At 39.8% G+C, this 239022-nt stretch overlaps 14 protein-coding genes, 1 long non-coding RNA gene and 7 gene segments (V, D, J or C); 13 read left to right on the top strand and 9 right to left on the bottom strand.

The window, feature by feature from the left end:
- Window positions 1-8037: 8037 nt before the first annotated feature.
- LOC102224769 (solute carrier family 35 member G2) lies at window positions 8038-13482 on the top strand. Its single transcript, XM_005809353.2, has 2 exons — window positions 8038-8373; window positions 11909-13482. The coding sequence occupies exon 2, from the start codon at window positions 11943-11945 to the stop codon at window positions 13296-13298; it is 1356 nt and encodes a 451-aa protein (XP_005809410.1). The 5' UTR covers window positions 8038-8373; window positions 11909-11942; the 3' UTR covers window positions 13299-13482.
- A 2987-nt stretch (window positions 13483-16469) lies between these two features.
- Window positions 16470-18781, bottom strand: LOC111612283. The gene is made up of 2 exons (XM_023353183.1): window positions 18533-18781; window positions 16470-17287 (listed from the first exon to the last, which is right to left on the bottom strand). Exons 1-2 carry the CDS (start codon window positions 18666-18668, stop codon window positions 16671-16673), a joined length of 753 nt encoding a protein of 250 aa, XP_023208951.1. The 5' UTR covers window positions 18669-18781; the 3' UTR covers window positions 16470-16670.
- Window positions 18782-23401: 4620 nt separating this feature from the next.
- Window positions 23402-32206, bottom strand: LOC102225039 (endophilin-B1-like). Its single transcript, XM_023352725.1, has 10 exons — window positions 31181-32206; window positions 30933-31074; window positions 29053-29181; window positions 27882-28015; window positions 27692-27784; window positions 27485-27568; window positions 27368-27391; window positions 26697-26786; window positions 26097-26197; window positions 23402-25568 (listed from the first exon to the last, which is right to left on the bottom strand). The coding sequence occupies exons 1-10, from the start codon at window positions 31235-31237 to the stop codon at window positions 24947-24949; spliced, it is 1476 nt and encodes a 491-aa protein (XP_023208493.1). The 5' UTR covers window positions 31238-32206; the 3' UTR covers window positions 23402-24946.
- A 105-nt stretch (window positions 32207-32311) lies between these two features.
- Window positions 32312-54490, bottom strand: atr (ATR serine/threonine kinase). 2 transcript variants are annotated; one of them, XM_023352723.1, is made up of 48 exons: window positions 54296-54490; window positions 54061-54152; window positions 53333-53485; window positions 52365-53242; window positions 52174-52283; window positions 51236-51412; window positions 50984-51150; window positions 50270-50422; window positions 49348-49546; window positions 48975-49231; window positions 48693-48889; window positions 48507-48607; window positions 47450-47621; window positions 46986-47141; window positions 46695-46889; window positions 46064-46159; window positions 45875-45964; window positions 45701-45796; window positions 45477-45607; window positions 45249-45392; window positions 44524-44617; window positions 44298-44423; window positions 43071-43277; window positions 42678-42791; window positions 42457-42572; window positions 42236-42356; window positions 42004-42141; window positions 41749-41920; window positions 40673-40833; window positions 40427-40591; window positions 39193-39284; window positions 39018-39109; window positions 38760-38937; window positions 38499-38684; window positions 37567-37726; window positions 37026-37205; window positions 36740-36882; window positions 36569-36666; window positions 36261-36490; window positions 35292-35426; window positions 34839-35039; window positions 34416-34559; window positions 34190-34340; window positions 33501-33657; window positions 33205-33358; window positions 32936-33087; window positions 32731-32836; window positions 32312-32632 (listed from the first exon to the last, which is right to left on the bottom strand). In XM_023352723.1, exons 1-48 carry the CDS (start codon window positions 54346-54348, stop codon window positions 32459-32461), a joined length of 7764 nt encoding a protein of 2587 aa, XP_023208491.1. In that variant the 5' UTR covers window positions 54349-54490; the 3' UTR covers window positions 32312-32458. The 2 variants fall into 2 exon arrangements, with proteins under 2 accessions (XP_023208491.1, XP_023208492.1); XM_023352724.1 differs by having other exon boundaries at window positions 50984-51147.
- Window positions 54491-55652: 1162 nt separating this feature from the next.
- LOC102221599 (plastin-1) lies at window positions 55653-66698 on the bottom strand. Of its 2 annotated transcripts, none has more exons than XM_023352269.1 (16): window positions 66559-66698; window positions 66170-66278; window positions 64077-64237; window positions 63876-64005; window positions 62445-62577; window positions 61342-61423; window positions 59815-59980; window positions 59216-59358; window positions 59034-59129; window positions 58766-58958; window positions 58545-58623; window positions 57242-57356; window positions 57022-57155; window positions 56796-56919; window positions 56288-56421; window positions 55653-56202 (listed from the first exon to the last, which is right to left on the bottom strand). In XM_023352269.1, the coding sequence occupies exons 2-16, from the start codon at window positions 66237-66239 to the stop codon at window positions 56064-56066; spliced, it is 1899 nt and encodes a 632-aa protein (XP_023208037.1). In that variant the 5' UTR covers window positions 66240-66278; window positions 66559-66698; the 3' UTR covers window positions 55653-56063. The 2 variants fall into 2 exon arrangements, with proteins under 2 accessions (XP_023208037.1, XP_005809397.1); XM_005809340.3 differs by having other exon boundaries at window positions 66170-66261.
- Window positions 66699-70938: 4240 nt separating this feature from the next.
- Window positions 70939-83117, top strand: LOC102221864 (glycogenin-1-like). 2 transcript variants are annotated; one of them, XM_014472633.2, is made up of 7 exons: window positions 70939-71095; window positions 74461-74596; window positions 74676-74850; window positions 74985-75147; window positions 76424-76550; window positions 78654-78891; window positions 81424-83117. In XM_014472633.2, the coding sequence occupies exons 1-7, from the start codon at window positions 70954-70956 to the stop codon at window positions 81589-81591; spliced, it is 1149 nt and encodes a 382-aa protein (XP_014328119.1). In that variant the 5' UTR covers window positions 70939-70953; the 3' UTR covers window positions 81592-83117. The 2 variants fall into 2 exon arrangements, with proteins under 2 accessions (XP_014328119.1, XP_023208039.1); XM_023352271.1 differs by having other exon boundaries at window positions 74458-74596.
- On the bottom strand, window positions 81995-93103 carry hltf (helicase like transcription factor). Its single transcript, XM_023352268.1, has 25 exons — window positions 93024-93103; window positions 92567-92769; window positions 91737-91903; window positions 91461-91603; window positions 91297-91379; window positions 90798-90869; window positions 89747-89938; window positions 89599-89673; window positions 89449-89509; window positions 89327-89378; window positions 89132-89193; window positions 88963-89010; window positions 88717-88827; window positions 88515-88606; window positions 88092-88235; window positions 87807-87939; window positions 87560-87695; window positions 86778-86957; window positions 86507-86622; window positions 86223-86404; window positions 85999-86121; window positions 85306-85418; window positions 85054-85234; window positions 84656-84736; window positions 81995-84512 (listed from the first exon to the last, which is right to left on the bottom strand). The coding sequence occupies exons 2-25, from the start codon at window positions 92762-92764 to the stop codon at window positions 84369-84371; spliced, it is 2889 nt and encodes a 962-aa protein (XP_023208036.1). The 5' UTR covers window positions 92765-92769; window positions 93024-93103; the 3' UTR covers window positions 81995-84368.
- Window positions 93104-93742: 639 nt separating this feature from the next.
- Window positions 93743-109323, top strand: LOC102222129 (serine/threonine-protein kinase PAK 2-like). 5 transcript variants are annotated; one of them, XM_023353035.1, is made up of 16 exons: window positions 93743-93846; window positions 93938-94011; window positions 100216-100404; window positions 100515-100621; window positions 102675-102822; window positions 102916-102932; window positions 103036-103146; window positions 103279-103381; window positions 103480-103543; window positions 104431-104479; window positions 104685-104797; window positions 104877-104994; window positions 105815-105914; window positions 106046-106242; window positions 106833-106970; window positions 107556-109323. In XM_023353035.1, the coding sequence occupies exons 3-16, from the start codon at window positions 100233-100235 to the stop codon at window positions 107640-107642; spliced, it is 1524 nt and encodes a 507-aa protein (XP_023208803.1). In that variant the 5' UTR covers window positions 93743-93846; window positions 93938-94011; window positions 100216-100232; the 3' UTR covers window positions 107643-109323. The 5 variants fall into 5 exon arrangements, with proteins under 5 accessions (XP_023208803.1, XP_023208802.1, XP_023208806.1 ...); XM_023353034.1 differs by having other exon boundaries at window positions 93752-94011; XM_023353038.1 differs by lacking the exon at window positions 93938-94011 and having other exon boundaries at window positions 93755-93846.
- Window positions 109324-111383: 2060 nt separating this feature from the next.
- LOC111612163 lies at window positions 111384-156465 on the top strand. The segment is given in 4 exon segments: window positions 121901-121984; window positions 122077-122386; window positions 155273-155310; window positions 155986-156465. Coding segments are annotated over 4 exon segments (735 nt in total).
- On the bottom strand, window positions 114455-116638 carry LOC111605757. The segment is given in 2 exon segments: window positions 114455-115007; window positions 115822-116165. Coding segments are annotated over 2 exon segments (459 nt in total).
- Window positions 120079-169289, bottom strand: LOC111612164. The segment is given in 4 exon segments: window positions 120079-120549; window positions 121225-121262; window positions 168801-169113; window positions 169206-169289. Coding segments are annotated over 4 exon segments (729 nt in total).
- LOC102222394 (tetraspanin-3-like) lies at window positions 123320-129159 on the top strand. Its single transcript, XM_005809343.3, has 7 exons — window positions 123320-123725; window positions 126479-126670; window positions 126755-126829; window positions 126935-127033; window positions 127224-127376; window positions 127473-127556; window positions 128819-129159. Exons 1-7 carry the CDS (start codon window positions 123663-123665, stop codon window positions 128894-128896), a joined length of 744 nt encoding a protein of 247 aa, XP_005809400.1. The 5' UTR covers window positions 123320-123662; the 3' UTR covers window positions 128897-129159.
- elavl1 (ELAV like RNA binding protein 1) lies at window positions 129611-138329 on the top strand. 6 transcript variants are annotated; one of them, XM_023352385.1, is made up of 7 exons: window positions 129611-129700; window positions 133010-133069; window positions 134742-134922; window positions 135523-135626; window positions 136126-136279; window positions 136424-136649; window positions 137243-138329. In XM_023352385.1, the coding sequence occupies exons 2-7, from the start codon at window positions 133034-133036 to the stop codon at window positions 137565-137567; spliced, it is 1026 nt and encodes a 341-aa protein (XP_023208153.1). In that variant the 5' UTR covers window positions 129611-129700; window positions 133010-133033; the 3' UTR covers window positions 137568-138329. The 6 variants fall into 6 exon arrangements, with proteins under 6 accessions (XP_023208153.1, XP_023208152.1, XP_005809402.1 ...); XM_023352384.1 differs by having other exon boundaries at window positions 136126-136288; XM_005809345.3 differs by having other exon boundaries at window positions 134730-134922.
- On the bottom strand, window positions 138756-150635 carry LOC102226081 (excitatory amino acid transporter 5-like). The gene is made up of 11 exons (XM_005809357.2): window positions 150260-150635; window positions 148271-148350; window positions 147704-147919; window positions 145295-145337; window positions 144997-145210; window positions 143835-143934; window positions 141962-142195; window positions 141677-141871; window positions 141448-141582; window positions 141213-141354; window positions 138756-141098 (listed from the first exon to the last, which is right to left on the bottom strand). The coding sequence occupies exons 1-11, from the start codon at window positions 150422-150424 to the stop codon at window positions 140952-140954; spliced, it is 1671 nt and encodes a 556-aa protein (XP_005809414.1). The 5' UTR covers window positions 150425-150635; the 3' UTR covers window positions 138756-140951.
- LOC111612165 lies at window positions 167587-171113 on the top strand. The segment is given in 2 exon segments: window positions 167587-167856; window positions 170643-171113. Coding segments are annotated over 2 exon segments (543 nt in total).
- Window positions 171114-174961: 3848 nt separating this feature from the next.
- LOC102220500 lies at window positions 174962-177035 on the top strand. The segment is given in 2 exon segments: window positions 175294-175668; window positions 176483-177035. Coding segments are annotated over 2 exon segments (459 nt in total).
- A 1300-nt stretch (window positions 177036-178335) lies between these two features.
- Window positions 178336-181809, top strand: LOC111612224. The segment is given in 2 exon segments: window positions 178336-178552; window positions 181339-181809. Coding segments are annotated over 2 exon segments (543 nt in total).
- Window positions 178844-179998, bottom strand: LOC111612167. Its single transcript, XR_002754449.1, has 2 exons — window positions 179909-179998; window positions 178844-179816 (listed from the first exon to the last, which is right to left on the bottom strand). It is a non-coding gene; the product is annotated as an uncharacterized LOC111612167 (long non-coding RNA).
- A 3844-nt stretch (window positions 181810-185653) lies between the features above and the next one.
- LOC111612166 lies at window positions 185654-187732 on the top strand. The segment is given in 2 exon segments: window positions 185991-186365; window positions 187180-187732. Coding segments are annotated over 2 exon segments (459 nt in total).
- A 6497-nt stretch (window positions 187733-194229) lies between these two features.
- LOC102217753 (receptor expression-enhancing protein 5-like) lies at window positions 194230-203946 on the top strand. Its single transcript, XM_014468529.2, has 6 exons — window positions 194230-194331; window positions 194418-194550; window positions 198692-198785; window positions 199347-199485; window positions 200639-200807; window positions 203229-203946. The coding sequence occupies exons 2-6, from the start codon at window positions 194436-194438 to the stop codon at window positions 203264-203266; spliced, it is 555 nt and encodes a 184-aa protein (XP_014324015.1). The 5' UTR covers window positions 194230-194331; window positions 194418-194435; the 3' UTR covers window positions 203267-203946.
- A 2619-nt stretch (window positions 203947-206565) lies between these two features.
- On the top strand, window positions 206566-226189 carry LOC102217503 (GTP-binding protein Di-Ras1-like). Its single transcript, XM_005798355.2, has 3 exons — window positions 206566-206799; window positions 218474-218814; window positions 219406-226189. Exons 2-3 carry the CDS (start codon window positions 218506-218508, stop codon window positions 219691-219693), a joined length of 597 nt encoding a protein of 198 aa, XP_005798412.1. The 5' UTR covers window positions 206566-206799; window positions 218474-218505; the 3' UTR covers window positions 219694-226189.
- A 3013-nt stretch (window positions 226190-229202) lies between these two features.
- Window positions 229203-236360, top strand: gng7 (G protein subunit gamma 7). 4 transcript variants are annotated; one of them, XM_023352934.1, is made up of 4 exons: window positions 229203-229294; window positions 233718-233865; window positions 234377-234492; window positions 235651-236360. In XM_023352934.1, exons 3-4 carry the CDS (start codon window positions 234406-234408, stop codon window positions 235774-235776), a joined length of 213 nt encoding a protein of 70 aa, XP_023208702.1. In that variant the 5' UTR covers window positions 229203-229294; window positions 233718-233865; window positions 234377-234405; the 3' UTR covers window positions 235777-236360. The 4 variants fall into 4 exon arrangements, with proteins under 4 accessions (XP_023208702.1, XP_023208701.1, XP_005816717.1 ...); XM_023352933.1 differs by lacking the exon at window positions 229203-229294 and adding an exon at window positions 229897-229994; XM_005816660.2 differs by lacking the exon at window positions 229203-229294 and adding an exon at window positions 230269-230400.
- Window positions 236361-239022: the final 2662 nt, after the last annotated feature.

Here is a 239022-nt window from a genome sequence, read left to right as displayed (position 1 = left end):
TAAAGTAACATCTTCACTTAATTATATTACCCCAACCTCAGAGTCATTAAACAGGTATCAAAGTCCTGATTTAGATGCTTTTGATATGTGTGTGTTTAAAAAAAAAACAGGCAGAGGAACTCTACGGGGTTAACATTTTTATCTCTATGCATTTGTAGATGGAATTAAACATCTTGAGCGGATGGTTGCCTCTTAAAGACTCTGTTTGCTATAGCAACAGCACGTCTTGCATTTAAAACTAACAAAGCCTTGCTTCAGGAAAAAGAAACGTACATGAATCTACATATATAGTTATCAGCCTGGTGTAGTTAGGCCATTTAAATGTGCTGGTTGGAATTTTGCCCCTTTTCCAGATTTTCTTAACAAGCACTTTTTGTGTTTCTTGTGAAACCCCAATCAGCACAATAAAATTTAAAAAGCTGTAATCGGATGTCTGTGTTTAAGGAAAGTTAATTAGTCTAATATGTCATGCACTGACATGTACTGTAATCACATGTCATGCAGAGCCTCATTAAAGGTCGCTTCAGTCTGATTTACAGACACCACCCACAATTTGTACGCTGCACTTAGGACCCTAACTGAAAGATAACATTTCTCATTTACCAACTCTCTCATTCCTTTGTTTTCTTGCTTGTCTTGTTTCTTTTTATTCACGCTAAGTTATTTTTCTAACTTCTATGACTTTAAAAGTTCATAACTATTATTTCTTCCATACTCAGAGCAATTGTAATTGTCGCCCGAAGGCTTTCTGAATGAGTAATTTCTTGTATAATATCTGGTTTTTCTGCTCTTTTCAGGTAAAGTCAGTGAAAAAGCAAATGTTGAAAGCAAGTGCATGGTGATGCAATCTACTGCAGCGGCTTCTATCTGCCTTTCTCAGTCTCTCTACTAAATTCTTAACAACCTGCTCATCCTTTTCCACACATTCTGCCGACAAATCATTTCAAATCTACAGCATTCTTGGCCTCATGCGCGCGTGCTGCGTTTTTGTTGCATAACCGACAGACGTCTGACTCTGCTTGCCGCTGCCCCAGTTTTTGCATTTTTGATCGGATTCTGTGGTGTGTGTGTGTGTTTAGACGTACGTACATAGCCTGTTTTTGGAAGCAGGAACACTCCCAATCACAGCCTCCGCCATCATCCGAGAACTTTTCCTGAGGCCAGATCCGTGGAAACAGATGGCGGTTCTGCTTCCGCGGAGAAAAATCTCCCTTTTTGTGGTAACAAAGGTGGCAGGTCATCACTCGCTGCAGCCAATGGAAAGACAAACTTGTCAGTTTTCTGCAGGGGGTTTGTGAAGGAACGCATCCAGTGCATCTAACCTCTGGGACTGTTGACTAACAAAACAAGCTTTACATGCCCGTTCCTCGCCTGTAGATAAGTTCTATTTCAGATCTGCACTGACCTTGCTCACAGTTATTTTACTCCAGAGGCTGCTCTTCCTATTTGACAACCCTGCTTCCCCTCCCAACATATATCTCTTGCATGCTTTTCTCCTCACCACCCACCACTCTTCCTCTCTTTCTGCAGCTGTGGCGATGCAAAATGTATGAGATGCAGGGTGCTCCGTTAGTTGGAGAGGAAAAAAAAACAAAAAGCCTATCATAACCCCACTTGTGTGCCAGGCAGTCATCGTCCGTCATTTCCACCTCCATTACTGAAACACTCACACAGATGGCAATGGACACAGCCAGGGATTTTTGTGTGTGTGTGTGTGTATGTATGCAGTTCAGATCTCAATCATACCAGGAGTGTTTCTTTCTACAACTTTCTTGTTGCAACCCAGTGCTGTACTAATCTTGTCTGCTGCTATGGCAAACCCACCATGAACATACAATCACTGCTGTGAAACACGGCGGTGGCAGCACCATCCCGGTGAGGATCATTTTGTCCCGCACGGGACAGGGAAGGTGGTGAGAATTGATGGGACTTTTGAAATCAGGACAACCTTGAGGGAACTTGTTGAGGAATGGAAAAGACACGAGAGTGGGGTGCAGAAACTGGATTCCAAAAATAAAACAAAAACAACAAAAAAAAACATGGCAGTGAAATACTGGAGAAAAGAAACTCATGAGGCAGTATAACGATTTTTCCCACCATTTTGATTTTAGTTTTTATAATTTTGTTTACTTGATGTTGGTGACTTGTATCACGTACAGCTGGCTAACCCTGAATGCACCATTCCTGCTGTAAAACGTGGTGAAGGCAGCACCATAGTGGGGAGATGCTTTTGAATTTGTTTTTAAATTTGTTTGTTGCACTGAACATTAGTACTGAGCCCCCATTTATGAGCTAACAATCCAAACTCTACATTTGGCACAAAAATTTTTAATCATACATCCGCCTGAACACACCGTCCTCACCATGAAACATGGCGGTGGCAGCATCATCCTGGTGGGATGCTTTTCTTCAGGAGGGTGGGAGTAGCTGTTCAGAGCAGATGTGGCTGTAAATACAGAGCAAAGCAGAATTGCCTATCGGGAAGATGGATGGAGGTAAATGCAGGGCGGGCGATCCTGGAAGAAAAATCAATCAGACGCCACAAAATACTTACTTTTTTCCCCATCCTTGTTTTTTCTAACTAATCTGTCCTTGCCACACTGGTGACATGAGACTTTTCTGCGGCCACAGTCGGGTGAGTTTTGCTGTCATCAGCTGCCGCCAAAATGAGAACAGGCATTCACACACACAGAGGGACCGGGTGGGGGGGGGGTCCAGCTCTGAATAATGATATCCTGATTATAGTTCATAAACAGCCAACACCCAGTAATCCAGCAATCCCCTGAGATAGGAATACCGATTACTTCCTATTGTTCTTATTTGTGTTTATTCTGTGTAAAAAGCACACGTATGGAGCACATGGGAAAGCATACTGGAGCACAGGAATGGCTGCAGATGAAGTTTTTCCCGTGTGGTCGGCTGCTTTTTTCTTCTACCCTCTATAAATAATTTCGTCCTGACCAGAGAGGGCAAGAGAGTCGGAACAGAAATTCTACGACTCTCGCCCACTGTCCATCTTTATTTTGTCGCCACTTCTCTGCTTTCAGATGCTTTCCTCTTCCTCCCGGCATATCTTCGTCACATCCAGCCAATAACTCCTCATCCGAAGTGGCTTCTTTCAGTTCAAATGTGACTAACCTTGCTCCCAAGACCTGCAGAGCAGTCGATAGGATTTAAACAGCCCTCCCCTTTACCCCCCCCCCCCCCCCCCCCCCCCAAATAGCTGGGCCTAAAGCGCTCTCATCCGCTGTAACCATGGAAACACCTGATATCCCTCCTCATCCTCAGCCTAATGCCTAAACCAGATGTAGCAGGGAGAAAGAAAAATGCAGAAACAGCTCCAGGGACAAGGACCATTACAAAACTGTACGAAACAGCAATGGCAGGAAATGAACTTTCTCTCCCTCATCCATTTGCCCAGGCAGAACTCAGCCAAACATGCAGCTTGGGTTGTATTTCTGGGGTAATTGACGTGAAACACGGGCCTGGCTGTGTTGAATAAATAAACGCACATTCGCGGCTCTAACAGTGGGTTTTTTTTTTTCAAAGCGCAGTTCATTATTGATATGGGAGAATAGACGCTTTGGAAAGTGCATTAGAAAATCCTTCACTCAGTATTCACACGGTACCATATGTGTGTGTACATTGTGTACAAAGATCATTTGATCAAGTTTCTGATCATTAAGGCAAATCAAAAATATTTTTATTTCATAAAATATAGAATACTGAATGAGTTTGGTTAAATGTTATGGACTTACACAAGCTTTTCACAGCAGCTTGCAGGAGTTTTCCTCCTGACTGAACTGATGTAACCGAATCGAGGTTTGTCGGCCGCTTTACTTCCACACAAAATTCTCACACTTTCTGACAGGAGACAGGTGTTTGAACTAGCATATAATTAACCAGAGCTAGTGTAGCATCTACGGTTGTCTGGCACTTGTATCTAAAAAAGAACCAGACACGAGGAAGTCCACAATTTCTTTTGATTTTTTTTAATGATGTCACATGAGGAAGTCGAGAGTTTCTGGTGCAGCTTTAAACATCCACACCATTGCTTTCATTTTACTCAAATGTTTTGAATTAACCTGTGAAAAGGTGTTGAACCTTCTCTTTGCTATTTAGGCTTTCCTGAAGTATTTATTTGCATGGTATCTTTAGTGCATGTTGTCTTTGGACCTCCTTTTATTTTGGCTGTAGCAGATAGAAAATTATTTTGCTAACCCTGAGTGATCTAACACATATGCTGTAAAAAAAAAAAACAAAAGAAAAAGAAAATTACAGTAACAACCGTATCCATTTGGTAGAGTTCTGTCTTGCCAAAATTTTACCCTATTTATAGGTATGGAAAGGGTAAAATTCTGGCAACACAGAAATGTTTTGAATTAACCTGTGACCATATAAATACAGTGTGAATAAATGACAAATTTATACCATATTTATGGGTATAAATACAGTAAAATTCTAGCAACAGACAATTTTATATAAATACAGTAAAATTCCTGGTATTTTACCTTAAATTGTGAACTTTTTTTTTTTACAGTGTAGTCTGATTTAATGTCCTGCAGTGTATGTAAATATCTGAATTCAAATGTATGTCGGAGTAAGAAAATGTGAGTTTTTTATGTTAAAATTATTATTTTATTTAATTTTACAAGCAGCTATGTTAGCAGCATAGCTAACATAGCTATGCTGTGTTAGCTAGCACAGCTAACACAGCATAGTGTTAGCTGTGCTAACACTATTGTGCTAAAACAATACAGAATTTCTGTATTCACAATACAGAAATTCTGTATTGTGAATTTTTGTAATTCACAATACAGAAATGTGAATTTCTAACGGTACATTCTGGTATTTTGGGCTTCCTCGACACCGTTTTGTTTTTTTTTTGCACGTGCATATGCTTGTTGAGAAGTCAGATTATGCTGGAAGCAACATAGTATTATGACCTAGTTTTACCATTTTACTTTTGTTTTTCATTAAATGTCCCTTTTTAAGGAATACAATGTGGTCTTGCTCGTATTTCAAACACCTTCTGCCAGACCAGCAAACAAAAAGAACCGGAGTACAGCTGCAGTTGCTGTGGTTTATGCTAACGCTCTCACCATCACAAAGTAAGCACACAAATCATATAGCTAACGCCACGTTTAAAAAAAGAAACAAACAAAAAAACAAAACACATTACTAAAACCCGCCACCTTCGATCCATGGCATCTCCATAATCTAAATATCAATAAGTGAAAATTGGACCGTGTGCTTTGCTTCTGCTCACACGCTGGATTTGATTTAAACGTTGACTTTTCGAGGTGGAGAACTCGCTCTCCTGACAACTGGAGGCTTCTCGTGAAACAGCGAGATGGTTCGACCTTATAGCCAACCTGGCTGCAGTCTGCAAAAGGTTAATGCAGCTGAAGATGAAGCAGGGCGCAAAAGATTTATGGCAGCAAAATGTCAAAGCAATTACTGCCGTACAGTAGACAAATGGGATTCCCCGGGGTTGGATACTGTTGAGTGGTGTTGGATCAAGGCGGCTAAGAAGACAAGGAGGGAACTGAGCTTCGACAAAATCCTTTGTCTCTCTGTTACAAAATTCAGTTTCTGTTCCATTAAGTCGTATCGAGTGTCCATGCTGCAGTAGAGCTGTGCAGAATGAGCATAACTGTGAAGTGAAAGAAAAGTGTGATCCAGTTAAGAAATATATTTACAAAGAAAAACTCAAAAAGTATTTGTAGTCTCTTTTAACACGATACACCCAAATTACATTCAATGCTACACAACTTCGAACTGTGCATATTTGGTGTACAGACCCATTTAATAAATTTAAATATTATCAAAAAGTACATTTATTTTCGGAACTTTATCACTAAGTGGAGCACATTATATAGATTAATTTTGCATGTATGGGAAGCCTTTATTTCTGTTAATTATGATGATGGAAAATAATTGAAATATTACATCAGAATGATAAAACAAATTCTTAAAAAGAGAAATATTGGCCTAATAAAAAGTGTATTTAACGCTTGCTTAGAATTTGCTATTTTCAAATAGTTCTTTGACCTGACAAACAAGACTCCGAAGTGTTGATGAATCTCAGTCTAAATCCAGCTGTTCTGTTAAGTCTCTAAGAGGTTAGAGAACATCAGTGAACAAACATCATGAATCCCTTCAGCAACTAAGTTCTTGATTAGACTGAAACCTGTTTTTATTCTTTGCAGCAGTGTCCTTACATGTGATTTAAAGCCGATTTGGATGGAAACGAAGAGTTCCAAGCACATTTGCCTATTTTCCAAAGCAGTCGTTCCTCTTAATTACACTGACAGAGTGATTTTAGCCGGACTCCCAAGGTCTTCCCTTTGTAGGGTTATACACTGCACAACATATACAGAAGCAGTTCTGGGGAACATTTATAGTTTCAGTGAGGCCTGGCAACCTGCTTCTCATCTGCCTAGACAATTATTAGCTGCCCCCTTCTTGCTTATTTACCTCCAAATATTGCACAAACACAAATACACCTTGAAAAAAAAGTAACGTAAAAATAAATGCAGCTCCTGAAAAGCTGTAATAAACAACATTGTAGTGGGATTTTGTTAAACTAAGACTGAAACAATGAGAAGCTTTTGCTGAGTGGGCAACAGATTGTGCATGTTACTTTTCTTGTCTCACCCCAAACTGGACTTTGGGGTGGACTTTGACTGGTCCTTTCTGGGATATAAATATGTTTTGATCCAAACAACATCACAATGGTAACTGGACTCAACTTACTTGTAGTCCCACCCTTCAAAGTGCTACAACAGATTAGCCTGTCACTCAGATATGAATAAACGTGCATTTATTCATATCGCAATACACCAATCGATATTTGGGGTCAAGTGCCTTGCCCAAGAGAATATCAATATGTGATGGGTGAGAAAGCTTGAAGCAAATCTCTCTAATTACAAGACTGTCTCTACCTGCAGCTCTTCAAATCACAACTCAAAACACATCTAGTCAAGTTGTCCATTTCATTGCAATCTCTTTGTTCGTTTTTTCTTCTACCTCTGTTTTCATTTTTAGTGTATTCTTGCTCTGCTTGATTTCTTGTAAAGTATCCTTGAGAGTCTTGAAAGGCGCTAACAAGTAAAATCCATTTTTGCTGTGTTTACCAATGAGCCACAGTCAGCTCTGTACACAGTCCCGACTGTTTGCTTACTCCATCCATCCGACATTAAACCTCAGTAGGTCTATAGTTGAGGAAGGCTCTTTCTCTTTGGATGATGGATTGAACAGCTTTCTGTTCTGGGCTATTGTTTTATAACCCACCTCCAGAGGTGCACCAGATTAAAAGAGATTTTAAACCACATACACGTCAGACTTTTCAGATGTGGAAAAACCTTTCTAATAAACCATGTAAGATTTTCCTTCCACTTATCAGCTATTCACTTTATTTGAACGGGTGTGCATAAGACCAACATGACACTGTCGTAAACATGACAAAACGCCTGTCATGAACACGAAGGAGCCTTTGTGAATGTTTATTACTGTTGTCATGAAGTATCATCTGGTATATACTGACACCCAAGGTCAGTATCTTGACTTTTAATGCAAAGTTGACTCTCTAAATGGACTTTTAATGTAAAATTTAATGCAAATTTGCATAAAAATGTCATTATTTTCTGAATAATGCTAAGCTGACACTTTTAATGTAACTTTTAATGCAGTAAGAGTTGCATTATTTACCAAAATACACTTCATGACAACATTCAAAAACATTCATGAAGGTGTTATGTCATGTTTATGACAGTGTCATGTCAGTCTTATGCACGTCCCCTCATGTAAAGTCTTACCACTTTAATTCATCCCAATACTTTTACAAGGCTCTGCATTTTCAAATCCGATTTTGTTCCCAACAAATCCAAAAGAATGATTCACATTTTAAGAAAGAAAGGCACATTAATTCAAACACAACGGGGTGACGCACAAATACGCAAGGTACAACTGCTATGACGCATGCTCAGAGGTTTTGATTAGATCTCTCTCCCCCTCCTCCTCCTCCGTCTGTCTCTTTCTCTCTCTCTTTCTCCCAGACCAGAAGCGCCTGTATGTGTGTGTTCAGACAGTGATGAAAGCGGCCAGCACGTTCCCATAAAACACATTTTAGCTCTCTGTGGAGTGCAGCGAGGTGTGAGTATAGGTGCTGAGGCGCACCACTCTGTCCCTGAGGACAATCACTGCTGCGGAAAAAAGAGGAGAGAGAGAGAGAGAGAGAGACAGAGAGGAGAAAAGAGCGAGAAGCTGAGAACAAATGGCCAAAAGGAGGTGATGAAGCGTTGGGAGACGTTCACTAAATGACTGAGGTGGGCCGTTTGTGAAGTTCAGCCCTGGTTCGCGCGACAGTAGGTGAGTGAATGCTGGGAAGCGTTTATTTATTTATTTATATATATATTTTTTTAATTACGCAGTTGTGTTTTATGCAATGCTCACAGCGCGTCTGGGTTGCTGTAATAAACCCAGAGCAGGTCACCGGGACTGCTTGATTGATTCTGGCTGCCCTTTACCGATCAGGGCGCGCGCCCGGAGTGATGCGGAGGCGCGCTTTTCTCCCCCCCATTCAAGGATTTGTCATGGTTTACGACGTGGGCTGTCACTGTAGCTTAAAGCAGAATAATAACAGGTGCGCACACGCGCGCCGGACGGTCAATGCAAAGCGAAACCAGGAAACTGAAATCGATGAGTTATTTGAGGTATGCAGTAAATTATAAAGATGAGAGAAAAATCTTGCACCACCGCCAAAGCGAGAAAAAAAAACACATACACGGTTTTCATCAGCCGTATTTAACTCCAGTCATACTTAATTCTAAGCATTATTCTTCTTAAATACTAAATGCTTTAGTGCTACTCGTAGTAGCACTAAAAATAAATGGACTTGACTATTAATAGTCCACAGGATGTCGCTTAATGGCTTATACAAACATTGTATGTGCTCTCTCTGTTTGTAAAAGGTGTGCTGCTAACGCCAAGGACCTCACCTGTGTGAGGTGCAAAAACAAGCTTTGCGAGTAGAAAACAGCGGCATTGCAGAGGCAGTCTGCATCACCCAGCACAGTAACTAACTGTGAAGAGAATAGTCAGACAGGAACATCCTGATCTCCTCCTGCACAAGGTGTGTTTTTCGCGCTGCGGCCCGATCAGGTTTCATGTCGCCGCCAGTGAAAACAGGTGTGAGGGTGAATTTGTTGGGATGCCGTTCAGAGCACCTCTCGGCTCGTGTACGAGCATCCACATCTGTCAAAGAGCTGAGCTTTTACGCACAATTCACACTGATGCCTCGCCCCTGCGCTACGATGGAGATCAGATTGAATAAATGCAATTAGCCGGGGCACCACTGACATGTTGGGATCCCAGAGCACGTTTTTAAGAAATACAGGAGGGGGAAAAAAAAAAACTTTCTCAGTTGTGAGAGACTGAGTGCTTTGAGTGTCTTCTGAAATAGGAACCTCTCTTTTTTTTTATCAGTTTGTAGAAATAGATTACAACAAATACTAATAAGTATGCATTTCATCCATGAGAAGATGTAAATCTCAACCTGTTATAAATACTGTTGGAACCAGATACTTACATACGCTGGGTAAAAGGACATATAATCTTTATTTTTTTCCTCACTGCATAAAACTATGGTAGATTACACCTCCCCCTTTTAGGTTAGATATGATTTCTCAACTTTCTATTTATTTTCTAACTGACAGAATAAATGGAGACTTTTACATACAGTACAGACCAAAAGTTTGGACACACTTTCAGTGTGTCCAAACTTTTGGTCTGTATTGAGAACTTTTGGTCTGTACTGTATGTCTTTCTTTCAAATTCGGAAGTTTGCGAAGATTACGATTACTGTATTATGCTTTTTAAGCAATATAGGAACGTTCCTGATGACATGGAATTTTAAGCTTTTGATCAACTTGTAACATCTGTGTTAAACTGAGGTAAACTGGTGGATGTATTTTAAAGCCAAACCAAAATTTTCTGTTGTAACATGATTGGGGGGGAGATGGTGGGGCGAGACAAAAATAAATCAGATGTCAGAAGGTGGCAAATATTAATGTGGTTTCGGAATAAAATGCTCACATCAACCCCAGAAGAAAAGTGAACAATCTTGTGAGGATGTTCAGTGAAGCTGGTTACAGAGGCCTACTATCCGCAGTGAAATGAGTCCTGTACCAGCGAGGCCTGAAATGCCATTTAGAGAGGGGGAAGTCATTACTCCAAAATCGACTGAAAAACACAGGAAAGGCAGACATGAATTTTTGGAGACGTTTCTTTTGTTCGGATGAAAATAAAACGGATGTGTTTGGCCATAACTACTATCGTCATGTACCACAAGAAGGCCGTGGAGATACTAAATATGTTTGACCCCAAGTCACACCAGTTTAAAGCACAATTCTACAAAAGTACTAGGAATTTCAACTTAAACTCCTCCTATTTGTATTGCATTTAATTAACAGAAGTGAGGAGTGGGTGGGATTGGTGCCTATATCTCCAGTGGTCATTCAGCTAGAGGTGGGGTACATTCTGCACAGACAACCTTACACGGGCATCATCATACCTGCGGACAATTCAGAGTGATCAGTTGATGTAACAGGTACGTGTTTGGACTGTGGGAAGAAGCCAAAGTACTTGGAGAAAACCCACGCATCCACTCAGAGAACATGCAAGTTAGCATGCAGAACAAAGCAGGACCTTTTAGCTGCAAGGCAACAATGAAACAGAAATAACATTGTCCTATAAACTCATGAAAAACTTTAAAAGTTTAGTTTGATTTAATGTCAGCCTTTAAGAATAAAAGACTATTTCTCTTTATGCATCGCGTTCAAATATCTTAAGATATAGAATCAATTTTTTCAGCTTTATGTGGAGAGAAAACTCGCGTGGCACAATTTTGCAGAATTAAAACATTTAATTGTTAAGATGCGCTCAGTCTATCCCTCCACGTGTTTTCTCTATCTGCCTGATTTAACTCAGGCTCATGGGTGCGTTGGAGTCTGTTAAATTGTTAATAGTCTGCCCTCTACATGCTTCCCCCAATGTTTTTCCATTTCTTCATTTAAAGAAAAAATTGTACTTACAGAGCCGTGTTACTTGAAAGATGTATTTTGTATGTAGGAAACACGCAAAAGAAACACAAAAAGCCCACTTTTTGTCAGTAGGACTAAATGTTGTGTTATTATAGGAAACTGCTTAAAACGCCAAGATCGACCCGACGGGTTTCTGAGTGTTTTTCTGCCTGAAATGCGGCAGTGAAGAAGTGCCACATAATATGTGCAAGGCCATTGTGAGTCCGACATTTGCAAGGCATCACAGCGTCAGACAGACATCGAAACTAGATAGGGAAGAAATAAGGTTTTCTGTAGCGCTGGTTGTATGACTTAAGTGAGTATATGTGTTTTTATTTTACAATCAGCATGTTAGAATCAGTGGTAAAAAAAATGAAAGAGGGAGAAAAAGTTATTACACAAAGATGAAAAGACAGGAGGCTCAAAAGCCTTGCTTATATAACTTCTGTCACCAGCAGATACTTGAAGGTTATGTTACCCAAGCAGAGAAATTGGCCTGATAAGACAATTAGTGTTCTGCTTAATTCATTTACTGTGGATGTAATGTGTCTGATTGCATGGGAAACGTGGTTAAGCTGGGGATTTGTGTAAAGCCCACTTGCATTTGGTAGCAACTTCAGGGAAACATTGGGAAATGTGAGTCACTGCTATTATTATCACGGATATTAAAGATATATGAGATATCAAGCTGAATCCCAGGGAGAAGCAACATGACGAAGAAAGGAGTGGGAGGATTTGTAGGGGTCTATGTTTAAAAAAAAAACAACAAAAAAACAGAAGAAGTTAGTGTGTGGGGTACTAAAACGTTTCTGCTTCTCCCGCAGGTGTACATCATCTCTGAGGTTTTATTTTTAAAAAATGGAGTCAGCTCACCTTCTGAGTGGCTCCAAGAAGAGAGTGAAGATCCACCCTCACACAGTCACAGCCAAGTATGCCACGCAGACCCCCTACAGTCCCCAACCTGGAATACACACCCATTTCCCCCAACCAGGCGACGAGGGCTATGACGATGCCCCATCATTCGAGGACTTTGGCTCATTCTTGGAGGAGACATCCGACAGGAAACGGCTCACGGAGAGCAAGAGGTGGCCCTTGAAGTTGTTTGGCTCCAAAGACAAGGACACAGCTCATAAACTTCAAGCCACTGGGGGAGCAGAGGGGAGTGAGCTGGGAGCCAAAGCAGTGAAGGGATCTGGGAAAGGGGTTGGAGAACAGCTGGCCAGTTTCGGTGAAGCGTCTGTGTCTGCGTCTCGGCTCACCTGGTTGGGGCTGCTCGGTGCGGCGCTTGCACACGGCTGCCTAATTGCCCTGACCCGCCTGGCCTCTGAACGCTTTGGCCTTGGACCCCTGTTTCTTCTCTTGGTGAGGTCTGTCATCCAGCTTCTGTCAGTAGCAGTCCCACTGCACAGGGCGGAGAACCCGTTTGGGCCAGAAGGATATCGGCTACGTCTGCTCTGTTACGGCATTGCGTACTCACTCTCCCTCTGTTGTGCATACTCCTCCTTAACTTTCGCCTCCTCTGAAAATGGTTCAACAACTTGGCGACTGGCAACCACCGCTCTGTCAGCAACCCTTGCCTTCCTGCTTCTGGAGGAAAAGCTGGGACTGGCTGATGGGATAACTTTAGCCGCTGGCCTGTGCGGATTGGGTCTTGTGTTGCTTCCCACGGCAGATGAGAGCTATGAAGACGCACCAGTCGACCCGGTCACATTCTGGAGAGGCGCCTTCGGATGGTCTCTTTCGGCACTAGCGGGATTGTGGATGGCCCTGGCGCTGGTTGGGTATCGCTCACTGAAAGACAGAGTGGGAGTTGGCACTGCCTTGTTCACTGTGAGTTGGACTGGTTGCCTGCTCACCCCAGCTACTATGATCCTGCTCCAGGAGGGCTGGTCTTGGCCTATGAGTTTACCAGCATGGGGCCTTGTCCTGGGCTTAGTTGCCTGCTCTATAGCGGCCTTCCTGGGAATGACACATGCTCTCACCCGACTCCACCCAGCTCTGGTCTCCGCCTCGCAGAGCTTGGAGGTGCCTGTAGCCATGTTCCTGCATTTGGCCCTACTCCCTCTGGCTCCCACCGCTCCGGAAGTTGTTGGGAACGTGATGATCGTGCTGAGCGTCGGGTGGCTGGTGGCAATGAAGTTGCTGCCCTCTCGAGGTGCGGGACGGCGCCAGAGGGAGGAGTATGAGGAGATTCTGGACTCACCTATCAAATAGACAGACGCATTCTCTCTTCCCCTCACCCACACGTTCTCCTTCAGGAGGGTGGTTCCAATGTACATAAGAGACTGCTAGATGTTCATCAGAGCTTGATCTATTTTGTATTGTTGTTTTTGCTTAGAAGAAAGTGCCAATATTGTGTTGTCTGTCAAGTGACTACATGATGTGAAAATAAAATCTCTCTGAGAGTATTGTTGTCTTTTAATCAGCCTCCAGAGGTTTTCTGTCCCATGCACATAGATGAAGAAAGTATGCACTCATTCCCACACCATCACACCACCATGTTCGCCAAAGATTGGTGCCTTTGATTTGACCATTGTTTGATGACAAGAGGTTGAAAAAAGCAAGAGATGTCAAACGGATATTACCAGGACAACATAGATAAGAGCATCCAATGTGATCGGCTTATAGATAAGAAACTAGGAAGGATGAGAAGTTGTTACAGATGACATAAAATAGATGAAAGAAATCGGGCAGATCAAAAGGAAGTCAGGTTGGAAAACAAAGAAAATGTTGACTGATTATTGTCTCTGTGTGGCCAGCTGGCTCATAAAGTAGTTGTTTTATGCATGGAGAATAGTTATTATCTCTTTTTTTTTTTACCCACCACATCAGTGCTGTTCTCTGGGTTTCTCCTCTTCTATTTTCCCCATCATTAGCCTCCTACTCTCATGGCTCCATCTTCCGCACGCTGGTAAAAAAAAAACAAAAAAAACACGAACAACACACAACAAAGGAGCCATTCTTAAAATCCCCCACCACATGCACTGCACAGATGGAGACCTTTAACGGAAGTCAAGTATCACCACATTGAACAGATCATTGTGTCTGCATAATGTAAATTGTTGCTGCAAATATCCAGGGAAATTGTGAAACAGGTGTGCTGTAAGGTCTGGCAGCGACACAATGCTCCACCACTTCACACCTTTGAGTCTTGTTGGAGGTGATGTTTACGGGGAAATAGGCCAGAAGAAAAACATTGCTGTCAGTGGTTTTTAACTCGCCTGTAATATTCTAGATGCAGGTACAAAAAGAGGGGCAGGAAGAAAAGTACCCTGGTTGTAATGTTGTCATCAGCGAAAATGCGTCATTTTAAAGGTACTTTGAAAGTATATCTGCTCAACGATATACGTTGGTATTCCCGAGATGAGGTTTTAGTGGTAGTATGCCATTCTCTTTGTTGGGTTCGTTCATGTTTAGTTACTTATCCCTGTGTTTCCCTGTGCTCGTGTAGTTGTTTTGTCCAGTGTTCATTTGTGGTTTTTAAACGTTTTTTGTTTATTTGGGTGCACAGCATTGGTTGGCCAGCGGTGGAGCTGGTGCAGTGGTTAGGCGTTGTTTGCACAACCTTTTTGAATGACTCCAGATGACCTGCTCACTTCCACCGATGAGTGTGGTGTACGCCCACCTCAATCGATGTTAACATAACAGATCTTTGGGTCCCAAGATTAAAAAGAAATTTGTCTTAAATGTCGAATGATGCCAAAGAATTGGCTGAGCATGATAAATTATAGACTAGCGTGTGATCCCTGCTGATTTATTTTCTGAGTCGTGTAAATTGACAATGACAGCAGTTGATGACATAAAAATGAAACATTGCTCAGACACATCATCGCCAATTTTTCTCTGTCAGCAAACCCAACCATGCATTTAGGAAATAATCTCCTCATTGGGACATTTTACCATGTGATCTGCTTGCTGGTGTTAAGGGACAAACATTTATAACCCTTCTCCCTCCAAGCTTCAGTTTATGATTGACTGCAGTTGCATCTTATTCAGTTAATCAGACTCACCTGTTCATTGTTGAACCAACCAGTACTCCTAGTATTTACACTCATTTTGTTCATTCTTCGCTTGATTCATTTGTTGGTTTCCATGGTCACTGTGCCTGTTTTTTTTTGAAGATTTCTTTACATTTTCACTTGTCTCATAGTCCTGCCTGTTCCCATGCCTGTTTCTAGATCCCAACAGAGTTCAAATTTCACTTGCAGAGCACAAATCCTCTCTGTTTAGTATAAGTCCAGATTAGCGGTATCTGGAAGGTGAATTTGAGTTTTTGCAAATACAATTTTAAGAACTTTCAGACAATCACCACACTTGTATCGTAGCGTTAGTACACCAGTCGATAATTATTTATGCAGAAAATGCAGGCGGAAGGCAGCGCGAAGCCGACAATCTTCCTTTGTAAAATATACGAGAAATCTGAAATAAATCAAATGTGGAGCACAAAACAGATGTTGACAGCTGTGCTGATGAAATGAATAAAAATAACCATTAATAAACAAACAAGAAAAATGACTGAGAAATCTGAGTTTCTCAGAACGCATTTCACCCAAAAAGACCACTGATGGTTCATCGCCTCCAACCTCCTTCTGTGAAAATATTCATTGATTTATCCGTAGATACTTGTCCAATATGATTGTGTCATGTCTAATATTTAGGAAGGAAGGAAGTTTTTTTTTAAGATTGTAGAAATCTGGTTTGTTCTTGACTTCTCTCAGACTAGCCATTAGCTTCTGCCGCTTCGGTTGAGGCCCCTCTCGGACCACCCAATGGCTTTAACCTCCAGCTTGCTTGGATCTTTACTAACAGAAGATCCCAGTTGAGTAAACTACTGCAGCTGACAGAACCCCACGTCAAAGACCCTGAACTAACCGCCTTTCTGGACTTACACCCCATTAACGTTGTGGAAGTATGCCAATTTTTTAAATCCAATTTTTTGTTTCCCCTGTGAAACAACATCAAAATACATTTTGATGTTGTTGTGTTTCTCACAAACTACATCAACTATTACTGATCCAGTGACAGGAGACAAAACAAAATATACAAGGAAAGTACCTCCAGAAACCTGACTTTGGTTTCAATAAACAAGCCCGCAGGCATGTGTGTGTGTGTGTACTAGTGTGAGGCTGGAGGAGGGATGGGCGTCAGTGTGTAACCTACTGCAAGCGCCGGCCTCTTTGCATTAAAGCAACTAACGAGCTGGAGAAACACGCCTTAAATTACACACGGACCAAAACCTCGTCTCCTTGCGGTTGAGTGTATTAGCGGTCAACACAACAACAAACGCTGCAATCAGACAAATGAAGAACGCGAGTGCGTGAGCTGTTGTTGGAAATTAGACGGGAAGAAGGGAGGAAACATTTTCCACGAGGGCGATTTACTTTTTAATTGATTCTTTTATTCATTACAGCAAGCCCACACGATTCTTAATGGCGTATCAGAGTTGTACTCAGCAGAAAAATACAAGCTCGTGTATAACAAAAACAACCTCTTAGACATATAAATATATATATAAAAACAAAAAGTAAGCAAAATGCCAGTTTTTTTTTTTTTTTTTGCTGTGCATATAGTTATTTTGCAGGCAGTTCATGTGTCTCCTCTGCCCTTGCTCAGAGTTCCCACCTGCTCGATGGCCGTGCTCAGCTGCAGGTAAACCCTCTGCACGTCTCTCGCTATGACGACCAGAGAGCCTCTTATCATATCCAGGTCCACCTGTGAGGACAAATCCTGCCCCTCCAGCTCGGACAGGAATGAATTCGCCCCCGAGCTAAACGCTCTGCCCGAACCTCCGGGCCTCTGAGTCGGCTGGTGTTCGCTGCCGCCGCTCCTGCTTTCTGACGCGGCCTCCTCGAGACGACTCAGCCGAGCCGCATCCTCGTGTCTGCCGCGCAGGATCGCCTGCAAGGTGGCGTTTATTCTCCTCTCCATCTCTGCCCCGTCCCGGCGGAGCTCTGCCAGGCCGCGGTGCAGCCCGAGAGCCTCGCGTTCCGCCTGCGCCCTGCACGCTGACCCCTGACCCGGCGAGCTCTGCTGCGACGCCCCCCTGAGGAGCTTGTCCAGCTGGCTCCTCAGAGGCACCATTCCTCCGCAGCACCGCTCCGCCGACTCCAGCAGCATGTTCTGCCTCATGTGGGAGTCCTCCAGAGCGATGAAAAGCTTGTCCCAGTGGGAGAGGCCTGCATGGTACGGTGTGTTTGATGACTCTGGAAAACACCGGAGGATTTAATTGTACAGACCCGTAAAGGTTGTATGATACCATGTGCCAAAATGAACATGTATTAGTAGATTAAGATGCGTCATAGAAGAGGGGAGGTAGATTTAAAGAGAAACTTTGTATTAGAAAAGGTGTTGTTTCCTTGGTGAGCTCCCAAACCTACAACCCATCGCCACGTATTTGCTGGTGAACATGGACGGAACACTTTGTGAGCAGGAATTTGCTTCTGAAAGTGTTGATTTCCTCGAAATTTCTCGTATTTCGTCTGATCTCAACCACAAACCTTAACGTTATCTTTGGGATTTTTCTGTGATAGATCATCATTAACTAGAGTGGAAGGTCATGGCTGATTGTTCCTCTTTCCACGTCAGGGCTTGTATGGGAATCTTGGGTCAGGAAAAGGGCAGGTAGCATATCTGCAGACCCCACACATCCTGGATACAAACTGTTTAGGCTTTTACCTTCGGGGCACCGCTTTAGAAAAAACAAACAAAACAACAACAACAAAAAACAACCACTGCACAAACAGGTTGTCTCTCTGATAAACACTTAATGGTCAGAGTGCCCAAATAAATACCACACATATTTCCACTGATTAAACCTGGTCTTTCTATTTAGAAAAAAACACAATATATGTAAATATTTACAAGAGAGAGAAAAAAAATAAATATTTTATTTATATAGCACATTTTCACCACCAAGGCAATTCAAAGTGCTTTACATGAATTAAAATGAAATGCAAACAAAATAACAAACCAAAGGAAAGAGCAAAAGAAGAAAGAAAAAAAAGAATCTAATAATGTTGATCCAGAGTATATAAACTAGATACTCCTTCCTATTCAGGGTTGCTAGATATTCTCTGGACTTTCTAAGTAGGCTCCACATTTGTAAAAGTAATGAGTACTCCACAGTACTCCACATATGCCTAATTTGAACATATTAGTGCAAAGTCTAAAATGTAACACCACTGAGCAGACCTTAGATGAATGAAGTTATCTTGAAGTTTATTGAAAAGTTGAAAAGAAGCAAAGAAAACTTTGCAGTTAATCTTTTTTTTTTTTAAAAAAACAACAAAACAACAAAAACATAATAGTACACATTCAGAAATCAACTAAAGTATTTGGATTTTAATTAAATCCAAATCAGTGACAACATGTTGTCAAGGAGACATGATAATCCTGAAGTCTGTCGAGTCAAAACAGCCAGCAGGGGAAATAATCAAAGCAAAACTCACCCTGCTGTTGGTCCAGAGAAATCTCGTTGCCGTAGCTCTCTGCAAAGCCGTCATCGTCCTCAATCTCAGTCACACATAAAGACGAACCAGCAGCGCTGAGCACACAGAGCACACCCCACACCTTAAACACATGCATGACAGGGCTCTACCTCCTCTTGTTCTACTGTGTTAATTCTTTTTTTCTGTGAATTTTGCTTAGATTTACTCGCGCTGCTCTTGTTTTCTCATTTAGTCCCCCTTCCCTTTGCGTAAAGCTCTGCTCAGTGAGCTAAACGTTGCCGTTTCTGACTTATAAACTCAGCAAGAGGGAGGAAGGAGGGGGAACCCTGAGGAGGGTGTGTGGAGAGTGGGTGAGTAACGCTTCCATGGAGGTAAAGTCAAAAGTCACGCTGACATGGAAATGTGGGCATTATGGAGAATGAGGGCTGAGGGTGGACACGAGAGGGCACATAGGCAACCCGGGGTAAACTAAACGAGACGGAGGGAAGTAAAGCAGGAGGAACAATTCCAACTTTTTATTTTTGCAAACGAAAACAGAAAGATTAGCAAAAAAAAAAAAAAGGTAACTTGTTTCTCCAGACAGCAAGTAATATTGCTTTGGAATAACTCCCGCCAAATTCATGGTCTGAATCTGGTAGAGAATCTGTGAATGGAGCTAAAAATGAGGGTGATGGCAAGGAGGTCTTCATCAGCAAAGCTAGGCTGCTAAATTATAGGTAGGGTTTAGTTTCTGAATAGTCAATAAAAATATTTTCCGCTGATTGCTTAGAAGAGCATTAATAGTTTTCATGCAGTCTTTCAAAAGAAAATGTAAATCCGACCAAATGTAAAGGTGGGATTTACATTTGCAACTCTCTTTTGTCCTCTGCTATTCTGTTCTTTTTAACGTTGCCTTCAAGAGACGCCCGTTTCATCTCCAGTCGGTAACAAGCTGCTTTGTAAAGTGAGAAATAATTTTTAATATAAATGCAGTCGGGGGTTTGATAACTTTTGGTTTGACTGTGTGAGTTTTGTTCAAATAAATTTCTAACCGAACTCCAAACTTTGTTTTTAAATGAATAAATAAATGAACCAACCAACAAATAAATAAATCTGAAGTTAACTTTACTAACTCGGTGTCAGCAATGAATCGTTACTGTTATTCATTTTCTGTCTAGTTTTGAAGTGTTGCTGTCATTCTCTTTGAATAACCCACTTTATTTAAAAGTGCTAAAACAACTCTGCTATCATCATACCTCAATTGGGGTAGTTGTCTTCATTTCAAATTGAAAAAAATCTATCTTAATTTCAATCTAAAGACACAGCAAAGTAGATAAAGGGGAAAAAAAACTATGTAAACTACTCCTGCTGTTCTGGGTACATATGCGCTGTTAAAAACTGAACTGATTTAAAACGTATCTTATTTTTCTCGTGCAAAAAAAAAAAAAAGCTTCTCCAACAAGAAGTAAGAATTCACATTCAGCTCTTTCTGTGTCTTTGAAGCTCCTCAAATAGAAAAACTACAGCACGTCATCGCCGCGGTTTTATTATCCTGGGCTTTCAGAAACATTGTCTTCGCGACTTTAAATTAAACATTGTTGCTAAGCTGCAGGTTTAAAACTTTATTTCTGGCCTGCATTACATTTAGCTCGGTTGCCTGGTGACCACGTTGATCAACCGTGCGAGCCAACAGGTGATCATTCACTGCGTTCTCTGTGAGGCCCGCCGGCCTTGATCTGGCGGTTCAGCAGGGGCTGCGTGTTCAGCTGCAGGAGCAGGACGCGCTGCGCCCTGACCTTTGTCTCCCTGCAGCCTGTTCCTCATGCTGCACACATCAGCACGCGTGTCTGATCGCCTCGGCCTGGCCGTCTGGGTAGAGGGAGAAACCCGGGGCGACGCTGGCAGATTTATCTGAGGAAAATGGACAACCTGCAGGAAGAGGCGGACGAAACGGGCTGGAAAACACGAAAAACTTTCCATGGTAAAATTGTGAATTTTCCTAACTTCCTGGTGTTGCATACATACAGCTCTTTTTACTCTGATGCTTCAGCAGCAACAGGGAGTCTAGTCTGAGTTAACAAGATTACACACACACACACACACACACGCTCAGATTTATAGTGACATAATCAGGGTCAATTCAGATTCATGGCCTAGTCAAAGTGCACATCCATCATCCAGTCTGACTGATCTTAATTTGCGGAAAACTGTGAAACCATTTGACTGTCTTCCAGTTCACAATTATGCTCCGCTGTGTCATTTGGACACAAGCGTTCATATGAGCTGTTTTCTCCTAGACCAGCAAATTATTCTGAGCCACAAGAGTCACATTTATCCTCAACCGCCAGACGCTGCTCACCGCCCTCCACCCTCCACCCTCCACCTGCGTGCCGCACCTACCGCTCAGCTGGAAACGCTTCCCACATGGCAACCAGTAGGAAAAGGAGACAAGTGAAGGAGATAGAGAAAAAAAAGTAAAGAGAGAACAATTAACAGATGCAATATCAGTAAAATGTTTACTGTAAGTACCTCCTTGTTTTTTTTTTTTTTTTTTTTACTTTCTCAGAGCAGGAGGGGAGTTGGAAGCAAACAGATGTGGCTTTTTCTGACAAAGTAGGACAATAGGAGTTGTCGGGCAGAACTCACAGCAGATGTAAGCCATCAACGGGACCTCACTGGCGAACAAAACCGCGTGCTAACACGACAAACTGAGCCAGCACACGCCATTTACTGTGCGGTATTTTGTTGGGTGTTTCCCCGCTCGTCCCCCTGTGTGTAGGATGGGGAGGGACGGAAACAATAAAGATACTGTTAAAACGCAGCCTGCTAATGGAAAGTGGGGTAAGCAAGGTCTAAATCTGTTGAAATGACTCAGTTCTTGACCTAGTGATTGTAGCTGTCACAACAAAGCACGACTGAATGGGAGTCCAAATATAATATTTATATACAGTACAGACCAAAAGTTTGGACACACCTTCTAATTCAATGGGTTTTCTTTATTTTCATGACTATTTATAAGGCAAGAAATCCCACTTATTAACCTGACAGGGCAACACCTATGAAGTGAAAACCATTTCAGGTGACTACCTCTTGAAGCTCATCAAGAAAATGCAGAGTGTGTGCAAAGCAGTAATCACAGCAAAAGGTTGCTACTTTGAAGGAACTAGAATATAAGGGGTATTTTCAGTTGTTTTACACTTTTGTGTTTAGTGCATATTTCCACATGTGTTATTCATAGTTTTGATGCCTTCAGTGTGAATCTACAATGTTAATAGTCATGAAAATAAAGGAAACTCATTGAATTAAAAGGTGTGTCCAAACTTTTGGTCTGTACTGTATATGTAAAAAGTACGTCTGCATCGATACATTTTTCTTTTTTGCACATGGGTTGTTCTGATGAATAAGTAGAGGGAGTATTTTCTTAAATTTCTCTACTGCAGAAATCAATCATTTGAAACGGGCCGAAATACAATTCATACACGTTATGAAGAGTAAAACTTTCTCTCATTGGTGAAATACGGACATACTGACACCACTTCGCTCTTTTTTTGTTCACAATTTAAGTTATTTTAAGATTGTTTACAACATAAAAGCCCAATAAAGTGCAGTAGTTGTGGATATAGCACTAGAACATGTGAAACATTTCAAAGATGCAGCATATGAGCATGTTGGCAAAAATCAGGTCAGCGTGCAGAACTTTGGGACCTGGCAAAAATATAGAAGAATAGAGTTGAAACATTCCAGCAATTTCCTTTGTCTGAGCTAAGGAAATTGAGTTATCTTCCTAGTTTCCTTTTTCTTCCTGTATGATGCTGTGCGAGACCAGGCCAAAGGATGGCTCTGATGTTGACGGAAAGCGTTACATTACGGAAGCATGAAAAGTAGTTGGAAGAGTGACAGGGACTTGTTGCTTCAGGGTAGTGGGAAAATACACCCAACCGTGGACAGATTGAGGAGCTTCTATTCTTGTTTAGCGAGTCACTTGAGAGAAAGTGACATTATTCCATGTGACTCCAAGCGGGGGCTGGACATTCGGGCCTCCGAAAGCGTATTCATTGGTGTGATACAAGCATCTATGTTAGCGAGCCAAGAGGCTCATGACAGATTGATGCCACACATTCTGCATCTGATTTAGTCAATCTGTTTGGACGGCAAAGGAGCCAGGAGCAAAGACGAAGAAAAAGAAGAGAAACAAACACTGAACTTTTTGGATAGTATTTAGGTGTTTCTATATGCGAGCCAGTGATTGTGTCGCACTCTAACAGACCTCATTAGTGCACTATGTGAACCCAGGCGCTGCAACTGGTTTTTAACAAGGAGTTCTCAGAAACAAGCCTTGCTGGTGAAGAAAGATTCTTGTCACACTTGATTTGCTCTGGTATGACATCACCAAAGGTTTTGCTTCTTCATCTTTACCAAAATCCAATCGGACTCCAAGCTGGCGCTGACATCAGCTCGACGAAGCAGCTAAATCACAGGCTCACAACCGGGCGGGCAGTAGAGGAGAAATTTTATTGCTGTCCAGCCCCGAATATATTTATGCTTTGGGACAAAAGTGTTGCTTTTGGTGTAGGAGATTACATCAGCATGTCCGTTTTAGGGTCCCAAAATTGGCCTAACAAAACAGAAACGCAGAAGAAAATCAACATCTGCATATGGAAACTTTTATCCATTTCACAATAAAAGAGGCTTTAAGAAAATTAAAGTGGTGAAAAGAAATGACTGGGCAACATATATAAAGAAAGAACCAAGTTTGTGTGTAAAGAAGCATAAAGTATCATTTGAGGCCAGCGTGTTTTCACCTCTTGGGCTCTGCAACACATGAACACAAGTGAGCCTTTCATATGGAGAACGATCTCACCTCAGAGAAACACGAGTAAAGAAGAGACATACAGTAAGTAGCTCTTTAAAGTGATACAATCTCTACAACTACATTTACACACATGTACAATTGGCACAACACTTGATACGTTTGGTGATTGCCTGTGAAAATACAGACTTAGTTTTCACTTTACACTGTAACAGTCAACCCAGTTTTTTTGTCTCTTAAATATGAAACATTTATTATATATGGCTACATTTAAATTCATTTATTCTGGCACTAAATCAAGGCTAAAGGACAAATATCATCAACTTAGAGCAAGAAAAGCTCAAAATCTTAACATGGTTAAATATATAAAAATGATCATCAGCTTTTCTATTGCTCGTCAAAATGGGTAATTAATTTTTTAAATTTTTGGACACAACAAAAGCCTATGAAATTACACGTGTCTGAAATGATTATACACTTATAATTGCATAAAAAAACTGGACATGTGGAAGGTTTTAAGGTTTTACTATCTCTAGTAGAGCTGTCTCTGCCAGAGATAGCTCTAGTAAACATTAGGCTGACCATCATGGTGACAGCAGCTGTCGTTTGTGAGCATAAAGTTTCTCATGCAACAAAGAGTTGTTTTACCTCAGATGTTACCACTGATGAAAGTATGAAATGTTTGCTGATGTCTCCAATCTTATTAAATCTTCTCTATGTTCTCCACAAAAATTATTTGGAGCAGCAACTTTTTTCAGTGTCCGAGCCAAATGAATGACAGATTCTGTATGAGCATTTTAAACTTCCCCTTCAGTCACCATTTGTAGAACTGGATTAAAGTGACTTTATATGACCACACATGTTGTGAGATAACTAGCTGCAGGCAGACTAACATAATTTTAGTTCCATGACAGATGGGAAGCCCCCTTTAAAACAGAGGCTAATTATGTGTAGAAAACTGAGATCTTCAGCCAATTTCATTCATTATCTCTAATTTTTTACACAACCACTTTATAGCTGTTGACAGAGTCGTGAAATTTCTAATTGCTGACACCCATTTGCATCATAGTGACAATGTTGGTCAAAGCTGGAGCAGAAATGCACATACTTGCTGCAGAGCACTTTTAAATCTTGGAGTAAGGAGCCGGTCAGTTAGGTCTTCAAGCTAATACTCTCTGACAATATTTCTGCTGACTTCCATCTCCTCACTGGACAAATCCATATATAAATCTTTGCTTTATGAACTCACATTCTAGCTGAAGACCTTGGTGTCACTCTGATCTTCTTGGGTGGCACATGTGTCAATTTTGTGTTCCCTCTGAAACATCTGGAAAATCCAGCTGCTTTGTGCTCGTTGTCTTTGTGCTCGTTGTCTTTGATGTTGAAATGAATATAACTATCCAAAACACAACTGAGAAGAAAAAAAGTTGTAAAAACGATGACATGAGCCCTCTAAAACAAGCACTTTTACAATTACTATGGAGTCTTCATAAGGATAATTAACCAAGCTTGGCACAACTAATGTTTGAGTCCTCTAAACAGAGCAGTAGCTCCATTATATTATTATATTATATATGATATTGTGAGAACCAACTGTGAAGTGCTCTAAATTGTCACAACCCCAACTAGACATCTTCTCCATTGGTGACTGGACGCTCATGAGTTTCATTGGCTGCTTGGGAATCAGGAACCACATCAGTGGATGCTGTGATGTCAGCAGCTACGGCGTCTCCCGTCTGAGTCTCATTTTGGATTGTACTTCCTTGAGGAGGAGGCGACGCGACTGCAGTTGTGAAACTAGCGGCACCATCGGTAAAAGTGGCATTGGAAGTCCGGGTAGAGTCTCTCACAGCAGAAGGCAAACTGTTTGTTCCCTGATTTGTCCTGCTGGGTGAAGGAAGCTCATCTGATTGGCTGGACGTAAATACAAGATCAAATGTTTGGTCTGTCAATAACTGATTTTTAACAGCTGGTTGGTGACCGCTTGATTGACCGGCAGTACTGAAGGCGCTGTTGTTGTTGTTGTTGTTGTTGTTTGTGTGATCAGATGAAGAGAGATCTGTTTCAGTTTTTGGACCGATAGCAAGAGTCCACGAGTCTTGGTCAAAGTCTGGCAGCTGGCGAACTACTTTGGGAACGGCAGTGACCTGATCCAACCCGACAGGCTCACCGACAACATGGCTGCTGATTGGTGGCTCGTTATTAACTGCTGATTGCCAGTTATTAGAGCAAAAGACAGCTGGAATCCTGAAAGTAAAATGAGAAAAATGTGAACATAAAGGTCATAAAACAACAAAATCACCTGATATTAGAGTGTCTTACAAACTAATATTTATGGTAAAGTGTGTGAATTCAAGCATACTCATGGAAAGATAAATCCAAATTTAGTACAAAATTCTCAAGCAACTAGTCTTTTTATTTTTTAGGAATATTTCTTTAGACTGTAAGTTAAGCAAAAGCACCTAAAACAAATAAATTCATCTGAAAATAGTCATGTATTTGAATATAAATGTGTAAAAGGCAAGTTAAACATTAAAGAACATTTAGAAATCATTGAGTACTATTTTCACATCAGAAGCTTTCAAGGAGGTTTGGCTTATTAGAAATAAAGCAAAAAAAAAAAAAATTAGAGGTGGTCCAAAACCTTTGCACACTACTGCACCTGACTAAGAAGTTCTACAGGCCTAGTTTTCATTGTTGTTATTAAAATACAACAGTTATCATTATCACATGATGAAACTTCTTCTTTTGAGGTTGTTAATAATAAATGCAGACCTGGACATCTGTCTTTGCAGTTCCTGAGCGTGTTGGTTGCCCTGAGCGAAAAATGACGCCTGACCGTCCACAAAGTCCGTAAGGCTCCGCATGTGGTTGATCTGAGGAAAGAAACGGGCAACGCGACATCTGACACTGAATTGTACAGAAGCTTACAGAAACATGGTCACATATACTCTGTCTAGGATTTGTTTTAACTAGGGATGCACCGATTGCAGTTTTCTGGCCGGTCGTCGATTACCGATCTTTCAAAAAGCTTAACCTGCTGATTCTGATTTTAGCCGATACCATTTTTTTTGGTCTGAAATGTTGCGCAATGTAGCAAGAAAGTTGTTGAGTTGGCAACAGTGGGGTAACTATTGTTAATTGTAAACATGCAGACATAACTTGGTGGGCAGGTCTATCAATCAAACCTTTCTCACCAGAGTGCAAAAGAGGACAGTGGTTGATTCTTAGACATTTGCCAAGCTAGATAAAATCGGCGGGTAATATCGGCTTCATATGTAAAAATCGGCTGATCACCGATCTCCCAAAATTAAGGAAATTGGCACAGATAAATCGGCTGGCCGATAAATTGGTGCACCTCTAGTTTTAACATACATGAGTGTTGCTGATTCCTTCAAGAACCCGTCTTGTGATTTCTGACTGCCGATCGAAAAGACTCTGACAGATCCTCAGCTCCATCTCCGCCTTTGTACACAAACACAACTCGTTAGATGGCACCGTACATACTTCAAATCAATTACTTTGGTTCTGAGAAAATATTTCCAAAGTCTCTTTCATCTCTTTCAGATGAACCAAAGTTCTCTACTTCACCTGACCAGGAGTACTGAAGGCGCTGTTGTTATTTAACAACAGGAATTACAATACAATACTTGTACAGCGCCGATAAGTATTGTATCTGACAACACCGATCAGACTTATCTGACAGATTGAGTAATTTCAGCTTGAATAGGTAAGCTTTTATGGTAGTGTGTTCTATTTTTATTTATTTATCTCATAAAGGTGGCTTTATCAGAGTAAAGCCACCTTTACTGAAAGGTAAAGTAAAAACATCTGAAAGTTTTTACAAAGACATTCAGATTTGTCTTTGTAAAAATGTGGAAACCATTCATTCTTTTCTTTCCATTTCATAACAATGCACCGTTTTCTGTTTGTGACATTAAAAATGTCACAAAGGTGAGGATGAGGGTCTATTTTCCATCAACTAATCTGTCAGAACTGGCAGAAGCACACTATCTGATTGAGCTTAAAGATAGAGATGTTTGTACCTGAGAGATTTCCTGAGCCCATATCTGCTTGGAGAAAGCATAAAAATAAATATGTTAAAGCCCAAATTATAACGTTTGTCTCTTTTGATGTTCACGTTTCTTCAAAAAGAATCGAACCTTAAGCCATTTAACACGCAGGAAGCTGAACATGTAGGAAACGTGAGACAGGTAGTCATCATCCAACGGGTTCGCATTCAGGTTCTGGCAAAAAAAAAAAAAAAAGAGGGATACAGGTCAAACAGGATGTTACAATGTTACAAGAAAAGTGTCATGTTTTTACTTTTAGTATCCCACACTTTGGGGTAAACTATAGCTGCAGCTCACCCGGGCCTCTCTGTCTGCTTCATGCGCTTTCCTCAGCCTGGTCTTGGCTATATCCAAGTCCAAACGCTTGTTCACCAACATCTTATGCTCATTCTGTTAAACCGTTTACAATGAAACTGGGTCAGAAGCTAAACGCCTTAAATGGCTGACAGCAAAGGAGAGGTAGTAAGAGACAAGAGGTGCATTTCACCTGGATGGCTCTGTAGTCACCCTCTGTGAAACTCTTCAGCGGGGTGAGAAAGTGAATGTTTGTGCACTCTGCAAACTTCCTCTCGGCTTCTCCCAGCTGCTTCTGGGCCTCGCCGGACCTTATCAGAGCTGTTCCTGTACGCAAACATTCAGTGGATAAAAACACCAGGTTGATACGATGTCAGCGTGAGACCAAGATACACAATTTCAGAGCTTTTGCAACCTTTAGTGTTACAAAGATAAGCCCACATTTACATGGCTGGCAGAAGTAGTTTGGTTTTTCAAAATTGTATTACTGCTTCAAGACGGAAGAAAAATGTCCATCTGCCAATTGTATTAACTTGTTTGAACTTACATACATATCCTTTATAATTAATTTATTAAGCAAAAAAAAATAAAATAAAAATAAATTAGAAAACCACAAAACACAAGCAAAAAATCTGCAATAGTTGTTTGTACAAGTGTGCAGACCTTACTAATGTGAATAAAAAATAAGAGTGAAACTGGTCAGAGCTTGACATCAACACTGATGGAGATAAAGGGACGTTTTCCAAAGGAAACATTTGAAATCTCCCAAAACTCTGAGGAAAAATTAGTTATGGTTTGATAAAACCACATTTAGCTTTGTGATCACAAATCCAAATGGGAAATTTGATACAAAGACAACAGTAAATGTCACTATCCAACAGGAGAATGACTTCAGCAGAGGTACAGTTCAGCTTCACAACAGCCTAGACTGAGCTCAGAAGTAAACCTGACAGAAAATCTGAGACATCACCTGATGAGGAGTAGATTTAATTGCTGTCTGGTAGATTTGGGAGAACCTTTGAAAGGTAACTTGGGGAAATGCAGCCAAATGAAGATGCAGGAAGCTGAGAAACTCCTGCCAAATCAGACTGAATGCTGAAATTGAATCAAAGCCTGCTTCAACAGTGTTATTTTGTAAGTTTGTACGCTCGTGCAACCAGGGCGTTGCAGCTTTACTATTTTTAAAAATATATGTTTCCCCCTTTCCGAGTTACTGAAATTGTACTGCTTCAAATGCCAAAATCTGACATTTTAACGTAATATCAATTGTAAAAAAAAATAAAAAAAAATCTGATAACATATCATATCCACCTAAAAAGGGCAAAAGCTAAGAAGGCAAATGGCGCAAACAGATGCAGACTCACCATAGGGTGTGTTCGATCCGATCTCCAGCCCAGCCTGGGTCATTTGATCCCCCAGTAACTCGTGAGCACGGGGTCGAGGCGGGGCGCTCCATTCCAGATGCTCGTACAGGCGGTCCTCTAATCGAGCTCCTGTATGTCAGGGGTTAAAAACAAAACAAAAAAATCCCATTAGAAATAATTTATTCTTATAGTTCTTTTTATAGATACTGACTATAAATAACCTTATTGGCATATGTCTGCTTTCCTGTTTCTCCATAAAAACAATAAAGATCTGCAGTGGAGCTCTGAAAATTAGAATTGGCATTTTATGAAGCTTTGTCTTTAATGCTCCTGGCAGCCCAACAGGCCACTTTACTGATAGAAAGCAGACCACGTCCACTTATAACTCTATTAGCTGAAGAAATTGAAAGCAAAAAAACCCCCAACTCTATTCATCTATACGAGTCAATTACAGTAAGAGCAAACACACTAATTCAAAGAAGATGCATGGGGTAGAGGGCAAACACTGATTCACAGCCCTGCAGGAGGTTTACATAGACTACAATTATATTTATGATTATGCATTTAAGGACTCAATGTTTATATGTACATATATGTTTTCTTTTCCTGACACATTATCAAAGAAAAGGTGGGTAATTTAGCTCAAGTCTTATTTTTCATGAAGCAAATATATTGCTATTAGCTGTTTAGTTATTTGCATCAAATCACCACTGAACACATGTTTTGTTTTGGTATTTTTTCTTGATCAGGCAGATTTCCTTTTTTTTAAAAACAAAAAAAAAAAAACAAAGTGATGAATCCTTTATACTTTATCATCATAAGTCATCTTTTAATGATACATTTATGGTCCCATCTCTCTGAAAGACCGTCTGAGCGGCACTGGAACACAGAAATTTTGCAAAGTGTGTCTGCTATGATTTTACCTTTCTGGTTTTCCAGACGTTCTAGCGTGTGTGTGTGTGTGTGTGTGAGTGACGGTTCTGTGCCTTCAATTTCAGCATTGCTCGAATTGATTAAATAGTATCAGCATGAAAAACAAACAAAAACAGAATTACAGAAACTGACTTGTTGAGCTCTAAATTCTTAGTACAAAAAAATTCCTCATAGACAAAATATTTAGTTACTCGTGTAGTAGAGACGTAGGAGGACCATTTCCTTTTTATATGAAGAGTAAGGTGAGTTGCTCAACTTTAATAAAATTGTCTGTTTATTCTTTGAAATTATGTTGTTCAAAGTTCAAAAGTAAGGTTTGATTTTCTGTAAATTTTTAGTTATTGTTGCTTTTGTCAGTTTCAATTGATTTTAGTGACCACTGTGGGTTTTTTGGTAGCCAACAAAAGTCAATTGAACAATTACTCATCCATTCTAAAGGCTGTGATTTTAAGTAAGAACTGTTAGGAGAATAATTTAAAGTAATACAATTATGAGAATAAAGTAATATAGAAGTCAAAATAATAAAGAATAAAGTAGTATTACGAGAATAAAGTCATAATATTACGACTTTTGTTTCTGGTAATGTGGCTTATTTTTTTTTCTTAGTATGGCCCTAATACTCTGTATTGGTCACACTTTTTACTCTAATCTGAATAAATACCAATTCCTGTTAAATCAGAATATAATCATACAAAATATGTTCACATTTTACGCACAAACTTATTAGATAATTAGATTTTGGTCTACCACCGATCTTGGCATATTTTCTGGGGGAAACCCTGATTTATCTAACACTTTTTCGTCTCCTGATTTATGTTGCTGAGCTTACTTTCATATACGGGACAATTAGTTACCAGGTGTGGCCCTGAGCGCCCTTCTTGATAGGACCACCACTGTTCCAACTGTCCCAAATAATAGCAATACACAATAAATTGATAATTTCTCACCTAGACTAGGTTGCAGTAGCACCTCGGTTTGAGAAACGATCGAGTCCGTCCAGGTCTTGGTGGCGTCCGCCTGAGCCAGGAGTTCCTCCAGCCCGGAGTCCAGCTCGGTCTTTTCCGCCTGGCCGAGGCTCTCTCCGGTGTACTGGAGCAATGTGACAAAACGACCTTATTCTCGACAGCAACGGGAGACTCGAGTTTATTTCAATAAAGCAGGCGGACATGCGGAACGCTGTCTCTCCTCATTTTACCTGAACAGCTCGGTTTATGAACCGGCCAGCATCCACAGCCAGCCGCGTCAGGTCCATGACGGAGTCCTCAAGGTCGGCCGTTTGTCTCCGTGGAGGCGTGGCAGCGGAGGTGACCCCGGTTACTAAACCAAATGTTCACCTCCAGCCGACCCACGCATCGCCTCAGCCGGGCTAACACCTTTGCAAGCACGGCAAGCCGTTGAGATACTCAAGTCTGGCTGCGAGAACAAACGTCGCATCCGGCTATTTACAACACGTTAATATACGGGGTATTATTGTTTCTAACGGCTTGCCATACATGGAGGCCGACAGAGCGACGTCGGAGACATGAAGAAGCTCCGCACGCACCTGCTCGCCTGTTTACCGCCGTCAGTATTTACCTGTTATCCACTATTATCCACTAAGGGTCAATAAAGGACGCTCAGAAAATTGACTGGCGTCGCTGTAACGTCAGGCTTTTAATTTGCGTCTCTAAAGGACGCTGTTGTTCCATTAATGTCCAGGATAATTTAAATAAATGCTTCGGACAGCCATTAAAATGTCAAATGACGTACCATGGTAGACATCAGCATGCATTAAACTGTTTACACCGACGTAAACATGACGAAAATCCTGAGAGAATGCAATGACTTGAAGGATTAGACTTCCTGTTCAAGTACACAATAAAAGCATAATCTCTCCACAAAATGTTGCACTTCTATACATATAAAATACAAAATAAAACAAACATAAATTTGAAAAATGTTAATCTCTAAAAGAAAGAAAAGGAGAGACAAAATCTAAACCAACAGCTCTTGAACACAAAAACACCCTACAGGTTCTCTCTCAAAGTAAGCTGCAAAAACAGCCACGAGTTAACTAGAAGAAGAAATGCCATAATAACAAATACAGCCACTCTCTGAGTGTCTGAACGCATAATGGCGCAACAGAAGAGCCTGCTCTGCAAGCAAAATTTCAGCATGCAACCTTACTCCCCAGCGATGGTCGTGCTGAGTTTTCTTGAACCTCTGAATGTTAGCAGGACAGAAACGGAGCGAAGGGAGGATTAACTCAATCAGCTGACGGTCTGAGGTGCATCAGAGGACCTAAGGAGGGTTAAAAGATTAAAAGACTCACTCAGTCACACTTACCAACAGAAGACCTCTTTATTACAAATGAGCAATACAGCACATAAAATCCAAACGTATGACAGTTTATAAAAAATCGGGAACTTCAACAAAACAGAAATTTTACTCAAAAAGTGCTTTATGATAATTAACTTAACATCTATCCATCTTTCTACAGGTATGGACCCCAACCCAAATACATCTGACAAAGCATTTTGTCATCTGTGGCTTCCTGGATGAGGTAGTGCACATGTCCCTCTATTGACAGAGGGAGGCCAAGCACTTTATTTCTGCTCTTTATCACCCCCTGGAGACGCTGCTCGATGTCACACACGTGTGTTTTGGCCTGGCAGTGACAGATAGGGTTAACAGCTTGAAGCAGAAACAAATCATTTGTATAAGACCTATAAACAATATCCAATTAAAAAAAAAACACACACAAACCTTTTCATTAACTATCTCTCCTGTCTCATTGGCCTGGGTTTTCACCAGGCCTTTGGATGGTTTGCTCCACTCCACCAGCGGGTCATGAAGGAAGGTCTTCAGCACACTTAAGGAGTAATAGCAAATGATGAATGTGTTATTTTTGAATATGAACACTAAAGAAAAACAAGTTTTTGACAATCACAATGTATTAAACTGTGTCTACCTCATGAGTGGCTCTCTCTGGTCTCGCATCAGTCTAAGTGTGACCTCACAGGCCTGTCGAAACAAACCCTCAGTACCCATTGGCCCCATAGCATGGACCATGTTTTGGGTAAGTCGGAAAGGAACTACCTCGGGCACGTCAAATGTCTCCCCCTAGTGGACACAAAGAGAACGGCACAGATAAAGCAAGTGGGAGGGAAAAGGGACCAAAACACACAGCAGATACAGTTCCTCAAAGAAGTGTCGATACTTCTAATCTGAGTGACTAACCTTGTTAAAGAGGCAGTTGAAGTCAACGTGGACACATTCCCCAGTGAAAGAGTCAAAGAGGATGTTTTCTCCATGGCGATCGCCAAGTCCCAGGATGTAGCCGACCATGGACATCACAGCAGTGGAGCGGCAGTATGCAGAGCGGCTGCTGTACCTGGACATGAACATGTGCAGACATTAGAAAAAATCCCCCCCCCCAGAAATTAAAAGTGAACACACGTATTACATTTCAATCTAATCAACAATACGGCTTGTAATATTGTCCTCCGTGCTCATGCAGTGAAGTGGTGGCATACCACGATTCAGGGTCAGGAAAGGTTTGGAGGAACCACTCATAGAAGATGGGCGGATGCTGAGCGCAGAGCACCTCCTTGTGGATTCGTAGTTTTTCCTCCAAAGGAGCCGTTTTGGGTAAAATAAACTTCCTCAGCTCTTTACCCGACAGGTGGGCACCTAGAGAAATACATAGTCAAAATCCCTTCAGCTGTTCCAGTCTACAAATCTTTTACACTTGGTTTCACAAACTCTTACAAAACCTTTCGACTTTTCACGCTTTCAGAAATTATTTTCCCAAATGTTTTAGGAAGAAAAAAGCAAACAAACTAAAAACTGTGGGGACGATTTGCAATTATTGCCCATAAGTCAGTGACGTGTTTGATATTCGCAGATTCACTTTTTCAACAATTTTGCTGTGGAATGTAACTCCACATTACTCACAGAAAACGTTCAATAGCCATTAAAACAACAGCCGTGTTTAATACAGAAGTGAAAATCACACACAAATGAAGAATTTACTAACTAGGTCCTAAATCCCTCAGTTTTCTACAAATGTGCAACGGTCCTTCAACTTCACTATTATGCTCTACTTCATGCTGGTTTGACACATAAAACACCAGTAACATAAAATGAAGCTTGTAGTTGCACCACGACAAAACGTAAAGAGGCACGAATGCCTTTGAACAGCAGTTGGCATAAAAACAAATACCTCTCTCTGTGTACAGCTTGGTGAGGATGTGTCGCAGCCCAGCGGTGTCGTTGACCCACTCGATGATGCCGCACTCCTCGTTGAGTGGAATCACGGCATAGGTGCGGATGTGCAGCTCCCTGCGCCTCGACTCGGCATCCTTACGGAGACACTGCTCGCAGAAAACACGACAGTAAGGGGGGCCACATCATTACCAGAAACCGTGTTTATCGGTCAGACAAGCAACCTTGTTGATGAGACAGTTGAACTCCATGAGGCGGCAGTCTTTTCTTAGATCGTCTTTAGGTTTACACATCATGGTGTAGCTCCGTCCATCGGAGCCCTTCAGACTTATCTTCTTGGGCTTCTGCAAGGAGGCTAAAATCTCCACCTTATACAAACACGAGCAAATAGATCAGTTAGGATAAAACATTAAAAAAAACCAAAACAACAACATTATTCCAGACACAAATGTGCAAAATCGAAGCGCATCAGGATGTGACTTTTTACTCTATACGGTGGGGAGAAAAGTCTGGAAATCTAAAATTCTTTACACATTTTAATTTCCCCAAACTTTTCCAAAACTGAAATTCACCTACATCACATTTCTACATTATAAATGTCTCAAGAAACGGGTCGTGAAATTCAGACCCCCATCTCTCCTACTTACACCGTCTTCAAAGCCGTGCAGGTACGCCCAGTGTCCGGGGAAGGCGTCATGCTTTGTGTTCGCCCCGCCAGTAGAGGGCAGCGTCGGGATGAGGACGGACTGGAGCGGGATGAGGATCTGGCTGAAGGTGGACTCCTCCACCAGCCGCTTCAGCTGCTTGAAGTGAACGCCCATGCTGAGGGTGGTGCTGTTACCGTCCACCTGAATGAGCGACACGATCAAACACATCTGTATTTTATAAAGCAAGACATTTTTTCCCCTCTTTTAGGGTAATAAAAACACACAAATAATCAAATCGTCTTAATTTTTCTCTTACATTCAGCGATCCCTTTGGACAGCTGCCTAATCTTGGGAGTTAATTTTATGAATACATAAACTCAAATTTTAAATTGAACGTCAGGTGTAATCTCATTACCCCTAATTTTTTAGGATGTACTGTGAGGACATTTTTACCGGCTTGTTGCAGAGCTCCAGTAGCTTATCGGTGAGTCTGTTCGCGTCTCCAATGAACTTCTCCAGAGGCTTTTTAAGACTGATGGCGTTCTTAAGAATCTGATTGCAGCGGTTCATGCGCATGGGGTAAGAAGACTGAAACACAAAAGGCACACATGGGATTTTTCTAGGGTGGGCAATTAATTAGGGTTGCTGTTCAAACAACAACAACAGCAATGTACCAGGAAAAAAAAGGAAAAGCACATGAACAGGAGATACCAACCAGTCCAGACCAAGGAGCAAAACAGGGAAGAAGGGATATTTGTATAACTTGAGTTACAACAACATTTAAATTCCCTCTGGCAATAATGAAAGTACTTTTGATTTGAATTAAAATAAACGGAAAGAGGTGTAGAACCTAAGGAAACAATGAAGAACACATAAATGGAAAGAAAGTAAGAAAGAACAAAAGGAAGAGGAGAAAAAAGCAGCAAGAAGGAAAGAAAAAAACAACAGACTAAGAAAATGATAGAAAGAAAGAAATATCATTTACACATTGGAATGGGGAATAAAGTCAGACATTTTTTCATACTCCCAGATTGAATAAAATCTCTGAGATGTTGATATTCTCTACACTAGAAGATGCTGAAGTCTTGATGAAGGAAAGCTGACACTGTAAATATTGATACTTAATGCATTTTGTAATTAAATTTGTTTAAAACCCAATTTTTACTGCTGTACTTCCAGCAGATTCATCTAAAAAATAGAACCAACAAGACTACAGCAGTAAAGTTTGGGGAAAAATAACATTCTCACTCACTCTCAAAACATTTATCCACAACTGTATGTCAGGTTATGTTAGCCAGGATAAAATGAATGTATGCCAACACTAAAGAGCTAAGCAGTTTTACAATTACAAAACAACACAGCATCTGAGTGAATCTGAGATAGTTGAGGGGAAAAAGGAAAACACACAAAACACAAGCCAACCTTGGAGACAGCGGTCATCAGCCACATGGCCTGCTGCGGGTACGCGAGAAACACTTTGGCCACAATTTTCATGAGAACCTTGAAGACCTCGTCGCTGGAGTGACACACCCGGGAGATGAGCTGGGAGAAGGCGGTGAGGAACTGGTAGGGCGCCAAGTTGGAGCAATGCTCCTCGACCACCGCGTTGATTTTCCCGAACTCCTGTCGCATCAGTCGGTCGACTCGTCCGGCTGTGGAGGACGGACAAGAACGTTGAGGAACCATTTCCAGTCCGACCGGCCCTGTGGTCTCTGACCTTACCTACTCACCTTTCTCACAGTCGCACACTTTAGCTCCAAAATCCAACCAGAGGGAGAGCATGCGAGGCATCGCCTGGTAGATGTACTGGTTCCCAAACTGCAGGGCTCTGACAGGAAACGAGTTATACAGTCAGAAGCCATTTCGAAGGACATAAACACGCAGAAAGAACGAGAACCTACTTTCCAAAGAAGGTGACGATGTATCGGATGAGGTTCCCCTGTTTCTCCAGCTTGTTATCTGTCACCATTGGCATCACTTTGTCATAGTACTTTGCTAGGTAGAAGTTCCCGTCCTCCCATTCTGGGAGAAGGTTGGTCACATCCTACAGACCAAATAAATAAACCAGTTTAAGGTGAAAAAAAAACAGATTAATAAGTGAACTCAACTACCATTACAGTTGCTAATAATCCGTTTATCTATTTATGAATATAATAAACACCACAAATAAAAGATACGGGGTAAAACCTTGTACGCCTTCATGATGGCGTTGGACTCGAAGTTTGCCGTCTCCTCCATGAAGCGTCCGACCAGCAGCATGGCCTTCCCTTTGATCTGCAGGCTGCGAGGGTCGGTCAGCAGCTGGTCGTCAGGAAAACACTGGGCCACGCCCTTCTGGAGGACGATCAGCGCCTGGTGCACGTCGCCCTGGTCGCAGGCACACACACGGAGGGGTTTTCCGATTGCAGAGTTGGTTGAAAAAACGGCAATATCAAGAACAAAAAAAAACAAAACACATAGACGTCAGGGATGTGGTTCTGGAGAAGATTCAGGAACCTTCTCTAAAAATGGGAACAACTTTAAAACTGCTACGATATGTCCTGAACTCTCGTGTAAAACATTTTTGAGTTGTTGGTGCCGCTACATCAGTCCGTTCACCAAAAGACTTGAGGCTCCTTATCTAGCAGGGCAACAACCTTAAATACAGTCAGAGCTGCAAAGAATATTAATGTCTGGGAAAACTTGCAACCTGACTGAACTTTAGCCATTTTTCACGGGTCGGCAGTACCTTGGTCCAGAGCCACTTGGCCTTCTCCGTGACCAGCTCAGCCAGGTTGGTGTTGTCTGCGTTGAGCAGAGCGTTGAAGGCCGTCTGGTGGTGTCCGGCCTTCCTGGCGACCCGGGCGCTCTGCAGCCAGCACTCGCCCACCAGCTCCTGACACACGGGCCTGGAGGACAAAACCGCAGTAATCGCTGCTCAAACAACGTTGGATCGATGAGTAAACTCAAACCAATTAGCTTGTCAAACGTTGTAACCACGGTGGCATTTATTGAGTTGAATGAACCTCTGAAGAGGTTCTGATACCCAGTTTTATGTAGGGCTGAAACAATTAATCGGATTAATTGTGATTAATCGATTATTGAAATAATTGTCAACTAATTTAGTAATTGAATAACCGTTTACAGACTAAAACATGCACTCTGCTAAAATAACATACCCAGAGCAGCAATTGAGCCAAGACTTTCCCAAAAGAAAAAGGTACATTTAACATTTCTGATGAAAAACCTTCATTTTCTGTAAACCTTTTCTTCTCAGAACTCCTCTTTCTCAGCTTCGCTTGGTTTAAACTCTGCAAAAATTTATTTTATCACCACATTTTGCTATTCAATAATTAATTGCTGGATCAAAAAAAACATAACCAACAGATCATCTGTACCAACAGATCATCTGTACACTGTACTGATGTTAAATCAGGCAGAAAGGTCAGGATCTTTCACATGTTGATGTTGGAAGTATTTTTTAGCCGCAGACACATCCTTTACTACAAATGATCAAGAGCGTATTAGTGTACACAGAGATTGGTTTAAGCATATTATGTCTTAGAAAGGCTGTTTTTATCATAAAGCACAAAACTGAACTTTGAAGGCCGTGTCTTCTTTCATAATTTAATAATTGAGCGACCATCACAACAGCGTGTGAACACACTTCTATCTCCTTACTGTGGTCTAAGGCTGAGCAGGGCCCGCCGCACGGCCAGGATCGGCTCCTTGGCCCTGAAGGAATTCTGGGTCATCTCCAGTCGGTCTGACCAATGAGGAGGCAGCTTGGTGAGGCTGGGGGCGGAGCCGTCTCTAACGCCCCGCAGCTCGGTGAACGCGTGCTCCAGCTCGCTGAGCATGTGGAGCCTACGCACACAGGTGGGACGCATTTTAGAGTCCCGAGGAAGAAACCAAAGCTGCTGCAGAAGCTGAAGGTCAGACCTGACGATGTACTCGTATCCCCGCTGGTAGGTCCCACACTCGTAGCTGGCGGCGGACAGCGGGACCACCTGCTCTTTCCGCATCAGCTTCAGCCCCTCGTAGAAACTCTCTGCGTCCTGCTTCTTCGCCGACAGCAGCAGCTGGCCGAGCCGCACGCCCCAGGTGCACGACTGCTGGTCTGGAGGGGCCGCGTTGTTATTGGCAGATTAAACAAATGCAATTAGAACTGATCATATCTACTTTTTTTTGTTTCCTAACCTGAACTCAAATAATCTTCTAACAAATCCCACTTTCCAAGCTTCCAGGCGGCCTCCACTCTGTAGGTGTTCAGCTCTGACTTCCACTGCTGCCTAAACGTATAAAAAGAGAAGCAAGTTGAACTTAAATCAGGTGGCAGTCATGACGAGAGTAAAGTAGGATGCAAGTGTCTTACTTATTGGCTAGTACGCCGTTCACCTGCGTGATGACGGTGGACAGCTGCCCCAGGCCGAGCATAGAGGTCATCACTCCATGATAGTGACCGATCTAGAAAAGATTGGTGAATCTTTACCATTATAGACGTATTGTAGTACATCTGAGAAATTTATCATTTAGAATTTCTTTAAAAAAAAAATCTGTTATGAATGCACGCGTTGTTGTTTGCTCTGTGTTTTTGTGTTGCCCTGGCAACCAATCAAGGGTTTATCCGGCATCTTGCCTAACGACACGATGACTGCAGCTCCTCCAGAGTTGCAAAATGTCTCTTGAACACTCATGTGTTTGTTACGTAAAATGTTCAAAGCTAAGGATATCGTTTTAGAAATGGAATTAGACGAAGCACGTATAGGCAATTAATTAATCACATGATAAATTAAAATGAGCTTGATCATTTTAATTCTGATTATTAATATTTTTTAAAGGGAGGTTGTGTTTACAGAGTCTTCATAATCAATTTTATTTAGATGTGGTTTTCATTTCTGTTTTATGTATCGTTTTGGTTGTGTTTTCTTTTGGACATTGAAAATATCTTTCAGTTCAACTGTAAAGTAGGGGTGGGCATTTATCACATCGTTTATCATTTATCGTGATAACGTATTATCATGATACAAATTCAGATTCATTTTTGTCACAATAAATTCCAATTAATGATGTTTAAAGTCCCACAAAGCCTCTCATCACTGTGACACAGTAATCATAGCAAGTTGCTGCTGTCATACAGTCTTGCTGTTGCCTAAAAAGTAAGAAATAGTTTTTATCGTTATCACAACAGTACCGCAAAATATTGTGATGCAACTTCAAAATATTATGATAAATGTCGCCCACCACAAGTGGTAAGAGTTCTTGACAAAATTAACATTTATTGGTCTTTGAGAGAGCGAACCTGCATTATTGTGTTATCAATATATCACCTGAAAAGTATCGCAAAACAACAACATTATCATCTAGCGCAATCATTTCTGGGACAATTTATCATCCAGCAAAATTTGTCATTGTGACAAGCCTACATTAGACTTCAATAAACTTCTAAACGACTTCATTCCTGACCTTTGCTTCTCCTGATCTTTATGATGCTCTTTGTTCACCAACGCCACATTTTTTTGGTCTATCACATAAAATCCCAATACATTACATGGAAGTTTGTTGTTGTAGAGTGAGTAAATGTGAATAAGGAATCTGCGGGTGGGAACCTGGTCTGACTCCAGCTGTATGGCCCGGTCGTAGCAAGCCGTCGCATCTCGCAGCAAACCAATACTCTCATGTTCGAGTATCTGTTCCCGTAGCGACGGCTCTTCCCTCCTCAGAGCTTTGACTCCCCTCACTCCGTCGGGCTCGTGCATCGCCGCGTACAGCGTCTGGAACGGCCAGGGATTCATCACGACGCTGAGATTCACATCCAACATCGGCTGAAGCCGATCTCACAGATTCAACCTAACCTGTAAGAAGCTCAGGTGGTCCTGGATGTTCTCCTTGTTCTCCAGGATGTATGCTTCGAAGTGCATGAGGGCTCGAGTGTACGCCTTGGACCGCAGGGAGGCCTTAGCCAGCACATCCTGTGGGATACCCTTCAGGAAGGCCACCACACGGTCATAATCACCTGCAGGACAAAAAGTTCATATTTTATATTAATAACCATATTTAGTAGAGTAATAAGTGATTTAAGTTAAGTAGCATCCACTATTCAGGGCTCACACACTTTTCCCTCAGCAAAATTCAAGTACTTTTCAAAAATCTTCAAGGTAAGTCTTCAAACTTTTCCAGCACCAAACTTAGGCGATAAAAACAATACAAATAAACTAAAAAACACAGTTTAAATTCACTATTATATGATATCATATGTTAGTGTCAGTAATAATATCTTATTGCAGTATTATGCATTCGACAGCAGGACAAGGTAAATTAAAATATAATAAAATGTCATGCTTTGAAATGTCTCTAAAACACACCTGACTGGTCAGAGAACAAAACACTAACGAAAAAAAAAATCTGTAATTTTCTTCAAGGTATAAAATATAAACCAGATCAATGTCATTGAGACATTATGAGTGAAAAGTATGCATTACATCAAAAAAATCCAATCAAATCGTCAACCTTCTTGCTTAAATTAAATGCCTCAAGACAATATATAAAGAAAGTTACAAAAAAATATACATATATACATATTCTTGCAAAGTTTTTTTTAAATTTAGCAAGTAGAAATAATTTTGGTGATTGTTACTAACCTAAAACAAGGAAATTTTATTCTGATTGAACTTCAGATAGTGAGAAAAAAAAATGTCTGTTTACTAAGTGCATGAAAAAATCTTTTACCAACAGCAAATAACGTATTCCACATTTAGGCTTTAGATCAAATGTTAGATTACATTTTATGACAAAACTGTGTAATTTAATACCAAGCACTTTCAAGGTCTTTATACAGATACCCAACCACTTTCCAAACCTTGAAAAACACTTACCAGAAATTCAAGCATTTTCAAGGATTTCAAGCACTCGCCCGAACCCTGACCATTACCTGTGACTTTGGGTTTGGCGTAAAGGATGTGGCGGCTCCACTGTGTGAGGTGTGACAGCATGCTGAACACAGTCTGAGTGCTGAGCTGCGATAGGCTGGAGGCCGTCTCCTGGACTCCGCCCCCTCCTCGTCCGTCGCCCTTGGTCAGCACAGCCAGCATCTCCTCCGTCACCTTTAAGACAAAATGACCAGCACATGAGTGAAAAACGAAGCAGCGCCACACCAAGCTACGCTGGAGGGGAAAGAAACCCTGACCTCCTGCTGCTCTGCAGGCGTGCAGCCCAGCAGCATGTAGAGCAGGATGTGAGGCAGCAGGTAGATGGTGACTTTGTAGTCGTGTTTGATGATGAAGCTGCAGCACTTGAAGACCTTGCTGGCCAGCTCGTGTCTCACCTGGGTGGAGAACCACACATTAAAACTTCTCAAAAAAACACCTGCGTGGAGATTAGGAAGGGGAAAGTTTGACTGTGTTGAGGAATCGGCTAACCTTGCTGATGAGGTATCCAGCCCAGGTGGCAGACCAGTCAGAAAACTTGCTCCCTCGGTTGCTAAGGTACACTGGCTTCTTCACTTTGGACCAATTCACATCCTTTTGACCGCTCTTATATCTGCAAGAAAGCATGGGAAGAGTCATCAAAGTACTGTAGGTGACATAATAGTAATAAAATTAGTTTTTTCCAACTCTTCTGTGGAGGAGGGGATTTTGACCTGCTGTTAAGGTGAGGCTCCAGGATTTCTTGGATCTGTTCTGGGAATCTCCTCCACAAGCGACGGCCCGGCGAGTCGGTTCTCCCCTCGCGACACTCAAAAATGGACAGCAGCTCCTGCGGCGAACAACAGATCATCGAATTAGAAACCTCAAATAAGTAAAACAGAACAATCATGCGGATTTGTGTGTTGTTTTTTGTTTTTGGACGCATTTTGCGTACCTGTATGGCGTACGCAGCAGAGTCCTGAGCTCGCACGTTATCCGCGTAGGCCAGGAATGTTCTGGTCAGCTCAGTTAGCAGGTCATGGGCAAAGTTGGGATCATCTACTCCGCTCTGTTGACAGGAATAAAGAAATGTGTTTTCAGAAATTAGTTGCATCAAAAATTTATTAGGAAATACTTTTTCTGCAATAGTACCAAGAGACTAGGGTAGTTTTATTCCTACTGCAATCTTCCTAAGTAAAAATGGGTGAAAAAGGACAAACATGAAGCAACATTTTACTTTTAGATGTGTTTGTAAAATAATTAAGTATCTGCAACTAGTTGATGATTATACAATTCTTTTGTTTTGTATGTGGTCAACAAAGGCAACAAGAGTTCAACTTTAACTTGCCACGAAGGTGCTGCGGTCGCCCTTGGAGTGTGCGTGGGACAGATCCAGGCGTCCAGGGTCCACGGCCCCCAGCTCGCCCAGACACTCCCCGCAGAGGAGCCGGGCCTCGGGGGACGAGTCCTGGCAGCCCTTCAGCAGCACGGACACCAGGCTGGAGATGACGGGCTCCACCGCCTCGCTGGCACACACCTGCTGCAGCAGCCACTCCTGAAACACACAACCAGAGGTGGGCAGAGTACCCAAAACTGTTACTCAAGTAATAGTAGAACTATATCGACAAATTTTTACTCAAAAGTAAAAAGTAGCCATCCGAGAAATTATTCAGGTAGGAGTAAAAAAAGTATTTTGGTTAAAAAAAAATAAATAAATATATATATATATATATATATATATATATATATATATATATATATATATATAAGTATATACAGTATATATAAATCTACTCAAGTACTGAGTAACTGACCAAATTATCAATCAATTCATATTTAAAAATTACATAACCAGACAGACCAAAATATAAAGTTAAGTGGAAATGTTGGTATATTAATGAAAAAAAAAGACAATAATTCATATTCAATTAGCAAAGAATAAACAAAATTTCAGGGTTTCTCTCAGTGTATTATAAGCCTGGTGGGCCACCAGGCTTTACATGTGCCCCCATCAGGCTAAGCATTGTTTATTTATTTTAGTTTTTTAATGACTGCCTTTTTTAAAGACTTAATAGTTGGTGTTCAGGTATTAATCTTCCAGTCTTCCAATAACATATAAATATCAAGTGATATTTTGAAATTTCCTGTCAATTTTAAACATTTTTTAACACAAAAACACAGCGATGAACCGATGAATGACTGCCCCAGCGCCCCGAGCACAGGGCTTAGGCAAGTTTTCTGGGGAAAACCTTGGATACTTCATAATACGATTACTCAAGTAAAAGTAAAAAGTAGAGCGTAGTAAAAATACTTCTAAAAGTACATTTTTAAAAAAAAAGTTACAGTACTGACGTAAAATGTAATTAAATAAATGTAACTAGTTACTCCCCAGCTCTGCACACAACGTAGAAAAAACACCACAAATAAATAACACCATTACGTTAAATTTGACTGCACCAATGTTACAAACGGTATTAAAAACGCCGTCAGGATTATAGTATTAGCTCACTTTTCTTTGAAGAGATTTCCAAACACTACCGCAACCTATTAGGCCTTTTTTGGTGTTTTATAGTACCTGCTTGCTGTGCATCATATCCCTGAGGCTGGTCAGAGCGTGGATCCTCACGTCGACGTTCTCATGCTGAACGGCTCTCATCGACAGCTGCAGAGCGGAGGCCAGGTCGCTGCTGCTGGCCGTTAGCTGAAGAGACCAAAAACAAATTCTTTATCAGGTCATTTCCTGTCTTTAGGAGGATTTTTCCCTCTCAACCCTTCCATCGTCATCGTGACTTTACGCAAACCTTTTTGTAATTTTGCAGAACCGTGTGGATGTCTTGGAGCTCCGGATGCTCGGGCAGAAAGTAAATCTCGTGGAGGTAATCGTTTACTTCATCCCTGTAAGAGATTGAGAGAAGCATGGTCTCAGTAGGGATCATTCTGTAATCATCTAGAGCTGTCCGAAATTTTTAATTTTTCACAATTTTTCAGATTACAACCACTAACTTTATTGTATCTTATTAGGATTTTAAGGAAAACCCATTAGAGGCTTTAAAAACTTGATGCTGTGACGGATTTTCATATTCCAGGATGAAAATTACTCTAAACACACAGAGATGCAGCAGAATCCTTAAAAATAGAATATTCATCGGTTAAAACGGCCCAGTTAAAGCCTAAAAAGCTTTACAGACACTTTCCATCCAGTCTGCATGAACATGAGGAATTTTATTAAGAGAATTGGGAAAATTTCTGTCTCTGGATATGCAAAACTGGTAGAAACATCAAGTCCCAAGCAAGCTTTACCAAGTATTGATTCAGTGGGGCATGCCGCACTTTTCAGATTTCTTTCTTCAAAATTAAGTATCTTTTCTTTTCCTCAACTTCCTAGTGCAGCTTGTGGTTGTAATCCGACAAAAATGTGAAAACCCCAAAATGTGTTTTAAGAATGCGGTAGTTCAATTGAACTCTTGATTTTCAATCTTATTCATATTGATACGTTATTTTCTTTTTTTTCCCATTTTAACGTCACCTGTTGTCCAGGATGAGGAAGCGAATGATAGCGGCGGTCTCTCTAGGCCGCAGGGGGATCAAGGGCAGCAGGGCAACAATAACATGACTCAGGAGAGGTCCGAGGTGGGAGGGCTCCACACTCCTCACAAAACACTCCCACGTCCTGCAACAAGGAAGCGCAATCTTTCAACTTTTTTTTGTTGTGTGCGTCGAGACTCGTTTTCACGAGGAAGAGGCAGGTACTCACTGGCAGCAGAGCAGAGGGAAGTCCTCTCTGTAACGCAGACCCGTGCGAAGCGTCGTCATCATCTTCACCCTGACGGAGCTGATGTGCTTGGAGCCCATCAGGCGCATCAGAGCCATCACACTCGTCAAAGCCTGGCCGCAGGAGACGCACAAAAGCAGATGTGTCGAAGCGGACGGGGCTGGAATGCTGCGGCTGCGACCGGCAGTCAGCCGAGGACGACTCACCATTTTCTTGCGGTCCTTCTCTCCTGCGCTGGAGCTGAGCAGCTGCATGTTGAAGAAAGCCAGGATCCCCAGCAGCTTGGGCTGCAGGTAGTCAGCCTGAAACACAGCAATGCAACATTTAGGTAAATGTGAAATGTCGATCATATCACAAACTGAGAAGAAAACAATGTGGACCATGTGCTCCGGGGTGGTGATGTCTCTAGGACCCTGGTATGGACCATCGCTGGATGCAAAGGAGGACAAAATGGCCAAACCGTTGAAAACCTATAAAGAATTGATTTCCATTGAATTATATTGAATAAGTCAATAAACAGCAGAGAAATTACACACACAAAAAAAAGGTGATTTAGGTTTTCTGCCCACCTGCTGGTAGTGTTCCCCCAAACGAATCAGCAGCTCGTTGTGGAGACCCTGGAAGTCCTGCCTGAGCAGGGAACCCAGCTCAATCTCCGTCTCACTCTAAGATGGAAAATGACACACGAAGCTGAGTGTGAAGTGTTTTGCAGCCAAATATTATCATTTTATAGCACAATTAAGTAACTGTGTTGACTTCAGTTGTTATAAAAATGTTGTATATACATATACGTATAAAATATGACTAAATCAATTTGACTTTGTAATTTTACGCTGTGAGAGGTTTGAGCAGCTAAAGCTTCCTCGCCTACAACTCCCACAATGCTGTGCCGTTCAGACGTATTATATATTGATATTGTTCACAGGTTTATCGCGATATATACTGTTATTGATTTAGTGTCCAGCCCTGTAAATAACCTTTAGTTTGTAAAGAACATTTCCCACTAGAACCGGAAGATATTTAATACGCCCAAAATGAAAAACGACAACCAGAGACAATAAATGAGACGGAATAGTAAAAACCACACACAACTGAAACCATAAACAAAACATGGTGCATCTGTAAACAAAAATCAGAATGGAAATTATTGAGTTTCTTTTGCTTTATAATGCGATTAATTGATTGATATTAACAAAAAACCTGTAGGTAGTGAAATGCTCTCTCCAGCTCCTCCTTGGTGCACGAGCAAACCAGATGACTGAAGATGTACTTGAAATTGTTGATCAGAATCTCTCTCCTGTTCGCCTTCAGCTCGATGGCCAGCGCGCGGATGAGGGCGGAGCCTGTGGAGCTCGCCTTGGCTGCCAGGTACGGCAGCAGCACCTGGAGCGTCCGCTGCAGACAGAGATGTGCGAGACAGTGCTTCAGTGTTTCAGTGGCGTGAAAACGATGCCGTTTCTGGTGGGAAAGAGAAGTTCTGTCTCAGCGTACGGTGAGGAAGCGGTGGAGGTCCGGGAAGTCGAAAGCATGCGCGATTTGAGCCAGAATGTCCAAAGCCAGCTCTCTCTGATTGGCCGATTCGCTGGTCTGGTCCGGCGTGCTCCGCAGGGCGGAGGCGTGGCGCGAATGCAGCGACTCCACCAGAAACTGAAAACACGAGTCACAAACAAAAAGATGCCGTCCACAATTTCTCCAGTTATCTACCTTTCTGAATATATATATATATATATATATATATATATATATATATATATATATATAAGCCAGTTTATGTCTAGTTTAGTTTCCTATTTTATTATTATATTTAATCTGTACTAAAAAGGTCAGATAAAATCATCAAACACAGCTTTTTTCTGCTTTAATTAAATCTTTTAAGGTGTTGCAATTTTATATATATGCAAAAAAAAAAAGCCACTAAATGCAGGTACAGATGCGTAGATTGGCAAATTATCAACCTGGCAAATGGGGTTCTTATACTGGCTGAACAGGGTCTGCAGCTTCAGGTCTTTGGCAGCCGCCAGCGCTCTGATCTGAGTGTAAGCAGCAATGGACACTGTGGACGACTTGGACAGGAGACAGTGGAGCAGACGCAGCAGGGAGAAGGACACCAGACTGCCCTGAGAAGCCCTAACGAGAAAAGGAAAAGACCATTTCACATGCAGCAGATCTCCTCAACTGTCTATAAAAGCATGGGAGAAAAAAAAGTCTATAAGTTAAATTAAATTAATCTTTTTGTCCAGACCAGGGGTTTAAAAAGTGTGGTCTGGGGACCAATTTGTGGCCCCTGGAACAATTTTGTGAGGCCCCGTGACTGCAGTTCAACAATGCTACAAATTTGGCCCTCTAGGGAGCCTTATTTTTTAAATAATTTTTTAGCACAAGAATTACAATGGTCAGAAATATTTTTCTTTTAATTTGAATTTCATTGTAAGCAGGGCTAAAATAATCCAGCGACTCAAAGAAAAACAAAACAAAAAACTGGAGCACATTAATTCTTCAATTAAACTTGGGAACAAACTAAATAATTCTCTAGACTAAATAAACTGAAAAACACAACAAAAAAAACCTTTATTAAGACAAACATTGCGCTTTGTTTAATTCACATATTGTGTATTTAATTTCTTGATTAAAAAAAATCCAAGAAAATTATTTTGCATTTTAAGTCAGAAAAACTAACGTTCAATTTTCCGGGGCATGTTGCAAAAAGTTTTAGTCCAGAAGCAAAGTCTCACACTGTATCATGTAGAAAAACTAAATGTTTAATTTCAGGCTGTTCATGTATGCAGGAAAAAAAAATCCCACATTATTTAAAAATAACTTGACATCTTGTGATCAACAAAGATTCCATAGCAAACTTTTATTTTCACGCTTTTCAGCACATCTTTACCCTCTAGGCTCCAAATCATCTGGAGGTTGCTGTAGTTACACTAAATATATTCAGTCATTTAAAAAAACATTATAACCCTGAAGTAAGAGTTCTATAGTTGCTAACAGTAAAAATTATAGTTTTACCTGCCGATCTCTCCTGTGGTGAGGATGAGTGTCTTCCGCAGGTCGTCGTCTCTGCTGGCTTTAGCGTTGCTGAACGCCTGCTTAAGACTCGCAACCAGCAGCTGAGGTGGCAACAAGAACCCCCAACACGTCGTCAGCCTCCGCGTGACGTTAAAAACGCTGCGTTTAATCGCTGAAATGTCTCACCTCGCTCAGCGTGTCCTGCTCTGAGTGCCTCGTGGACTCCGTCAGCAGGAAACGCACGGATTGGCTAAAACGCGTCCTCACGGCGGGCTCGGCGTCCTCGATCAGGCCAACCAGGGCGCAGAGAACGGCGCGGGAGTCGCTGTCCGCACCGAGCAGGTTGACATGCTGGCAGAGGTGAGGTAGGGCTTCCAGAAACGCTGAAATAAGTCGAGTCGTTTTTAAGATAGCAATTTACAGAGCTGTGAAAGCTCATTTAGAAAGCAAAATAAAACTTTTAATTACCTAGTTTAACACAGCTGGCAGCCTGAGGTCTGAGTAAAGCTATGAATGGTTTAACTACGGCTGCTTTGAGGGATGGCGCTTTATTCCCAGCATGCTGAGCTGCAAGAATCCAGCGAAGGCAGAGGACTTTGGAATGACACGTGGCCTCTACGTCGGAGTCGCAAAGCTTGGAAAGCTCCGACTGGACGCAGCTCAGATGCCCGACAATCCTGGCGAGCGCCACCTTCACCTGCTCTGACTCGTCCTCCAGCAGAGATCTACAACAAAGAAAAATAAATAAAACCACGAAGTAAACCACCAACGGAAGCAAAAACCACAGCGGTAACAACAGCGAGAACGGGGATGTCCCGTTCACGGGAGGGGGTTCACGCACAGCAGAGCGGTGCTGATGAGGTCGTGGTGTGAGGGTCCCAGGTAATGAAGCAGAATGGGGAAGACCTCGACGGCAGTGGCCCTCACCGCCTCGCACTGGCTCCGCAGCGCGTTGCCGAAGATGCAGACGCGCCAGCCGTCGCACACGCCCCGGCGCAGAAAGGCCAGCAGCGACACGCAGTCTGCCTGGACTTTATGTGCTGGAATCACACGTCAGATTCACCGTTATGTAATGATGTTAAACTGAAATACATGGTTGTAGATGTAGATAAATGTAGAGCAGCTCTAATGATTATTGACGTTCCTGCAACATGTGTACACAAGCCTTAACCTGGATAGTAAGAGACAGAACCGAGACTTCCTGCAAACTCAGATCAATCCAAAAAGAACTACTTAAATGTATTCTGGATTCCTGCTTGTTTCTCCAACTTTCATAAGTTGAAATATTTATTAGCCTGTTTTTTTGTTGTTGCTGTTTTTTGGGGGGAGGGGGCGGGTAGAAAATATAAAACACATAATATGTCTGATATTTCTACAGTACAATTTTCCATACTTATCCAGACACTGAAAATACTTAAAATAATTTCCAAACTTGTCCAAATTTTTCCAGAATGCATAAATGTAATTTTTAGACATGTAATCACTATAGCGCCCATGATTGAACAACTGTTTCCTAATGTTATTTCCCTCTAATTGAATAAATTTACTCAAGTTAAAGGATGGATTTGAGAATTATTCAGTGTCAGATTACTATTCCACAAAAAAAGATACAATAATTTCAAGGCTTTTCCCACTTCTTTACCGTTGGGGTTGCAAATACATTTAGAAGACACTCCACAATTACGAGTCTGTTTTGCACATTTTAAAAGCTAAACTTCAATGTTTTATCATCTGCTGGCTTGAGATGTGACAGGATTACTTACAATAACAGAAGCTGAGTCTCTGAGCCAAAGTGGAGAGCCAGGAAGGAAACCCTGAACTCTTAAAGGCCGAGGCAGATTTGTTCTCACACACCCAAGGAAGAGACAGCAGGGCACACACACGCCGCTGGAGCCCATTTTCAATCTGGCTGTTCACTGCACACATACGGTAACACAACATGATCACCAAAAATCTGTTACAATTTAAAAAAAAAAATTCACTAAAAACACATTATATGAGAAGTTTAAGTAAACATAAGACAGAAAAACCAGAGGGAATACCAGGGTTTCTGCAGGTTTCACAAATTAAATTTTAAGACCATTATGAATGAAATTCAACACCTGCATCATGACAGAAATGTACAAAAGAAATTACAGCTGGCGGGCTGACCAGCTCAAATGTACAAGAAAAGCTAGCAAATGTATATTAGCAGCTTGTTAGCGGTAGCCTGAACCACCTTGATTCATAGAACGTAATGAAGATGTTTGCTGTTGCCTGATGGAAAGTCCTGCGAGGAAAAAATGCGCGATTAAATAATCCTGCCACTACAAAATTTAAGGCCAACTTTCATTTCTTTAAATGAATTCAAAACATTTTAAGTTCTTAATTTTAGATACATGAATGATTTTTTTTTTTTTTTTAAGGATACGCGGACACTCGCTCCTTTTCATGAGACAAATAAAACCTCAAAGGTAGCTTATTTTTTGTCTTCTTACATGTCAGGTAGAGAACAGAGTCAAGAACTGTGATCGTCGTTTGAAAAGCAGACTTAAAGTATTCCTGATGAGAGACGGGCCGAGACGCTCCTTCTAACACCGACTGGCAGCTCTTCAGCATCCGGCCCACAGTCTCAATGGAAACCCAGACCAGAGGACAGGAACTGCTGACAAAAAAAAAAAAACTGTGACTGTATTTCTTTCTGCCACGACTCCTCACCAGTAGATCTCGGTCTGTTTGAAGGCAGGTACCTGAGGGTTGAGGAGCAGAGCGCTGCCAGGTGCAGGATGAGGGCCAGGCCCTGCAGGGCGGACAGGGCCTGCAGGCTCTCTGGTTCTGCAGAGCATGAGCTCAAAACGGTCAGCAGCTCTTCAAGACGTTGATTTAATGCGGCCCAAACCTCACTGCCGACACGCATGTCCAACTCGCTGAACACAAACACACAAAATGACTGAACTGCTGGAATAAAAACAAAAAACAAAAAAGAACAACAACTGTAAAGCAGAGCTTTTACGCAGAGCTTTTGGACACAATTACCAAATAAATTGCATTCAAAACGTATTTTAAAACATACATTATCATAAAATGTGAGACATTTAAAGCCCCGATGAGCTACTTTTGAACTAAAATACATATTGATTTAACTGTAAAAGTTAATATGTTAAAACTGAACTTAATTCATTTTCAGATCATTTTTACCGCAGCTTAATTATCATAAACAATGTCTTAAGTTGGGAGGTTGTAATCCTGATGGGAGCTCTACTGTCTTTCCAGGAGACACGTTGTCTGCAGTTCACTTTAAATTTACTCTGCCAACACATTTCCACACACTTGGGAGTGGCAGTTTGTGGCTTTTAAACCATAACTGCTCTAAAACAACCTCAGATTAATGTTGCTTTGGTCTGATTTTGGCTTTTTTAATCATTTTGTTGAAGTGAGCAATTTGTGTCCCCAAATGGCAGTGACTCCTCCTACAAGAGGAGGATCTGCTCAGCATCAAGGGATGAAATGTAAATGTTTCAGACGTCCCCAGTCAAAAAATTTCCCATAGAACAAATGGGTTGGTTAAAATGATTCCAGAAAGTTCAGTTCCAGAGAAAATGTGCTCAAGAATCAGTAGTGGAAACCGACCAAAAGATGTTTTTTCTTAAATCGCATTGGTGATGTTTCTGTCGTTTTGGTGACCAACCTGTTGGCAGATTTGCAGGATCTCTTGGCAGGAGTCTCTCCATCTCCTGTCTTCTGCATCATGGTAGCTTTCTCAGCCTTAAGTGCAGCTTGGAGGAACCCTTCTGCACACTGCAAAGCACACAACAAATGTAAAAAGCAAGATGCAAACATGGCAAACACCGCAAAGGTTATAGAAAAAAACGTCAGTACTTCAGATTGATTTTCTGTCCCAACGGTGCGCGCCAGCGTCCTGCAGACGTCCGCCACCTGCTGCCTCCTCAGCAGATAGGCACCTTCGTAACTCGGGACGACAGACAACGAGAAGCTGAAGAGCACGCAGAGGGATTCAGTAAGCTCCGATCCGAACTTAACGCCTGCCCCTGCGAAAGCACAAACGCACTCGAACATCTGCGAGAGGTAGACGGACTCAAAATCCGAGTGAGACACGTGAGCCGACTGAAACAAACAGCGGGTGAGCTTCAGCAGCTCCCCTTCGTAGGGCTCCTTCTCATCCGAGAAGTCGTGCGTTTCGAGCAGGTGGAAAAAGGCAGCGAAGAAATTGTGGCTCTGGGTCTCGTCGAACTTTCTCAGCTCCACCAGTTTTCTCAACATCGCCATGGAAATCTTCCTCAGCCTGGTGTTGCCGTTCGCCAAGATGGAGCAGGCCGTCTCCCAGGCCGCGCTCAGGTCACGACAGGAAACGACTCCCCTCAGAGAGTCGGTTGTGATGCCGAGAGCGACAGCGGTCAGCGACTCCAAGGCGGCAGGCGACGAGAGAACGAGGGGAGTCTGGGTGAGGTAGGAGGCACGCGTGGCGGAGAAGGGGAAGCGCTCGAGCTTCACGGGCCACTGGTTTTGAGTGTGAACGTCCGGCCCACACAGCGCGGCTATGTGGGCGTATAGGACGTTGCTGAGGTCTTGAGCCATTAAAATGAACTCCCGAACAAGGCAGCTGAAGATGTAGGGCACCCGGACCCGCAGAGAGTGAAGCAAGGAGCACAGCACAGCAGAGACCCGGCCGTGGATGACATCGCAGCCCGGAGACGCTCCGACGCGGAGCAAACGCACCACCACCCACTTACTGAAGTCTGAAGAAAAACAAATAGATAAATAGAGAAAACAATGGATCAGTTGGTCACTGTTTGTTGTTTTTGTTTTGTTTTCTAGGTAATCCGTACCAATGCAGCTCTGTATGGTGTCTGGGTACTCAGCAGGCTGACAGGCAGGATTAGCAAACATCAGAGACGAGGATTTGACTATATGTTGCACAAAATCCAGCAGCATCACACAGGCCGGCTCCGAACTGGACTTTTTATTTAAGCCTAGAGCAACTGAAAAAAAAAAATAAACAAATAAATTATTCATTGGTTTAAGTACTTCACAAATGAATAAAAATGGCTAAATCTTAAAAATTTAAATAAATAAACAAATGAATCCATATTCACCAAAAGTGATTTAAGGGTAAAATGTTCTCATGTGCAATTCTATACTTTTCTACAATCAAATTGTCACACTTCTGAGTCCATTATTGGTCAATTTACACAAATATTTCAACTGAAGGTCCAACTTATGCCCATCACACCAAATAGGCATTTCTGATAACTCTGAAATACATGTGGTAATAAGTAAATATGTTGGGAAAGTTATCTTCCACATTCTGTGAAAAATTGCAGAAGTGGCCCTTTCATATGTGTTTTCACATGTGATCTTTTGGTTAGGATCACTAAATCCTGGGGGAACAATGTTGGTGACTAAAACATTTTAGAGAAAACCAAGTGATGCTACGAAGAACAGCTGGAGAACAATACATTTTAATAGCTAAAGGAACGGTGTGGGCATTTATTCACTGACGTAAAGCTGTATTTCCACCTGTTTTCTGTGTGCGTTGTTGCTACTGTTGACTTACCAACATCTACATCCGTCAGTATCCTGTCAATGAACTGGCAGAGGATCTGCCGGGGTTTCTGTACCGCTGGTTCGTACTCAGCAGCACTGGCACTGCAAACAACAAACACGGCATTCACCTCACTAAATGAGTCGGTAAACATTTCAACAGATAGTGACTGAATAAAGTACAAAAATAGGTGACGGGAGCTCAGTAAACCGTTAGCAGGTTAGCTAGTAGCCAACTTTTAACTCACTTAGCTAGCTCTTGAAGAGCCGGTATCATTGCAGACATTTCAAGTCCATCCATGTTTACGCTTCCGTCTTGTTCGGCTTCTTGGAAAGCTATTAAGTATAAAAGTATAAATTAAGTAATTTTAAAGGAGATAATCTCCCAGCAGCTCTCCATCGCTCCACGAGTTTCGAAAACTTTCGCTCCAAAGTGACGTCGTTTGTTTTGATACGGTATCCACCGAGGCTCAAAATACTCAAGCACAAGCGCAAAGGTACAACAGGCACAGACTGCAATTAGCATAAAAATCAGCCCAAGAAACTGAATAAATAAATAAATTTACAAAAGTGGCGAAAATATTAGAGAACCCAAGACCAGCAGATAGTTACTGAAGACTTTTCGCAGCATAATTAGCAATGAAAACAAAATTATTTGTAGAATCTAATAAGAGTTTAAGTTAAAGAAACTTGGATTCATCAATAAAAAAAGGGTTTAATTTTAGGACATACTCAAATATTATGGCATCTACGGTTATGAAATGCTGTTTCTATCTCTTTTGTACGAAAATTTAGCATAATATTCCTTTACTAATACATGTTAGAAAGCAGGGTATGGGATTGTAGACATACCTCATAGCAGATAGGCATTATTTGGAATCAATTTTGTCAGTGGAAGTGACTTATTTTGTGTCCAAGGAAGTTGCCCAGCTTGATCCAAATCTTCACCAAATTTATAAAATCTTAGAGGAAAAACTTCACAAGTAAAAAATGCAGAAAAATCTGTTTATATTGCTTATTGTTGTTAGCTTGAACCGATCAACTGGCAAATCACACTGTTTTCCAGCTTGCACTAGATCATGGTTGGGTCCTTGTTGTCTGCTTCCTTCAGTTCTTTGGGGTTCTTGAAATATTTCTACTTTGTAGACAATAACAAAATTTCTTTTGAACATGGCCCAAGCTAACTCAAGAATAACCTCTATTGGTTCTTGTACCACATGTTGAGAACCATAGCTCCAGTTCATTATTATTACTGATTATTATGTTTATTATCCACTTAATGTTTAGCTTTAAATTGTATGCATCCCTAATTTTAACAACCTAAAGGGAGTTTAAATCATCCAGTGAGTCCAATGAATGTTTTCTTTTCGCAATGCATTTATTTGTACTAAAACTAAAGTTGAATGGATTTAACTCAAATCACTTTTCTTTCTGCAATACCTTTTAAATCTGAAAGTTTATAGAGATAGTGTGGAGATGCTTTATGGATTTTTACCAGTAGCCTTACTAACATTGTACATTTTTAAAAAACAATCAGATTTATCGTGTTTGATCTATTCAAACCGTTGGAAATTTTTTTTACAAAGACAGCAAACACACAAATTCTCAACTTTTATATTTAATAGATGTCATCTTCAGTAATTCAACAGCAATATTCAACGCATGACATTCACAGGCTATACAAGAAGGCGTTTCCGTGTTATTTTGTTTACCCCTCTGGTTCATCTTAAATTGCAGAGGTAGTGAATACTTTATGATAGGAATGGTTTAATAAGTATTAAGCAAATAAGTGCTAAAAAGTTTTAAATCATACACAAACACAACAGTTTTACAAACAAGAGAATAATCAAAATATTGTTTAGGACTATTAGAAAGCACAATAAAGAATAACCAATAGATTTGTACTGGCTGGTGATTGCAGCAAAGGTAAAGCTCAAAGAAAAAAAAATGACAATGGTAAAAATGCAGAAAAAATGCAATTGGATGTTTGTACGTTTTTAAACCCTGGTTTTCTATTTAGTTTTTGCCTTTCTTCATGTCGTGCCCCATGAGACAGGCAAACACGGTCATCACCATTTTAGGTTTTACCTCCACCAAATCATCAGGCAGGGCGTAGACGCGGGCGCCGATCTTACGGGCCAATGAGATTGCATACCTGAGAGACAAACGGGAGAGAAGTCAGTCGGGAAATGAAAGGACTGGAGAATAAAAATGAAGGGACGGGAAGTATTGCTCTTTACTTGGCATTGTTGATTTTCTCATCCTTCTTCAGGACTCCCTTTTCTCCTCTCTTTACCATGTCCCACTTGACCATTGAAGGGGCGATGGCGTCAATCAGGTCGATCACTGGCAAACTGGTGCTGATCAGCTGGTCCTGTGCAGAACGTGAAACAGGATTACATTCCAGTGCAACTTGAAATTACGATGGTCACTGAAAGTGGACACCACCCAGTTAAAATGCCAGATTTGTTTAAAGTAAACAAGCAAGATTATGAAAAATACTTTGGCATTTATTTAGTGCAACACAGTTAAAAAACAAATCTGTTGGAAGCACAGAAATATGAAAAAAAAAAAAGAATAACGTAGTTAATTAAATGTGCAAAACTTTTTAAAAAATATTTGCTCATGGTATATTTTCATTACATTTCAGCTTTCAGTCTTCTTCGGAAGCCTCTTAACATTTGTATACCTTTGAAATTTACGCTAAGCCTAACCCTGTTCTTGAACATGTAATCTTGTCCTACTCACCTTAAAGCTGCTGATCCGTGTGTCCTTTCGCTTCTCCTTCAGGGTGGAGTTGACCCAGTTCAGGATAAACTGATCCGCAACTTTCTCTCCGCTGCCCAAATCAGAGAGAACCATAACAGAGTACCTGAGGAAGAACAAACAGGAAAGATTACCGAGACGTTAAGAGAGCAGCTACATGGACCACCCACACATCAGCTAAAAAAGCAGCACTTTCTGGAGCGTCTACCTTCTCATCAGCTGCCAGACCACAGCCAGGATGTGTGTGCAACTCCCCTCGTTTAGGTTTTCTCCTCCGACTCCGACCAGAGAGAACTTAGCTTCATCCTTGCTCAACTTTACAGCGTAGTTGCAGTTCTCCAGCTAGAACACATCATGGAAAACTGAAGCCCACACAAATTTACTAGTGCTCCTAATTAAAGTATTTCTGCTGTGTTTGCATGTGGCACCTTCTTCATGTTTCCCCCCAGTTGAGGATAAGGAGGATTGTTGACTTTCTTCCAGTTCACTACCACTTTGACTTTTTCTAGAAGTTGCAGGATCACCAAGCCATCACAAAGATCCCTGCAAAAAAAATGAGGATAAATATGATGGATATTAACACAGAAAGCATTTGAATATGACTTACGGCTTAAAGTTAATACACACCACACTGTGCGGTGTACATTTTCTTCAATGTACACCGCATTGGATTTAGATGTTTGTGGAAAATGATGTAAAAAAACCAAAAAAACACTCCAACTTAATGATAAGCAAAATATATCTAAAAAATATACCTAAATACTCTAAATTATTTTCATGGAAAAATTTAACGCAATTATTCCATAAAAAAATAATTAAAAACTACTAAAGCTTGCAGTTCCTGTTATATGTACATGTATAAAATATTGGTACTTCATTATTTTTAGCCAACGTTATTCAGAATCATCGTGGAAAGCTGCAGAATTAAACATCTGCAGCATTGGAGCAACATGTTGTTCTGAACACCTTCCAACAAGGCTTCTCTTCATTTCAGCCGAAAATAATGAAGATCTGATATTTGCTTTTAAATATTCAGTTAACTAAAAAATGCCAATTTTAAGTACAAACCGGAATCTCACCAAAAACATGCCAAAAACAAAACTGCTCTACATTTAATCTGACTGAGTCAGACTAAGTCTCCAAACTATATGCACAAAGACTTGTAACTGTAATTGAAGCAAAAAAACAAAAACAAACGGGTAGCACTTTATCTGAAGGGGTGTGCATAAGACTGACATGACACTGTCATAAACATAACATAACACCTGTCAGGAACATAAAAGATTTTTCATGAATGTCTATAATTGTTGTCATGAAGTGTCATTCGGCAAATAATGACACTTTTAATGCAAAGTTGCATTAAAACTTGCATTAAAAGTCTATTAAAATGGTCAACTTTGCATTAAAAGTGTCATTATTTAACGAATGACACTTCATGACAACAATTATAGACATTCATGAAAAATCTTTTATGTTCCTGACAGGTGTTATGTTATGTTTATGACAGTGTCATGTCAGTCTTATACACACTCCGCCAAATAAAGTGTTACCCAAAAGGAAAACCATGAGCCAATGAAATATACTTCACAGTGATGCACATCAAACCTCATATATGTTCTGCATATTTTTTGTCTCTATGTTTCTATCGCTTCCCTGTTAAGCTGCACATTCACATGTTAGCTATCTCCTCCTCAAATAAGAATAATTACCTTCATGTACGACTGAACCTACCGATAGAGATGGTATACATGTGGAGAAACACCCAGAGAGTTCATCCAGTTGCGAAACGTTTTCTCCTCCCTGGTTTCCGCTGGCAAGATATAAATACAGGTTATCATTCTCCAAAATGGCCACATGCCTCACTTTCCACACGGAAAACATTTTCAAACGTGTCTTTGGCATCACTGACTTTCTAGTTTCTAGTTCTCTGTTGTACAGCGAACATCACTTACCCTCTATGTGCTCCCCATCCAGGTTAAACTTAGCCTTGTGCAGACCCGGATGCATGTTAAACAAGTTGGCCACAAAGGCCATGTTGAGTTTGTTGTTTCCAGACGTGACGTCGCGAGGAGAAACAAACTGCCGGCAGTCCAACTTGGCCGCCTCCTGCAGCATCAGCTCGGCCCTTCGCTCCAAATCCCGCTCCTTCATGTTCACATGCACCACATTGTCGCTCACTGTTAGGACTTAAACTGATTGCACTGAAGCAAGCCAACTCACACTAAGGCCGGCCATGTTGATTTTGATCCCCATGTGGAATTCGTCTTCGTCTTGAGGGGAAATCTGGTCCAGCAGGTGGAAGTAAGCCCTAGAGTCCTTCAAAGTCAAAGAACAAAACATTCCTTTACACGACCCTCTGTGGGTATTTAAAGGAACACGGCTGTAAAAGTTCCACTAAGCACCTTGATATCAGCACTGAAGTTGCTGATTGTTTCTGTTCCTGCGTTGATTAGGTGATAGTTGACCCATCGTAGAAGCAGCTCCTCAGGAGACAGAGATACGAGGTGGTCCAGCTCTTCTCCTTCCATCAGGAGGGCAATCAAGCCTGGAGACAGACAGGAAGGACATTTTTGAAGAAGAAATGGGAAGAGGTGTCCAACATTTCCTGATGAGAAACTCATTTGTTGATAAAAATAACTTAAACCCCTGAATGAGTTGCTCCTTCGGGCAACGGAGGGGAAAAGTCGTCCAACCAAAGAGGAGAGTGTCTCTTCAAGTAATAAAACAATAAAATGACTCAAAGCCTTTGGAAAAGTGAAAATAAAAACGTTGCATCATGACTTTGGTTATTGCTGGAAACTAATTGTCTAGCGAGCATTTAATTATTTTTCTACTGCATCGGTTGGCGCAACAGTAACCTTTGACCCAACTTCTTGTAAATGTTCTAAAAATAAATTCATTTTTAAAATGAAAACAGACACACCGACAATAAGTGCTCTGCAATTTCAAACACTGATATTACTTGATTAACGAGCGAGCGAGCGAGCGAGTGAGTACTGACCTTCGTTCCTGGTGATTTCTATATCAGCGAAGAGGCCGACCTTGATAATCTGCCAGAGCAGTCCCAGGACCAGGTGGGGTTTCCCAGCCATCAGGTCATGGGCGTCGATGCTCACCACTGTGCAGCCGATGGCTGAGGCCGAGTTCAGGGCCAAAACAATGTTTTCCTATGAAAGCATGTAAACACGTTTGTTTAAAAGAAGCAAATAAGTTGTTTTTTAAATGTATATATAAAGAATATGTATATATTTCTACCTGGCAAAGTCAATAATCGCAACTTAAAACCCACCTTTCTTTACTTCTGACAGGCGAGAATTTTATTGTAAGCTGTAAAGGTTAAAAACGCTCTTGGCTTGTGACTTGATAAAGTTTCACATTTGGATTTGAGAAAAATGTATGTTTTTCCAGTTTTGATCACATTTTGTTGAGCTGGATTTCACGCTGTGATCATGTAGCAAAGATGATGTTTTCAAAGTACAAAAAGAAGGAGGTGAGGTGAAGTAAAAAATAACAGAAAAATGTAAAACAGAGCTTTAGCATGATAGATCTAACTATAGTTCAAACGTTGCTCCTCAAGTTGGAAATTTAGGTGGTTTAATAGAACAGTACATCTTTTCCAAGTGCTCAAACCAAAGGCAAATCCTTTTTTAAAGTCTTTTCACTTCTTATTCCAGCCATTAAATACATTGTCACATTCATTTTGCTTATAGCTATACTGGGCCAAACTGTCCCATGATTATTGGTATTATTATCCAGTTTGGGTACACATCTGTAAGCTTCCTAAAAATGGACCAAATACATAGTCCTTATGTGCCTGAGTGTTTAACATTGAGCATAAATGGGCCATTATAAAATATGACCCCACTAAGAGGGCTGTTGGGGTCAATAATGGGGTCATTAAGGCCACATGAGTCACTTTCCTCAAACTGATTCAACATTTTGGTCAGTTTTTAGTCAGATTGGAGTTGAGCAGGCGAGCTCTTTCAACTAACTTACAGGGAAACTGGATTCACCTAATGACTAACTGAATCCCCAAACTCATCTGAAACAGAAGTGTTAACGTATTCGACTAAAGAAGTATCACTGGTAGTTTACATAAAAAAAAAAATAAAAAAAAATCCTTTCTGGTTTTCTGGTCTGGAAAACCAGAGCTAAGTGAGGGTTGATGCAGATGCTTTTGGCATGTTTTAGACAGTTTGTAAGAGTTTCAGCTGTGCTCAAGCATTTGGCTACCAGCAAAAAGGACATCAATCATATATTTACCAACTTCGCACATCTTTCATTTATGTCACTGTATCCAAATGGGAAAAAAATACCAGTCCCTATAAAATATAATGTACTTAGTAAGTATATAAGCAGCAGTTATGAGTTTGCACATTTGCAGATAACGAATCTTATCTGCAAACACTTGTCAGAAAAGTTAATCACAACATAGTTTATGTGTGGTGCCTAATTACTTCAGTGCTCATAGTGATTGTTTAACATGGGATGATTGTGTAATTTACAAATTCTGCAAAACTCCACTCACTCTCCTTGTGAAGGTGGTGAGTTTCTTCGTGTTGATGACTCTCTCATCGATCGTGTCAGGCTGGGACAGGTTGATGAGCTTACTGGAAGAGGAAAAAGCAGTGGGAGAGGTGGGCGAAGGGGACGCTCGGGTGAGTCACTGAGCACACTGTAGCAGCCGTGTAATTGTCCATTTCTAAAGGGCCTCTGCCGGTGCAAAAGTCCATCGTGCAGTAGGACAATCATGCTGAATTGAAATGAACGAGGAGGCGCTGTAAAGCAATATAACGTGTTATCACTGCGATCCTCCTCCAACCTTTGCAGCAACATAAAACGCTGTCGCCATGTTCCGAGAGTTTGTTGCAAACCGGCAATGATTCTATCTCAGGTCTACTAAAATTGTGTAATCACAAAGTACACATGCATAAAACCACAACACGCCGACAAGACAGCATAATAGACGATCAGTGTTCTTAAATAATTACTGGATTATTAAAAAGTACTCTAAATTAATTGATTAAACCTTAGCATGTTTTCTTAGTGGGTCTTTATTTCACTTCCGTATATTGTACTCTTGTGTACTTGGGAAAATTCAGCTACAATCTTCCCTTTTTTAAAATATAACTTTATTTAAGTAAGTTTAGTTCTAGTTCAACACAAATACTGTATAATATTTCACAGGCTGAGAGTAAACTGAGTAGACTGAGTAATAAACTGAGGTGAGTCTCAGTCTATTACTCAGTCTACAGCTAGGTTGTAGCTATAATGTGGCAACATTATAGCTACATAATGTTGACAAGGTTGTAGCTATAATCTGCTATAGCAAGTATGATTAGACACTTAAACGGATTAGACCAAAAATGATAAAAACAAATGTTTACTCAGACCGTTCTCGTGAGAATTTTCAAACTCAATTCACAAAAATTGCAATAAAATTTTTGGTTCTATATAAGAAAGTTATTTTTGCATTTTGATCTGTGTCTGAATTGTGGACTACGATGACAACTCAAATGTGACACCATTTTTGGATGAGTGCCCATCTTTGTGGTAAATTGATGAAAATGTCACAAATTCTCAGGTGTTTGCAGTCATGTCATGTAGTGCAGACGTATGCGTGTGCTGTACCACAACATGATGCCGTCACGGAGGGAGGCGAAAAGGCTCTCGTCGTTTGGGTTTATGGGCAGCAGGTGGTTGCAGTCGGGATCTTTGCCCAAAGCTTTGTTGATCCATCGACCAAAAGCTACTTTCTCCTCCTCTGAAACAAGCATGAACATTAGGATAAATTGCTTAGGTAGAAAATTGTAATCGTCACAGTCGACACGAGAGAAACTTTGGCTTGACAGAGTCGCAGTTAAAAGAAGGTGCAACTTTTATAAGTTTGAGGGGTTTTTTGTTTTGCATTTTAGTGATTTAGTTAAACCTCAACTTGAACACATCACAAATGGCCAAAGCACAAAAGAGAGTAAAAACAAAAACTTAATCAAAAACACTAAATTCATACAAAGTATTCCACTATGACATGCAGTGGCTGCATGTTTTCCATCACAATCGTATTGGTTAAGCAATTATGCATTTCAACAACAATAAATCTACCTTTGATGGCCTTACATGTCTGACATCTGCAATTAATGGACTTTCTGGGGTTTTGAAATGCAGTAGTCAGATACTTTGCTGGAAGAAAATCTACAGTAGGATTAGAACCACCTTTTGGTATAATGAAGCTCCAGGTTTTTTGGTGGCTATGATTTTTTCCCCCCAGCTTTGCACAATTGCAGACAAAACCCATTGCTTTTTGTAAAATAGCTCCAGCATAATCAAATTGAGTTGTGAGACATTATGAACATAAAGTTTTTACTTTTCTTTTGACTGGGCCATTCTGCTTCGATCTAAGATTTCATATTTTAAATTCGTCTTGCTGTAAGGCAAATTTCTGCTTTAATCTTAATATTTTACAACCTGTGAAATCTTTCTCCTTGCTTTGCCCCCTTTATTTAGCTCCATCCATCGTCCCGTAAACGTTTCTTTCCTTGGTGAAGAAAAGAAAAGCCTACCCACAGCATGATGCCGCCACCACCAAGTTACACGGATTATGTTTTCAGGGTGATGTGCTATATTAGTTTTCCATCACAAATAGGGCTTTTGAATGGATAGGCCAGAAAAATGAAATTTGTTCTCATCAGACGTTAGTCTACATGTTTTCCATGTCTCCAATGCACAAGGCCTTCACAGGTCAATTGTTTATATATTACGATTAAATTACACATAAATAAATTCTGTCTACTAATTAGCTGACTTCAGAATGTAAATGATTGCAACAGGATGGACTTGGGTCATCAGCATAAAGGCATAAAACAAAAATGCCCATCAAATCATTTGGTAAAAATGGTCCAAACCATGGATCCTTTGACCTCCATTTATTTATGCACACACTTTCTCTCTCTCACACACACACACACGCCCACACACACACTTGCAACAACGTCTCAATTAATTAACTACCCTGGTACCACATCATAAAAGGGTCAGCATGCATGAGCGTGACGTTTGCCTCACCTGAATAGGAGTGCTGCGTTCCCTCACAGGAAACTCCCGACGTGCCTCCAAAGGAGTTGATCCCGACTTTCCTGGTTAGGAGCTTTCTGAACGTCTCGCTGAACTCCTTACTCTTCAGCTCTTGGTAAATCTGATCATAAACAGACTGTGTCAGCCCACATGGGGAAGAGCGAGTCGGATCTTTGTCAGTGCGAGACTTACAGAAACAAATTCGTTGAAGCTGATTTTTTCGTCTTTGTTCGTGTCTCCGGCGATGAAGGTCTCGACGATTTCTCGCACTTTGTAGCCGGGCAGGTGGAGGCTGGCTTCTCTGAACAGCTCCTGGAGCTCGAAGTCGCTCACATAGCCGCTATGGTCAATATCTGGGCAAAGAAGCAGAAGAAGAATAAAACCTTGTATAGACAAACATCACAACAGCTTACCGGTCTTGATTTATAATTTCCTACTGACTCCACAGTCATTTCCAAATAGAAATGACACAATTATAAAGAATGTTTGGGGGTATTCCCTAAGTTGATTATGTATTCATCAGGAAGTAAAAAAAAAGAAACTATACTTACTTGATATGAGCCAATTAAGATACCTACAAATCTAATTAAACTCCAAGCATTTCTTGTATTTTGTGCACCACAGCACACGTTAGAGTGCTAACACACTGCAAGAGGCACATAAAACCACAAAATCATTTGTGATGATACAGCAAAGAGTGGATTGATTGCTTCCGGGTTCAATGACCAGCTACTAATCGCTGGAACAACTTGTCACATATAGAAAGCCATGATAATCTAAAGTCTTGCACCAGCATGTCCATGTAATTTCTCACTGTCTACAACTTTCTTCTAACATGACTGAATGCTTATCCTCCAACCAAGACCTGGTTTCATTTAATCACAGATGATCAGCTGCATTAAACTCAGATATATTTTTAAAACAAATAATATGCAACAATGGATAAAAAGCCCAGAAGAACCGACTCAAAGCAATAAACGCTTGTCTAAAAAAATACAAAGGTAAACTAGTTTGTTGAAATTATTAAATCATGTTGTATCTGAGAGTGTGCATATGAATACAGTAGTGTGTCTAATCACGTTTCATTATGTCAACAGAAGAAAGGAAAACAAAATCAGTGAAAATCACATGCAACTCTGCCGGTTTCACTTTTATTTTACTGCGAAAGTCCTCTCTTTCCTGGTTGTTAACGATACTTGATCTTTTAATTTGTTAAATCCTTCCTGATTTTGACAATGTTTTCACTAAAAGACAGTCAAAGTCAATGGTCAAAATGAAAAACAAGATACAGTGTGTATATTTAGCTGCACACAAATCACTCCCAGATTTTAAAAAAGCATCAGCTTCATGTGGGAATCCCTCATTAAGGGTCCATTTTAGTCAAATTCCTTCAGTCCAGCTCGCCAAGATCCCCAAACCATAAACTGAACTTCTTCATGCCTCCATATTTTTACTACATTCCAACAATATGTTTAATTTTTTACTGCATCAACTTCTTGTGCATTTATAATGCGATTCAAACAGCTTCAGTATCCACCTGCCCAACCCCCTTATGCTTCTTTCCCACATCCAACCGTCATGCACACCAAGCTTTTACTATTAAATAAAAATTTAAAAAACTACATATCTCCTGTTCTTTTTCTTAAAGACTCCAGATCAGATTAGGTCATTTTGTGTCAGGTTTAGAGGTGATCAAATGCAGTCCAGGTTCCTTAAAAACAGTGAAACAATCCCAGTTGAACCAGAACCAGAACTTCAAAAAAACACACAAACTTCAGCATCATCAGCTGTGAACATTTCCCTATAGAGATTACACAGTGAACAGCACACACACACACTCACTTCCCTCTGAGTGGACGAGCAAATAAATAATAAAAACTTGCCCAACTTTTTTCTAAAAGTGTCCATCTTGCCCCTCAGGTCTTGCCACCCTGGGCAGTAAGCCATGCTAACACCCCTAATCCGCTAACTCCAACTGATTTATATTTACAGTGCAATATCCACTATCATTATAGTCGATTTTTTATGTTAACATTTTAAAATGAAAGACTATGATCTTTAGGTGGTAAAACCTACAAAATGTCACTATAGGAAATGGAAACATTATTCACAAATTCCCTACAGGCGACAATTCAGACAGTAAAATATTTTTTTATAAGACTTGTACTGTTATGTGGTTTATAGCAGGCAGTAAAAGTCTAACTACGGTCTGTAATCGCAGCAATAAACCTGCAAGTTTAGATTGTGCATGCAAGTGTGATGACAAAAAAAAGAATGAAACCGACCAATTTTATCAAAGGCCTCTTTAAGGTCTTCCAGATCCTCTTTGGAAATCTGTGTGTAGCGGTTTTCCATGGTGGCTCCTGTTTTCTTCAACCTAAAACACACACACGCCCATACCCACACACACGCCAACAACATAAAAACACACACAGAAATGTCCAATATTTTTCTTTTCATAAAGGAGATAAATCCTGGCGAAGGCAGCACACAAATTTACTGAAAGTTTTAAATGGAACAAATAATCATAAAGCATTCACTAACTTTTTAGACACGCCTCAGAGGTTTTGCACCTTTTCTGAAGCGTCAGCATTTACCATTAACTAAAGGTTACCCTTTTCAGACTTTCTTAAAGAAACTAAAGTGGAAACGAAGAAGAGGAAGTGGCTTGTACCTCGTTTTAAGGCCTCGCTGCAGGAGTCGTGTCTTTCTGAGCTCCGCAGCTTCACGCTGGTACAGAAAAGACGGTGGATAGAGGAGAAGCTGGACAGCTGATTACCACTGCCAGGTGGAGTCACTGGAAGAAGGCTCACAGTGGACCTTTGGTCCGCCTGGACCTAGGACGGGCGTAGCTGGACAGTTAACATTTAACCACGTCATCGTGCCATTATCCATAACAGGAAATTCATCCACGAGTCGGGCAACAGGGGAGCAAAAAGTGTTCAAATATGTTTTATCAATCATTTGGGATCAACAGACAGGCTTATAAAAACGCATGTAGCTGTGTTATCAGCATAAAACAATCTCTTTAGAAATATCTAGGAAGTAATCTGAAATATCACAAAAGACCACAGCACAAAAACAAATCTTTAATTTCCAAAGAAAGTGGACGTAAATAAGTAAGAATCATAAATTATTTTCCTAAAAAAAAGTCTTTTGCACTGATACCCTAAATAAAATCTACTTTAGCTAATTGCATGCAAAAGTAACATAATTATTGCAGGGTGCTCACAAGATCCACGCTATGGTTTTTCTCTTTTTTTGGATTTTGAAAACCATTGCTGATTTTTGTTCCACTTCACAATTAGGTGCTGGTGCTACTTTGTGCTGGTCTGTCCTATAAAATGACTAATGTTTATGTTTGTAACATATTGGTTTTTTTCCAGTGGAAGTACCAGACTCAGTTTGAGAGTGTTTGGTCACAGTTTTCTTTTTTAATACAAACAAATATTTTATTATTTTTAATTGATTTTTTTTTACATGTTTGCATATACCACCTTAAGTAACAGGAAACTGGTATTTTCACCTTTTCACAAAGGTCAAATAAAGTAAACTTCAGCTATATATGTGAATGTGACATGTTTCAGATGAAAACATAAAATAACAGATTTCATATATATTAACTTGAATCACACTGGATTTATAGCTATTTTTGAACATTTTGCTAACCCAAAGATAATCTTACATATGCTCTTCCAATCTGTGTTCAGATCAAGGCGGGTTTAGCCATAAACATCGAGCACACTTCCTGCTGCAGATGCACACAGTGAGTCCTGCTGACCATGTGGGACACAAATTATGTAACAACGTTGTTACTGTTACGTCAAAACAGTGAAATGTACACACTTAAAACTTCAATTAATGTCTTTTTATGTCAAAAGTAATTAAGAGCCCACTTGTTAGGAAAACCTATCACCACTCTTCATAAAACTTAATTTCGCAAAACTTCACACAACTTTGCTAAAGCATGATTTGGTCACGTATTTGCTAAATCTTAGGAGAGTTGGCCCCATTTCCATAACTGGAACCTGAAAGTTTGGGTCTGAACACCAGTAGGTTTTCTGTAGATATGGTCACCGATATCATACATTATGCACCGAGTTTCATCACATTTAGAGCGCAAAGGGTGAAGCAAGAATAAGGAGCTTACATCCAATCTCAGGCAGGCTGAAAGGGCAGAGAGTCCACAGTAGACCAGTCCAGAGAAGAAAACAGCTTGCAGTTTTGGTGGCTTTGTTTTCTTTCACCTACTTGCTTGCCCCTCCTTTTAAAAACTTTTTTAAAGATGTTGATTAACTCTTTCCCCTCAGTTCCAGTGTTTCCTCCTGTTGTCTGTTTTTAGGTTTTTAACCAATTAGCTGAAAACAACACAGAGAACCACAATCAACTGCACTCTGAACAAAATCTTCCATCTTATCTTAGAGCAGCAGATTAAATAAGTTGGTTTAAAATTACATCTACATTTTAACCCTTGGCGCTGAGCGAATACTGCCTCTTCCTCAGCTCTCTTCTTCCTCTGACACCTGATCTGCCTTGTTTCGCTCCATGACTCCGAAGCGATCTCCGGTTACCGTCCCATCCTCATCGGCGATCTCGGGTAAGATCCCCGTTGGTCTGTTAAAGTGCAAAGTGAACATCTGGTGGGCTGTCCTGAACCCAGATCAGTTCTTAGCTGCTAAGACTTCCCATAAGCCTCCTGCATTATTCACCGACCCTGAAACCACATGTGGAGGAAAATACAAAATACTACTGAGAAACTGACAGAAAATTAAGGTTTCTGTACCCTTTCCTGCTTCAGAGTTGTTAGATCTGTCACATTCATACCACATGCTGTAGTTCAACAATAAACCTATATGGGTTTTATAGAGAAATATGTTGGATTCATTCAAAATTAGCGACATTAATGTCTATAATATTCCCTGTCTATGGGTTAAAAGGCATTGATTATCACCAAATTTACCCAGAATTGATGAGACTCTTTGAGGATGTTTTGATCTCATATTCCTTTCAAAACAGCATTTTAAGCTAAATTTTTCTCAGAAAAGAGGCTGCCCCACACATAAATATTCCCACTGGTTGAGTGTCGGATGAGCGCTGAAAATAACTTTCCTTAAATCCAACCCAGATGCATCCTGCAATATTTTAGCCTTTTCTTGATATTTTTGGAGGGAATTAAGCTTTTTTGCCACACCTTCTTGACACCAGATCAGCATCCAAATACCTTCACTTAACTTTGTGTGCACAAACACCAACTGCCTCTCCAAATAAACACAATTTCTTAGATCAAGGGTGTCAAACTCCAATTCTCAATGATGAGTATCATCCAGACAGCAACCCCCAAAGATTGGTTTAACATCTGTGCGTTAAATTAATTCTCTGCAGGAACTTGTAGTGTTGCAACACTACAAGTTCACTTAGGGAAGCTCATTTTATTTATACGGCACATTTTCAGCAACAAGGCAATTCACAGTGCTTCACATGAATTAAAAGGAAATACAAACAAAATAACAAATTGAAAAGAAAAAAAAGAACGAAAGGAATCTAATATTGTTGATCTAAAGTATGCAAACTAGATAGTTCTGTTGTGGGTTGCTTGATAAGTACAAGTACTTAGGATTTTCATTCATTTCAAATAACTGATTGTAGACTGAATAGCAGCGTGGTTATACGTAAAGCATTTCATCACGACGCATGTTAAAACAAAAATATTAAACATCCCTTTTCAATTCATTAAACCTGAATGAAAAAGACTAAACAGGTTGAGTTTGAGTGATTGAGGCCTCGTCCAGCTGCAATGCGGACACACAACCACTTGGAGGCGCTGCCTCTAAGTTGAGACACGAACAAATGGTCTGCTTATTGCTGACAAAGTGGAAACTATTTTTTGTGTGTGTGTGTGAAAGGAATTATCCAATGTATTTGTTATTTTAAAAAAGAGCTTGATATATGACTGAAGCAAAAATCCGACCTGGAATAAGTCCTGAAATCCAGGACTGTTGTATGTAGAGCAGATTGTGATATTTCAAATCAATTTAAAACAATAACTTGCATATTAAAAGCACTACTTTTGCTTCAAAATAGGAGCGATAAAAGGGACTGGATGCTCTGTCCGTCATTGAAGTTTTGTGTCTCTCTCAGCTTCTGTCCATGTCACCACATGCCACTTATTTCCAGCCTAACCCTGCAGCCATTCACTCGCCTAATCACTTCTCTCAGTAATCCTGGTTCTCATCCCTGTCCGATCCCTCTGTTTTGTCTGCCAGTTTGGAGTTACTTCAGATTTTATGCATGGAGTTACATGACCTTCAAATACTATATATAGTATTATATATAGTATATAGTATATATATATATATATATATATATAGTAGTAGTATATAGTGTGTGTGTGTGTGTGTGTATGTGTGTGTGTAAATGCAACTATTTAGTGCAAAAATGCATTTATCTGTTTATTTCAGCAATAAACAATTTTCCTAGTTGTGTCTGTGTGTGTGTGTGTGTGTGTGTGTGTGTGTGTGTGTGTGTGTGTGTGTGTGTGTGTGCGTGTGTGTGTGTGTGTGTGGTTTCAGCTTTTGAAGCATTGACTCCCCTCCCCCATTTTATGGGCTTCGCTTCACAATTGTCTTAACATTGCGAATATCAATGTTGCTTTTGGTGCCTTTTTTTTTAACCCTCCCAAACGTTTTTCTTCCACTCAACTTTCCATAAATATGCCTGAGTATAAATGAATGTAAACATGCAGTAACCTTATTGATGGTTTTGTAAGCAATCACATGGTAACAATCTAACACGTATAGATTATCAATCGCTTTTTGTTTTTTATTGGCCTTATGTCATATATGAACTGTCTGAAACTGAATAGTGAGTAATCATTGAAAGTGATAATCTACTTCAAAATAAATCAAACTGCGTCTAACCGAGTTACTCAAATTAATATATATATTTTCCCATGATACTATCGGGATATGTTAGCGAGATGTTATTCGTTTCGTGCCTACGTACTAAAATTAATTACGGTCTTACGCTGAAAGAAACAAACGCAGGGGGCGTGGCAGATGTCAGCGGTCACATGGGCCGGAAAATGTGGGGCTTAATTCCTGTGTTTGACTGCTCTCAGCTGCTGCTCCTTTGCCCTTCGCACTGCAAACCCGCCGTCCGCCCCATCCCGACCTCCAACTCCCCGGTGGACTCTCCTCGGCGCACCATGTCGGGTAAGAGACGACGCGCGGCTCGGGATGCTCTCTTGCACGGTACATCGCATCCGGACCTCGGCCTCTCTCCGGGCCGGACCGGAGCTGCGCGAACTGCTTGTCTGTTTTTTTTAACCCCTGAAATATCGCGAATTTAGGAAGCGTCATGGAAAAAAAAAAACAAAACAAAACACCTGCTGCTGCCCTCCCGGCTCCTCTCGTGAGGGAGTCGGTGAAGCGCTTCGTTTCGACTGATAATGTCGTAAATTTTTAGATCCTACTAAAGATTTTTGATGCTTGAAATCGGTGAGTTGCTGCAACGATTTGGACCAAAGTCAAGTTAGATTCACTCGGAGGCAGCGCATCCGGTTTGGAAAGTTTGGTATTATGAAGAGCTCGTTGAAATGCTTTTATCACCAGATCTTTACATTAATTAAAAAAAATACACAAGTTGTAAAATGATCAGATTTGATCTTCAAATTTGCTCTAAGGAGCATTAAATATTATTTTACATTTGCACCACGTTACAGATCAAGTTCGGCCTTGTTCACAGAGAAATATAGGATTTCTGAAACATTGTCTGTTTTATAACTATTATATAAAATATAATTGTGAACCCACAGCACAATTGAGAATCTACTTGCATTTCTACAAACTTATAGTGGAAAGTATTTCTACTTCAAAACACAAAACTATTCCTGCAAAGATTGCTGTTATATCCGATGTTTCTGGAGTAGAAGTGTTTGGTTGCACACTGCATGTCTCTCTTTTTTGTTGTTGTTGTTGTTGTTTTTGGAAACAATTAGAATATAGTGTATATCCATTCAGTGTATGCAAAAAAGTAAAATAACATTTAGAACTCAAATCCTTGAGACTCTGGACTATCAACTGTGAATCCTCATTAAATCAAGAACTAGTTTGTACTTTTCCTAGTATTTTTCCAGGGTTTCCTCCATAACTGAGCAATGCTCTTTCAGCACAGGTTGCTTTGCACTGCCTGTCAGATGGCTCCAACAAAGAAGCCATTTTGGGGAGTTTGGATGAAAAAAAAAAAATCAATAAAACACTGACAGTCATTGTTTAAAGCACAATGAATTAACCAACAATTATCAGCCCATCTCTCTATAAAAGATCAAATCTTCTCCTTTAAACACTTCCTTTGCTGCTTTGATTGACACAAGGCAACAGTTTTATTACATAGTTTGAAATTATCTTAGAGTATTGCCTCATGATGTGGCTTGTTTTTTGCATTGCATGATTATTTAAGGGAATATAAATTAAGGCTGTATTTGAAATAATTGTAGACCGAGGAGTGGAGTTACACACCCCTGGTTTGAAGTACATCAATATATTACGATAATAATAATTATAATAATAATAATAAAAAGCATATTTGCAGTAGACATGTTATCTTAGCAGGAGTATGAGTGCTATGGTTTTTTTTTTTACATTTTCTTTTTTTTGTTAAAGTACCTTTAAGATTTTTTTATTTAGCTCAAATACCAAAACGCTCTCCTGCCAGCCCATGCCCACGATTGAAATAAAATTGGAAATGCTTCATATCAAAGTTCTTCAAAGCCACACAAGTCACCTTGTTTTAAATGAACCTTTGGTGAACGTGGAAGAACATTTTGCTTACCCGTGTCACCAAAAGCTGAGTACTTCACTTTATAAACATGAGTCAGCTTAACTTGGTCTGAAAGACTGCTGCTCCCCAGGGCTCCATATTTACTGTCAATCACACAAATGTAACAACTGTTGCTGCAAGCTGGCGCCTGTATACCTGGAGGCCACTTCTTCTAGATGATGGGAACGATTGCAGATTGGTGTTTCGCTGTACCTATTCAGAGAAGGAAGGCTTTGCCAGGTTCAAAAACTGCCCACACTGCTATCAAATCATGCATCTGGATGTGCCTAAACAATCCCTTTCTCTTGGTCCTCACCACTAATTTGACTGCAGCATGCAACATCGGGGAGTTGGTTTCAAATCTTATCATGCATGGTTTGTGTAATTCTTTAATCGTGAACCACAAATTGGAGACAAGATGTCATCTCTCAAGTTGTAACGTTTCTGGTGGCGAGAAAACCACGAATGGAGGTCGTTCGGTTCGATGATCCCGATTTCAAAATGCGACCCGGTTTACTTTTTAGCTCCACTTGAACACCTCGACATGTTATTTGCATGCTTTTATTTCTAAAGAGAGCATCAGTAACTTCCTGTTCAATGGTATTTTTCAATAAACGTGATGTAATTGCTTCATGGTGTGGACGTGCAGCACAGTGTGGCTTCAATGTTTAGTTTTTTTTTTTTTCCCATCAGACCTGGCAACATCCTGTGGAGTATAATTTTTTTACTACTAGCATGTTAAAGCACTGAAACTATTATAATAAAATATATTCTATGTGTGGAAAAGTAGTTTTTGTACAAAGCATCCATTATGTGGTCAAACTGAATTATAAACCCAGTTTAAATTAAGGGTGTATTAATCTTTTTAACCAGTTTTAAGCTCTTAGTGGGTCAGGAGGTTTACTGTAGGCACAGATAACGCTGTGGTAGCGCAGCACATGCTTCCTGCTTGTTCTCTTTCTTTCTTTTTTTTTTCTCCTTTCTGAGGCGGCTCCCGCTCTTACACACTGGCCTATTGATAGGCGATTTATAGTTCCTTGGATCGGACCTTAGCAACCGTGCGACACAGCCGCACAGATCGGGTTTCTCAAAAGTCCCCATCAACCGAAGCATTTATCTTGATGAGCCCTGCCTGCTGGCTTCAGGACAGCTTTAACTCCCAAGAGCAACACAGAATACCCCCCGTGGTGTTTATGGAATAAAATGTGAACTCATTAAACACTGATTAAAAACATAACATCAGGGTTAAAGAGCTGATTTATGTCTTTAGGATGAGGATAAAAGACTAAAATGTATGTCGGATTATTCCCAGAGAGGGAAGGAGCTGATTTACTTGCTAGTCTGTTGATGCAAAATACAATAAGTATTTAGAATTTTTTTTTTTAAAAACTGTGTAGTTTAAATATGATTTATTTTAGTTTATAGTCATGCATGTTTAATGGTTAATCCATTACTTTACCACTAAAATTGCTGATTTAAGTGAACTGAGGCAGAATGGGGTGGGACTGCAGTTCTGAACTCGCTGCTCTGATGATTTAAAATGACAGTGTTGTTGTGTAATGCTACACTCTCACTGCAAACTTTATTAGGTACACCTGTTGAGTTGCTTGTTAACACAACTGGCAAATCGCCCAGTAGCTTGACGGGAACTCTTTGCATTTAGGCACCTACTGTAGATGGAGTGGCTTTGAAAAATTGGCGTTCCGGGCAAGTCGGCAGAACTTGAACTAATCTCATTTTTTATTCTTTTCCAAAGCAGACCAAGCTTTTGTGACTTTAGCCACAAACGACAACTACGCCAAGGGAGCAATGGTTCTTGGCCAGTCGTTACGGAACCACAGCACAACCCGGAAACTGGTGGCACTCATTGGACCTCATGTTGCTGAGCCTTGCAGGTAACAGACAGCCCCATGGTTTGCTTTTTCTTCACCTCCACTACACATGTTGGCATGATTCCTTTTGCTTGTGCTTTAGGGATGCGCTGCACTCAGTTTTTGACGAGGTGATCATGGTGGACGTCATGGATTCGTGCGACGCAGCTAATCTGGCTCTGATGAAGCGGCCGGACTTGGGCGTAACGATCACCAAACTGCACTGCTGGACCCTCTTGCAGTACAGCAAATGTGTGTTCATGGATGCCGACACACTGGTAAGAAAAACAATACGTTTAAAGCTTAAAGTGATTCATATGCATTTTCTTCTTAGACTTCCACTGTTCTTGATATGTCATCTTAAACGCATTTGAGGCTTTTTTCTTTTTTGTAAATTATGTTCTGTTTGCAGGTGCTGTCCAACATAGATGAACTTTTCGAGAGGGAAGAGTTGTCTGCAGCTCCGGATCCTGGTTGGCCAGACTGTTTCAACTCCGGCGTTTTTGTCTTCAGGCCGTCCAAAGAGACGCATGAAGAGCTGCTTAAGTTCTGCACTGAAAAAGGCAGCTTTGATGGTGAGCGTTTGGAAGACAGCAGATACCCAGCTATTTTGTCACAGTAGCATAACTTATTCTTCATTTAATATAGTTATTTTGAGCTTAAAAATAAATCCAGTGCGTCTTGTTTGTACTGTTCAAAATGTAGCGGATAGAAACGGATAAAAGTTTCAATTTAATCAGTTTGCGTTTTACTCAGAACTTCAGTACATTAATGAAGATCTCGAAATGTTGTTCTGAAGACGTGGTCTGTCATTTCACTAATACTCCAAGTCAGTTTACAGTTTTTTTCACATGTTTGACCCTAAAAAGTCCCTTCAGTCCAATAGAGTGAACTGGAGGGGCTAAAGCACTGATATACAATCCAACAACAGCTGCACCAAAACACATGTTCATATACTTGGCTCAGACACTGAGGAAATTAAACTCTTGTGGCAGCCAACTATTATTATAATTATTAGTAGGTGCATAAAAACTAAAAGCATATCTCCGTATAGTGGATGCCTCATGCTTGTGCACAGCAGGCACCCGCAATCGCCTCAGGATTTTTTTATTTTTATTGTTCATTATTTCTCCAGGCACTTTCTGCCGTAACCAAAAGGTTAAGAGTAAAATAGCCATCATCCACAAAGAATTTTACTTTTGGCGAAAGTAAAATGGTGCCAGTGGACTGCAGGGTAAGACGACGGGCTTCCTTGTGCTTGCTTATTCATCTGTTAGATCTAGAGAAAAATCACCCGATATGGATAATAAAATACTCTTGTTTGCTGAAAACAAAAATTCTTTATGGATGATGGCTATTTAAGTCTTAACTTTAAGAGGGAGAAGTCTTTGATCTAAAGAGCGCTCACCTGCCATTGCAATTTTGCAGTAACGTATGAGAAAGTAAACATTGCCTCATTAGGTTTGCAGAAGCTTTATAGGACTGCTACGATACTTTTTTGAATCCTAGGCAGAAATGTTCTAGATATGAAAATATAATGCAATATTCTTTGCAAGCTGAAGAAATGAGCTCACAGTACAAGTGAGTAGCTTAACTGCAAACATTAGCGCTTAATGTTTGAGACAATTCCCACTAGACATGGTCACTGAATGTTGCCTCTGACAGCATGGCGGATGTGTTGACAGCGCTTCTTCTCTGCTTCTATTTTTACATAGCGGCCAGTATATGGGAATGTACAGAATGCATATTTGTGCTGCTAACAATTCATGTACAACATGCTCTGTGCTCTGACTCTTATGCACGACCGTGTGAGTATAAATCGGACCTCTTCTGGGTTTGGTGTGTCTGCAGGTGGAGATCAGGGCGTTCTCAACAGTTACTTTAACACCTGGGCGACGGCGGACATTTCCAAACACCTCCCGTTTATCTACAACCTCAGCAGCATCGCCATCTACTCCTACCTGCCCGCTTTCAAACAGTCAGTGCTCACTCCTACGCGTTTCAATTACACACACCGAGACATGACATGCTGTCTCACAAAACTGTTTACACCCTCGACCTGCAGGAACCGTGAAGGTTTCACGGAGAATCTGCTGACAGGACAACTGCTGGCTGGCAAATGTAGACTTTATGAAAGTGTGGCGGGCAGGAAAAACATTGTTTTCATTATGCCACGATCCGTGTGGGAGAGGGCACTCGAATGTGGAAGAGGGAGGTCTGGTCAGATGAGACCAAAATGTAACTTTTTGTGAAACCGCCATATGTGTAGCACAACTAAAACCGAAGAGCACTCTTAACGTTTTGATGCCACGCTTCTCAGATTTGTGTAAATAAGAAAACACGAGTACCACCTGTTCTATTGCTTCCACCTTACAATGAATTTCTGCTTTGGTTTCTGAACTGCACTTGTTAAAAAAAAACAACAACAACCAGAAACATAAAAAATTTAAATACCGTACTAGTCCTCGAAGGCAGGTGTTACAGCAACATTAAGATGTGCTGTTAACGCGCCCAGATTGCGTAATGCGGTCATTAGCAGAAGAACGCTATAAAACTCGAATGTGTTGAACTTGAGACAGAAACGTATCACCTATTGAGAAAAATCACAATAAAATGCCTTAAAGTTTGTGGTTGTAATGTGAAAAAACAAAGTGATACGGACAAAGAAATATATATTTTGAAGCAGAGTAAAAGTATTTACCTCAACAACGTAAGAAGGGAAGAAAAATCAAGAGCAGCATGAGTCCTAGCTTCAGGTTTTGTTTTCATATAATTAGCTCTTTCTGGAGATCTTACTGTGAAACTGCACTTCTTGTTGGGGGATTTGACGCCTGGCCAAGGTCAGTTCAGTTCAGCTCGTTATGCATAGTTGTGTGTCGGCGGTTTGGGTTTTAATTACACGAGGTTATGTGGAACTCCAAACAAAGGCCGACCCTTTTCTGCAGCGTCCTCTTGAGAATCCTTATTGTGCGTGTTGAAGTGAATACCGTCTGATACGGTACTAAATGTGGACCTGTTGAGCCAAGTCCACTCTTCTGCATCATGAATAATATTTCTGCCCCAGCAGCTTTAATGGCTGACCTTTGCTCCATCTAAAAAAAATAAATACTTTTAAGAAATTAGAGGCAGGCGATAAAATTATCAGTAAAACTGTTTGTTTTACAGCAAACATTAACTACATTTTACAGAACAGAGCTTTGGGATCGCTGCGTAAACCGGACATAAAGTGATTCGCGTCTTTTCCACTCGACCTTGTAACAGTTTGGTTGTTTTGTGTCTGTTGGCGTCAGAAATGATCAGAACCGCTGCTAAACCTTGCAAGTTATTCCCACGTGGATACATGCAGAGTGAAGAATATGGCAACCCCCACTAAAAATAACTGCAGCCACGGCAACTCAAACATGACTGAACTGAGCTGTAGTTTGCTGATTAGTGGATGTTTATAAATGGTAAAAGTACCATGACATTATTAACCTGCTCACCTTAGAGGCTCTGAAGACGATAAAATGTGATGTTTTAGTTTTATCTGTACTACAATATTCTTGTTGGTCAAATATCAACACATTCAGTTATCAAAGTAATAGACTGTGCTTTTTTGTGATCTCTGAAAATAAAAATAAGAGGGTTGGCCATTTTTGGTTATTTCTATTCTTACACTTCAAGAGTAGCTGGCTTCCTGTCAAGATGTGTATCCACCAAAGCCATTAGTTTTCTTTTTTTTTTGTTTGAGAAATGTTTATTCTTCTACAAATTTCACAGATGTAAGCAACCCTAGAATCTGATTTGTTCATGGTGAAACGGTTAAATGGAACAATGTGACGATGGGTGTTAAGCAATATTAGTTCTTAATATGGATCTATATTTAAAAAAGACCAAAAAAAGTCAAATGTAACTGAATTTTCTGATTCTTTTTCTGGCTTTTAAAAATGTAAACAAATGTAAAATGGAATTGCCAGGTTATGGCTGTTAGAGAAAGAAACAAACGCATTTTTGTGCCCATTAGGGTTGCAACTTGGCAAACTGCATCACAGCATTATGTTTGCTAACGACACGTTGTCTTTTCCTTTGCGATCACCAACAGGTACGGCCACGACGCGAAGGTGGTGCACTTTCTGGGCAAAGTGAAGCCGTGGAACTACTCCTACGACGCCCAGAGAGGCGAGGTCAGAGGTCACTCTGTCTCCCCTGACCCGTGCCAGATGCACCCGAACTACTTGCTCCAGTGGTGGCAGCTGTACGCCGCCTCCGTCCTGCCGTTGCTGCAGAAGGCGTACGGCGACGCCCCGTTCAGCAGCGGCTTCGTGAACCAGAGCAGTCCTGTACGTGCCGGTGTGAACGAGAAACAGAACGGTGTCAGGTGTGGCCGTGGTGTGTGGGTGCGTGCGTGCGTGTATATGCTTGGAATGAAGCAACGATGCAGATGCCTATAAATGTGTCATGTATCAAATTTGTTGCAGCATGTTACAAAATCGTCTCATGTCGAAACCCTCAAATTACTGGATGCTGTTTTTTCTCATGCTTTCTTTAAGGCTGCATTTTTATAAAAGTGTTGTAGTAAATGTTGTGGTTGAATTAAGAAAGAAAAAAGCATGAGCAGAATGATTAAGCCCACATTCCTCAGCATTGTCTGTTGCCTAAAGTCAAGTTTGTTGCTGCTGGTGTCGCTCTGTTCAGTAGCTCAGCAGGGGAGGTAGGAAGGCGCTATGTGGTAACGACCCAGTAGTGAAATAGTTGCTAGTCACATGAAGGGGGACTGCCAAAACCCAGAGCTTCTTCTGTTCGTCTGGAGCTGGGCCCGATTGCGCCAGCCTGTCAAGTTTATACAGGCGACCAGAAGAGGAAAGTGACTCTGCACTTTCTCAGGGAAGAAATGTTTTTTTTTATAGTACTTTTAGCAAGTATTTTCAATGTCATGTTGGCTTCCTTCAACATTTTTTTTATTTAATTTCATTTTTAATTATTCATCCTTTAGCAATTTTTTAGCAGCAAGAAAATATTTTAAAAAATTTTCTTTTGGACCATGGTTAAAATTTAATTAATGTAACCATGAAGGCAACACAACAGAACGAAAGCTCGATGATCAAATTCTGTTGCCGATTTATATATTTTTTTTACCTTTTTATTGTTTTTATAAAGCTTTTACCTGCAGAAACATTATCTTTCAGAACTGTCTAAACTGTGGTCAAAATATTTTTGCTCCCAGCCTCCGTCATGAGGGTCATTCATTGTAAAAGCAGAGGTGATGTCACACTGAGTGTGGAGTAACGATAAACGGAGTGTTGCTAATGGATTAAAATAAAATCACGAGGGTTGACACTTTTATTTGTCTTCAGCATTTGATAGTGAGTATCTCTGTTTACATTGCTAATGTTTTACTAATGTACATAGTGAGCAAAACAAGAGGTCAACCCTTTGAATTGCCGTATGTGTCATAAATGTTTTTATTTAAATCAGATTTCCAAAATCTAATATTTCCAGACACAGCTTGCTCCTTGACGGGCAGAATTAGCTGCATCATGCTGAAGCTCATCTACCTGATTTTTAACATTTAACATGCCTCCTTTAGAAAACAAGATTTTTGTTTACATTTTTGCCCCTTACATCTGCCCTGTTTTTTTTTTTCTTTAAAGTTTGCCACTTGCGTATCACGTATGTATTTAAGTCCTCATTCTGTAAGAACTTCACCACAGAAGAGGGGTGGTGTTTGTTTGTGAATATGGTGCAACCATTGAAAGGGAAAAATACTGGAATTTTGTTGCTGACCAGTCGAGCTGCAAATTGGCCGAATCAGGCCACCAGCCGACTTCTTGACGCACCAGTAAGATGGATTTTTATTAACACACGGTGACCCATTTTGTCCTATGGTTCTTGATGGGAATCATGTCACAGTTTGTTTACAATTCAGAAGGCTAAGATTTGAATGTAGATGGATTATTGACCCCACATGGTGTCAATATGAGGGGTAGCTACTGAGGAGCTACACACCAGAAAATACGCAGCACGGATGACACAAGATGACGCCTAGTTTTGGTTACAAACTTCACATTTTGCTCTAGAAAGTGGGACTTTTTGCCAAGCTGTTTGATGAATACAGTCACAGATCCTTTGCAGTGAAAGCGGCGATGAACTTTGCAGTTCTCTTGACCTTTTCTGAGTTATAAGGAAGCCCTGGTGCTACTTTATTTTGATGGTCCTGATGTTTTGGGGCAGGGGGTTCCACAGTAAATAGTGGGTGTGGAGATGGTATGATATTTGTAATTCAATTTAGAATAATTAATTTCTTCATAAAGATGAACATATACTTTAAACTAAACATATATTTTATTTTCCATCCCTAATGGGACCAGGCAGATTATTTGAAGAAACCGCTGTGATGAGCTTCTGCTAATTTACTGGAGGTTAATGACTTTAGCTTTATGAAAAATTTGGAAAAGAAAACTGTAATTAGATGAGCTGTTGTATGAACTGATCACAATATATCATATCAAAGTTATTGTTTTACTCATTTTCTCTCAAACTTTAAAAAAAAAAATTCAATCTTACTTTTTTTAAATGATATTTTATTAGAATAAACTTCATAAGGAACAAGTTCATTGTATTTAGTTTAACTGGGAAAGATGAGACAATTTGTGTCAAAAGTCTTGAATGCTTTACTTGCTTGGATCATTTATTTTCTGTATTTTTGGCATTTAGGCTCAAATATCTTCATGCACTCATAATCTGAGCAGCAGCCAGAAGCAGGAAGGGGGAGGTTTTGCTGCGGGAAAGCAAAGTGGCAGAGAAAAACAGTCCTTTTAAAGTATTGGTCAGGTTTCTTTAAACGGCTCGCTCTCGCTTTGTCTGCATTTCAGGGCGAGCGTCACGAAGACGCGAGGGAGCAGCCCAGGTTTCCTCCCCCTCCCTCCCTGAGGCTTTCGTCAGCGGAGAGGAAGCAGCGCTGGGAAGCGGGCCAGATCGACTACTTGGGCGACGATTCCTTCACAAACATCGAACAAAAACTCAACTCTTTCCTCAAGTAGCGCGCGTCTGAGGGAGTGTGACGGACACCGGTTCGAGCTCTGGGATTAAGGGGGTGGGGGGGGGGAAAGTGCAGCACCGCTCAGCCAAACATGGGGGGTTGTGGCTTTTATTCTTCTGTCTTGGTAGGGTTTGTTTGGCAGATCTTCCATGCACTCCAATATAAAACTTAGATGTTTTTTTTCCCCCTTTAAACAGTTTGACATGATTTGGGGAGCATAATCTTACTAAAATTTAGATATTTAGAGTGAAGTAGTTGCCACCATCCAGTGTAGAATGAAGACTAGAAACGATTAATCATGTTAAATCTAAGCACTGTGAATGTTAGAATAATTTAAATGTGCATCATGGGTAAAACAAGAGGCTAAATTCACCCCTCAAATATTGTAAAATTTACTGAATTTCTTTTTTTCCAATTCACTTTTGCCAATTGTTGGGTCGTGCTGCGGTTCAGGAAAACGGCCTTTCAGGCTCAACCCGAAGGCACCAAAGAGCAGGTAGACAAACATCTCGGAAAGGGACACCTGCTGCACCTTAAGTGTAAAATCTTCGTGCAAATCTGTTCATTGCCAAAAAGTTTTGTCCTCTTTGGTGGTTAGGGTATATTTCTAATTTCAAAACTTCTGTTGGATTATTTTGTTTTGCTCCTTTTGTTGGTCTAAATTGTTGGGTTCTCTGCTTTGTGCAGCCGTTTTCTTGGATGCACTGTTCCTCCTCCTCCTCCTCCTTTTATGAGAATTATCCACAAATCTCTGCCACAAGAGTGCAAAATTGAGCATTTTGCTCAATAAAAATGCATTCACCCCCACAGCTCCTTACTATACTTGCAATAAGTCTCTGCCTAGACTACAAAGCACATATGCAACAGGCTCGTTCCCTTCTTCCCTTAGCCATGACTTTGACACAACAGTGTTCACCTCAGGAGTGCGTAGAGCAGCAGCGTCTCTGTCTGTGCCTCTGACACTCATCAACTCCCTGTAACTTCACCTGGTGTAGTGATGGCTTGTATTTGCATGGCACAGAGCTGATAAGCGTCTCTGTGATTTTAGAAAGTGCTTCCACCCAGGACTAAAGGTGATGTAAAGGTTTATATATATGTTTCTGTGCGCTCCTCTAGTGCTCCGCATGTCCATCTCCATTGGAATCGTTTTGGTGTTCGTGGCCGTGCCCCGGCATTTCATCACTTCCTGTCTGCAGTGTGACCAGCTGCCTTATTGCCTGCTCACCGTTTACGAAACCTCTCTGACTGTAACTGCTGCTAGTGACACATTTCTGTGAATCCCTCTTCCTGCCCCTCCCTTTGCTGTCAACAGCCACTTTACTTCTACCTGCCTGCTGGTCAAAGTGTAACCTGATGATTCACTCCTCCGTCCATTGCACACACTCCCAAAAGGAAATGTGTTAGAGGCGATAGTAAGTCTGAAAGCAGCTTAGAGGTGTGTGGAAGTGGATGATTGTTGTTGTGACATCTTTTGATGCAGCTGTTAATTGTTCACCTTTAAAAATAAATAAACCTGTGGAAAAAAAATATGCTGCCATTCTTCTGTTTTTATTGCCGTTTCCCTCTGAGGGGTCTTTATGCTTAAGGAATATATGAACTTGCTTTACATATGTAATAAATTATGCCGTTAATATTCACATAACCTTTGTTAATATTGCTAAAATGGCTATTAATTGTAAATGGGGTGTCATATTAAGATATTGATATCAGAAATTGGTCCGATATCATCCAAAAAGAGTATCGGCTATCATCCTGCATGTAAAATCTCACCTCCAGCATTACAGAACCACCGATTAATAAATGGGTCATTTGTTCTCATACCTATTGTTGACTATTATCTGTTGATCACTTGATCGAACCTTGTCTAACTTTCCACACAACAAAATATGTAACATTGTCACTAAAATTCCTAAAAAACAAATCACTTGGCAAAAAGTCACTTGGGCTTTTATTTTAGGAAGGTGACAATGTGTATGATTTGTGCTGATATATCAAAGCTGCGATATCTGTATTAGAATTAAAAGTTATATCAAGACACCTTCCAGTTCTAAAAGTGGCAAATGAAATGTTTTTTAGAGGAAAACTGTATGGCACCTCTATATAAAATGTCAATTTGTAAAATATCGGGTAGTAGAGGCTTGACTGGTTCTTAATGTACACTTCTGGAGCTTCCAATTTCTTTTGTATTCTGGGATTCAAATTAAGTCTTTATGTAAAATGTGCAGAATATCAATCTGTAGACTTTAAGGTAATTTATCACTGATAAAAAATGTAAAATCGTTTGGAGACAACAGTGTCATTAATAGATTTGTAACCCTCCCTTCTTAACTTTCTCTATTAGAAGCAAAGACTTGAGGATGTTCATCAGGAAGAGGCGAATTCTGTAAAATTAATTGTCTCTTGGAAGGATGCAGCTAAATATCAACAACCAAAAATGTCATTTGAAAGGCTACAGGTACAAACACCTTTTTTTTTCTCCATTTTTATTTTCTGAAAGCTTTGCGGCAAGAAATTGTATGTTGTATTGCAAAATGGGATTACATCCAATCATTGCGACAACTGGTGAATTTTGTTAAATCAACTTAAGCATGAACCTCATACAATAGAAATGCATTTTTATCTCTTTTAGCAAACCAAGGTATGAACTTAAGCTATTTTGATTTTACTGCAGTTTTATGCAAATCACACATCCAGATCAAATGCTCTTTACCTGGACACGTTAAATGTAAACAAAGCAGAAGAAATGAGTATCGGCGCCCTCCACTGGCTGCCGGACGTCTACACCTCCAACAGCGCTCTGATGTCATCGATCCGAGACGTTTTCCTGTCGGTATTGGTTGAGCCAAACGCCTTCTCCACCAAGTCCTGCTTCTTCTTCTGGATCTTCACCATGTTCTCCTCCACTGAATCCTTCACAATGAACTGCAGGAACAGACGCACTAATTGGCTAAATAAACTCTTCACAGAATTAAACGAAGGAAAAGCCGTTGAGACCGTAACTTAATGGGGTTTCAGTGAAAAACACAGTGATGCTGCAAACATCCATTCATTGACGGAGTTCTGACCTTGGTGACGACAACATTTCTCTCCTGGCCTAAACGGTGGCAGCGATCGATACACTGCTCTTCAGTAGCCGGGTTCCAGGCCTGAACGGGACAAAAACAGCAGATTAAAAGAAAGACAAAAAATCTTTGTACGATTGGATTTCTCTGTTTGGATCTGCATGATTCCCTTTTAGTTTACTAAACTACGTAATCTCCAGCCATGCTGATAGAAATCACCCTCACTTCATTTATTTATCAGATAAACAAGTCACACTGCAGTCCTATGACCAGTAGTTGTGTCTTACATCCTTTTGTAACTCTTTCTTTGTTTCTTTTCTCAGAATGCTTTGCTGAAATCAAAATGCACGAGGCATTTCTAGGTCTGAATCCGTGCGTTTGCTGCAGAAGTGTGCTCTTACAGGATCCATGAGGAAAACACGAGACGCTGCGGTCAGGTTCAGCCCCACCCCTCCGGCTTTCAGCGACAGAAGCATGACTTTGGGGCTGTCCGCCGCAGAGCTCTGAAACTCCTGGATGATCTGAGTTCTCTTCTTCTGGCTCATCGTGCCGTCCAGACGCACGAAGCTAAAACCGTGTTCTCTGGCGAAGAGGAAGAACGAATGAAAAGCCTGCTTTGGTGACAAACTGAGTGAAGGGGGCTCCGCGTTTACCTGAGCGGCGTCTGAAGGACGGTGAGGAAGCGCGTGAACTGAGAGACGACCAGACACTTGATGTTGACGTCCTCAGACCGCAGCCGGAGCAGGTTTCCCATCAGAGCCTGAACCTGCAAACATGAAGGAGGAAATGCACCGACGTTTCAGAAACTGTCAATATCTGCTTATCTGATGTAAGTGTATTTAAAATAGTGTTTAATATAAAAATTCACTCGTCTACATTTACCCAGGAGAGACGATGAAAGTATTGTTTCCATAGGTTTATTTTAATCTGTCAAATTCCGTTTAAGGCTGATGTTTTCTTGTTTATTTCTTGTAAATATCTTCAAAGGTGGGTAGAGTTTTACTCAAGTAAGAGTAGCACTACTTCAACATATTTTTAACCAAGTAAAGGTTAAAAGTAGCCATCTAAGAAATTACTCAAGAGTAAAAAAGTATTTCGTAAAAAAGCGACTTAATTGATCAAAACATTCATCATTTTAATATAAAAAACTAAATGGAATGGACTGAAATATAAAGTTGTGTGGAAATTTGGATATTTTAAAGATCAAAATGAAAGTAATTCATATAAGATCATTACAAAAATGTTTCCATATTAATTTCTTTCACTATAAAACTTGAACAAAAACTAGAATCCAGAATCAGAATCTCTCCGTCAGCTGAATTGCAGCCTCGATGTATCGCTCTTACCTTTGAGCTTGCCCGCCACCTGTCAGAGTTCACGCTTTTCTCATCTTCCATCTCCTCTGGAGGAGGAAACTCCACCAGCTCACTGGTCTTGATTTCGCTTCGACAGAGGGGACATCGGGCCTTCTGTTATGAAACCCCACCAAGCAAGATAAAAAGAAAAAAATGTCAGTAAACATTTGGTATCTAGTGGCGGCCCTCCTTCCCCACCACTTGACGCCGAGGACCTGCTCACTGCTGATGACTTGTGCGATGCACGGCCGGCAGTACACGTGGGCGCAGTGAGTGATGACGGGCATTCGGATGGAGTCCAGACACACGGAGCATTCCTCGTCCGATCCGCTGGCCAACACCAGCCGCATTTTCTCCATCAGCCGCTGCCGCAGCTCCGCCGGAGTGTCTGCTGTGGCTGCATGGTGATAAAAAAAAATAAAAAAAAAAACAAACCAGAGCGTTTTCAGAAACCTTTTGACCTCTGAGTGACATCACGGACACAGACCAGAGGGCTCACCTAAATCTGTGGCTATTTTCCCGATCAGATCAGGGTGGCAGCAGTATTGTCTCAGCCGCATCAAGATGGCGAGAACGTCGGCGTAATTCCTCAACACGGACCCTTCGGCTACATATCTGCAAAATGCAAACACACATACGAATACATAACAGGCGATGTAGATTGAACACTACAAATCCACTTTAATACCCAGCTAAATATTATATTACAAACTACTCCCTGCTAATTTTCCTGCTATTTTGAAATCGCAGCTCCACATCCCAGTTATTACCTGCCGATGGTGAGTCTTCCCTCGTTGCGGGCCAACTCGTACTCCTCCCTCTCCCGCGGGCTGAGCTCCACCTGCTCCACGTAAACTGTCTTCTTGGGCAGCGACACCAGGCGGCGTCCGTTTACCTCGCTGTTCTTGGTCCGCCTCAGGGTGATGCACTTCACCAGGTTCTGGAGGTTCCTACAACACATAATCAACACCTTCACATCCCTGAGTAGAGATGGTACAATGAGAAATACTTAGCCGAACTTTAGAACTAGAATAATTTTAGGAGAAATAAATGGCGGTCAAGGTTTCTACGTAATTCGTAATCTCAAATTTCAGAGTTAGTCTATTTGTGACTGTGTGATTTAAATAGAAAATCTGCAGAATATTCAGAAGGATGGACAGATGAAAGGACAAACAGACCGACTGATTGGTGGACATAAATATCACTTATATTTGTATCTTTTAAAAAAAATCATTGCAAAATTCTGGTATTTATCATGCAGACAGTGAGATACAAGAAAAAGCCTGATAATACAAATGTTTTTCCATACCATATGGAAAACTTGGTATGGAAAGTTTGTGTCATTTTCCACACAAGTCCACACCCAAACACTTTTCAAACCAAATCTCTTTTTTTAAAGACACAAAGGAACCCTGCGTAACAAGAATCGGCAAACTGCTGCATCACAACTGAAAAAGATACAAAAATATTTCCACTCGCACTGAATCCGTCTGATTAAACTGCTCCCCCTAGTGTATTTTTTGCAGAAGTGCGTTCTGACGTGGGCACTCACTGCAGGCCGGCTCGGTCCCCTTGTATGACAGGCCTCTGGATGACCCGGTTCCACCACTCCCTCACATCGAAGGGCTTCAGCCGCAAGAAGGCAAGCAGCATCCACAAGTCCTTCACGCTGTTCTGGATGGGAGTGCCTGAAAAAAAAACAACAACAAAAAAAACATGTTCTGTTACAAAACCTTCAATCATAGCAAATTATTGAGCATTTCTTTCTTATTTCAGACTGTATCTGGGTGTCACTGTACCTGAAAGAATCCAACGTCTCTGAGCTCTCAGCTCGAGCACGGCTTTGCTCATCTGTGCGTTTGGGTTTCTGATGATGTGCCCTTCGTCCAGAACCACCCTCAGCCAGTTGATCCCATGTAAAGGACTCTTATTCTGAAAGGAAACACATAATGTTTGCTATTAACCAATCAAAACCTACACTTGGACCTTAGTTCTGAGACTTAAAGTTCTTTAATAATCATCTTCTTCCTTTCTTTGTGGATTTTATAGTTTTTGACGCTTCACATCGACCCAGACCTACTCACCCCAAAGTCGGTCGAGAGGACGTTGTAGGTGGTGATCACCACATCCTGAGAGGACAGAAAGGTCTTGCTCCTGTTGCGCTCAGAACCGTAGTACAGATAGATGTTGAGCTTCACATTGGACCGGAGGTGCTGCTCGAACTGGTCCTGCACAGAGAAATAAAACATGGTACAAAACGTGAAACATCCAAATCAATGGCATGGCGGAACAGGCGACTTCTGCAGATGATTGAACTGGATTTTTCTTTAAGGGTGTCAGAGCGAAAGGGGTTGAATACAAATGCACAGCACAATTTTCAGATTTTTTTTTGGGGGGGGAACAATGATTCTTTTACCTCAACCACTGTCTTTGCACTGCAGCTTGTTAATGACACGTGACTAAAAAAATCTAAGGAAAAATAAAAATAGAAAGTTGTGTGTTCTTACCAGCCAGTTGCTGAGCACGGAGAGAGGACAGACGATGAGAGTTGCCTTCGCTGAGAAGTCCTCTGTGCTTTCAGAGACGGACATCTCCACACCTGCATATACAAAATGGCCGGTGTTGATAACAAATTTCACGTTTTCTTTTAAATGAATCCAAGCACAGAGTTGAGAGGAGGCAGAAACCACCATCATGGGTTGAACTCACTCTGTTTAAGTTTGCTTTCCTTTGTTGTTTTCTTCTTCTTTGGCCTGGTTTCCGATGTCGCGCAACTCAAGGCAGCAGCAAAGTCCAGATCTTCAAGTAACACCGGACCCTCTGTGTAAACAGTTACACATGTTTTAGATAACAGGAATACTCCTGAGTAATGCCACATTCATCGACTTGTAGATTTTCTCAACAACCGCCCTCGTCGCTGTTTGATGAGGACAGCAAATTTAAGGAAGCTTGCACCTTTGCTGGGTTTGCGCTTGGTGGGTTTGTGCTTCTCTTTGCTGGTGCCTGCATGTCGGACAGGCCAGAAAGAAAAAAAAATTAACCCATTAAAAGGAAGGAAAACAAATAGAAAAGTTGAATAAAGATAGTTAGATGAAAAATGGCCAGATTGCAAATTGGTTCTTACTTTTCTGAGGCTCGTCTTCTACCAGCACCACGTCTGCTGCGTCGATCACGTCCTCCTTTGGACTGAACCACATTCAAAAAAATTGAGTCTAAGTTAGCAGAAGCTGAGTAATTACACGCTGGTGAGTTCGAATGAAAAAGCTGAAACTACAAAGTGAAACAAAAATTAATAAAACAAATGTAAAAGCATGCTTACATGGCGGAGCAGTGGGAACTTTCTCCTGCTGAATTAACTGCACTGCTGCTCCCTGAAATAAAAAAAACAATTGCATCATTCTATTTTTTATTTATCTCTGGAGACCAGTAACCTTCCATTACCTTGCAGTTTAAAGCACTCCTGAGACTTATTCTTAGCTTTGGTAGGTGAAAATGGCCCATCCTGCACACACAAAGGCAAACCTGTTATAATCACTGACTTTACCTGTCCTACAGAATAAAGTGAGGTGGTGATACAACGTGGCAGCTTACACATATCTCCACAGGCAAGGGCTTCCCTTGGTGGAAGTTGGTAAGGATCAGAGCGATGGTTGTTAGCGTTTTACCCTGAAACAGAACAAAATAATCACCTAGAACGATGATTAACTTAAGCATACGTGCTTCAGGGCTCATCACTCACCAGCCCCATGTCATCAGCCAGTATTCCCCCCCGAACTCTCTCTGGTATTTCTTTGGCGGAGAAACACGTGAGGCTGTTGTAGTACAGGTCGCCTCGCTTCTCCCAGAACGGCGGCAGCACGTCTTTATTTTCCCGAGCGCACATCCAGGACAGCGCCTGCTTCTGGTGAGGCAGCAGCGGCGTGGCCACAGACTGCAGACACGGACAGCCAGCCATATGTCCACAGATGAACTTACAGTACCTCTTTTTTTTTTAAAAAACTAGTCCTGTGCAGCAGCGCTGCACTCAGAATAGTTGGAGAAGCCCGATGGATTTACTTTCACAAGTAGAGCTGTCACTATAGCACTCCACTTGATAAAGATGTTGTGATTGCTTTGGGTTTTGGGTTCATTTCAAATGCAGTGGACAGGGTGATGGAACAGAAAGGGAGAAAAAAGAAAGGCCCTCAGCCCCATTTACTCGGATCAAAAGTTGCCTAAAACTGATAAATCACATCCACCTGTGTGAAGTCAGTACAAGTTAAGTGCATCAGTTACAGTTTTCTGAACAGTCACCGATCTTTAAAAAGCCCGACCTGCCAATTCCGATTTGGGTCGTTTCATCGATCGTATTTTACTGAAAAGCACTAAGCGATACTAGAGAATCAATGCAAACTTGTTCTAACTGCACATATTACAAACAAACAAAACTTGCAGACAGGTTAGATGCCTGTTTTGAGCCTCTTACCAAAAATAAACAGCACCGCTGTCTTTTGATTTGACAAAACTACAATGTTTAAGGACAACAGAAGAACAAATAAAATGTCCTGAGATTTTGGTTTCACATGCAAGTATCAGCCAGTTACCAAAAACTAAAGAAATCTGGGCCGGTCGATCGGTGCAAGATATTGTAGATGTTAATGTAATGTAAATCATGCAGAGAGGAAAAATTTTAAAACTTCCAAAAAAAAAAAATATATAACATTCATAAGGTTAAACAGATTTTGCTGAATATAACAATAATCCTCCATTTTATGTAATAGTGCAGGCCAGCTTTCAACAACACAACTCACCTCGGCTGCTTCTTTCTCCCCATCTTTGCTCTGCATCAAACCCTCAAATAAGTTATCAAAGGCATTCTTTAACTGGAAGAAAAAGAGAAATACAAAATGCTACTATTGATGAATGTTGCCGTGGTGATATCAGCTATGATTAACAGGGACTTCCTTGGCTCATTTCCTTCATTATCAAACATATACCACTCTAAAGGGTTAAAATGCACATCCAAAATGGGCAGTCAGGGCAGTGAAAGGCCATCCAACAAGCCGGATATATTATTAGCTTGCAGAAATTGCATTCACCACACTTAAAGCAGCATATTCTACCAAATATGGCCTCCAAACAGATCTTTCTGACACTGAAAACACACTTTTATTGAAATAAATGTTACATACCACTGGAAACAGGCAGCAAAAATGACAATTAAACACAACGCCCGCCTCCAGAGTACCAGGATCTTTCCTGATCTTGCCCTTTAAGCTTCAGTCAAGCGTATAATTCTAATTTCATCACCTCCTCTGCAGTCAGTGGGATGGTCATGCCTTTCTTGAAGGAAAACGAGGAACCCGGGCTGCCAAAAGATCTCCCCTTCGCGCCTGAAATCGTAAGCAGTCGGGTCAATGACGATCACCAGAAGTCAGAATACAGAAGATGAGATCAGAGAGGAGAGCGCGTACCTGCGGCTCCGCCTCCGTCCGCGTCCAGTCTGAACCCTCGACTCGCCATGTGCTTCACCACAGCGTCCTTGTTCTCCTCGCTCCCCAAGAACGACAGCGTGACCGGCATGGAGAAGCTGTTGTTGGTCCCTGAGTAAACCACCCTAACAACGACATGGACATTCAGCTTAAAGCACTTTGAAATGTCTTGCTGCTGAAATGTGCTATACAAATAAAATTTGATTGATTGATTAAACCGAATCTTTGACTAAAATTATTCTGCCAATCACAACTCACCCCTCTACTTTAGCCAAGTCGTTGTCCATGACATGCGCCATGGCTGCGGCCAGCTCCTTCCTGATGTGTCCCACCTGTCTGCCTAACACGTTAGTGACCATCACCGCGTTCTTGTCGTACGGATTATGAGGCTCCCGTACTAAACCCACCATCTCCCCTCGGTTCACCTACGCAGGGAGCAAAGCGTTAATTCATTTGTTCAGGAAAATGATTTTTCTTTCTCTTCATAAGTGCCGTCCCTGCCGAGATCTGATCCAGACTTTTTTTTTAACACAAAGGTTAATCATATTTTTAATGAGAAATATGGATGGCAAATGGCCTACACTTCTATAACGCTTTATCTAGTTCAGAGAACCCCAAAGTGCTTCAGTCATTCACACACACACATTCACACGGCCGATGGTAGCCATGCACTGGCACCACAATTTCAGGTTTTCAAAATGCTGTAACTTTCTTCTTCTTTTTATTATTATTTTTTTAGCTAAATGCATAATCCTGGGAATATCTGAAAAGGTTTTTAATGTTACTTCAAATCAAATTTTGATTTAACAAACAACTTCCTGGAAATTTTGACAACATTCCAACTAAATAATGGGGTCAATTAACTATTGAAATGCCCCTGGAACAACAAACACAGGAAGCAGACATATTTAGAAAACTCCTTCAATATGTGGGGTTCCACTAGGCTCAGTTACAGGCCCAATATTATTTTAATTTTATATTCTTCCACTATAATTACTCTGTCCTTTTCTGATATCTCTGATCACATCTATGCAAAAGATACCACGAAGGAGCAACAAAGACGTAATGACTAAAGAACCGATGCTCACCACGCCGGTGTAATATCTGAGCCCGACCACGGTGCCCCGCAGCTGGCCAAACAACACGCCGCCATCTGCATCCGGCTCCTGGGAGGCAGCAGCTCTGATGGCCTGGGACAGAGTCTCTGCAGCGGACTCGGAGCCGTCTGAGAAGAGGTCCACGTCGGTGATTCTGTCTCTTCCAAACTTCCACCAGTGGGAAAACATGCCTGCTGCACATAGGAGAAGAGAACAAAACGCATTTAAAATGTATCTGAATGAGGACGGAGCTGATAAAGTCACGACTTTAACTCGGAGCAGTAATTCAGTCAGCCACTCTTGTCTCAACAATTACCACTTCGTCACACTTCAGCTAGCTTCTACCCTGAGCAACATTAGCAAGACAATATTAAACGGACAACGCTTCGTTTAAGGGCTGCATTAATGTTGCAATTTTAACAGCAGTTTCGGCGAGTTTTATTCATACTTTCAGTTCCCTCGCCGAGTTTTCAAACACCAGAATATCAGCGGTGTTGATGTTTGAGTTGTAATTCACCTACAGTATAACCTGCATGTTAAAAAGTGGTACTTCCGGTGTAGACTTTCAAAATAAACACTTACTCTGTAGTCGAGAGTTAATTGATTCTTCAGCAAATCCAAATTGTGACAATGTTCTAATTATAGTAAGAACAGCGGAGATTTCTATTTTCTTCGACACTGGACTTATTACGTGTTTTGTTATCGATCAGGCAGAGACTGTATGAATATTTCATAAAGTCTCTCTCTTAACTACAGTTAATAGAGAGTACGTTGTTTAATATAGACAGCATGTGTGAGTAGAAATAAATCGGATTTTTTTTATTATGTATTAACAAATCAGTAGACGTATTTACATAAAAATGACCAATTTAGTTTAAGAACATAAAAAAAAATACACTTTATATTTAAATCACTTAAAAATTGCTGTCAAACTAAACATTTAAAGCATTTTTATATTTTGATGATGTGATATTTATACTAAACTGAGGGAAGTCCTGTTACCGTCAGAATCGTTATTAATGTGAAAATATTTCACGCACACTTTTTTATTCTGAAAATCAAACATCTTCTTCCGTGGTTGTTCCCGCGAACAAAATTTTGAGTGCTACGGAAGCCGCGAGGTAATGAGTCGCCAGTGTGCGCCTGCGCCGTTTCGCTTCCTCTCAGCCGGGTTCCTCCCGAGGCCGAGCAACAGAAAGTGGGGGGGAAAAAACTCAGCTGGGAGCTCCCGGCGAAACACACACAACTCAGGAGCTGTGTGTCCGAAGACGGTATTATTTTTTGTTTTTGCTTTGCTCATGTTGGATTATTTTATTTCAGTGTTTCAGCTTCACAAGTGAACTTTATCCAAACTAAAACTAGGGTGGGACTGGACGGAGATACGAGTGTTTAGCCTCATTGAATTGAATGCCTACTTCTCAGGCCGACTGGTGCGGGTAGGTAAACTCTATCCCCCTCTTGTCATTTGCTGGTTCTGCAACACTGCAGAGAGAGCATTTTTGTTTTCTAATAGGAAATTACTTATTCCATACATATAAAACAAAACGAAGTAAAACTCAGGAGAGCGTCCAGGGGTGTCAATGTGAGTCTGACATCAGTAATTGTACACAACCCAGCCTCGTTTTCATTAAAACAACCCAAAAAGTTACTCTTCATTTTACAATGCGAAGATAATTTGGCTTTCCAAGTGTAGTACCATGTAACATGTGTAAATATGTTATACAGTGTAATGTTACCACTGGGGAGTATCACGTTACTCTTGCTACACTGACAGTAACAATGCTACACTTGGACAATGTAATAATGGAACAATGTAATTACTCAAAAAGATGAGAAAGATCCAACCTGAAGTAAATAGAGTTGAAGTTTACTATTTTTTAAATAATAACATGCATAAGTTGTTCATCTCTCTATTGAAATAATAGTAAAATGTTCATGTGTGATTTCATTCCAATCATACCTCTGGTCTTAAAAAGAAACTGGAACTAGGTGGGACCAACAGAGTAAATGCATCATGTCTAAAATCTGTACCTGTGATTTTTCCTTTTAGACTTTTAGCCCTAACCAATGATCTGCTCAACAAATCAAAATAGCGTACACACCTTGACTGTGTGTCCTGAGGTCACGTTTCTACCTGGTTCACACTCCCCGATTGTCAGATTTATAATTTCCAGCCCTCGAAATATTGACAGAGGGATGAGGCAGCTGTTTGAATAACAGGATAAGGTATGCAGCTGCACTCTGAGTTTATGCTTCACTTGTAACCAGAGTAGTGCGGTGAAAAGCATTGACAAAGTTCACGTGAACCCTACACCGTAGGGTTCTGGTGTAGAACCCTACGGTGTAGAACATACGGCGTTTTGGCACAGTATGTTCTAATATCTGGCCATGGGGACGAGATGGTTCTGTGCTCGTTAATTAGAGAGGGTGGAAGTGAACAGTGTGTCAGCTCCAGGACTCCTTTCAGGAAGTCCTCCTCTGAATATCCTTTTATAGAAGTCGAACACAAAAGGCTTGTTGTCCACTTCCTGTAAACAGCTTGGCGGCTGCGTTTGCAGCTCTCTGGTTGGTCGACCTGGATCCTGTGACTCTCTGGGGCTCGGGGGAGTTCCAGGATGAGGAAGTGGGCTTCCCTTGACGGCTGCCAGTCACGGGGAATAGAAAGTACTCTTGATGCACAGAGAGGGTGGAAAATAGGGAACTGAAATTATGAAAGGGCAGAGGGATGTAACTGATTGTGAGACACATGCATGAAAAGAGCTTCTGTAAACTGAGAACAGATGGGGAATGGAGGCAAAGGTTTTACTGGACCTTGAATGTGCAAATGCCAGAGTTTAAAAAAATGTTAACATGAGTGGGAGCTGGAATTTTTACTCAATTGGCAAAAAGCACACCACTCATGTTAGTTTATTGTATGAATGTCTTTTATTAACGTCTATTTGAAACACTAAGTTGATAAAATGATCATTATTTAGTTCTCCAAATGTTATTTTTGTAAAAATGTAAATACTATGACTTTCGGTTTGTTTTTAATGTCCGTCCATATATCCATCATCTTCCTCTGATTCAGTCGGTTCTGGTACACCGACTGCATCACTGCTTATCTCCTGCTCCATTTTTCTCATCACTAACATTTATTAATGTGTATTTACTCAACATGCAGAATTAAAGATTTTAAATATTTTATATTTAAATGCCCCAATACATTAGCAATCGCAAACCCTTGAATCAAACTCTCACCCACGCTCTTGTTAGAAGAGAGATGATGCGCAATGTGAATAGTTTTTGAAATGTTAAATGTATTTCTTACATGGCTGATGATCACATGCATTGTTTCAAGTTTTCCACAACTAGGCTAGCAGACATAATAGCAGAAATAATTTCATCAACTTTAAAAAAATTTCCCACAATCTCTCAGTTTTTCTTATTTCTTATCCAAGACGGCTTAGCAACACTCAAGATCAGGAAGTCTCTCAGATCAGCCTCTTTTTTTGAAGGTCACACTTGATAGTTGAATTGGTGACGTATGTTTTTAAAACAGACAAGCAAAGTCTGATTAACACTTGCAAAAATGATCAAATATTGCAAGAAAACTAACAAATAGGATTGCAGGATGAAACCAAAGCAAAAACAAGGACAGATTGTAAAAAAGGCCCCAGAAATGTATTGAAAATAGACAGTAGCCAGTAGAGATAAAAAAAAATAAGCATGAAAATCAATTGAAACAATGAAAGCAAAACACAAAGACTAATCATAAAAATAAGCTAATACTATGAACAAAGCAGGTTGATAGCAAGAATTGAAATGCTGCAACACGTTTAGAGGAAATGGAGAAATGTGTGAGCACTTTGTAAGAATGTCATGGGCTGGACTGTTTGCTGAAAGCAGAAATATGTCTCCTTTTTTGATAAAAGCAAATCATATTTTAAAAAGAAGAGAAAATTAAACCTAAATTTTCTGTGAGCAACTGCTGACATGATGAAGTGGTATTAAAACAGTCATAAAACCTCGCGCTGCTTGAGTCGGTACCTGTCCGTCCTAATAAAAGTCTTGCTACTTAACTCTGCGATCCTACCTGGAAGCTATATAAAAATCTTCAGCTGCTCATTATGGAGCCTCACTTGACTTGAGGAATGTGTGTTTCGAGCTGTTTCTGTGAAGGACAGACATGCACGAGACTACAGTGTGTGGTGTGTGTGTTTTGGTAAGGTGAAGTGTGAACACGCCCTCCTCCAAACATCGATGCAGCCCTGCAGCTATGGAATTCCGACTTAGGAATAACATGTCCCAACCTGGCCGCCTGCACCCAACAATCAGCACCCCACGCACATGCACGGCCGCTGGAGGCTCACGTTAGCTCTCTCAACTGGGTATAATTTTATTTTGTCTGGACAAGAAGGTGCTTGCCCCATGTAAGTAAGCTGAGGAATGAGGCAGCCTGCAAAGACCTGCCCTGATTTGGGCGAAAAAGAGAGGAAGAGTGGAAGCGAGAGAGCGAAGTTAGTATACGAGTGTTGAAGAAAGAAGTGCTCACATTCAGTTGGGTCACAACGCTTCATTCATTATTTGCTATATCCTCTGTAGGACAGAGAGGAGGCTGCAAACAGGTGAGTGCTTGACAACTTAGACCGTGGTGTTTAAACGGAGCAAGCTGAGTGAGACATTTTGTGCAAGAGTTCTGTGGTGAGTTTAGATGATCTACAGTGGGAAAGACTGATTTAGTCTTGCTGCTCAGGATAAAGACCAGGACACGAGTTCAGCCAACTGGTTCTGAAATGTCTCAAAAGAAGAATGCAATGTATTCCTGAACAGAAATTATTTCTGAAGTTTTTTTCAGCTTGTGAATTATTTCCCCAAGTTGTTCCACGTGTGTGCATGCTGTTTATTGTTGTAAAGAACTGAGTCTAGATTCAGACACTTAGAGTGGTAGAGTTTAGTTTCGGATGTAGCATCTGAAGTGGGTCAGGTGTGCAAAGAACCTGCAGGAGGAGGGTTTGTGTGTAGGGAAGAGGTCAAACCCACCCGAGCAAGGTTTGTCACTTTTGTTCCTCTGCGAGCTCTGTCATTGGCGGTCAGACGCAGGAAGTGAGGAAACCTTTGTTTGCTTCCTGTTTCCTGTCTGTGATGTCACCCGGAGCGCAGCTTGTAGCTTACACTTGATCGAACCGCTTGCTCTGCAAGACTGGATGAGGTGCTTTTGAGGTTGATGGGTTTTTTTTAGTGTGTGCGTCTGTACGAGTGGATCAGACTGCCTGCAATCTCAGTTTTTACCATATTAGGGTAGCAGAGGGAAGTCAATCATGGCTCCCAAAGGACTTTTACACTCATACTCTTACTATTACACTTTATCAGTAGGTACTGGTAAATGTAAAATTGCTTGGAAAATCACTATGAAAATTTTTATTAGATTTAACTCTGTCAGCTAAAGTGCATTGTGGCCACTCAATCATCTGAACAAAAGCAAAAAATATATGAACTAAACATTGACTAAAGGGTTGTATTGATGAAAAGACTATTCATCACCAATGATGAACGTTTTAGTTTGCACGTGGGATCCATCCCAAATTTGCCTTTCAGTTTTTGGAAGGATACTTGGAAAAAATCTGCACTGCAGAAGTTTTAAAGGGGCCATATTAGGTAAAGATACTTTTTTTAAGGCTTACATCATGTTATAATGTTATTTCCTCAACAAAACATACCTGGAGTGTTGCTTTGCTCCCTTCATACATGTGGTCTTGGTTGCCATGAGAGATTAAATGCGCCTGGGTTCTCCAAGTGCCCTCTTCAAGACGCAGCTCCTCCTTGGAGCTGCAATTTCCAAGTTTCCGAGCTTCCAATCCCCTACTTAGCTCCTTCAGACTAGCCAGCAGCAATTAGCAAACACCTGGTGGAAGTGCACATCTGCTGAGCACATCATACGAGCTACTTCTCAATGAAACGCTGGTAAAAACTTTGCTAAAGGGTTAATAGAGGAGCGATGTTGTGATGACTTCTTTAAGGCAGAATTTCTTAAAGAGACAGAGGCCCAATTTCAAGGCATTAAATCGCTTCTTTTAAATCCTATTTGATACAGTATATGCACATTTTCATAATAACTGAAGGCAACATAGTTACTTGATCGCGCTATAAAATTGTTCAATGTGGCTGGAAAACACAAAAAACGGTCCCTTTAATATTTTTGCAAGCCTGTTCCCCACTACGTAGCCACACATGTTCTGTTCCCACTTAAGCCTTGCAAAGTCTACCTGTCTGCAGCAGTCAATTAGTGGTATGTGAAGTAAGCTCTCAACAGGTGGCTATAAAAGGACTCTGGGATGACAGAGACACACAACTTTGTTGCAACTTACTCAGACGCACTTAAGATTGGCCAGAATTGACGTACATGTGTTTTGGAAACCAGAGTGCCTGAAAACCAGAGAACATCGAGAACATCTTAAAGCAGAAACAACTGAGCCAGTCTTCAGGAAAATCAAATATGAATAAAAAATGCCCCAGCCCCTTTCTGCCCTGACTAAAGCGTTACTGATAGCTTGTGGGTTCTATTAAACGTGGCACTTTTGGAGGAAGGTGTGTGTGCAGCTTTTTTAGCAGCAGCAGCCAGTTGGTTGCGGTCGCTGTTCATAAACTGTGAGAACTGTGAATGACCAGATCAAGAACCTCAACACTTAATAGATAGACAATTCAAGAACATTAGTGGATTTTTTAAAATGTTCTAATCTTTGTTATTGAAAGTGTAGTGGTGCTGGAATCACCCTCCCACACCTGTTGCTGCACAGTCAGCTGACTGACTGAAGGCTCCGCCACAATTTAAAGACAAATTGACCTGTTTGAAAATGTTGCTAAAGGATAGTTATAGTGTGATAACTAAAGGACTGCTGCTTGTCTGGTATTACATAAAAACTAAACTTCACAACTACAACTGACTTTCGCTGGTGCTTATTTTATTTTATTTTCGAAAAAGTAACTCAATGCTATTAATTTGTTAATCTAACTGTATTCATTAATATATTTCAGCATTTGGATTAATTATTTTCATTTTTTCCAATTAGAGTAATAAAACCGTGCTGTACTGTACATTTGGCTTTAAATTGAACAAAGCTGTGGTCATTTTACTAAATGTTATATTGTGAGAATCCCATATTGAACCGTGCTTGTAGCTACAGAGGTAAACTTTTATTTTACATAAGTGTTCACACCACTTCACTGTCTGCCACTCATCTGCACACACTCCTCGCTCTCTCTCGCTCTCTCTCTCTCTCTCTCTCTCCTGCCTTCTTTCCTTCCTCATTCATTTGCGACTTCGAACGAGACTCGGCACGTTACTTTATTCACTCAGCGTTGCTTCCTGCTCACACTCTGCTCCCTTCATACCAGCTTTGACCTCCAGTTACAGCATGGACGGACTGGCTAAATCTCAGTAAGTTCTTGCCTTTGCTTTCTATCTGTTTTTACTGGTTTGCAGCTGTCTTTCTGTAGCAGCGGGGGCTGGTGTGCAACAGTTGGCTTCACATTGTGAAACATGACCAAAAAACAGGAAGCTGTGAGCTCTGGGGTTTTTTTTTTTTTTTTTTTTTTTTTTGACGCTCAGTGGGCCTGTTGCTTGGATCCTACATTTGTTGCTTCTCTTTCTGACGCTGCAGGTTGAACGTAGGTGTAGATGTGTGACAGCGGAGTGTGTGAGGACAAGCCCCCCGCTCCCCCTGTCAGGATGAGTAGCCAAGGAGGAGGAGCCAAGGACCCCCAGTCGGCCAATCACAACTCTCGGCCGCTGCCGTCTGCCCCGGAGGAGAAGAAGTCCAGGAACAAAATCATCTCCATATTTGATAAAGGTGAGAAAGTTGGAGAAGACGCACACATTAAGCAGATCTCCATGCATAAACAACTTTGTGTGATAGACAGTAGGAGAGGTGAAGAATGACCTTTGACCTTATCCCTGCAGGATCTAAGAAGAAGGATAAGGACAAAGACAGGCCTGAAATCTCTTCCCCGTCAGACTTTGAACACACCATCCATGTTGGTTTTGATTCTGTCACTGGTGAATTCACTGTAAGTGTTTTATGGTTCATTACAGCAACATGCAAATGTATTCACACCCCTTGAACTGTTTCTTAATTTGCTGTATTGCAACCACAAACGTCAATGTATTTTTATTAGGAATCTATGCAAACTTTCTCTTTGAAAGAAAGGAAAAAAGACAGTTTTGTGAGACAAAATTAAAACGAGGGAAGCTTATTGACACTTATTTAATGGCACTCTTTTCTGGGGATGAACAAAAGATTCACCTCGTGCTTTTTCACAGGAAAACTCTGGATTTTTCACACAAAAATGACTCTGGCATTCTCTCTCAATGTGAGTGCAGAGTGTCTTTGTTTACACACCTTCAGGCGATAGGAAGTTCATCAAATAGCACATTTGTGGGGGCTTTTTGAAGTGTTAGTGAAGAGCCATATTGGTGAAGTGGGTTCCTGTTGCTGCCTTTGGCACTACTTTATATTTAGAATAATATATAAACTTAAAGCTCAAGTGCAGCAATCAAAACTAACAGATCACACTGAAAGGAGGCCGAGGAAAAATGCGTAGCGAATCTGTCAAAACATTACACAAAAAAAAAACCTAAAACGTGTGGCTTGCTTTGGGATTAACATCCCCTTTTATGGTATCCTTTCATCAAATCCTCTGCTACCAACACCTTCAGAAGACGTCTGGTTAGTACGGCCTATTTGTAAGTTAATGGGGGAAGTCAATACGGCAAAAATATCATTTAAATTTTAATAGTCTCTCCTTGTAAAAGCGTAACTTTCACAGTAAGATCTTAACCCAGAATTTAGATAAAAATACATTTTGAAGTTTAGAATAAGCATATGTTAACCCTCCATTATCCTGAGCTAGCAGCTACAGGATCTTTACTATTTGCAGAGCATAAATATAATATAATATAAGGATAAAATTATTTTGAGATAAGAAGTAATCCTTTGATCAAAACCATCCACTTAAGTGTGTCACTAACTCCTCTCTGACCTGTGTTACCATGGTGATTCTGCATTGTTGTGAAAGCTTTGTCTATAATTTATATGTGGATGCCGGAAACAGAAGCTGTAAAATAGGAATTGTTTGGTTTCTTGTTCTGTGATATATTTTATATTTCATTGTGACATTATCTGCATTTAATCTCATTTAGATGCTCATGTTCTCCTTTAGTATCAACTCAGACTGCAACTCAATTGTGGTAATGGTTCTGTCTAATGCTCAACTTCACACTTCTGTCTGACTCTGATTATAAAGTTTAATGTTCATTTTTTAAAGTATAGTTCCTTTAATTTTAATTATGTGACTTATGAAGTTCTTAATTTACATGACGAGTAATTAGTTTTATTTAGCTCCTCTTCTTCTTTTTTCCTAACAAGATGGTCACACAAATGCAAGTTAAAGTTAGATTACTTTTATTTTCAGTGATTTAACAGCTTCCATGCCCCCACTAAACATCTAATCTCTTAAAATCAGCCTTGTGTGTTGCAGATATTGTCATTAATTTCCGTGTAAACATGAACTGCAGCTGCAGTTTCGCCTGAAAGCCATTGCATTTGAAAATTTGTGGCCAGTCAGCTTTACAGGAACCTTTAAATAATAATAAAAAAAAAGAGATATGTGTATAAGATTATATTTGTTGTAAGTTGATGTTATATAAATAAACTGAACTAACTTTTTATGTTATCATTTTGATTTTGATCAAAGATGAGTCACAGAGGCTCATCATATTTTAATTTTAGAGCATAATAAGAGCATATTTTATATTTGAGCAACTTTAAAGGTTTAAAGTGTATCTGTAAGGGGAGATGGAGTCAAGATTGCAGAGAACTTGATCTCTTTTTGAATTTCCTGCTAGAATTGAGACCGGCCTTATTTAGATCTGAACTTTATGATTTATTCTTAAACTTTAAAAACTTAAAGTTAAATCGGCCTCATAAAGTGTCATGCTATGTAACTGATCACTCGTGATTCTGAGTCGCGGGCTGCTTTAACTCTGTGTTACGACGTGTTTTTATCTTTAAAGAGGAGATACTGATCAGTAAATGCTTTACCTCCGTGTTTGTGTGTACAGGGAATGCCGGAGCAGTGGGCCCGGCTCCTTCAGAACTCCAACATCAGTCCGTCGGAGCAGAAACAGAACCCACAGGCCGTCCTCGACGTTCTCAAGTTCTACGACTCCACCAGCGGAAAGCAGAAATACCTGAGTGTTTCTGCTTCAGGTCAGTTTCCCATCTTCATAGCAAACAGCTTACAGACTAGTTTTGTAGCATACTTTAAGCTTTTCTGTTCCCCCTTTTTTTTTCCTCCTTTAGATAAAGATTCTCAATTGGTAAGTAGCATTTTTCATAATTTTCACAAAGTAATTCATTTTCTTTTCTCTAAGCAATCCATGAGCTTTGTTTTGTTTTGTTTGTGTTTTGTTGCTGTTGCAGCCGGGCAAGAAAGGTACGGCTACTTCTCCGTCAGCCAGAGACGGCGATGACGACGACGACGACGATACACCGCCTCCGGTCGTGGCACCACGGCCACCGCACACAAAATCTGTGAGCATGATTTGGTTATAGATGATCCTACTTTTATGATTATCAACCTGAAATAACTAGAACTTGGCCCCACAAGTCACAGTTTCTTTAAAACGACGTGAATCTACTTTTTCCTGCTTGTTTTTTTAAAAGATGTACACGAGGCCGACCCCAGACACAGAAAGTCCCAAGGCAGCTGACCGACAGAAAGCGAAGGGAGGCAAGATGACTGATGAAGAAATAATGGAGAAGCTAAGTAAGTTTAACACACGCTTAAAATTCAGACATATAAAAAAACACATCTGCATTTGTTTCTGCCTACCTAATATAATTTTTGTCTTTGTGACATTTTAGGAAGTATTGTCAGTGTCGGAGACCCTAAAAAGAAATATACTCGCTTCGAAAAGATCGGCCAGGGGTGAGTCGGGATTTACGCTGAAAACACACAAAGAAAATGTCAAACCTTTGAAAGAAGATGTCTACCAAAGAGGAAGTTACACAGTTTCAGAAAGAGAATCATATTTACTCATCTAATTCATAAATATCATGTTATCTTGGGCTTTTTAGCAATGCATTTGAGCTGCTCTTATTCCAGGATATAAAGACTAGAATTTAATTTACTTAGGCTGTTCAGAAGCTACATAAGAATGACGACAGACGGAGAAGGTCCTCTGTAATCTCCTACTCAAAATTCACATCTGCTCACGCCAACAATTTGACAAAGATTGGACTATTTGGTTACAATAAGAAGAAGTTAGTTTTTCCTTGAATTAACAGCTGGATGGTTGAAACGTCACCAGAAGTGAGAGTTGCAGCAGGATAATAATTAAAAACACACATCAACACCTGCTAGGAGTGGAAAAGGCAGGCTAACATTATCTATCCATTTGAGGATTTATGGACAAAACCCACGACTGTCACAGTAAACCAAGCAATTTAGCTTTATTCAAACATACCTCTAGTCACACTAGAAGATGTTGATGGCAACAAAAAATGTGTAGTTTTCCTGCAGCTTCCCAATGTACATTTATCCCAGTTTTACTGAGAGTGTGTACTTGTGTGTGTGTGTACTTTGAATAAAAGATAGTCCACAATAAATTGAAACTTGTGCATCTGTACTTAACTTAATTAATTACAGCTGGATAGTCTGACCCCCTTGAAAATATAGTTCAAATGAAAAGGTCAAAATTGACAGGATTGGTGCCTATGATGAGTGGGTGTAAACCGCTGACTGGATCTGTACATGCCAAATGGGACAAAAACAACTGAAGACTTGATTTACATTTTGATTTCTTTTTCTTTCAGGGCCTCTGGTACAGTTTACACAGCCATAGATGTTGCCACAGGACAAGAGGTTAGCTTGTCGTGTCTTATCTCTGCCCAAACAAAGACTTTCTTGATTTTCTCCTCCACGTCTGATTCTGTATTTGACTTTGTCAAGGAGCAACTCAGTAAAAAACGTTGAGGCAACCCGTGATCTTAAGATGTGCAATTGTCTGACCTTAAGTCAGAATCAGAATGCTAATCTAGTAACATTTACTAAACGCTGTGATTTGCAGGTGGCCATCAAACAGATCAACCTGCAGAAGCAGCCAAAGAAAGAGCTTATCATCAATGAAATCCTGGTCATGAAAGAGCTGAAGAACCCCAACATTGTCAACTTCGTAGACAGGTAACACTTTCTATACAGTAGAAGTGAACATAGAGCGCACAGTTTGCAGCACCAAGCTTTGCTTTGACTTTCTGTGTAGTTTCCTGGTTGGGGACGAGCTTTTCGTGGTGATGGAGTATCTGGCCGGTGGCTCTCTAACCGATGTTGTGACGGAGACGTGCATGGATGAGGCTCAGATCGCTGCCGTCTGCAGAGAGGTATAGCTCGACACACCCATAAGAGAACCTGCATGAAACTTGTCAAAACCGTGGTGCTGCATAATTTAGATGGACCATTAAACATGTCAATCAGACATGTTTCACTGGGAAGTTTTACTCCTGTACTGCATTTTTCAGATTGTTTAGAGAGACGCTGCACAAGTACTCATACCCACATTTTTTTCATGCCACAACCACAAACCTCAATGTGACCCATTGTGATTTTTTTTGTGATTCATGGTTTTAATCTTTGTTGTTGTTTTTTTTAATACAAGCCTGACAAGTGTGGTGTGCATTTGAATTTAACCCCTCTTACTCCAGTTATTAGCCACAAGACAAATACGGGAGAAAACAAGCATGTGGAAGAAGGTGCTCAGGGCTGAGAAGAGGAAATAATTTTTTTGGCCTGCCTGCAAAATTCCAGGGATAGCTGACACTAAAACTGCCTGAGGGCAATGGTTTAGACCAATTTATTCATGTTAGAATGGTCCAGTCAAAGCCCACAGATAAATGCAGTTAAGATTATGTGGCAAGAATTGAATGTTGATGTTTGCAGACATCATCCAGTCCATATGAGTGAGTTTTTCTACTTTTCCACAAGTAGATATGCAGAATTGTTAAAAAAAAGTACCCAAGAATTCCAGTTCTCAGTATGCACTGCCTTGTGTCTATTGCATAAAATCCTCCCAGAAAACACTGAACGTTCTGGTTGTAACATCACAAAATATGGGGAAATTCAAGAGGTGTTGATACTTTTGCAAGACACTGCATTTGTAAGCGTTGGCAACTTGCTTCATTTCCTCACTTTTTCTCTGTTTAGGTCCTTCAGGCTTTGGAGTTTCTTCATGCCAACCAGGTCATCCACAGAGACATCAAGAGCGACAACGTACTTCTCGGGATGGACGGCTCAGTCAAACTCAGTAAGGAAGGATCTATTCATCCGCGGTCACATGTTGCTCTCAGCAGACTGAAAAACTCATTTATGTCGAGTACATTCAGACATCCCTGTCATAAATCCGTGGACCTCAACTCACTTTTTGTGTTTCTGCAGCCGACTTCGGCTTCTGCGCTCAGATCACCCCGGAGCAGAGCAAGCGCAGCACCATGGTGGGAACGCCATACTGGATGGCTCCAGAGGTGGTGACCAGGAAGGCTTATGGACCCAAAGTGGACATTTGGTCTCTGGGGATCATGGCCATAGAAATGGTGGAGGGGGAGCCTCCATATCTCAATGAGAATCCTCTCAGGGTGGGTGGACAAATGGAGGACAAATAATCAGTCAGTTGTTCAAGATTAAACTTTCTATTTAACTTTCAGTATGTGCAAATCAGTAGCATTTAAAAAGCCCCACAGCCTGTTCCTGCCTCTACCACCATTTATGTGTAAATGCAGAATCAAAATATTTGCAAAATATTTCTTACAGCATTTACAACCTGCTGATCCTAGAAGAAATATCTCTGAAATTGATTATTGGATATAATTTGTTCTTAATGGACTCAAATCATCAATGTTTTTACGATTTTCTTTTTTTTTTTTTTTTAGTTTTTCTTCTTCTTACCACAGAAACTGATTTCACATCTGCTGAATCTAACAACTTTTCTCTTGCGCCCCCATGTGGCTGACAGTTGAATGCGCGAGTTAAGGGCTCAACATTTTTAGAAAAGACGCAAAGCTTCCAGCATGGACTTAGTCATTTCTATAAACATATGGATCATAAATTAAAATTATAAATAGAAAGTATTTTTAGAAGTTTTAGTTAGATAATCTGATATAAATATACTGTTAATAAAATAGAATGTTGTTATATTCTCTAAGTGCTCCTTTGCTCTGGTTTCCAGGCGTTGTATTTAATTGCCACCAACGGGACTCCTGAGCTGCAGAACCCAGAGAAGTTGTCTCCCATCTTCAGGTCCTTCCTGTCCAGCTCTCTGGAGATGGACGTGGAAAAACGAGGGTCCGGCAAAGAGTTGCTGCAGGTAAAACAAAAGCTCTTTATTTTAGTCGACTTTAATGGTTGCGAAAGTTTAATACTGTGTGCCTCTCCCTGCTGTATTTCAGGTGTGTAAGAAAATCTGTTCTTATGCGTTTTAGCTTTTTTCTCTAAAAAACTATGTGGTTTTCTCCAAACATAGATACTACAGGAACTTGATGAGGAGTAATAAATCTCATTTGCTTAATTCAAAGACATGATATGAGTCAGGATGTTTGTAGCAGACTGTTAAAGTTGTTTATGTTTAACCAGCTCCTGAACTAAATGGCGGAAAAAATGGTGTTTAGTGGTTTCATGTTGGCACAGCAGGTGGTTGAAAGTGTTTCACATGCATTCTCCTGCAAATATTGCCTCAAATATTTGTGACATCGAATTGAATATGTACTGTGGATGTAGAGGAACTATTAATCCAAGATGACATCTTTAACAAGGTCACAGCCAGAACCACTAAATATAAAAATTACCTTTGGTAGGAGAAACTCATCAAATCTTGAAAACTGAACAGTTTGAGTAGATATTATTACCACTTTATCTGAGTTAATTTCTTCCATCTGTTTGCGTGTTTCTCTAGCATCCCTTCCTGAAGCAGGCGAAACCTCTGTCCAGTCTAACCCCTCTCATCCTGGCAGCCAAGGAGGCAATGAAGAGCAATCGCTAACCCTCCGCCTTCGTTTTAGAGACTTTAAAACAAACACGGACCACCAACTGTCTCCCAGCGGTCTGTGCATGTGATCATGTCTACCGATGTTTTGTTTTTCTAGTTGTCGTAAAATGCTGCTCCACTTTCCTCGTGTTTCTGGACTGATAATCTACTAATTTTCCATTTGTGCCTTGCTCCAAAGCTGCGCAAAGCCAAAGGAAATTTCCTGTTAGTTGCCTTGTGTTTCTTGAAGCATGTCCAAAATACAACATCAGTCTGGCTTGAGAATCTTTACATATTAAGAATTTCATCGTACAAAGGGAGAGCTACTAAAATCCACTTAATTATGGAGCACAAGTTTGATCCTAGACAGTGTTTATTGGGGAACTCTTGTGGTAAGGAAAATAAAGCAAGAAAACATTCAGAACTCTGTTATTTGATCTCTCCAGCTACTTTTGGTGGTGATCTGTGGCTACATGATGAGATCTGAATGGTGCATGAAACTTAAAACCTCTGCTGTGCTGGGGCCCGGAATGGGACAGTGTTTTCTTTGTGCAGTGGAAAAACCACGTCAGTGTCCTTCTCGTAACCCTAAATGTCAGCAAAACTGAGTAATTACTTTACTTTATGCGGACACAATCTATGCAATCTCATCTGAATGCAGATGAGATCTGCACATTTTTTTTAAAACTGTTCTTTTTTTTTATTCTACAAAGCCTTAAAGCCAAATGTGTTTCTTAGTATGATTGTTCTTCTGCATGTTTATCTTCCTTGCTGTTCATCACCTGATCTTTGTACAACACAATTATCATCTGTAGTTTATTAAATGTTACACTGGAGGAGTTTTTTTTATATATATATTGTCTGTATATTATGTAATGTCTTGTATTTTTAACAACTGATAATATATATATAAATATACATTGTTACTTCATTGTTCTAGCTAACAGCATGGGACATTTTTAAATTGATATTCAGGAAATCTGTGTTCCGGTTCAGTTCAATTCAGAAGTCTGCTACTGACCCCAAAGAGACATTAAATGTTGTTGTAACTCATATTAATTCAAGATTCTTCAAAGATTTATTGTAGATGGTGAGAGGGATTTCATGTAGCAGTCTGTATTACAGTGAATTTGGAGTAGCCTCTGACTGAAGACACTCTGTTTATCGACGTTATTCTCCTACTGTACATTAAATTATGAAATTACCAGAGGACACAGAGAACCAAGAGTAAAATCAACAATCCAACTATATGGAGCTAAAACTGTGTCATAATTTACAAATGCACAGAACAATATCCACAAAAGTATGGGGTTCCATTTGTGTCAAAAATAAGCAGAAGTCATGTGTAGATGTTGTTGGTCTATGTTGTTGTTATGCGTCTTTTGTAGATGTCTATGGTCTTAGTGCTTTATGGATATGTCGATGTTGCATATGTTATTTCTCTAGCTGCCGTGGTTATTACTCACTGTCATCTTGTCAGTTCATCTGCAGTAAAGCAGTGCATTTGTGAACCTTTTGCATTTGTGAATCTTGGTCTGTGCATTTGTGAATTATGAGACAGTTTTAGCTCCATACAACTATGTTTCACATCTATGACCAAAAGGTAGAACTTTGTGATTCATGAAATAAGCAACATTTGGCCCTAAATAAAATCCTAAGAGTTGTTAAATTATTAATAAACTTGGAGCTGAAGGGATTTGTGTCTCATTAATGCTATTGATTACAATTAAACTCAGGACTGGACCTTATGCACAAAGACAGGTAAAGTCATGATATTTTGAAATAGAGGCAGAGTGAGAATATGATGAATAGGAATGTATTTACTTGTATTTGCTAAGTGCAGGGTCAGAAACAAATGAACTGACTTACTAAATCGAATAGAAGTACAATGTCTAGATACTGTTAGGAAACCAAACTTGAATGTGTTTTCTTAGTGATGTTGGAAGAATCTCACTCATCTTTATTAATTAAATTATTGCAATAGCCTCTACTGCTAACCTGACCGGTCCTTCATTATCAAAATGTTTCAAAAGGCGGCAGCTCATCTTTTACAAGAGAGCTGGCTTTACATCACTGACTTCCTGTTAAAATTTAGAGGAATTTTCTTTTAATCTTGAATAAAAAATTAAGAATCTTCCATACATTTAGAGAAACTCATTCATAAAGAGTAAATTTAGATGCACTATGTAAATGCATCTTATTTTAATCATATTCCCTTCATTTCAACACAAGAGGGCAGCATCTGTCTGTGCTGTACTTTGCAGAAACTGATACTTCTCATTCGGTTCCAGCTGGACTGCTCTGCATTCACCCATGTAATAATTTGAATAACAGCTGCACTTCCCTGAACATCAGGCCTTATTAAAGCGCTAAGCTGTGCGGTCAGTTTTGTAGCACATTATTTTATCTTATTGCAAACATCCACAATGAAGGTGGCTCTGATTTTGCTGCCTATTCTGGCAATCCAGTTTCAAGGTGAGCAAGGAAATTGGAGAAGACGCATTTAATAACGGATGTTCTGCATTTATGGTTTTTATTTAAATTAAATTTTGTTCAACAGGGCTGGCAGCAAATCCCTCTGTGACTCAGTCTCCATCAGTGAAGTCAGCGGCGTTGGGGGAGACGGTCTCTCTGAGCTGCTCAGCCAGTAAAGGAGTTGATGATGATCTGAGTTGGTACCTGCAGAAACCTGGACAGCCTCCCAAACTGTTATTTTATAAAATCAGCAGCCGTCAATCTGATACTCCCAGTCATTTCAGCAGCAGTGGATCAGAGCCTCAGTTCACTCTGACAATCAGTGGAGTTCAGGCTGAAGATGCTGGAGATTATTACTGTATGGGTGAATACATAGGCCTGTGCACACAGTGTTACAAAGCCGTGCAAAAACCTCCCACAGATCAGACATCTGGGTGGAAGGAGATGGATATGATGCACCACTGCTTACAGGAACAGTCTCACACACACACATGCAAACACACACACAGAGCTTTGACTTACAGGAATGGGAAATAAGCCTCTGTCATGTAATAAACATTCGCATTTAATTTAAAAACAAAACAAACAAAAAAGAAAAAAAACAAAACAATTTTTAGTTGATTTAAACCTCCCAAAATACTAGAAGGTGGTCAAGATGAGAGAGTGTAGATTTTGTCTTCTTTGTGCTTTTATGCAAACAGTTGTATTAATAAACAAGCAACAACTTTGTCCCAGATAAGGTGGTAAAGAAAAATCTTCAAGACTTATTTAACACGACTCACAGCAACAACTTAATGTTCTGTTTATTTTATTTAATGCATCAATTATTTCCTTTATTCTGCACAAAATTAACATATTGTTACCTATTAGAAGTAGAAATATGAAAAAATACATTGCTTCACATCCATTCTTACTAGAAATATGTATTTTCTAATCATTACTAAAAAGTGTATAAATAATTAAATCACAATAGATTCAGAATTTTCCTGACCTGAACAATAAGGTGCATCTGGGCACTTTAGCAAGAGCTAAAGAGGATCAGTATAGGAAATTTATAAATAAATCAAGCACATTTTACATAAAACTAAAAACAAAATGAGGGGAAGGTTAAGAGTTTTTCAGTAAATCATGTTTGACTTTTAGTCAAAACAAGACACACAAAAATCTGCAATGGATACAGTATCAATTTGGATACATTCCTTTTAATATAAATGGTTAAAAATTAAACCACTTTGCCTCAGTTCTGGTCACAAGATTTTTCACTTTGAGTGTGCTGAGAGCAGAGAAATGATTTCCATAGAGTGGAGGCTTTGCATGGTCAGCTGATCCTCCAGTGAACTGAGAAGGTTTATAGTCCTGTGAGTTCAACACTGCAGGACTCAGATCTGTCAGTCAAGCCAGCAGAAGCAACAAGCACCATGACCCTCATCACCATCCTCATCTGGACGCTGACCTGCTGCTGTTTTACAGGTTTATTCACTCAGCAACATTTCTAACATGATGTGCTGCCTTTTCTCTCCTTTCTTTCTGCTGACAAATGAAGGATTTGTTTTTGTCTGCAGGATGCAGCGCTCAGATCACTGTGACTCAACCTGCAGTGGAGACATTTACACCAGGATCCACTGTCACTATTAGGTGTAATTGTAACCCACTTGTTAACCTCCTTTGCAGTGGGGATGATTGTCTGCACTGGTATCAGCAGAAACCAGGACAACCTCCAAAGCTCCTGATACGTTCTGTCAGCACACTTCATTCAGGAACTCCAGCTCGGTTTAGTGGCAGTGGAAAAGACACTGATTTCACTTTGACCATCAGTGAAGTTCAGGCTGAAGATGCTGCAGTTTATTACTGTCAGAGTGAACATGAAGTAAATAGTGCCAACGTGTTCACACAGTGATTAGTAGCCGTACAAAAACCTCCCTCAGTCAGACTGCAGACACTCTGAGCTGTTAGAGCAGAAACTGAACAGACTCTGATACAGACCACTGAACACAGAGATGAAACCTCACCAAGGCCTGAAGCTCAACAGTAAATTTTTATAATTAACTACAATTAATATTATCTCTTTTATATGAATGGTTTCTTATAATCAAAAAAAGTCCATTATGAACATACATGTTTCTGTGTCCATTTGTTTCAGAAAACAAAACATAGTTCTTTTTTAGCTTTTTATTACCAACATAATTTTAATTTGGAAGGTAAATCAAATTAAACTTCTATAAATATTCCCTTAATGTTTGCTGCATAAAGTTTAAAAACTAAATGAGGTTGAATTTATCTGAACAGTTTAGTGGTTTCCTCTGAAGTTTCACCAGGAAAATGATTATTTTCTTGTAAATGTGATCTGGTAAAAGAAACAACTTCAGTTTTGATTCAAATGTTTCACGAAACACAAACAACCACTGACAACGTAAGGCAGGGTGTCCAAAGGGAGGTTCAGGGGCCTTTAGTGGACCATTGAATGTTTCCTAATTACCAAAAACATGTTCTTACATGTTGGGTACATCTTTTAATCTTTTAATAAACAAGGTTGGTGCAATTTTTTGATTTCTTACTGAACTGAACCACATTTATCCAGAGACTTTTCCTCAAAAGCAAAATATGTCACACCTAAATCTCAATTAAATCATCAAACTTGAATAAAGCTGCAAACCTTTTCAAAGAAACAGGAATCCAAACTTTTTCCTTTAGTTGAGAATGGACAGAATTTATTTTGTTTATGCAATGAGGCAAAACAAATTGTAAAACTTCACTTTTATTCTTTATAAGGCAAATGTGCTGAGATAACACATAAATAAATATTTAATTCTTGTATTTTGCATCTGACTCACCTTTCATCTCCTCACACACCAGGTGTCTGTTTGACTGTTTGCTGCTTTGAATGATTGCTTTGCTTCGCTGCTCCTGGATCAGTTTAAAGTGAAACTCAGAGAAGCTCCTCTGCAGTCTGACGGTCAAAGTTTTCTCAGCTATGATGTTACTGAGTCCTCTGTTGATCACGCTGCTGCTGCAGCTGCAAGGTGAGGAACGACGAGCTTCTGTTTTCATTTGTTCTCAGATGAAAGACGGTCAAATGTTTTCTACTTTTTCCATCCTGCAGGATCAGATGGTAATCCCTCTGTGACTCAGTCTCCATCAGTGAAGTCAGCGGCGTTGGGGGAGACGGTCTCTCTGAGCTGCTCAGCCAGTAAAGGAGTTGATAATGATCTGAGTTGGTACCTGCAGAAACCTGGACAGCCTCCCAAACCGTTATTTTATCAAATTAGCAGCCGTCAATCTGATACTCCCAGTCATTTCAGCAGCAGTGGATCAGAGCCTCAGTTCACTCTGACAATCAGTGGAGTTCAGGCTGAAGATGCTGGAGATTATTACTGTATGGGAGTGTATTTAGTAAATGGTGCCAACGTGTTCACACAGTGATTTATAGTTGTACAAAAACCTCCCTCAGTCAGACCACAGACTGTTCACTGTGCAGCAGCTGTGAGTTTCTGCTGCCGACTGGAAAAAGGATCTACAGTCCAGTGAAGTTCATGCTGTAATGTTAATGGAAGAAACTAACAACGTATTTATTTATTGAAAATAGAGATCAACATTTATGTGAGTTTTAAATAAACTCAGAGTATAAAATATGTCTCAATAACATCACTTATGTTCATCAGAAATTATTTTACAACTCATGAGACTAAAGTCTCAGAAAATGTTATATGTTCATTAAACACAGAAAATATATCAGGTTGCTGTAAAAACACAATTTACTGCAGCATGGAGTTTGAGGTGAACAAAATATTTATTAAACATCAGTAATCAAACTGATTGCCTATTGGTTTGATTAATTAAAGTGTCAGGATAAATTAATTTTCAAAATTATTATGATGGACATGTCTGATGTAATTTTCCTGAACTAATCCAAGGAGGATCACTGTGTGTCTTTATTCATTTAATGCAACACAGTTTACTCAGTGAGAAACATCTGACACTAAAACTAAAGTTTAACGCCATTTTTTGAAAGTATTTTTTGTTTAAATAATAGATGTTAATGAAATCTTTAATATTCAATGAACTGAAGATTTTTTAATGTGAGAAATTTTTTTCTGTTCTCACTTGAACAAAAATGAGCTGACATGATTATCACAGACACAGAGAATTATGATTTTTTCTGATAACATTTCTGATCTATAAGTTTTACAATAAATTCAGACATCAAATATTGCAAAGAGTGTTGAAAAGTAAAACTATCTCCTTTGATTTTATCACTTGTTGTTGAATTATCTTAATGACCATTATTTAAAGTGTCACTCTTGATTAAAATCAACTTTCTTCTTCTTGTCATGACAGTAATGAAACACTCTCCATTATAATGTATCAGAGCAAGCTTTATTGAAACACACAGCAAATGAATCCCACTCACATCCAGCTGCTGAGCTTCACACATTAGTCTAAGTTGTTGAACGTTTCTCAGCAGTTTAGTTCAGCGTCACACAAGCTTTAGTTTGTCTTCATCCAGGCTCCTATTGATGAGAGCAGCAGGTGTTTTTCCTGCTGCTCTCCCACTAAGAGCTCCTGCTCTGGGCCTCAGTCAGCCTCTCTGGCCCTCACACTGGCTCCTTCGGATGCTCTGGACCTGGCTCTGGCCCTGATGCTGCACCCTGCAGGAGTACAGCTCTCCTTTCGTCCACTTCTCCTGGCTCAGGCTTAAGGTGCTGCTGCTGCCGTAGCGTCCGCTCTTCTCCTCCTCTGAGCTGCTCAGGACCCCCTCTGTCACCGCCGTGCCGTCCACCTCCCAGCTCACCTGGGCTCCCTGAGGAGAGTAGCCGCTCAGCAGGCAGAGCAGCGTGGCCGAGCCCCCAGAGAGCTGCTCAGAGGAGGGGGGCAGCAGAGAGACTGAGGGTCTGACCGTGGGGCCGGCTGGAGGGGAGAGCAGAGACACACAAGGAGCAGATCAACGTCTGCTGGTCAGGACACACAGATATCATAGTGGATTATAATAACACTGAGGAGATGGATGATTTAGAGGCTGGGATTAATTAATCCATGTTTATTTCATTCTCAGGTTTTTATTTAACGTTACAATCTTCTGGAGCTTCCAGATAAAAACACATCAGAGCTGAAATGTTCTGACCTCGACTCGTCAGGACTTGGAATAAAAAGAGCAACATGACATGAGATATAAATGTGAATAAAACAACATTTTACTGTAAATATATTGGCTCTGTAAAGATTTGGTTCATGAAAACAAAATGGCTGAACACAGTTAAAGATTTTCCATCTGTCTGTTTCACTTCCTCTTTACTGCATCAAGTTAACCGACTGGAAACTTAAACTGCTGAAAATAAAGTTTATAATTTAACTTTATTTATTTAATTTTTATCACAAGCACTGCCAACAGATTTTAATGCATTAATTTTTTTAAATTTAAGGATATATTGGTGGTTTCAGAATTAGGAACCTTTGCAAAAGTCTGAATAGAACATATGACTACTTAATTAAATACAGAACTGATGTAATGTTTTGTTTAAATAATCACAGAATAAAATACATGAAAATTAATTAAATATAAACTGTTTGACATAACGGTAACATCTTGCATCTTATGACAAAATCACAACAAATAAGAAAGAATACATAAAATGCTCACAAAAATAATAATGTTTGATCATATTAAAGAATAATTAAAACTTATTATTATATAATTTATATCAAATTAAATGGTGATACTTACAGTGAATGATGAGTTTGGTTCCTCCACCAAAAGTGACCCACAGTGATACAAACTCATTGAGAGGCCGTACAAAAACCTCCTGCACTGTCAGTAGACATCTAGCTGCTGAAATTATGTTTATTAAAGTCATAAAAATCCCACTTTATAATTGATTTAATCTGCAAATCATTCAACATTAATTCAGCTTTAAATTGCTTCATAATTTAAGAGAATATTTTTGGTTTATCACTAATGAGAATCAAGAGTTACTTTCCATCTTGTGCAACATTGTTTAACAATTTAGCTTCTATTATGTTTAAATGCTAAAACTATTTTTCAATGTAACTTAATTAATAAAAAGATTTAAAAAATATCAGCTTACATTGATATATAATATATTTACCTGTGAGTTTTAGAAACAGAGTAAAATGATCCTAGGATGTCCAAGACAGATTTAATTTTAATCCAAGAACTGAAAATCCTTCATGTTGTTTCTGTTTGATTTTCTTCTATTCCAATAAGATGATCAGAGTTTTAAATCCAGTATCTATTAGTGTTGGTTCAGTGTCTCTGTTTGTCTGGTGCTGAGAGCAGAGAAATGATTTCCATAGAGTGGAGGCTTTGCATGGTCAGCTGATCCTCCAGTGAACTGAGAAGGTTTATAGTCCTGTGAGTTCAACACTGCAGGACTCAGATCTGTCAGTCAAGCCAGCAGAAGCAACAAGCACCATGACCCTCATCACCATCCTCATCTGGACGCTGACCTGCTGCTGTTTTACAGGTTCATTCACTCAGCAACATTTCTAACATGATGTGCTGCCTTTTCTCTCCTTTCTTTCTGCTGACAAAAGAAGGATTTGTTTTTGTCTGCAGGATGCAGAGCTCAGATCACTGTGACTCAACCTGCAGTGGAGACATTTACACCAGGATCCACTGTCACTATCAGCTGTACAACAAACCAGGATGTTTACAGTGACATGTTTTTGTCCTGGTATCAGCAGAAACCAGGACAGCCTCCAAAGCTCCTGATATATTTGGTGGATAATCTTGAGTCAGGAACTCCAGCTCGGTTTAGTGGCAGTGGAAGCAGCTCTGCCTTCACTTTGACCATCAGTGGAGTTCAGGCTGAAGATGCTGCAGTTTATTACTGTCAGAGTTACCATGAAGTAAATGGTGCCTCAGTGTTCACACAGTGATTAGTAGCTGTACAAAAACCTCCCTCAGTCAGACTGCAGACACTCTGAGCTGTTAGAGCAGAAACTGAACAGACTCTGATACAGACCACTGAACACAGAGACGACTGGAAACTCTAACAAATCTAAAAAAATCAAATGTAATAAAAAGATATAAAGACATAAATACACAATCATCTTGAATTTGACAAATAATTTTACTAGCACAGTAAATTAATCTGGAAATATTTTTAGATTTAAAGCCAGGTTTCTTTTAATTAAATATCATTTCTACACTAGAATGGCTGATCAATTAAAAGTCTATCGTCTTAGAATATAAGCACAAATGCTGTAATCTGGCTTAACCTTTTGCTTTTTGAAGTAAAGTGATGAGAATCAGAACATATGTTACTCCAACATTACTAAATAAATTTAACTAAAACATTCTGGATACATGTGCTAAATGTGGAGATAAAGGCTTGAGGATAAATTTGATTTACTGCTTTGGGAATGTCCTGAGATTCAGAATTTTTGGAAGGAGGTTTTGGATAAAATTTCACTTATCGTTGGTACTAACCTTAATCCCTGTCCTGGGTTATGTATCTCAAGAATTTTTCCCACTCAAACTCAAATAAGCAAGTTTGATCAAAAGTCCATAATTTACTGTTTGGTGCAGGTCAAACATAGTATAGCCAGGTCCTGGAAATCTGTAACCAGACCCCAGTTAAAAACCTGGATGTCTACATTATCACGCTCTCTTGCCTTGGAGAAACTCACCTTTATGATTAAGGGTAAATATTGTGTGTTCAAAAAAATATGGGGAAACTTTTTGCCATTCTTGGAAAATATAAAAACTCATAATGATGAATAACTGAATGTACTCTTGGTAAATTTAGCCACTTATTCTTAAAGTGGCTGCAAGTTTGTTATCTTCATGTTAATTCCAAATGTTCTCACTTGATCGAAAAAATGTACGAAACTGAACCACTGATGCCTGGATGCCCAGATCCAGGGAGGACGATGCCGTCACCTCATACCTTGTGGACTGTGATTAAATCTCTTGGACTAAATCTCAACATACATCCCTGAGATAACAAACTTAAAGTATTCTGTCTCACTGCTATCAGCTTATGTTTGTCACCTTGAAGGTTTAACTTGTTCATGCGTTTTCTTTTGGCTTTGCTTGGTGTTTTGTGCATTTGTGAGAAACTTGTCTGTGTGTCTCTTTTGAAATATAAAAGACAATAAACAGATTTTTGGAAAAAAGATGAGAATCTATTTCATTTAATGATTATTGATCAATGAAATGAATTTGATCAGCTGTCTAATGAACAAAATGGATCATATCCTACAGACGATGTGTACACAGTTTTCCTATACATTCAATGTCAACATTAATTATAAGAATAGTTTAAAAGCTGATTTAAAATGACTCTGCATATCGATCCTAAATAGTACAAACTCAAAACATAAATAATAAAGACAAAAGGACATTTTCTGAATCACAAACCCAAGTAGATCACAGTCACTTGGACAACCTTAACATACCAGAAAGAAACATAATGAGGATAATTGTAACATGAATGCAGGTTACAACACAAAAACCTTATTTTGCTCAATGTATGGATTTATTTTATGTCAAACAATTGCTGTTTTTGTGTATTTTATTTTATAACAACACATTTAGGGGACAATGTCGCCATCAGCTGTACAATAAATCCTGCAGCAACATAACAGCTATAAAAGGTGGGTTTTAAGCTAGATTTAAAGGATTTCTGATTCGATTGTTTTACAGTATTTTCAGAGAATTTTCTGGGTTTGTGGTTCACGAGGCTGAAAGCCGCTTTTGTTTGGTTCTGGGGAGACAGAGCAGATCAGAACCTGAAGACCCGAATGGACCAGAAAGTTGATACGGCACCAGATCTTTAATGGGTTGAGGTGCTAGACTGTTCAGAGATTTATGAACCAACAGTGTTTTAGATCTGTTATCTAAGCTATGATGGCCGATGAGAGGACTTTAGAAATGGGACGATGTGCTGCATCTCCCTGGTTTTAATTAAGACGCTGCTGCAGTAATCAATAAATACCTTATTTGATGTGAAGTTAAAATAAAAAGTGAATATTCTCACCAGATGAAGTGGTGGCTGAATCATCTGTGTGTTTTCTGTTTCATCACAGCAGGTGTGGATTTGCATGATCTCAATGCATCGCTGCTCCTCAAGCTTTAAGTTCTTCTGCTGCACAAAGTCCAAAGTGTGTTTGTGCTCCGACACTGAAAGCTGCATCAGGATGACGTCTCCAGTCGCTCTGATGGTTGTGTTGGGTTTTCTCACTCAGGGTCAGAATGACTTTTACATTTATCTATCAAGTTTTGTTTGAACTCATACTTAATATTGTTTTCCTTTAACATTGCTCATTTCTCTTTTCAGCATCATCTGCCAATAATTTTCTGACTCAGTCTGAACGATCAAAGTCAGTCAGTGTTGGAGCGACTGTGACCATCAGAGCCACAGGAAGTTCTAATATTGGTTCTGATCTCAGTTGGTACCTGCAGAAACCTGGACAGCCTCCTAAACTTCTTATATACGGAGCTTCAAGTTTGTTCTCAGGAACTGCATCTAGATTCAGAGGCAGCAGATCTGGTACTGATTACACTTTAACCATCAGTGGAGTTCAGGCTGAAGATGCTGGAGATTATTACTGTATGGGTGTTCACACTGGCGGCGTGTTCACACAGTGATTTATAGTCGTACAAAAACCTCCTTCAGTCTGACTGAAAGCTGCAGGTGCAGAGAAATGGTGAGAACTGGTTCAGTGAACACATCACAGAAGTTAGCAAGTAAAACCATCAAATATCAAAGGTTCAAATACACTAAATGATTATTTTATCAACACAGATGTAGAAATTAGTTTTATAAATATGGATTATCAATAAGTTTTCTGATGCTTTGCCTCACAAACACTAAAGAGTCTTTAGTTTTTACCTAAAGGATTTTACATGTGCAGGTTTCTAAAACGTTTTATAAACTTTAAAGAAATGAAAATGAGACGATGTTTGATCAAGAACATGAACGTTGAAACACAACAATAAATACAAAGACAGTGATTGACATAAATCTGCACTTTTATTGAAACAATCCATTTACTCCAAGTTACATGAGAGAACATAAGGAAGATGAATGAAAGGTGAAAAGTAATGTTTGTGAATAAAACACGACAACATGATGGTTTCCAGCCATGAAGCTGCAGCTCTACTCTGAGCAGCGGTCAGGCTCCAGGGTTTGAGTGACAGGACTCTGTCCACTCTGATTGGCCTCACAGCTCACTGAGCCCGCCTTCCTCCACTGGTCTGCAGGGAGGCTCAGGGTGCTGCTCCAGCTGTAGCGGCCGTCCCCCCCCAGCACCTCCAGGCTGCTAGACACCCCTGAGGACCTGCTGCTGCCCCCCACCTTCCAGCCCAGCGTCCAGGTGGAGGGGAAGCCCCCGCTGGCCAGACACACCAGTGTGACGCTGCTCTGCTGCTGCTGCTGCTCTTTGGAGGGGGGGAGGACGGTCAGGGTGGGCCGCAACACACCCACTGGAGGAGAGAGGGGGAGAAAAGACGCAGCAGTGAGAACCCAGGCTACTGAAGACACCTTCACTCTTCATCATTACTCAGCACATCTTCATCACAGGAGACTCTGAATAACGAATCGCTGACATGATTTTCTGATGGTTGAACTGAGAGACCAAACATTCAAGTGGAAACAGTTCAAACGTCGACATCTGTTTCTTTCACTTCCTTTAAACTACATGGAAAACAAATGAACCGTGAACACAAAGCTGCTCTGAGTTCACTCACTAAATATTAGTTCAGTTTGACAGGAATTCAGGTTGAAAGTTTAAAAATGAAGAAATAATCACAAACATGTTTAATTAACAGGAACAAATGACCCAGAAAAGACAAAAAACTGTGAAAAGAAGGAAAATGTTAGTTTTAATGTCAGAAAAATTCAAACTTAAATTATCTAAAACATTGATAAAATGACTTTGAACTGAACATTTTATTGTTTCTCAAGATCAGTTTTACTGGTTGTTTGTTTTAGACTTTTCACATTTGTGGAGCGACACAAACTTCTGTGAAGCTCAGTCATAAACTTTTACATTTTTAAATCAAATAAAATGAACAAACTTTGCTGGAAATTGAATTAGCAAAGTAAAAAAAAAATTATACTTTTAATTTTGTTACAAAGAAAAACTTTCTGGTACTTACAGTCAACGACGAGTTTGGTTCCTCCACCAAAAGTGAACCACAGTGATACAAACTCATTGAGAGGCCGTACAAAAACCTCCTGCACTGTCAGTAGACATCTAGCTGCTGAAATTATGTTTATTAAAGTCATAAAAATCCCACTTTATAATTTATTTAATCAGCAAATCATTCAACATTAATTCAGCTTTAAATTGCTTCATAATTTAAGAGAATATTTTTGGTTTATCACTAATGAGAATCAAGAGTTACTTTCCATCTTGTGCAACATTGTTTAACAATTCAGCTTCTATTATGTTTAAAAGCTAAAACTATTTTTCAATGTAACTAAATTATTAAAAAGATTTTTAAAATATCAGCTTACATTGATATATAATATATTTACCTGTGAGTTTTAGAAACAGAGTAAAATGATCCTAGGATGTCCAAGACAGATTTAATTTTAATCCAAGAACTGAAAATCCTTCATGTTGTTTCTGTTTGATTTTCTTCTATTCCAATAAGATGATCAGAGTTTTAAATCCAGTATCTATTAGTGTTGGTTCAGTGTCTCTGTTTGTCTGGTGCTGAGAGCAGAGAAATGATTTCCATAGAGTGGAGGCTTTGCATGGTCAGCTGATCCTCCAGTGAACTGAGAAGGTTTATAGTCCTGTGAGTTCAACACTGCAGGACTCAGATCTGTCAGTCAAGCCAGCAGAAGCAACAAGCACCATGACCCTCATCACCATCCTCATCTGGACGCTGACCTGCTGCTGTTTTACAGGTTCATTCACTCAGCAACATTTCTAACATGATGTGCTGCCTTTTCTCTCCTTTCTTTCTGCTGACAAATGAAGGATTTGTTTTTGTCTGCAGGATGCAGCGCTCAGATCACTGTGACTCAACCTGCAGTGGAGACATTTACACCAGGATCCACTGTCACTATCAGATGTACAACAAATCAGGATGTTTACAGTGACATGTTTTTGTCCTGGTATCAGCAGAAACCAGAACAGTCTCCAAAGCTCCTGATATATTTGGTGGATAATCTTGAGTCAGGAACTCCAGCTCGGTTTAGTGGCAGTGGAAGCAGCTCTGCCTTCACTTTGACCATCAGTGGAGTTCAGGCTGAAGATGCTGCAGTTTATTACTGTCAGAGTTACCATGAAATAGATGATGCCTCAGTGTTCACACAGTGATTAGTAGCCTTACAAAAACCTCCCTCAGTCAGACTGCAGACACTCTGAGCTGTTAGAGCAGAAACTGAACAGACTCTGATACAGACCACTGAACACAGAGACGAAACCTCACCATCTGTTTCTCAGTTTAATATTTCTTCTATTTATGCTTTTTCCACAGACTAAAAGCTCAATGAATCACAGTAAAGTAACAACCTTTCATGCCATTTTTACTCCAAGTCTTCAGACTCTGATACAGACCACTGAACCTCATTATTTTAGATTAATATTATTATGATTATTTTATAGCTTTAATCAGTCAGATCATTTATCAAGCATCTATTAGAACAATATAGGAACAAGTTTAACCATTATAGTATTTCTCTAAGGCTCTATCAGTTCTTTAGGTCAGCAAACATATAGTAAGCCATTAGTTTGTCTCCTTGGCATTCATCCATTATCATACACGCTTCTCCGTATTTTTGTTGCAGGAGGTGCTGGTTCCTTTCTCCAGCGGTCAACGAGGGAGAGGCGGGTTACACCCAGGACAGGTCGTCAGTCCACCGCAGGGCAACACAGAGACAGACAGGACAACAAACAACCATGCACACACACACACACACACACACACACACACACCTAGTGAGAATTTAGGTGTGACCTACCAGTCTTTTTTTTTTCGGACTGTGGGAGAGAACCCACGCATCCACAGGGAGAACATGCAAACTCCATGCATTCAAGACCCCGGGCTGGGAATCGAACCCAGGCCCTTCCTTCTGCAACCCAACAGTGCTACAAACTGCGCACTGTGCAGCCCGCTGTTCTTATTATTGTTCACTCAATCCTCTAGAGGGCGCTCTTGATTAAACATTGGAGTCAATAGTAACATGTTCAGGGAAATTATAGCAGTGCAAAAAAAAAAAAAAGAGAGAGAGAGAGAAAATCATTTCCATTTTTCATGTGAACGTGAAAAAAACGGAAGCATCACCTGTCAGAGAGCTGACTTTACCTCTTTTATTAACTCCGAAAAACTAATGCCAAGCTGATGGGCTGGGTCTAAATCAACCCAGACGGGCTTTTCCGCATTTCAGGGGAAGCATTTTTTTAAAAATTAGTTACAGGAAAGGACGTTTGCACCGACTGACAGCACCATCAAAGTGTCCACTCCTTCTCAATAATCAGGTGTGTTTTCTGCACAGGAGCGATATGCTGTAGTTTTCTTCCTGCCATCCTCACATCGGCAGGAAGCCGATCTTAATCTCTTTTTAACCATAGAGATTAAAAATGTGTGATTGGAGAGGAAACCCGCTAAAAACAATACTCCAGCTAATGTGTCAACTTCTTTGGGTAAGATTTTCTCTTTTCAGTCTGTCTATTTAAAAGCATTACCTACCACTGCCTTTATACTTTTAGCTATATTTACACTAATTTCCTTTTCTCCCCCGATTTGTTCCTATAGTGAAACTAAACACGAAGCTTCCGAAAATAAAAGGGCCTCACTTCTTGGTTATTTATACTCGCGTAATGTACTCACAGCTTTCTCGTCTGACTCTTTTATCATGTGACGCATCATGTGAGCGCAACGTAGGGTGAACTGTTTCTACAGTTTCTATACACAGATTCAGTTCATGTGGAAAGGATACATATGATACTCAAATTGAATCTGCCAATCATATGAACATAAAAGTAATGATGTTATAACCACAAACTTACACGCTTTCTATTGGGATTTTATGTGATAAAGCAGCAAAAAGTAGTGCGGAAATGAAGTGGGAGAACACAGATTACCTGTTGGTATAAAGGAGACATGATATTTTATTTTCCTCATTGTCTCACATGAAATCAGACTAACACCACTTGGGCAAAATTGCCACGTAGAAAATATTTCCTTTTACTAATTTAAACATCGTAACATTCCTAAAACAACGACCTAAGTCATATTTGCTATATGTGTTATTTATTTATGTATGTATTTATTTTTGCCAATATCACTTTTTATTAAAGAAAATAATATAGTTAACCCTAATGGACAAAGACAATCAGGCAAAAACATTATTATATTTCAGAAAGTCTAGGTAAATATCTGGTTTCAATTGTGCATGTTAAAATAATTCAGCGAATAAAAATCTGGAAAAAGAAAAAAAAAGCAGAGAGCTATTTGTATTTAGTCCTCCTGAAATAATACTGGAGCCACCTCTCCTGTCAGTTGCAGTAGCACATCTTTCCCGGTGAACCATTAGACATCCAGACTGACGTCTCAGCTCATGAGTCACGCTGGCTTGAGGCATTCTGTTGAATTTGTATTTCAAAATCCAAAACTGAGATTTGGAGAATGCCCCACCAATCCTCTCAACAGATTCTCCCATCTGAGCTTTTAGCATTTTGATCACCTGTTTAGATTTGCTTCTGAATCATTCAAACTGAAACATTGACCAACATTTTGAAGTGCAACGATGGCACTTGACAAAATGTAAGGTTTACTGGTTTACTGTATGGTGTCTTTTATGACTTTGCATTATTCAGTTTTTATGATGCAAAGCACTTTGAACTGCTTTGTTGCTGAAATGTGCTATACAAATAAACTTGACTGATTTGATTGCTTCTCTTAATGTTCTCCTTGCCTGTCCTGTCAGTTTACGTGAGCAGCTATTTAAAACCTAACTCTGCCATACATGATGGCATTTGTTCACTCATGTTGCTGTGAAAAATCTGGGAAGCCTTCAAAGACAGATGTATTTATACTAAGATTGCCATGATATGTCTGATGGTGGACGCATATGCAGAGAGGCCGAGGTGGCAAGTAGATTTTGTATCTTAATGAGGAAATGATGAAAAACTTACAACAACAAAAAACAAAGGGAGCCAGAGCAGAACAAAAAACATAAATCCAAGGAAAAAGCCAACAGGGAAGAGATGGGTAAAATAAGAGGGTATCACAGGATGAACCAGCAAAGAGTGAGATGAGAAGAAGTATTTAAGTACTGGGAGAGTGAATGTGGAACAATGGACCTGGGCTGATTGGCTAAATGACTGCAGGTGTGAGGAGAGAGCAGAACGCAGACTGAGGAGAGCGAGAGGGAAAGTGACACAGCGGGTGAGGGACAGTATAGAAAATAAATTTAACACTGAAGACTGAGTAGATATAGGGAACATAGTTAAACTAAACCACAAGAAATAACTAGACACTAGAAATAAACAAACTAGAATCACAAAGTACTGAAATGAAGTAAAACAGAAACAAGGCTGGTCTAATCACAGGAAGAGTCTAAGGAAGATAAACCTCAGAACAACTCAGGATCCTAAGAAAGATAAATAACAATTTGGTTAAATTACTAATTCCAATAATTTCTGCTTGAAGTTTTCAGAGTAATGGCTGGATAAAATCTCACACCTCACTTTATCAGATTTTTTGTTTTGGTAAGAGATTTTGAAGACATTTCTTTTATTCAATTTGATAACAAAGCACCACTCTGTCTATGGATCCTAATCAGATTTATAATAAGTTCATGATCATAACATGATAAAAATATTAAAAGGTTAACAATTAACCATTTAACATTATGTTTGTGAATGTTGGAGAAAGATTACTTTTACTGGATAAAACAATCCAAAGTGCTTTACAGGAAATAAAAGAGAAAACTTGAAATTACAAATCTTTAAGCATCATAAAGCATAGGATCAAAAGAAACAAATGTTGAAATGCAAATTTCAGTGACTGTCTTATTTTCCATGAATAAAAGAAATTTCTATGGGACTATACAGACATCAACATTCCTCTCAATCTACAGCATGAAAACTGTTCCTGGGTGTGAAACTCCAGTCCTCAAAGGCCGCTGTCCTGCAACTTGTAGATGTGGCTCTGCTGCACCACCTGAATAGAATAATTAGATCAATAGCAAGGCTCTGGAGGACTGATCTACTCAAGGACGAGGTAATTAAACCATTTCATGCCAGCGTTTTGTACCTGAGGCACATCTAAAAACTGCAGGACAGCGGCCCTCGAGGACTGGAGTTTGACACCTGTGGTTTATAGCGTGTAAAGATATTCCCCAAAATGTTAATTATAATACAACATTCATCTTTTATTTTTCCTTTGCAAGGTTGTGGGGATGGTTATGGCCATGAGCGGCGTCTCCCTCCTGATGAAGTACAGACACTACAGCTTGTTTTTTTCTCAGACTTACATCCTCCTCCCGGTAGTCTTCACGACCTGCAGCGCTGCGTTCTTGCTCTTCACCGGTTTCCTCGGTACGTGGCTGAGCCTCAGAGACTCCCGCTGTCTGCAAGGATTGGTGAGGTTTATCCCCGCCACAGTGGGTAAATGCATGTATAATGGGAGTTTTGTCTGCGTTGTACTGAAACATTTTCTTCTCCAGTTTGTGTATCTGCTGGTTGTGATCTTTTGCTTGGGAAGCACGGCCTCTGCTCTGGCCTACGTCCACTCCAGAAAGGTGCTCCACCTGCACAAATGTTCGTCCTTTTTGAGTTGTCTTGACCTGAAGGTGCGAGCTCAATTTTTCTCTTGCATTTTTTCTCTTGCTTACTTTCTTGTTTAGTTGGATTCCGACACAGCGTCTCTCAGCGAGGTGTTTCAGAAATACACAGGCAGCAGTCGGGACAGAAACTCTCGGATTGTTGACGTTACTCAAGAGGAGGTGAGGCTCTTAAGTTGTCAGAATAAAGACGTAAAATCCATTGTCCTTCCTTAACGTTGGGTTAAGATTTTAAATGATTTTCTGTTCAGAAATATACTGTCCCCATTTCAGACATACTGCAAAGGGCGCAATCATGATCAAAACCTTTACTGAAATGTTTTAACCAACTTAATGAACTGATCTGCACCAGCTCCATTGTTGCGGGGTCAGAAACTACACTGACTGGCTGGACAGCTCTTGGTTCAATAAAACCGCTGGAGATGCGGTTCCTCACAGCTGCTGCAACTCTACGTTCCTCTCATGTAAAGGCAGTGTGTACCAGCCATGGCAGCTTTACCATCAGGTAGATAAAACTGCATCAATCATGCAGGCCATAAAGGCCACTTCTCACTTGTATTTCTGTAACTTTCCTACTGAATGCGTCTTTTTCTTTTTCCAGGGCTGTCAGGTGAAGGTGGAGATGGCTTTTCAGTTCATCCTAAGGTTTATCATGTGGGCGTGCCTCCTGGGGTTTCTGACTGAGGTCTGTACAAAGCATTTAATAACAGTCTTTAAGCCTTTATCAGTGTGTATTTAATTTGACATACAGTATATACGTAGTTAAAAATAAGACTCTGACAATCTGTAAATGAGTCTCTTACATCACCGTGGATGAGTTGGGGCACGTTGTTCTTTGCAGGATGATTTTAATTCAGTCATGACAGAAGGATTTTTAAGCATGAATATCTTGTTTACGGTCAGATCACAGGCTCTCAAAATCTCAGACAGATATGAGGTTTTGGCTCTCAAAAACCTTCAGTTTTTGTCTTTGTTGCTTTTTTAAAATCTATTTAGAAGTAGACTTGGTGATGCTTCAGCAGTTTCAGATTTAAGAAGGTCAAAGACTTTGTTTCTCACCTATTCTCAGATGTCTTCTATTGAGGCTTGATGTAATATTTTGAGAATATTGTTTCTGCCTACTTCATGTTGTCAGCCAGGTTCTAAGAAAGGGGTTTGTTTGTTTTTATGTCAGGCATTATTATGAAGCCTGGGTGTGGCTTGATCCAAAAATTCATGATTTAACAAGCAAAGCAATTATATGTTCACATATAGGGCAATTTTGGTTTGAATAGCTTTTTCCCCCCTAATTAAAGAAATCATTGTTCAAAATTTAGTTTTTTGTTTAATCTGTCTATCTTTGAATTTAAAATTGTTGGAGCTCAAACATTCACATGTGTCTAGAAACAAAGAGAAAAGAAATCTGTAAGGGGGAAAATACTTTTTCACATGTGCATTAGCTCTGACCGTGAAGTTTTTTTTTATTATCTAACTGCATCTCAAATGACAAAAGAGTTTCCACAAGATGATGTCAGTTTATTACCTTTACAGAATCAGAAGGTGAAAGAACAGTTGTATCTTTGGTTATAAACTCCAGTGCGTAATGGAGCCGTACATGCCCTCTGACATTTACAACACCTTCTGACACATCTAAGTTTGTGTCATATTTAGGATAATGGTAACTTTTGCACTCATCATAAACTTTCAGAATTTATATGATGTTTTTTTTCCCCCAAAGTGGAATTATTATACAACAGCAAACTTTGGTGATTTAAAAAAACCCCAAACAAAAAGTACGAGACATGCAGGATTGCAAAAAGAACACCCGAAGTATTTCATTTTCTCTTTCGGGAACAACCCTGAAGCATAGTGCAATTTACCCCTTATTTCATTATAGTTTTTATTTTTTTGTAATGATTTATATTTAGGCAGATAACTAAACCTTGCTTTCCCTTTTCTATTATGCAGGTGGTTTTGCTTTACACGGCAGCACAGATGATAACGACGGAAGAACGTTTTAACTATCGAGCACTGAGTAACACCTAGACAAATATGAAATAGCTTTTTAATTCAAAAATACTTGCTACTTTTCTAAAGGGAAATTAAACTGCCAAACAATAGTGGCCCCACCACTGTTTCAGGAATTAAATATTATTGCAATCAAAATCACATGGATCATTTACATCAAAAAGATGATTTATCTTGCTCTGGATCTATTGTTTGGTTCTGGGTAAATGTATTTGTATGTTTTTTTTAAGTGCCTAATGCTGATATTTGACTCGTGAATAAACACAACTGAATAAACCTAAGTAGCTTTTGCTGCACTTTGTGCTCTGAATATACATCTCTTGTTGTTTATAGATATTGTCTGCTTTTGCACAATGCACACCGTCATCCATCCACCATAAGAGCAATAGGATGCATTTTATTCATTTATTTATTTAAAGTTGAACCCTTTTAAAAACTGAAAATTAAGTTGTACTTCATACCCAACGTTTTATAAAAGAAAACGGGGCTTGTTAATAATTTTATATTTCAAAGCATTATCACTGTCTCCAGTAGATGTAAATATATTCGCAATGTTTTTTTTTCTAACTTGCAATGAACACATAAAAACACATAATAAATCGTAGTTTTCTGGTGTGGATTTTAAATTAGTTTAGCGTTGACTGGAGATTCTGGAGACCGGCCAAGTTAGGACCATGCAGAGTGTGTCCTGCAGAGGCGTCGCGTCGTCACGTCCTCCTTCCTCTGCTTCTTCTCGACGTGAGGCCGACTTGAAGGGAACGTTCTCGAGAAGGAATAGAAATAGGAGCGGGGAGTACAAACTGCAAGTACCCCATACAGCTGGTAAGAATTTGCAATGTTCACTTTGTTTTCTTTCTTTTTTTTTTATCGAAACGCGTTACTGGTCTGTTTCTAGGTTTGGGGTTTCGCAAAGGTTATAAAACGCGAGTGAGCGCCATGCTGGTTTTTGGGCCCAGGTAGCCGACGGCTAGCGCTGTTAGCATCCGAGGCCTGTTAGCAGGCCGCTGGGGTTTCGGCGCCGCGACAGATGAACGTTGACAACTCGCTCTCTAAAATGGGGACGCGGTGCTTCGCGTCAACCTAGCAAATCTCTGTCAGATAGACACGTTTCCTCTTAATCTTTGCGATGTTTGTGGTCATTATTCCAATTGAAGTGGCAAATTCTTTTGACTTTAGTTTTAGTGTAATCTCACCTCGAAGCCTATTATCTTTCTGAGCGGGAACGAACGCATGCAGCTTGCTAGCATGCTAGTCAGTAATTCATTGTAATGCTACTCAGGCCTCTGCGCACTATTGAGTCCAAGAAAACGGCATTGGCTAGGAATATAAAACGGCAAACTCAAGTAGATATCCTCATTAGCTTGTTGGAGCCTCTGTAAAGTTGCAGAGAATGAAAAACACGTCTTGCTACCGGCCAGTTTGGAAACTGTTGGTCTTAAAGGATGTTGTTTTACACCATGGCAACGGCATCGTTATTAAGACAACCGATTCGGTTTTGCATTATAGTCGGACCAGAATTGGGTTTGGAAGTGTGGCATTTGTTTGATTTGGAATAATACGATTTACTGGGGCAGTGATGTTATCAAAGCCCAGTGCGCCATTAAATTTGCATGTTTTTCCTCCAAAATCTTTGTTTTTAATCTTCCATCTTCCATAGTTTCCTATTGCAAAACCATTGTATCACTTACTATGGTAGATATTGGACTTATCTACCATAAAATATGGTAGATATAGACAAATATACCTATAAAATGCTATAAATAAATGCTATCAAGATTATAAGTGTAGGTTAAAAATAGTTGCAGCATTTGAAAAGCAGAAATTCTGGGATTATGTGATAAGTTGTGACTAAATCACAATCATTCTTGATTATTAAAAGATTTTCTAGATAGTCCAATGAAATGTTGAACAAATATAGTGATATACTATATTTGATTAGTTTTCTACTTTTTAAAGATAAATAAGTAAACAGTGGGTTTTGTTACATCTTGAGCAATGAAATGAAAGAAAATTGCTTTTTTATGCATTCTTTTCAATTGTAAATCTTAAAGGTACATATCAAAACGAGTTGAGCACCTTTTTAAAGTTCATACGGACCTTGTGTAGCCTAGGTTGGTTTGTGTATCAAATGTGTTTATTTTTGGTGTTTAGCAGGTATTTGGTAGGGGGAAATTTTCGGAATATCTGGTTGATTTTGTTTGTGTTTTTTAAATTTATTTCTTAAAATTGTACTTAAATATAGTTTTGTGAAAGTATGGGAATCCAACAAACTGCTAGGGTTCCCATACATGGTAGGTAATTACGTACCTTGTTGTTTAAGCTATATATTCCTGCAATGTATTTGGAGACACTTGTTTATTGTGTCACGTGTCAGAACTTTAAAAGGCGGTCAAGTAAGACATAACAACTAAGTTGTTTTAATGCTAAAAGAAAAGAGTGCACCAAAAGCTGCTTTTTCAAGAAAGCCTTATTGTGATGGAAACAATTACATCCCTTTTCTAGTAGTTGGGAAGACTCATTACTTGTACGAGTCTTCTGTATTAGCATTGATATTTACTTTTTCACTAATTAATTGGAAGTCATACTGTTAGATATTATCACATATTGAATCTTTTCTAATATTCTGTAAGCCTAATTCTCTGATCATAATTTGTTTATAGATTTCTTCCTACTTGATTTACCAATGGATGATTATTGTCTCTGTTTGAATTTCTACCCCTGTTTTTCTACCCAGGAACTATCATTTAACCAAACCTACAAATACCTGCACATACACCTCTTAGTGGCTGCGTATTTAACCATTTTCTTGTAGTTTACTTATCCTGATAGTTAAGTAGTTTGATAATTAATGGACATTAATCATAAAAATGCTTTACTTATATTTTATTTGGGTATTATTGTAAAGATTTTATGGCACGTCTTATTTCTATTGGTTGCTGGTCAAATCATTTTTGACCTCTTTGGTTATTATGAAACAAGACCTCTGACTAAGGCCGCACAATATTAGAAAATCATGATGAAGTAAATGACCAGCAACTGCTGTAATGTTCAGAGTGCTGTAAACTCTCATAGTGTCACACCTTTCACATGTTCATCTAAAACAATGTCCAGTTAAGGTTTTGAAGGCGTGTTTAATTCTGAACATCGAGAAAGCCTCCAGTGGATTGTTTGGACTCACTTTTCTTTGCTATTTCTGTGTTTTCTACGGCTTCAATTTAAATATTATTTTATAGTGGTTTTGGAGTGTTATAGTTTGCCTTCTTTAATTAGAAAAACCCAACTACACAGCACCACAGTAACTGCAAGGATGTTTTTATAGTAAAAATGAAGGAGGGCGTTCTACTTCAATTAAGTGTTTTTTTGTTGCAAAGATTAATTTTTTTAGCAAAAGATTGGCCAGGGTTTCCCTCAGTGTAATATAGTCCTGGCGGGCCACCAGGCTTAGCATTGCTTATTTATTTAAGTCTTTTTAAAAAATGTTTGCATTTTTTAAGACCTTACAGTTGGGTGTTCAGGCATTAATCTTTCAATAACACATGATTATCAAGTGATATTTTAAAATTTCCTGTCAACTTCAAACATATTTTAACTCAAAAACACGACGGCCCGCTGGATGGATGACCGCCTTACCCCCCAACCACCGGGCTTAAGTTTTCTGGGGGAACCTTGCTTGGTTGTATCATTACTTTGTCCCATCATAAAATGGTTGTATAAATGGGACTCGTCCAGTCATTGGCTTAACAGTCATCCTACAGAGTTTGTGATCTTTTCAGCAAAATTTTTTTTTGCTTCCTTTCACTCTTCATCTTATTTCATTACCATCCTTTTACCAAACAAGCTACATCTTCACGATCCACATCATGTTCAAATATTGATAGGAATTGCTCCACGATTAAGACTTTGGTTATTTCCAGTTGAGTCTGAATGAAATGAACTATTACATTTGCTAGTCTTTGTAGAATAACTTCTCTGGATGTCAGTTCAGAACCACCATTTTATTTTCAATCAACAGCAGATGAGCAGGTTTTTAGTTATCAGAATATTTCCCATGTTGTGTGCTGTCCTTTCTAGTGTAGCCCAACATGTTTCGTGGCAGTCACGCTCTCTGACTTTTGTCTTATTTTCGCTCAGCCTCAGGAGCAGTGAAGTGTCTTCATGGCAGTTCGTCGAGGACACAATAAGTACTTTAAAGTGAGTATTAATCCCCTGCTCCCATTGCAAGCAGCGTAGTAGTCCTTAACCTGTTTGCGAAATCTAAAAAAAAAACACAACAAAAGGTCAAATGCAAATTGCAGTCACTGATTTCTAACCCAGCAGAGACTTTTTGCGATTTTGCATTTACTTATTCCGTAAAAATGGGTCTACTTTATGGTAAATGTGAAGCACACACATGCTCAGCTCCTCCCGTCTTCACTGGTTTGATACAGGACTTTCTTTCATCCTGTGGGTCTCGCTCACTGGAATACACGATCACAGTCCCTTACTGATTTGAATGGTCCTCAGTCAGGTTGACTCATGGATTAGTTTCCATTTCAGTCTTGATTTTAAGTCAGCTGGCAGCAGCTGACTTAAAATCCAATTTGAAAACATCCTTTTAGAAAATGGCAGTAGGAACTTTTTAGACTGTTGCCATTCCCTTTTAGTCCTGCTGTGGGCTTTTAATAGATCCCAGAGAACTTTCCAAACTAGATTTGACCAATTTAGCAATAAAGAAAGAAATGAACTAATAAGTAGACTGACTCTGTGATGGGAACGGTGTTGTGATGTCTTTGTGAATAGAAGAACAGATTGTGCAGCTCTGCACATGATTCCTACAATATTCTGGTTGCACAAAGGATTTCCAGCTGGACTGCTTCCTTCCTGTGACTTGACAGAAAACTGAACATTTTCTACCTTGTATGGTAGAAAATTTATTTTATTATAAAATAAAATTCAATTTTATTCATTTAATCTTTGTCTGCTTTGGTTAGTGTCTTCAGAGAGACATACTTAGTTTAAATCTTGGTCAGTGTTTGAGTAATGCAACTTAAAAATGTTTAATTAAAATTGATTTTAGTGCGTCTTTGCTCTTTTTGTATTATCAAAAACAATGCCACCAGCTGTTTATTTCCTACCTCCTATGGGGATGTCAATATAAAGACTGGATAAGGGTAACAAAGTTTGGTTAAGAACAGTATTAAGCTGATTTATTTATGTTTTTTAATTGTACTGATTGTCACAAGTTTTTATGTTGAATAAAATAAAAAAATATTGAAACACATTATTGATCAATGATTTAATTGCTTAGAGAGCAGTAACTTATACTGCCATGCGTCTGGCCTTTTGTGATTTTAAATGTTGTGCACAAAGTGACTGGGATGATGATTAAAGTTTTTATATATGTGGTTCCCTAATACAAAATCATACAGTAATCATGAGCAACAAGGCAGATTAAAAATGAGAAGGGTGCCATGCGTGCATCTTTATCTTTAAGAAAAAGGTTTTACTGACATTTACACAAGCATAGATTATTTTTATTATCACAAGTGTTGCATAAAAGCTGATTAAAAAGTTTGGATTGTCACTTGATGGCATAAATGATCCAAAGCACTCTTTGCTATTTGTCTCTTTCAGATTGATGTTATAATTTTAAAATATTCTCTTAAGGAAATTTCTATTTGAAGTGAATTAATTTTCAAACCAACTTGTATCGATTTCTTGTGTTAAATTGTGTGGGACTGACCTGTTCTTTTGTCTTAAAACCTGCACATTGTCATAATACAGAAAAGAAAAACATGTATAATGTATTTCTCAATTCTCCGTTCTGTTTACCCCCTGTGTGCTTATCATGGTTTGTTTTTGGTGCCAACTGGCTGACTTGCAGGACGTGTATGAGATGTCGAACGGTTATGAAGATCACATGGGAGGGGATGAGGCGAAGGATGCAAAGACTAACCTGATAGTGAACTACCTGCCTCAGAGTATGACTCAAGATGAGCTGCGAAGCCTCTTCAACAGCATTGGAGAGGTCGAGTCGGCCAAGCTGGTGCGAGACAAAATGGCAGGTAGGCAGAACTGTGAAGAAGAAACGCACACGTAACAAACAAGTCGAGGCATAAACCATAGAGTATGTAGATTTAACAACAAAAAAACCCATTTTATTGGTCAAAGGAAGCTCGCAAGATATCATGTGACTCCTAAAGGCCTAATCTTGACCTCGTAACCCTCACAAACCAATGAATGACGTTACATGGGTTATACTCACTTTTTATAGATAATCAATGGCTTAGACTTTACTTATTTGACCAAAAGCTCTCATTAGCAACGTCAGATTTCTATCTTGAGTGTTTAGGACCTTTTCTTTGTAGATGACCTTATCTTTATGAGGTTTAGTATCTGACCTCTTTCCTGGGTTCTCTTTCCTTGCCTGTTCTGTTCTTTTAAACTGTTTCAGATTTACTCCCTGCTTAATTTGCTCGTAGTTTTTGACCCACCGTAAGAGTTTGCTATTGGAAGGAATCCAATTCTCTTTTGACGGTCTGTTTATTTTGCACACCATGCAATGTTTAAGATTTGTTTTGGTTTTTAATATTTGTTTGCAGATTATTTTGAACTATACAACGTTTTTTTGTTTTATTTTATTGTTTTCCTTTTTTTTTCTCTAGGCCACAGTTTAGGGTACGGATTTGTTAACTATCTTAACCCTAGTGATGCAGAAAGAGCTATCAGTACTCTGAATGGACTAAGGCTACAGTCCAAAACTATCAAGGTAACGTGCAATAAGGTGTTCTACAATTCTCAAAGCAAGGATGTTATTTTCTTTTCACTCTCCTGTGGTTCCTGTGCTGTCCGCTAACTAGCTAGTACATGTCAGCCTGACGAAGGGATTGTGACGTCACAACTCACTCGCTTCCCTTTCTGACATGTCTGATTTTGACTGGCCTTTTATGTATATTTTTTTTAAACTTTTTAATATATTTATTTTTTTTGTAATTATGTAAAAGTTGGATTTCTTTGATATGGTGCTGTAATTTTTGGTCTGAGCGAAAATATGGGAAATCAGAGGCAGAAAAAACGTATTTTTATCAAGTTACTTTAATTTATTTTTTCGGATGCAAGATGTTTTTTTTAACGTATCTCTAGTGAAGTTGCTATTTTAAAACACTTTAGATTTCTGGTCAATTGTTGCCTCTTTTGGTTAATTTTTTAAAATTTCGTTGATATCCTCCCAAAATTTAGGCTGATTTAGTATTTATTCCTTCTGCCAGGTTTCATATGCACGGCCCAGCTCTGACACAATAAAGGATGCAAACTTGTATATCAGCGGTCTGCCCAAGGCCATGACTCAGAAGGATGTGGAAGAAATGTTTTCCCGCTTCGGGCATATCATAAATTCCAGAGTACTTGTTGACCAGGCTTCAGGTACGACAGGTGAATGACTTCCTTGCTTCTCAAAAATTGTAAAACATTTATTCTTTTCTACAAGCCTAAGCCACCAGAGCTTAGGCTTCTTCTCATGCTGAAGTGTGCTTCTGATGCTGTAACAATTTGCTCTGTTGTTCCCAGGTGTGTCCCGCGGCGTGGCTTTTATCCGGTTTGATAAGCGAGCCGAGGCTGAAGAAGCCGTGAAGAGCCTGAACGGCCAGAAACCGCCCGGCGCCACCGAGCCGATCACGGTGAAGTTTGCGGCCAACCCGAACCAGGTGAAGAACACACAGCTCATCTCTCAGCTCTACCACAATCAGTCGCGGCGCTTCGGGGGGCCCCTCCACCACCAGGCACAGCGGTTTAGGTGAGAAATGTTTGAAATATTTGAATAAAATACTGGAATAAAGCTCCGTAGTCATATGTTCTTACATTACAACTTAACATTTGAGTGTTTCATTGTGACTTTAGGTGATCAAATGATAACACACATTTTGTTTGCTGTTTAAGAACTGAAAAGTGTGGCATGCATTTTTACGTCGAGATCATTTGACTGCAGCTACAGATTCAATTTTAGTGTCTGATGGAGCCTCTTAAGACTGACTGTTTTAAGTTACAGTCTTAACGTTGTTTTACAGTTTTTTAGCTTTATTTTCTCTTCCACTCTGACCCCACATCATAATGATGCCACCACCATGTGTTATGGGTGGGCAAGAAGCATTCAGAGTTGATGTGATGTGCAATGTTTCTTAAGCACATATTTGTTTTTATAGGTTGGCAAAAATCTCAGTTTTAGTCTTATCAGAAAAGTTTAATATTTCTTCCAATGTGCAATTATGTCTTGCTTTCCATTGGTCCAATAAACAAAATCCAATTAACTTAATTAATTGTTGTAACGTTACAAAGTGTAACCCGTTCTAGGGGTATTTCTAAGTATATGCAAATCCTTGCTGTTGCCAGGTTTTCTCCGATGGGCGTTGACCATATGGGAGGCATGGGAGGCGTGAATGTTCCCGGGAGCTCCTCCTCCGGCTGGTGCATCTTCATCTACAACCTGGGCCAGGACGCGGACGAGAGCATCCTGTGGCAGATGTTCGGCCCTTTCGGCGCAGTCACAAATGTCAAGGTGATCCGTGACTTCAACACCAACAAGTGCAAGGGCTTCGGCTTCGTTACCATGACAAACTACGAGGAGGCGGCCATGGCCATCACCAGCCTGAACGGGTACCGGCTCGGAGATAAGATACTGCAAGTGTCCTTTAAGACTAGCAAGGGCCACAAGTAGAGTGATTTGGACAATGGGTGTAGAGGAGTGCAGTAAACGTGCTGTCAGGCTTTTTTTCCCCCTCTATCTATCTTCTTAGAAAGGTGAATTTAAATGCCAAAGCCTGGCACATTTTTGGTTTAATCATATTCAGAGTAAACTGAGAATTTCGGTTTTCTGCACCTTTGTACTTGTCTAAAAACAGTGTCTATTTTTTTTCTTGTCTTTGTTGATTTTCCAGTATCATTCTACTCTTTTCGGAGAGTATTATTATTATTGTCACTCACTTCCAGTTTATTTTGAGTGCGTAAAGACGTAATCCCACAAACGGACTTTTGAAATTGTTCTCCGACGCTAAAATACTGTTATGTTATATATGTTGCATGATTCTCGTTTAGGAAAGCATGAGGACGACAGAGGGCTCATTACTGGGCAAAGATGATTTAAACAGGAAACCTGAGTTGTTCAAAGCAAATACAATTCAGTAGTTAATATAGAGCAAAAAAACAATCTGATCTGTTAACATAGAAACGGATGCCTTAAATTGTTATAAATCGAAAACCGATCTGTTTGGCGTAAAAGAGCAAAGCACTTTTAACCAGTTATTGTTTGAAGTTGCTCTGGTTATCAACCTTTTTGATGCTAACGTAAAACATTAGTTCATCCTCTGACCAACATTTTAACTATGAGGAGCTTAGAAGCAAAAGCCTTTTTGCTTTGGTACCCCTAAAAGTGTATTTTATTCTTTGTTGTATTACATGAGTCTTGTTTAAAAAAAAAAAACAATTAAAAATACAATAAATACGACTAAAAATGGACCAAAGCCAGGGAGAGATCTAACAAATCAAGATTTTTCTAATGTGATTTAGTAAATTAATATTTTGGATTAATTTTTTTCCAAGCGGTACTGACATCAACCCCCTGTTCAGTTCTCCTGTTTTCTTTTTGTTTGTTTTCTCTTCAGTTATTTTCTTTTGTTTTAGTTATTTTTCTTTGTAGAGAGCTACATTTTTGTTTCAGTATAACTTGCAGACGTTTGCAAAGGAGAGCTCAGTTTAAATTTGTAGGAAACATTAATGGCCTTTGTTAACAATTTGAATTTAGGTTTGCTTTTGTTTGTTTCTTTGATTTTTGATTGTTTCATTATAAATATTAAACCATTAAATTTTCTTTTGTTTCGCTGAACATTTTGTTTGGTTTGTTTCTTTTATTTATTTGAAAATTTATTTTGAGTTTTGTATTTTTTTGTTGTTGTTTTCTTTTTCTATTTATTTTTTAAGCAGAGATTCTTCAGTGGGAATTATCAGCAACGTTTCAACGTTGCTGATAATTTTGAACAACATAACAAGATCGCATTCAAATATTCAAAATTGAGTGGACCAAAACTAATTCAGATAATTTTGGGGAAATGTTCAGACTACATAGACAACCCATTTCAAGAGGAAAGTGAGTTTCCGGTACATACGAAATAATAATAATAATAAAAAAATTAAACCTCTGTCAGGCAGGATTAGAAAGTCCAGTCAATATATTAGATGTAAGAATCATCTCCAAGAATCTGGTTGCTTTTTTTTTTAGAGTGATGCATATTGAATATTTTCTAGGCTGATTCATTGTAGTTGGGTAAAGTGACAAGTTTTATTTCATGAAAATATTTTAATGATCTCATATGTGAAACAGCTACTTTGAGCAGATTTTGCTTTTATCGAGTGAGGTTTGAATTGTTTAAATGTTTCTGCTTGCGTCAAATAGTTTAGGAACACTCTTGGCGTTTAAAGTTCAGCATGAATTTTTTAAAATTCAAGTTTAACAGAAACTGGCCCAAGAGGCGTTTGGTTTATATTTAAAGCCACATTTTAAAGCCGACACTTGTGTGAATTCAAATGGTAAGTTTCCACCCTATTTTAAGTAATTTGATTTATAAAATTCATATATAGTCTTAAAAATAAGACATTTTGCTTCCTAATATTCATATTTATGTCACCGTCCTTACCTCTGTGCAATATTTTAAAGCAGGTGATAGTCTTGGACTTTTTTTACAGGTTCTGTTTTTTTACTGACATGTTAGTACGTTTGTTCTTTTCTTTCTGCAGTCTTGTTTGATATGTATGAAATGTTTGTTTCAGACGCGGTCAAAACATTCTGCAGTCTGCCTTAATTTATATGATAAAATAGTGTAAAATACAGGAAGTGGCATTTATTTATTTGAGTGTACGCCGTTATACTTGATACACATTCTAGTGTTTTTAATAGGTTATTGACTTGTTCTTTTTGTTATGAACATGTTTAACACTATGTTCGAGTTCATTAATGTCTGCTAACCTTGATTAACTTCATTAAAATGTGGAGAAATTACAGAATTACTAAAATTAAATGTCTTCAGAAGCCTACTGTGAATTTTGTTTAGTGGTTGTTGAATATCTGTAGTATTTTGTCATAGGTTAAAAATGCCATGTTTTAAAAAAACAAAACAAACTTAACACAATCAAAACTGTTTGTAGCACTTAAATCTGTTTACCCACGTTATTGAAGCTCTGTTTATTAAGAATACACATTCAAGAACATTTTTAAAACCTAAACCAATCTTTATTGGTTGGTACAATAAGAGAAATCAAAAGGGAAAAGCCTGAATAGTAAAGTTTAATAACAGCAAGCATTGTTTGTTTTTATATCTGATCTGTAAAATAGCATATTCGCAATAGCAAACTACAGTGCATTATCAGTAGGGTAATACTACCTGCAGGATAATGCAGAGCTCCTCTTTAGAAAAATTAAATGTAGAAAAACAAAATCTTCTCTTGGAGTATTGCAGAATTTTATTACAAAACAAACACAAATCTCAAAGTACACGTATAAAAACAGAAATAATTCTGTACATTCAACATTCAAAGTAACTTTTATGCATTGATTTTGTGCCCATTGATAGATTTTTTTTTTTTTTTTTTTTAAACATACAATGTCTAAACTTCCTGTTTAGTTTTTCTAAATGGTTTCTATTAACATTCAAGTCTTCCCATTTATTAGCTTCATATTAAGGCAGCTTAAAACCTTACAATCAAACTTGGAGTCAACTTTATAAGAACTGTTTGTATCTGCTTGTCACCACAGGTCGATCAGTATCCACTCCTATCACATTTGGTTAATTCGTACTTCCTTTCCACTCAGTAACCCATACTTCAGGTTACACACATTGTAAGCTCCCCTCATCCAGTGTATACAGTAAAGGAGGTTTTCTTAATTCAGCATGGCACTGGCAAAATACACGTTAAGCCACTCCGCCTTGACTCCTCAGTTTGCTTGACTATGACAATATACTGTATTCCCTCCCAAAACTAAGCTCCCTGTGCTTCAAGTATGAATGAATCTCATGAATCCCTTTCAGTTCCCTCAATAAAACAGGGGGACTCAGACTTGGCAGAGATTATAGCAGGGCACGGGCCTCTCCAGCACGTTGTCTCCATCCACCTCGAACACATAGTCGCAGCGGTGTGTGATCAGAGGCGTGTCGGACATGGCCACACTCTGATTGCCAAACGAGATTACGGTGTCTCTCTGGAGGGAAGAAGACGACAGTAAAATAACTACTGAGGTTTGACTTGTTTTTTAGTTAAGATCTACACAGGAGTCCAGGCTGGTCATAATGTTGCATTAAGAAACAAATCTTACCCTTTCCTTACTGACAGAAGAACCAGCAGAAGAATTGGCTGCAACAGCTGCTGCTTTGTCAAAGTCCTTTTTGCACAAGTGCGCCATAATCCCAGCTGCTAATGCATCACCCAGAACGTTGATCATCGTCCGAAACCGATCGCTGCAACGCCAAGCGAGAAAAATCTTCACTCACTGCCCAAGCTGACGCCACCAGTTTTTTTATTTTTTTACTTAAATCTTAGGTCAGACTTACAGAACCCAGTCGATAGCCACGATCAGGGAGATGTCAGCAGGCGGTAACCCCACAGAGGTCAGGACTATCACCATGGTAACCAAACCTGCTTGAGGTATGCCAGCTGCCCCAATGCTGGCTGCTGTTGCTGTAATACTGATACAGAGGACAAAAAAAACAGATGGAAGATGTAAATTGGTTCTAAACACAGAACAACTGGCGGCATAGCATCCTCAGTGTCCGTCCTCACCTAATGGTTACCAGCTGGCCGAAGTCCAAGTCATAATCATTGACCTGAGCAATAAATATAGCTGCCACGGCCTCATACAAGGCCGTCCCGTCCATGTTGATGGTGGCTCCCACCGGCAGGACGAAGCGGGCAATCTGCCTGTCCACCCCGCAGTTCTCCAGGAGACACTTCATTGTGATCGGTAGCGTGGCTGAGCTGCAGAGAAATACGGCCAGCCATAAATTAGACGAGTTTCTTAAACTGAACTTCTTCATTCTAAGAATAAATCAACAATGATTCTCGCACCTGGACGAAGTCGCCAGAGCAATGACGAGGGCTTGCAACAGGCCTCGGATGTACGCAAAGGGGTTTTTGCGGGTAAAGAAGAAGTAGAAGAGAGGCAGCAGGATGAGGCCGTGCACGAACAGACCAGCCAGGACGGTGATGAAGTACATGCCCAGTTTCTCTCCCAGGTGGGCTGGGTCGTGCATGTCCAGGATCTTCCCTGCGACCAGGAACACTATGCCAAAGGGGAAGTACCTGAAAAGAGAAGAGCGGAAACCTTGTTTTCATTTTATTAATCAACCTAAAGACTTACATCAACACAAGAAAGCATCCACTACCGTATGATGAATACAAAACAAATGTTGATAATGTTTTTCTCCTTTTGACGGTACATCTTTTCGTCATCAAAGTTTTTATGTTTTCTCAGACACTGTCGAAGAGCAAGCTAGACCAAAAAACTACCTAATTGTAGTGCCCTGGTGTAATAATCATTAAAAAAAAAACATTTTGTGCTTGTTGAGTTTCAATATTTCCTTATCAGTCTTGTGTTTTTTAAAGTCCCTAAAAATCTTAATATCAGTCGCAAAGTAGCCATTTTGAAAGGAACATCTGATTTTCCTCACTTTTATTTCTTCATTATTGTCATAAACTGAATTTGTAACAGTTAATTTGGGGTAAAATTAAGTTTTGTCTCCCCCTGCTGGACATTTAATAAATTGTATTCTGCCTTGGCTTCACGTTAGAGTTTGCCTATTTGTACGTCATTTAAAAATAGAGCTGAAACAGTTAATAAAAAATTAAATGCAACACACAACTAACCAATGAATTGTGTCTAACATTATTTCACTGATGCAGATTCAAATGCACATTTGTTTGTGACAGTGATTAAAACAGTTCATTTGTCAAATGGACTCCACATTTGGACAATTTTGTCTTATTAGGCTACTTCATCCTGACACATCTTCACTTTTTTTCAGACAAACGCCCTTTTTGTATCTACTCAGATTATCGTTCCCTAATTTTAAAATGGGGTTGATGCTCTGAAACAAAGATGTGACAAAAACAGAACCACGTTTTGCAAGAACCCTTTTCAAATCTCTGTCTATGATAGTTTAGCACAACAACCTTCCTGAGGGAAATATCAAAAATGTCAGCGGAGACAAGAGTCCCTGGGAATGATTTAGGATGATCTTTTAATGTGAACAAAATATGTAAATCCATCAGTACCGTTTTAATCCCAGCACACCAAAGTATTTAGCCTTTTGCTGCTAAAATACCACAGCGTCGTCTGCAAAGAGTACCATCAAGAAAGGTTTTCCCCCAAAAGCAGATACTTAACGGGGCGGATTACTGAGTTTGCCTTGAAACTATTTGACCGGGCCGACCTCAACCTCATGGAACACTTCTGGGATTAACTGCGACACAGACTGAACCGAACCTTTTCATCCAGCAGAGGTGGCTGACCTCGCTAACGCTTCTGCGGCCGCTGCCAGGTCTCAGAAGAGCAGAGGATGTAATAGCAGATTAATGCTCGTGGCTTTGGAATTAGATGCTCGTAATCACACATGGATGTGGTGCACAGGTGGATGCGATGTTCTGCATTGGGGCGGACCTGCTGGCCACAACGCCAACCACATCCACTTAGGTGAATTGAAACTAATCTTGTTTCTAAAAGTCCGTCTTTGCCATTATCGCCTTTCTAACAGGATTATGTGTGAAGCCATGAGAACTCCTCAGACATTTCTGCTCACCCTTCAGCCATTTCTTTGATAAGATTTATTTCTCAACCTAATCTGGCTCTGCCCTGTGATCAGTGGGATGTTTTTAGATGCATTAGATTGTCAGTAATTGCCCTTTTTTAAGAGAATGCATGTGAGTGAAAGTACAAACTCACCACATGGCCGCATTAATGATCTTCATAACGCACTCGTTTATGCACTGGCACACGTTGACCAGAGGCAATCCACGTTCGCCCATCTTCCCCAGCAGCAGACCTGAGATCAGACACAACAAAGACGCATTTGTTGCAGTCGGCAGATGCGTTTCTACTGTTTCATAAGTGTATAAAAACATTTTGAGGTTGTTGGGGGTGCTTGCGCTGAAAGACAGTATTTTTTGTTACTCTCTTCAAATTCAGAAGTTTGTATAAACCAAGACTGAGAATCCTTTAAACAGTTTGAGATATCCCAGATGATGATGTCATGCTCAGTAAGCTACTTAAAGGTTAAATCACACGATTTAACTTTGATGTGGCCACGCATGTGATTCTTAAGGGGCACCTCAAACACACCACTGCCTAGTGTAACATTGGGGGAAAATAAAAAGCTCCAGAAGAGCCCCAAAAAGTCTGGACCATTTCCAAAAGCCCACAAAAAACCCCCACATTTATCTGTTCAATTATGTCCCACTATAGACACAATGAGAATGTTCAAAAGAGGTCAAACTGTTGAAGAAGAAGATACTCTCTGTGTCCCACATATGGACAAGAAGGCCAGAAAAGACCTTGTAAAGATGCTGACTGAAGCTGGTGAAACAGTCATTATCCTCAGGGAGACCAGTCTTTCACTGACACTGGATAAAAGTTCACTCAGCAGAGAAGAAGCCGTTATGCCAAAAGCAACACAACAGTGTAGCATCATGTGTAGGTGCAGCAGGAAATTTCATAAGTTGCATCGCAAGGACAGAACGTCATGCTAGAATACTGAAGCAACATCAGGGAAATACACCTTGTGCGCAAATGGATCTTCCAAATGGACAATGTCTCTAATCAAATCAGGAATAGAGACAATGACAGCAGTTTCCTGGCTAAAACTCCAGAAACAAAGCTTGTGGAAGTCACTTAAAAGACAAGTAGACAAATAATAAAATCTCTCTAAAACTTTTATGTTGTTCTCCTATTTAGCAAATAGTGGGACAGTGAGGAACTAACAGAGAAGATATCAAACAGTTACAAAGAAATGCCACAGAACAATATACTTCTAGTAAGATTACACCATTTTTTCTGATCACTTTTTTCCCCCTTTGTTTTGGTTTTAGTTTGGAGGCTATTTTCTTACCCATGGTTGCTGAGAAGATGACAATCCCCAACACATTCATGCCTTTGCTCGTACTGGGAACGATTTTATACTTGATGTCAGGCGCCGGCGTGATCTCCAAGAAAACAGGGTGGCCGAGTCGAGGGTTGTGATAATCAGGCATGACGTAGACGAAGTTGGCCTGAGACTCTTTCTCGTTGGAGCTCTGCACACTTGGCACCAGGTCCGTCCGGTACTGAAACAAAATAAATTTAAGATTTAAACTGGTGGACCTCATCTGACATTAGTTTCCAAGCCGTCTTATGTTTTTTGTTCTCACCTGCTGAAATGTAGCTTCAATTAGATTCGATGGGATCATGTTCCTGGAGAAGACAGTAAACATAAAATCACAGGTGAAAACACTTAAAATAATTGCAAATTGTTTTTAGTACACTTACAATGTACCATAAATATTAAAAGAAAGTAAAAAAGACACAGGCTTGGCAGAAGTGGCATCCTGCTCCTTGAAGTCGAGTTTTTGTAGATTAATATTTTGCTTCAATTATTTCAGGTATTTGGGGTTTTGACTGGGCCAGTCTAGAACATAAATATGCTACGCTATGCTATGCGTTAACTTTTACAAACCACTCCATTAACAGTATGTTTAGGTTATTGTCTTGCCGGCAGGAGAAAGGGTTAGTTAGGTTATGCACAGACTGTATTTGCCATGTGTTCAAGGTGTTTCACCATTCATAGTTTTACATTTAAAAGGTTTAATTTTGGTCATATTAGCATCTTTTTCCTGATTTGCTGGGTCCCCTACAAACCTTGTGGCTAACTGCAATTGAGCCGAGGCCAACTTAACAAGATTGAAATATTGAAGGGAGAACCACATATTCTACATACTGAAAATTAAAATCTAGCCAGTTGCGAAACAACCTGTGAAACCCCAGAAAAGAAACAGTTCCTCATATTAAAGAGTTAAATATTGTCCTCACAAATTTACATTTGCAGCAGACCATGTTCCTCTTTATATCACTATTTTGTTCCCCTAGTTTTTTTTCCTGACAGCAGCAGAACAAAGACTCCACTTAAATTATGCCAAACAGCAGTAAGAGGTTTACAGGTCGAGGCAGCAGCCTGTACTGGGACTGCATTTATTTATACAGCAGGCGTCAGAGGCCCCTGCAGCTACGTCATCAGACACGTAACACGGCTGAAAAGTACAAACCGCACATCTCTGCAGTATAATTAGTTTTAAGACGAGGGTATTAGTCGAGCCGGGCCTGGAGAGCCATGCAGTAAGCTGGAGCACCCTGTGACTTCTTTCTCCCATAGTGAAACTGAGCAAAGAGCTTCTGGGAAGGTTCAGGCTTAGCAGATCACAAATAATTGCCCTATTTTTAGACCAAACACCACGCTGTTTTGTCGTACCATCTTTGAAGGTGGCACTCGCAGATGTTTTTGGGGAAATCCCATTCTCTGCTTTCCTTTAACCTTACGGTTCTGTAAACTGTAATGTGAATCATGTTCTGGTGTCTTTCTGAATAGAGTTCTCCCTGTGCCTGCATGGCTTCTCTCTGGGTACAGCTTCCTGTTACAACTCAAAAACTTGACTGCTAGCTTAACCTGTGTGCAGGTTGTTTGTTGTGTGTGTCTCTCTGTTCATGCCCATTAATAATTTCACATTTTCTTGCATTGTAGCCATAAGAATCACTGTACCTACTGCATTTACGGAAATGCATATTTGTGAAATGGAAGTTAAAAAAAAAATCCATGGTTTGATTTCAGATTGGATAGGAATCTTCTGTGAGCAGCAAATTTTCAAGTCTGGCCACAGATCATCAATTGTATTTAGGCATGGACTTTGACTAGGTCACTCTAACATGCAAAGATGCTCTGGTTTAAAATCTCCCATTGCAGCTGTGGCTGAATGTTTTGAACTCCTCACCTGTCTGGATGGTTTTGCAGCTTTCTACAGTTTTTTTTCTTATTACAGTGATTGTTTATCATCTATCTTCCCATGAACACTGACCGTCTTGTTGCTGCTCAGGAAACTTCTACCCACATCATGATGCTGCCAACAGCACGTTTCAAGTTGTTTAACTGTTTCGGGCTAGATTGTTGTCTTCATGCCTTACTGCCAACTTAAAATCGGTATTCATAAGAATTTTTTTTAAACCAAGGTTTTGTTTTTGAACTTCATTCACAAGGATCATATTTTTCAAGTTCATAAATAATAGCCACCCCATCGACAGACTCTCATGGAGTTACCATCAGCCTCTTCCCTGCTTCTCTGATTAATGCTCTTTATTTTTTCATGGGTGGGACGACTGATTTATGGGATTTGTAGCTTAATTTTGGTCTAAACATGTCCACTGTGTGTTCCTCTGTCTTCATGATGCTGTTTATTCATTAATGTTCTCTAAGAAACATTCACAAAACAGTTGGATTTTTTGTTAAAAGAAAAGAGAAACCATCTGGAAAACCATATAATTTTCCTTCCACTTTATACTGGAGCGGTACGCTGTGCTCCGTTGCATTATCCCAGTTCAATATATTGTTAATTTAATGTGATTAAACACTTGAGTAATTGAGTCATTTTGCAAAGCATTATGATCAGTGACCTCACTGCCTACTTGAACAAAGTTGTAAAACTTTAACTACTAATTTGCTGCTCATATCCTGCTCACAAATCAACGTTGTTTTATTTCTGAGCAGTTTTTTTTTTTTTTTTTTTAATGCTGACCTGATGAGGTCGAGCAGAGCGTCGGCGGAGGTCATGACTGGGCCCGTGCTTCCATGGTGACTGTCTTTCTCTTGCCCCGTCCCCGGGTGAATGATCAGCACCAGGACGATCCCCACAATCACGGCGATGAAGGTTGTCCACAGGTAGTACGTTATCGTCAGGACACCCAGGCGGCCGCTGGCCTTCGTGTCCATGGCCGACAGGCCAGACATCAGACTGGATGGGAAATTAAGAGCAGTGAGATCAAACTTGTCACGTTCTTTTGGCTTTAACTGCTTTCTATTTATCTGAACTGATTTGTTGGTCATTGAAAGTTTCAGGTTTTCTCTCACGCTGTCTTTTTGAAGCCCAACCGTTAAATCAAGTCAGTTGTGTTCGGTTGTGAATACTTTTAAGTTAAAATCAAGATTGCTATCTGTTATTACCAACAACCAAAGACTGCAGGTGAGTTCGGCCAACAAAATACCACTAAAATCATGGCTTTTCAGACAAGGTTGACCAACAACTTCATCTCTGATGTCAAAATGATCAGGTTGGTTTGGTCCAACAAGTTTAAAAGGTTCTTACCTGGAAGTAATGAGTGGCAGAATTAACATCTTCAGCATCCTCATCAATAATTCTCCAGGGAAAGAGAAATAGATCTTTGCCTGCAAACGGGTCAAACAGAGTTAGGTAAATAAAGCTTATAATAATAATAATTGCATTTTAGAGATTTTTTTTTAATGTATTCTGTCCAGCCTGGCTGTCTTATATAGAAGATATATGATCATTAAAAATCGCACAGCAGTTAAAACTGAACTGCAGAGTGATTGTGAAACCCCTTTGTAAAATAGACGATTTGGACATCCATCCATTTTCTTACACCCTTGTCCCTAGTGGGGTCGGGAGGTGCTGGTGTCTATCTCCAGCTAACATTCCGGGCGAGAGGCGGGGTCACCCTGGACAGGTCGCCAGTCTGTCGCAGGGCAACACGGAGACAGACAGGACACACAACCATGAACACTCAGACTCACACCTAGGGAGAGTTTAGAGAGACCAATTAACCTGACAGTCATGTTTTTGGAAGCCGGAGTACCCGGAGAGAACCCACACATGCACAGGGAGAACATGCAAACTCCGTGCAGAAAGACCCCGGGCCGGGAATCGAACAGTCATCGAACCCGACCCTCTTGCTGCAAGGCAACAGCTCTACCCACTGCGCCACTGTGCAGCCCACAATTTGGACAATTGTAGACATTTTACCATCCAGGAGACACAGGGACTGGGGAAGATTATGGATAGTGGTAATTGTGTTTTTATGATATGATGCAACGCACTTTGAACTACCTTGTTGCTCAAATGTGCCATGTAAATAAACTTGATTGATTCATTGATAGCTCCCAAGCGCTTCAGCTAGCGAGCTAACCCACTAATACCATAGTTTAAAGAGGATTTTTAGACTCATTTGTTGATTTATAAGCCAAAGTAGGATCCCAGCTTGAGAACCACTGTCCTCTCTACAAATTGATCTGGGTAAATATTCACTCAAAGAAGACCTGTGATATTTAATTTTGTTTAGTTTATGTGGAAAACAGATGAAGTTCTTTATCATTGCATCATTCATTCTGTTTTCCTCAGAGCTTTTTGTTAACTTTTGAATCCTGATGTATCTCTTTTGTTTTAAGATACTTCATCTCCGCCAGTTTTCTTGTGAACGTTAATGAAATATAAATGTTTTTTTTTTTAATTATGGTTGCATTATTTGTTTATAGCATCTAACACCCCCCATTTACCACAATATTGCAACATTAGGCAGTTTACCAAGAAGCTAACTATTCCGCAATGACAATTTGGCTTTGCATTTATTCTTATGTAATTCTTTGTTCAGCAAGTAAGCTTCCTTCAGCCTCAAGGATTTCCTTGCACAACCATTCTGGGCGTGTGTCAATAAGTCAGTTCCTGTCCAAAAGCATTAAGCTCCTAAGAATATCTCACCTTACCACGACCAGCAGTTCAGAATAAGAAATACTGCATAAACCAAGCGATGAATATCTGCTTAGTTTGCGCATGTAAAATTAATTTCTAGTTGTATATCAGGTAAATAATTTAATAACAAAAAAAATTACATTAAAGAACAACTAAATTAGCATCAATGTGAAAATAAAAACATCTCTTTAGAACTGATATTAAGCAGGAAAATAAAGAGATTTAAAACTCACCCATTATTTGCAATAATAGTGATGAAACTAAACCAAATTTTTTGAGTTTAAGATTAGAAATTCTTTTGGATAACTGATTGTGAGCTAATGACATACACATATTTATACAATTTAATGTTTTATAGTAATTTTAACCATTTAAATTGTGTCTGTGTGTATTTTGAGATTTGACCTGACCTTCTTGTTGCCTGTTGCCCTCACTTGCATAACTGACTTTCACTAATTCCTCAGCACCGTTTTGCAGGCGTTTCTTCTCTTCTTTCACACATTCCACAATCTAACAGAGCACTTCTATTTAAAATCGGATGCTTCTTTGCTTACTGGTGCTGATTTTCCCCTTTCTCTTCCCCATTCGTACCTGCGTGGAGAGGTTGAACGTCCTCAGCGCAAATCCAAGAACGCAGCCGGTGATGACGGCAAACACGGACAGAGTCAGCAGCCCGTTCCTTTTACAGTAGTCCTTCACGTACTCCCTGACTTTCACAGACACCACGCGTTTAAACAGCTTCTTCCACGTCTCCATCCCTGCTTCAGACTCGGTCCTCAGCCCAGCCGCGGGCCCCTGACGTCCAAACGCTCTCCGAGGGCCTCACGGTGTCTGAGTGTGTCCCAACTGGAAAGTGAGTCTGGGGACAGAATGTGAACCTGACCTGATGTGGGTCCCGCTAAACACTGAGGAGCTCATCCAGTCTGAGAGAGGAAGTGTCGACAAGACTGATTCCCGGTAAAGCATTGCTTAAAGGGATTATCCCTATCTCCCTCTAATAGAGGCTCCTTCACAGCCACAGAGGCTTACTGGAGAGGTTAAAGGAAAGACAGAAGCACCAATTAGTGCCCCCATTCATAGCCCATTGCAGATTATTGGTACCCACCTACAAGCCTTGCCATTCATGAAACCAGAGCACACAGGCACCCAACTCTATGGCGTCTTTGTTGTCTTTAAGAAAACTCAAGGTTTCACTTAAATTAGTGCGACTTGCTAATGCTTTTAAGCTTCAGAAATTACTTTTATTTTAATAATACACGTCGATATATAATTAATGGTTACAAATATTTGGAATTGGCCTTTAGAAAATGGAAGAAATGCGTGTTTTTCTACATGTCTGTTGTCATAAAGTAGGATTGAGAGTGGCGTCCAAATGCCGCAGCCGCAGCTTGTCTTTGTTCTCCGCTGTCCCAGTTGTCGGTCGATTTCTGTGACCTGTTTGCATGACTTCTTAATTCTGCAGTCAACCGACGTCTGCTGACGTCTCTGGCTGCGCGCTGATCTAAGAAAGGACGCCAACATCAGCTTGTCCTGCCTAACAATGGCCGCCCACGTCAACCGTGAACAATCCAATAAAACCTAATCTGTGCTTTGGTGGAACATGACATGGTACAAACCAGAAAGATGTCCTCTAAATACATCAGTACTTTGTTGGAATACATTTATTTACCCACTTCCACTGACCAAATGTATGTTTATTCAAAAGATGGCAACTAAAGCATTTTAAAGTGATCAGTTCAATAGCTGCTAGCATAAATTAGCATACCTGTCCTGCAGAAAAAACCTTAAGGACTGTAGCAAAAATTATTTTACTCTTGATTCTGTTTGGCAACTTCAAAAAAATGAAATCTGTCAAATTGCACTATGGCACATACAGTAGGTTCTTCATGGGTTTCAGCAACTGTGGTAAATATTTGTTCACACACTCTTAAATAAATTACATTTTATTGCAGTAACATAATCTGACACGGAGAGACAATTCAGTGTAGCAAAACCCACAGTAAAGATATTTGTTTTAGATTAAATCATCACAAGCTAGAAGTTTACCTTTTGATTTAAATGAATTTTGGAAAATTTGGTCTGAATTAATGTGAAACAACAAGGAAGAAAATGTGTATGTTTGTAAGAGTCTGGTTTCAGTGAAGCTACTTGGCTCAACGTGCACAGTCAAAACAATAATTATAAAATAACAAAGATAGAAATCAGGGGTGGACGACTGCCCACATTTACTCTGCTGCTGTCAGCAGGATGATAAATGAGGTAAAACAACAAATCTTTCAACAAAGTTCAGAGAAGCAGCATCTCTCTACTGATGCTGAAGCTAAATCAGAACTGCAGGCAGCAGCCAATGACTTAAAAGATGATAATTATTGTTAAAGAAGATTTTATTTGAAACAAAAAAAAATAATAAGGTATACCCTTAACTGACTTAAGCAGAAAATAAATTATTTAATTCAAGTCACTTTTATTTCTGTCAAAAATCAAAATTGCAGGAAAAATGGCATGAAAGGTTTTTGCTTTATTGTGATTCACTGAGGTTTTAATCTGTGGAAAGACCATAAATAGAAGAAATACTGAACTGAGAAACAGATGGTGAGGTTTCATCTCTGTGTTCAGTGGTCTGTATCAGAGTCTGTTCAGTTTCTGCTCTAACAGCTCAGAGTGTCTGCAGTCTGACTGAGGGAGGTTTTTGTACAGCTACTAATCACTGTGTGAACACTGGGGCACCATTTACTACATGTCCACTCATACAGTAATAAACTGCAGCATCTTCAGCCTGAACTCCACTGATGGTCAAAGTGAAGGCAGAGCCGCTTCCACTGCCACTAAACCGAGCTGGAGTTCCTGACTGAAGCTTTTTTACATAATAAATTAGATTCTTTGGGGGCTGTTCTGGTTTCTGCTGATACCAGTCCACACTCTCATCACCATCATCAGACTGAAGGAGGTTTTTGTACGACTATAAATCACTGTGTGAACACCCATACAGTAATAATCTCCAGCATCTTCAGCCTGAACTCCACTGATTGTCAGAGTGAATTGAGGCTCTGATCCACTGCTGCTGAAATGACTGGGAGTATCAGGTTGACGGCTGCTGATTTGATAAAATAACAGTTTGGGAGGCTGTCCAGGTTTCTGCAGGTACCAACTCAGATCATCATCAACTCCTTCACTGGCTGAGCAGCTCAGAGAGACCGTCTCCCCCAACGCCGCTGACTTCACTGCTGGAGACTGAGTCACAGAGGGATTACCATCTGATCCTGCAGGATGGAAAAAGTAGAAAACATTTTACCGTCTTTCATCTGAGAACAAATGAAAACAGAAGCTCGTCGTTCCTCACCTTGCAGCTGCAGCAGCAGCGTGATCAACAGAGGACTCAGTAACATCATAGCTGAGAAAAATTTGACCGTCAGACTGCAGAGGAGCTTCTCTGAGTTTCACTTTAAACTGATCCAGGAGCAGCGAAGCACAGCAATCATTCAAAGCAGCAAACAGTCAAACAGACACCTGGTGTGTGAGGAGATGAAAGGTGAGTCAGATGCAAAATACAAGAATTAAATATTTATTTATGTGTTATCTCAGCACATTTGCCTTATAGAGAATAAAAGTGAAGTTTAACAATTTGTTTTGCCTCATTGCATAAACAAAATAAATTCTGTCCATTCTCAACTAAAGGAAAAAGTTTGGATTCCTGTGTCTTTGAAAAGGTTTGCAGCTTTATTCAAGTTTGATGATTTAATTGAAGATGTGACATATTTTGCTTTTGAGGAAAAGTCTCTGGATAAATGTGGTTCAGTTCACTAAGAAATGAAAAAAAAATGCAACAACCTTGTTTATTAAAAGATTAAAAGATGTACCTAACATGTTAGAAGATGTTTTTGGTAATTAGGAAACATTCAATGGTCCACTAAAGGCCCCTGAACCTCCCTTTGGACACCCTGCCTTACGTTGTCAGTGGTTGTTTGTGTTTCGTGAAACATTTGAATCAAAACTGACGTTGTTTCTTTTACCAGATCACATTTAAAAGGAAATAATCATTTTCCTAGTGAAACTTCAGAGGAAACCAATAAACTGTTCAGATAAATTCAACCTCATTTAGTTTTTAAACTTGATGCTGCAAACATTAAGGGAATATTTATAGAAGTTTAATTTGATTGATCTTCCAAATTAAAATTATGCTGGTAATAAAAAGCTAAAAATGAACTATGTTGTGTTTTATGAAACAAATGGACACAGAAACATATACGTTCATAATGGACTGTTTTTGATTGTAAGAAACCATTCATATAAAAGAGATAATATTAATTGTAGTTAATTATAAAAATTTACTGCTGAGCTTCAGGCCTTGGTGAGGTTTCATCTCTGTGTTCAGAGGTCTGTATCAGAGTCTGTTCAGTTTCTGCTCTAACAGCTCAGAGTGTCTGCAGTCTGACTGAGGGAGGTTTTTGTACAGCTACTAATCACTGTGTGAACACTGAGGCACTATTTACTACATGGAAACTTTGACAGTAATAAACTGCAGCATCTTCAGCCTGAACTCCACTGATGGTCAAAGTGAAGGCAGAGCCGCTTCCACTGCCACTGAACCGAGCTGGAGTTCCTGACTCAAGACTATCCACCTCATATATCAGGAGCTTTGGAGGCTGTCCTGGTTTCTGCTGATACCAGGACATATACTCGCCAAAAAAGTCACTGGAAACATCCTGGTTTGTTGTACATCTGATAGTGACAGTGGATCCTGGTGTAAATGTCTCCACTGCAGGTTGAGTCACAGTGATCTGAGCGCTGCATCCTGCAGACAAAAACAAATCCTTCATTTGTCAGCAGAAAGAAAGGAGAGAAAAGGCAGCACATCATGTTAGAAATGTTGCTGAGTGAATGAACCTGTAAAACAGCAGCAGGTCAGCGTCCAGATGAGGATGGTGATGAGGGTCATGGTGCTTGTTGCTTCTGCTGGCTTGACTGACAGATCTGAGTCCTGCAGTGTTGAACTCACAGGACTATAAACCTTCTCAGTTCACTGGAGGATCAGCTGACCATGCAAAGCCTCCACTCTATGGAAATCATTTCTCTGCTCTCTGCACCAGACAAACAGAGACACTGAACCAACACTAATAGATACTGGATTTAAAACTCTGATCATCTTATTGGAATAGAAGAAAATCAAACAGAAACAACATGAAGGATTTTCAGTTCTTGGATTAAAATTAAATCTGTCTTGGACATCCTAGGATCATTTTACTCTGTTTCTAAAACTCACAGGTAAATATATTATATATCAATGTAAGCTGATATTTTTAAAATTGTTTTATTAATTAGTTACATTGAAAAATAGTTTTAACATTTAAACATAATAGAAGCTGAATTGTTAAACAATGTTGCACAAGATGGAAAGTAACTCTTGATTCTCATTAGTGATAAACCAAAAATATTCTCTAAATTATGAAGCAATTTAAAGCTGAATTAATGTTGAATGATTTGCAGAGTAAATAAATTATAAAGTGGGATTTTTATAACATTAATAAACATAATTTCAGCAGCTAGATGTCTACTGACAGTGCAGGAGGTTTTTGTACGGCCTCTCAATGAGTTTGTATCACTGTGGTTCACTTTTGGTGGAGGAACCAAACTCGTCGTTGACTGTAAGTACCAGAAAGTTTTTCTTTGTAACAAAATTAAAAGTATAATTTTTTTTTTACTTTACTAATTAAATTTCCAGCAAAGTTTGTTCATTTTATTTGATTTAAAAATGTAAAAGTTTATGACTGAGCTTCACAGAAGTTTGTGTCGCTCCACAAATGTGAAAAGTCTAAAACAAACAACCAGTAAAACTGATCTTGAGAAACAATAAAATGTTCAGTTCAAAGTTATTTTATCAATGTTTTAGATAATTTAAGTTTGAATATTTCTAACATCAAAACTAACATTTTCCTTCTTTTCACAGTTTTTTGTCTTTTGTGGGTCATTTGTTCCTGTTAATTAAACATGTTTGTGATTATTTCTTCATTTTTAAACTTTCAACCTGAATTCCTGTCAAACTGAACTAATATTTAGTGAGTGAACTCAGAGCAGCTTTGTGTTCACGGTTCATTTGTTTTCCATGTAGTTTAAAGGAAGTGAAAGAAACAGATGTCGACGTTTGAACTGTTTCCACTTGAATGTTTGGTCTCTCAGTTCAACCATCAGAAAATCATGTCAGCGATTCGTTATTCAGAGTCTCCTGTGATGAAGATGTGCTGAGTAATGATGAAGAGTGAAGGTGTCTTCAGCAGCCTGGGTTCTCACTGCTGCGTCTTTTCTCCCCCTCTCTCCTCCAGTGGGTGTGTTGCGGCCCACCCTGACCGTCCTCCCCCCCTCCAAAGAGCAGCAGCAGCAGCAGCAGCAGCAGAGCAGCGTCACACTGGTGTGTCTGGCCAGCGGGGGCTTCCCCTCCACCTGGACGCTGGGCTGGAAGGTGGGGGGCAGCAGCAGGTCCTCAGGGGTGTCTAGCAGCCTGGAGGTGCTGGGGGGGGACGGCCGCTACAGCTGGAGCAGCACCCTGAGCCTCCCTGCAGACCAGTGGAGGAAGGCGGGCTCAGTGAGCTGTGAGGCCAATCAGAGTGGACAGAGTCCTGTCACTCAAACCCTGGAGCCTGACCGCTGCTCAGAGTAGAGCTGCAGCTTCATGGCTGGAAACCATCATGTTGTCGTGTTTTATTCACAAACATTACTTTTCACCTTTCATTCGTCTTCCTTATGTTCTCTCATGTAACTTGGAGTAAATGGATTGTTTCAATAAAAGTGCAGATTTATGTCAATCACTGTCTTTGTATTTATTGTTGTGTTTCAACGTTCATGTTCTTGATCAAACATCATCTCATTTTTATTTCTTTAAAGTTTATAAAACGTTTTAGAAACCTGCACATGTAAAATCCTTTAGGTAAAAACTAAAGACTCTTTAGTGTTTGTGAGGCAAAGCATCAGAAAACTTATTTATAATCCATATTTATAAAACTAATTTCTACATCTGTGTTTATAAAATAATCATTTAGTGTATTTGAACCTTTGATATTTGATGGTTTTACTTGCTAACTTCTGTGATGTGTTCACTGAACCAGTTCTCATCATTTCTCTGCACCTGCAGCTTTCAGTCAGACTGAAGGAGGTTTTTGTACGACTATAAATCACTGTGTTAACACGCCGCTACCATGGTCACCCATACAGTAATAATCTCCAGCATCTTCAGCCTGAACTCCACTGATGGTTAAAGTGTAATCAGTACCAGATCTGCTGCCTCTGAATCTAGATGGAGTTCCTGAGAACAAACTTGAAGCTCCGTATATAAGAAGTTTAGGAGGCTGTCCAGGTTTCTGCAGGTACCAACTGAGATCAGAACCAATATTAGAACTTCCTGTGGCGCTGATGGTCACAGTCGCTCCAACACTGACTGACTTTGATCGTTCAGACTGAGTCAGAAAATTATTGGCAGATGATGCTGAAAAGAGAAATGAGCAATGTTAAAGGAAAACAATAATAAGTATGAGTTCAAACAAAACTTGATAGATAAATGTAAAAGTCATTCTGACCCTGAGTGAGAAAACCCAACACAACCATCAGAGCGACTGGAGACGTCATCCTGATGCAGCTTTCAGTGTCGGAGCACAAACACACTTTGGACTTTGTGCAGCAGAAGAACTTAAAGCTTGAGGAGCAGCGATGCATTGAGATCATGCAAATCCACACCTGCTGTGATGAAACAGAAAACACACAGATGATTCAGCCACCACTTCATCTAGTGAGAATATTCACCTTTTATTTTAACTTCACATCAAATAAAATATTTATTGATGTTTTCTATATTCAACACTTTTATAATGTTTCTATGTCCCATAATTCTGATGTGTTGTTATGAAATAAAAACAGCAAATATTTGACATAAATTAAACCCATACATTGAGCAATGTAAGGTTTAATTAGTCATTTTAACCTGTATTCATGTTACAATGATCCTAATTATCTTTTGATATCTAGAGCCTTTTTAAATTTGCTTTTAAATCATATTTTTAATTAATGTTGACATTAAATATATAGGAAACCTGAACACACATCGTCTGAAGAATATTATAAAACTTGTTCACTATTTGTTTATTAGACAGCTGATCAAATTCACTTCACTGATGTTTTTAAATAACCACAAATTTAAATAAATTCTCATCATTTTACTTCTAAAAGCACCAAGTTAAACCACATTACATCGTGTGTATTTATATTTTAATATGATGTTCTTGTAATTGATCAGCCATTCTAGTGTAGAAATTATATTTAATTAGAAGAAACCTGTCTAACTTTGTGTTTCTGCTTTCCTGGGTATTTTCTTGCTTCTTGGAATCCAGACAGTTTGCAACGACTTGATTTACAAAAGTTAGAGACGTATTGGTTATAAAGTGACCTTAATGTTCTAATAAATTATTTAAAAAGACCTGAACTGTTAATAAAAATAATGAGAAAGTCATTTATTTCTAATTTATAACTTTTCCACTGCAGAACTTGCACAAAATAGAAAGATAAAACTTAGGAAGAATTAAAATAAAAACTGAATTTTATTTTTGCCGATTGGTTTCTTGGATCTTTGAGGTGAAAGCATGAAAACCCAAAACAATAACTCACATTTTTATTTGTGCAGACGTCATGAGAAGGATGTTTGAAACCATCAGAGTTTTGCAGCTGCTCTGAAGATAAATAGAGATAGTGATATATTTACAATCACTGGGACAAATCAGTCTCAATGATAACCAGGACCAAGAGATAAAACAGAGGGAGCAAGTCTGGCCACTGGATGGTTGGAGGTAGAAAATGTGTTGATCTGTATCAATGAATAAAGGAAGTTTTCTTTAAATCTAAAAATATTTCCAGATTTATTCACTGTGCTGTTAAAAATTATTTGACAAAATCAAGATGTTTCCTTTTTCCATTGTGTATTTATGTCTTTATATCGTTTTATTACATTTGATTTTTTTTAGTTTTGTTAGAGTTTCCAGTCGTCTCTGTGTTCAGAGGTCTGTATCAGAGTCTGTTCAGTTTCTGCTCTAACAGCTCAGAGTGTCTGCAGTCTGACTGAGGGAGGTTTTTGTACGGCTACTAATCACTGTGTGAACACTGAGGCACCATTTACTACATGGAAACTTTGACAGTAATAAACTGCAGCATCTTCAGCCTGAACTCCACTGATGGTCAAAGTGAAGGCAGAGCCGCTTCCACTGCCACTGAACCGAGCTGGAGTTCCTGACTCAAGACTATCCACCTCATATATCAGGAGCTTTGGAGGCTGTCCTGGTTTCTGCTGATACCAGGACATATACTCGTCTAAAATGTCACTGTAAACATCCTGATTTGTAGTACATCTGATAGTGACAGTGGATCCTGATGTAAATGTCTCCACTGCAGGTTGAGTCACAGTGATCTGAGCGCTGCATCCTGCAGACAAAAACAAATCCTTCATTTGTCAGCAGGAAGAAAGGAGAGAAAAGGCAGCACATCATGTTAGAAATGTTGCTGAGTGAATGAACCTGTAAAACAGCAGCAGGTCAGCGTCCAGATGAGGATGGTGATGAGGGTCATGGTGCTTGTTGCTTCTGCTGGCTTGACTGACAGATCTGAGTCCTGCAGTGTTGAACTCACAGGACTATAAACCTTCTCAGTTCACTGGAGGATCAGCTGACCATGCAAAGCCTCCACTCTATGGAAATCATTTCTCTGCTCTCTGCACCAGACAAACAGAGACACTGAACCAACACTAATAGATACTGGATTTAAAACTCTGATCATCTTATTGGAATAGAAGAAAATCAAACAGAAACAACATGAAGGATTTTCAGTTCTTGGATTAAAATTAAATCTGTCTTGGACATCCTAGGATCATTTTACTCTGTTTCTAAAACTCACAGGTAAATATATTATATATCAATGTAAGCTGATATTTGTAAAATCTTTTTATCAATTAAGTTACATTGAAAAATAGTTTTAGCATTTAAACATAATAGAAGCTGAATTTTTAAACAATGTTGCACAAGATGGAAAGTAACTCTTGATTCTCATTAGTGATAAACTAAAAATATTTTCTAAATTATGAAGCAATTTAAAGCTGAATTAATGTTGAATGATTTGCTGATTAAATAAATTATAAAGTGGGATTTTTATGACTTTAATAAACATAATTTCAGCAGCTAGATGTCTACTGACAGTGCAGGAGGTTTTTGTACGGCCTCTCAATGAGTTTGTATCACTGTGGTTCACTTTTGGTGGAGGAACCAAACTCATCATTAACTGTAAGTACCAGAAAGTTTTTCTTTGTAACAAAATTAAAAGTATAATTTTTTTTTTACTTTACTAATTAAATTTCCAGCAAAGTTTGTTCATTTTATTTGATTTAAAAATGTAAAAGTTTATGACTGAGCTTCACAGAAGTTTGTGTCGCTCCACAAATGTGAAAAGTCTAAAACAAACAACCAGTAAAACTGATCTTGAGAAACAATAAAATGTTCAGTTCAAAGTCATTTTATCAATGTTTTAGATAATTTAAGTTTGAATTTTTCTAACATCAAAACTAACATTTTCCTTCTTTTCACAGTTTTTTGTCTTTTCTGGGTCATTTGTTCCTGTTAATTAAACATGTTTGTGATTATTTCTTCATTTTTAAACTTTCAACCTGAATTCCTGTCAAACTGAACTAATATTTAGTGAGTGAACTCAGAGCAGCTTTGTGTTCACGGTTCATTTGTTTTCCATGTAGTTTAAAGGAAGTGAAAGAAACAGATGTCGACGTTTGAACTGTTTCCACTTGAATGTTTGGTCTCTCAGTTCAACCATCAGAAAATCATGTCAGCGATTCGTTATTCAGAGTCTCCTGTGATGAAGATGTGCTGAGTAATGATGAAGAGTGAAGGTGTCTTCAGCAGCCTGGGTTCTCACTGCTGCGTCTTTTCTCCCCCTCTCTCCTCCAGTGGGTGTGTTGCGGCCCACCCTGACCGTCCTCCCCCCCTCCAAAGAGCAGCAGCAGCAGCAGCAGCAGAGCAGCGTCACACTGGTGTGTCTGGCCAGCGGGGGCTTCCCCTCCACCTGGACGCTGGGCTGGAAGGTGGGGGGCAGCAGCAGGTCCTCAGGGGTGTCTAGCAGCCTGGAGGTGCTGGGGGGGGGACGGCCGCTACAGCTGGAGCAGCACCCTGAGCCTCCCTGCAGACCAGTGGAGGAAGGCGGGCTCAGTGAGCTGTGAGGCCAATCAGAGTGGACAGAGTCCTGTCACTCAAACCCTGGAGCCTGACCGCTGCTCAGAGTAGAGCTGCAGCTTCATGGCTGGAAACCATCATGTTGTCGTGTTTTATTCACAAACATTACTTTTCACCTTTCATTCGTCTTCCTTATGTTCTCTCATGTAACTTGGAGTAAATGGATTGTTTCAATAAAATTGCAGATTTATGTCAATCACTGTCTTTGTATTTATTGTTGTGTTTCAACGTTCTTGTTTTTGATCAAACATCATCTCATTTTCATTTATTTAAAGTTTATAAAACATTTTAGAAACCTGCACATGTAAAATCCTTTAGGTAAAAACTAAAGACTCTTTAGTGTTTGTGAGGCAAAGCATCAGAAAACTTATTGATAATCCATATTTATAAAACTAATTTCTACATCTGTGTTTATAAAATAATCATTTAGTGTATTTGAACCTTTGATATTTGATGGTTTTACTTGCTAACTTATGTGATGTGTTCACTGAACCAGTTCTCATCATTTCTCTGCACCTGCAGCTTTCAGTCAGACTGAAGGAGGTTTTTGTACGACTATAAATCACTGTGTTAACACGCCGCTACCATGGTAACCCATACAGTAATAATCTCCAGCATCTTCAGCCTGAACTCCACTGATGGTTAAAGTGTAATCAGTACCAGATCTGCTGCCTCTGAATCTAGATGCAGTTCCTGAGAACAAATTTGAAGCTCCGTATATAAGAAGTTTAGGAGGCTGTCCAGGTTTCTGCAGGTACCAACTGAGATCACCACCAATATTAGAACTTCCTGTGGCGCTGATGGTCACAGTCGCTCCAACACTGACTGACTTTGATCGTTCAGACTGAGTCAGAAAATTATTGGCAGATGATGCTGAAAAGAGAAATGAGCAATGTTAAAGGAAAACAATAATAAGTATGAGTTCAAACAAAACTTGATAGATAAATGTAAAAGTCATTCTGACCCTGAGTGAGAAAACCCAACACAACCATCAGAGCGACTGGAGACGTCATCCTGATACAGCTTTCAGTGTCGGAGCACAAACACACTTTGGACTTTGTGCAGCAGAAGAACTTAAAGCTTGAGGAGCAGCGATGCATTGAGATCATGCAAATCCACACCTGCTGTGATGAAACAGAAAACACACAGATGATTCAGCCACCACTTCATCTAGTGAGAATATTCACTTTTTATTTTAACTTCACATCAAATAAAGTATTTATCGATTACTGCAGCAGCGTCTTAATTAAAACCAGGGAGATGCAGCACATCGTCCCATTTCTAAAGTCCTCTCATCGGCCATCATAGCTTAGATAACAGATCTAAAACACTGTTGGTTCATAAATCTCTGAACAGTCTAGCACCTCAACCCATTAAAGATCTGGTGTCGTATCAACTTTCTGGTCCATTCGGGTCTTTTGGTTCTGATCTGCTCTGCCTCCCCAGAACCAAACAAAAGCGGCTTTCAGCCTCGTGAACCACAAACCCAGAAAATTCTCTGAAAATACTGTAAAACAATCGAATCAGAAATCCTTTAAATCTAGCTTAAAACCCACCTTTTATGACTGTTATGTTGCTGCAGGATTTATTGTACAGCTGATGGCGACATTGTCCCCTAAATGTGTTGTTATAAAATAAAATACACAAAAACAGCAATGGTTTGACATAAAATAGATCCATACATTGAACAAAAAAGGTTTTTGTATTGTAACCTGCATTCATGTTACAATTATCCTCATTATGTTTCTTTCTGGTATGTTAAGGTTGTCCAAGTGACTGTGATCTACTTGGGTTTATGATTCAGAAAATGTCCTTTTGTCTTTATTATTTATGTTTTGAGTTTGTACTATTTAGGATCCATATGCAGAGTCATTTTAAATCAGCTTTTAAACTATTCTTATAATTAATGTTGACATTGAATGTATAGGAAAACTGTATACACGTCGTCTGTAGGATATGATAAATTTTGTTTATTAGACAGCTGATTAAATTCACTTCATTGATCAATAATCACTAAATTAAATAGATTCTCATCTTTTTTTTCAAAAATCTGTTTATTGTCTTTTATATTTCAAAAGAGACACACAGACAAGTTTCTCACAAATGCACAAAACACCAAGCAAAGCCAAAAGAAAACACATGAACAAGTTAAACCTTCAAGGTGACAAACATAAGCTGATAGCAGTGAGACAGAATACTTTAAGTTTGTTATCTCAGGGATGTATGTTGAGATTTAGTCCAAGAGATTTAATCACAGTCCACAAGGTATGAGGTGACGGCATCGTCCTCCCTGGATCTGGGCATCCAGGCATCAGTGGTTCAGTTTCGTACATTTTTTCGATCAAGTGAGAACATTTGGAATTAACATGAAGATAACAAACTTACAGCCACTATAAGAATAAGTGGCTAAATTTACCTAGAGTACATTCAGTTATTCATCATTATGAGTTTTTATATTTTCCAAGAATGGCAAAAAGTTTTCCCATATTTTTTTGAACACACAATATTTACCCTTAATCATAAAGGTGAGTTTCTCCAAGGCAAGAGAGCTTGATAATGTAGACATCCAGGTTTTTAACTGGGGTCTGGTTACAGATTTCCAGGACCTGGCTATACTATATTTGACCTGCACCAAACAGTAAATTATGGACTTTTGATCAAACTTGCTTATTTGAGTTTGAGTGGGAAAAATTCTTGAGATACATAACCCAGGACAGGGATTAAGTTTAGTACCAACGATAAGTGAAATTTTATCCAAAACCTCCTTCCAAAAATTCTGAATCTCAGGACATTCCCAAAGCAGTAAATCAAATTTATCCTCAAGCCTTTATCTCCACATTTAGCACATGTATCCAGAATGTTTTAGTTAAATTTATTTAGCAATGTTGGAGTAACATATGTTCTGATTCTCATCACTTTACGTCAAAAAGCAAAAGGTTAAACCAGATTACAGCATTTGTGCTTATATTCTAATACGATAGACTTTTAATTGATCAGCCATTCTAGTGTAGAAATGATATTTAATTAAAAGAAACCTGTCTAAAGTGACCTTATATTCTAATAAAATGATTAAAAACACCTGAACTAATAAAAATAACGAGAAAGTCATTTATTTCTTATTTATAATTTTTCCACTTTAGAACTTGCTCAAAATAAAAAGATAAATTTAAGCAGAAGAAGTAAAAAAATAATTGACTTTAATATTTGCTGATTGGTTTCTTGGACCTTAGAGGTGAAAGCATGAAAACCCAAAACAATAACTCACATTTTTATTTGTGCAGACGTCATGAGAAGGATGTTTGAAACAATCAGAGTTTTGCAGCTGCTCTGAAGATAAATAGAGAAAGTGATATATTTACAATCACTGGGATAAATCAGTCTCAATGATAACCAGGACCAAGAGATAAAACAGAGGGAGCAAGTCTGGCCACTGGATGGTTGGAGGTAGAAAATGTGTTGATCTGTATCAGTGAAAAAAGGAGGTTTTCTTTAAATCTAAAAATATTTCCAGATTTATTCACTGTGCTGTTAAAAATTATTTGACAAAATCAAGATGTTTCCTTTTTCCATTTTGTATTTATGTCTTTATATCGTTTTATTACATTTGATTTTTTTTAGATTTGTTAGAGTTTCCAGTCGTCTCTGTGTTCAGTGGTCTGTATCAGAGTCTGTTCAGTTTCTGCTCTAACAGCTCAGAGTGTCTGCAGTCTGACTGAGGGAGTTTTTTTTACGGCTACTAATCACTGTGTGAACACGTAGGCACTATTTACTACATGGAGACTCTGACAGTAATAAACTGCAGCATCTTCAGCCTGAACTCCACTGATGGTCAAAGTGAAGGCAGAGCCGCTTCCACTGCCACTAAACCGAGCTGGAGTTCCTGACTCAAGAACATCCACCAAATATATCGGGAGCTTTGGAGGATGTCCTGGTTTCTGCTGATACCAGGACAAAAAATCGTCATTGAAAACATCCTGATTTGTTGTACACCTAATAGTGACAGTGGATCCTGGTGTAAATGTCTCCACTGCAGGTTGAGTCACAGTGATCTGAGCGCTGCATCCTGCAGACAAAAACAAATCCTTCATTTGTCAGCAGAAAGAAAGGAGAGAAAAGGCAGCACATCATGTTAGAAATGTTGCTGAGTGAATGAACCTGTAAAACAGCAGCAGGTCAGCGTCCAGATGAGGATGGTGATGAGGGTCATGGTGCTTGTTGCTTCTGCTGGCTTGACTGACAGATCTGAGTCCTGCAGTGTTGAACTCACAGGACTATAAACCTTCTCAGTTCACTGGAGGATCAGCTGACCATGCAAAGCCTCCACTCTATGGAAATCATTTCTCTGCTCTCAGCACCAGACAAACAGAGACACTGAACCAACACTAATAGATACTGGATTTAAAACTCTGATCATCTTATTGGAATAGAAGAAAATCAAACAGAAACAACATGAAGGATTTTCAGTTCTTGGATTAAAATTAAATCTGTCTTGGACATCCTAGGATCATTTTACTCTGTTTCTAAAACTCACAGGTAAATATATTATATATCAATGTAAGCTGATATTTTAAAAATCTTTTTATTAATTAAGTTACATTGAAAAATAGTTTTAGCATTTAAACATAAGCAATTTAAAGCTGAATTTATGTTGAATGATTTGCAGAGTAAATAAATTATAAAGTGGGATTTTTATGACTTTAATAAGCATAATTTCAGCAGCTAGATGTCTACTGACAGTGCAGGAGGTTTTTGTACGGCCTCTCAATGAGTTTGTATCACTGTGGTTCACTTTTGGTGGAGGAACCAAACTCGTCGTTGACTGTAAGTACCAGAAAGTTTTTCTTTGTAACAAAATTAAAAGTATAATTTTTTTTTACTTTACTAATTAAATTTCCAGCAAAATTTGTTCATTTTATTTGATTTAAAAATGTAAAGGTTTATGACTGAGCTTCACAGAAGTTTGTGTCGCTCCACAAATGTGAAAAGTCTAAAACCAACAACCAGTAAAACTGATCTTGAGAAACAATAAAATGTTCAGTTCAAAGTCATTTTATCAATGTTTTAGATAATTTAAGTTTGAATTTTTCTAACATCAAAACTAACATTTTCCTTCTTTTCACAGTTTTTTGTCTTTTCTGGGTCATTTGTTCCTGTTAATTAAACATGTTTGTGATTATTTCTTCATTTTTAAACTTTCAACCTGAATTCCTGTCAAACTGAACTAATATTTAGTGAGTGAACTCAGAGCAGCTTTGTGTTCACGGTTCATTTGTTTTCCATGTAGTTTAAAGGAAGTGAAAGAAACAGATGTCGACGTTTGAACTGTTTCCACTTGAATGTTTGGTCTCTCAGTTCAACCATCAGAAAATCATGTCAGCGATTCGTTATTCAGAGTCTCCTGTGATGAAGATGTGCTGAGTAATGATGAAGAGTGAAGGTGTCTTCAGCAGCCTGGGTTCTCACTGCTGCGTCTTTTCTCCCCCTCTCTCCTCCAGTGGGTGTGTTGCGGCCCACCCTGACCGTCCTCCCCCCCTCCAAAGAGCAGCAGCAGCAGCAGCAGCAGAGCAGCGTCACACTGGTGTGTCTGGCCAGCGGGGGCTTCCCCTCCACCTGGACGCTGGGCTGGAAGGTGGGGGGCAGCAGCAGGTCCTCAGGGGTGTCTAGCAGCCTGGAGGTGCTGGGGGGGGACGGCCACTACAGCTGGAGCAGCACCCTGAGCCTCCCTGCAGACCAGTGGAGGAAGGCGGGCTCAGTGAGCTGTGAGGCCAATCAGAGTGGACAGAGTCCTGTCACTCAAACCCTGGAGCCTGACCGCTGCTCAGAGTAGAGCTGCAGCTTCATGGCTGGAAACCATCATGTTGTCGTGTTTTATTCACAAACATTACTTTTCACCTTTCATTCGTCTTCCTTATGTTCTCTCATGTAACTTGGAGTAAATGGATTGTTTCAATAAAAGTGCAGATTTATGTCAATCACTGTGTTTGTATTTATTGTTGTGTTTCAACGTTCATGTTTTTGATCAAACATCATCTCATTTTTATTTCTTTAAAGTTTATAAAACGTTTTAGAAACCTGCACATGTAAAATCCTTTAGGTAAAAACTAAAGACTCTTTAGTGTTTGTGAGGCAAAGCATCAGAAAACTTATTGATAATCTGTATTTATAAAACTAAGTTCAACATCTGTGTTTATAAAATAATCATTTAGTGTATTTGAACCTTTGATATTTGATGGTTTTACTTGCTAACTTCTGTGATGTGTTCACTGAACCAGTTCTCATCATTTCTCTGCACCTGCAGCTTTCAGTCAGACTGAAGGAGGTTTTTGTACGACTATAAATCACTGTGTGAACACGCCAGCATCATTTACTGAATGCACTCCCATACAATAATAATCTCCAGTATCTTCAGCCTGAACTCCACTGATTGTCAGAGTGAACTGAGGCTCTGATCCACTGCTGCTGAAATGACTGGGAGTATCAGATTGACGGCTGCTGATTTGATAAAATAACAGTTTGGGAGGCTGTCCAGGTTTCTGCAGGTACCAACTCAGATCATCATCAACTCCTTCACTGGCTGAGCAGCTCAGAGAGACCGTCTCCCCCAACGCCGCTGACTTCACTGCTGGAGACTGAGTCACAGAGGGATTACCATCTGATCCTGCAGGATGGAAAAAGTAGAAAACATTTGACCGTCTTTCATCTGAGAACAAATGATAACAGAAGCTCGTCGTTCCTCACCTTGCAGCTGCAGCAGCAGCGTGATCAACAGAGGACTCAGTAACATCATAGCTGAGAAAAGTTTGACCGTCAGACTGCAGAGGAGCTTCTCTGAGTTTCACTTTAAACTGATCCAGGAGCAGCGAAGCACAGCAATCATTCAAAGCAGCAAACAGTCAAACAGACACCTGGTGTGTGAGGAGATGAAAGGTGAGTCAGATGCAAAATACAAGAATTAAATATTTATTTATGTATTATCTCAGCACATTTGCCTTATAAAGAATAAAAGTGAAGTTTTACAATTTGTTTTGCCTCTTTGCATTAACAAAATAAATTCTGTCCATTCTCAACTAAAGGAAAAGTTTTGGATTCCTGTGTCTTTGAAAAGGTTTGCAGCTTTATTCAAGTTTGATGATTTAATTGAAGGTGTGACATATTTTGCTTTTGAGGAAAAGTCTCTGGATAAATGTGGTTCAGTTCACTAAGAAATGAAAAAAAAAATGCAACAACCTTGTTTATTAAAAGATTAAAAGATGTACCCAACATGTCAAAAGATGTTTTTGGTAATTAGGAAACATTCAATGGTCCACTAAAGGCCCCTGAACCTCCCTTTGGACACCCTGCCTTACGTTGTCAGTGGTTGTTTGTGTTTCGTGAAACATTTGAATCAAAACTGAAGTTGTTTTTTTTACCAGATCACATTTACAAGAAAATAATCATTTTCCTGGTGAAACTTCAGAGGAAACCACTAAACTGTTCAGATAAATTCAACCTCATTTAGTTTTTAAACTTGATGCTGCAAACATTAAGGGAATATTTATAGAAGTTTAATTTGATTGATCTTCCAAATTAAAATTATGCTGGTAATAAAAAGCTAAAAAAGAACTATGTTGTGTTTTCTGAAACAAATGGACACAGAAACATATACATTCATAATGGATTTTTTTGATTGTAAGAAACCATTCATATAAAAGAAATAATATTAATTGTAGTTAATTATAAAGATTTACTGCTGAGCTTCAGGCCTTGGTGAGGTTTCATCTCTGTGTTCAGTGGTCTGTATCAGAGTCTGTTCAGTTTCTGCTCTAACAGCTCAGAGTGTCTGCAGTCTGACTGAGGGAGGTTTTTGTACGGCTACTAATCACTGTGTGAACACGTTGCCACTATGGTAACTCTGACAGTAATAAACTGCAGCATCTTCAGCCTGAACTCCACTGATGGTCAAAGTGAAGGCAGAGCCGCTTCCACTGCCACTAAACCGAGCTGGAGTTCCTGACTGAAGCTTTTTTACTAAATAGATTAGATTCTTTGGAGGCTGTCCTGGTTTCTGCTGGTACCAGTGCATAGCCTCGTCACCATCACTCCATCTGTAAACATTCTGATTTGTTGTACATCTGATAGTGACAGTGGATCCTGGTGTAAATGTCTCCACTGCAGGTTGAGTCACAGTGATCTGAGCGCTGCATCCTGCAGACAAAAACAAATCCTTCATTTGTCAGCAGAAAGAAAGGAGAGAAAAGGCAGCACATCATGTTAGAAATGTTGCTGAGTGAATGAACCTGTAAAACAGCAGCAGGTCAGCGTCCAGATGAGGATGGTGATGAGGGTCATGGTGCTTGTTGCTTCTGCTGGCTTGACTGACAGATCTGAGTCCTGCAGTGTTGAACTCACAGGACTATAAACCTTCTCAGTTCACTGGAGGATCAGCTGACCATGCAAAGCCTCCACTCTATGGAAATCATTTCTCTGCTCTCTGCACCAGACAAACAGAGACACTGAACCAACACTAATAGATACTGGATTTAAAACTCTGATCATCTTATTGGAATAGAAGAAAATCAAACAGAAACAACATGAAGGATTTTCAGTTCTTGGATTAAAATTAAATCTGTCTTGGACATCCTAGGATCATTTTACTCTGTTTCTAAAACTCACAGGTAAATATATTATATATCAATGTAAGCTGATATTTTTTAAATCTTTTTATTAATTAAGTTACATTGAAAAATAGTTTTAGCATTTAAACATAATAGAAGCTGAATTGTTAAACAATGTTGCACAAGATGGAAAGTAACTCTTGATTCTCATTAGTGATGAACCAAAAATATTCTCTTAAATTATGAAGCAATTTAAAGCTGAATTAATGTTGAATGATTTGCTGATTAAATAAATTATAAACTGGGATTTTTTTGACTTTAATAAGCATAATTTCAGCAGCTAGATGTCTACTGACAGTGCAGGAGGTTTTTGTACGGCCTCTCAATGAGTTTGTATCACTGTGGTTCACTTTTGGTGGAGGAACCAAACTCGTCGTTGACTGTAAGTACCAGAAAGTTTTTCTTTGTAACAAAATTAAAAGTATATATATATATTTTTACTTTACTAATTCAATTTCCAGCAAAGTTTGTTCATTTTATTTGATTTAAAAATGTAAAAGTTTATGACTGAGCTTCACAGAAGTTTGTGTCGCTCCACAAATGTGAAAAGTCTAAAACCAACAACCAGTAAAACTGATCTTGAGAAACAATAAAATGTTCAGTTCAAAGTCATTTTATCAATGTTTTAGATAATTTAAGTTTGAATTTTTCTAACATCAAAACTAACATTTTCCTTCTTTTCACAGTTTTTTGTCTTTTCTGGGTCATTTGTTCCTGTTAATTAAACATGTTTGTGATTATTTCTTCATTTTTAAACTTTCAACCTGAATTCCTGTCAAACTGAACTAATATTTAGTGAGTGAACTCAGAGCAGCTTTGTGTTCACGGTTCATTTGTTTTCCATGTAGTTTAAAGGAAGTGAAAGAAACAGATGTCGACGTTTGAACTGTTTCCACTTGAATGTTTGGTCTCTCAGTTCAACCATCAGAAAATCATGTCAGCGATTCGTTATTCAGAGTCTCCTGTGATGAAGATGTGCTGAGTAATGATGAAGAGTGAAGGTGTCTTCAGCAGCCTGGGTTCTCACTGCTGCGTCTTTTCTCCCCCTCTCTCCTCCAGTGGGTGTGTTGCGGCCCACCCTGACCGTCCTCCCCCCCTCCAAAGAGCAGCAGCAGCAGCAGAGCAGCGTCACACTGGTGTGTCTGGCCAGCGGGGGCTTCCCCTCCACCTGGACGCTGGGCTGGAAGGTGGGGGGCAGCAGCAGGTCCTCAGGGGTGTCTAGCAGCCTGGAGGTGCTGGGGGGGGACGGCCGCTACAGCTGGAGCAGCACCCTGAGCCTCCCTGCAGACCAGTGGAGGAAGGCGGGCTCAGTGAGCTGTGAGGCCAATCAGAGTGGACAGAGTCCTGTCACTCAAACCCTGGAGCCTGACCGCTGCTCAGAGTAGAGCTGCAGCTTCATGGCTGGAAACCATCATGTTGTCGTGTTTCATTCACAAACATTACTTTTCACCTTTCATTCGTATTCCTTATGTTCTCTCATGTAACTTGGAGTAAATGGATTGTTTCAATAAAAGTGCAGATTTATGTCAATCACTGTCTTTGTATTTATTGTTGTGTTTCAACCTTCATGTTCTTGATCAAACATCATCTCATTTTTATTTCTTTAAAGTTTATAAAACGTTTTAGAAACCTGCACATGTAAAATCCTTTAGGTAAAAACTAAAGACTCTTTAGAGTTTTTGAGGCAAAGCATCAGAAAACTTATTGATAATCCATATTTATAAAACTAATTTCAACATCTGTTTATAAAATAATCATTTAGTGTATTTGAACCTTTGATATTTGATGGTTTTACTTGCTAACGTCTGTGATGTGTTCACTGAACCAGTTCTCATCATTTCTCTGCACCTGCAGCTTTCAGTCAGACTGAAGGAGGTTTTTGTACGACTATAAATCACTGTGTTAACACGCCGCTACCATGGTAACCCATACAGTAATAATCTCCAGCATCTTCAGCCTGAACTCCACTGATGGTTAAAGTGTAATCAGTACCAGATCTGCTGCCTCTGAATCTAGATGCAGTTCCTGAGAACAAACTTGAAGCTCCGTATATAAGAAGTTTAGGAGGCTGTCCAGGTTTCTGCAGGTACCAACTGAGATCATAACCAATATTAGAACTTCCTGTGGCTCTGATTATCACAGTCGCTCCAACACTGACTGACTTTGATCGTTCAGACTGAGTCAGAAAATTATTGGCAGATGATGCTGAAAAGAGAAATGAGCAATGTTAAAGGAAAACAATAATAAGTATGAGTTCAAACAAAACTTGATAGATAAATGTAAAAGTCATTCTGACCCTGAGTGAGAAAACCCAACACAACCATCAGAGCGACTGGAGACATCATCCTGATGCAGCTTTCAGTGTCGGAGCACAAACACACTTTGGACTTTGTGCAGCAGAAGAACTTAAAGCTTGAGGAGCAGCGATGCATTGAGATCATGCAAATCCACACCTGCTGTGATGAAACAGAAAACACACAGATGATTCAGCCACCACTTCATCTAGTGAGAATATTCACTTTTTATTTTAACTTCACATCAAATAAGGTATTTATTGATTACTGCAGCAGCGTCTTAATTAAAACCAGGGAGATGCAGCACATCGTCCCATTTCTAAAGTCCTCTCATCGGCCATCATAGCTTAGATAACAGATCTAAAACACTGTTGGTTCATAAATCTCTGAACAGTCTAGCACCTCAACCCATTAAAGATCTGGTGCCGTATCAACTTTCTGGTCCATTCGGGTCTTCAGGTTCTGATCTGCTCTGCCTCCCCAGAACCAAACAAAAGCGGCTTTCAGCCTCGTGAACCACAAACCCAGAAAATTCTCTGAAAATCCTGTAAAACAATCGAATCAGAAATCCTTAAAATCTAGCTTAAAACCCACCTTTTATAGCTGTTATGTTGCTGCAGGATTTATTGTACAGCTGATGGCGACATTGTCCCCTAAATGTGTTGTTATAAACTGAAATACACAAAAACAGCAATTGTTTGACATTAAATATATCCATACATTGAGCAAAATAAGGTTTTTGTGTTGTAACCTGCATTCATGTTACAATTATCCTCATTATGTTTCTTTCTGGTATGTTAAGGTTGTCCAAGTGACTGTGATCTACTTGGGTTTGTGATTCAGAAAATGTCCTTTTGTCTTTATTATTTATGTTTTGAGTTTGTACTATTTAGGATCGATATGCAGAGTCATTTTATATCTTCTTTTAAACTATTCTTATAATTAATGTTGACATTGAATGTATAGGAAAACTGTATACACATCGTCTGTAGGATATGATAAATTTTGTTTATTAGACAGCTGATCAAATTTACTTCATTGATCAATAATCACTAAATTAAATAGATTCTCATCTTTTTCTCAAAAATATGTTTATTGTCTTTTATATTTCAAAAGAGACACACAGACAAGTTTCTCACAAATGCACAAAACACCAAGCAAAGCCAAAAGAAAACACATGAACAAGTTAAACCTTCAAGGTGACAAACATAAGCTGATAGCAGTGAGACAGAATACTTTAAGTTTGTTATCTCAGGGATGTATGTTGAGATTTAGTCCAAGAGATTTAATCACAGTCCACAAGGTATGAGGTGACGGCATCGTCCTCCCTGGATCTGGGCATCCAGGCATCAGTGGTTCAGTTTCGTACATTTTTTCGATCAAGTGAGAACATTTGGAATTAAGTTTCTCCAAGGCAAGAGAGCTTGATAATGTAGACATCCAGGTTTTTAACTGGGGTCTGGTTACAGATTTCCAGGACCTGGCTATACTATATTTGACCTGCACCAAACAGTAAATTATGGACTTTTGATCAAACTTGCTTATTTGAGTTTGAGTGGGAAAAATTCTTGAGATACATAACCCAGGACAGGGATTAAGTTTAGTACCAACGATAAGTGAAATTTTATCCAAAACCTCCTTCCAAAAATTCTGAATCTCAGGACATTCCCAAAGCAGTGAATCAAATTTATCCTCAAGCCTTTATCTCCACATTTAGCACATGTATCCAGAATGTTTTAGTTAAATTTATTTAGTAATGTTGGAGTAACATATGTTCTGATTCTCATCACTTTACTTCAAAAAGCAAAAGGTTAAACCAGATTACAGCATTTGTGCTTATATTCTAATACGATAGACTTTTAATAGATCAGCCATTCTAGTGTAGAAATGATATTTAATTAAAAGAAACCAGTCTAAAGTGACCTTATATTCTAATAAAATGATTAAAAAAAACCTGAACTGTTAATAAAAATAATGAGAAAGTCATTTATTTCTTATTCATAACTTTTCCACTTTAGAACTTGCTCAAAATAAAAAGATAAATTTAAGCAGAAGAAGTAAAAAAATAATTGACTTTAATATTTGCTGATTGGTTTCTTGGACCTTAGAGGTGAAAGCATGAAAACCCAAAACAATAACTCACATTTTTATTTGTGCAGACGTCATGAGAAGGATGTTTGAAACCATCAGAGTTTTGCAGCTGCTCTGAAGATAAATAGAGAAAGTGATATATTTACAATCACTGAGACAAATCAGTCTCAATGATAACCAGGACCAAGAGATAAAACAGAGGGAGCAAGTCTGGCCACTGGATGGTTGGAGGTAGAAAATGTGTTGATCTGTATCAGTGAAAAAAGGAGGTTTTCTTTAAATCTAAAAATATTTCCAGATTTATTCACTGTGCTGTTAAAAATTATTTGACAAAATCAAGATGTTTCCTTTTTCCATTTTGTATTTATGTCTTTATATCGTTTTATTACATTTGATTTTTTTAGATTTGTTAGAGTTTCCAGTCATCTCTGTGTTCAGTGGTCTGTATCAGAGTCTGTTCAGTTTCTGCTCTAACAGCTCAGAGTGTCTGCAGTCTGACTGAGGGAGGTTTTTGTACAGCTACTAATCACTGTGTGAACACTGAGGCACCATTTACTTCATGGTAACTCTGACAGTAATAAACTGCAGCATCTTCAGCCTGAACTCCACTGATGGTCAAAGTGAAGGCAGAGCCGCTTCCACTGCCACTAAACCGAGCTGGAGTTCCTGACTCAAGACTATCCACGAAATATATCAGGAGCTTTGGAGGATGTCCTGGTTTCTGCTGATACCAGGACAAAAAATCGTCATTGAAAACATCCTGATTTGTTGTACACCTAATAGTGACAGTGGATCCTGGTGTAAATGTCTCCACTGCAGGTTGAGTCACAGTGATCTGAGCGCTGCATCCTGCAGACAAAAACAAATCCTTCTTTTGTCAGCAGAAAGAAAGGAGAGAAAAGGCAGCACATCATGTTAGAAATGTTGCTGAGTGAATGAACCTGTAAAACAGCAGCAGGTCAGCGTCCAGATGAGGATGGTGATGAGGGTCATGGTGCTTGTTGCTTCTGCTGGCTTGACTGACAGATCTGAGTCCTGCAGTGTTGAACTCACAGGACTATAAACCTTCTCAGTTCACTGGAGGATCAGCTGACCATGCAAAGCCTCCACTCTATGGAAATCATTTCTCTGCTCTCTGCACCAGACAAACAGAGACACTGAACCAACACTAATAGATACTGGATTTAAAACTCTGATCATCTTATTGGAATAGAAGAAAATCAAACAGAAACAACATGAAGGATTTTCAGTTCTTGGATTAAAATTAAATCTGTCTTGGACATCCTAGGATCATTTTACTCTGTTTCTAAAACTCACAGGTAAATATATTATATATCAATGTAAGCTGATATTTTTAAAATCTTTTTATTAATTAAGTTACATTGAAAAATAGTTTTAGCATTTAAACATAATAGAAGCTGAATTGTTAAACAATGTTGCACAAGATGGAAAGTAACTCTTGATTCTCATTAGTGATAAACCAAAAATATTCTCTAAATTATGAAGCAATTTAAAGCTGAATTAATGTTGAATGATTTGCTGATTAAATAAATTATAAAGTGGGATTTTTATGACTTTAATAAACATAATTTCAGCAGCTAGATGTCTACTGACAGTGCAGGAGGTTTTTGTACGGCCTCTCAATGAGTTTGTATCACTGTGGTACACTTTTGGTGGAGGAACCAAACTCATCATTAACTGTAAGTATCACCATTAAATTTTATATAATTTATATAATAATAAGTTTTAATTATTCTTTAATATGATCAAACATTTTTATTTTTGTGACCATTTTATGTATATTTTCTTATTTTTTGTGACTTTGTCATAAGATGCAAGATGTTACCGTTATGTCAAACAGTTCATATTTAATAAATTTTCATGGATTTTATTCTGTAATTATTTAAACAAAACATTACATCAGTTCTGTATTTTTAAATTAAATAGTCATATATTCTTTTTAGAGTTTAGCAAAGGTTCTTTGCTAAACCACCAAAATGTCCTTAAATTAAAAAATTTTAATGCATTAAAATCTGTTGGCAGTGCTTGTGATAAAAATTAAATAAATAAAGTTAAATTATAAACTTTATTTTCAGCAGTTTAAGTTTCCAGTCGGTTAACTTGATGCAGTAAAGAGGAAGTGAAACAGACAGATGGAAAATCTTTAACTGTGTTCAGCCATTTTGTTTTCATGAACCAAATCTTTACAGAGCCAATATATTTACAGTAAAATGTTGTTTTATTCACATTTATATCTCATGTCATGTTGCTCTTTTTATTCCAAGTCCTGACGAGTCGAGGTCAGAACATTTCAGCTCTGATGTGTTTTTATCTGGAAGCTCCAGAAGATTGTAACGTTAAATAAAAACCTGAGAATGAAATAAACATGGATTAATTAATCCCAGCCTCTAAATCATCCATCTCCTCAGTGTTATTATAATCCACTATGATATCTGTGTGTCCTGACCAGCAGACGTTGATCTGCTCCTTGTGTGTCTCTGCTCTCCCCTCCAGCCGGCCCCACGGTCAGACCCTCAGTCTCTCTGCTGCCCCCCTCCTCTGAGCAGCTCTCTGGGGGCTCGGCCACGCTGCTCTGCCTGCTGAGCGGCTACTCTCCTCAGGGAGCCCAGGTGAGCTGGGAGGTGGACGGCACGGCGGTGACAGAGGGGGTCCTGAGCAGCTCAGAGGAGGAGAAGAGCGGACGCTACGGCAGCAGCAGCACCTTAAGCCTGAGCCAGGAGAAGTGGATGAAAGGAGAGCTGTACTCCTGCAGGGTGCAGCATCAGGGCCAGAACCAAGTCCAGAGCATCCGAAGGAGCCAGTGTGAGGGCCAGAGAGGCTGACTGAGGCCCAGAGCAGGAGCTCTTAGTGGGAGAGCAGCAGGAAAAACACCTGCTGCTCTCATCAATAGGAGCCTGAATGAAGACAAACTAAAGCTTGTGTGACGCTGAACTAAACTGCTGAGAAACGTTCAACAACTTAGACTAATGTGTGAAGCTCAGCAGCTGGATGTGAGTGGGATTCATTTGCTGTGTGTTTCAATAAAGCTTGCTCTGATACATTATAATGGAGAGTGTTTCATTACTGTCATGACAAGAAGAAGAAAGTTGATTTTAATCCAGAGTGACACTTTAAATAATGGCCATTAAGATAATTCAACAACAAGTGATAAAATCAAAGGAGATAGTTTTACTTTTCAACACTCTACAATATTTGATGTCTGAATTTATTGTAAAACTTATAGATCAGAAATGTCATCAGAAAAAAATCATAATTCTCTGTGTCTGTGATAATCATGTCAGCTCATTTTTGTTCAAGTGAGAACAGACAAAAATTTCTCACATTAAAAAATCTTCAGTTTATTGAATATTAAAAATTTCATCAACATCTATTATTTTAATAAAAATACTTTCAATAAATGGCGTTCCACTTTAGTTTTAGTGTCAGATGTTTCTCACTGAGTAAACTGTGTTGCATTAAATGAATAAAGACACACAGTGATCCTCCTTGGATTAGTTCAGGAAAATTACATCAGACATGTCCATCATAGTAATTTTGAAAAACAATTTATCCTGACACTTTAATTAATCAAACCAATAGGCAATCAGATTGATTACTGATGTTTAATAAATATTTTGTTCACCTCAAACTCCATGCTGCAGTAAATAGAGTTTTTACAGCAACCTGATATATTTTCTGTGTTTAATGAACATATAACATTTTCTGAGACTTTAGTCTCATGAGTTGTAAAATAATTTCTGATGAACATAAGTGATGTTATTGAGACATATTTTATACTCTGAGTTTATTTAAAACTCATATAAATGTTGATCTCTATTTTCAATAAATAAATACGTTGTTAGTTTCTTTCATTAACATTACAGCATGAACTTCACTAGACTGTAGATCCTTGTTCCAGTCGGCAGCAGAAACTCACAGCTGCTGCACAGTGAACAGTCTGTGGTCTGACTGAGAGGTTTTTGTACGACTCTAAATCACTGTGTGAACACATAGTCACTATTTACTAAATGCACTCCCATACAGTAATAATCTCCAGCATCTTCAGCCTGAACTCCACTGATTGTCAGAGTGAACTGAGGCTCTGATCCACTGCTGCTGAAATGACTGGGAGTATCAGATTGACGGCTGCTGATTTGATAAAATAACGGTTTGGGAGGCTGTCCAGGTTTCTGCAGGTACCAACTCAGATCATTATCAACTCCTTTACTGGCTGAGCAGCTCAGAGAGACCGTCTCCCCCAACGCCGCTGACTTCACTGCTGGAGACTGAGTCACAGAGGGATTACCATCTGATCCTGCAGGATGGAAAAAGTAGAAAACATTTGACCGTCTTTCATCTGAGAACAAATGAAAACAGAAGCTCGTCGTTCCTCACCTTGCAGCTGCAGCAGCAGCGTGATCAACAGAGGACTCAGTAACATCATAGCTGAGAAAAGTTTGACCGTCAGACTGCAGAGGAGCTTCTCTGAGTTTCACTTTAAACTGATCCAGGAGCAGCGAAGCACAGCAATCATTCAAAGCAGCAAACAGTCAAACAGACACCTGGTGTGTGAGGAGATGAAAGGTGAGTCAGATGCAAAATACAAGGATTAAATATTTATTTATGTATTATCTCAGCACATTTGCCTTATAGAGAATAAAAGTGAAGTTTAACAATTTGTTTTGCCTCATTGCATAAACAAAATAAATTCTGTCCATTCTCAACTAAAGGAAAAGTTTTGGATTCCTGTGTCTTTGAAAAGGTTTGCAGCTTTATTCAAGTTTGATGATTTAATTGAAGGTGTGACATATTTTGCTTTTGAGGAAAAGACTCTGGATAAATGTGGTTCAGTTCACTAAGAAATGAAAAAAAAAATGCAACAACCTTGTTTATTAAAAGATTAAAAGATGTACCCAACATGTCAGAAGATGTTTTTGGTAATTAGGAAACATTCAATGGTCCACTAAAGGCCCCTGAACCTCCCTTTGGACACCCTGCCTTACGTTGTCAGTGGTTGTTTGTGTTTCGTGAAACATTTGAATCAAAACTGACGTTGTTTCTTTTACCAGATCACATTTAAAAGGAAATAATCATTTTCCTAGTGAAACTTCAGAGGAAACCAATAAACTGTTCAGATAAATTCAACCTCATTTAGTTTTTAAACTTGATGCTGCAAACATTAAGGGAATATTTATAGAAGTTTAATTTGATTGATCTTCCAAATTAAAATTATGCTGGTAATAAAAAGCTAAAAAAGAACTATGTTGTGTTTTCTGAAACAAATGGACACAGAAACATATACGTTCATAATGGACTGTTTTTGATTGTAAGAAACCATTCATATAAAAGAGATAATATTAATTGTAGTTAATTATAAAAATTTACTGCTGAGCTTCAGGCCTTGGTGAGGTTTCATCTCTGTGTTCAGAGGTCTGTATCAGAGTCTGTTCAGTTTCTGCTCTAACAGCTCAGAGTGTCTGCAGTCTGACTGAGGGAGGTTTTTGTACGGCTACTAATCACTGTGTGAACACTGAGGCACTATTTACTACATGGAAACTTTGACAGTAATAAACTGCAGCATCTTCAGCCTGAACTCCACTGATGGTCAAAGTGAAGGCAGAGCCGCTTCCACTGCCACTAAACCGAGCTGGAGTTCCTGACTCAAGACTATCCACCTCATATATCAGGAGCTTTGGAGGCTGTCCTGGTTTCTGCTGATACCAGGACATATACTCGCCAAAAAAGTCACTGGAAACATCCTGGTTTGTTGTACAGCTGATAGTGACAGTGGATCCTGGTGTAAATGTCTCCACTGCAGGTTGAGTCACAGTGATCTGAGCGCTGCATCCTGCAGACAAAAACAAATCCTTCATTTGTCAGCAGAAAGAAAGGAGAGAAAAGGCAGCACATCATGTTAGAAATGTTGCTGAGTGAATGAACCTGTAAAACAGCAGCAGGTCAGCGTCCAGATGAGGATGGTGATGAGGGTCATGGTGCTTGTTGCTTCTGCTGGCTTGACTGACAGATCTGAGTCCTGCAGTGTTGAACTCACAGGACTATAAACCTTCTCAGTTCACTGGAGGATCAGCTGACCATGCAAAGCCTCCACTCTATGGAAATCATTTCTCTGCTCTCAGCACCAGACAAACAGAGACACTGAACCAACACTAATAGATACTGGATTTAAAACTCTGATCATCTTATTGGAATAGAAGAAAATCAAACAGAAACAACATGAAGGATTTTCAGTTCTTGGATTAAATTAAATCTGTCTTGGACATCCTAGGATTATTTTACTCTGTTTCTAAAACTCACAGGTAAATATATTATATATCAATGTAAGCTGATATTTTAAAAATCTTTTTAATAATTTAGTTACATTGAAAAATAGTTTTAGCATTTAAACATAATAGAAGCTGAATTGTTAAACAATGTTGCACAAGATGGAAAGTAACTCTTGATTCTCATTAGTGATAAACCAAAAATATTCTCTAAATTATGAAGCAATTTAAAGCTGAATTAATGTTGGATGATTTGCAGAGTAAATAAATTATAAAGTGGGATTTTTATGACTTTAATAAACATAATTTCAGCAGCTAGATGTCTACTGACAGTGCAGGAGGTTTTTGTACGGCCTCTCAATGAGTTTGTATCACTGTGGTGGACTTTTGGTGGAGGAACCAAACTCGTCGTTGACTGTAAGTACCAGAAAGTTTTTCTTTGTAACAAAATTAAAAGTATAATTTTTTTTTTACTTTACTAATTAAATTTCCAGCAAAGTTTGTTCATTTTATTTGATTTAAAAATGTAAAAGTTTATGACTGAGCTTCACAGAAGTTTGTGTCGCTCCACAAATGTGAAAAGTCTAAACCAACAACCAGTAAAACTGATCTAGAGAAACAATAAAATGTTCAGTTCAAAGTCATTTTATCATGTTTTAGATAATTTAAGTTTGAATTTTTCTAACATTAAAACTAAAATTTTCCTTCTTTTCACAGTTTTTTGTCTTTTCTGGGTCATTTGTTCCTGTTAATTAAACATGTTTGTGATTATTTCTTCATTTTAAACTTTCAACCTGAATTCCTGTCAAACTGAACTAATATTTAGTGAGTGAACTCAGAGCAGCTTTGTGTTCACGGTTCATTTGTTTTCCATGTAGTTTAAAGGAAGTGAAAGAAACAGATGTCGACGTTTGAACTGTTTCCACTTGAATGTTTGGTCTCTCAGTTCAACCATCAGAAAATCATGTCAGCGATTCGTTATTCAGAGTCTCCTGTGATGAAGATGTGCTGAGTAATGATGAAGAGTGAAGGTGTCTTCAGCAGCCTGGGTTCTCACTGCTGCGTCTTTTCTCCCCCTCTCTCCTCCAGTGGGTGTGTTGCGGCCCACCCTGACCGTCCTCCCCCCCTCCAAAGAGCAGCAGCAGCAGCAGAGCAGCGTCACACTGGTGTGTCTGGCCAGCGGGGGCTTCCCCTCCACCTGGACGCTGGGCTGGAAGGTGGGGGGCAGCAGCAGGTCCTCAGGGGTGTCTAGCAGCCTGGAGGTGCTGGGGGGGGACGGCCGCTACAGCTGGAGCAGCACCCTGAGCCTCCCTGCAGACCAGTGGAGGAAGGCGGGCTCAGTGAGCTGTGAGGCCAATCAGAGTGGACAGAGTCCTGTCACTCAAACCCTGGAGCCTGACCGCTGCTCAGAGTAGAGCTGCAGCTTCATGGCTGGAAACCATCATGTTGTCGTGTTTCATTCACAAACATTACTTTTCACCTTTCATTCGTCTTCCTTATGTTCTCTCATGTAACTTGGAATAAATGGATTGTTTCAATAAAAGTGCAGATTTATGTCAATCACTGTCTTTGTATTTATTGTTGTGTTTCAACGTTCATGTTCTTGATCAAACATCGTCTCATTTTTATTTCTTTAAAGTTTATAAAACGTTTTAGAAACCTGCACATGTAAAATCCTTTAGGTAAAAACTAAAGACTCTTTAGAGTTTTTGAGGCAAAGCATCAGAAAACTTATTGATAATCCATATTTATAAAACTAATTTCAACATCTGTTTATAAAATAATCATTTAGTGTATTTGAACCTTTGATATTTGATGGTTTTACTTGCTAACGTCTGTGATGTGTTCACTGAACCAGTTCTCATCATTTCTCTGCACCTGCAGCTTTCAGTCAGACTGAAGGAGGTTTTTGTACGACTATAAATCACTGTGTTAACACGCCGCTACCATGGTAACCCATACAGTAATAATCTCCAGCATCTTCAGCCTGAACTCCACTGATGGTTAAAGTGTAATCAGTACCAGATCTGCTGCCTCTGAATCTAGATGCAGTTCCTGAGAACAAACTTGAAGCTCCGTATATAAGAAGTTTAGGAGGCTGTCCAGGTTTCTGCAGGTACCAACTGAGATCATAACCAATATTAGAACTTCCTGTGGCGCTGATGGTCACAGTCGCTCCAACACTGACTGACTTTGATCGTTCAGACTGAGTCAGAAAATTATTGGCAGATGATGCTGAAAAGAGAAATGAGCAATGTTAAAGGAAAACAATAATAAGTATGAGTTCAAACAAAACTTGATAGATAAATGTAAAAGTCATTCTGACCCTGAGTGAGAAAACCCAACACAACCATCAGAGCGACTGGAGACGTCATCCTGATGCAGCTTTCAGTGTCGGAGCACAAACACACTTTGGACTTTGTGCAGCAGAAGAACTTAAAGCTTGAGGAGCAGCGATGCATTGAGATCATGCAAATCCACACCTGCTGTGATGAAACAGAAAACACACAGATGATTCAGCCACCACTTCATCTAGTGAGAATATTCACTTTTTATTTTAACTTCACATCAAATAAGGTATTTATTGATTACTGCAGCAGCGTCTTAATTAAAACCAGGGAGATGCAGCACATCGTCCCATTTCTAAAGTCCTCTCATCGGCCATCATAGCTTAGATAACAGATCTAAAACACTGTTGGTTCATAAATCTCTGAACAGTCTAGCACCTCAACCCATTAAAGATCTGGTGTCGTATCAACTTTCTGGTCCATTCGGGTCTTCAGGTTCTGATCTGCTCTGCCTCCCCAGAACCAAACAAAAGCGGCTTTCAGCCTCGTGAACCACAAACCCAGAAAATTCTCTGAAAATCCTGTAAAACAATCGAATCAGAAATCCTTAAAATCTAGCTTAAAACCCACCTTTTATAGCTGTTATGTTGCTGCAGGATTTATTGTACAGCTGATGGCGACATTGTCCCCTAAATGTGTTGTTATAAACTGAAATACACAAAAACAGCAATTGTTTGACATAAAATAGATCCATAAATTGAGCAAAATAAGGTTTTTGTGTTGTAACCTGCATTCATGTTACAATTATCCTCATTATGTTTCTTTCTGGTATGTTAAGGTTGTCCAAGTGACTGTGATCTACTTGGGTTTGTGATTCAGAAAATGTCCTTTTGTCTTTATTATTTATGTTTTGAGTTTGTACTATTTAGGATCGATATGCAGAGTCATTTTATATCAGCTTTTAAACTATTCTTATAATTAATGTTGACATTGAATGTATAGGAAAACTGTATACACATCGTCTGTAGGATATGATAAATTTTGTTTATTAGACAGCTGATCAAATTTACTTCATTGATCAATAATCACTAAATTAAATAGATTCTCATCTTTTTCTCAAAAATATGTTTATTGTCTTTTATATTTCAAAAGAGACACACAGACAAGTTTCTCACAAATGCACAAAACACCAAGCAAAGCCAAAAGAAAACACATGAACAAGTTAAACCTTCAAGGTGACAAACATAAGCTGATAGCAGTGAGACAGAATACTTTAAGTTTGTTATCTCAGGGATGTATGTTGAGATTTAGTCCAAGAGATTTAATCACAGTCCACAAGGTATGAGGTGACGGCATCGTCCTCCCTGGATCTGGGCATCCAGGCATCAGTGGTTCAGTTTCGTACATTTTTTCGATCAAGTGAGAACATTTGGAATTAAGTTTCTCCAAGGCAAGAGAGCTTGATAATGTAGACATCCAGGTTTTTAACTGGGGTCTGGTTACAGATTTCCAGGACCTGGCTATACTATATTTGACCTGCACCAAACAGTAAATTATGGACTTTTGATCAAACTTGCTTATTTGAGTTTGAGTGGGAAAAATTCTTGAGATACATAACCCAGGACAGGGATTAAGTTTAGTACCAACGATAAGTGAAATTTTATCCAAAACCTCCTTCCAAAAATTCTGAATCTCAGGACATTCCCAAAGCAGTGAATCAAATTTATCCTCAAGCCTTTATCTCCACATTTAGCACATGTATCCAGAATGTTTTAGTTAAATTTATTTAGTAATGTTGGAGTAACATATGTTCTGATTCTCATCACTTTACTTCAAAAAGCAAAAGGTTAAACCAGATTACAGCATTTGTGCTTATATTCTAATACGATAGACTTTTAATAGATCAGCCATTCTAGTGTAGAAATGATATTTAATTAAAAGAAACCTGTCTAAAGTGACCTTATATTCTAATAAAATGATTAAAAAAAACCTGAACTGTTAATAAAAATAATGAGAAAGTCATTTATTTCTTATTCATAACTTTTCCACTTTAGAACTTGCTCAAAATAAAAAGATAAATTTAAGCAGAAGAAGTAAAAAAATAATTGACTTTAATATTTGCTGATTGGTTTCTTGGACCTTAGAGGTGAAAGCATGAAAACCCAAAACAATAACTCACATTTTTATTTGTGCAGACGTCATGAGAAGGATGTTTGAAACCATCAGAGTTTTGCAGCTGCTCTGAAGATAAATAGAGAAAGTGATATATTTACAATCACTGGGACAAATCAGTCTCAATGATAACCAGGACCAAGAGATAAAACAGAGGGAGCAAGTCTGGCCACTGGATGGTTGGAGGTAGAAAATGTGTTGATCTGTATCAGTGAAAAAAGGAGGTTTTCTTTAAATCTAAAAATATTTCCAGATTTATTCACTGTGCTGTTAAAAATTATTTGACAAAATCAAGATGTTTCCTTTTTCCATTGTGTATTTATGTCTTTATATCGTTTTATTACATTTGATTTTTTTTAGATTTGTTAGAGTTTCCAGTCATCTCTGTGTTCAGTGGTCTGTATCAGAGTCTGTTCAGTTTCTGCTCTAACAGCTCAGAGTGTCTGCAGTCTGACTGAGGGAGGTTTTTGTACAGCTACTAATCACTGTGTGAACACTGAGGCACCATTTACTTCATGGTAACTCTGACAGTAATAAACTGCAGCATCTTCAGCCTGAACTCCACTGATGGTCAAAGTGAAGGCAGAGCCGCTTCCACTGCCACTAAACCGAGCTGGAGTTCCTGACTCAAGACTATCCACGAAATATATCAGGAGCTTTGGAGGATGTCCTGGTTTCTGCTGATACCAGGACAAAAAATCGTCATTGAAAACATCCTGATCTGTTGTACACCTAATAGTGACAGTGGATCCTGGTGTAAATGTCTCCACTGCAGGTTGAGTCACAGTGATCTGAGCTCTGCATCCTGCAGACAAAAACAAATCCTTCATTTGTCAGCAGAAAGAAAGGAGAGAAAAGGCAGCACATCATGTTAGAAATGTTGCTGAGTGAATGAACCTGTAAAACAGCAGCAGGTCAGCGTCCAGATGAGAATGGTGATGAGGGTCATGGTGCTTGTTGCTTCTGCTGGCTTGACTGACAGATCTGAGTCCTGCAGTGTTGAACTCACAGGACTATAAACCTTCTCAGTTCACTGGAGGATCAGCTGACCATGCAAAGCCTCCACTCTATGGAAATCATTTCTCTGCTCTCTGCACCAGACAAACAGAGACACTGAACCAACACTAATAGATACTGGATTTAAAACTCTGATCATCTTATTGGAATAGAAGAAAATCAAACAGAAACAACATGAAGGATTTTCAGTTCTTGGATTAAAATTAAATCTGTCTTGGACATCCTAGGATCATTTTACTCTGTTTCTAAAACTCACAGGTAAATATATTATATATCAATGTAAGCTGATATTTTTAAAATCTTTTTATTAATTAAGTTACATTGAAAAATAGTTTTAGCATTTAAACATAATAGAAGCTGAATTGTTAAACAATGTTGCACAAGATGGAAAGTAACTCTTGATTCTCATTAGTGATAAACCAAAAATATTCTCTAAATTATGAAGCAATTTAAAGCTGAATTAATGTTGAATGATTTGCTGATTAAATAAATTATAAAGTGGGATTTTTATGACTTTAATAAACATAATTTCAGCAGCTAGATGTCTACTGACAGTGCAGGAGGTTTTTGTACGGCCTCTCAATGAGTTTGTATCACTGTGGTTCACTTTTGGTGGAGGAACCAAACTCATCATTAACTGTAAGTATCACCATTAAATTTTATATAATTTATATAATAATAAGTTTTAATTATTCTTTAATATGATCAAACATTTTTATTTTTGTGACCATTTTATGTATATTTTCTTATTTTTTGTGACTTTGTCATAAGATGCAAGATGTTACCGTTATGTCAAACAGTTCATATTTAATAAATTTTCATGGATTTTATTCTGTAATTATTTAAACAAAACATTACATCAGTTCTGTATTTTTAAATTAAATAGTCATATATTCTTTTTAGAGTTTAGCAAAGGTTCTTTGCTAAACCACCAAAATGTCCTTAAATTAAAAAATTTTAATGCATTAAAATCTGTTGGCAGTGCTTGTGATAAAAATTAAATAAATAAAGTTAAATTATAAACTTTATTTTCAGCAGTTTAAGTTTCCAGTCGGTTAACTTGATGCAGTAAAGAGGAAGTGAAACAGACAGATGGAAAATCTTTAACTGTGTTCAGCCATTTTGTTTTCATGAACCAAATCTTTACAGAGCCAATATATTTACAGTAAAATGTTGTTTTATTCACATTTATATCTCATGTCATGTTGCTCTTTTTATTCCAAGTCCTGACGAGTCGAGGTCAGAACATTTCAGCTCTGATGTGTTTTTATCTGGAAGCTCCAGAAGATTGTAACGTTAAATAAAAACCTGAGAATGAAATAAACATGGATTAATTAATCCCAGCCTCTAAATCATCCGTCTCCTCAGTGTTATTATAATCCACTATGATATCTGTGTGTCCTGACCAGCAGACGTTGATCTGCTCCTTGTGTGTCTCTGCTCTCCCCTCCAGCCGGCCCCACGGTCAGACCCTCAGTCTCTCTGCTGCCCCCCTCCTCTGAGCAGCTCTCTGGGGGCTCGGCCACGCTGCTCTGCCTGCTGAGCGGCTACTCTCCTCAGGGAGCCCAGGTGAGCTGGGAGGTGGACGGCACGGCGGTGACAGAGGGGGTCCTGAGCAGCTCAGAGGAGGAGAAGAGCGGACGCTACGGCAGCAGCAGCACCTTAAGCCTGAGCCAGGAGAAGTGGACGAAAGGAGAGCTGTACTCCTGCAGGGTGCAGCATCAGGGCCAGAGCCAGGTCCAGAGCATCCGAAGGAGCCAGTGTGAGGGCCAGAGAGGCTGACTGAGGCCCAGAGCAGGAGCTCTTAGTGGGAGAGCAGCAGGAAAAACACCTGCTGCTCTCATCAATAGGAGCCTGGATGAAGACAAACTAAAGCTTGTGTGACGCTGAACTAAACTGCTGAGAAACGTTCAACAACTTAGACTAATGTGTGAAGCTCAGCAGCTGGATGTGAGTGGGATTCATTTGCTGTGTGTTTCAATAAAGCTTGCTCTGATACATTATAATGGAGAGTGTTTCATTACTGTCATGACAAGAAGAAGAAAGTTGATTTTAATCCAGAGTGACACTTTAAATAATGGCCATTAAGATAATTCAACAACAAGTGATAAAATCAAAGGAGATAGTTTTACTTTTCAACACTCTACAATATTTGATGTCTGAATTTATTGTAAAACTTATAGATCAGAAATTTCATCAGAAAAAAATCATAATTCTCTGTGTCTGTGATAATCATGTCAGCTCATTTTTGTTCAAGTGAGAACAGACAAAAATTTCTCACATTAAAAAATCTTCAGTTTATTGAATATTAAAAATTTCATCAACATCTATTATTTTAATAAAAATACTTTCAATAAATGGCGTTCCACTTTAGTTTTAGTGTCAGATGTTTCTCACTGAGTAAACTGTGTTGCATTAAATGAATAAAGACACACAGTGATCCTCCTTGGATTAGTTCAGGAAAATTACATCAGACATGTCCATCATAGTAATTTTGAAAAACAATTTATCCTGACACTTTAATTAATCAAACCAATAGGCAATCAGATTGATTACTGATGTTTAATAAATATTTTGTTCACCTCAAACTCCATGCTGCAGTAAATAGAGTTTTTACAGCAACCTGATATATTTTCTGTGTTTAATGAACATATAACATTTTCTGAGACTTTAGTCTCATGAGTTGTAAAATAATTTCTGATGAACATAAGTGATGTTATTGAGACATATTTTATACTCTGAGTTTATTTAAAACTCATATAAATGTTGATCTCTATTTTCAATAAATAAATACGTTGTTAGTTTCTTCCATTAACATTACAGCATGAACTTCACTGGACTGTAGATCCTTGTTCCAGTCGGCAGCAGAAACTCACAGCTGCTGCACAGTGAACAGTCTGTGGTCTGACTGAGAGGTTTTTGTACGACTCTAAATCACTGTGTGAACACATAGTCACTATTTACTAAATGCACTCCCATACAGTAATAATCTCCAGCATCTTCAGCCTGAACTCCACTGATTGTCAGAGTGAACTGAGGCTCTGATCCACTGCTGCTGAAATGACTGGGAGTATCAGATTGACGGCTGCTGATTTGATAAAATAACGGTTTGGGAGGCTGTCCAGGTTTCTGCAGGTACCAACTCAGATCATTATCAACTCCTTTACTGGCTGAGCAGCTCAGAGAGACCGTCTCCCCCAACGCCGCTGACTTCACTGATGGAGACTGAGTCACAGAGGGATTACCATCTGATCCTGCAGGATGGAAAAAGTAGAAAACATTTGACCGTCTTTCATCTGAGAACAAATGAAAACAGAAGCTCGTCGTTCCTCACCTTGCAGCTGCAGCAGCAGCGTGATCAACAGAGGACTCAGTAACATCATAGCTGAGAAAAGTTTGACCGTCAGACTGCAGAGGAGCTTCTCTGAGTTTCACTTTAAACTGATCCAGGAGCAGCGAAGCACAGCAATCATTCAAAGCAGCAAACAGTCAAACAGACACCTGGTGTGTGAGGAGATGAAAGGTGAGTCAGATGCAAAATACAAGAATTAAATATTTATTTATGTATTATCTCAGCACATTTGCCTTATAAAGAATAAAAGTGAAGTTTTACAATTTGTTTTGCCTCATTGCATAAACAAAATAAATTCTGTCCATTCTCAACTAAAGGAAAAGTTTTGGATTCCTGTGTCTTTGAAAAGGTTTGCAGCTTTATTCAAGTTTGATGATTTAATTGAAGGTGTGACATATTTTGCTTCTGAGGAAAAGTCTCTGGATAAATGTGGTTCAGTTCACTAAGAAATCAATAAAAATGCAACAACCTTGTTTATTAAAAGATTAAAAGATGTACCCAACATGTCAGAAGATGTTTTTGGTAATTAGGAAACATTCAGTGGTCCACTAAAGGCCCCTGAACCTCCCTTTGGACACCCTGCCTTACGTTGTCAGTGGTTGTTTGTGTTTCGTGAAACATTTGAATCAAAACTGACGTTGTTTCTTTTACCAGATCACATTTACAAGAAAATAATCATTTTCCTAGTGAAACTTCAGAGGAAACCACTAAACTGTTCAGATAAATTCAACCTCATTTAGTTTTTAAACTTGATTCTGCAAACATTAAGGGAATATTTATATAAGTTTAATTTGATTGATCTTCCAAATTAAAATTATGATGGTAATAAAAAGCTAAAAAAGAACTATGTTGTGTTTTCTGAAACAAATGGACACAGAAACATATACATTCATAATGGATATTTTTTTGATTGTAAGAAACTATTCATATAAAAGAAATAATATTAATTGTAGTTAATTATAAAGATTTACTGCTGAGCTTCAGGCCTTGGTGAGGTTTCATCTCTGTGTTCAGTGGTCTGTATCAGAGTCTGTTCAGTTTCTGCTCTAACAGCTCAGAGTGTCTGCAGTCTGACTGAGGGAGGTTTTTGTACGGCTACTAATCACTGTGTGAACACGGTGCCACTATGGTAACTCTGACAGTAATAAACTGCAGCATCTTCAGCCTGAACTTCACTGATGGTCAAAGTGAAGGCAGAGCCGCTTCCACTGCCACTAAACCGAGCTGGAGTTCCTGACTCAAGATTATCCACCAAATATATCAGGAGCTTTGGAGGATGTCCTGCTTTCTGCTGATACCAGGACAAAACAATGTCATTGTAAACATCCTGATTTGTAGTACAGCTGATAGTGACAGTGGATCCTGGTGTAAATGTCTCCACTGCAGGTTGAGTCACAGTGATCTGAGCGCTGCATCCTGCAGACAAAAACAAATCCTTCATTTGTCAGCAGAAAGAAAGGAGAGAAAAGGCAGCACATCATGTTAGAAATGTTGCTGAGTGAATGAACCTGTAAAACAGCAGCAGGTCAGCGTCCAGATGAGGATGGTGATGAGGGTCATGGTGCTTGTTGCTTCTGCTGGCTTGACTGACAGATCTGAGTCCTGCAGTGTTGAACTCACAGGACTATAAACCTTCTCAGTTCACTGGAGGATCAGCTGACCATGCAAAGCCTCCACTCTATGGAAATCATTTCTCTGCTCTCAGCACACTCATGGCAGATTTTTATGTAACATATTATGCTTTATTAAATAACACAAACCAGAATGAAATATGTTAAAGTCAAAATAGATTTTTCACCTCTGGTTTCCTTACCAACACTCTGCACTTTTGTACAGCTCTTTGCAACTCTGTGAACACTATATCATTGTTGCCGAGTTTATTTTATCTCTATTATCTTAATTGATGATGAAGCTCTCAGAGTTCTGCTGATCAGTCTCTGAAGCACTAACTAAATTTAAAGCTAGCATGTAGCATCTTTAAAATCTTAAAATCTTTCAACATCAGATAACTCTGTGCAGGATAAGACAGAAGGCAGAACTCAGTCAAGCAGTGATGCATAAAAATCATGCAAACTGTTTTTCTCAGCACCTGTCCATGTGAAACCGAGAGAGCCATAGTTAGTTAAGAAAATATTTCAACTCCCTGAGGACCGAACCAGTTCATCTGAAAACACTTAATTCTGCTTTTTATGCAATTTCCTTAAAACAGAATACGTTTCCAATACCTTAGCTATGATGCTCTCTGGTGGCAGTCTACCTTAAACACTGTTTTTATTTATATTAATTTATGGTTTAAGCAAATTGAGTAAGCTAAGAAGAATATCCTGTCCAAAAATCTGAATTTCTTTATGAAAGTCTTGTCAAACTGTTTAAATTTAGCACATTTGAGCTCATTGATCTTGTATGAAAAACCAGCAAAGTGTCCAAAAATGATGAATAAAATATAAATATTTTTATTTTGTTCAAAAAACATTTTAAATGTCATATAAGCAATAAAGTTACTGTTTTCATGTTAACTATATTTTATAAATTTGTTTTTAAAAGAAAAAGTGATTTATCTTTAGGATAAATTTGATATTTGACATAAATGATGAGAGCTAAAAAAAAAAAGATGTTACTGGTTTCTTTGAATGGGACAACTGGTTTTTGCCAGCAACCAAGAAACAGAGTATCAAGAATTAAAAGAGATGATGAGGGGTATCCAGGGAGTCCTTGATTTGAGATTGATCAAAAATTTAAGTTAATTCGGTGATTTTTCTGCCCAAGAAAATTTTATCTTGGAACAATAATGGCTTAAAAATGTTGTGTTGTCATCATAACGTGTAAATAACCCTACAATTTATATTTATATAAAAAATTGTATTTACCTAAAATGTTTCTTGTGTTTTTATTCTTTGAAACACTTAAATGTTTCAAATCATCAAATAAATTATGATATCCGACAAAGATAACTCCAGTAAATTCAAAATTCAGGTTTTAAATTATTTAGAAATGGTTTATGTGTTTGTTTTTTATAAAGGAAAACAAAAAAGCTAATTCAAACTCACTTAGACCTATGTAAAAAAAGCAAAAAAAAAAACAGTAAGTCTACCTAAAGAGAACGTGTCGTTCTGCTCTTAGCAGCAATTACCATCAAACATGTCCTGAAAGCTGCCAATAAGTTAAGGAATTTTTTCCCACTCCTGGCATTGATCTTAGTGGTTCACTTTGTTCACTGGTTACTGCTGCAAAACCCAAGTGGAGCTGAGGTAAAGCAGGATTTCCTCCTTTAATTTTTATGCCAGAGAGCAGAATTCATGGTTTAATAGTTGTGCAACAGCTGGAGCTCCATGAAGTTCTACCAAAAACCAGGCCAGTCCAGAGTACACCCTGAACTGGCTCTCTGTGCAGGGCGTATTCTGCTTCCAACCCCATATTCACTGACTCAGATAGGCCGACTGCACAAGAGAGTATAGAGTATAAAGAATGGACGGCTGCACTTCCAAAGGTGAGTTTATTTTCATAAATTGTGATACACTGCCCCCTGCTGGCGGATCACAGTCAACACCAAATTATGTCAGAAAAACTTATCCCTCAATATCAACCCCACAAATGTATTTTCTTAAAAAGAGTTATGTGATTTGGTTTGATTTATCGCTTATAAAGTCTGAATGTTCTAATGCAGGCAAATCACAAAGTCTTTGTAAAACTTTTTCAAAGTGTAGCAAAAAGTACATTTTGATCCTTGTTTGCTTTACGGATCCAAGTGCTAGCTAGCCACAAACCCAGTAAGGTTGGTTTAGAGACAAAGAGCCAATAAAACTGAAAGACGTAATTCAATAAGGTTAAATAGTTCAACTGTTAATGAGTGAGTGTGTCAGGGTCTGGTAAAAAAAAGGCTTAAAGTTTCCAAATTCCAGCTTATGCAGTGAACCATAACAGATTCATTATTCCAGAGAAATGTTTGGTTTTTTAATCACGGCTGAACGCATTAGAAATTCAGTTGTCAGTCTAAAAGAAAAAGAAGAATCTTTAAACAGTGTTGTCACACTGCAGAGTGGTAATGGTCCAGCTGAAAATAACCTAAATCTGTATTACACAAGAAGAAAACCTCTAGTCAGCCATTTTTGAAAATGTCAAATCCATTTACAGACAAGATTAGTCTGTAAAAAAAATGGAGCAAATCCAAAAATAAAGTGTCTTCATGACTATCAAATATACAAAGATGCTAAACGAAATAAACAAATTGCAAATCTTATGAAAGAAAACATCCTGGTAATGCTTTAAATATGTTATTTAGTCAGTAGTGCATGACACTGTACTGGAAACAGTAAAAGTGCGTCATCTCAGAATACAGATAACATCTTTATTTCACAATAAACTACTAGCAGCCACTTCTTTGGAAAAACCTGTGGCTGGTAGAGGGAATGCATTGTTATAAAATAAAACAAACTTCAAGTTTTCTTGGCATTTTGAAAGTTTTAAAGCAATCCATTCAGTAGAAAGCTCAAATGTCTCATCAACTGTTTACCCAACTGTTCAACTGTATAAAAAGAAATAGTTTTCACATCCCAGATGAACTCCTGTGCTAACAAAAAAAATGGTTAAAAACACAAACATCTTGGAAAGAAGGGAATAAAAGATGGAGATGTAACTCTAGCAACAGGACAAAGTAAATAAAAAAACTCCCAGCAATTATGCAAATACACAAATAAATAAATGCTATTTTCCTGCGAGAAAAAAAAACAACTAATTTTCAGCTCCACAGTTCAGAGCAGTTCAGCATTTACTTTACATACACTGATAAGGTTAGAGACAGAAAAAAAAACATAACTTCTTACATAAACGTTAAAATGTTTGCCATCCCCTGAGAGAATGGTGCCCTGGGCAATAAGCCATAGTATGCATGTCAGAAACTACCTTTATTAATAAATGTTGAGTTTTGTTAAATTTATTCATGTTTTTTACCTTAACCCTAACCCCGTGTTTTAGACAATGAGTTTATCTGTAATCTATCTTAGACTGCTTGCTTAATTAAATAATTCATCGCCTCTGTACGGTGGCCGACTGCATCCCGCAGGCTCAAAAAAAAAAAAAAGAACCCGTTGGATCTCATCAACTGATAGGCTGAACGTTACTCTGAGCTGCGTTCTGATTGGTCCGCGGGCCGATTTCAAACTCCGCCTTCTCTGCGTCCTCGCAACTCTCTGAGGAGCCAACGGTCGGGGCGGTTGGCGTTTTTCTGCCACTTTCCGAGCAAGTTAACAACCAAAGGTCAGTAAAAAAAATAAAACCCACTTTCTTTTCTTGTTTTAGAAAGTGTCACGCGTCGGGCCCGGTGACATTCGTTTTGTTTGCAGGCTCGAGGAAAGGCAAAAATGTTTCAGCTGAAGGAGCGCTTTGTGTCGCTGCTCCACGAGAAAAACTTTGTCACGGACCAGTTGGCGATGCTGGAGCAAAAAACTGGACTGAAGAGGGAACATATCACTTTGGGTACGTTTTCCTACTGAAGAAAACTGACGTCTGAGCTTCACCGACGCCTTTCAACACACCTAAGATATGGACGAGTTTGCTTTTTGCACAGAACTGCCCAGTAAAGTCCATTGTTATCTAAATCAGCTGATAATTCGCCACAATAGCTGCAACAGGCGGCCGACATTAGTGACTAACTTGCTTTATTGCCCCTCTCAGTCTTTTATTCCAAAGTTCAATCTTTTAATCATACTATATAATTATTCTTCTAGAACCTTTTAAACTGTTGGTAACATCCCTAATGCAGTAACAGCTGGCCGCAGGGGTATTTTTATCCGTCCTAAAATACTAACTGCAGGGCAGAAATGGAAGGGGATATCCTGGGATGACATTCAGCAACAAGCTCCTCCACCCATTAGCTTTCTGGGAGTTGTGTTTTGACAGAGCTCCATTGAGTCAATATGCACAGCAGAAGTCAATATATTATGCCGACCAGACACCATAGTCGAGTTCTTTGTCTGCAGCTGCAGGAAACGTGTCAACCAGGGTGACCTACATTCAGAGCCACCATTTTTATTCAAATATTATCACACAAGGTAGGAGTTTACCAAAAAAAAAAAGTGCACAGGTATGCATTCAAATAGCCAGGTTTGAAGTTCCAGCTAATATGATTTGTGGAGGTGGCATGTGAGGTGTTGCATTATTTCCTACAGGGGTAGACAAATTTTGCATGTTGGCAAATTTTGTTTTGTAATTGTACAAACTGGAGCAACACCCCTTCTAGGATAGTAAAATTAGTTAAGAGGCTACAAATGTACAGAAATTTGTTTCCTAATTACCTCGCCTGTTGGCAATGATCTGTTTTTGGAAGCCAGACTGGGCACATAAATGTATTTTTGCCATCTTAAGAACTTTATGTCTGTATTGGTGCGCTCACCACATGGCATGCGTGCGCGTGTAGCCACAAAGAAGCAGGAAGTGAGAGTCAAACCGCACGGCAACTGAATCACTTTTGTTGGTTATCAGAGCTGCTTTTTGTCACCTAATAACGAAGAACCAAGCCATATGCTGTTCAAAACCAGCTATTTGTTGCATTTTTGTGTTGAATATGTCTAGACCAAGCTTTACAGTAAAAACAAAGAGTTTCTGAACATCTAATTGTGCCTAATCTAAAGCACTTCTGTGTCATCAGAACTACAATGTTTCATAATGTTTGGATCTACAGGAGCCAGTCATTTTATCGGTCACTTTTAAGTTGTGAAAATCCTTTTTAAGGGTTGATGGAGTTAAAATGGATGAAATGGACTTGGATTAGGCCTGATGATATCAGGCTGCCAGCTGCATTTTGTATCGCTTCATTTTCACAGTTTGCTCTCAGGCAGCAAATGCTTTTCCATTAAGTAAATGTCTGTAAAAGCTTGTAGATCACCAATTACTGTTGAGACATGATAAACTGTTGATCTTATCTAAAGAAAACCATTATGATAAACATTGCATTAATATTTAAACGCTGCACTTAGGACAAGCTTTCCCTACATATTTAAAATTACGTTGGATGATTGTTGCGAAAGTTCAGGAAACCGTTATAGAACAATTGTTTTGTGATCGTAACGCAAACAATTTTTAAAAAAGGATTTATTTATTTTTTTCAGTTTAGTTGCTAAGTGGCAGATTTATATTGCGACTGAACATCAGTAAAATAGCTTTTAGGAAGCCTCCTGTGACAAACATGCTAAGCTAGAGCCACAGTGCTACGCTCCCTCAGGCTTGATGGACCTTTTGGTTTTTATTATTTCACATTCTTTACATGTTAATCTGCTTCAGATTATATTCAGTCCTTCGTGGCCTTTTAACTTGGTGATTAGAGCATTCTAGTAATGGAAATTTGTTACTGATAAAGATATAAATTCGCATGCGTTTCTTCCACGCCTCTCACCTAACTGGCTTATAAAACAGTCATCATTGTTCTCTCCGCTTGTCACTAACCTTTGTTTAGAAAAGGATAATATACAGCTGAGTGGCTCTGTGTTTTGTCCTGCTAGCAGAAATACCTCATTAGCTTCCCTATTGAACTGTGAGATCTTTCACTTGATACACTGGGAACAATTTGGACTTATGACATGGACACTGATAAGGACTGATGTCTTTCTAGCTTCTGTCCTGCTATAGTATTTTCCCCTTCATCATGTCCAATCAGAAGAAAAGGATATTAGAAAGCAGTGAAGCATTGCTTCTTGCCTGTCACTTTAGTAATTAGAGGTGTGAAGATAAATGTACTGATAGTCTTCTTCTCTGCTGTGTCTGCAGCCAAATGTTTGACAGTTGGTACCCTTTGTTTTCCAACTTCATGTTTTTATCGCTTGTTTTAAACCGTCATTTTGGGGTTGGGCCTTTATTGTTGTTGTTTTGCTGAGCTGCAAATGTGTCTGTCATTTAAGATCTTAATCTAAACTTAGGGTTTATGAAAGATGAACCAATGTGTGTGCCCAATACCTGATCTACAAGTTTTTGTAAATATTTGACCACTTTCCAAATTCTAAGATCCATAATCGAGACTGTTCAAAATATGTCTTGATGCCATAATTTCCGGATTATTGGACACACCTGAATGTAAGCAAATTGGCACACCGTAAGCCACACCCACTAACTTTTGAAAGAAAAATGCAGCACCATTTTAAACATTAGTGAGTCCCCTCTAGAGCAAGAGTGTTTCTCGAAGTACCACTAATAACTTGGTTGTTTTGTTCAGATACGCGTGTGCCCTGAGAATGCAGACTTGCTTAACTCGATAATTTCTCAAAGGCTGCCATTATCGCCAAGTCCAGGACTTTCCATTCCAGACAAAGTTAGAAAAGTCAGAGCAATAAAATGGAGCTACCTTGCTTGACTGCAGACGCATTCCTTCCTGCTATCTGCTAAAAACGGCTCAGAGTAAAACTCAGTCCTTTGCCAATTTGATGAAATGTCTCAAAGCTGGCACAAATTACTTTTTGTTGTAGTTAGACTTTCCATTGCTGAAACGGTGAGGTACGGCCCAAACAAAAGTACAAAAAGGCAAAAGAGAAACATGCTGAGAAAAAATTACACCAACCCCCTGACGTCCCTGTGAGAAAAATGTTTATACGATGGATGGAGATGGCATTTGCTGTGAATCGATACCGTATGAATAAACTGAGATAAAATCCAACTGAATTGACTCATTCCACACGGCTGTGTAAATGTTTCAGCCTTTTCTCATTAACATCAACAGCAACAAAAAAAAACTCCAGCTGCTTTTGTTTCACTCAACAAATCTGCTTGGTTCCTGCAGACCGGAGTTCTATCTTTCCACCCTTTGTTTTGGGTTTCATCTGTATCAGAGAGATGTTCATCCCGACATTTGTGTAGCCATTTGTTTATGAACTGCAACAAACAAATGAGATGTAAAGAGCAGCCAATTGGATCACAGCCATTTATTACTAGGATCTGTGACTCCTAGTTGAGCGTTATGAGAGATGTGTGGTGCTATGAACATGTTTGGTTGTATTTTTTAATAGGCCAGGCAGTTTTACTGTAGTTCTAGATTTATTTAGAAGTATCAAAATAAAAACATCGTTTTAAATCATAACAATCGCAAACATAAGATGAGGCGCCACTGGAGAAACCAGTCAGTTATGATAGAGAAGTATCTTGGAGGTTTTTTTTATATATAATTGTACTTTTAATGACAGTTTTAGCTTGACGTTTACATTTAGACATAAGGTTTAGGTTTGAATATGTCACTGTTGTACGAGCCTATCGTAAGATGTTGAATTTTACATGCCTCATTGTAGAAACATGGAACTATAAAGCAGTCCAGAAGAACACAGCGTTTTCTGCTAAAATGATTAGAATATGAATTGCTGATTAAAAAAATATAAACATCACTTTTAAAAGCCGACTGCCTTGAAATTCTCTTTGAACACGGATTGCTTTCATTTTGTATGCAGAGTCGGATATTGGTGAGTTTTGAAATGAGCGTAGACGTTTTTGTTTGTGTTTTGGTTTTAGTTTGGTCCTAAAACCTGTTCCTGTTGGTCTCCCGTCTCGTGATGATACTTTTAACAGTGTTTGTATTATAACTGAATATCCTCTCCTCCTCCCCCATACCCCGCCCCATGCTCTCATCTTTCTCGTTTCGCAGTTGCTTTCGGTTTTATCGTGCTCTACCTCCTGTTTGGATACGGAGCCTCGCTGCTCTGCAACCTGATTGGATTCATCTACCCAGCATATTTCTCGTATGTATGTCGTCAATTTCACGTTTGTGTCAGAGCAGCGCACCACAAGCTTTTACAGATTCTTCTTTTTATAAATAAAGCCCGTCCAAATTTTTTTCTTGTCCTAATGTTTGGTTGTAAAACGGACCTTTCATGTTTAACTCGCATTACATCTGCGCACAGTGTTTATATCTGACAGAACTGTAAGAAATGCATGACTTGTTGACCTTTTAATTCCATTTTCATGAATTCATGTTTTGTATGCCAATAGTATATTCAGCCTGTTTGAGTTTCACTGCAGTAGACTCCCACACCTGGGACGCATGATAGTACTCAAAGTCCCAAGTGTTAGAAGCATCAAAATGACTGGAAATGTAAGGATAAATTCAGCTCACAACATAACTGTAGCACTTCCTGACAATAGACCAGCTGGGTTTACAGCTGAAAGTCACTTTAAAAACATTCTTCTTTTCATTTGCAACACTTCACTAAGCTTTTCACCATATAAATCTAATAAGTTTGTATAAAAAGTACCACACACTGGGTTAGAAGCATCTCTCTATTTTCCTCCTGTTTTCTCAGCATCAAGGCCATTGAGAGCACCAACAAGGACGACGACACCCAGTGGCTCACCTACTGGGTTGTTTATGGCTTTTTCAGCATTGTTGAGGCCTTCTCTGACATCTTTCTCTCCTGGTTCCCCTTTTACTATGCTGGGAAAGTAAGTTGATGCATGTCATGTCTCTCATATAAAATGCACACATGGGTTTGTGAGCATCCGTTCTGTTAGAAAGTGTGAAGCATTAACTATTTTTGAGCCCTTATTGTTGGGGAAAAACATCTAATTTCTGGAATCAGTAAACGGAGAGATGCTATATTCCGAACAGACGATGAAGAATGCAATTTAATATACCTTAAAAAGGTAAACAAACCGTTGGACACATGCTCCAACAGCATTTTTTTTTATGTGTGAAATTCAGGGTTGTATTCCGTTTTTACAGTACAGAAAAAGGCTTTACTTTTAGCTCGTGAGCTCATTGAAAGGATTATTTTGCAGAACTCCTTTTAATTTTCACAGATTAAAGGTAATTACTTCTTGTTCTGGAATTTCTAAAACTGTTAATCCCATGTCGCTATGGAAACTGTAACTTCAAAAACATCATTTGGAGGTGTGTTGGATTTTCTGGTAATGAGAAGTGAGTTGTGCTGCTCGGAGGTCCAACTCTACCCTCAGATCTGTGTTCACATCATATGATAAAACGATGGGAAAACCGTTGCCAACTAGATGAAAATACTCCTTTAATTCATGGTGCTGAAAAGTAATTTAGCTAATGTGGTTGTCATTGGGCTATAGTCACAGTCTTGTCAGTTTAGTCGTATGAATCTCTCAGTGAAGCACATTCTGCTTTTTCTGGTTGATGACACAAGACGGCGGTACTTTGTGGTAGTTTTGAATACACCACAAATTTCAAACATTATTAGTTTATTGTTTTTAATATATTTGTATAATTAAAATATTCTGATTTCAATGGTCTTAGTCTTATTTTTAAATGTGTTCTAATTGATCAATTCCTTAAAAGAAGTGAAGAATTCATGCTTATCTTCGTTCATCTCAGAGAGAACAGCTTCAGGACTTTCTACAAAGTTCAAAACTTAAGTAGAAACGTACACCAACTTCCTGAATATACAAGTCTGAAAGTCTGCTGTTGATGTTGGTGGAAAAGACACAAAGTACCAAGTTTGCAAATACTGCCCTCTTGTGGATAATTTGTATAAAAGCACTTTTAGGAACTATATCTGTTGTGGGGGAGGGAAAAAAAGCAGACAGAGGAAAGGCTACGGTTTATCTGAGATCTGTTCTGCTGTCTCCACAGTGTACGTTCCTGATCTGGTGTATGTCTCCGGTGAAGTGGAACGGCTCTGACCTGTTGTACACGCAGGTGATCCGGCCTTACTTCCTGAAACACCAGAGCGTCATGGATAACATCGTCAGTGATATAACTTCCAAGGCCAAGGACCTCAAGAACACCGTGACAAAGGAGGGTGAGTTACTAATTGCTCTCACACACATTATCTCATCTCAATAAATTATAATGCCAACAAGGTGATTTATTTTGATAGTTATATAGAGATTCACACAGTGGGTTTGTCTGTTAATATTGTTATAAACAGAACCCATGTTTCAGTTTCTCAGAAAATTATATTAAGACCAATAAAAAGACATTTGACACCTTTCCAGCAAACATTCATTGATGGCAGAGTAAACCACAAGAAGAAGCTTCCTGTTCAGAGTACTATATCCAAGCATATTAATAGAAACTTGAGTGGAAGGAAAACGGCTTAAAGCAGAAGCGATAGCCACAATTTAAGGTTGAAGAAAAGCCTGTTTGAGAGTTTTTGGGAGATTGATGAAGTCTGAACTTTGGCTAAGGAGGAAAAAAAGGACCTGTTTGGACCACTGTTTCTCAGTGGTCCAAAGTCCTCTTTTCAAGTTAAAGAAAATTTTATATTTCATTTGGAAACCAATCTACCAGTTTCTGGAGGAACAATGGAGAGGCTCAAAATCGAAGTTGCTTGAGGTCCATTGTGAAGTTTCCACAGTCGGTGACGATCCGAGGAGCCGCGGTGGTCCACTGTGTCTTTATCAAGTCCAACAGCAACGCAGCCATCTTGTGGGAACGTTTTAGAGCTTCATGCCTTGCCCTGCTGACCACTTTTATGATGCGGATTTCATTTTTCTGCAGAACTTGGCACCTGGTCCATCAGCCATAAAGACCCATACCTGGTTTAATGACCATGGTGTCACTGCTTGATTGGCCAGCAAACTTGCCTTGCCTGACCCGAACCCCAAAGAGAATCTATGGCGTATCGAGAGGAAAATGGAGGGACCAGAGGCAGAAATGTGGACGACCTAAAAGTTGCTGTTACAGAGTTGGGCTTCCTTAACTCCGCAGAGGCAGATCACCTCCATGCTGCTCTGCATTAATACAGTAGATCTTTCAAAAGGAAACAGACCTAACATTGTACATATATATATATATATGTACACAATGTGCAATATATATGCTGTGCAATATATATGCACAGCAGGGGCGCGTATAGGGGGTAAAAGTTAGGACAATTCCAAGGGCCCCCCCCACAAAGTAGTTTTATTTATATATAGAAATAGAAAAAAATGGGTTTCCTGTCAGTGTTAAATAAATCCTATTGTGCTTTATTTAATTGCTTTTAGTTGTAAACATTAAATGTTACCACTCCAGACCAAAAAGCACACATTCATATTTGCCCTGAACCCCCCCTGGATCTGCATGAAATGGTTCGTTCCTGCTTAGCGCACTTGACGGTGTTCAGCAGCAGACAGTAGAAGACCAGAACGACCAAGAAAAATTATAAAGTCAGGTTTTCAAAATGTACAGCTTTTCAAATGGTTGAGATTATCATAGTTAGCTTAGCTACAGACTAGTGTTTGTCTCAATTTCACTAGCATTTAATAAATGAAGGAGAAAGTTAACATTCATAGGTTTCACTTGTCCCTGTACCTTTTACCACACTTAGCAACAGATGAGTCAGTCAGCAGGGTTATACCAGCATATCTGGGTTATGCTGGTATAACCCAGATACCAGCATAAACCCTCAACCCCTGTCCCTGTGAAGTAGATGAGCAACACTGATCAATGACAAGCTAGTTAGCATCATTCCAGGGAGTCTATAGGGATTTCTTTGTCTCTTTGCTCTTTATGATTGTACAACAAAAACAACATATTTATTACTGACAGAAATTCAAACAATCTTTAAAATATGATCATAATAAACAGCCTCCTGTCCGAACTGGAGCCAGTCCTACCTTAGCTTGCGCTTAAATTACAGATATTGGCTGCCGCGGTTAAGTGAAATTAAAACTGCAGTATGTAACCCTTCAGACCTTTCAGTAATCTAAATGTAATAAAAAAACATTTAAGCAACCTATTTGCACACAGTATGCAGACTACATGTAAAATTCACTAGCAGTAAATACTGTTAGTGTTGGTATCGAACCAAAGAAAGCAAGGATTTAAAATTGTGATGCTTTTGATGGGTCAGACTCAAAAAATTGTACCTGTGGGTGTGGGGGGGCATTTAATTATTTGTCACAGGGTCCAAGATTCCTGGTGGTGCCCCTGTAGTGCAGTACCTTGACCTACTTTCTAGTAGGCTGACAGTTTAGATTTTATATATATATTTTTTTTATATTGGTCTTATGTAAAGTTCTGATTTTCTGAAACTGAATTTCTTTGTTTTTTATATACAAGATGTAATCCATAATAATGAAAATGAAGAAAAATAAACTTGGAAAAAAAATCAATGACTTTTTTTTTTCATTGAATAAAATAATTTTAATGTTAACTTATTTACATGTATGTCTACATTAAGCTGCAACGTGACACAGCGGACTGTAATCTCTTGCGATTTTTCTTTTTGCTCTAGCTGTCCACCAAGCTCTCAGCCATGACAAGGATGACTGAGAAGCACAGAGGATAACCTAGTGTGCATGTGAGTGAGGGCGTGTGTGTGTGTGAACGTCACCTTTTTCTGTGGTCCTCTTATGAAGATGGATGACTAACTGCCCTGCTCTTTGTGGAGTCTGTGCCTTTCCTCCTGTGAAAACAAATAAAATACTGCGCATCAACATCTATCGGTACGTTGAAGACAGTCAATGAAGCTGTGACTTTTGTTTGTGATCCGTTATGAAGACGACTGGGAGAAGCGTTTATTGAAGAATCATTTGTTTACTTGTGCGTAGCTGTGATTATAATCATTTTTTGGGCAGAAGACTAATAAATTACACTACTTTCAAGCTTTGAATTAAAATAGATCTAGCTCTACATTCATATTGAGGTTTGATTAGGAAATAAATCCAGAGGTAAATCGACAGCGTCTCAGGAACCTTTGAAGATTTTCTCTGCCTGTTGGTCTAAAGGCTCGTTGCCCTAAAATATATTTATAGACCGCCTTCTGTTGCGTTGATAATCATGTCATCTGTCTCCTTTTCTCTCCTTCATGTGCCAGACTGATCTCAGTCTGAGGTATTGGGAACATTCCCAAGCTTTGACATTAACTGGAAACCTTCTGGCTTTTAAAATGTCTTAATTTATTTTCTCACGATGATTTAAAGAAATAAAACTGGAACTCCGATGAGCTGAAACTCTGTGTGTGGTTTTATTTTTGCACTCGGTCTGCCTCATTCTGTCTGTACCACAGTGTGTGTAATTTGGACCTAATAAAATCCCATTTCACAAAGTTCATGCTCCGCTGCTTTGCTGTAATCGTTTTTCTTTTTGAAGCAGCAGTGGGTGTTGGGTATTCCACTCCCTCTGCCCCCGTCAGTGTTTTTCCCTCATGTTGCTGTGAGGAATCTAGTATCCTATCATTCAGTCCACCTAACTGCCCATGCATTCATTTCTGCTTTGCTCTGCGTTCATGGCTGAGGGGCCTCAAAAGAAAGACGGTTTGTGTTTGTGCGCTGGGTGTAATATGTTGAGAGATGGTGGACGGTCGGTCGGCACCAGAGGGAATGAGGGGCGCCCATCTGGAAGTTGTTTCTGTGAGGATGTCTTTGTGTTTGGTGTGTGTGCTTTCAGTCTTGTAATTGATTTGGTGCAGGGAAAAAAATACCCAGATTACTTGGTAATCTGTATGACACTTTCTGGAAAACAAGGAATTTGAAATATTTCCCAGTTTTTTGCAGAGACGTTGACTGAATAACATTTTGTACTTCCAGAAATCTATTTATTCACTCATTCATCCATTTCCGTGTCCAGCTGTCAGTCTGGCCATCCATTTGTCTATCCATCCATACATGAGGTTGTCGGTCATCCGTCAGTCCAGCCTTCTATTCGCTTGTTTTTGCAGGTTCCACATTGATAGCCAGACTACTCTAGGAATAGCTGCAGTGATGTTACTAAACTTTTTATTTATATTAAAATATGACTAAACACGACTGAGAATCATGAACATTTCCTACAAATGCAGCCTGCCTACAGACTGAAGTGTTTAACTTAAAATGTATTTTTTTTCACTTGTCAACCTTGTCCATAAATTTCCAACTGATAAATCCTAATGCACATGTTGACCCTCTAACCATACACAGAAGTAGATATCTGTTACTAGAAAACGTCCACAAAAAAAAAATAAATTCTGATTTCAGAGCTTTCTTCTCCGTATCGACTTTAAGGTGTCTGAAAAGCTGTGAAGCAAAACCTAAAAGTCATCGAGCTTCACGGAAGACCTAAAATGATTAAATTAAGTGTGGAAAATGGAAGAAAAAGTTTCCACCGCGGGGAGTTCCCCTTCTCGTCGACAGAGGGAGACAAACTCAATGCGGAGTAGATGCAGAGCTGGTGAGTCATACAGGGAGGCTGTTCCGTCCACCCGGCACGCCAGAGAACCGGGCCTGGGAGGAAAGGTCCGTGGTCTTACTTCAGCACCAGAGAGACGATGGGGAACATTTAAATCTGTCTGATGGCAGGAGGGAGATTCTGGACACGCCAGGGCAAATAATGTGGGTTCCGGATGCGTTTGGGTGTCGTTACACAGCCGACAGCTCACTTCCTGGTACATCGTGTTTGGATCCGTCATCACATCATTAATTCTTTCCACTGCGTGTTTTCTCGCCTTATTAATATGTATAATGTGCTGCATTCATGAAGTCCTTGAGCCTTCAGGGGAGATGAATGTCGCTATCCATGGTGCTGATCTGCTTTCATGGCAGTTTTGTGGATACATTTAATAAAATCTACATTTTCTTTTTCCTTTTCATTCAGTTCTAATCACATTTTCATACAATAAACACTTCCTTTCATCGTTTGACCTAAAAGGTTTCTACTCGATTTCTAAAATTTCTTACACCAGAGAAACCTTCTTGAGTGCTAATGATCCTTTTTCAAGACACAACATTGAGTTTGAATAAGATGCGTTTAATTAACATGCACACCAGTTGTCCAATAGAATTTCCTGTTATACAGTATTTACAGTGTTGTTCAGGAACAACACTGTAAACATCTGATCCACCAACCAGATCAGTCTCTGTTTTAGAAAGAAATTACATTTCTACAAGGTGAACAACAGAGTGATATAGAACGACGCAGTTCCTCTCTTAAAATCTGAGTGAAAGATTCTTTTGAATGTTGCACTTTGAAAAGATCATATATAAATCTAATCTATTTCAAATTGATTGAAAAAAAAACCCCCAAAACAGCCCAAATGACAGACTCTGTGGTGTAACAGAGGTTGAGGTTTCGTCCTGTCAGGGTGTTTCTATAGTATCAGACTTAAAGATGTGAAGCAGCTCTCAGGAACATTTAGACAACTGAGTAAATGACTTACAGGAAAGATCAGCATTTAAATTTACACAGTAAATGTTGGAGTTTTTAAAGAAAAATACAGATGTACTTCAAACAACGTAATATACGTTTCGATTGAAAGATAATTCTGATTAAATTTCCTTTTATTTTTTGAAAAATGTGCTTAGCTTAAGCTGCTTCTTATAATTTTGACCTTTTTTTTTTTTTTACTTTTTTTTCCCCCCAATAAATTTTTGGTGATGATTTCCAATCATCTCTAACTCTCTCTACAGATTCTCAAAGTCGAACCTCTCCAACATCTTAATGTTACATCAGGTGAAATGTGTTAGTAGAAAATATCTAATAACACTTTAAACGTAAATCTGCAACGAATATGAATGAGTCCTCTGCTTGACTGGCCTTTTTTTTTTTTTGCCTACAGACAAGGGAGAGGGGATAGCGCCTCCCTCGTCCTATCTGCTGGAGAAAGAGAGAGGAGGGCAGAGAGACTGAGATTGCGTGTCCGTGTGCGTGAGTGTGTGTGAGAGAGAAGAGAGTGCGAGTCTGTCGGTGGTGCTGGGAATCGGACGACATGAGCTCTACATGAGTCGTGTAAAAAAATGCTTTAAGACGCTCTCGGCGTTTGCGTTTGACCCCTCCGAACCGAGGACGAGCCTGAAGCGGAGCCGTGCGCATTGAAGATCCACCGCGACCAGGTATGGGAGCCGCTCGCTCTTCGCCGCCTCTTTTTTTTTTTTTTTTTTTTTTTTACGCGCAAATATTAGATGTTGGTATTTGGTGGCTGTTGTAGCCGCGGTGCTTTTTTGCGCTTGCTGTTTGTGCGCACCAGGATTCCCGCGGCTCTCCTCCGATGGGTTCACGCCGCCGCCGCCGCCGCCGCCGCCGCCGCCGTTTCTTTAGTCTCCTCCACATCGACGTCCTATCACGAGTCTCGATTCCGTTCGGAAATCTCGATCGTGTTCATTCTATAGCCGCCGCTGCCCATATGCCCGCACAGCCATATTGGAGGGGAGAGGAGTGGTGGTGGGGTTAGAAACGACACACTGGTCAGGATTATTTCATGGCTTTGAGAAGTAAAGTGAGGCAGAGGATTGGGGGCGGGGGGGTTCTGCGACTTCCAAATGATGCACCGCTGCGAGATGGCGATCCTCTGGTATTTATGAATGAACCGAGCAGAGTAGGGTGGTCTGTAATGGCGTTGCGCACCAATCTGCGGACTGACGGCAAGCCCTCTTCTGCCACCCTTTCCTGTCTACAGCCCCGGCGAAAGATGCACGACGACTTGCACGACTATACACTAAATATGACGCTGACGTGACGCATAAAGTCGTCCTTTTGTGTGTGTGTGTGTGTGTGTGTGTGGCAAATGTCACGGTTAATCCTCCATCTGGATCTGGGCTTTTTAGATTCTCCTCCTCCGACAGTCGATGCGCTGTTTGTTTTCAGTACCGTGACTGAAGAGGAGAGCCGTCGGGACATGTAGAATGAAATTATGAATCATTTACACCCCCCCCCCCCCCCCCCCCGCCTCTCTCTCTCTCTTTTTTCATGTGTGCGCATATATGTGACTCTACTTCCTGTAAGCGACGCCAGTCGTGTAGATCCATACATGAAGACTTATGGCAGTAAATTTCGGGAGTGAAGCTTTGCAGAGTGTGGTGGAGAGCACAGTGCGGAGATGCAGACTCTATTTAACGTGTCGGAGGATAAGTGATGGGACAGTGTTTTAGGTCTGCGTGGGTGGGGGTGTGGGTGGGTGTGGGTGTGTGTGTGTGGAATAGTCACGGTACAGTTGCATAACAACATACACCTCTACTGCTGAGGCTGGATGAAGAAATGACTCAATACATGGTAACAGTCAAGATGATGCTGCTGAAGATGGGATTGGTTCTGGGTTGATTTTAGATGATTATGATGTTATTTGGATCTTTTCTACAATATAACTTATATGACACTGATGTAAGGTGGTCCATACTGTCACATACTGTAGTGGTTTATCCTTTGAACTTTTATTTATTTATTTATTTGCATAATCAAGAACTTGTGTTTTATATATTTTATTTCAGGGACATCCAAACTGTGACCCGTTGAACAATTTTGTGTGGCCTCCGACTGGGAGTTGGTGCAAATTTGGCCCTCCAGTGGACACACTTGTAATTTTTTTTAGCATGAGAATTACAATGAGAAATATAATCCTATATATACTATATATATATATATATATATATATATATATATATAAAAAATTCCCTTCTCACCCACCGCGGGTGGTTCTTATCCTCTGAGCTCGGGTCCTCTACCAGAGGCCTGGGAGCTTGAGGGTTCTGCGCAGTATCTTGGCTGTGCCAAGGACTGCACATTTCTGGACTGAGATGTCTGATGTTGTTCCTGGGATCTGTTGTAGCCATTGGTCCAGTTTGGGGGTGACTGCCCCGAGGGCCCCGATGACCACAGGCACCACTGTGGTCTTCACCTTCCAGGCCCTCTCCAGTTCCTCCCTGAGGCCCTGGTATTTCTCTAGTTTCTCGTGCTCCTTTTTCCTGATGTTGCAGTCGCTTGGTATTGCTACATCTATCACGACGGCTTTCCTCTGTTGTTTATCCACTACGACAATGTCTGGTTGGTTCGCCATTACCATTTTGTCTGTCTGGATCTGGAAGTCCCACAGGATCTTAGCTCTGGCGTTCTCCGCCACCTTTGGGGGTGTTTCCCACTTTGATCTCGGGGTTTCCAGTCCATATTCTGCACAGATGTTTCTGTACACTATGCCTGCAACTTGGTTATGTCGTTCCATGTACACTTTCCCTGCCAGTATCTTGCACCCTGCTGTTATGTGCTGGACTGTCTCAGGGGCCTCCTTGCACAACCTACACCTTGGGTCTTGTCCATATATATATATATAGGCATTGAGAACAATCCCTATATATATATATATATATATATATATATATATATATATATATATATATATATATATATATATATATATATATATATCTTTTTTGAAGAAAAGTGTTTTTGTTTTTTTTTTGCTGGGAACAGATTCAAGATTTTCTAGACCAAATAAGCCGAAACAAATAACCCCCCAATTTAGGAGACTGTTCACCTTTTGTTAAGAAATGCTTCTTTGTTTCATTAAAAAATATTGTACTTGGAAATCATTGCTGCACAGATAAGAAGAAAATTAACAATACTATTTAGTTTTTTAAGTTGTAAACACAATGTAGCTCTTTGAGTACTTTCAACTTCAGGATTCTGGGCCATGATGCAAAAACATTTGGACGCAACGGTTTTATTTGGATTCAATGTGACAAACAAGCTCAAAGTAGTGCAAAAGTATAAAATAATAGGACAATCATACAATCATACATACTTTTAAAAAGACTGTACAAATGAAAATCTGCATTTGGACCCCTTGAATCTGATACCCAAATTAAATCTAACACAGAAGTCACCCAAAGTGTTCAATGTGACATCAGCTGTTCTGTAATCTACTCTCTGGTCTGCTGAGAGATTATTTGAGAACAAACCGCATCGTGAAGACCAAAGAAAGCAGCAGACAGGACAGGGACGCAATGGTGGAGAAGTTTAGAGGGGAGTTAGGTTGCCCAAGTCCTGGAAATCCCACTGAGCGCCGCATAATCCATCATCCATCATCCATCATCCAAAAGGAAAGGAGCGTGGCACCGCTGCCAACCTACCAATACACGGCCGCCCTCCTAAACTGACAGGCCGGGAAAGACGAGCATTAATCACAGACGCTAATTCACCCTTCAGGGATCTGTTGACTGGGCGAGAGTTAGTCGCACTACAATAGGAATAGTTTGGCACAACCGCAAACGTACCAAGACACGGCTGTCCACCTAGATGGACAAGGAGAGCGTTAATCTGGGAAGCAGACCAGAGGTCCACGGTAACTCTGGAGAAGCCAGAGAACGTCATCGAGTCAGTTGAGGATGCTGCAGATCTGCAAATAAGAAATCTGTGTGTAGGGGGAGAAGGAGCTCTGGTAACGGGAGCAAAGGTTACGTTTTTAGCCTGGCTGCTATGTGGAGGGGTGTACGTCACATATTCCCATCCCTTAAAAATAGTGGTGGCAGCATCATGCTGTGGGGATGCATCTTTTCTGGTCAGACTTGATGTGGTGGGATGGAGGGAAACGCAGGACAATCCTGGAAGAAAACCTGCTAGAAGGTGAAAATAGCCTGAAAATATTTGCGAGTTTAGATGCACAAATATGGTGGGTACAAAAGATATAATAAAATAATAAAATATAATAAAAGATGGCCCTACAAAGGCACTGACGAAGGGGAGCTTTAAACTTTTTGTGAAGTGCAAAAAATGTAAAAGCTGTGCATCACTTTCCTTCGTTTGACAGCTAGAATGAACTATTTGTGTTTACTTGTCGCTTGCAAGCTAAATTGAATATATTAAAGTTTGTGTACTGTGATTCTGCCAGATAAAGATTGAGACACATGAGAGTCCGGTTCCTGGATATCTGATGCAAAAAAATCCTTTCTTTTCTAAGGTAAAAGAAAAATATCCACAACTCGCCTTAGCAGTGTGTTTATGTTCATCCAAAATAAAGGAACTGGTCTCACACATGTCGTGTTTTGTCAGCGGATTGAAACGAGCCGCTGTTGAAATAGTCTCAAACTGTACATCCGACCCTCTAAAATGCTGCAGCCATTGTTGCTTTATACTTTAAACTTCAAATTGTTTATGATAATACTACGAATAATAATAATTTCAAACATATATGCATGTTTTCAGTTGTCCTGAGGGACCAGACGAAGTGAAGTTCTATCGTGCCCATCCATGTATCCTGCGAAAATACTGTAGAAAATATCAATAACAAAGTTCATCATTTATACTGACGGCATCAGTTTATTTTAAACACTCATACGGTTTTCCTTCCACATGATTTTATGGGGTATTTTCTTGCATGAGGAATTGCAAATCCTCGAGTTTGTAATTTGACTCCCGTGTGCCATCATCCACACCATCGTCTAATTTTCTGATCCAGCACTTTCCACTTGTGAAATATAAGTATTTTAAACGTCTTAATAAAAAAATAGCTGCACTAACCAGTTTGTATTTGAACTGGGAGCTGTGGGGTTACCTTTTCCTGACCTTATTCAACCTTACAGAGATCAACTGGCTTTCTGTTATCCACTGATCTTTGTTCAGCAGAACCATAGGATCAACCCAGACCTTCAAATCTGCTTTTCATCCGGCACTCCAGGGGTGTTTCCCAAGCACCACCAGCAGCGTTGTTTGTGCCAGAGCCTCAAGGGTACGCAGTTTTGGACTTACATAGAGAAATGATGCAAAACAACTATTTTAAAATAGCCTAAGTGAATAAATCAAGCACATTTTGCCGTCACTATTAGCCAGACCTCTGTCTGTGTCCCAGACGACAGGCTGAGGGATTAGCAGGGTCATATGGAGAGAGCAGCCCGGGGATCCCGAGGTATCACTAATACTCCAAACTAATACACGCTCTGACACCAACTACTGCCGCACAGAACCAGCATGACTAAGGTTACAGCATTCCAGGTACCAATCTGTCAAACGTTTCCTAGTAAAGTTTTATACAGACGGCCCAAAGGAGCCGTATGCCTCCAGTTTTATTCAGAACAAAGCAAGTCAGAGCGGAAATCTGATAGATAAGGTGAAAACTGCATGTATTTTCAGTTTTCAGCTAAAAATTGACATACACAGCCATCCGGCGCACACTTAAGAGAGGGAAACCTGACACCTTATGTGATGCTGTAGCGTATTACCGGTCAGATCTTCGATAGTCAGTCAGTTAAAATTGATTTTGTCAGTAATAACGTGACTTTTACTGATTGTTTCCGTGTCAGAAAGTTTTGGGTCCAGATGGCCCATAACCCAAAGACTGTTGGTTACTTAATTCCTGGGAATTGGGTCAACTCCAAGCTGTGCAGCGTAGGTTAAGCTCAGTAATTAGCTCCTAAGCCAACAGTGCCTGAGTGTCTTATATTGTGAGGCGGATATGCTCCCTGAAAATGTCAGACTTTGCAGTGGATAGACACAGATGAAAGCCAGGGTCTTGCTCATAATTTTCATCTGGCTTCACATCAGTTGAGTCATTTCAGTAATGCAATGCAGTGCTGTTATGTAATGCGGTGAGTAACTCGGTGTTTAGTGTGGAACGGAACAGAAATATCGTTTTATTGTCCCACATTCGGGAGCTTTCTGTGCGACGGCAGCGAAGAAAGTAGGTTGACACGAGAAATACAGAGGAACGTATTGTACGCTTTTCAACACACGTCAACATAAATACTGTTATAAAAGAAATGGTGCACTCCAGTGAAAAGGAATGTGCATTTGAGTTCATTTAAAAACGTACAAAGACGGACTATTTACAATAAGTGACCGTCAAAACGGCACAGCGGCGGAGATGTGCAGATACCAGCAGAAATGTTAATCAGAACGAGTAAAACGGTGCAAATATCAGCATTCCTGTAAACACTTATTATGGTTTTTTGGGAGCAGTGATGATTATAAAGCGTTGTTCAACGCATGCAGCGGCTTAAATGCTACACTTTAGACGGCATTTAACACAAGTGTACTTATAACTGTGCTATAAATGCGCTTTGACAAGGTCTACATACGGAAGAACTCATTGGCTGCGCTTTGCTTGTCTAGACGGCGTGTTGGTGGCTGAAAACGGTCAGACTGGTGCGGAAGCCAGATGGCACAACAACCAGGGTGCCATTTTAACGGGGGGGTGGTAGGAGTGCTACATAACTTGTATATCTGCACCCTCGAATGAGTTTTCGCTTGTTTATCTGCGCGCGAGAGGGAATGGATGCCCCCTGGTGGTGGGCAAAGTGCAAGCACTGTAAGAAAATATGGCCGCTCGTTTATTTCTGGTGGATGATGCCGAGGTTGGCATCTGATCAGAGCTTCCTGTTTGCAGCCAAACTAGCAAATCATTTGCTTATCCTGGAAAACATTTCTTAATGTGGAGTAGACTGAGTGTTCGGTACACGACAGCTTCGATGTTTTTCATTCTTGTCTATTTAAAAGTGGAGGCTTTTAAGAAACTGTGCTTGTATTTGTCCTTTCCAGAAAGTTCATTGTAAATAATATTTGTCAGAAATGTCTTTGTTGAAAACAACAGCTATTAGAATTAATGGCTAGAAAAAACATAAAAAAGCAAATTGTCATTACAGTTACACCAGGCCTCTATCTGACCATGTTATAAAGTCAGTAAAATAAGCCAGAAATAATAAAGGGCATGTAGATGATCTACTCCAATATAGTGTTTTTTGGTAGGGGGCCAAAGGAGTGTCTTGCCCGAGGCGCGATTCACGCCGGTGCCGCCACTGTCTGAAGCCTTTCTACTTGTATTAAGGCTCAGTTTACATGTATTTAAATGGCCTGAGGCACTTTCAGTTTTGAGAAACTTTCTATATTTTCCTCAGAAAGAAAGACGGCAGTCATGGCTGTCCAACGTAGCTCCAGAAAAACAACAAATAAATCCCCTTTTTATATATGCAGACAAACACAAAATGGAGAGAAACATGTCTATTGTTGTTGCAGGAAACATTAAAAGATATATATATATATATATTCACATGTATAAACCTAAGTTTAAAGTCAATACAAATGATAAGCGAGCGAGAGCAGTGAGGCACGGCTGCGTCTAAAATAAAAATTTATTTTATGAATTGAATCTCCAGACACTGTTCAAACCAAATAAAAAAAAAAGCCCTGAGTCTTAAAATTACCACGCTAAAAAATGCTGATTACAATCGAATGCACTCATGCACACACAGACACACACACACACACACACACACACACACACACTTGAATAAAAACCGAGCCAGTCTGAACAGGGAACAGGGAGTTTGCTGCTTCACTGCACAGATGCACACAGATCAAAACTTTTTGCAGCTTTTGGACATTGTGCCTAGCAATTTCTTCTCTGGACACACACACATACACCCCCCCCACACACACGCCCACACACACCAGACGAGGGCCTAATGTTTCAACTGATAATCTGTTGATCCTGTAAAACACTCATCACCAAATAGCCATGTATCCACAGCATTCCAGTATGAGCACCCTGATTAAAACCCTTTCACTGACAGAAACCGTGGGACCGCTTTGTGGGTGTCTATTTAATCACGCTCTTGATCTGTTGAATGGCATTGTCTTTGATGTTGGTTAATGCGCCTCTTTCATGCTGCGGTGGAAGTGGCTCTTCTGAGGCAAATTATGTGCATATTTTTTTTTTTTGCCAAAGGTGGCATTTCTTTGCACTTTCTGTAAAATAAATCAGAGAAGCCTGCACTGCATCTGCAGGGAAGAGGGACCCGCTCGCTCTGTGCCAATGTTATCCACTAATGGAGTCTGGCTGCGCAGCCACAGATGCGTTTTAAAGCGTACCATTAATTCATTAGGGAACTGCAGTCCTCTCGTTTCAAATAAAACAAGAGGAGAGGAGGCAAAATGCGGCGAGACGGCTCGAGTCGGGGAGGAGCGCCATCCATCTCGGCGGCTCCATGTCAAGGACAAACGGTGAACGAGTGGCAGTGCAGTATGTGTGTCACCCGCGAGGGCGCACCTGTCTGTGTGTGTGCAGCTCTGGCTGCTGACGGAAGAGAAGAGAGGCGGCTAATTTTAGCTCAGGTGAGAGAGGAGGGTAGGAGAGCGGAGGATGGTTTTGATGAGCTGAAGCTGAAGTCTGGGGCTCAAAATAAAACGGAGAGGCAGGATGACGGACCGCCGGGGCCTGGAGAAGCACGCTCCATCGATTAAAACCACGAGTCCATTGATCCAACAGCATGGAGACCAGGGGAGGGAGAGCAAAGGATGGAAAAATCAAGAGGATGCTCAGGTAGCAGGAGAAAGACAAGGATGCAAAAGAACATGTGAACATTTTTGAGATCCCCAGATAGGCGAGACGAGACGTTCAAGTTTAAAGTAGCTCAATCGGCTTTATCAGAAAGCAAAGACACTATAATAAAAACAAGAATGGCATTTGAAAGTAATAGAATTTAAGCATCAGGTAAAATGTAAACTTAAATGAAAATACTGTCTCAGATTTCTTATATTTTTGTTCATTACATTGTGATTTTTATAAGTCTAAAAACCAGGATGCTATCAGCTCTAATGCTATCAATAGCAAAAGAGCTATCAATAGCGCTATTGATATCAATAGAGCTATCAATAGCGCTATTGATATCAATAGAGCTATCAATAGCGCTATTGATATCAATAGAGCTATCAATAGCGCTATTGATAGCTCTATTGAGCAACAACAAGGCAATTCAAAATGCTTTACATGAGTCAGAAGGAAATATAACAAAACAACAAACCAAAGGAAAGAGAAAAAGCAGAAAAAAGAAAACAAAAAAGTTAAAACCCCATGTTTAAGGACAAGTAACTTATAAACTAGTAGGAGTTTCTCTGGATTCTAAGTTTGTTCCAAGGTGAGATCTGGTTTACCTGTTCATGACAAGAGACAACACAGACTCAGACACATCCAGGGGTATTTTACTGTAACCCCGTTAAGCCAACATGCAGTTTTTAGGGTTGTGATGAAAAGCAAAGATAGATTTATCAACAAAAGCTGATTTGACTTTAGTGTTTCCCCCAAAGTTCCCTTCAATTTTAAGCTCTTTAAAATAGTCGTGTTTCCCGGTGGACTGAGAGTCCAAATCAATATTTCTTAACTAATAGTACTCTAAGCCTTAAGTGTTTCCTTTTGAGGAAGTCCTTCGAGTTTATTAGTGCTATTTCACTTATATTAAATGGAATATCTCTAAACATGAAAATACAACATTAGAAAATCTAGCAAAATTACAAAAATCCACACATTCTTAAGAGTCCTAATTTGTCACATTCTTTTGAATTTCCTGTCTCTTTATTTTATGAAAAATGTGAATCAGTTTGTCCCAGAACTGGTGTACAGGACGCCAAATACTACTGCTGTGTCACACACTTCCTCAAAAGTCATTTATCTTAATACAACCATAAATAATAAATATATTTTTTTTAAATGTAGGCAGATTTGAATTTGTTTTGAGACGGATTATTGTAATTATTTTATATTACATTTTAGTTTATAAAATATTCAGTGAGACCGATCAACTTTGATCTCTCCCAGCAAAGACAGGCACCAGACTTTGATACATAATATAATTTAATGTAGCAAAAAAAAAAACAACTCTTCAGTCATATTCATTTTTCATAATGCTCAGTCTCATCCTCCTTTGTGTGTGTGTGTGTGTGTGTGTATGCGTGTGTGTGTGTGTGCGTGTGTGTGTGTGTGTGTGTGTGTGTTTGTGTGTGTTCCTGTTTGACACAAAGCAGAGCAGATCCAGCAGCTCGGAGCGCGATACTTTAGTCTGACTGAAGGCCTCGTCGAATCCAAGAGTTTGAGGGAACACACAGACTATGATCGTTCCTGGCAGCGTTGCCTGTTTACTCAGATTTGCGTCAGAGCAATGTTGCAGACAACTAAACGGCATCAGGCAGCACACACTCCCATTAGCGCGGCCGTAAAGACAATCTGCCGAGATTTAAAGGAGAAACGCTTTGATCAACCAGAAGCCCGGGAAGGTTAAGGATTAGTCAGAACTGACTCTGGCAGGAGATTCAATCAAAACAAGTTTTTATCACCAACTTAGGAAACAAGACTTTTTATTCGTGACCAGAGAACAGTTTCTGCAGCCGTATATATGGAGGCCACAAGCTCTCCTGTAAATTAATCTGTGCTTAACTTTCCAGCGTAGTCGTCTCACCGCCCGTATCCAAAGAGAGAGGGAGTCTGTTTAAAGCTCAAGAGGCGCCTGCAGATTCTTCATTTGTCTTGAACTCCTTTTACTGATATCATTTAGAATCCAGCAATCCAATTGCGGATGCCCTGCACATCAATTGTTGGTCCCTGCGGTGCGAGCATGACAGAAATCCACTTATTTCGTATCATATTGACGCCAATTTGCAGTTTTATTACAGCAGAAGGTAGCAGAGCCGCATAATCACATCCGAGGGAGTTTCTTGTTGCGGGACCTTAAGGCGAGCGTTGAACTGCGGAAGATGAACGACGGCACATTCAGGCGGAGGCGCACAACAAATACAAGGACTCACGAAGGTCGCCGCAGACTGCATGAGGAGATGGTTCGTGTGGAGCAGGTTAAACTTGCAGTGCAGCTGGTGTCATTTCGCAGCTTTTTTATTATTATTTTTTTAAACATGAAATCTCTCTTACTGGATGAGGAAGCTTGTTTATTTCTTGACTCACAACCTATTTTTGCACTGATAATAATCACTAAACAAAGAACTAAAGCGACACTGACAATATGTCACCAGCAGGTAAACAGCATCACTTCATAAAACTTGTCGGTCGGCAGATTGCTTCACTAGTTAGTTATTTGTTTGCTTTCCTTGTTGTTAATTACTTTTTGTTATAGTCTATATAGTTGGTTACATATTTGCTTTAGTTGATCACTTTTCTGCCTGGCTAGTTGCTTGTTTCTTTGTTTACACTCCTGCTGGCTTTTCTTTTTAGAGGGCTACTTGCTTTGTCTGTTGCTTACTTTTGGTTTTCTGCTTGTTTTATTGTTTGGGTAATTTCCATCAACCAATCAGATTGATTAATTGATTGGATGGTTAGTTATTTCATCTGTAGGTTGCTTGTTTGATTGGCTGATTTTTTCTTTGGTAGATTGGTTGGTTGAAATGACTTGGTTGTTTGGTTTACTGGTTGGTTGGTGTGACTTTGGATGAGGTTCCAGAATTACGCCTTTCAGGATGAGTATTTTCCTTTATTATTCTTTACTGATGCACATTTACGTGTCTGTTCTGTGCTCCACAAGTAACTTGATCAATAATTGAGTTAGGTAGGCCTACAAACAAAAGTATACACAAAATCTGCACTTGAGAAAAATGACAGAACTGCGAATGTTGGACAGGATTCTCTGAGGGATATCAAAGAAGTGACTTTGAACTTTGAGCAAAATGTAGAAAATTGAAAATTATTATTGTAAATTTCCCTATATAAGTATAGGGAATTATGTAATTCCTTATGAGCTTCTTTTTGGAAAGCCTATTCCAGGAATATTTGTTTCATCTGTAGGTCCACTATTTGCTGATTATATATTTTGTACAGGAAATGGGAAAAAAAATCTCTCTGGTGCTTGAGTTCAGTTTCATAGATATTTTTAAGTACTACATTTACCATGGTTGAGGTTAAACATATGAAAAACTGCTAACAACATTGATAAGTTTGTCATAAATAAATAAATCTCAAGTAAGATTCTCTTCCATTCGCCACGTTACATTGTCTTTCTCCTCCCTTTGCTTCCATCTTTGCCGCTTCAGGTGCAGCACTCTCTTAAGCCTGCAGAGGCAGAATGCCGGAGCAGAGCAACGACTACCGTGTGGTGGTGTTCGGCGCGGGAGGCGTGGGGAAGAGCTCCCTGGTCCTGCGCTTTGTTAAGGGCACGTTCAGGGACACCTACATCCCCACGGTGGAGGACACCTACCGGCAAGTGATCAGCTGCGATAAAAGCGTGTGCACCCTGCAGATCACAGACACCACGGGCAGCCACCAGTTCCCAGCCATGCAGCGCCTCTCCATCTCCAAGGGCCACGCCTTCATCCTGGTCTACTCCATCACAAGCAAACAGTCTCTGGAGGAGCTGAAACCCATTTATCAGCAGGTGTGTGTCTGTGTATGAAAGGCCTTCTTCTCTGAGTGTATATGTATATAACAACAAGGAAAGACTCTAAATCGGAAGTTAATATGAGATTGATAGAGATGTGTTTTGGTTAATAATGTATGAATGACACTCTGTGACTTCACTAGCTTTCCAAAAATATTCAGTCCACAAGACTGAATATTTGTCTGCAAGACAAGGCAATCTCTGACAAGGAAGAAAACTTTTTCAGAGAGCAACAATGGAGGTGTTTAGGTGGACGCATGATCATGATTTAGAACGGTCCAGTTCAAGTCCAGAAGTTCTCTGTTTATTGTGACCCAGTTTGAGCCGTGTCACAAAGCAGAATGGGTAAAGTTTGCATCCTGTAAATGTGCAAAGCTGGCAGAGGCATACTTCAAAAGGCTGGCAGATGTAACTATAAATGCAGAAAACTCGTTTCAAATTTTATATGTAAAAAAAAAAAGGAAACTGAAAGCAAATATGTACTGTTATTCCATGAAACCCCAACAAAATACACTCTACTTCATGGCAATCAGTGCCTGAAAATTCAAAACAGGAACCTTCCATGCTCACTTTTCTTCTCTTCTGCAGATTCTGGCCATAAAAAGCAATGTCGAGGCCATCCCCATCATGCTGGTGGGAAACAAGAGCGATGAGACCCATCGTGAGGTGGAGACCAAGGACGGGGAGGACCAGGCCAACCGCTGGAAGTGCGCCTTCATGGAGACGTCGGCCAAGACCAACCACAACGTCACGGAGCTCTTCCAGGAGCTGCTCAACCTGGACAAGAAGAGGAACATGAGCCTGAACATCGATGGCAAGCGCTCCGGGAAGCAGTCCCGCGCAGAGAGACTGAAGGGCAAATGCAGCGTGATGTAGATCGAGAAAGAGGAGACGGAAGGAGAGGAGAAGAGAAGAGAGAGGGAAGAGAGGGGAGGATATGCTGATCGGTAGGGATAAATGAGAAGGACAGGACAAAGGAGAGACTCTCTGTTTATCCAATCAAAGCAAAAATGTTGCGATGGCAATGGGAATCTTATTATCCACATCCTCCATTTGTTTGAGTTGGGATTTCAGAACCACAGCAGCGCACCGGAAAGAAGCAGCTCAGAAGTGTTTGTCTAAGTGGGCGGAGGTGAGACGGCGGCGCAGCGTCCAGGAACCGTGGAGAAGAAGACGAGCGAGAAATGGAATCGTGGAGGCTGCGGAGATTTGCTTGCATCAAAACATCGGAGCCATCGTCGCAGTAGAATAAAGGTCCTCGATGAGTTCAAATCATTTATCTTTTCATCTGGCCTCTTCATGTGTGCTTCTCCATCTCCCACTATCCCAACATCTTTAGAAATAACCGGCTTTTACTTTCTTCAAGATCAGTCATCTGCTGAAATCGGTCCATTATGCTAATAACTGCGGGAATCACACATCTGAGACTGCCAGCATGAGCAGCACTCAGCCGGACATACAACCCAGCAGGTCCCGGAGCCACAGCACTGGACTCCGGTGTACATAACCACGGGGGGGGTGTAAATATCTTCCATCTAGCCTAAACATCTTTAGCCTCAACTAATCACTCAGTCACAGGAGAGGAGCAACTCAAGTCTGATAGCGTTAACAATTCACCTCATCGTTCCTCCTCGGAGATGGAGAGGGGAAAAAAAAGATTCATTTCTCTTCTGGTCTTGTAAAAAACAAAAAAACAACTTAGCAACAAAACCTCCGAGAATCATCACCGTAAGTGAGGAGGTATCCAGCTTGTACACTGATACACGCAACAATCCTTTTAAAACGTTCATAAAGCATAGAATAACCGAAGAGGAGGAAGGCGAACCGCAGGACGAAGAAGGAGAAACGAGGCTGCCTTGTTTTACCAGGATGGATAATCAATGCCAAGATGGAGAGACGAATGGAAGAGGTCAAGAATATCAGCTCGCTTTGACACTTTCCATGTGAAAGTTTCTCTTTATGCCTTTTTATCCTATCCTGTTTGCTTTGTAATGATCTTTAAGAATCACGCTAGATGGGAAGGAAATCCTTAAATTTAAAGCAGAGTGAAGGAGGGAGAAAAACAGGAGGCTAAAAGAAAACACGGTCCATTTGGAGAACTGCTAGTCCTGTTTCTATTTTGCTGGTTTGATTATAAATACACAGCAGACAGATTTGAACCTCTGGTAAAGATATGGTAAAAGACTTGAAGTAAAAGCAGAATTAAGGTGTGGGGACTAAGATGTTGTGTCTGTGGAAACATTCCTGACTTGATTTGACCTAATGTTGTGAATCCTTATCCTGTCAAAAGTCTTGGGAAATCTGATTTTCTGATTTTACTGGAAGATGCCACATTTTTATAAAAAAAAAAACAACTCAAAGAATTTCATAGTTCGTATATTCTTACAGGTTGTGCAGGGAAGAGGAACAAGCCCACAGGATCACAACTCCTCTGTCATATTCGTCTTCTGTTTCAGGATTGATGAGACATTTTTGTTCATTTTCTCACCTGATCAATGAACCAAATGGTCCAAACACAGTTTAGCAGCCGCCATGTGTTCATGACGTCATGGAGGTTTGGTGACCTTAAAGTGCCCCAGATCCAGTTTGTTTTAGAAGATTTTACAGATTCCTCAGTCTGTAGATTTAGAGATGTTGCTATTTTCCAGCATCATTTGCTAAAATCTTCTCTTACCTTTGAAAGAAACTGGCCTCTGAGACAGGAAGTCGTCGATTACTAGCTAATTTGACAAAATGTACATTTTTTACCACCTGCACTGTAGTGTAGGTTTGGAACGGCAGAAGCATTGTTCTTTCTAAAGAGTTACCAAAAAAAAAAGTAAAGAGAGCATTTGTAAAAATCAATTTAATCAGATTAGCTACTGGAATAAAAGATGAATTTATTCTAAGGCTCTTTACATATCTTTACCAGAGATTTGTCTGCCATTTGTGCATCGTCATCCATTTATCCACAAACAGGAAGCAGGAGACGGGATAAACACACACGCATGTCGTCAGTAGAGCGAAAACATGCATATAGCTCCGACAGTCACTGTTTACTAACTACATGGAGACAAATAGGACTCATTCCGCTTAAATCCCCTCATATTGCACTTTATATCACACACACATTTAATTTCCCATGTTGTACCACCTAATAGCTCCACTGTAAGTCCAAAGTGCATAAGACAGAAATACACACACACACACACACACACACACACACACACACACACACACACACACACACACACACACACACACACACACACACACACACACACACACACACACACCCTTTTCATGCAGGAGCTCTTAATGTTGTACACAGGACAGCCAAAAGCACAATACTTTTTACCAACATATTTTTATGTGCATTTTTTATTTATTTATTTTGTTTCTAAGTATCTTTTGTATACTTTGTGTAATGTCATCAATGGTTGCTCTCAGTCCCATTGTCTTATTTCTCCGGTACATTAGCACAACGAAGTCGTGGTTCTGCTGAGCAACAGGGTATCGGCTGGCTGTGTTTGCAGAGCGTAATCTGAGCTGGGCGAGCCACATCAATTGTTCACTTTCTCTCCATTTTCTCAGGTTGGGCTCTTAGCAACAATTAGAGTGGAGGATAATCTGCTTGTGTACTTTTTAAACCCAAAGACAAAGATGAGAACCCATTTTAACTGTGTTCCCTCCTCTGTGGAGAGAAGCAAAACAACAAAAACGACAACAACAAAAAAGCACAGCAACTGTTCCTCGTCCTTCTCCACCTCTTGTGTTTGTGTGCAGCGTTATCAAAGATCGGGGCATTTTAGGGGAACATTTTACTTGAAGACCTGCTCATTTGAGTGAAATGACCCAAAACATGCTCCGGATGCGTAGCTGTAATCAACACGCGTTACCCTAGAGGACTGAAAAGCTCTTCAAGTAAGATGTTACCCGTGCAAAGAGATGCTTTAACACTGTCTTTCTGGAAGGAGACTCTTTGTAAGCAGGAAGTGCGGTTACTGTAGTTGCTATGTACTGTAATTTTCCATCCAATAATATTGCTCATCATATCATCTTGCTATTGATGCATCAGCTCTTCAGATTTTATCAGTTAGATCCAAATGTGAATATGTAACTAAAGATTTCACTTCATAGCTATTACTACTACTTATTATTATTATTATTGTTTTTTTCTGAATGTATTTGTTGTTATTGCTGTGTTGTACTTTGCACTAATGTGAGGTCCTCTGAAACTCCACAGTTACCTTTTAAACGTACCCTTTACATGTTAGAGGCCAGGGATGCTTTATTGATTTTTTTTAAAAACACATATATTTAAATTTATATCTAAGAAACACATTTGACTTACATTATGTTTTCAATATTTTAATTTTGACAGATGGGGTGCAGCCGACAGGGCATGTGGTTATCTAAATATATATATACATATAAAACCAGAATAAACAAAAAGACCTGCAGTCATTTTTCAGGCCCACCTCCGGCGGCTGATCTAATCTAATAGCGGCACACGTTGCATAAAAAAAAAAGAAAGAAAAAAAAAAGTCAGCTCGACGCGCCTGGTGGCTTTACGCAAATGCCAGATTGCGTGCGCATGTTTGTGCAATCTGCTGTTCTGCTGACGTTAACAGGAGACTGGCATTGTACTCGTCCCTGCATGGAATATGATACAGCGGGGAAGGAGAGGGGAACAGTGAGGCAGCATGTGAGAGCTGGATGGACCGCGAAACAGGGGAGCAAAGGGAGGCAGCCAGGCTATAAATAGACACGGCGTGAAAATCTGAAATTCAGCTGTGCTCACCGTGGGTTTATTTGAGAAGCAAACAAAAGTGGCGTTCGCGTGGAGCATCTGTGGACGGAACGAGTTAAAGAATCAGCCTCCGGTCCAATCAGGGCTTCCCTCACCTCATTTATCTGTTCATATGTCTGTGTGTAGCAGTGAAAAGCATCCGTGCATGTGCACATTTTTCTAGTCACATTTTTCTGTTGCATTTGCACACTTTGGCCTCCATGAGTTGTTCATGTGCACACCTGAGTGTTGTGATTGCTGTTCTAACTGATGTCGTGTTAGGCTTAGCTTACCGCCTTGTTGGTTCTGCATGGGACTTCCGGTGCAACACAAGTTCTCCCACACGGACACACAACAGCCAAACGGAAAGTTTGGTCCTGGTTCCTCAGTAGGAATAATCTTTGGAAATAAATGCAAGCAAACCAGTTTTGTATCGTTGTTATACTTTATGCTACTGTTCTGGCATCCAAAGGGCTTAAATTGGACTTATTGGACCTGTACATTTAAATCAGTTTCAGCAAAAGCCTTGGAAAATGCAACAACAACAAAAAACAACCTTCAGTAACAAAGATAGGTATTAGCTAGTCTAACATCTATAACTATCTCACACAATAGGAATGAATAAAAGGTTTGAGATGTTTTTTAAATGAGTTAAAACTGTCAAGACAATGTAGGAATAAAGGAAGATCACTAAACAGTCAAGGAGTCTAGAAAGAGAGATCCTCCTTAGTTTTACAACCTAACAGTTGGCTAAATATTTTTAAAGACCGCAAACTCTGTTTTATGGACCACAGTGCAGTTCTTATTGAAAGCAAGGCTAAAGTTTGTTCATATAAGATGAGGTTCGAGAAATAAAATAAAAACCCAACTACAGGAAAGCGTAGTGGAGGTTCTATCATGCCACAGGATATTTGAAAAGTGATTGAATTAACTTTGTTGTAGTTTCACAGTGTAAACAAAGACATACAACAGAAAAAAAGGAAGAGAATTTATATCGGATCTTCAGTAGATTTGTGTAAAAAACTATAAATTCCAAAAACCCACGCAAAATCGATCAAGAAAATTTTAGAAAGTTAGCGTAGCAGTGTGGTGGATTTGACTTTGAAATTGCGGGACCAATGTGAAAATATTGATATGGAGGGTTTGATAAGAATGTTCAGAGTCTTTGTTCTGCACTTTTTCTGATCTCGGACAAAAGGTAGGGAACAATCCAGTGGCATCCTCAGCTCCCCTCACTATTCTCTGCAGGACCCTCATTTTAACCTAATTTTTAAAAATGTTTTTGATGTTTCATACCTCTGTTCTAACATCTAAAGCCTTAAATTTCCCCTTGGATCAAATTGTCTATAAATGCAGAACAAGATTTCTATTACGATTATAGATTTGTTTTACTAATACAATATTTCACAATTCTAAATGCAATGGAAAATGTAACATACTGTGGAACGATTTGGCATTTAAAAATAGGTGAAGGACATTGTTAATTCATTGTCTTGCTGCTGTCTGACTAAAAATTTGAATTTGAATCAGATTACAGTGAAACAATCTTACTTTATAATGTCATCGATGGCTTCAGTTCAACATGGCCCTCTTTTTCCTAGACGTTCAGCAGGGACAGTCCAATGATCTTCTCGGTTCCTCTCACTGTTTTCTGCAGGGCCGTGCTTGTCGCCATCTTGCAGACAGGAGTACGACGCCAAAATGGCTCCTGGCAAAACACCATAACCCACAGCTTTGTGTATGTTTGTGTGACCAGCAGTCAGAAAATTAGAAACTTCTCAGCCACTGACAGAAAAATGGTTCAGAACTCAAAATGGTTGAAGAGAAATCAATTTAATTGTTCAACGAGACAACGATGACGACAAACATTCCCCTCCAGTAAAGCTCAAATCTGAAATATGTAAATATGTTAAATGTGCTTTGAAAAAGTGCTACAAACCCACAGACAGAGCAAAAGCAATAGCACAGTTCTTAGTTTGAATAAAGTTAACTTTTTCACTAAAGCAGGCTAAAGATACAAAACTGGTTCGTTTACGTAGAGATTATGTTTAAACTTTTGACCAGCGTTTAAAAACAGGTGCCAAGAAGCAAAAACACACACTTTCACACTGCTGGAAACATTTTCTTCCACTTATTTTCTTTTGCATCATTTCCTCGCTTTGCCCAACATGCCCAGTTCATGAAAATCTGCCCTGCTGAAGCAGGAACTCGTCTCACGCTCGTCCCACTCGTTTTGTGTGTGTGTGATAAAAACTGACCCTGCTCAAATCGGATTGTAGATAGCTGTAAATAATGTTAAAACAATATAATATTTCCAAGATGGGAGAGGAAAATTATATGATTTCTATTTGGATGGGAAAGTAGAGCCGCCTGACTTTTCTTTTTGCTGTCCAGTCATGGATTTAATGTTCCCACTAGGCAAATCTTTGAAAAGAAAAAATCTACAGACACATAAAATGTTCAATGTGGATTAGGAGATTACATACAGCAGCTAATAGTAATAGATCTCATGAAATTAAACAACAAACATGGAGCAGTCTTGTGAAGTTTATTTCGTGGTTCTGATTAAACTAGATTTAGTACAATAAACTCTTAATATTATGTACGTTCTCATGTTTTTTATGTAACAATTTCAGCATTGTCAATAGTGGCAAACAGATACTCATGTAAGAACAGTTAGTAAATCACATGTCACAGGGCGTTTTCTGCTCCTGAAAGGTTTAAAAATGTTCACATGTGGTCTCCTAAAGCAGAAATGTTTGATTGTGGTAAAAAAAAAACGGTTCATTGGGTCCCCTCTCTTCCAAGAATAGCCAGTTTCTAGCCCTGTTCAGCCAGGTTTCAGACTACGAACCACAGAGACTAATAAAAAATAAATAAAGAAGAAGAAGAAGTATGTCCACCGACCCCTGCTGACCTCTCCATGACCTTATCGGATCGGGTGGGATCCTCGCGGGCTGCTTTGGGTGGGGCACACCGACGTTGCGGATCAGGTGGTTTGTTAGCATCCCGTTGCTCTTCGTTCCTGCATGGTCCCTATCGGTGTTCCAGCCAGCATGAGAACAAAGACACAAACTGTGAAAAACATCTTTGTAATTTTAGCAAAAATAAATAAATTAAAAGAATCTTTTATCAGCGATTTTGGGTTTAATTTACGCAAATTGTTCATTTCCTTTTAGCACTTTTTGCTTTTGTAATGATTTTTTTTTTCTTTTCTGTTTTTGGAACTTTTTTTCATTCAGAGATTTTTAATGTATAGATATTTATTCTAGCAATAGTCTTCCTATTAAGATATACTGTGCTGATGCATCCTCTGAATAATGGAAACTAGCATATATAAATAATTATATAAATAAATATAAATATATATATATATACGGATGACAATAATCAAATCTGCAAAATGATTTTCATAATAAAATTTGAACTGAGCAACGTATACTGTTGTTATTTTTTTTATATATATATATTCAATGCCTTGCGGTTTAATCCTCCATCTATTTTATTGGATTATTTTTTTTCCGGGGGAAAGCGGAAGACAGACCAACACATTGATCCGTCAGTGGAAAATAAAATTGTATACTCAAGAACCCAGAAATAAAATCAACCATCTGCCGTTTAAAGTCACCTGTTCAGTAAATGAAGCCCAGTTGTCTTTTATACAGCTGTTCTGTGAAGGCATCAGAGGTTTATTAGATAATATCAGAGAACAAGCAGCAAACACAAAGACCAAGAAACACAGTGGACAGGTCAGGGAAAAAACTGCAGAAGTTTAGATAAGGATGAGGGTTTGAGTAAAAGTCAGATAAACGTCTTTCCATTTGCTAAACATGGAAACACTATGACACCAACCATAGGTCAAGAGGCCTGCGGTAACTCTGGAGGAGCTGCAGAGATCTGCTGCTCAGGTCGGAGACTCTATATCTGTAACCTGTGTATTGCAAGCAATTCTGGCAATATGGAAAAGTTCCAAAACAAGTAAATTGTGGAGGAACGTCATGCGAAGCTGAACTTCCAGTTTGCTACAAGCCATGCAGGAAACACAGTAAATGTATGGAAGAAGTTGCCATGTCCAGATGAGATCAAAACTGTCCCACAAAACTTTGTGTCCTATAAAGATCCAGTTATCTGGCAGCTCAGGAGGCAACCGGCCGCTCTGCACTGCTCAACCTAGAAGAAATAGGCTGACATTCCAGTCTCTAGATTTACACGCAGCTGTAGATGCACCAAACATGGTTCCAGACCCCGGAATGGGTATAAGCGAACGCGCCACTTTTCAGATTTGTATTATTAAATGTCACGTTCTGTAGTTTTCAAAGCAGAATTGAAAACCTCGTACGCTTCACATTTCAGCACCACTTGTCTCATCCTGTAGCGTAAAACCTCAGCAACACACTGCTGTTTGCTCATGGAACATGACGGAGCGTGGAAATCTAGAAGGCGTGTGAATAATCTCACAGGTCGTCGCATGAAGGAGGTCTCAGATAACCTCCGTTAACTCCCTGACGCACTGTCAGAAAGTCACACAGAGGTGCCGGCCCCTCGGTCTCCCTGTTCCTCATCCACTCACACTTCTTAGCTCTCTGACATCTGCCAGGGGGGGATGCTGTCCCCAGCACGGTCGCCATGGAGACGGGGTGACGTTGACAATGGACGTGGCCTCAGCCTGGAGGGAGTCCGGTGGAGACAGAGATGCCTTTTGGCAGCTAGAGGTCTTCAAGCCTTCTGCTGCTGCTGGGGTGTCCAACAAAGACGTTACACCCTCAGGCTTAAACCACAACCCCCCTTATTCACGAGCCCCACCTCCCACTTCCGGTTGGACCCTAATTAGTTACCCATCGTCTCCAAACGTGCTGCTGTGGTCGCACACGCACTAAGACACATGTTTCTCCAATTAGGTCAATGCTGCGCCTGCAAAATAATAAATAAATAAATAAGTAAAAATATATGGGGGTTCATGCTACTTCTGTCATGGTGACTCATGGGCTTCCACCGCTCACTTCTTTCTAACTCTGCGCGTCGCTCAACGCAACAAGGGTGGGGTCAGAGGAAGTAAAATGGAAACCAAGAGGGACTACGCTTGTTAGCTTAAACTAGTGGCAAAAGCCTGTTTCTGTCTGCCTGTCGGGAACAAGCAAGGGAACAAAATAAATCTGTGTTTGAAAACAGGATTCAACACATTTAGCCCGCATCCCTGCTCGGCTCAGACAAATGTTTGTATTCAGCCATCGCTATAGCGGTAGACGCAGCCGCGTGTTTATCTGCGAGGAGGATGGAGCTCTGTTAGGTGAGAGGCTGCATGAGTGTGTGTGTGTGTGTGTGTGTGTGTGTGTGTGTGTGTGTGTGTGTGTGTGTGTGTGTGTGTGTGTGTGTGCGTGTAGAGGCAATGAGCAAGAAACCCTCTCCTCCTCCTCCTCCTCCTCCTCCTCCTCCTCGTCTTCTCTCTTCCTCTCCCACTGAGTCGTGGGAGCTAGAGTTGGTAAATGGCGCCATCGCCTGGTGCAAAATGGCGCTGCACTGTAGAGAAATACAGTTGTTTTTACAGTACAAGTAAACCAGGTCCAGATGCACACAAGAGTGGGCGTGTCTAAGATCCCCACCCACTGATGCTTAATGTGAAAATTACAGACAAAACTTTGAGAAGACGGCCGGTTTAATGGCGCGGTTATATAATATGTCACTGGGCACAATTCAGTCAGAGAAACTGTGAGTGAAGCTTTTTTTTGTGTGTGAAGAAATGTTGTTTACAGAGTATAAAACGGGGAAGTGTAGGGAGTTTCGGTTCAGTGTTGTTCTTGATCCGTTCTTCCATCTCTCCTTCCATTTTCCCTTCTTTCTTTTCCTCCATTCTGTCTTCCTTCCTCGCGTTTCTCATCTAAAACCGTTCAAACAGATAAACTTCTGAACCAACGAGTTCATAATACACAGGAAGAAGAGTTAGGAAACACGTGTCGGTCCCCTATGCCATTTTTAAAAAAATGGTTGCTGGGGTATTGGAAATAGTATACGTAGCAGGTATTTGTGGAGAAAATGTAAATAGCCACTGATAAATTTGGTACATTCTTTCATATTTCCCTGCGTGTTTATTGATAAGAATATAATTGGGAAATTACAAAATAAGCCCCTCTGCTAGAAGGATTATTGCTGTCGCTCCGTTTGATGATGTTTTACCAACACCTGGGTTAAAGCTGCTTATCGGCGGGGAGAGAGAGGGAGAGAGAGAGAGAGAGGGAGAGAGAGGGAGAGAGAGAGAGAGAGAGAGAGAGAGAGAGAGGGTGGGGGTGGGTGGGAGGGGGGAGGTAGAGGAGTGGACAGACACTGTAGCGGTGGGGGAGGCGTTTGGCTCGGTGGAGACGAGGAGCGAGCGGATCTGGCCCTTTAAATCACCAATCCAGCGCATTCGGAGGTGAGTTTGGTGATATTCGGCTATTTTCCTCCCTTCCTGTCTTATAGCAACACTGTGCGCTTTCTGCGAACCCCCCCGAATTCTTGTCACCGAGGTTCGGCTGCAGCAGCAGGAGAGGGGGGCTCCATCGGTGTCACGAATCGGATCCCCCCCTACCCCCCCACCCCCTCCACACACACACACACACACACCCACACACACACACACACACACACACCTCCCCACCCCAACCCACCCCCTTTTTTTTCTTCTTCTTGTGTTTGTGTGTGTGGGTGTGTGTGTGTGTAGCCGGCAGAGAGGGTGGGGAGGACCGGGGACAGGGTCAGTGGAAGATTTCTTGCAGCCTGGGGGGCTTTGGACCTTCTGAGGAAGCGCAGGCAGCAGAAGCTGGATCTTATTTGTCGAAGTAGGCCTATTATTTTGCATAATAGCGGAACATTTTTTTTTTTTTTTTTGGCGTGCGCTCCGGTCTTGTGTGGTCCCTGGATGAGTTTCTAGTGGTCTGCTGGAGCATGTCACCACCCCACTGCCACGGCTGGCGATCGTGGGGGGTGAGGGGGCAGGGGGTGCGTGGAGGGCGTAGAGCGGGTGGAGGGGGGTCTTCTTTCAGAGCTCCTAGCGATCTTGTCTGGTCTTCACATGAGGAGGAGACGGGGGTGGAGGAGGAGGAGGAGGGGGGGAGATAATCTTTGGCTTTGATGTGTGCACAAGGTCTGGGTGCCTGTGCGTGTACGCGTGTGCATGCTCGGCGTGCGTATGCGTGTGTGTCTTTTGGTGCGTGGATAGCCACGGGAGAGAGGACACGCTGTTCCATCCATCAAAATGCCCGCATTGTGTTTTCACACGGCGGAGCGGCGAGCAGGGCCTGTGAAGCAGAGGACATGCAGGCCCGATCAGCGCCAGGCAGCTGCTGGGATCAATAAGGGGTTGACGCGGGGTGGGGTGGGGGGCTCTGCGCGTCCTGAGAGCCGCCGTGGGCTCCGCTGGCTGGCCGCTGATAGCTGGGCCTGTCCAGATCCGGCGGGGCCGTGTTTTTCTGCTCGGATATTTCGTTGGGATGCCGTGTTGATGTTCGTGTATTTCTCTAATGCTTTGGAGCGGAGACTGATGTGACTTAAGTGGGAGTGTGGGGCGGGAGGAGTGTTTATTTCAGCTCTCAGAAAGTTTTAAAAACAGGCTGCACATATTATAACAGCAAACATTTGTTTTGTTGTGTTTTTTTTTTTTTTTTGTCTACCTTAATGCTGGTAAGCTTCCATTGAGACAGAGACTTATTTCCATTAGAGAACAAAATAGTAGCAAGAGGTACACACTGTATATATACCAAAGGAACACTAAATCTGATAAATGTGTGTGCAGAGAGACAGCAGTTGCCCTTTTTGATAGGAAGCCATGCAGTGTAAGTGAAGCTGTTATTGATTTGTACATGAAAATGCCACAAATATCGTTTTTAGTTCTCACTTGGCAGCGTTGATGCATACAGTGGTGAAGGTAACTTGTTGAAGTTTAAACTGAGCACAGATGAGTTGCTATGATTATTTCAAAAGCAACCAAGTTTTAAATATGCTGAATAATCACAGACGGTTGTCAGGCTACAGCAGCAGAAGACCACACCGATGACCTCATATATGTTAGCTGAGAACAGGAAGCTGAAGCTGCATTTTGTCGAGGCACAAACATTCCTCAAATATCCCTTTAAACCTTATCTTGGCAAAAATATCAAAGCTCAGGATGACAAATATGACTTTGCTCTTGAAAAGTACGACTTTGCTAAAATAATGTGGAAGATACCATTGTCCTGATGTGGCAAGAAATACAGGAAAAAGACAGAAAAGGCTGTTTATTATTAAAGCCGTCATCAGACAACAGTACATCAGATGTAAACAAAAGCGAGCAAAAGCTACTTTATCTTAATTTATTTAATACAGCGTGGCTGATTTGGAAATCTCTTTCTGACCAAAATACAAGAATTATTCCTAATATTTGTAGGCAAAAAAAAAAAAAAAACCCTTTCATATTCACAATTTAAAGAGGAAAAATATCTTTTTTATTATTACTAAATGTTTATTTCTTTCTGTCTCTTACACTTGCACACTCACCCGCTTACACAGGAGCCCTAATTACACACACGGTTCTCTGATCTGCTCCACGGTTGTAGTAATTAAAGCAGGACTCTCCTCCTGAGAGCGACAGACAGAGCGGCACACCGAGGCGCTGGGTGGCAGCTAAGCTCCCTGACGGCGCTGTAGGTGTGGTTGTGATTATAAGTGCTGACAATGAGGCGTTCTGGTCGAGCTCAGAGCAGGGCAAACAGAAGACGGCAGAAAGTTTGTGACAGCATGTTGGAAACAATGTGCACAAAAGAGCAGAGGGTTCACATGGCTTTAGGTTGACTTCACATTTACTCCTTGGACGTTCTCACATTTTGTCAAGTTACAACAGCAACTGTCAGTTTACTGTATTTATATGTAAATGTGATAGACCAACACAAAAGCAGCGGTTGCTTTGGACCTGAAAAGTGTGGCAGACATTTCTTGTCAGTCTTTTTGAAATCAGGTTTCACAGCAATAATTATGGCTAATATGTCTTTATTTTTGGGTGGTTTTTGTTGTTGTTTTTATTTATTTTTTTTTACAAAATAACTCAGATTGTCAGGTTGGAGGAAGAGCATCCATGAAAACAAGTCGGTGAGAGAAATCCTCCAACCGATTTAGATCTGTAGTTTGACTGAACCATTGCCGGCACATGATGATGATGTTTATTGTTGTTTTGCTGGATATTTGCAGTCGCTGTCCTGCTGGATGGTGAACTGTGCTCCATTCGCTCCATCCTCTACGTACCTGTACTTAGCTCCACCCATCTTTTCATCAACAGTTTGTTCAGCCAGTGAATCTGTTCATCTTTATCATTTTGCCTCTTTTTTTTTTACTTTTTTAGTTGGTAAAAATATTTTAAAACCAATACTTCTTGCTTGTCTGTAATTATAAACTGTTTTGCAGAGGATCCCGGCATTTTCTCCGCACCTCATTGTGATTTGCTGCAACTTAGAGTGAAATGTGATTCCAGGAAGTCACATTTGAGATTAAAGTCAAGAACTGTTCAGCTCAGCACACTGTAGTATTTTGCATGTGGGGAAAAAAGCAACAACTCCTATCGCATCTTGCCAAAGCACTTCTTTCACGTGTTTGCTGTGTTATCTTATTGCAAACTGCAAAGCGACTTTCAGCAATGGCCTAAAGATTGCCTTTATGTAAAGATTAGTTATCCTGTCCTCCACTGTGGATCTCTGCAGCTCCTCCAGAGGCACCATTTTATTTGGATGGAGTTTCATAACCTAAACTTATCCTCAACTTTTCATACCAATATTAAATGACACCCTATTGACAGGTTAGGACTATTTACTACTTGGCTGGTTTCTGAAAGCGACACGTTGCACTTTTATTTGAGGGTGTCGGAGTAAGGGATTTGTAATGAAAATAATTTTAAAATAAACATGCATCAGATTCCTTTCCCTTGATAATTACTCAATACTGTGTGCTCTTGTGTAACATAAGGTTCCAAAAAAAATAAAAGTAAATTGAAATTTGTGGCTGTAACATGGCAAAATGTGGAAAACGTTCAGAGGTGGGAATACTCTTATATGCTGAATATGAAATAATTATTGATTATTAGTGATTAGAGTTGCATCAAACATTTGTGTAACTTGCTTTTTCTTTTGCACAGAGAGAAGCCAATGTAAACGCAGCTGCCTCCCAGCTCTGTTCTCATTACACGCCTACTGCTGTCCTGCCGCCTGCTTCCCCTCAGCTCGTCTTCTCCATCTTCTCACATTAGTGTTCAGAGAGAGCCCTGTCTGCACACCGCCAGTCAGGTAAGGCTCCGTTTGTAGAGGATAATGTATCATGATCCGTGTTCTTGGGAGCACGGAGTCAGCAAAGCAACTTGGAGTTGATTTGTTTTTTTGTTGTGTGTGTGCTCCTATAGAGGCAGAAAAACTATTCCTGTCTCAAACATTACGAACATAAATGTGGGCCTGTTTCCCTTTGAACCCCCCGGGGTCCCTCCATGTTTATTTTGTATGTTCTGTGTTGCGTATCCACAGGTTTCTCAGTCAACATTTGTGTTGCACCACCGCGTTAAAACCTCTATGTGGTGCTGTGGCTCCACAACTAGTGTTGTCCAACGTTTACAATAGAAAGGCACACAATTCTGATGAATCGATAAAAATCTGTCAACGGTATGAAAGCAGGGTTCCTGGAAAATTAGAGATTCACAGAACTCCTTCAAGAGCCATTTGCTAAGAGACAAATAAGCTAGGGCACGACGACAGCAGCTTTCCTTTTGAACGTTTCTGTCTCTCTTTCTTCTTCTTCTTCCTGCAGTTTTCTCCTGTGTTGGTGTCTTCTGATGGATGAATATGTCCACTACTAATAATATCGCCCAGGCCAGGAAACTGGTGGAGCAGCTGAGGATCGAGGCAGGAATTGAACGCATTAAGGTGATAATATTGGTCATCTGCTTTGTGTGTGGATCGTATATTTCCTCTCTCGTATTCCTATTTTCTTTTTTAAATGTGCCACCACTGCAATTGAGCTTTAGTGTTAAAGCTTAGTTGTGTTTTTTATCACGCTATACTTTTTTTTTTTGTTAATAAAGTATTGATTTCCATGAAATACTAAGCTTGAGTAAAATGTGCGAATAAAAGGGGAAAAAACTAAATAAATCTCTTGCTTTCTTTTCACTTTTATGCCAATGGCACCTAGTCGTAACTCCATTTACAAAATCCATTCAACCTCAACCACATAGGAAAGAACATGGATGGATAATACCCTCAATAAACTAAATAATGACAAATCTGTCATAATAACAAAGCTTATTTTTGGTTCAAATGATTCATCTGACACCCTGACCAGTAGTCTACATAACTGTTGATGCTGGTTGTTACTTTTTCAAAAGTTGGGAGATTACTGATTAAGAACATTATGCTGAAAAGTAATGATTTAGTAAGTTTTGCCTTCATTACTCCACAGTTAGAGCACTGAAGCTACTACTATCACACCTGAATCTTTTTCTAAATCCTGCTGTCGTACGTCACTCTAATCTCACCGTCTTTTCACTGCTTTAAATTCAAAATTCACTTTATGATTCTGTGAACCGTGTTTAAAACCCCAAACGGACAGAGCCCCTCATATATTTCTGAACTTTAAAATTACTTTTAGTGCAGCAGAAAAAGTTTTTTTCTTCATTTTCCAAGATTTAGTCAGAGACTAAAAGGAGAAAGAGTGTTTTAGTTGCCAACCCACCTCCACGGAGGCAGCTCCCACTACATACCAAATACTCTCCTTTCACTCCTCTGTTTAGGTCACAGATTAAATCTTTTCCAAATTATTGTTTTTGCTTTTTGTGGTCTGATTTTTATGTTGCTTGTTTTTTTTTTCGTTTTGTTTTGGTTTTTTGTGATTGCTTTTCTTACTTGTTGAAGCTTGATTGTATTTTCCTAGCAGTTCTTTTAATTTCTAAAGACAATTGTAGTTAGATGTGCACTTATGTGGAGTCATCAGAGGCATAGGGACATGAGAACTTCTTTTTGGAAAGTTTTTCTTTCCTCTCCCTCTGTTTTTTTTTCTGAACCCCTCTTCCCGTCCGCCTCCCCCAGGTGTCTAAAGCGGCGGCGGACCTGATGAGTTACTGTGAGCAGCACGCTCGAAGCGACCCCCTGCTGGTTGGCGTGCCCACCTCTGAAAACCCTTTCAAGGACAAGAAGCCTTGCATCATCCTATAGCTTCATACGTGCTTTTTTTTTTTTTTTTTTGCCCTCACACACACACATACACACCCACACACATCAGATTCTCCTATTCACATAGGCTCACACATAAAAGTTGACTTTTGCTATCAAAATAGGTCCCCACCCATCCTCAGACGCCAAGAAACCCCAGCTGGCGTTTGGGGGTTACACACACAGTCGCTCCAAATTTAGCCACTCTGAAACAGTGCCACAATCCAGAACCACCACTAGGGGGCAGGTATCTTGTCCTTATAGCTTCTGAGATGAGTTAAGCATAGAGTATGGTCCAAAGTGCTTTGGTATTATTCCCATATGCTGGTGAATTAACAACCGCTTAACTTGAAAAGTTATTTCTGACATTTAACAATTGGTAGGAGGCCCGCTACTTCTCCGTCGCCAGTCATGAAACGAGGTGTCGGGTAAATGATGGGCAGCTGCTGCACAGGCAGGCAGTGGGAAGAAGCATGTGGGCAACACAAATAAGTGGTGGGCGCCAGTCCGACCGTGCCAAACACGAGCCAGTGTCGCAGCGAAAAGCTCAATAAATGCTTAATCTTCTGCGGGAACTTTAAGATAAATAAAAAAAAAGACAATCCGAGAGCTTTGTCTTTAGCTAGAGTCTTTGCTTTGGTCAGACCACAGCATGTTCCCTCTCGAATCCGTATCAACAGACCTCTTCTCCACCTGCGGCCTCTCTGCGGCTGCCTCCAGCCTTTTTGGGCCAAGCCTCCAGCTGTGCCAACCTGTACAAAAACCCCCACCTGTCTCTAGATCTTGATCCGCTGTCGCTGGTTCCACTGCGGCTCGAGATAGCTGCTGCCGTTGGTTCAGAGTCGATGTCTTAGCCGACCTCAGATCTGGACCAACCAGAGGAACTCAGCGAACAGCTCAACAAAGAACTCAAGCTATTAACCGTGGACGTTTACTGCTTTTTGTTTTGTTTTGTTTTGGGGGGTTTTCTTAAGAAATACTTAATGTATGTTTAGGTATTTTGTTGAAGCATTGCTTAACATTTAAGACAATACTGTACTTTTTTTGTTGTTGTTTTACCTTAACGGGAAGGAGGCGTTACCAATGGCCGACCTGGTTTGGATCAGGGGTCTCACCTCATAAGATCTTAGAGTCTCTACTGTATATCAAACCTTCGTGTGCTTTACTTTAAGTGGGAGCGAGGCCACAGACTGACCACTCTGGAGAATCCATCTGCAACAATGGAGAAAGTTCAAACTTTAACATTTTCTCTGTTTTCAGCTCATATTTGTTGTTACACATAAAGATACATGTAGGGAGTATTTCAAAAAGATTGATTGAACAATCTGACGCCTACAGTGACTTCAAATCCGGTCTAAATGGTAAAATAAATTCATTTCACGCAAGTTCACCACAATCCAGAGATCGGCTCTTGGATTCCCCCTTTCTGTGTCCTCTGCTCCTCCACCACACTCCTCCAATCTAACAAAACCAAACTCGATTGTAAAACCTGAAAACGAAGAGGGAAGAAAATGGCATTAAGAGAAACAAACTAAGTGTAAAAACTTTCTTTTAGACGTGCAGAAGTGATAAGTTGAAGAGTAGTTGTCTTGGCTTTTTATTTTTTATGTTACCTTCTTTCTATGGAGTCCATGAAAGCCGATCAGTTGAGTATTATTACCCTGTACAGTGTTTGTAAGATACAGAATCTAAACACAGAACTACCCTGGTCTGTGGATGTTGGAATTTTTAACACTGAATCCCTGTTGTCCGTCAAAGATCATGTCCGTCTTCTCATTTTTCTTTCAGTTTTTAAAGGCTTGCGTTAGCGGAGGTTGGTTTTAGCCATAGTTAAAAACGCAGCAGTCAGGATTTGAACAAATAAAAACAAAAATGTTGCAAGGTTAAAGATGGAGTCTGTAAGGGGGATTAATCAACATCAGACCTCATTGCAGTGGCCAACAAATCAACCTCCTGAGCCTTCCTTTAATATCAATGCTGCCGTTTTTGTTTTGTCTTTAGTGGCACATTTTTGGGGCAACAAGCAACACAAATGTCATACATCTATAATTTCAGAGGAGTGATACTAAACGGATTGAAACTGGACTTGATGCAAATTTAAGCAAAGCTTTTCAAAAATGGAGTGGTTTGATCTGCACGGCATTATGATTTTAGTCGAGAGTAGGACACAGTTACAGAGCATGATTGTCTTAATTGTTGCTCCTCTGTTGTGACGCTGACCTTTGAAGGTTATGAGAGGTTCTCCTGGTTCATGCTTCCTCATGCGTGTCTTGTACATCAGTGTTGCACAGATCAGCTTTTAAAACAGACTATGCTGAAAGGACCCAGATTGTGTTGGATTATGTTTGTGTATTTGCTCACACTGAACGCTAAAATCACCAGTTAGCCTAATTTTACATCTTCTTGTAAAAAAAACCTTGCTTATTCTGCCTTTGGATTTTATTCAGAACAAAGAGAGCAGGCAGTTTCAAAAGGATAAGACTTCAGGTTGGGGGTGTGTGGCATATAGTATGCATGTGTGTGTGGGGGGGGAAAGGATGTGGTCTTAGTGGTATTTAATTTAGCGGAGATGGAGTTGGGAAAAGACTTGTACTTGTTTGCATTTGTAGGAAAATTTCAAAGAATATTAGAGCACAGTGCCTGTTGTTCATAAAAACATGGCAGTGTTACAACCCTGTGGTCCTGCAGTTCTAGGTCAGGGTTAGCCTGGCCAGGGGAAAGGTCGCGTAGCTTTAGCTAGTACATGTGATATTTTGGTGCGTCCGCTTTGTTACATTTTCAAGGTTTCCATCTAGAAATTCTTTTGACTCTTCAGTATCCTAATTTATCATAGGTTACAATAGGGTTGCTATGTTTTTGCTATTCAATCAGAAGCAAAATACAGTGAGAATGGTCTTGTAAAGTATGTACAATTTGACATATCATAATCCCATTCTCTGAAAATAGAGAGAAATCAATTTTAAAAAATGATCTCAATGTTTTCAACAATATGTTGGCTACTTTAAACTGATTCTAGCCGTCCTTTGTCCTGTTTCTGCTGTCGTCATTCACAACTAAATGGCCAATCGAAACCATCTGATTGAAAAGGCAGAAATTTTGCATTACACTTCGCACCTGGCCTGCTTAGCAAAGATAAGAGTGCGTAAGTGCTGTTGAATCTTTTAGATTGCCATCTGGTGATGTGAAAATAGCATTGCAGGTAGCAGTCACTAAGCGGAAATGGAGTAAGGTACAACCCAACTTTATCTT

The sequence above is a fragment of the Xiphophorus maculatus genome, chromosome 19 (assembly GCF_002775205.1).
Source record: "Xiphophorus maculatus strain JP 163 A chromosome 19, X_maculatus-5.0-male, whole genome shotgun sequence".
NCBI lineage: Eukaryota > Metazoa > Chordata > Actinopteri > Cyprinodontiformes > Poeciliidae > Xiphophorus > Xiphophorus maculatus.
This window is presented reverse-complemented; position numbering and strand designations above follow the sequence as displayed.

Bases quoted from the DNA above. Each gene is read 5' to 3' on its own strand.
- LOC102224769 (XM_005809353.2), top strand. From the start codon at position 11,943: ATGGAGTCAGCTCACCTTCTGAGTGGCTCCAAGAAGAGAGTGAAGATC.
- LOC111612283 (XM_023353183.1), bottom strand. From the start codon at position 18,668: ATGCATGTGTTTAAGGTGTGGGGTGTGCTCTGTGTGCTCAGCGCTGCT. The intron at 17,288-18,532 runs GTGAGTTTTGCT...GGTGTTTTCCAG, and splicing joins TTCTCTGGACCAACAGCAGG to AGTCATCAAACACACCGTAC.
- LOC102225039 (XM_023352725.1), bottom strand. From the start codon at position 31,237: ATGGACCTGACGCGGCTGGCTGTGGATGCTGGCCGGTTCATAAACCGA. The intron at 27,785-27,881 runs GTGAAATGCACC...ACGGTTTAACAG, and splicing joins GTGACTACAGAGCCATCCAG to AATGAGCATAAGATGTTGGT. The intron at 27,569-27,691 runs GTGAGCTGCAGC...TTTTTTTGCCAG, and splicing joins AAGCAGACAGAGAGGCCCGG to AACCTGAATGCGAACCCGTT.
- atr (XM_023352723.1), bottom strand. From the start codon at position 54,348: ATGGATGGACTTGAAATGTCTGCAATGATACCGGCTCTTCAAGAGCTA. The intron at 47,142-47,449 runs GTTGATAATTTG...TCGTGTTTTCAG, and splicing joins ATAAGAACCCCATTTGCCAG to TTTCTGGTGGAGTCGCTGCA. The intron at 46,890-46,985 runs GTACGCTGAGAC...CTCTGTCTGCAG, and splicing joins ACCTCCACCGCTTCCTCACC to CGGACGCTCCAGGTGCTGCT.
- LOC102221599 (XM_023352269.1), bottom strand. From the start codon at position 66,239: ATGGAAAACCGCTACACACAGATTTCCAAAGAGGATCTGGAAGACCTT. The intron at 57,357-58,544 runs GTAGGTTCAGTC...TTTTTTTTGCAG, and splicing joins CATGTATACCATCTCTATCG to GGATCTTTGTGATGGCTTGG. The intron at 56,920-57,021 runs GTAGACGCTCCA...GTTCTTCCTCAG, and splicing joins GTCTGGCAGCTGATGAGAAG to GTACTCTGTTATGGTTCTCT.
- LOC102221864 (XM_023352271.1), top strand. From the start codon at position 70,954: ATGGGCCGGAAAATGTGGGGCTTAATTCCTGTGTTTGACTGCTCTCAG. The intron at 74,597-74,675 runs GTAACAGACAGC...CTTGTGCTTTAG, and splicing joins CATGTTGCTGAGCCTTGCAG to GGATGCGCTGCACTCAGTTT. The intron at 74,851-74,984 runs GTAAGAAAAACA...TTCTGTTTGCAG, and splicing joins TCATGGATGCCGACACACTG to GTGCTGTCCAACATAGATGA.
- hltf (XM_023352268.1), bottom strand. From the start codon at position 92,764: ATGTTTTCCCACTGGTGGAAGTTTGGAAGAGACAGAATCACCGACGTG. The intron at 88,607-88,716 runs GTGAGTTCAACC...TTGTATATGCAG, and splicing joins GGAAAGCAAACTTAAACAGA to GTGTGGAGATGTCCGTCTCT. The intron at 84,513-84,655 runs GTCAGAACTCCG...CTGTTCCTGCAG, and splicing joins GAAATGTTGTCGTCACCAAG to TTCATTGTGAAGGATTCAGT.
- LOC102222129 (XM_023353035.1), top strand. From the start codon at position 100,233: ATGTGTGACAGCGGAGTGTGTGAGGACAAGCCCCCCGCTCCCCCTGTC. The intron at 104,480-104,684 runs GTTAGCTTGTCG...TGTGATTTGCAG, and splicing joins ATGTTGCCACAGGACAAGAG to GTGGCCATCAAACAGATCAA. The intron at 106,971-107,555 runs GTAAAACAAAAG...GTGTTTCTCTAG, and splicing joins CCGGCAAAGAGTTGCTGCAG to CATCCCTTCCTGAAGCAGGC.
- LOC102222394 (XM_005809343.3), top strand. From the start codon at position 123,663: ATGTGTGATTGGAGAGGAAACCCGCTAAAAACAATACTCCAGCTAATG. The intron at 126,830-126,934 runs GTGCTCCACCTG...TTTCTTGTTTAG, and splicing joins CCTACGTCCACTCCAGAAAG to TTGGATTCCGACACAGCGTC. The intron at 127,034-127,223 runs GTGAGGCTCTTA...GATCTGCACCAG, and splicing joins TTGACGTTACTCAAGAGGAG to CTCCATTGTTGCGGGGTCAG.
- elavl1 (XM_005809344.3), top strand. From the start codon at position 133,034: ATGGCAGTTCGTCGAGGACACAATAAGTACTTTAAA. The intron at 136,289-136,423 runs GTGAATGACTTC...TGTTGTTCCCAG, and splicing joins CCAGGCTTCAGGTACGACAG to GTGTGTCCCGCGGCGTGGCT. The intron at 136,650-137,242 runs GTGAGAAATGTT...TGCTGTTGCCAG, and splicing joins CACCAGGCACAGCGGTTTAG to GTTTTCTCCGATGGGCGTTG.
- LOC102226081 (XM_005809357.2), bottom strand. From the start codon at position 150,424: ATGGAGACGTGGAAGAAGCTGTTTAAACGCGTGGTGTCTGTGAAAGTC. The intron at 142,196-143,834 runs GTGAGTTTGTAC...TTCTCTTTTCAG, and splicing joins ATCATTAATGCGGCCATGTG to GTACTTCCCCTTTGGCATAG. The intron at 141,872-141,961 runs GTGCGAGAATCA...ATTTCTCTGCAG, and splicing joins GCTCTGGCGACTTCGTCCAG to CTCAGCCACGCTACCGATCA.
- LOC102217753 (XM_014468529.2), top strand. From the start codon at position 194,436: ATGTTTCAGCTGAAGGAGCGCTTTGTGTCGCTGCTCCACGAGAAAAAC. The intron at 194,551-198,691 runs GTACGTTTTCCT...CTCGTTTCGCAG, and splicing joins GAGGGAACATATCACTTTGG to TTGCTTTCGGTTTTATCGTG. The intron at 199,486-200,638 runs GTAAGTTGATGC...CTGTCTCCACAG, and splicing joins CCTTTTACTATGCTGGGAAA to TGTACGTTCCTGATCTGGTG.
- LOC102217503 (XM_005798355.2), top strand. From the start codon at position 218,506: ATGCCGGAGCAGAGCAACGACTACCGTGTGGTGGTGTTCGGCGCGGGA. The intron at 218,815-219,405 runs GTGTGTGTCTGT...TCTCTTCTGCAG, and splicing joins TGAAACCCATTTATCAGCAG to ATTCTGGCCATAAAAAGCAA.
- gng7 (XM_023352934.1), top strand. From the start codon at position 234,406: ATGAATATGTCCACTACTAATAATATCGCCCAGGCCAGGAAACTGGTG. The intron at 234,493-235,650 runs GTGATAATATTG...CGCCTCCCCCAG, and splicing joins CAGGAATTGAACGCATTAAG to GTGTCTAAAGCGGCGGCGGA.